This window comes from Stenella coeruleoalba, assembly GCF_951394435.1.
Source record: "Stenella coeruleoalba genome assembly, chromosome: 3".
NCBI classification, from domain to species: Eukaryota; Metazoa; Chordata; class Mammalia; order Artiodactyla; family Delphinidae; genus Stenella; species Stenella coeruleoalba.
In genome coordinates this window covers 69,258,445-69,546,802 of record NC_137148.1, presented here as the reverse complement: position 1 = coordinate 69,546,802, position 288,358 = coordinate 69,258,445, and the positions used below count along the sequence as shown (strand labels likewise).

At 35.6% G+C, this 288,358-nt stretch overlaps 2 protein-coding genes and 1 pseudogene across 6 annotated transcripts; 1 reads left to right on the top strand and 2 right to left on the bottom strand.

Moving 5' to 3' along the window:
- Nucleotides 1-68,325: 68,325 nt before the first annotated feature.
- On the bottom strand, nucleotides 68,326-69,586 carry LOC307184599 (large ribosomal subunit protein uL30-like; annotated as a pseudogene). Its single transcript has 2 exons — nucleotides 69,412-69,586; nucleotides 68,326-68,999 (listed from the first exon to the last, which is right to left on the bottom strand). The product of its transcript is annotated as a large ribosomal subunit protein uL30-like (transcript).
- A 47,576-nt stretch (nucleotides 69,587-117,162) lies between these two features.
- Nucleotides 117,163-142,432, top strand: CCNH (cyclin H). 4 transcript variants are annotated; one of them, XR_013827737.1, is made up of 10 exons: nucleotides 117,163-117,482; nucleotides 119,395-119,517; nucleotides 127,847-127,920; nucleotides 128,980-129,190; nucleotides 132,302-132,465; nucleotides 135,617-135,687; nucleotides 137,648-137,759; nucleotides 140,808-140,883; nucleotides 141,447-141,563; nucleotides 142,308-142,432. XR_013827737.1 is itself a non-coding variant. In XM_079918107.1 (9 exons), the coding sequence occupies exons 1-9, from the start codon at nucleotides 117,366-117,368 to the stop codon at nucleotides 141,483-141,485; spliced, it is 987 nt and encodes a 328-aa protein (XP_079774233.1). In that variant the 5' UTR covers nucleotides 117,163-117,365; the 3' UTR covers nucleotides 141,486-141,584. The 4 variants fall into 4 exon arrangements, 3 of the variants coding, with proteins under 3 accessions (XP_079774233.1, XP_079774234.1, XP_079774232.1); XM_079918107.1 differs by lacking the exon at nucleotides 142,308-142,432 and having other exon boundaries at nucleotides 141,447-141,584; XM_079918108.1 differs by lacking the exon at nucleotides 142,308-142,432 and having other exon boundaries at nucleotides 140,808-140,868; nucleotides 141,447-141,549.
- Nucleotides 140,968-252,397, bottom strand: RASA1 (RAS p21 protein activator 1). Its single transcript, XM_079918105.1, has 25 exons — nucleotides 251,305-252,397; nucleotides 202,563-202,715; nucleotides 201,435-201,574; nucleotides 200,755-200,821; nucleotides 196,913-197,030; nucleotides 193,758-193,789; nucleotides 189,369-189,421; nucleotides 186,882-187,032; nucleotides 182,875-182,953; nucleotides 176,385-176,505; nucleotides 175,622-175,778; nucleotides 164,066-164,153; nucleotides 161,708-161,785; nucleotides 159,801-159,958; nucleotides 159,208-159,284; nucleotides 157,708-157,880; nucleotides 157,015-157,174; nucleotides 155,756-155,898; nucleotides 154,186-154,301; nucleotides 153,348-153,434; nucleotides 150,806-150,873; nucleotides 149,193-149,281; nucleotides 147,842-147,919; nucleotides 145,499-145,633; nucleotides 140,968-144,372 (listed from the first exon to the last, which is right to left on the bottom strand). The coding sequence occupies exons 1-25, from the start codon at nucleotides 251,820-251,822 to the stop codon at nucleotides 144,289-144,291; spliced, it is 3,123 nt and encodes a 1,040-aa protein (XP_079774231.1). The 5' UTR covers nucleotides 251,823-252,397; the 3' UTR covers nucleotides 140,968-144,288.
- Between the last annotated feature and the right edge of the window lie 35,961 nt (nucleotides 252,398-288,358).

Here is a 288,358-nt window from a genome sequence, read left to right as displayed (position 1 = left end):
AAGTACAAACATCAATTCCTCATTAAATCTACATGTTTTTAAATGGTCCTCCACTAACTGTTTTTCTAAGAGTTAAACAAAAATATTTGAAGGAAATTTAACAGGTTTCAATAGGTGAAAAAGACTTCCTATTACAACCAGGCAGAGAAAATGACATTTTCATGAGTGGAGGTGTGCCGTGGAAATACTTTTAACAAAGCATCTCTGACAAAGCAACCTGGTCAAAGACTGAGGAACAGAGATATGCATGTGAGGGAGCACAATGCCTGGTAATAAACAGGCCTGTTTCTTTTTAATGTGTAATCTTTTAGCTTTCTGCCTGGATGATGTTATATAAGGCCATCATAATCAACAAATTTCACTGCCGCTGAGGAGAAGAGGAAGTCTAAACACATCAGCAATTTCTTAAGAAAGTGCAAATGCCAAACAAATCAGGAATTCATTAACTAGATGGTGCTGACATTTCCCAGTGGCTTTTGGAGAACTGAACCATTCTTTCTTCAGTCTTTACCCAGGAACAGGAGGCTCTCTGATAGTGCCTATGAAGTGTGATTTTGTTCAGACTTTAAAAGAAGAAAAAAACCCAAACATGATCTGAAGTGCATTCCTACCTTCAGGTTTTAGTATTTTATTGCACATGACCTGGGGTGACTCATCAGGTGACAGACCTTCCATATCTTATTCCCAGTTCATGCTTATTGCTCATCTCTGACCAGAGACTGAAGTTTCAGCATCATCTATAGCTTGCTATATCAGAGAGCAAATAAAGTAAAACTTCTTTCACATTTTTCTGTAGATTATATTGGTTGTCCTTTTTGAAATATTAATTTCATAACTTCATCTTTATAATATTTGATTCACTGGAGGCAAAAATCTATTCCCAGTTTATAAAGAGCAAGACTAAATATAGGTGGTATTTTCTTTCTCTTTACCACACAACTAGAAGCCCACTGGTCAGAGTAAGAGGTGTCCTAAAAGGAAGACAATAAGGACATAAAATATAGGCACATGGCTTCAGCCAGTATGGAACAGGCAGAAACAGTCTGTGTGAATAATTATGTTGAATAATTAAATAAAACAAAATCTCACAATCACGTTAAGTAACAAATAATTCCCAGCTCAAGCTCCTTCCCCTAATCCTTCTTCATATTTATCTTTCATAAAGTAAGACACTGATTGATTCTTGAATCGTTTTTAAACTTTCTGTGCACAAAAAGTGAAAATATTAATCTTAGTTATATTAAGTGAAGAAACAGATACATCCAACATTCTATGACAATATCAATATTATGTTAACATTTCAAAGAGCGTCTTACTGTAAAACATATTGGTATGACTTTGGACATTTCGACATTTTGGCATGACACTGGCCCAAAAGTGTTACTTAGAATTATATTTGTTTTCAAAATATCAAGTAGATTTTAGTTTTTTTCTGAGTTAAAAACATTTTAAATTTTGGCATTAATTAAATAGCTATAGGCATTCTTGCTCTGAGTATTATTTTGCAATATCATTTTAGAAAGTTTTTCAAAGTTAATTAAAATTATATTTGAGTATTATTTTAGAATGTTTTTCAAAGTGTGGTTTATTTTATTTTGTCATGTAGTAAGAAATGGGAGTAAAGAAGAATATACTATTGTTTTATAAATGTAGCAATTTACACCAAAATGTTTTTCAACTTAAAGAGTTCATACATTTGTCAAATCACCAGTGGTCTACTTGCCTAATCAATTGAACTCTTTCAAGTTTCATATTTTTCAGTCATTCCTAGTGCATTCTAAAGTATTTACATTATTTTCTGTTAGAAATAGAAAGTCATATTCTATCGAGTTGATGACTCATACAATGAAAATGAAGATCCATAATCCTAAGCAATTGATCTGAAATTTGATATAATTCATATATCAAATTCTGAGTCCTCTGGTTATCTAATGTATTCTAAAGCCAAGAAGTGCTCAAATATATCGGCAAAACTTTTATAGATAGTAGTAATTTTTAAAGATAGTAGCAGAGCTCTTACATATACAACTAGAATTATCATCTATTAGTACCCATATTCTACTTCTACTCGGAAGTTTTAACCATAAGTTTGAACTATGTTCATACACTAGAACAGTATGTCTTTATAAATCTTCTGAAGGTTTCAAAACTGCTGGTCCTTTTGCCCAAGTTTTATCAGTTATCTTTGGATTACTCAAAGTTTGCCTTCTAGTACTTTCCTCAAAAGCAATTTATTTGGACAGTATTTCCTAAGCTCTTGCATATTCAAAACTATTTTGCCATAGCCTTTGTACTTGAAATAAACTTGATTGGAAACAAAATCATGGGCTTTGAACATTGTTTCCTTCGATAAGTGTAAGGTTTTTTTAGACAATCTTTAAAGTCCAGTAATTCTAGTGATGTCCCTGTGTGGATTATTCTGGGACGGGTTTTATCTGCTAAAAGTTTGCCCCTTCAATTTGAAATTTTAAGTGGTTTTGTTTGTTTCAAGAAAGTATAGTTTTAAGTAATTGTATTATCCTATTGTTTTAGTTTCCTTTTTCTGGGACTCCAATTATGCCTTTTTTGGATCTCCTTTGTGTGGTTTATATATCTATCATTTTTTTCCTATAATCATTTTTTAATTCTACTTAATTTCATTCATTTTCCTTTTTGCATTTCTATCTTCCCTTAATGTACTTCTGTACTCTTAGTGATCAGTGTATTTCTCAAAGTTTTGTTGGATGCTGATAAATTGTTCACAATTAAGAGTTCAGGCATAATCAGTATGCAGATGATTCCAAAATATGTATCTCTGGCATTAACTCTCTCTCAATCTCTTAATTTGTATATCCATTTACCTGCTTGATTTCTTTACTTGATATATAGTTGACCTCTCATATTTAACCGAATCCTAGACTTTCTCCAGAAAACTCTTCCCTTTCAGTCTCTCCCAGATCAATGCATGAGGCCAGGTCCATGCAATTGGTCAAGCCAACAATTTTTTCTTTCTTTTTCTTCATCTCTCACATCCAATCTATCATCATGTCCTGTTGGGTCAATTCAAAATACATCCCCAAAGAGTCCACCTCCTTCATCTCCACTGTTAGAGCCATTATCATCCCTCATCTGGGTAACCTCAGTGACTTCCTGATTTGCTGTTTCATGCTCTTTCACTCTTAGAATATATCCAAAATGGTCTTTTAAAAATATAAAGTAGACCACGTCACAACCCTACTTAAATCTGTGCTTTGGCATCCCATTGCTCTTGGAAAAAATCAAACCCCTTCTCATGGAGCCTACAAGGCCCTAAATAATCTGCCTGGCTATCCTAGAATTTTCCCTCTTGTCTGTTGGGCTCCAGTCCAATTCATCTTCCTCCAAGTTTATTCTTACCTTAAAGCCTTTGCACTTGCTATACCCTCTGTCTGGAATTCTCTACCCCAAGACTATCCTAATGCTGGTTATTTTATGTCATTTATGCTTCAACCAAAATTGTCACTTCCTCAATGAGGCTTTTTCTGACCATTCAATTAAATTTTTGATTCTCTCCCCCCATAAGTCATCCCTTCATAGAACCCTGTTTTATTGTTTTCATGGCATTTACCACTATTTACCACAAAAATTGTCTTATTTTCTCTCCCCCGCTACTGTCACATGATTTCCATAAGAGTAAGGACCTTGTATGTCTTCCTCATCAGTGTCCTCAGTACCAAGAAAAGGACTTGACATATTCATACTAATTGAATAGACATCCAATAAGTAGTTGTTGATATGGTTGACTGAATAAATGATTCCAGACAAGTACATTGCATTCTTTCCATGCTTACTTGAATTTCACCTAGATTATTTAAGTGCCTTATTGTATTCTAAAGTAATTCATCTTTATGATAAAAAGCAGAGTCTAATTAAATAACTATTCTTATAAAAATCATAAGAATCAGGAAAACAATCTAATTAGTTTGTTTAGGATCCTTGTGCCCCTTACTCATCCATTAGAATAATCCAGATAACTTATAATTCTTTTATAATTCAGTCTTATTCAATTTTTCATTGTACAAGAGACATAGGATCCCAAATAAAAGAAAGCTTTTTAAAAATCTCAAGTGAAATGAAAGAAATGAAGTTTTTTGTTCTTTTATTCCACAAAGAAGGTGAACTAATGCATGAATCTCCAGTATTCTTAGCCTTGGGTGCCAAAAGGGCCAAGATGGCTGGGTGGAGTGACAATTACTCTGCAAATGGGTCTGCGTTGAGATCTGTGCTCCCTAAACCTGACTGAAGGAAATAAAGCAAGAAAAAGGCAGGTTAAGAGAGCATCAAGGTGGCCAAACAGCTTGAGTTACTCTCACATCTCAGAAACTTTCATTAAGATTTACATCATGATGCTGACCTAAGTGGCAAAGCAATTTTTTCATAGCTGACCAAAAAAGCTAATACTCTCCAGTTGGGTCAGGTAACCTTTTTCTTGCTCACAGTAAGTAATGGAGTTTGCCTCATGTGAGTGAGACTGACCAATGGACATACATCACTGCATTCCTGTGAAGCAGGTTCCCCATGTGATAAATCTGCACTCCAATTATTAAGGTTTTTTAAAAGCCCTTTCTCATTTTAGTCATTTTTCTTAGTGAGCCTAAGAAAGGCTATAGGCACACTTTTTTAAAAAATGCATAGGCTGACATTAAAATGCCCAGCATCTGATTTTCAAAAGCACCTGAAATAAAAATGACCCAGTACCTCAGGAACCAAGTTCCTAAAATAAAAGTAAAATACAAAACACACACACGCACATATACAATATTAAAGAGCTTTAAGTGATGTCAGAAATTAGTTAGAATGAATGTTGTTTTACGCAATTGATTTCAGAAAAACTGATTTTTATAAGTTAGAACCATCACAGAGAGGAAAGACAGCAAAAAGAAACAAAGTGACTGTCTTAGAAACTTACATTAACAGTGCCAAAGCAAGAAAACATAGTAATCATAAATTAGTGAATGACACTAATGCTATTGAATGAGGTCCTGGCTATAACCATCTCAGCCAGAGAGAGATCACAGGTTGAGTCCCTCCACTATCACCCTGGCCTTGTCAGGGAGTTTCCTTTTCCTAACTACGACCAACTGGTTCTTTGCACCCACCGTTAACACTTATGGTGTCTCCACGTGAGTGTAAAAAAAAAAAAAAAAAAAGTGCTCTTTCCTCAATAAAGAAGGTTGAGAGGAGTATATTATTTCTCTTGCAATGATGACAGCAAACTTATTTCATATAAATTACACAGATCAAATAATTGGATCTAAGGTAAAAAAATGGAAATTAAGAGCCACATCATTAAGATATAATAATTTGTTATAAAATAGTCATTTCTCTTGCTTTCATGGTAGTGATAGTCTTTGTGGCAGTTTTGATGCTTCCTTGTCCCAGTATCTTCATTTTTATAGAAAAGGGGACTACACAGAAACATTGTCATAGACATTAATGGCTTTATGTTCTTAATAATTTGTAGTTTTGAGATGTAGTGTTTCTCCAATGAGAAGTGATATTAGAAAAGTCAGATACTGAAAACTACAAAAAGTGTTTAGAAATCTGTCTTTTAAATAATTACCACAAATATACTGCAGTATTTCAAGAGGAATCATACCACATTTTAGAAAACAACTGCAGGTTTTAAAATTCCTCATATGTTGATGTTCCATCAATACCACACTCCTTTACTATGTTCATTGTTAAATGTCAAATGTAAATTTTTACATAGCTGTAGTGTTTCATTTTCGTGTAATTCTTCAAATTATATATGTTATCTAGAACTGTGCTTCTCAAACCTTAATATGCATATAAACCACATGGGATCTTGTTAAAATGCAGTTTATGTTTCAGGGCCTGAGATTCTGCATTTCTAACATTCTGCATTTCTAACAGTCTCATAGGATGCCAATCTTGTTGGTCTGTAGACCACACAGAAAGGCCATAATATTCTTTCAATACTGTAAAGCATTCTTTAAAGAAAAATTAGTATTTTATCTTAGAACTTGTAGCTTTTAAAAATAAAATGTATATATTAAGCTGCTAAATTTTTTTATTTTGTGTATTTTATTTCATGAACATATATCAGAAAAGCACCAAACTATATACAATGTTTTAAATTGATGTATAGTTGATTTACAATGTTGTGTTAGTTTCAGATGTACAGCACAGTGATTCAGTTATATATATATATATTTACTATACATATGTATACTATATATAGAATATATATGTTCTATACTATATATATAGAATATATATATGTTCTTTCTTCAGATTCTTTTCCATTATAGGTTATTATAAAATACTGGATATAGTTTCTTGTGCTATATAGTAGGTCCTTGTTGGTTATCTATTTTATATATAGTAGTGTGTATATGTTAATCCCAACCTCCTAATTTATTCCTTCCCCCCCCTTCCCCTTTGGTAACCATAAGTTTGTTTTCTATGTCTGTGATTCTTTTTCTGGGTTGTAAATAAGTTCATTTGTATCTCTCTCTCTCTCTTTTTTTTTTTAAGATTCCACATATAAGTGATATCATATGATATTTGTCTTTCTGTCTGGCTTTCTTCACTTAGTATGATAATCTCTAGGTCCATCCATGTTGCTGCAAATGGCATTATTTCAGTCTTTTTTATGGCTGAGTAATAGTCTATTATGTGGATATGGATATAAATATAGATATAGATATATCACATCTTCTTTATTCATCTGTCGATGGATATTTAGGTTGCTTCCATGTCTTGGCTATTGTAAGTAGTGCTGCAGTGAACATTGGGGTGCATGTATTTTTTTGAATTATAGTTTTCTCTGGATATATGCCTAGGAGTGGGATTGCAGGATCATATGGTAACTCTATTTTTAGGGTTTTTTTTTTCTTTTTTTATAAATTTATTTATTTATTTTTGGCTGCGTTGGGTCTTTGTTGCTGTGTGTGGGCTTTCTCTAGTTGTGGTGAGTGGGGGCTACTCTTCGTTGCAGTGCATGGGCTTCTCATTGCGGTGACTTCTCTTGTTGTGGAGCACAGGCTCTGGGCACATGGACTCAGTAGTTGTGGCACGTGGGCTCTAGAGCTCAGGCTCAGTAGTTGTGGTGCATGGGCTTAGTTGCTCTGCGGCATGTGGGATCTTCCTGGACCAGGGATCAAATCCTTGTCCCCTGCATTGGCAGGTGGATTCTAAACCACTGCGCCACCAGGGAAGTCCCTACTTTTAGTTTTTTAAGGAACCTCCATACTCTTCTCCATAGTGGCTGTACCAATTTACATTCCCATCAACAGTGTAGAAGTGCTCTTTTTTTCCACACCCTCTCCAGCATTTATTATTTGTAGACTTTTTGTTGATGACCATTCTGGCCAGAGGGAGGTGATAGCTCACTGTAGTTTTAATTTGCATTTCTCTAATAATTAGCGATGTTGAGCATTTTTTCATGTGCCTGTTGGCCATCTGTATGTCTTTGAGAAATGTCTATTTAGGTCTTCTGCCCATTTTTTGATTGGGTTTTTTTGTTTTTTTGTTATTGAGTTGTATGAGCTATTTGTGTATTTTGGAAATTAATCCCTTGTCAGTCACATCGTTTGCAAATATTTTCTCTCATTCTGTAGGTTGTCTTTTCATTTTGTTTATGGTTTCCTTTGCTGTGCAAAAGTTTTTGTTAAAGACCTAAATATAAGACTGGATACTATAAAACCCCTAGAGGAAAACATAGGCAGCATTCTTTGACATACATTGCAGCCGTATCTTTTTAGATCCATCTCTCAGAGTAATAGAAATAAAAATAAAAATAAATGAATGGGACCTAATTAAGCTGCTAAATTTTAAGCAAGTCAATTTTTTTTTTTTTTTTGCGGTACACGGGCCTCTCACTGTTGTGGCCTCTCCCGTTGCAGAGCACAGGCTCCGGTCGCGCAGGCTCAGTGGCCATGGCTCACAGGCCCAGCCGCTCCACGGCATGTGGGATCTTCCCGGACCGGGTCACGAACCTGTGTCCCCTGCATCGGCAGGCGAACTCTCAACCACTGCACCACCAGGGAAGCCCCCAAGTCAATTTTTTATACTGATGAAATTCCCATATTAAAAATAAACAATTTCTATAGTATAACTAGCTAAGCATTTTACAATCCTTGATTTATAGCTATTTAATATCTACTTTGTGGATTATTAATGGTGAATGTATATAGATTACATAGTGATTCATGCCATAATGGAGGTACTTATGAATTTTAAATGGGAATTTAGTCAACAAATGGCAGATAATATAAACGGAAATACAAAATGTCAAATTAGCCAGTACACTTACATGAAAAATGTTTCTTTGATTTTTGTTTTAAGATACCAATCAGAATATCGTTGGGAAAAGGAGCAGAAACTCCTTATTGAAGTGTTATTATATCAAAAAGTTCTTTCAATTACTGTGTGTTCCTCCAGGAAAAAATACAAATATCAATCCTATTAGAACAAGGTACTTTATTTTCATTTGTCATAAAATGATCGTAATATGCTGAATTTGTTAGAATAATACACTCCACTGCCATCTGCTGTACGATTGTCATAACTAATATACAAATAGCTTATAGGTGGAGACAACCAAGTCATAAGACAAGTACAAACATTTTCTAACTAGTAAAGACATGTACCAGGTATCCAGTGCACCCTTAGGCATGGCTTATTGTGTGGTATGGTATGCAACCTAAACAAATGTCCCTGGGAGTTGGCCTCCACTCCTCTGATCTGAGAAGAATCTGCAGGCTAGTCCTTAAATGGTCTTGGACCATTAAAAGAGGAATTGATGAGTCCTCATGACACAGCATCAGGAAGGACCTTTGCAGACCTTCTTAGCACAGACAGGATACAACATTCATGTGAATGGAGCCTGGAGGGTCTGCAGGGTCTGACTTGGCTACCACGTGACTTACCTGATGCTGGGTGGCCTTGCTCAGGCAGAGAATGGACTCTCATTTCTGAGTCAATAACCACTTTCAGTAGCCATCACCTTTCAAAAATTCAGTCATACAGTGACTTATCTCCATTCTGTCAGGAGAGGTGTAAGCAGCTATCACAGAATGCATCTCTTTTTCCCTTAAAATTACACCATAGCTATTGAAAGGTAAATGACAAGAATGCAATTCTTCTCTCTGCTCTCTGGTTCCTTTTGCCCATGGTGACTTTGCTTGGATAAGAGCCTGGACGTGGAGGTGGGAACCCTCCTGTTATTTTAATATTTCACAATATTATTCCATACGGATTCATAAACTGTAATAAGAAGTGTACGGTTAATATAGTACACATGGTCGCTTCAATTTTTTTTTAATTATTATTTTTGTGTGTGTGTGGTACGCGGACCTCTCACCACCGCGGCCCCTCCCGCCTCGGAGCACAGGCTCCGGATGCGCAGGGCCAGTGGCCATGGCCCATGGGCCTAGCCGCTCCGCGGCATGTGGGATCTTCCCGGACCGGGGCACGAACATGTGCCCCCCGCATCGGCAGTCAGACTCCCAACCATTGCACCACCAGGGAAGCCCAAGGTCACTCCATTTAAGAGATAACGCTTCAAGCTAAATTACTTTTATGATAACTGTACTAAACATAGTAACTGCTGGAAACATTTTTGATAAATACTAAAGAGAGACATCTATCATCTTCTATTTCTGTCCTTTGATGGATATTTTTAAGAAAAAATCATATAAATCTGACAGAAAAAAATGTTTAAAAGTTGTATCCAAAAAAGAAAAAAGTTGTATCAGAAAGATGTCTGGCAACATGGTGGGCTAAACTGATAGAAATAAAATTTTTCTCATTACAAACTCATAGGTAGACTGGACACATAACCATAAACCAGAAATTTTAAGTGCATAGTAAAGTTCAAAATGAAAACCCAGGAAATCCCAGGGTATCAGAAAGAAGAGAGAAATAAAACTAGAGCCCAGACTTTGCAGGTTCATGGATGTTTCCAACCAGTTACAGGCCCCACACAGTAAGGACCAGGGTGCCAATGACCATATAGAGGTGGATATGTGACCAAAAGCTATAAGGAATGAGTGATTTCATGCATAATCATTCTGTACACTACAGATCCCACATCTGTTTCTTCTGGCTGAAGCCCTCTCAGAGCCTCCCCTTCTCTTATCCTTTCCCTCCCAGGACAGTTGAGTACTAGAGCCATTACGTGGTCCACATTTGTTGGGTATGGGAGGCAGAGGCCCAATGTGGAGAAGAATCAAAGCCCAAATGAGATGAAGTGGGGATCTGCATGGGGTGGGAAATCGGCCCAGAGTGAGTTTCAGGGCCCAGGTGAGGTGAGGAGGGCTTCTGTATAGTAGTGCAAAGCAGCTCAGGGGATTGAAACAAGAGTTGGTTAAGGAGGGAATCCAAGTAGGATGTCAGAGCCAGTGGGATGAGGTGGGCATGTGCCTGGGACACAGGTTACTTACAAGGGGAATGATGAAATAAATACAAATAACCAAATATCTTACTGTCAGAAAAAGGAATCACAAATATGAAAAGGGTTAAAATTATATTGAACCCTGTGCTGTTGATCTGAAATCAGATATCAGTGAACTACTGGCTTTCAAATGTAAAAATAGAGATAGAAATAAATATAAATATACATGTGTGTATGTGCATTATATATACACATATTCCTTAGCTCTCTCCACTTAGAAGCCTTGGAACTAGTGAAAACCCCCCAAAGCAATGAGCATACGTAGCATCAGATCTTGGTTTTGAACATCATTATCCATTTAAGGGAACCCAGGCTCCTAAGAGAAATGTCTGTTTCCAGGGCTGGGACAGGAAAGTACAGATGTGTCTGAAACATTCTGTTGTGCTGGGAAGCAATGAAGTATTCAAAGAGTAAAGGGATCATTTCAAAAAAGACACAGGAGTCAGCTTTAAGGAGCTCCAAATGCCAAACCTTGGACAATATAGCACCAAATAAATATGACACTAATGGATTATAGCTTACTGAATATAATAGGAAACCATAGTCCATTCTAATAAATGAATAAATTGAAAGCTTTTGTGAAAAAAAAGTATATCCAGCTTCACAAGCCACCTCCCCCAAGTACTTATTAATTATAGTGTTTAAAAATAACTTGAAAATGGTGATCCCAGCAAATAGCATCTTAAGGGATGAAAAGGAACATCAGTAGTAACAAGATAAATCAAAATTTGTGCACCACCTCATAGGAAGCAATGATGAGAGCGCAGCATCACTTTTGTGATACTTTGCCAAAGATGTATAAACTGAATCAAATCATGAGGAAATGTCAGACAAAACCAAACTGAGTGACATTCTTCTAGTGACATTCTACAATGCTTCTGTAATCTTTGAAAGTGTTAAGGTCATGAAAGCCGAGGAAAGACTGAAGAAATAGTCCAGACCGAAGGAGGCAAGACAGCTAAAGGCAACATGTGAAACTTGATTGGAGTCTGAGGATTATAAGTATCAGTGTTAACGTCTTAATATTGATGGTAGTACTGTGGTTATATTGGAGAATGGATTTGTTTGCAGAAAATGTACACTAAAGTATTTGGAGTCCCAAGGTGGCAAATAATTCTCAAATGATTCAGGGGAGAAGTTATTTTTTATTGCACTTGAAACTTTTCCATAAGTTTGAGGTTGTTTCAAAATAAAAAAAGACATTTTTTTAAAATGTCGATGTTGCATCAGTATAAACAGTGACAAATCCAAAGATATTTGTATAGCCTAAAATTGTGAGATATGAAGAATAATAGAAGATAATTTAGAGCACATTTCTGCTAATTACTTTTTACATATGTCAACTAATTAAATTTCACAACACTGTGAACAGTATAAAAAGCAAACCTGAGGCACATAAAGGTTACATAATTTGCCCAAAATTATACCAAAAGTAAGTGGCAAAGCTGGTATTATATTTATATAAAATATATCTTCTCTAACCATATAGAAATATGATTGGTTGAGAGTAATTTTTCTCTGGATTTTGCTTTAATACTATCTTTGTTCAAATAAAACTCTCTTCATCCTTATAAAATATTATATCAAGCTTCAGATATGGGGTGATTTTCCAGAATTAAGGTGGGTTGTTCCAATGAGAGTGACAGAAAACTCCCTGCTCAAAGTCAACAAGTGCACACAGCAGGAGCAATCACAGCATAATTAATTAAGGAGCTCGTTTCAGCACAGCCGAGTCAGTAGAGCCCCCTTTCCCCTTTCCACCTTCCATGTGTGCATGGTATGATCACAACTGGCACCAAGGGTAGAGCTTAGGCAGAGGATAAAACCTAAGAGATGTTCTCTCAAGACAGTGGGTGATATTTATGGGGAGAGACACACAACTTGTGTTGGGGACAGCAATAATAAAAAACAATAGCTAAGACCTCCAATGACTCTGAAGAAAAAAAGAAAATCAGATCTGCTTGGATGTCGAATATTCTAAAGCTACTCACATCCAGAATAAAGTCCCATTTACTTCTGCAGTTAGGAAGACCACTAGCCTGCCTGCTCCACACACATTCTCAGGAAATCATGCCTGTCAATACAGAACAAGCCACTAACCCTCTTCCACCCACCTACCCACCCCCAAAAACTTAATGACATTGGAGAAGAAAACTTACTTAAATGCAAAGAAAATGTATACTAATCTTTCATTCATAAACACTCTGACAAACAGTATCAACATTAAAAAAAACAGCAAGAAAAAGGAAGATCAAGATGCACATGTGGATCACTATTCAGAGATGGCCAATAGAAAAGTGGACAGTGAATATGCACAGCCAATTAAAGAAGAGAAAACCTGAATTGCTAATAAATATGTAAAAAGATGTTCAAATAGAGGAAGAAAAAGCTCATCCTTGTGGGCTTCCCTGGTGGCGCAGTGGTTGGGAGTCCGCCTGCCGATGCAGGGGACACGGGTTCGTGCCCCGGTCCGCGAAGATTCCCACATGCTGCGGAGCGGCTGGGCCCGTGAGCCATGGCCGCTGAGCCTGCGCATTCGGAGCCTGTGCTCCGCGACGGGAGAGGCCACAGCACTGAGAGGCCCGCGTACCGCAAAAAAACAAAAAAAGCTCATCCTTGATATGCATATGGTTCTAGACATAATATGCAGGCATCCCCTAGAAGTGCACAGCTGCAGCATTATAACATCACCCCAGGGTTACTCTGACAGACACTGATGAAGGGAAGTCCTTTCAGGAGGCCCACTTGAAGCTGTGTACCTAGGGGTTCATTTTGCCTAGAAAAGAGGATAGCCAGATATACAGATCTGTACCAGTACATGAGCTGTAACTAACAGTTTAGATAGAGACAGCAGGAAAACTTTTGGAAAAATCTCTCTGAATGGACACATAGTGTGAAGATATTTGTATCCCATGCTCACCAAATTATGACCTCATCAGAGGAATATTTTCACAATGAAGTGGAAGATTACCCAATCTGAGGACATCAGTCAACATAAATTTCCAGCCACTTAATTGCTCAATGGGCTCATGAAGAAAGTGGCCATGGCAGCTGGTAGAGAGAGAGATTATATAGGGGTGAAGCAGTGTGATTTCTACTCACTAAGACCGATCTGGCTACAGCCAACTGCTGAGTACCCAGTCTTCCAAAAGCACAGACCAACACTGAGCCCCTGATACGGCTTCATTCTGGGAAAACCCAAAAAAACCCAGCCAGCTATTTGGTAGCAGGTTGATTAAATTGGATTGCTTCCATTGTGAAAGGAGCAGTGCTTGGTTCTTACTGAAATAGACACTGTAACAGTACATTTGCCTTCTCTGTCTGCAATACTTTTGCCAGAACTACCATCTGTGGACTGAAAAGGATGCCTCATCCACCATCATAGAATTTTTCGTAACCTCATCTCTGATCAAGGAGATGACCCTCCTATCATCTGTCATAAGATATGTTAATGGTAGTTAATTTTATAGCTCTGTCGACTGAACAAAACAAAACAAAACATGCAACCTAAAAGTTGAGAGTTATGTTTGTTGTTTGTTTTTGCGGTACGCGGGCCTCTCACTGTTGTGGCCTCTCCTGTTGCGGAGCACAGGCTCCGGACGTGCAGGCTCAGCGGCCATGGCTCACGCACCCAGCCACTCTGCGGCATGTGGGATCTTCCAGGAGCGGGGCACGAACCCATGTCCCCTGCTTCGGCAGGCGGACTCTCAACCACTGCGCCACCAGGGAAGCCCCGAGAGTTACGTTTTATTCAGCGGGAAGTTTTAGGACTTCAAGCCTGGGAGGCAACATCTCAAGTAACCCTGAGAGAACTGCTCCAAGGAGGCAAGGGGGGAGTTTTGTAACAAAGGGCAGGTAGTTGGAACATCGAAAGATTACTGTTGATTAAAGGAAACCAGATGTCCCAAGTTAAAGAATTTAGCCCTTTTCTATGTACGGGAAGATACAAAAGTCTGGACTTACTGAAATCCTTCCTTTGATATGTACCTCAGCTACCTGGGGCCACCATCCTGTGCTTTCTTATCCTGAGTCTCCTCCGAGCTCACCATAGGGAGTGGCTGCAGTCTGATGGCAGCTCGATGGCAGGTATTCTTTTCCTTCCTGAGTTCCCTCGGGGCTCACCAGCTCACCATTGGCAGTAGCTGCAATTGCAGATGACTGTGACATCCTTTGTTTACTGATACGGCAGGAAATATTCTGTTTCTCACCTCCATATTTAAGTTAAAGGATATCAAAGTGAGTGTGGGATTCAGCTAGATAAAGAAGGAACATTAACCAAAGATAGATAGTTGAACATGGTATCCTTTGCGGGGTGAGGGTTAGCATGTTTCATTTATGCATGAGATGGTTGCTTTATCATGTTAGTTGGCGTTGTAATGTGTAAACTTGGCTCAGCTAAACTGCATTTGTCAGTATTCAATTCCCTGAATAGTCCCAGCTAGAGCAGTCACAACAGACACCTGCATGAAAGCTAGAAGGCAGAATGTAAGGAATAGCCATGTTTCACTGTCTGAAGGTCACTGCACTTCAGGCCTTGTTTGGAACCCACCTAAATTTCACTGATCTAGTGCCTCACTTTATCAGCATGGCAGCAGCACAGCTCACAGTTCCTCCAGCTACAGCCAAATCATTCTTTCAGTTTCTCAAAGTTCTGGGCCAGTTACAAATGTGGCTCCTCAGCAAAACTATAGCTTCCCCAGCATGTTATCCATGGAAGTGGGGTTGAAGGCTTTGAGATGGAGAGAGTCCAGAGGGGGTTCTGCTGGTGATGGATGCAGGTTTCAGCTTGTTCCTCCTGGTTTCCAGTTGTTGCTGCTCTCCCTCACCTCACTCCCTCTTCCAGTAGCCTGTCATGTGTCCTCTGGCTCAAGACCAGACACAAGAAATGGCCACACTAAGGCTACTTTTACCAGTTCTCACAATTTCCTAAAGTCAAATCCCTATAATGATCCCTTCTTCTACATTATTCCCAGTGGTTCTGCTTCTGTGATAGAACCCTGACTTATAGAAGAGATTATTTTGCTACTTATTGACCTGGAAAGAAAAAAAAATTTTTTTTGATTTCTAGAATTACTAAATCTTGTCTCCCTAGGTAAAAGAGAGAACGTGAGACAATAATAGGCAAACCTTTACATCTTTAAGTGTGATTTAGGGGGAAATATGCATTAAGGGAAGTGTTTTATCCTGGGTTCCTGAGAAAACAAAGACTGAGACAAAGAGGGAAGTGCTAATCTTTTATTTGGGAAGTCCTTGAAGGACTGCAAGGATGAGAAAAAAGGAAAGTGCAGCAAGGAAGTTGAGAAGCATTGTAAACTGAAACATTACAGTGCTGAATACTGCCTCACAAGACGACAAAGAAACTAGCAAGTCACGTGGCAGGTGCACTAGCGAACACACAGACTTCTCTAGAGAGGCTGCAAGGAGAAGCCATGCCTTGAGTCCTCTGTGGGACGGGGTAGAGGGCAATGGACCTGCAGGGCCCCCCATCTCCTGCTTCCCAGGAATCAACATTCAACACACAGACTGCTACTGCCTCCTCACTCTCAGCTTTCATTATTGGCCCCCTTCAGCAGTTGCTCCAGATGCCCGACCCCATACCACGTGTGATAGTGACAGGAGAATCCAGAAATTCTCTGCGTGCATCGTGGAAGACAAGGGTGAGGAAGCAGCACTCCCCAGGAATGTGACCAGTTGCATCTTCAGCAGGAAAAAAGGCATCCTTTTCCCTCAGAAAAGGGGACTCTGAGGGGGCCAATAAGCCTTGTTTCTGATAAATAAGTCAAAGAAAGATAGTTAAGGCCGGTGCGTCTGAAGAACAGCCGTGGGCAAGCCCAGCGAGAAGGTCCCCTGACTCTGTGGGCAGAGTTGGAAGCGGGAGCTAATTAAATGTCTGAGCATGTCATGCTTGATGAAAAACACTAAAGCATGCCTATATAAGTCTGGATCAAGGCAAGGATGGACACTAGGATAACAACATAATATTTCTCTGCAGAAACTAGTCGATGTATTTATAAAAGGGGAAGGAATTATCAGTACAAAAATTGGAAATAGTAGAGTGTCACTGTTTGTAGATAATATGATTGTATCTTGGGAAATATAATAGAACTATCTGTACTATTACAAGAGATTTCAGGGAGATTGATAGATACATAATTATGAAGTTTTTGGCTTTTATGTGGTGAGAACATTTACGATCTACTCTTTTACAGCTTTCAAGTATACAGTATCGTTAACTGTAATCACCATACAGAGGGGTTTTTTGAGGTATAGTTGATATCAACATTATATTAGTTTCAAGGGTACAACATAATGATTCAATATTTGTATATATTGCAAAATGATCACCACAATAAGTCTAGTTAATATCCATCATCATATATAGTTACATAATGTTTTTTTTCTTGTGATGAGAACTGTTAAGATTTATCTCTTAGCAACTTTCAAATATGCAACACAGTATTATTAACTATAATCACCATGCTGTGCATTACATCCCATAACTTATTTATTTCATAACTGGAAGTTTGTATCTTTGGACCCCTTCACCCATTTCGCCCACCCCACATGCCCTGCCTCTGGTAACCACCAATCTGTTCTCTGCATCTGTAAGCTTGGTTTGTTGTTCTCTGTTTTTTGGTTCTACATAGAAGTGAGATCATAATGTATTTGTCTTTCTTTGTCTTATTTCACTTAGACTAAGTCCCTCAAGGTCCATCCATGCTGTCACAGGTGGCAAGATTTCATTCTTTTTATATGACTGAATAATATTCCATTATAAAAAATATATATATATATATATATATATATATACACCATATCTTTTATCTGTTCATCTGTTGATAGGTTGTTTCCATAACTTAGCTATTGAGAATAATGCTGCAATAAATATGGAGGGGGGGTGCATATACATGCTCAAGTTAGTGTTTTCATTTTCTTCCAATAAATACCCAGAAGTGAAATTGCTAGATCATATGGTAGTTCTGTTTTTAATTTTTTGAGAAACCTCCATATTGTTTTCTATAGTGTGGCTGCACCAATTTCTATTCCTACAAACAGTATACAAGTTTTCCCTTTTCTCCACATCCTTGCCAACACTTGTTAGTTCTTGTCTTTTGGATAACAGCCATTCAAACAGGTGTGAGGTGATATCTTATTGTAGTTTCGATTTGAATTTCCCTGATGGTGGGTGATTTTGAATATCTTTTCATCTTTTCATGTACCTGTTGGCCATCTGTATATTTCTGTTGGAAAAAAATGTTCAGGTCCTCTGCCCATTTTCTAATGTTTTTTAGTTTTGCTATTGAGTTATATGAGATTTTATACATTTTTGGATATTAACCTCCTATCAGGTATATGATCTGAAAATATTTTCTCACATTCAGTAGGTTGCCTTTTCATTTTGTTGATGGTTTCCTTTGTGATGCAGAAGATTTTTAGTTTGATGTAGTCCCATTTGTTTGTTTTTGCTTTTGTTGCCTTTGCTTTTGGTGTCAAACCCCCAAAATTAATTACCAATACCAATGCCAAGCTGCTCACCACCTATGTTTTCTTCTAGGAGTTTTATGGTTTACATTCAAGTCTTTAATCCATTTTGAGTTAATTTTTGTGTATGGTGTGAGATGGTGGTTCATTTTTAGTATTTTGCGTGTGACTGTCCAATTTTCCCAACACCATGTATTGAAGAGGCTATCCTTTTCCCATTGTATATTCTTGGCTCCTTTGTCATAAATTGATTGACTATACAAGTGTTGGTTTATTTCTGGGCTCTCTACTCTCTTCCATTGATCTATGTATCTGTGTTTATGCCAGTACCACACTGTTTGGATTACTATAGTTTTGTAATATAGTTTGAAATCACAGAATGTGATGCTTCCAGTTTTGTTCTTTTTCTCAAAATTGCTTTGTCTATTTGAGGTTTTTGTGGTTACATACAAATTTTAGGATTGTTTGTTGTATTTCTGTGAAAAGTGCCATTGGAATTTTGACAGGGATTGTTTTGAATCTGTATATTGCTCTGGGTAGTATGGACATTTTAATAATATTAATTCACCCAATCCATGAGCATGGAATATCATTCCACTTTTTTGTGTCTTCTTCAATTTCTTTCATCATTGTCTTATGTTTTTCAATTTACAAGCCTTTCACCTCCTTCTTTGGTTAAACTTATTCCTATGTATTTTTTTTGATGCAATTGTAAATGGGACTGTTTCCTTAATTTCTATTTCTGATAGTTTGTTATCAGTGTATAGAAATGTAACTGATTTTTGTATATTGATTTTGTATTCTGAAACTTTACTGAATTCATTTGTTTGTTCTAACAGGTTTTTGATGGAGTCTTTAGAGTTTTCTATATCTGTCATCTACAAATAGTGACAATTTTACTCCTTCCTTTCCAATTTGGATGCCTTTTATTTCTTTTTTTCTTGCTTAATTGCTCTGGCTAAGTCTTCCAATACTATGTTGAATAAAAGTGGCAAGATTGGGCATCCTTGCCTTGTTCCTGATTTTAGACAAAAAGCTTTCAGCTTTTCACTGTGATATTTGGACTTGTCATATGTGGCCTTTATTATGTTGAGGTATGTTCCCTATGTAGTCACTTTATTAAGAGTTTTTACCATAAACAGATATTGAATTTTGTCAAATGATTTTTCTGCATCTATTGAGATGATCATGATTTTTATCCCTCATTTTGTTAATGTGGTATATCACATTGATGGTTTTGCGGATGTCAAACCACGCTTGCATCCCTGGAATAAATCCCACTTATCATATGTATGATCTTTATAATGTATTGTTGAATTTGGTTTGCTAATATTTTGTTGAGGATTTTTACATCTATGTTCATCAGGGATATTGACATATAATTTTCTTTTCTTGTGACATCCTTGTCTGGTTTTGGTATCAGGGTAATGTTGGCCTTGTAAAATGAGTTTGGAAGTGTTCCTTCTTCTATTTTTTGGAAGAGTATGTAAAGGACTGGCATTAATTCTTTGAATGTTTGGTAGAATTCACCAGTGAAGCCATCTGGTCCTGGACTTTTGTTTGTTGGGAGCTTTTTGATTACTGAGTCTATTTCCTCACTAGTAATCAGTCTTCAGATTTTCAAGTTCTTCGTGATTCAGTGTTGGTAGGTTTATGTTTCTAGGAATTTATCCATATCTTTTAGGTGGTCATATTTGTTGGCATATAATTATTCATAGTAGTCTCTTATGATTCTTTGTATTTCTATGGTATCAGTTATAATGTGTCCTCTTTCATTTCTGATTTTATTTGTGTCCTCCCTTTTTTCTTGGTGAATCTAGCTAAAGGTTTTTCAATTTTGTTTATTTTTCCAAAGAACCAGCTGTTAGATTCATTGATCTTTTCTATTGTCTTTTTAGTCTCTATATCATTTAGTTCTTTTTTAAAAAATTTATTGATTGATTGATTTTGGGCTGCATTGGGTCTTCATTGCTGTGCACAGGCTTTTCTCTAGTTGTGGCAAGCGGGGGCTACTCTTCGTTGCAGTGTGCGGGCTTCTTATTGCAGTGGCTTCTCTTGTTGTGGAGCACAGCCTCTAGGTGTGCGGGCTTCAGTAGTTGTGGCATGTGGGCTCAGTAGTTGTGGCTCACAGGCTGTAGAGTGCAGGCTCAGTAGTTGTGGTGCATGGGCTTAGTTGCTCCACAGCATGTGGGATCTTCCCGGACCAGGGCTCAAACCCTTATCCCCTGCATTGGCAGGCGGATTCTTAACCACTGCACCACCAGGGAAGTCCTATTTAATTTATTTCTGCACTGATCTTTGTTATTTCCTTTTTTTCTACTAACTTTGGGCTTCATTTGTTCGTTTCCTAGTTGCTTGAAGTATAAAGTTAGGTTGTTGATTTGACATTTTTCTTGTTTCTTGAGGTAGGAATTTATGACTATGAATTTTTCTCTTGGAACTGCTTTAGCTGCATATTGGCTTTTGTTTATACAAAAAAAGAGCCATATTCTATAGGTTGGAGCTACAATATGAAATGAGCAATAGCTCTATAAAGGAAACTTTAAAAGACTGCTTTAAAAGACTGCTTTAAAACTTTAAAAGAAAATAATATGTGGACAAAGAGAACAGTATTACATAATCCTGAATAGGAAGATTCAATGTCACAACATTACCAACTCTTACTAAGGTAATTTATAAACATATTACAATCCTAATAAAAATTAAAAATGAGATGTTTTTAGCAAGACAGACTTATTCAGAAGTTTTTTCATGTGGAAAAGTAAACAAGCAAGAATAGCCAGAGAAACTGTGAGAAAAAGATAGTAATAAAGGTGGACCAACTCTACTAAGCATTAAATTATATTATAAAACTATATAAGTAAAAAATAATACAATACTGGCTCATGCATAGAAGACAACATTTTAAAATTCCAGAAATAGACTCAAATATATATATGAGAATTTAATATATGATAAAGTTTGAATTACAAATCAGTTTTGAAAAGATTTGTAATTCAATAAACAATGTTAGAGAAAATGTTAGGGAAACTCTATGCCCCACATGAAAATAATTACCAGTTGGATCACATGTTTAAATGTAAAAAGAAAAATTGAAAAGAAAATGGAAACTGTTAAAGTAGTAGAACCTGTACTATTCTTGATCATCATAGAATGAAGACCATCTATGATGGAAAGCTGACATAAAGACCAGAAAGCCACCTCCTTGCCTTAAGATGGGATGAACTCAATGTAATTTATGCTCCAGGGATTCCATGGCACAGACTGAAGCTTGATTCCAGTCCAGACCATTCTGCCCTACTTCTCTCACTGTACTTTTCCTGAAAGCACTTCCTATTAAATCATGTGAGCAAGAATGCCTATCTCAGGATCTCCTTCCAGGGAACCAGATCTAAAACACTTGTGAATACATTGTCTGTTAGGAAATTTAATTTAAAACAAATGTTAAAAATAAAACCTACATTCTGAGCCCTGGCTATAGGTTAATTTTACTGCTGAGCACATAGGTTATTCTTTGAGATCCAACTTAAGCCTCATGAATTGCCTCATAAAAGCAAGCCAGTTAATCTTAAAACATGCCTCAAGCACAGTCAAGTTCTGGTCCACAAGACTTTATTAATGTGATCAGCTACTAAGATTTGAGGAGAAACTCCAAAATTGAGGGAATTCCTTCTCTTGGTATAAAGAGTAAGAGACTGGTGGGAGGGGAAGAATTGATTGCATTATTCTGTTTGTTCTAATGTCTGGTATTTGAGACCATGGAACAATGAGATTGAAGACTAAAACCTGGAGACTTCCATGCTATGAGACCGCACTGTCAGACCACACGATCTTTTTTGTGTTCCCATGCTGCTTCCCAGCCCCTGCTTTCTCAGTAAAATTATATGTGAAAATTTTGACCAAAGAGGATTACATTTGCATGTGGGACTCCACTAGATTTAAAGCCAGCATGCCAGCCCATAGTTTTGTCAAAATTTTGACTGATTTCACCTCATCCCAGCAAAGACTGACCTTTCATAGCAATTTCACTTCTCTGCCTGTTCAACCCTAACCTCAGCAGCTGGTTCCAAGTATAAAAGCATCCTCCATCCCTTGATCCTAGGAAGGGTTCTTTTGGTGTTCTTTCTATCTAGAAGAGGCTGTATATTAGGTTTATCTGACAGTTTCTAGCAGGACTAAAATTTGTTCATGTCTTTCTGCTTTCTAATAAGAGGTGGAACCCTATTGCACCTCGAATTATTTCCAATATTATTCTGGAAGTTCTTACAATACAGTAAAATATAAAATAAAAATATCGTAGTGGAAGAAAGGAAGCAAAGTATTATTTGCATATCATTGGAATGTATATAAGAAAATAAGAAAGTCACTTAAAAATTAGAATTAATTGAATTCAAAACTAGTTGGAAGATAAAATACATATATAAAAATAAATGATTTTCCCATAGAACACAAATAACATGAAAAAAATAGAGTAAAATCTTATCAAAAACAAATACTGCCACAAGAAATAAACACCTAAGAATTAACTTAAAAAATAAGTAGGATATTTATGAAGAAAACCTTACAAATTATGTTAGAGATTTGAATAAATGAAAAGGCATACCTCTTTCCCAGATAGGAAAACTGAATATTGTTTTAAAAATTATAGTTTTTGAGAATTATTTTATAGGTTTAATGCAATTTCAATAAAAACTAAGGGTGCTTATAATTTTAAATTGGGATTTCAAGGAAGATCTCACTGAGAGGGTGACATTTGATCTAAGACTTAAAGGAGGTGAGAGAGCAATCATGAGATCTGCGGAGGAACATTCCAGTCAGAGGAAACTGAGGCTTTGAGTTGTGCAGGAGGCTTGAGAGGTTTGAAGGAATGGAAAGAAAACCAGCACAGTTAGAAGGGAACACATGAGGAATAGAGTCATAACAATAAATTGTAGGAATGAAATCAGAGAGGAAATGGGGTCAGATCATATATGCCATTGTAAGGGCTTTGCTCTGAATGAAAAGACAAACCAGTGGAGGGTTTTAAGCTAAGGAGTGCAGACACTGAGCTACATTATAATAGAATCTTTAATTGCTGAGCTGAGAATAGCCCAGTAGGTGGCAAGAGTAGAAGGAAGATAAATTTAAAAGCTATTACAAAATTAAAACTATTTTGAGTTTATTTTTGTATATGGTGTTAGAGAATGTTCTAATTTCATTCTTTACATGTAGCTGTCCAGCTTTCCCAGCACCACTTATTGAAGAGACTGTCTTTTCTCCATTTTATATTCTTGCCTCCTCATCAAAGATAATTGACCATAGGTGTGTGGGTTTACTTCTGGGCTTTCTATCCTGTTCCACTGATCTATGTGTCTGCATTTGTGGCAGTACCATACTGCCTTGACTACCATAGCTTTGTAGTATAGTCTGAAGTCTGGGGGCCTGATTCCTCCAGCTCTGTTTTTCTTAAGATTGCTTTGGCTATTTGGAGTCTTTTGTATTTCCATACAAATTTTAAAATTTTTTGCTCTGGTTCTGTGAAAAATGCTATTGGTAATTAATAGGGATTGCAACCTAAATGTCCATTGACATATGAATGGATAAAGAAGATGTGGTGTACATATACAATGGAATTTTACTCAGCCATAAAAACGAATGAAATAATGCCATTTGCAGCAATGTGGATGGACCTAGAGATTATCATACTAAGTGAAGTAAGCCAGACAGAGAAAGACAAATATCATATGATATCACTTATATGGTGAGTCTAAAAAATGATACAAATGAACTTATATACAAAATAGAAATACACCCACAGATATAGAAAACAAACTTATGGTTACCAAAGGGGAAAGGGGGGAGGGATAAATTAGGAATTTGCGATCAACATATATACACTACCATATATAAAATAAATAATCAACAAGGACTTACTGTATAGCACAGAGAACTACACTCAATATTTTGTAATAACCTATATGGGAAAAGAATCTGAAAAAGAATATGTGTGAGTGTGTGCGTGTATGTATATATTCAGTTTTATATATATATATATATATATATATATATATATATATATATATATATAAAAAACTGAATCACTTTGCTGTACACCTGAAACTAACACAACATTGTAAATCAACTATACTTCAATAAAAAAATGAAAAAAGTTAAAACCAATTAACATATACAGTTAGAGAGCATAAGATTACTATAGATAAGTAAAGAACATAATTTCTAAAAACTAAAATAAATATATAAGAAGCTTAATCTCACTTCTAATTTTTTAAAAGTTCAAAAGAAACTCTGAGATAACATTCTTTAGCCAATTACAACATTAGCAAATATCTTATAATTTGTAGTAGTGTATGTTGGCTAGCATACATCCAATTTCAAGTACTACTGTAGAAGATGCATACCCATTTACTTAGTAATTACCATTCTAGTTATGTCTTAAGAAGTAAGAAATTTAGAAACTAATATTTGCAACAAAGATGTCACTTTGTTATTTATTCCACACACTTGTAATGAATAATCTGAAAATGAAATTGAGAAAACAATTCCATTTACAATAGCATCAAATAGAACAAAATACTTAGAAATAAATTTGACAAAAGTTCAAAACTTGTACACCGAAAGCTACAAAGTATTGTAAAAATAAATTAATGAAGACTTAAGCAAACAGAAAAATATCTCGTGTTTATGGATTTGACAACTTAATATTGCTAAAATGGCAATCATCTCTAAATTGATCCAGAGATTTAGTACAATTTCCATCCAAGTTCCACTTGGCTCTTTTGTAGAAATTGACAAGGGCCCAGAATAACCAAAACAATCTTTAAAAGGAAGAACAAAGTTGGAGGACTCAAATTTCCCAATTTCAAAACTCACTTAAAGCTGAAGTAATACTGTCTCATACTAGCCTGAGAATAGACATCTAGATCAATGGAATCAAAATAGGATTCCAGAAATAAAATCATCTATTTATGGTCAATTGAGTTTAGGCAAGAATGCTAAGACAAGTCAATGGCAGGAAAGAATAATTTTAATAATTTGCTGAGAAACTGCATATACACATGCAAAAGAATGAATTTGGGCCCCTACTTCACACCATATACAAAAGCTAACTCAAGATGAATCAAAGACTTAAATTTAAGACCTACAACATCTAGAAGAATGCTCAGAGAAAAATATGAATGTATAGCTTAGTAATCTTGAATCAGACAATGATTTCTTAGATATGACATGTAAAGTACAAGTAACCAAAAAAAAAAAAAAAACTGGACTGTCAAAACTAAAAATAATTGTACTTCAAAGGACACTACCAAGAAAATGAAAAGACAACCCACAGAATGGGAGAAAATATTGAAAACCATATATCTGATCAGAGTCTAGTATCCAGAACATACAAGGAAATCTTACAACTCAACCATTAAACTACAAACAACCCAGTTTAAAAATGGTGTACATTGCTGGTGGGAATATAAAATGGTGGAGCCACTTTGGAGAACATTTTTTTCAGTTTCTAAACATGTTAAACTTAGAGTTATCATATGATCCAGCAGTTCTACTCCTAGGTATATATTCTAGAGACTTGAAAATATATGTCCACCCAAAAGCATGTACATGTATGTTTACAGCAGCATTACCCATAACAGCCAAAAAGTGGAAACGACCCAAATGTCCAACAACTGGTGAATGGATAAACAAAATGTCATATATTCATACAATGGAATACTATTAAGTCATAAAAGTGAATAAAGTACTGACACATACTACAGTGAAATGAACCTTGAAAACGTTATGCTAAATGAAACAAGTCAGTCACAAGAGGTCACATACTGTATGAGTTCATCAACTAAAATATCCAGAATAAGCAGTTTCATACACACAGAAGGTAGATTAGTGGTTTTCAGGGCCTGGAGGCAGGAATTTTTGCTGATGAGTATGGAGTTCCTTTTTAGGTGATGAAATATTCTGAAATTTGATAGTGGTGTTGGCTGCACAACTCTGTGAACATACTAAAAGCTGCTGAATTTTATACTTTAAAATTGCTATTTTGCAATTTTTTAATTAGAATTCAATAAAGTTGATCTAAAGAAGCAGGGGAGTTATGCTAGACTACCCCTACATAAGGAAGCATTGAATATATATTATATTACCTAGAGACTAATAAGAGATGCTATTGCATCCATCAAGCAGGATTAGATTTCTCTGAAGAAAGCATAATTAGAGAATAAAAAAGGACTCTAAAAAAATCAAAGTTTTGCTAATTAAAATGTGAAAATATCAATAGAGGGATTAGGAAATAAAATTAGCAAAAATTCTTCATGCTTAGTTATGGAAGAAGTAGAACCAGAATACAAAAATAAGTAAAATAAATAAGAAATAAGAAAATAAGGTTAATCCAGAAACATCTAAATAATAAGAGTTCCAGAGAGATTAGGGGAAAGAAAGGTAAAGAAGTAATCAAAGAAATAATAGAAGAAAATCTCCTGGAACTAAAAGTCATAAGTCTGTAAATCAAATGAGCTCACAAAGGATCCAACAAGAAGGGTAAAAAGCAATCCACTTTAAGTCATTTCCTCTTAAATTTTAGAATACTGGTTAACAACAGATGAACTTAAATTACTCCAAAGAAAATAAACATGTGACATACAAGTGCCAAACATCAAAATGGCATCAGACTTATAGAGCAATATTGAATGTTAGAATAGTGAAGGATTGCCTTTCACATTCTGAGGGTGAATACATTTTAATCTAAAATTCTATATGTAGGTAAACTATCAAGCAAGTAGAAGGCTAATGTGAACATTTTCATAATACAATTCTTTTAAAAATTAACCTTTATTCATCCTTTCTTAAGTTACTCCAGTATGTTCTTATGAAAAATGAAGAATTAAACCAAGAAAGAGGAAACAGGGATCCCTACTCAAGAGGGTAGTGAAGGGAGCTGTTCAGATGGCAGTACTGCACCAGACCTACAGAGAAACCAAGTCAAAGCAAAAGGGGGATAAAAGAGGGAGGTGTATAGAAGAAAAATTTTTAAATAGAACTGCTAGATTATTTGACATATGTGTGCTGTTGAAAAAATCCTGATAACTGTTTGAAAGATCTGTTGGAAAAAGTGGTTAGAAAATGATAGCTAGAAATAAGAAACAAACCAAAAGTGAAATGAAGTAATTATTACTGCCCCCTCCCACAAAAAAGAAGAAATATTCTACTAGAAATGAAACTTAATCATAGTAAACAAATTGGTGCAGTAATAAATAATATTTGCATACTCATGATGGAAACATTGACTATTGCTGGTAAAAATTATGACAAAAATTACATTGGGATAGGAGGTAGTGTGGAAGTCATGTAAAAACTAAATCCTCAACTATCATAATATAAAGTTAATAACATCTAAAATTGGTAAATTTAAAAATATTGTAATTATATCACTTAGAAATATAGACCAGTTAAAAGGACTCAACGTGGTTCTTCCTGAGGAGGTGGGTTGAGAAGCAGAGTGGTACATGGCAAGAGAATACATTTTTGTTACAAGGCTGTCAACTTGATTTTTTAGCAATTTGTACATATTGATGAAACGTACTAATTTTAAAAAAGAAAACTGGAATCATTTAGGGTATTTGAATAACAAAAAGAACAAGCATGTCAAATATATACCTTTTTTTCAAGTGAAAGATTTTTTATTAAGGTTTATAACAGTGGTTTATAACATTATATAAGTTTCATGTGTACAACATTATATTTTGAATTGTGTGCCCCACCCCGTGCTCACTACCAAAAAGTTTAGTTTCCATCCATCACCATAAAGTTGACCCCTTTTACCCATTTTGCTCCCTTACCACCCTCCCTTCCAGCAACCACTACTCTGTTCTCTATATCTCTGCATTTGTTTTGGTTTCTTTATTTTGTTTCTTTGTTTGCTTGGTTGTTTTTTTAAATATTCCATATATGAGTGAAATCGTATGGTATTTGTTTTTCTCTGCCTGATTTATTTCACTTAGCATTATTAAGGCCCATTCATGTTGTAAGTCTAACATGGATCACATTTGACATCTTGGAAATCTGATGCATCTGATGCATTTTACAATCAATGGCATGTCATTTTTATTGAAAATGAGTTTTCTTTCTTAGTAGAACATAAAATAATGATTTGTACAATCAGCGGCATCTTAGATTTGATGAAATAAATATTTTGAGTATTACTATTAAAATATACTTTTTAATAACACAGATAATTTATAAAAATTTACCAGATACTAAACCACAGATTCTGTCAGAGTTGTGGCTAAGGTGGACAATTAGAAGTGTCTGGTATTACAGGAGAAGTAGGTACAACAGGCTTAGTGATACAAAGGTATCACGGAATGAAGAAAGAAAAGAGCAACAATCAAGATGGAGTTGCAAGTGAGATGCTTATTTTCAGATGCATATAAATATATGATTGGAAATTGAGAGCCATCTGCAGATGCACTGAACAGAAAGAAAAAAATTGAAGGATGAGAAAACAACCTAGAAATAATTTTGGAAAATGACAAATACTTAAGACCAAATAAAATTAATCTAAAATCATTTATAACATTCTGGACATACAGGCAAATAATCTTTTTTCAGCAAGCTGATACTGGAGGGGTAAGTCTCTCTGATATACAAAGGGAAGAATCTAAATAGGCATCCCACTAAATTTGCCACAGGAAGACAAGATGGTGATTTCATAGAACTCATCAGGGCTTGTAAGATAGTGCAATGGCAGAAGCGTTCTTCAATACAACCTATTCAACTTAGGTCTCATAATTTTTCCATATTCTACTGTATAAAGTACTCAACTCCCCTAATGGAGGCTGCAGCCTGACAAAGAGCCTTTGGATGATGCAATTGCAGAATTGGAAATAATGAGTAAAGGAAGTATAATGACTCTACAATCATCTTGCAGTTGTTACATGAGTAACTCATATTATGGACTTCAGCCACCCAGGGTGATAATGAAGAACAGAATAAGTATTACAGGATGTGAAAGATGGAAACCAGTGAGTCATCAAAGCCAAAGGAACATTCACCTCTGACTAGCCCAATCCTGCTCATTCCCACCCCTCCAAAATCTCCATAGTCACTAAAAATAACCAACTCTTATTTTTATATTTGGGTGCAGCATATAGGTTCTGCCTTGAAGGCTTTTATCCTTTCATTTCTTTTTAAAAAATTTCCAGGTGTTTTGAAGGCAAGGAATAAACCTTGGTGAATTTCACTAGTCCTCATTTTAAGGTTATTCAAGACACTGAAGCACAGGCTTTCTCAAGGTTTCTATACTATCACTTCACCAATGGAAAATATTAGAAATAGACATTCTATTAAAAAAATTAAACCTCCTAGTAATATGAGTCTAGGAGAAAATTTTATTTCTGTAAGAAACACAAGGTAGCATATTTCCTTTTTTATATAATTTCTTACTGAGTTATATATTGGTATTTACAATTAACTGGTTGTTTAACTTGAAGGTGCAGGTAGATATGGCTTATTGTATTTATTGTAATAACTATGCTGTCAAAATTTTCTGAAGTGTGCTGAAATGTTGCAAAGAATATAGCACAGATTTTTGCCTCTTTTACCTTATTTCAAATCAGACTGGTATAGGAGCCTATACTGAAAAACCTGCATCAATCTTCAGTCCCTTATTGTTATTTTATTGTTTGTGTGTTTGTTTTTTCCCTTTCCCTCAGTAGCATAGCAGGCTACTGGTGGGAGTAAGTAGATCTCTAAAGTGTAGGAAATAAAGGGTATAGTGTCTGTAGAGAATTCAAAACAGTAATAAAACCTACTCAGAATGGGTTTGCTTTTAATTATTACCATGCTGCAGCAATTCTAAACAATATTAGTGATAAACAATGTTACTTCCCCCCCAGATATCTTGTATATGTTCTAAATAACAATTTCAGTTATGACTTTTTATATTTAAACTTCAAGTAAGCACAATTGTATTATCCTCTAAACAAATATGGTATTCTCCTTAGAAATTAATTCAGAGAACCTCAGTTCTAGTTGCTTCCCATATAGATGTGGATTCAGCTACATGCATTTGTTTGGAGAGTAATTTCCTAAGGCTACAGATCTTTGACTTGCTTCCAGCACTGTTGGTGTCTTCATCCCCTGAGATAACACATATTCCTGCCTTCAAAGAGTAGACTCAGAATAAACAATGATAGTGCAGTGATTGTAAAGACAAAGAAACGAACTTGAGTTAGCTCAATTCTGTCATTCTGTGACCACATGGAGTTTTTATTTGTGCTTAAAATGTTTAAAACCGAAACAGTGTGCAAATGAAGAGGTATAATATTTTTTTCGTAAAGGCAAATTTTATAGATGTGAAAAATATACATAAATATGCATGAAATATATTTATTTCATTTTATGGTTACTACTGAAAATAATTTTCTTAAATATAGGGGGAAAAGATATTTTTAAATGATATGCTCTGAGGTCGGTTAACTAGGTACACCAGTGCCCGCTGCTACCCTCCTTCTTTGCCAAGCCTCTTTCAATTGGTATGTGTAACATAATGCTGATTTAGATTAGTAGATATGCTGAGGAGACACATATTCAGTATCTGATTATTGTTACTGAAACAAAGCATCAAATTAACATTTAACTTAAGTAATACAAAACCAACTTTAGAATGCCCCCCCCAAAGAATTATAATGAAATCATAAATAAAGTAGAAATAAACAAATAAACATGTCTACACATATGTAAAATACAGAGACCTATGTATATGTTTATGTGCATATTATTTTATATATCTTCTTGGAAAAAAATTTAAACAGCCTTCTAAATAGCTGTTAGATGAAAGAGGAAATTAAAACTGAAAATACATAACATTCAGAAGTGAGTAGCAATGAGAAGGGGTTACATACCAAATCTGTGAAATGTAGACAAGATGGAATGGAAAGGAAAATTCAGAAGTTTTAACGTCTTTATTAGAAAAAAAGCATAATAATAACAAATTAATTAAACTTTTAATTCTGGGAGCTAGTGGCAATAATAGTTGTAATGAATATAATAAACATACTAAGAATTAATAATAATTTTTACCTCCTATAAATTAATAAGGGAATGACAAATGAAATAATTATTTAAATTGACTAAAAAAATGAAAAGGCAAGGAACATAGAAATATGGTTAAATTCATTTGCAAGCAAGGAATTGCAAACTAAAATAAGAAAATAAAACAATTTTCCCAACAGATAGGCAAAATTTATTACTGATAACATCAAGTGATAGAAAAGCTGTGAAAAAAAAATCAGATTTCTGATACGCTGTTGGTGGAGTTTAAAGTAGAGCAGCCTTTTTTAGAAGAAAATTTGTCAGTACTTATCAATATTATAAGTGATCGTACCCTTTTGATTTGACAATTCATTCTAGAGAAATTTATTTTACAGAAAGATTTGTTCACATGTTCACAAAGATATTTGTATAAGAATATTCATTACATCATTACGTATAATATCAAAAAAATAGGAAACAACCTAAAAGTCAATTAACATGGTATTTTTATCTTATGGACTGTTATGCTGTCATTAAATGTAATGATGCAGATCAGTATGTACTGAAATGAAAAACTCAATCTACCTAATTCCCAAGCACTTCATTAAGTGAAGAAAGCTAACTCATGGGAAAATATATACTATGATCCCCTTTTTGGAAATTATTTTTTAAATTTAAGAAGTGAATGTGTATACCCATCCTTATAAGTAAATGCATGGAAAGCAGTCTGGAAGAACACATGACAAACTGTTTCTTCTTGGGGTGGCATTGGAATTGGGATAGGGAGATAATAGAGGACTTTTCTTTTTCATTCCATATTTTTCTGTATTATCTGCAATTCTTACAAGAATGCATTCATGGAAAATTTTTAATTGTGATATATACAGATAGATAGATGATAGATAGATAGATATCCTTTAAAATATGTACAAAGGATAGCACAAAAGTAGTAAATGGAAAACAGCCCAGAAACTAAAAACAAAGACAGGATAGTTGTAGAGTAGTCTCTAGAACAAGCTTGAGTTTAAATCCTGCCATTGTGTGATCTTGGGAAGGTAATTAACCTCTTTGTCTCAGTTTCTTCATGTGTGAAATAAGGGTAGTTAATGGAACATTATCCAAGTGAATATGTATAAAATCCTTAGACTAGTGTCTAGCATATATAAAGCACTCCATGGATATATAAAAATAGTGTTACCTATTCTTATTAAAGTCAACAGAGGAGCATTTCCCAAGAAGAAATGTTTGATATTCTCAAATTGGGAATGGATAAGAAATGAAGGGAAACAACTGAGATGTTACTTTCACATTTGAAAGGACTAAATGAAGAGAATAGTTAACTGTTGAGTCCCCAGGCTAATAAGCAGCAAAAAGCGGAGGCACCAAAAATGCTGATACCTTTATCTAATATACAAGAAAAGGAAGGAGGGAAGATCATGTAGATTAATTTGTGGGGACAGACTTAAAGGAAATGCTTTTAGAATAAAAGTGTTCACAGTATGTTTGTAGCCTTGCAGGACATTTGGTCCTGTCCATAAGACGTTTGGTTGATGAGACATTTTGGTTCAGGCCAAAAGATCCTTGAAATTTTGTCCTATCCAAAATGTCCATGAGCATATTGGGTCCATGCCGCGTGGTTTTGGATAGGACCAAATATCAAGCACCTTTTGGCATGACCAAGTGTCTTATGGACATTTTAGACAGGACCAAATGTCTGCTAACTGTTGATAGCAATGGAAAAATGGAATCAGTGGACAAAAGACTAAAGGGGTGTTGAGAGGGTGATTAGTGGAAAATGATCCCAAAGGGGACAGAAGGAGATAGAATCAATAGCACAGAATGAGGTGGTAGGGAATTATTTCCAAATAGGATTTGAAGCATGGATCCAACATTCTGAAAAAATAAAACTAACACTGAACTATATAACTCCAGAGTTTGGAATCTGCTTTGTACTGAGAATACTTACGTATTTGACATAGAGGAAAGGAGCAGTTGTCATGGTGGCTTAGGAGATGAGTATGGCTATCATACTGAACGACAAATTAGGGCATTAGAAGGACAGGAGGAAATCGCAGAGCCTGAGAACTAAAAGTTTAGTTTTAAAGAATTGTGGTGATATGAGGGAAGTTTGAAAGGACTAAATGAAGTTTCAAAGAATTGTGGAGATATGAGGGAAGCTTAAGAAAAAGTGTGCTAAATCAATCAGTTACAAGAAACTCTGAAGTTTTAGTGAGATTTTCAAACTTCTCCAGCACAGGAAATAATGGGATTGGTAAAATGAACTATCTACATAAATCTCTAAGGGATGTAGACATTATATTTTTGTTTCAATCATTTCTTTTAGTAGTTTGGTAGCATTTTGAATACTATGTATTTAATATATGTTAAAATGCATTCAATCGTAACACATTGCATCTGCTACTATGCTTTTTAATAAAGTAGGACATTTAACATATTTGTTGACCCCCAAATTTTAGTCTATGTTTGTTTTTAGAGTTAGAAAACAGACATGGAGAAGAACCACAAGCATAATTTTAGCAACCTCAGTTACATCTAACTCTACTCGTTTCTGTTATGTTCTAAACCCCTCACCAAAAGATGAAGTATAAGGAAAGGTGAGACCAGGGTAAAGAGTGAACATGGGGGACAAATGGAATGGGAGGGACCCATGACATTTATTCTTCCACATATTTGACATGTCTTTCCCATGCCTAAACTATTCTAATAGAACTTCTCTCTTCTTTGGCAGGTATTTTGGAAGAAAACAGTTGAAGAGTGGACAGACACATAGAGTAAGTAGAAAGAGACAATGTATGCCTTTGTGACAAGGAAACATACTTCTGGGCATAAGTACATGGATCCATGAAACTTGTAAGACTGTATCTCACTTTAAGTAAACTCATATGAAAGTAATATTTAATATGTGCAAAAAACAAATCAAGAGGTTATTATTTACTTTAGAAAAGACTATTTCCGGTCATGAATGTTTTCTCTTGAATTTCCTTTAATTAGCAAGCGATCCCCAGGGCACTAAACCTAAGAACTGATTTACATACAGTGCTTCAAAAATGTATCAAAATCCGCCCAAATTCCAAAAGCTGCAGAAACCTAGTTATGCCAAACGTGGGTCAGTAATAATTTTTTTTCTTGATGTTGTCCTAAATGTTACTGGCACTGAAATAAAACATGAGTTGAGCATAAACCCTCCAAAAACAATTTTTTTTAATCCCAAAAATATACACCAAAAAATCTAAATACAAAATCTAACCTTTCTCCCCAACCTCCCTTGGTTGGGGATGGGGGCAGTGGTTACAGGCTTTAAGGCATCTAGATTGCCCACAACTCCAGGTTTGAATTTAGCCAATATACAGCATATCATCAAGAGAGTGTCAATATAATTCACAGGGATAAACAAAAGACTAGGTTTGGTGTTGGGGCTGGCAGTGAGGGGTAGATGTTGAAGGGATTGAAGCTGAAACCATGGGCTCTGGCCTAGGAACACAGCATGGAGGGACAGTGTGGCCCCTTGGGGACTAATCTGTAGTTCTTAGGGTCTAACGTAGGCAAGCATGATGACATTTTACAAGCCTCATAACCTTTATGGTGGGTAGAGAGGTTTTCCTAAGCTATTTGTAAAGTGAAATTGGAAGCATTGACAAAGAAGTTTCTGCTCAACAAGTGAATTGGGTGAATTAGAAGTATTTTCTTGCTTTGTCATCTATAAAAGTCGAGAAAATGTTTTATAATATGCGTTTGAATATCTATTTTCCTTTTCTGATCTTAGATCTCTGTAACACTTAGAGTGGAGACTTTGCCTGGCTTTATCCCTTTTTGATATCTAATTAAACCTGATTTAGTGGAGAATTTATCAGCACGCCTTTTCCGTCATATTTCATTTATGGATATGGACAGACACCCATTTTTACCATGCACTGTATGTTGAAAGATCAAATACATCAGCATAATTTAAATAAATCTGAGTCCTATAAATTCCCACTGGATACAAGACCACAAATGGAAACAAGAACAAGGGCATGTTCAGTGACATTAAAATGCAACTAATTTAAAACACAAAGGAAATATATTTCTATGGAGTGCCTAATAAATCTACAGCACTCATTTCCACAGGATTTTAGTGAGCCAAATACCTCAACAAATTTCAAGAAAGAATTACACATTCGTAGCACAGGAAAAAAAATATCTGTGGCTATGAGGTTCCACGAACTATCAATTTCCATGCTTTGTTTTTAAGTTGAAAGAGATTCTAGCCAACTCCCTAGATTAGTAAGAATTCCTTGATAATTAGGGAATGTGCTAAAGTAAAACTGTCTTTAGATTTGGAGGTCTTCCTTTACTTAATTCTTTTATTTGACTGATGGGTTTAGTTCAGATAGCACTGGGCTTACAGATATGGCCAGAATGTTTTCTTGGCTATCTTTGAATTGATTATACCAGTGGATCCTTAGCATAATTAAATCAGTCTCCTGCAAAGATTGGATGACATGCAGAAACAGTAATTTTTTATGGTAGGACAAATATATTTGTGTAAGAGTATTACTGGAAGAGAAGAACAGAGGAGCAAAATGATAAAAGAGGGAGTGAATAAGAGCTGGAAGGGAGAATGAAAGAAAAAGAAGAGATAGAGGTGATAGCATGGCTGGCGTCACAGAGTGATTCTGGACCAAAACAGAGATAACAAATCAAGTTTAGCTAATGAAATAGCAAAAGCCTTTATTTTCCCTCCTTATTACAAATATTTCTTAATGCATAGTCTTCCGTGTAATGTGAATCCCCATGTTTTCCTTTTTATTCCTCCTCCCATGCCAGCAGTTACCAAAGAGGAGAGGCACATGTAAGCTTCCCTTTATCCAGATACCTTCTTACAAGTATCTCTGAGGTTTAAGAAAGTCAAATGTCCCTTCCTAGGAGCCCAACCTTCTGAATGTCATTAGTGAACTCTCTACAATTCCAAAGCCATGATCCTTCCATTCCTTCAAATATTTTGTAATATTTTGCACTATAATAGGCTCTGGAGATATGTCAACAAAATAGACAAAATTTTCTGCTCTCATGGAGCTTATACTCCACTGGGAGAGTGGGGAAATGAGAGAGAAGGTAAATAATAAAATAAAAAATAAAATGTATAGGGACTTCCCTGGTGGTACAGTGGTTAAGAATCCACCTGCCAATGCACGGGTTCCATCCCTGGTCCGGGAAGATCCCACATGCCATGCAGCAGCTAAGCCCATGCACCACAAATACTGAGCCTGCGCTCTAGAGCCCACGAGCCACAACTACTGAGCCCACGTGCCTAACTACTGAAGCCCACACACCTAGAGCCCGTGCTCCGCAACAAGAGAAGCCACCACAATAAGTCTGCGCACCGCAACAAAGAGTAGCTCCCACTCGCCACAACCAGAGAAAGCCCGTGTGCAGCAACGAAGACCCAACACAGCCATAAATAAATAAATAAATTTAAAAATAAATAAATAAAATGTAGAGATGGTAATACATGCTAGGGAGAATAAAAGCCAGGAAATGTGAGGAGAGAGAGAGAGAGTGTGTGGGTGTGTGTGTGGAGGCTGGGGAAAAGGTATGGTTTTAAATAGAGTGGTCAGGAAAATTCTCACTGAGCAGTGTCAGTTGGACACTGTACAAAGTAAGGAGTGAGGGTGGCATAAGGATGTTTCAAAGCAGAAGGGAAAAGGGGAATGCAAATTCCCAGAGGCAGATAGTGATTCTGGATTTACTTTTGATAAAGATGGGGACTCTGGGGGATCTTGACAGAATTGTGTCATGATCTGACTTGCCTTTTAACAGGCTCATTCTTACTTTATATTGAGAGTAAATGACTCTGAAGTTCTGCATAGGTAGGGGCAGAGTGAACGATACAGAAATTAAAGTTTTTAGTAAGATGCAGAAGTTAAAACCATAAAGGTTGATGGGAACTTCCACAGAAACCATGTGAGAAGAACCGTCAAATAGGGGCAATGATGGTACCCTGATGGGTACTAATATGTAAGGGATGGAAAGAGATGAACTTACAGAATCCAAGAAAAAACCTGTCAGAGAAGTATGAAAGGAAACAATCATGAAAGGTAAAGACTATTGAGCTTCACTAAGGACAGGTAAGCTTAGACACCATGAATTTGAACTGACCTAAATGTGGACTGAAATATGGTTGTTTGATACATTTAGCAGTACTTCTATGTCAGTAATAGCATAGAAGACTAATTGCAGAATTGATTAAAAGTCGTGGTTTTACTGAGCAGGTGTGATAAACGATAAGAACAACAAATAACTGAGATTTTGATGAAAGAGAGTGGGGAAGATATTAAGCCACGTGGTTCCAGGTAGGGAAAAGTAAGTAAAACCCAAACAAGGATAAATAATGAGGAAACAGGAATCAAGAAATGATGTGTCTAAGAACATGAGGGCAGATTTAGTGGGGATGAGGGTGAGACTGAGGACAGGAAAGAGCTGTGATAGAGTAGGATATGGGTGCTTAAGGTTTTTAATATGGAACATAATATAACAAAATACAATTATGTTGAACTTGATTAAAAGTTGATGTCTTTGCTTCATGTATCTTAGGCTATAGACAGTTTCATTTCATGATAGAGATTTAATCATTCTCATTTAGCTTCTTTTGTTGTTGTCATAAAATCTCAAGTTAAAGGATTCTCTTCCGGATGTTTTAGTTAGAGGTATCTGTTCTAGTGTATGCTAAATGACCACTGTAAGCAAGGCCGAGGGCCCCACTGTAGGAAAGCTGCCCCCCGACTTACAGAATCCTCTTTCCACTAGGCTTATTGCCGAGTGACTCAAACATACATAGTTTTAGGGAGTCCAAACCTCATGAAAAAGTTTTGGCTGTGATTAGACCACTAAATGCCATCTGAGTGTTTTTTCTGTTAAGTAGTTTGGAATAAAAGCGTTCACACTCATTTAGTAAAATCAAAGAAAAACAGGCATAAAAAGGCAAAGATGTTATTATTTAAATAGAAATGTATTGTTTACTACCAAATATGATTACCAAAGATTAGATAGGTAGGTAGGTAGGTAAGCAGGTAGGTGGGTGGGTGGATAGATAGATCTTAGTTTTAATTTTAAACTTAAGTTGAATAACTCTCTTAAAGCAAGGTAACATTGTTAGCTAGTTCTGCTTATGCTTCTTCAACTTTTCTGTGTCATTTTTTCTTTTTTTTCTTTTTTTATTGAAGTATAGTTGATTTACAATGTTGTAGCAATTACTACTGTGCAGAAAAGTGGTTCATACATATACATACATTCCCCTTTTTTTTTTTTTATGTAGACCCTGCCCCACTTTCCCCAGTTCGTGCTCAGTGAATTTTTTTTTAACATCTTTATTGGAGTATAATTGCTTTACAATGGTGTGTTAGTTTCTGCTGTATAACAAAGTGAATCAGTTATACATATACATATGTTCCCATATCTCTTCCCTCTTGTGTCTCCCTCCCTCCCACCCTGCCCATCCCACCCCTCTAGGTGGTCACAAAGCACCGAGCTGATCTCCCTGTGCTATGCATTCCCTTTTTTAAAATACTCTTTTCCACTATGGTCCATCACAGGACACTGAAAATTGTTCTCTGTGTTACACAGCAGGACCCCGTCATCTACCCATTCCACATGTAAAAGCTTACATCTGCTAACTGCAACCTCCCACTCCAACCCTCCCCCAGCCCCCTCCCCCTTGGCAACCACCAGTCTGTTCTCTATGTCCATGATTCTGTTTCTGTTTCATAGATAGGTTCATTTGTGTCATATTTTACATTCCACATATAAGTGGTATTTGTCTTTCTTCTTCTGACTTTCTTCACTTAGTATGATAATCTCTAGCTACACCCATGTTGCTGCAAGTGGCATTATTTCACTCCTTTTTATGGCTGAGTAGTATTCCATTGTATATATGCACATCTTCTTTATCCATTCATCTGCTGATTTAGGTTGTATCCCTGTCTTGGCTATTGTGAACAGTGCTGCTGTGAACATTGGGGTGCATGTATCTTTTTGAATTATAGTTTTGTGTGGATATATGCCCAGGAGTGGGATTGCTGTATCATATGGTAATTCTATTTTTAGTTTTCTGAGGAACCTCCATACTGTTTTCCACAGTGGTTGCACCAACTTACATTTCCACCAACAGTTTAGGAGGGTTCCCTTTTCTCCACATCCTCTCCAGCATTTGTTATTTGTAGACATTTTCATGATGGTCATTCTGACTGGTGTGAGGTGATACCTCATTGTAGTTTTGGTTTGCATTTCTCTAATAATTAGAGATGTTGAGCATCTTTTCATGTGCCTCTTGGCCATTAGTATTTCTTCTTTGGAGAAATGTCTATTTTGGTGTACTGCCTATTTTTGGATTGCGTTGTTTTTTTGTTGTTGAGGTGTATGAGCTGGTCGTATATTTTGTAAATTAAGCCCTTGTCAGTTGCATTGTTTGCAAATATTTTCTCCCATTCCATAGGTTGTTGTTTCATTTTGTTTATGGTTTCCTTTGCTGTGCAAAAGCTTGTAAGTTTGATTAGGTCCCATTTGTTTATTTTTGTTTTTATTTCTATTGCCTTGGGAGGCTATTCTGTGTCTTTTTTTCCAAACCAGCAGAGAAAGTTCTGCCAGGTGTAGTTTTCTTTTTCAGAGTAAATGCTGAAGCAAATTGCTTCATCTTCTCTTAGGTAAAGTGTACTACTTTGTGTTTGCTGCTGGCCCCTTTGAGTTCTAGTCACTAAATGTGAACCTAAGTTTTCAGCTTCACTCCTCTTTTCCTGGTATTTAAGTCTTTCTTGCTGTGGAATAGATGCTCCCTACGTTAAAGCTATGCATTAAATCATAATAAATGACCTCAAAGGTTCCTTTTGGTCATTAATCTGTAAGTGTCCCTCTCTAATGTAAACCCACAAAGGAAGAACTTGGTAATTCCCTGCAACAGAATGAAATCAAAATTGTATGGTCCTCAAAGGTAATACTCCCGCAAGTAAATCTAGCAGCACGGATTTCTCCTTTTTCACTTAAACCAAATATCCATTTTCCTGTAGCATTAATAGAAAATTTATCAAGAGAAAGAAATTCTCATGAAAGCTTAATTAGATGTTAAGAGAAAGAAGCTAAAAGAAAGAATTAATAAAAGAGAAGATAATAGCAGGCATATTTTGATGAATAATGTCTACCAAAGTGTTAAAATTGGAAGTAAAAGAAAAGTTATGCAAAGAGGAGAAAAAAAGCAGAGAAGCGAAAAAGGAACAAAGTTCTGGAGGTGTATAAGGAGAAGGTGAAGAATGGAATGAAAGACAGCAATGAGAAGTAAATTTTGAAAAAGAGAGAATGGAAAGTTCCCACCATTTTTTAAAACATAGCATTATTATTTTACTAATAATATTAAAAATATTAAACTACAGGGTGATTAGTAAACAGAGATAAAATATTTTATTAAAATTCTGTTTACATGCCACTGTATTGTTTTTTATTTAATGTACTACCATTGTAGTAAAACCGTCTATAATCTCTTTCCTTATATCATTGGATAGATTATTTCATGTTGAGCTCATATGAAAACAGAGTAATCACACAATGTCTCAAATGCAGAGGACTCACTATGTGTGTCCATTAATCAGAATATTCAATTCTACTTGGATAAAAACACAATTATAATACTAAAATTAAAATTTTTATGTTTTCTGGATGCCTAACTATTCCATCAATGACTTAGGATTACCCACTTATTTCAAGTATAATTTGGGCATCTAAAAAAATCTAATGTTTGCTTCTTTATTATAGCCATGTGCTCAGATTTATTCAAATAGAGAACAATTTCTGCAGCATCCTTTAAAAATAAAAAAGTAAATAAAGTAAGTGACTGTGATTGCTGTTTTGTAGGTTCAGACCTTTAATGCATTCTTCCTTGGAAAAAAATAACAACAACTAGGAACAATAATCACAGGCAAAACTTTGCAACACCAATTGCCTTGAAAAGGAAACAAATATTTCCCCCACACACAAGAAAAAATACTGTCCATTCCTGTCAGCCTTTTCAACCTCTTTTGTGTTCCAAGAAATTGCGAGTAATGAAAACAGGGCAGAGCCAATCAAATGGGTGTGTATACTAGTGCACTGTGAGAGTTGAAAGCTCTGCATTTAAAATAAGGTTTATGCATAATTCATAGACTATGCATGTTTATGTAAATTACCAAAGGCGGAAGTGTATATGAAACCAGAATCTGAGGTAAAGTGACGACGTTATAATATACTGCTGGACTTGAATCTCGCCAGTTCAACATACCCCCGTTATACTGTTCTTGAAAATTACATCATGTGCCAGTTCACACTAGGAAACCTAATAAACTTTGAGGCTTACACACATTGTATATTTTTCAACATTTCTTTCAGATTCAGTATATTATTAAACACTGAAACTTAGCCATATATAATTCAGACAGCCTGGGAGTAAAGATGTACATATATATTCCTGTTAATGGGTGTTATATAAGTTGAGGGAAATAGAAACAGTGCCTAGAAATTTTATTTAAATATTGAGAGGTTTTAAGTGTATGGGGATTTCCACTTTTAAAACATGGAGGAAATGAACTCTTCCATCATTGGAAACAGAGCCAGTGAATTTTGGAAGGTAAAATATTATTTGGAAAGCAACCTCCCATCTAACGCGGGACACTGGAGTGGTTTCTGGCTGGTGATATTCAGCTCAGACTCATCTTCTGGGTTAAAGTGCTCTTTTGAATCAGTCATTGTAGGCTGCCAGCAGAGAAGAGCTCATTTGCATGAGCTCTCCACCTCCTGGTCAGCTCTGAAAATCTTGGCAGCTTAACACTGCAATTGGCAAAGGAGAGTTTAAAAAAAAAAAAATTAATAAATAAGGGCTTCTAAAGCAAACACTGTCATGGAATTAAGTCCAATGCACCTGAAATTCATTGCTCTGTTATCTTTTAAATTGTTATGAATATAGCAGGCATTTTAAAGTCATTTCTGTTTATTCCTTTCCTAATGTAGTGTGTGAACCATTTTTCACATGTGTTAATGTACTATATGCAAATGGCATTTAATGTGTTTTATTCACAGAATGCATTTACAAATCATTTTACGTATGGAGGAAGCAGTTGCCTTACTTTTTGCATGTGAAACTGAAAAGGAGGAGTACATATCACTACGATTCTAAAATGAGAGAAAATTTAAATGCAATGAGGAAAGCCCACAGATGCTATAATAGAAATTTCCTAGGTTTCTAATTCACCTATTAGTACCTTTTTCCTCACTTCATAGACTTTCAAAATCTGTTGCTGAATTTCCCTTCCTAAGAATTTTAAGCTCTTGTCATTAGAAACAATTATCCCTTCCATTATTTGTGCTTAGTTCCACGTGTACTATTCCTCTTAGCAATCAAAAAGAAAAGCTCAGAAACAGCAAACACTTTTAGGTGAAGCAAAAATTAATTTAAACATTTGTGCTCCATGTACTAGCACAGCAACTGAGAGTAATTTCTCACACATCTAATCATCATGTATTTTATTTATGGCATTTAAAGACTTTCAAATAATTTGCAACCGAATTTATTTTATTTTCAATAGTGCTCATACACTAAACTATGTTAAATCACTAAGTGTTTAAAAAATGCAGAGTAGATTAAATATTGAAAGTGTATTAACATTCCATTTTATATAATATTAAATATGTAACCAAAAGAACATCTCTAATTGTGATAAAAATAATGTGAAAAATGTGTACAACATAATGCTTTTATTCTGCTAATTTATAGAAATAGGTCCCTAAATAGTTATTATTTTCATTCCATGTGTAGAATGACCAGGAAAAATGCTAGCAATTACTCTGTGAATGGTATTCTACCCTGGCATGAAGCTATCACTAATTTGCATATAGCATTGTTGGAGATGAAGCCTGTGACATACAGATCATCATCAACATTGGGAATTCACACTGCCAACTGTACCTCCTCATACAAACACATACTGCCACTTATGGATCAAAGGGAGTGTTGCGACTGCAGTCCTGAGCTATTAAAACACATCACGCTCCTGGAATTTTAAACATGTTTTAGTCATGGGGTCTTTATCATTAGAAGGATGTTTTCCTTTGTTATGTAAACAAAAGGAATTCTCTTAGAAACTTATTCCATGGAAATATTAATCTTTTACCTACATTGTCATAGGTTCCGCAAATGAAAAAAGGCATATAGTACAAAATTAAAATTTTAATTATTTGATATGTTAGTAAACAATGCTTTGTATTTTTTTTCTATAAAAGGAAGAAAGTATAAAAGTCTTCTTTAAATTTAAGAATAAGAAAGAAAAGATCAAAATGTAGATACAATCCACTAATTTTTGAGCAGTGGCTCTTAGTAGTTTCCATGGTCACATGAGTCCACAAATATAAACTCAAATGAGGCAACTTTTACCTCATTTATCAAAGAAATAAATAGGCAAAAGAGAATTTATTTTAAATTACTGGGATAATTATCTCAGTTATTTCCTTCATATTGCATATACAGTCACTGATTGGCTTATTTCATACTATTCATCTTTTTTAAAAAAAAACCTAAAAATTTTGCTCTGTGCAGTTTAGAAGACTAAGCATTTCAAATTTAACATAATGAGAGGTTATTATTATTTCTTGATTTAAGTAAAAGCTTAATTGATAACAAAATAGTGAATTGGTTGTGGAACTTGAGAATTAAGTTCTCAGCAAAAAGATATTTTTCTACCAAATTTTTGAAAGAGGACATGTGAATGTATTAGAGAATTTACGTCTGCCCTATGGGACTATCTGTAGTAGATTGTTTCTATACATTATATGTCAAGACTTGCCTATTGAGGCAAATACAGCAGGTATGCACTAGAGTATAATTTATAAAGTATGCTTACAGGGTATTTTTATCATGCCCTCACCCCTTCCCTATTACCTTTCTTGTACTCTAATTTTCATGAGGCTCCATTGTGCATCTTACTTTCTATTTAGTGAAGAAGCTGATTGATCGGTTATGGATGATAGAAGGAAAAATCAGTCAAATGTGGACAAGGCGGGCATGATAAGACTGAAATGAAGTATGCTTTTGGTTGTGTAATAATTTCCAACTGTGTTCTAGTTTAAGAAAATGTCCAACATGACACTCCTAGCTTAACTCAGTCACACTTTTCACACAGGTAGTATTTTTCAGATGACACCAAGTTAGAAGGGGTTGCTAACACTTCAAAAGAAAAGATCAGAATTCAAAGTGACCTCGATAAATTGAAGAAACAGCATGAACCAGATGAAAATACTGGCTTGCCACAGGTCTTACAAGGGGGGAAAATCTAAGCTAGAATTCATTACTGATTTATTTATTCATTCATCAAATATTTATTGAATGCCTACTATGTGCCAGCCACAAGCTGAATATTGGTTAATTTTAGTTTGGAAATCTGACCCCTCCTTCAGTGACTGGTCCTTTTAGGAAATCAATCTCTCTCAAAATTATATATTCCTGCATTATGCAAAACCAACAGACTTAAGGGAAAAAAAATACAAACAGATCAAGGAATACCATATATACTATATATATATACATTATATGTATGCATTGTGTGTGTATATATATGTATATTTATATAGTATATAGACTATACAATCTTCGTTCATTTTAAACTTTGTGGGTCACTTTGAGGAGACAATGTCATATTTAATGTTTAACTTTGGGTTACAATAGGTTATAATAAAAATAATTAAAAAGATATTTTACTGGTTAAATCTTTGTCTGCCAAAATATAGTCAATTCACTTTAAAAAATTTGATTCCAGTAGTATTCCGCCTTTGTTTCCCCCCTGGCTGCCTTGAAGAAGAGTAATCATGCATCCTAGTTTGATTGGGACAGTTTACACCTGCTTTTTCAGCATAATTATTAATCTCTTTCACTCTCAGAAGTGATCCACTTAAAAAATAAATTATGTGATCCCCCTACCTTGAGATGTCTCTTTGCCTGTACCCAAGCAGTGTGCCTTGTGATGGGGTCAAATAAGATGTCATTCCTGCCCTTGGGGAGTTGGCTGGACACGAGGAGAGACATAAATATCAACAGATCTTTTCAGGGGAAATCAAGGACCTGAAGAATGAACAGACTTTACATAAAGTATGGATAAAAAGGAGCTAGTAGTCAAGAAGCCATTAGAGCTGCCAAATTTGAGAACATAGACAGCAAAGTCTAACTAACAACTTACCAGACACAGTTCATCTTTGAGTAAAAACCGCTTTAGATATGTATCTTTAACTTGAAAACCAGGTTCCAGAGGCAAAACAGGCAGAAATGATAATAGGACATGATAGTAATACCTGTAAGTAAATAATATATACCTATCTACAATGAAAAGTATTTGCATTATTTTTCCAGACTTTTCACCATTCCTTGAAAATGGACAATGTATATATATTACTGGTAACCAAAATTTTATAACTGTTCTACCTAGGTTGTATTTCTCATAATATTTTTCTCTTCTCAATTTTGTAACCTTAGGTGTGAGGAAATAAAGAGTTAAATTTTTAAACAGCTACTGATATGCTCTCTAAAGCAATTATTCCTTCTGTCACCAAGAGATAAATGTACTACCACAAGACATTACAAATGTGCTCTTCTAGACTCTAATACAAATTACTGTCAGACCACACCACTTAAAGCCATCTTCCTCTTATTTAGTAAAGCCAATTCCTTTTGATTTTTTTTAACATATAAAGAAGAAAATATCTTGCTCTGAGGATTGTGAACACATTTTACCATTTTTTAACCCTTTTAAAATAACATTAACTCTTAACACCATTCAGTACCAAGACTCACAGACATTCTGGAACAGGTGGGTGAAGAAGAGAGCCTCTGGTATTGGGTGAGTTTCCTATCATCTCTTAGGGTTGCAGGAAGCACCTCAGTCAATGAAAGGAACACTAAAGTTAGTCTGAACCCCAAACAAGCCACATGAAGATGAATTAAAACTGCAAAAATTGTCATACAGGGTTACCTCCCTTGTACTCTCACCCCAAGCAGAAATGATCTCACAGTTATTCAGAGCATATCAATGTGCCCAGAGATTGTGAACACAATGCATACATCTAAGTTTGTGATTTTGCACTATAATTTTTTCAGTTCCTTGGGTCTGTGAAAAGATAAGTCTAATCAGCCACTCATTTTGGGGAGGCTGAAATTAAAACCAGAACTACGTGGCAGCCTATAGGCCATGTAAAGGTGCCATAAACTAGGCTATGAGCCAAGCAAGGTTGTGAGAGAGCACTGACTTTTTTTTTTTTAATCCTCTTAGCAGTTTATTATGGACATTTTCAAATATAGAGGAACAATGAAAGAATTTTACAGTGAACACATGCATACCTACTACCTAGATTTTACATTTATCGCATGTATTTCATCACATATTTATTTCTTATCCTTCTATCTTTCTTTAACCTATTTTTCTTTTTTAATTTTAAAAAATTTTTATTTTATATTGGAGCATAGTTGATTAACAATGTTGTGTTAGTTTCAGGTATACAGCAAAGTGATTCAGTTATACATATACATGTATCTATTCTTTTTCAAATTTTTTCCTACTTAGGTTATTACAGAATATTGAGCAGCATTCCCTGTGCTATACAGTAGGTCCTTGTTGGTTATGTATTTTAAATATAGCAGTGTGCAAATGTCAATCCCAAACTCCCAATCTATCCCCCCCACCCTTCCCCTGTTAAACGTAAGTTCCTTCTCTTAAGTTTGTGAGTCTGTTTCTGTTTTGTAAGTTCATTTGTATCATGTTTTTTAAGACTCCGCATGCAAGTGATATCATATTTGTATTTCTGTGTCTGACTTATTTCACTTAGTATGATAATCTCCAGGTCCATCCATGTTGCTGCAGATGGCATTATTTCATTCTTTTTAATGGCTGAGTAATATTCCATTGTATACATGTACCACATCTTCTTTATGCATTCATCTGTGGATGGACATTTAGGTTGCTTCCATGTCTTGCCTATTGTAAATAGCACTGCAATGAACACTGGGGTGTATGTTTCCTTTCAAACCATGTTTTTCTCCAGATATATGCCCAGGAGTAGGATTGCTGGATCATATGGTAGCTCTATTTTTAGTTTCTTAAGGAACCTCCATACTGTTCTCCATAGTGGCTATATCCATTTACATTCCCATCAACAGTGTAGGAGGGTTCCCTTTTCTCCATACCCTCTCCAGCATTAATTGTTTGTATATTTTTTGATGATGGCCATTCTGACTGGTGTGAGGTGATATCTAATTGTAGTTTTGATTTGCATTTCTCTAATAATTAGCGATGTTGAGCATCTTTTCACATGCATCTTGGCCATCTGTATGTCTTCTTTGGAAAAATGTCTATTTAGGTCTTCTGCCCATTTTTTGATTGGGTGGTTTGCTTTTTCTCGATATTGAGCCACATGAGCTGTTTGTAGATTTTGGACACTAATACCTTGTTGGTTGCATCGTTTGTAAATATGTTCTCCCATTCTGTGGGTTGTCTTTTTGTTTTGTTTATGGTTTCCTTTGCTGTTTAAGGACTCCAGTCTGTAGAGTGGAGAATGATGTAGAAATGCAGAGCAAAGAAAAGATATGATGTAAGCCTGAAAGACTGACCGGTCCTCAGGTGTGTTTCCAGACCAGCCTTGCAGGCCCAGCACTGGTTCAGACCCAGACATCCACTCTAACCACCAGTCCCCCTTTAATTAACCTTACAGCAGTCTAGTTTTGTTTTTTTCAACTAATGGTCAGTGACAAGTTCCTGGCCCTACGGCTTTGCAGAAAAGAATTCCAACAAAGATGTTTTATTTTTTAATGTTTTCAGAACCCTCCGTAATGTTTTCAATAGTGGCTGTACTGATTTATATCCTTAGCAACAGTGCAGGCCACACCGCACAGCATGGGGGACCCTAGTTCCCTGACCAGGGATTGAACCCCCACCCCCTGCAGTGGAACTGCAAATTCCCAACCACTGGACTGCCAGGGAATTCCATGTCCTTTATTATAAAAAGGAAATCAGATTATCAATGCCTGAAAGAGACTGACCAGAGGCCCAAGAACACTGGAAGTATCAAGGTAATTACACAAACATCAGCCCCACAGAACTCCTAAAGCCCAGATACTGAAGAAGCAAAAGAGGAGACAGACTGCCACAAAAGGGATATTTAGTCATGTATACTCCCTGCAAGAGTACATCAAAGGGCTTGTTTCCACTGATGATGTCAAGAGATACTACAAAGGCACTTTAAGTTTTCAATATAATGGGAAAAACAAAAAAAAAAAAACCCTAAAACTAAAACTAAAAAAAAAATATATTTTCTGGAAAAAAGTGAAGAATTAAATAGATGAATAAGTAAAGTGTGGGACAGAGAAACTGTCTTGACTACAGAATAGAGGTCATGTGTTGAAATGAACAGGAAATAGATGAAACACTAGGCCAAGAAACTTGGAATATCTGGCTTTGAGACTATTTATCATGAAAAAATATCTCTACACTTAATTTGAAAAACTTGCACTAAGCTTAGAATAGGAGACTACAGGGCCTTGACCTTTCCTCCCAAAGACAATTTACACAAACTATAACAGTGAGAGGAAACAGGCATGGACTATTCTGCAAGTCCTGGCTTCTGTTTGGGGAAATTATGTCTACTTCCTACTTTATAACATTTCTATTAGAGTTTATAGAAAACCACTTCTTGGTGCCCTAAATAAGAACAGTTATATTTGGGTGGTATCACTCTTAATCATATTCATAAAAGAGAGAATCCCACCAGCTCACCTTCTTTTAAAGTAGTCAACAAATCATTTCCTCTGAGTTTGGGCTGTGGACAAAAGATTCTTTTTGGTAGACCCACATAACACTGATGATGAATCTTAACTTACAGAAAATTTGAAACAACCAAACAAAAAAGAGGCAAAGAGCCAAGACCCAATGTATATACTATCAAATTATTACCTAAAATTAACTCTTTAGATATTAAGACCATCAAATTGTACACTTAAAGTGGTAAATTTTATGTTACGTACTATAATTTTAAAAATTAAGTCGTTAAAAATAAAAAGCTTTGTTAAAAAAAGAAAAATCTTTTGATTGTTTATGCCTGTTAAAATTATGAGTTTTGTGAGCCAGTTGTTTGTGGAAATAACTAATTACTTAATTAGGATTTGAATGGAGCAAGAGACATCTCTGATCCAGGTTTTCTAAAACAAATGGATTGGATAAGATCAGAGTAAGGCAGGCCTTGAAAATCGGTTAGTGTTATCTTAGGAATGTATTTTAAATAAAACAAGCTTGGTCCTCAACCCATCTTATTTTTGAGGTCTTTATTACCATTATGGAGAGATTAAACAAATGACCAAGTAAAAAGAAGAGGAGACAAGTGATAATTAAGAGCGGAAAAAATTAATTTTTAAACATTCAGAAGCCTTGAGTATAAGTGATTGCTTTGCTATAACTGCAGTGATATGAGGACTATTAATTCGTTTAAAAAAAAAAAGAATAAAGAAAAGAAAAGTTGTTGACACATCAAAGAATTAAGCAAAATAATCCCTGATATGTTAAAACTATGATTAGGATGACTCTCAAATAAGCTAAGATCTCCATGCCCCTGTAGAGAATGGTGTTTTTCAAGAGACCAGATGGCATCAAAATCACATTTAATAAAATATTTTCTTTTTTTTTTTCCCTTTCAATTGACCTTCCAATGCTGAGGGAATTCAGAAATCCTTATACAGTACAAACCAACATGTTACATTTCTTTACCAACAGATGTATGCAGTAAGGGAATTAATTCAGCTAAATTCACACTTATGGACTACTTAATGGGCCTATGATAGCTCTCTATGCTGCTCTTCAATGGCCGTCTCACGCTCTTTCTTTCCATTCATTGTTCTCTGACAGAAACAACCCTTTCGTCTTGCTTGGTCTCTGAAATATCAAGCAAGACATCATCAATTAAAAACTAAAAGTGATAAGAAACTACCAACTGCCAGATAGTTGTAAAAGCAGCAGGTCTGTTTCCTCAGGAAAAAGAAAACGGCAGACCGAGGCTCCACTTAGAATAAAATTATTTATAACAAAATATTTTCTTCCCCATTTTGTAGAATATATCAATAAAAGACAAAGGTATGAAAAAACCATGAGGTTCTGCTCTTTGCATTTTAGTGACATGCGGACCCAAGACTGAAGACAGAGATAAAAAGCTTTGATTCAGGTTCTAGGTAGTAAAGACTTTTTCTGGATTTCCTCCCACTTACTTTCCCTTCACAGAAATAGCAGATGAGAGAGCATCCTGGCTATATGCATCAACTCTGATCAAAGTTACTCATTAGAAGAAATTTCCCACTGGGGCTTCCATCTCTCCTTTCACCACCCCTCCTTTGTTGGTAGGATATGTGTTGATGCAACCTTTTGGAAATAGCTTTAAAATTTAAAATACACGTACACCTTGATCCTGACACTGTATGAATATTTCCAAAGGATTGATTTTGAGAAAGAGAAAAGCAGCCCCTAACACCCAGGAACTGGTCTTACACAGCAGGGTCTTGATGGTGCTAGTTGCTTACCTGGCACCCAAAGCTATAAGGAGCTGTTCTTCTCCTGGACATTAAAAAAATCTCCTAGATGGTCTTCCCTGGTGGCGCAGTAGTTGAGAGTCTGCCTGCCAATGCAGGGGACACGGGTTCGTGGCCCGGTCCGGGAAGATCCCACATGCCGCGGAGCAGCTGGGCCCGTGAGCCATGGCCACTGAGCCTGCGCGACCGGAGCCTGTGCTCCACAACGGGACAGGCGACAACAGTAAGAGGCCCGCGTACTGCAAAAAAAAAAAAAAGAAAAAAGAAAAAAAGAATCTCCTAGAACACTAACATTGGACAAGATCACTTGGTGACTGTGATAGAGTGAGACTAAAGCAAAACAAACAAAATAAAAAAGGCAGCTCCCTGGAACCTTACCAAAAATGGCCAAACCAAAACCCCAATTGTGTGTTTTCTAACATCCTCTTACTGAGATCCCTCGTGGTTCTCCATTATGCATGGTCTCCCTTTCTGCCACAAGAAATAAGCCCTACTTACTTTCTGGGGGTCTTTGGCGGGAGGGCAGAAACAGTTCTTAGAGAAAGAATGTTGTTCACAGCAATATTTGTAATAGCACAAATTGGAGACAACCTATTCAGAAATATGAATATGATTCGATAAGTTATAGTACATTGATTTTATGAAATAGCCCTTGAAGAGTAAGTTAGATGCATAGTTATTAGACTGGGGAAAAAAATCTCTAAAATATGCTGTTATTTGGGAGGAAAAGGTCAAGCAAGTTAAAAAAAAATCACAAAAAATTTGATACTATTCTATATTTAAAGAAAAAAATCTGTGTGTGTGTATATACAGAAAAAGTTCTGGAAGAATGCACATCAAACTCTTAATAGTGCCATGGGGAAGGGGTAAAAAGAAGTTTTCATATTTCACTTTATGCATATCTATGTTGTTTTAATTTTGACAAGGTTTTATAATTTTGTAACTTTTAGAAAAGACTATAATTTTTATTATTTAACTTTATTTTTTAATTCTCTTTTTATATTGGAGTGTATTTGATTTACAGTGTTGTGTTAGTTTCAGATGTACAGCAAAGTGGTTTAGTTATACATATACATATATCTATTCTTTTTCACTTTTTTTTCCTATATGGGTTATTAGAGTATTGAATAGAATTCCCTGTGCTATACATAGGTCCTTTCTGATTATCTATTTTATATATATTAGTGTGTATATGTTAATCACAACCTCCTAATTTATTCCTCCCCCCGCCCACATTTCCTCTTTGGTAACCGTAAGTTTTTTTTCAAAGTCTGTGAGTCTGTTTCTAGTTTGTAAATAAGTTCATTTGTATCATTTTTTTAGACTCCACATATAAGTGATATCATATGATATTTGTCTTTCTCTGGCTTACTTCACTTAGTATGATAATCTGGAGGTCCATCCATGTTGCTACAAATGGCATTATTTCATTCTTTATATAGCTGAGTAATATTCCATTGTATATATGTACCACCTCTTCTTTATTCATTCATCTGTTGATGGGCATTTAGGTTGCTTCCGTGTCTTGGCTATTGTAAATAGTGCTTCAGTGAACATTGGGGTGCATATATGTTTTTGAATTATAGTTATCTCTGGATCTATGCCCAGGAGTGGGCTTGCTGGATCACATGGTAGCTCTATTTTTAGTTTCTTAAGGAACCTCCATACTGTTCTCTGTATTGACTGTACCAAATTCCATTCCCACCAACAGTGTAAGAGGGTTCCCTTTTCTCCACACCCTCTCCAGCATTTATTGTTTGTAGACTTTTTGATGATGACCATTTTCTGACCTGTGTGAAGTGATATCTCACTGTAGTTTGATTTGTATTTCTCTAATAATTAGCAATGTTGAGCATCTTTTCATGAGCTTTTTGGCCATCTGTATGTCTTCTTTGGAGAAATGTCTGTTTAGATCTTCTGCCCCTTTTTTTATTGGGTTGTTTGTTTTTCTGATATTGAGCTGCATGAGCAGATTGTATGTTTGGGAAATTAATCCCTTGTTGGTTGCATCATCTGCAAATATGTTCTCCCATTCTGCAGGTTGTCTTTTCACTTTGTTTATGGTTTCCTTTACTGTGCGAAAGCTTTTAAGTTTAATTGTGTCCTATTTGTTTATTTTTGGTTTTATTTTCATTACTCTCAGAAGTGGATCCAAAAATATATTGCTGCGATTTATGTCAAAGAGTGTTTTGCCTGTGTTTTCCTCTAAGAGTTTTATAGTATCCGGTCTTATATTTATGTCTTTAATCCATTTTGAGTTTGTTTTTGTGTATGGTTTAGAGAATTTCTAATTTCATTCTTGTGCATGTAGCTGTCCAGTTTTCCCAGTACCACTTATTGAAGAGACTGTCTCTTCTCCATTGTATAGTCTTGCCTCCTTTTTCATAGATTAATTGACCAGAGGTGCATAGATTTATTTCTGGGCTTCCTATCCTGTTCCATTGATCTATGTGTCTGTTTATGTGCCAGTACCATACTGTTTTGATTACTGTAGCTTTATAGTATAGTCTGAAGAAGGGAGCCTGATTCCTCCAGCTTCATTTTTCTTTCTCAAGATTGCTGTGGCTATTCAGGGTCTTTTGTGCTTACATACAAATTTTAAGATTTTTTTTGTTCTAGATCTGCAAAAAATGCCATTGGTAATTTGATAGGAATTGCATTGAATCTGTAGAGTACCTTGGCTAGTACAGTCATTTTGACGATTTTGATTCCTCTAATCCAAGAACATGGTATATCTTTCCATCTGTTTGTGTCATCTTTGATTTCTTTCATCAGCATCTTATAGTTTTCTGAGTACAGATCTTTTGCCTCCTTAGGTAGGTTTATTCCTAGGCATTTTATTCTTTTTGATGTGATAGTAAATGGGATTGTTTCCTTAATTTCTCTTTATGATGTTTTGTTGTTAGTGTATAGAAATGCAACAGACTTCTGTGTATTAATTTTGTATCCTGCCACTTTACTGAATTCATTGATAAGCTCTAATAGTTTTCTGGTAGCATCTTTAGGATTTTCTACATATAGTATCATTTCATCTGCAAACAGTGACAGTTTTACTTCTTTTCTAGTTTGGATTCCTTTTATTTCTTTCTTTTTTTTTTTTTTTTTTTTTTTTTTTGCGGTACGCAGGCCTCTCACTGCTGTGGCCTCTCCTGTTGCGGAGCACAGGCTCCAGATGCGCAGGCTCAGCGGCCATGGCTCATGGGCCCAGCCACTCCGCGGCATATGGGATCCTCCCGGACCGGGGCACAAACCCGTGTCCCCTGAATCGGCAGGCGGACTCTCAACCACTGTGCCACCAGGGAAGCCCCTTTTATTTCTTTTTCTTCTTTGATTGACATGATTAGGACTTCCAAAACTATGTTGAATAAAAGTGGCAAGAGAAAGGACTATAATTTTAAAAATCGCCTTCTCAATAAACAAATGCCATATAATCATATATATGATGCGTTATGTGCATTATATATGTTAAGGAGGTAATAGACACATTTTTCTGTGCATCTGCTTTTTTTTCTTTTTTAAAAAATTAATTTATTTATTTTTGGCTACTTTGGGTCTTCGTTGTTGCATGTGGGCTTTCTCTAGATGTGGCGAGTGGGGACTACTCTTCATTGCAGTGCACGGGCTTCTCATTGCAGTGGCTTCTCTTGTTGCAGAGCATGGGCTCTAGGGTTTCAGTACTTGTGCCACGCAGGCACAGTAGTTGTAGCTCGCAGGCTCAGTAGTTGTGGCTCGTAGACTCTAGAGCGCAGGCTCAGTAGTTGTGGCTTAGTTGCTCCGCAGCATGTGGGATCTTCCTGGACCAGGGATCGAGCCCATGTCCCCTGCATTGGCAGGTGGATTCTTAACCACTGCGCCACCCTGCATCTGCTTTTTTATACACATCACAGAAACCCTCCAAGTCAACTGTTATAGGCCTACCTCAGTATTTATAATAGCTACATAATATTCTATAATAAAGATGCTCAGAAATTATTCATCCATTCTCCTGTTGATAGACATTTATTTTATGTACTTTCTTGGTCACTAAATATTATGTATTTTGTATATATTTGAACCTCTATATATATTTCCTTGCATGTGTAGTGCTTTTTTTCCCTATGGCATAGGGATGGGATTTGGGGGCCAAAGGGCAAGGGCTATTTTCAATTTTAATAGCTATTGATCAAGTTTTCCTCAAAATAATTCCTATTTCTACCAGCAGGTAGAATACCCTTTCCCCTGAATCCCAGTCACCGGTAGATGTCACCTCTCTTTGTAAACTTGGCCAAACAGATATGAAATAATAACCTATTCTTACATTATTTTGCATTTCCTTTCATAAAAGTGGTTGAGTGTATGTTCATTTGTTTATTAGCAATTTTGAATTTACTTTTTGGTGAACTGCCTTCAGTAGCCTTTGTTTTTCCATTTTAAATTATTTTGTTAATAATTTATGAGCTCTTTGTATATTGTAGATAAATCTTTAATTTGAAAATATCTTTTAATATTTTCATTTTTATTTACTTTGATTTTGATATCTTGCTACTTTAAAACATTTTGTATGGTTAAGTGTTTATTACTTTTCTATAATAGTTTGTCTTGATTAAAATGTTACCAGTACCTCAGCCTGTACTCTCCTAAGTTTTCTTTTAAAATTTGTTTTGTCTCAAATTCAAGTTTTAACTGCGTCTGGAATTATGTTCTGCTTTTTACAAAAGTTAAAGGATGATTCTATTTTCTTCCAAATAGATAGCCTATGCTGCCACTTATTTAAAATGTACCCCTCCCCCAAAGAATTGATAAACTTATCTTTGAGATATTCAAGTGCCATATATACTGATCCCATATATACTAGGATCTCTATTCTGACTCACTTTTCTGATTTACTCCATTCTCTACAACCCCCAAAACAAGTTATATTATAATGATGATATATATTATCACTAATTTTAATTTTTAGCTTTTCACCCTTTAGAGTGATATTTGCTGTTAATTTTGCACAAATAATCTTTACCATATTTAAGTATGGTTCCTTCATTTTTATTATTCAAAAATCTCCTTTGAGCCTTTTGTACAGCTTTAATTTGTAGGAAACTGCAAATCACAGTGTGATATGGGCCAGGTGTCTTGCACAATAAAAAAAATCTAATAATCCTTTTGTTTATTCAGAAGCTTTGCTATAAGCAGCCTTTCTCTATCCTGAAAAGAAAAATAGAAAATAGTTACAAGTCTATGAACTTGGAAATAAAGCATTATCTGAGTAAACCCATGGTCCCAAATAAGATGAAATTTGATTATGCTCTGTTCACAATCATAAATTATAGACCCTTTGTATTGTGTTTCCTGACACCAGGATCAGCTACATAATTTGTGGGGCCAAGAGCAAAATGAAAACTTGGGGTCCCTTATGCAAAATGCAGGAAAAATGTGCCATGAAAGGAAGTAAAATATTAAAAGTTTTCCTTTTTCCCACAGTCTCTTCTTTGACCTGTCATGCCCTCTGGAGATGGCAGTACTTCTGGGCAAGTGCAGACCCTCACAGGCACCCAAGGACTGGGCTGTGATTTTTCCCACAGGGACACGCACCTGCTGCCAGGCTCCCCATCCAGCCAGTCTCAGCAGTATATGTTGAAGAGACTTTCCCCACATACTTCCAAAAATATCCATTGCAAAGGATATTTTTCTCTAAAAGTATTTTTCTCCAGTTTTCAAAATTACAAACCATAAGTTAATGTTCCAACGCTCCCTCTTGCAACCTACAATATTTTACTGATCAACCATAGCAAAATATAAAAGACATATTTCTCATAACTCATATACTTCTTGGGAGCAATAAGTTTTAAATTATCTCAAATCATGCTTGCAAATACATATTAAACCCATAGCAGTTTCACTGTTTTGCTTACAGTAGATTCAGAAGCCACTCATTTGTCACCATTCACCTAGCACAGTTTTTCACCAGCTAAAGACAGATGAGTAAGTAACAATTTAGGAAGTTGCTATGGATAGTAGTACCTGATTTCTCTGTGCTTTGTTGATCTGTCTTAGAGTTTTTAAATACCTGTTTTTATTTTCTTAGGATGTTCATCTTTTGACAAAGAAGAGAACTAAAACTATTCTGTAATTACACTAGGAACCCATGACAAGAAATAAGTAGGAAATTTTGCTTACATAGTTATATGATGCTCAAATTATCTGATTTTAAATTTTAAAATGAAAATACACTATCAGTTATAGCCAACTCTGTCTGTCGTCACCTACGTATATACTTAATAGCTTTAAAAAATACTGGTTTTAAGTCCTATTGAATTCCTTGCTGATACTTATATTCTTAATATTTCTATATACATCTTTTGCTGTTATTCTTTGTTTATGACACTATGAAATAATATATTATGATTTGGAAGTGCAACTATGGCTGAAAATTCCCATGTACTGCTAGTGCCACATTTCATAATGAACATAGGATAGCCTAGTGCACAGAGTTCAGACTCCACCCACAATTTTCCTGAATCATTTATCAGCTAATCAACCCACATGTACTCATAATACCTGAACAATTTTATCTTTAATGACTTTTAACATAATAATTGTTTATTGTGGAAATTTTGGAAAACAAAGTATAAAGAATTTATAATGCTCATCTCTAAGCCTACCACAAACTTTACATTTCAATGTATATCTCTTCATAAATATATACATACAGCCCACCAAAATCAAGATCATATTATACATCTGATTTTTTGTAGACTACTTTCCATACTACATATATCTTACAAAACTTTTAAATGTACTGGTGCTTTGCATATCTTTAAATTGGATTTCTACATAGGTATAATAATAACTGTAACATATTAGCATCCCATGCCTAGAATGACTGTGTTTCTTACAGATATTGAAATTGCTCCTTGAATTTTGCTTAGTTATTTTTAATGATATATTTCTTCTTTTAAGTAATTGATAAGAATTTGTGCACTAGTGGATTAAACTCATAATAAATGTGACCTTTTAAAAGGTGAAAGGCCTCTTAGTTGTTTTTTAATTATTAGACTCTAATATTAAGAAAGTTAAGAGTCCATGAAGAAGCTGGGTTGAGCTAATGTATACAGAAGCTTGTTTTCTTTTATTTTTCAAAGACATACTTAGGAATGTAATCCTAAATGCTGATGCTAAAAATTATTTAAGACTACAGTATATGTAAAATTTTTAAAAGTACCATTCATAAGTTGACAGTAATTTTTTTTGTTTTGCATCTAATTTACTCAAATACTTCCTTTTACAAAGGATATTTAGAAATTAACTATAAACCCATTAAAGGGCTAAAGTATATGCTTCTCTTCATCCTCAGTGCCAAACACACAAAAAAAGTTTGTTTGTTGCTGCCACTGCTGCTTCTACTCTTGTTGAAAAAATTGATAAGAAAATTATCTTGATTTCTGCTTCACTGTATTGCTCCTCAGTAACTTGGGAAAGTTAATATATATTTAAGTTAACTCCAAAATAGAGTTCAACAAATATTGAGTAGTAAAACAAAACATCTAAGCCTTAGCCCTTGGTAAGATTTTTGGCAAGACTTTAGAAATTGGTCTAATTGAATTGAGGTAAGCAATCTTATGTGCCCAGGCCACGGACAAAGATCTTACAGTGGGTAACTCACATCCCCTTATTACTCTGGCCTAGATTTCTCTCCATTCTTATACTCTAAATAATGCCCTCAGTCCTTTGCCCTTTACAGATAATGTCAATTACTGCTGGCATTTAAACATGCTGCATTTTCATTAACAACCTATATTCTTTATGATTTAGCATATCTGCTATACAGTACCAATATATTCTTGGTCTTCACTTTATTTGTGCTGGATAATAGGCAAAACACATATGACCTGAATGGTATCACTGGACCCCAGTTACTGGAGTCCTTCAGCCTTTAAGTGTGGATTGGCTGGAATTATCAGAGGTCACCATCTGCAAGTCTTCAGCAAATGGGGCTACTAAAGACAATCACCTTCCAATTGCAAGTGAAGTTCTTACTTGCAAGCTTCTTCTTCCATTCTTGATAATGTTGAGAAGAAGGCTAAACAGTGTGGCAAAGTGAAAACTGTTTCAATGGGGAAAGAGAATATATAAAGTTTTGTGAAATTTCTGAGAGCTCAGCGTGACGTGTTCCATCATATTTACCATGATTCCATTGGACACCATGAGATCAGTAGGTTTCCTTGGATTCTGTAAATCAGATTAGTTAGTCTTTACTGGATGGTCCCTGTGACTTCATAAAGGCCAAGGTTACATGAGCAGAGGGCCCCAACACTAATAACATGGTATTTCTTCTTCTCTTATCTTAAATTTCTGCATTTTTGTATTAAGAATAAATGAGCTTATAACATTTCCTGCAGGCTAGTATGTGGTCTATCACAGCAGATTCAGGATGTGGGGTCTGGAGGAAAGTGGAGGTGATGACAGTAGGAAAATATCATAGAGGGAGGAAATGGGGAACTAAAAGAAAGATCAGGGGCTTCCCTGGTGGCGCAGTGGTTGAGAGTCCACCTGCCGATGCAGGGGACACGGGTTCGTGCCCCGGTCCAGGAAGATCCCACATGCCGTGGAGCAGCTGGGCCCGTGAACCATGGCCGCTGAGCCTGCCTGCGCGTCCGGAGCCTGTGCTCCGCAACGGGAGAGGCCACAACAGTGAGAGGCCCACATACCGCAAAAAAAAAAAAAAAAAAAAAAAAAAAGAATGATCAGAACTCCATAAATATAAAATATCTCTGTATGTTCACTTCCTTGGGAAATTTAGGTTCCAAATCAATGATTTACTGTAAAATGTTTTCATTGGCTAGTTGAAATTCAGTTATTTGAGGTTTTGGCAGTGAATTGTAAGACCTGAAAATAGTTTGTCTCAATTTTCCTCATTTTTAGAAACTCTCTCAATATAGCCATTTTGCTCTCTTATCCCACTCCAGCCTCCATCAGCATCTCCTTTTATATGAAACATCTATAATATTCTATATATGCATATAATCACATACTGTTATCTTTGCCATCTCTTTTCACTTTGCGTGAATCCAGTTTAAGCTCTTTAAAGATCTCAGATATGTGCTAATTAGAGTGGCCACCCTAAAGGTATCAGTAAATCAGGCTGCTGCTAATTCAGCCCTCTCAGTATATTTGAAATGCCCTAGGATGCACAAGGGTAATGAAAAATATCAACCCTAGAGAACAGGATTTATCACCCCTGTCAAATAACACTCACACTGATGAATTCTGACATTCACCTCAATATAAGTCAGAATCCACTTATTATTTAATTAGCCAAATCTATGTAACTTTTGCCATTAAATTTGACAACATACGCAGCCTCTCTCTTTTCTTGTATTATGGTGTAATCTAACATGAATTAAAGAGGAATTTTAAATTAAGAGTTCAGTCTTCAAAGTCATATATTCTTTGACCTGGAGCTTGGCAGCCTTTGGGTGATATGAGTTTCTCTGAAGAACTAAACCCTGTTGTAGCATTATAAGGTCTTGTGGCATTTTTAAAACGCAAATTCAAATTGAGAATTATTTCTAGAAATGGGTAGCTTATGAGTACATAACAGTTCATGTGGTGTATCTGAAATATGATTGTTGTTATTTAAATAATCTTTGGCTTGAGTATTTGTTCATTGAGAACTGAACCAGATCTTCTACCTCTATGGGAATGAGTTTGGCTGTAGAATTGAAAGTGCTTCTAATTCTATATCTTGCATAGTTGAAGAAGTCAGATCTCTGAAGTCTAAAGGGAAAGTGGATAACCCTTCAAATCAACACCACTTTGCCCCTAAAGCTTCCTTTTTAAAAAAAGAGGAACCCCAAAAATCCCAGTTTCTAGAAATGCTTGTATGACATACTGTACAGCAGCTGATTTGTTAAACTAATACCCTGCCCTGTATTACATTATCCTAATAGAAATATCCCCTTCTTTTGTGGAATTTCTCCTTCCCTAATCCATCCATATGTTTCTAGTGGGAACTGCCATTAGTATACCACGTCCCTAGCCAAAAGCTGGGTGGGTCCCTGACGCATACTGAGCCCAACATACTGCCCCATCCCTGGGGCTACAGTGATTGTCCCAACACAAAATGGTGACTTAAGCTGTACCAGAGGACCTCTTAGTAGGGTCTAATTGTAAATTGTCAGGATCTCCTTTTGATTTTTGAGTTATATAGATGAAAGATTTTTGGTCTGGAGTTGTCTAGAGCCACGTTACCAGTCAGGTGTTTTATTTTTACTTTTTTGGTGTTGCTACCAGAAAAATTTAAATTATGTATGTGCCTCATATTTTGTCTTGGATGGTACTATGATCTGAATGTTTGTGTTTCCCCCAATTCATAGGTTGAAACCTATCCCCTAATGTGGTGGTATTAAGAAGTGGGGTCTTTCAAGGTGATTAGGTCATGAGGGCTCTGCCCTTATGAATGAGATTAGTGCCCTTATAAAAGTAGCTTGAGAAAGCTTCCTTGCCTGTTCTGACATGTGAAGTTACAGCTAGAATACTACTTTTTATAAACCAGATGCAGGCCCTCAACAAACACAGAACCTAAATATGCAGGCAACTTGATCTCAAACTTCCAACCTCCAGAACAGTGAGAAACAGATTTTTGCTGTTTATAAGACACCCAGTTTGTGCTATTTTTTTATAGTAGCCTTAATGGACTAAGAAACATTGTATCCCATTGGTCAGCATTGATCAATAGATTTAATGCAGTTCCAATCAGAACCCCCCAGGCTTTTGCTGAAAATTGACAGACTCATATAAAATTCATATTGAAATGCAAAGAACTAAAAATAACCAAAAGAATTTTTTAAAAAGAACAACGTTGAAGAACTTATACTATCTGGTTTCAAGACTTATTATAAAGCTGCAGTAGTCAAGACAATGTGATATTTGGCATAAGGATAGAGAAATAAATCAATGGAACAAAATGGAGTACAATAATTGACTCACATAATATAACCTCAATTAATTTTCTACACGGCATGAAGGTAATTCAATGAGGAAAGGATAGTCTTTTCAACAAATAGTATTGGAACAACTAGACAGCTATATTGAGAAAAACTGAGTCTTGATCCTCATGTGATACACAGCAATAGTTTGAAATGAACCATAGTACTAAATATGAACTCTAAATGATGAAACTTCTGGAAGAAAATGTAAGAAAAAACTTTGCAACCTTAAGGTTGTTGAAAATTTCTTAGGACAAAAAAAGTACAAACCATAAAAGACAAAAAAAATGGTATATTGGACATTATCAACATTTAAACTTCTGCTCAATGACAGACACCAATAAAAAAAAAAATACCACAAACAGAGAGAAAATATTTGTAATAAGTATCTCTAACTAAGGACTATATCCAGAATATAAAGAACTCTTAAAACTGAATAATAAGAACATATGCAATCTAGTTAAAATTAGGCAAATATTTTAACAGAAATTTCATAAAAGAAAATAGATAGCAAATAAGGAAATAAAAAATGCTCTTAATTATTAGTGAAATGCAAATTAAAACCACAGTGAGACATAGCACAAGCCCATCAGAATAGGTAAAATAATTTTAAACTAATAATACTAAGTATAAGCAAATATATGGAATAGGAATTCTCATACATTGTTGGTGGGGAGGTACAGTGGTACAATCACTGTAGGAAACACTTGGGCAGTTTCTTATAAAGTTAAACATCCATTTACCAAATGACCCAGCAATTCCATCCTTAGATATTCACCCAACAGCAATAAAAACAGGTCCACACAAAGATTTGTTTATGAAGTTTCATAGATTTATTCATAATAGTGTTGCCAAACCTGGCCTCTGTACACTGGCACCAAATCAAATCTTGGAGACGGAGTTTTGGGTGAAGCAGAAAAGGATAGCTTTTATTGCTTTGCCAGGCAAAGGGGGCCACAGCAGGCTAATGTCCTCAAGACTGTGTGTCCCCATCCTGAAGCAGGTAGTGAGGGGAGTAGTGGTTCAAGGGCTGGGCATGATCGGCTTGAAGACATTCTTCTGATTAGTTGGTGGTGAGGTAATTGGGAATCAGCATCGTCAACCTTCTGCTTCCAACCAGTCTAGGGTCTGTGTTCTTGCAGTCAGCAGTTTTCACCTGGTGAGTGTCTGCTTCCTATTAAAACAATTTAGGAATGTGCGTCAGGTCTTTATATCTCTCAGGGAAGTGTGAGTTCGGTGATTCTGCTCTGTGGCATATTTATGGTCTAAATGGTGACCAGTTCCCCAGCCCAACAGCTATTCTTTGCTTCTACATCTTCACGTTTCCAAATCATTAATTCTTGAGTCAGCTTTTTACTTTAAAAGGCAAGGACACAGGGGCTTGTACACAGTTTTAATAGCTCCAAATCAGAACAACCCACTGTCCATGCCCAGGTAAATGGACAAATAATGATATCTATACAATGGGATACTCCTTAGCAATAACAAGGACTGAACGTCTGCTACATTCAACAACTGAATAAATATCAAAAACATTACGCTGAGTGAAAGACTTTAGATACAAAAGAGCATAAACCTTTTGATTCATATATATGAAACACTAAAAGAGACAAATTTAATCTGTAGTGATAGAAAGATCACTGGTTGTCTGGGTCTAGTGAGGAGGGGAGGGACAAACTAAAGAAAAACACAAGGGAATCTTTTGGGGATGTTGGAAATGTTCTGTATCTTGATTGTGGTGGTTACATGGTTGTACTTATTTGTCAAAACTCACCAAACTGTTCACTTAAAATGAATGCATTTATTGTATGTAAATTACACTTCAATGAAGTTTAGGACATTTTTTTAAATTTAGTGAGAACAAAAAAATTTTAAGTAGGATTACAAGACTTCTTTTTTTGCATTTTATTTTAGTTTTTATTGAATTATAGTTGATTTACAGTATTATAATAGTTTTAGGTGTGCAACATAATGATTCAAATTTTTATAAGTTATGCTTCATTGAAAGCTATTATAAAATATTGGCTATATTCCCTGTGTGGTACAATATATCCTTGTAGCTTATTTATTTTACACATAGTAGTTTGTACCTCTTAATCCCTGTCTTGCCCCTCCTCCTTCCCTTTCCCCACTGTAATCACTAATTTATATCTGTGAGTCTGTTTCTGCTTCGTTATATTCATTTGTTTTGTTTTTTATATTCCACATATAAGTGATAACATATAGTATTTGTCTTTCTCTGACTTATTTCATTTAGCATAATGCGCTCCAAATTCATCCATGTTGTTAAAAATGGCAAAATTTTCATTCTTTTTTATGGCTAAGTAATATTCTATTGTATATATGTACCACATCTTCTTTATCCATTTGTCTGTTGATGGACAATCAGCTTGCTTCCATATCTTGGCAATTGTAAATAATACTGCTATGAATATTGGAGTGCATGTATCTTTTCAAATCAGTGTTTTCTTTTTTTTTTGGATATATATCTAGGAGTGGAATTGCTGGGTTATATGGCAGCTCTATTTTTAGTTTTTTGAGAAACTTCCATAAAGTTTTCCATAGCAGAAGCACCAATTTACATTCCCATCAACAGTGTACAAGAGTTCCCTTTTCTTCACATCCTTGCAAACATTTGTTATTTGTGGGCTGTTTGGTGATGGCCATTCTGACAGATGTGACACGGTATCTCATTGTGGTTTTGATTTACATTTCTCTAATAATTAGCAATGTTGCCCATCTTTTCATGTGCCAGTTGGCCATATGTTTGTCTTCTTCAGAAAAATGTCTATTCAGTTCTTCCACCCATTTTTTTAATCAAGTTGTTTCTTTTTGATATTGAGTTGTATGGGCTGTTTATATATTTTGACTATTAACTGCTTGTTGGTCATATCATTTGCAAATATTTTCTCCCATTCAGTAGGTTGTCTTTTCATTTTGTGGATAGTTTCCTATGCTGTGCAAAAGCTTTTAAGTTTCATTAGGTCCCATTTGTATATTTTTGCTTTTATATGTTTTGCCTTAGGAGACAGATCCAAAAAAAATATTGCTACAGTTCATGTCAAAGACTCTTCTGCCTATGTTGAATTCTAGGAGTTTTAAAGTTTCTGGTATTATATTTAGGTCTTTAATCCATTTTGAGTTTATTTTTGTATATGTGTAAGAAAATGTTCCAATTTCATTCTTTTACATGTAGCTGTCCAGTTTTCCCAGCACCATTTATTGAAGAGACTGTCATTTCCTTACTGTATATTCATGCCTCCTTTGTCATAGATTAATTGACCATAAGTATATGAGTTTATTTACAGGCTCTCAATTCTGTCCCATTGAGCTATATATCTGCTTTTGTGCCAATACCATACTGTTTTGATTACTGTAGCTTTGTGGTATAGTCTGAAGTCAGGGACAGGATTCCTCCAGCTCTATTCTTTTTTCTCAAGATTGTTGTAGCTATTTGGGCTCTTTTGTGTTTCCATATAAAATTTTAAATTATTTGCTCTAGTTCTGTGAAAAAAGACATTGGTATTTTGATAAGGATTGCATTGAACTTGTAGATCACCTTGGGTAGTATGGTTATTTTAACAATAGTAATTCTTCTAATCCATGAATACAGTGTAATTTGCCATCTGTTTGTGTCATCTTCAATTTCTTTCATCAGTGTCTCATAGTTTTCTGAGTACAGGTTTTTTACTTCCTTAGATTTATTTCTAGGTTCTTTAATTCTTTTTGATGTGATGGTAAACTGGATTATTTTCTTAATTTCTCTTTCTTCTAGTTCATTGTTAGTGTATAGAAATGCAACAGATTTCTGTATATTAATTGTGTATCCTGCAACTACACCAAATTCATTGACAAGCTCTCATAGTTTTTTGGTGGCATCTTTAGGATTTCCTATGTATAGTATCATGTCTTCTGCAAACAGTGAGTGTTTTACTTCTTCCCTTCCAGTTTGGATTCCTTTTATTTCTTTTTCTCGTCTGATTGCTGTGACTAGAACTTCCTATACTATGTTGAATTACAGTGGTGAGAGTGGGCATCCTTGTCTTGCTCCCAATCTTAGAGAAAATGCTTTCAGCTTTTCATCTTGAGTATGATGTTAGCTATGGGCTTATCATAATGGCCTTTATTATGTTGGGCATGTTCCCTCTATACCCACTTTCTGGAGGGTTTTATCATAAATGAATGTTGAATTTTGTCAGATGTTTTTTTTCTGCATCTGTTGAGATCATACGATTTTTATTCTTCATTTTGTTAATGTGGTGTATCACATTGATTTGTGGATATTGAATCATCCTTGTATCCCTGGGATAAATCCCACTTAATCATGATGTATGATCCTTTTAATATATTGTTGAATTCAGTTTTCTAATATTTTGTTGAGTATTTTTGAGTCTATATTGATCAGTGGTATTAGCCTGTCATTTCCTTTTTTGTGGTATCTTTGTCTGATTTTGGTATCAGGTGATGCTGGCCTCATATAATGAGTTAAGAAACATTCCTTCCTCTGCTATTCTTTGAAATAGTTTGAGAAGGATAGGTGTTAACTCTTCTCAAATGTTTGGTATAATTCACCTGTGAAACTCTTCCTGGATTTATGTTTGTTGGGAGGGCTTTTTGTTTGTTTGTTTGTTTGTTTACTGACATTTTCATTACTGGTAATTAGTCTGTTTGTATTTTCTATTTCTTCCTGGTTCAGTCTTGAGAGATTATACATTTCTAGGAATTTGTTCATGTCTTCTAGGTTGTCCATTTTATTGGCATATAATTGTTCATAGTAATCTCTTATAATCCTTTGTATTTCTTGAGCATCAGTTGTAACTTCTTTTTCATTTCTAATTTTATTGATATGGGCTCTCCTTTTTCTTGTTTAGACTGACTGAATATTTATAAATTTTGCTTATCTTTCTGAAGAACCAGATCTTAGTTTCATTGATCTTTTCTAATTTTTTTAGTCTCTATTTCATTTATTTCTGCCTTGATCTTTAATTTTATTGCTGTTGTTGTTCTCCTAACTTTGGGTTTTTTGTTTTGTTTTGTTTTTAACAGAAGGAAGGTTTAATATTACCATAATGTATAACATTACATTTAGAACAGTTTTTCTTTCAAATGGTGACTAGGTATTTGAAGGATTTGCCAGGGAAATGTTGTGACTCTAACCTCAAAGCTCAATTTGTGGCCAATGGGGACAGGACATCATTTCAGATCTTTTAATCAAAGTTGTATTGCATTTTATTGGAGCACTGAAACTTCCACAAACAAGGACCCCCTTTTTTAATCCTATTTTTTAATTGAAGTATAGTTAATATACAATATTAGATAAGTTACACATGAACAATGTAGTGATTCAAAATTTTTAAAGATTTTACTCTATTTGTAGTTATAAAATATTGGCTATATTCCATGTATTGTACAATATATCATTGTAGTTTATTTTATACATAATAGTTTGTACCTCTTAATCCCTTACCCCTGTATTGCCCCTTCCCTCTTGCCTCTCGCCACTGATAACCACTAATTTGATATCTATATCTGTGAGCCTGTTTCTTTTTTGTTATATTCACTAGTTGGTTGTGTTTTTTTAGATTCTACATATAAGTGATATCATACAGTATTTGTCTTTCTCTCTCTGACTTATTTCACTTAGCATAATACCTTTCAAGTCCATCCATGCTGCTGCAAATGACACTTCATTCTTTTTAATGGCTGAGTAGTATTCCATTCCATATTCCACATCTTCTTTATCCATTCATCTATTAATGGACACTTAGATTTCTTCTATATCTTCTAACTTTGGGTTTTGTGTTTTCTTTTTTCTGGTTCCTTTAGTTGTGAGGTTAGGTTGTTTACTTGAGATTTCTTAGGCTTATATTTCTATACACTTCCCTCTTACAACTGCTTTTGCTGCTTCCCATGGATTTGGATCTTTGTGCTTCCATTTTCATTTGTCTCCAGGTATTTTTAAATTTCTTTTTAAATTTCTTCAGTAATCCATTGGTTGTTTAGTAGCATATTGTTTAGCTCCACGTGTTTGTGTTTTTTGCAGTTTTTTCATTGTAGTTGATTTCTAGTCTCATAGACTTGTGGTCAGAAAAGATACTTGATATAACTTCAGTTTTCTTAAATTTAGTGAGAGTTTGTTTTGTTGCCTAACATGTAATCTATCCTGGAGAATGTTCCACGTGCACTTGAAATGAATGTGTACTCTACTGCTTTTTGATAGAATGGTCTATATATGTGTATAAAATCCATTTGGTCTAATATGTTATTTGAGGCCAGTGTTTCCTTATTAATTTTCTATCTGGATGATTTGTCCATTGATTTAAGTGGGGCTGTTAAAGGCCCTTACTATTATTGTGTTGCTGTCAATTTCTCCCTTTGTGTCTGTTAATATATGCTTTATGTATTTAGGTGCTCTTATGTTGAGTGCATGTATATTTTAAATTGTTATGTTTTCTTCTTGGATTGATCACTTGATTATTAGGTAATATCCTTCTTTATCTCTTGTTACAGTCTTTGTTTTAAAGTCATTTTGTCTAATATAAATATTGCTACCCTGGCTTTCTTTTCATTTTCATTTGCATGGAATACCTTTTCCATCCACTACTTTCAGCCTGTGTGTATTTTTAGATGTGAAGTGAGTCTCTTGTAGGCAGCATATATATGGATCATGTTTTTGTATCCATTCAGCCACTCTGTGAAATTTTTTTTCAATTTGAAAACACTGTTTTCTGACTTCAATTTGAAGTCACTGTTTATTAACTGGCTAGATTACAAAAATAATCATGGTAGATACCTTAGTTCATTCTTCTAATAAGCCTGTTGATCTGGTCTTTCCTGTTGCCGGCATCTCCACCTTCTACAAAACAGGTAGTCTTTTTCTTCATTCTGCCTCATGGAGAAGACAATTTGAAGGGCCACAGAAGTTGTTTACTTCTTTGAAAAGTTTTCCAACAGTATGAATCTCATGAATCAGATCCTCCATGCAGATGATGCCATGTTTGCCAAGAGATCAAGCAATCAACACATTATACATCAGGGCAATTTGCTTCTTGTTGATTTTACCAAAACCATGCTTGTAGATCAATTCATTTACTGACTTCAGTTTTGTGTACCCCCATGCAATGTATGGTTCCACAATTCTCAGCATGTTAATTGAAGCCTTGTTGAGCTTTACAAAGGTGCCATTGAAGATCTGACAGAGGTGAAAGAGCTGCAACACCTTTCAAACCTTTGGGCTTACACCATTGATACCTCTGATACTGATGACAAATGCCAATTTTGATTCTGTGGGTACCTGGAAGTTGCTGGCTTTTCTTGCCATCCTAGCCATTCAAATTTCAGTTTGCCTGTATTCCTTGTGATAGTGCTTAGCTTTTTCATAGATAAGCTTCCTCCTTGCCTTTCAAAACATCTTTTGGGCAGGTTTCTTTCTTAGGCTCTTGATCTTAAGCTCTGTGAAATTCTTTCACTTTTTCTTTTTTTTAAAAAAAATATGTATTCATGTATTTATTTATTTATTTATTTATTTGGCTGGATCGGGTCTTAGTTGCAGCATGTGGGATCTCCATTGCGGCATGTGGGATCTTTCATTGTGGCGCACAGCCTTCTCTCTAGTTGTGGCACATGGGCTCCAGAGTGCCCAGGCTCAGTAGTTGCAGTGTGCAGGCTCTCTAGTTGTGGCATACGGGCTCCAGAGCACATGGGCTCAGTAGTTGCAACACATGGGCTCTCTAGTTGTGGTGCACAGGCTGTAGAGTGTGCAGGCTTAGTTGCCCTGTGGCATGTACGATCTTAGTTCCCCAACCAGGGATTGAACCTGTGTCCCCTGCATTGGAAGGCATTCTTAACCACTGGACCACCAGGGAAGTCCCATCTTTCACTTTTTCTTAAGGGTTTCTGGCACAGCAGGAACCTTCTTTTTCTTCTCTTCTGCACCCTCCATGGTTCCAGCCAGGAAAGAGCACCGTATGACTTTTGATTGGAGTGTCTAGTCCATTTACATTTAAAGTAATTATTGATAGGTATGTACTTATGGCCAATTTGTTAATTATTTGGGAGTTGTCTTGTAGTTCTTTTTGTTCCTTTCTTCTTCTTTTGTTCTCTTCCCTTCTGATTTGATGACTATCTTTAGTTTATGTTTGGATTATTTTCTCTTTTTTGTGTGTGTATCTTTTATAGATTTTTGGTTTGTAGTTACCATAAGGTTTATATATAGCAATCTCTGTGTGTGTGTATATATATATATATATATATATATATGTGTGTGTGTGTGTGTGTGTGTGATTATTTTAAGTTGATTATCTCTTAATTTCAAACTCATTTCAACAAACCTACATTTTTACTCCCCTCACCCATGATTGCTGTTTTTGACATCATATTTTATACATTTGTGTTTTGTGTATCCCTTAACTACTTACTGCAGCTATAGATGATTTTACTACCTTTGTCTTTTAACCTTCCTACTAACTTTATATGTGGTTGATTTACTACCTTTACTGTACATTTGCCTTTACTGATGAGCTTTTTCCTTTTGTAATTTTCACATTTGTAGTTGTGTCCTTTCCTTTTTCACTTACAAAAGTTCCTGTAATATTTCTTATAAAGCTGATTTGGTGGTGCTGAACTCTTAAATTTTGCTTGTCTGTAAAACTTTTGATCTCTCCATCAAATCTGAATGAAAGCCTTTCCAGATAGAGTATTCTTGGTTTTAGATTTTTCCCTTTCATTGCTTTAAATATATTGTGCCATCCACTTCTAGCCTGCAGAGTTTCTGCTGAAAAGTCAGATCATAGCCTTATGAGAGTTCCCTTGTATGTAATTTGTTGCTTTTCCTTGCTGTTTTTAATATCCTCTCTTTAGCTTTTGCCACTTTAATTACAGTATGTCTTGGTTTGGTCCTCTTTGGGTTGATCCTGTGTGGGACTCTCTGTGCTTCCTGGACCTGGATATCTGTTTTCTTTCGTAGGTTAGGGAAGTTTTCAGCTATTATGTTCAAATATGTTCTCTGCCCCTTTCTTTCTCTCTTCTGGGATCCCTATAATGTGAATGTTAGTATGCTTGATGTCCCAGAGATTTCTTAAACTGTCCTAATTTCTTTTTGTTGTTTTTTTCTTTTTTTCTGTTCAGCTTCAGTGATTTCTACTACTCTGCCTTCCAGCTTAATGATCCATTCTTATTCCTCTGTATCTTATAATCTATATTGATTCCTTCTAGTGTAGTTTTTCATTTCAATTTTGTATTCTGCAGCTCTTTTTGCTTCTTCTTTATATTTTCTAACTTTTTGTTAAACTTCTCACTGTATTCATTCTTCTCTGAGTCTCTGATAATCTTTATAATCATTACCATCTCCATTTTATGTAGTTCTTCTGGGGGTTTGTCTTATTCCTTCCTTTGAAATATGTTCCTCTGTCATCTCTTTTTACCTAATTTGCTGACTTTATTCCTATGTATCTCGTAGGTTGGTTACATTTCCCAACTTGGAGAAGTGGCCTTTTGTAGGAGACATCCTATGCATCTTAGCAGTCATCAGAGCTATATTCTCTAGTGGTACTCCCTATTTGGAATGTGTGGGTCCCTCTGTTGTGGCTGGCTGACTACTGTTTGCAGTCTGGTAGGCATGGCTGGCCCCTGGTCCAGTTGGTAGCCAGCCCTGCCTTGTGCAGAGGCTACTGGCCACTGGTTGGCAGGGCTGGGTCATGAGGTAGCTGGCTATGGAACCCTGGGGGAACCCAGGACTAGTGCTGGCCCACTGGTAGGCAGAATCAGGTTCTGGGGTGGGTGGTTGTGAGGCCAGGATTCCCAGATCTAGTGTCGGCCTGCTGGTGCATGGGGTCAATTCCTAATATGACTAGCTACAGGTTCTAGCGTGTCCCAAAGCTGGTACTGGCCCATTGGTAAATAGGGCGGGATCCTAGGCAGCTGGCTGAGGGGTCAAAGGTATCTCAGAGCTAGTGTTGGTCTGCTGTTTGGTAGGGCCAGGACCCATGGCATCCTGGGTCTGGTGCCAGCTTGCTGGTGGGTTGGCTGGGTCCTGACAAGGGAGGGTGAAGGGCTGTGGTTGTCCTGGGGTTGCTGTCTACCTGCTGATGGGTGGTGTCAGGGCCCAGGAGATCCTGGGCCTGGTACCTGCCCACCAATGGGTGAAGCCAAGTCCTGGTGTTAGTGCCAGCCCACTGGCAGGCAGAGCTGGATCCTAGGGTCTCTGGCTGCAGGCCCTGGGGGTCCTAGAGCTGGTGTTGGCCCTCTTGTGGGTGAGACCTATTCCTGACATGGCTGGCTGCAGGATGCAGGGTGTTCCAAAGCTTGTGTCAGCCTGTTAGCGGTTGAGGCTGAATCCTGGGATGGCTGGCTGAGGGGTCCAAGGTATCTCAGAGTTGGTGTTGGCCTGATGGTGAGCAGGACTGGAGCCTAGGTGGTCCCAGGGTTGATGCCACCCTGCTGGTGGATGGGCTGAGTCCTGTCATGACAGGCTGTGGGGTTGCAGTTGTCCTGGGGCTGGTGTCCACCTGCTCATTGGTGGGGCTGGGGCCCAGGGGGTCCTAGGGCTAATTTCTATCCACTGGTGGGTGAGGTTGGTCCTGAGGCTAGTGCCAGCTCGCTGGTGGATATGGCCAGGGAGCAGGGGGTCCTAGGGGTGGTGCCTGCCCACTGGTGGGCAGAGCTGGGTCCTGAGGTCTCTGGCTGCAGGGCCCTGGGGGTTCTGGGGCTAGTGCTGTTGCACTGGTATGTGCTGCTGGGTCTTGGTCCCTATGGTGAACAGGGCTATGTCCTGGGGCAGCTGTGGGCTCAGGGGGTCTTAAGGCAGAAGGCCTGTTGGTAGACGGTGCTGTGTTTCTAGCTGCTTGGCCTGAGGCATCTGAGTACTGGTGCCAACAGGCTGGTGGGCAGAGTTGGGTCCTAGTATTAACCTAGAGGGAGGATTCCAAAATGACGCTTACCAGCAAGAGAGTCCACATGGTGGAACAAGCTCCCAAAAATAGCTGCCACCGGTGTCATGTCCCCAAGGTGAGCTCCAGTTGCCTCCTGCCCGTCTGGAAGGCTCTCCATGATGAAAAGGTAGGTCTGACCCAGGATCCTTTCAAATTACTGCTTCTACCTTGGATCCTGGAGCACGTGAGATTTCTCTATTTCCCACAGCCCTCTATATCTCCAAAAGTAAGTCCATCTGGCCTTCAAAGCCAAACGTTCTGGGGGCTTGTCGTCCTGGTGAAGCACCCCTGGGCTGCAGAGACCCATTGCTCCTTGGGGAAAACATCTGCAGTTTTGATTGTCCTCCTGTTTGTGTATCGCCCACTCGAGGGTATGGGTCTTAACCCCTACCTGTCTCATCATTGTGTTTCCTTCTTTATATCTTTAGTTGTATAATAGAAGATCTTTTCTGCTAGATTCCAGTATCATTCATCAACAGTTGCTCTGTAAATAGTTGTAATTTTGGTGTGACTATGAGAGGAGGTGAGCTCAAGGTCTTCCTGCTCTGCCATCTTGCCAGGCACCTATGAGACTATTTTAAATTTGTATTTAAAGCTCTTATTATAATCTTTATTTAAAGATAAATTCTTACCAATAACATTCCCTTTGCTGTATTTCACTTTCCTATAAAATAATCTGGTCTCACTTTGTGGTTTTGGTCCATCTTTTGATATAGCGACAATGTTAAGATAGAGTCAAGTTTTCAGGATGCAAAAAATTAAGAAATAACTTGAACAGTACTTCATAAACCTAAGAAGTTGATGACTCACTAGCTATTTGCAGAACAATTTTGTTTTAAAGAAGAAAGGAAGAACCTCCCTCCAGAGTTCCAAGTTCCTGATGCATATCTATAAAGTAAAAGTTGCTTTTGTAGATAGTAGGCTGAGAAATAATTTCCGGGCAGTCAAGTGCTATAACCCACAACGGTACATCTTTGTCAAAGAATGAAAATTCTATCTATAAGAAAAATTATTATAGCTATTGTGTGTTTTGTCCACAAGAGAAAATAAAGTTATAGAACCTCAAGTCATAAATACATGGATCATAGCTTGTGAGCTTTGTAACGTTTTATCAGCTATAAAAGAAGTCTAGTGAAGCTAAACATGTGTTTTTTGGTTACTCTTTTATGGTATCCTCAAACTATTATCTGTCAGTAGCCAAACAAAACTATTCATGCTAACCAGCAGTGAGAATGTTCAACTTGTTTATCAAGAGAGAAATATTTTATTGCTTATGTTTTCCACACTGAAGCCAACTGATAAGCTTTAAAAGACGAAATCCACTCATGCTAAGAATATGATAGAAATTATCTTTAGGCTTAAAGTTGCTTCTTGGTAGAGGCATAAAGAATAAAATTTTCAAAATGTATCTTTTACATTATGCTAGGGTTTGTATTTCTATACATTTAGCAAATAAAGAAAAGTCAAAAAAGTTTTCAAACTGTGTTGATGGATAAAAACAAATAATGTATATCCTTGTCATTTTTATTTGGCTATAGGGCTACTACCCTCACAAGTCTGACTTAAACTATAATCACAGCTTTGCCCCTAACCCACCGTGTATCTTTTGGGTAGTCACTTCATATCTCTGTTTCTTCCATGTATATCTGACAAGATGAAGGAATTAAAGTAGACAATAAATAAAGGTCTTCTTAAAAACATATATATTTTAAAGTTAAGGTCAGATGGTTTCTGATTCCACCTTCAGGCTTATGAATATCCTGTACATTATAAATGATTCCTAGTTAGGATACATCTCACTGTCTTCACCCTAACTGGACACCCATTTCCTTTTTGTTTTTTCCTTTCTTCTACCCTCTCCCTTTCAATATAGCATTGAAAGTTCTCTGCAGTGGAAATCATTCTTCCTTCTTTTTCATAACCTCCACTAGCTGTTCAGCTAACAAAAAGACTGAATGGCTTCTGACTGTTGATATATTTTTATGCTTATGACTGCATATATATACCTCCTCCTCTTTCTAAAGTTTCAGATTTAACAGGAATACTTAGCAAGAGGTACAAAAACTTAGTGGTGTCTTTATTCTAACATTGATAGAATAATTGATTATCCATGTGGAAGGAAAATGCAATTAGGTTTCTACCTTATGCCATATGCAGAAGTCCATTACTGAAGAGATAAACATAAGTGTGAAGGATAAACCATAAACATTTTAGAGAAAATATATTTGTGACATCATAGGAAAGAATTTCTTAAGACATAAAAAGAAATATCCATAAGATAAAAAGTTTAGGAGAAAACTATGACCTCAGGATTGGGAAGAATTTTTCAAGCAATGCACAAAAAATAATAATTATAAAGGAAGAGACTGCTAAGTTTAACCACATTAAAATTAAGAATCTCTGTTCATCAAAGTACACATAAAGGAAATAAAAAGATACTACAAACTGAAATAAGATATTTTCAACAAGTAGGCAGAAAAGATTAGAAAATAGGTACAGAAAAACTCTTGTAAATAAAGACAAGAGAAGATTCAGAAGAAAAATGGACCAAAAAAAAAAAAAACAAAACAGGTATTTCATAGAAGAGAAAACATGTATATCTCATAAACATAATAAAAGAGGTTCATAACAATTATTAGTTGTTAGGAAAATGTCAATTATAAATAATTTGCTATCATTTGACATCATAACATCATTGGCATAAATTTACAAGCCTGACAATGTCATGTATTGGCCACAGTACAAAACATCAAAGGGATCTTAGACACTGTTGGTGTGAACATAAACTGGCACTACTACTCTGAAAACAATTTGGTAACTCTCTTGTTCTGGTGAGTAATCACATTCCTTATAACCCAGCAATTCCACTCCTGGGTACAGAGCATCTGTCTTACACACATGAAAGAAATACGTACAACAAGAACAGCATAATTAATAACAAAAGACCTGGAACCAAGTTAAATGCTCTCAATAGGAGAATGAATAGATATGTATATGTATAGTCGCTTAGTGGGATATTATGCCGTAGTGAAATGAATGAACCTTACCTACTTGCTTCAGTATGGATAAATCTTAGACAAATACTGTTTAGAGGGAAAAATCATATAAAACTATATACCAAATGATGCTATTTTTATAAAGCTCAAAAAAGCACAATGTATTGCTTAATTATACATTTATATGTGATAAATCTGTTAAAAAGCAAGTAGTTGGTAAACAAAATTCAGGATAGTATTTACTTCTTGAGGGGAAAGAGGAAGATAGGAGAAGAAGGAGAACGCAGGTGGTTTCAAAGGTATCTATAATGCTCTAATTGTTAAGCTGAAGTGTGATTTCATTGCTGTTTATTTATTTACATGTATCAAATACTTTGTAACTAAAAATTTAGAGATAAATATGTGTTATGGGCTGAACTGTGTCCCTACCCCCAAATTCATGTGTTGAAATCCTAACCCCAAGTACCTCAGAATGTGAATATATTTGGAGATGGGGTTGTAAAAGAGATAATTAAATCAAATGAGATCATTTGGAGCCCTAATCTAATATGCCTGGTGTCCTTATAGGAAAAGGAGATTTGGACACAGACATGTACACAGGGAAGAACATGTGAATACACGGGGGAAAGGTGGATCTATGAGCCAAGGAGAGAGACCTCAGAAGACACCAACAATGCCGACACCTTGGTCTTGGACTTCTGGCCCCCAAAACAGTGAGAAAATACATTTCTGTTGTTTAAGTCACACAGTCTTTGGTATTTTGTTATAGTAGCCTCAGCTAACTAGTACAGTGTGATTCCAGAAAACAGGATAAATTAAATTACATCTACTACTTAATATTTTAAGTTATTCACAAGCTTAATTCATTTCTGTTAACTGGGAACCGAGGCATCATTGTGATGTGTTTCCATTAGGAAATATATTCCAGGTTTAAAACAACTGATTTATAAATTAGCCCTTTAGTTACAATCCATTCACGCAGTGGGACTCAGGCTTTCTCATCTCAGCTTTCTTCTGAGGGGCTAAGTTCTTTAGTCATTTTGTTACTCAACCTTGATTTTCTTTAAAAAGTACCTACTTTTTTATGGGAATGGTGATATTTGGTTCTTTCACAAAACTGAGCCCCAAACAAGGACTTGGGTACAGATGATTTATTTGGGAGGTGATACCCAGAAGCAGGAGTGAGGGGGCTGGAGAGTGAGACAGGGAAAAAGACAAAGCCAGTAAAGGGTGCGGTAGTGAGCTATTAATGTTGTGGACAGCTGTGGTTCTGTACAGTTAGGGACTCTCTGAGCCCCCATGACCTTAGAACTTCCCTCCACATATGATGGAGGGAAGATGATGGCTGAGGCTTGTCCATCACCTCCACTAGTCGAGGTTTGCTCCCAGAGGTGTTAATTCCCCTGCAATTCCACACTGCCCTGCTCCTGGCTGAATGGTCCTTTGCTTGCAAAAATCCTAAACTATAAAAGCAGAGAGACCTGGTAGGCACTTGAGTTAGGGCTGTGGTGCTATGCATAGAAACTATCCACCATAGCTTGTTGCTTAAGTTAGAGGCAGGCTGAGGGGATGTGACATGGGGGCACAAAAGGCATCCGTCACCAATACATATCTCAACAATCTAAAACCAGTGTCTGTCCTGAGACCATAAAACTCATAGAAGAGAACATAGGAAGAACACTCATAGATATAAATTGTAGCAATATTTTTTGGATCTGTCTCCTAAGGCAAAATAAATAAAAGCAAAAATAAACAAATGGGACCTAATTAAAATTAAAAGCTTTGCACAACAAAGGAAATCATCCACGAAATGAAAAGACAACCTACTGAATGGGAGAAAATATTTGCAAATGATATGACCAACAAGGGACTAATATCCAAAATATATAAACAGCTCATACAACTCAATAACAACAACCAAAAAGCCTAATCAAAAAATGGGCAGAAGACCTAAATAGACATTTTTCCAAAGAAGACATACAGCTGGCTAACAGCTGGAAACACATCACAATGATGGCTAGGTTCCCAGTTACATGAAAATATGCTCACTGTTGCTCATTATCAGAGAAATTCAAATCAAAACAACAATGAGATGTCATCTCACACCTGTCAGAATGGCTATCATCAAAAAGTCTACAAATCACAAACATTGGAGAGGATATTGAGAAAAGGGAACCCTTGTACGGGTTGGTGGGAATGTAAATTGAGGCAGCCACTGTGGAAAACAATATGGAGGTTTCTCAAAAAACTAAAAATAGAACAACCATATGACCCAGCAGTTCTACTCCTGGGTATATATCCAGAAAAAATGAAAACATACATGATTTGAAAAGATACATGCACCCCAATGTTCATAGCAACACTACTTACAAAAGCCAGGATATGGAGGTGTTCATCAAGTGTCCATCAATAGACAAATGGATAAAAAGATGTGGTATATAAATATATATATGCACACACATATATATATACATAAATACTATGGGATATTACTCAGCCATAAAAAAGAATGAAGTTCTGCCATTTGTAGCAACATCAATGGACCTAGAGAATATTATGCTTAGTGAAATAAGTCAGACAGAGAAAGACAACTATTATATCACTTATATGTGGAATCTAAATATAATACGAACGAATGTATATAGCAAAACAGAAACAGATTCACAGATATAGAAACAAACTAGTGGTTACCAAAGGTGAGAGGGAAGGGGAGAGGGGCAAGTTAGGGTTATGGGATTAAGAGATACGAACTACTATGTATAAGATAGATAAGCAGCAAGGATATATTGTGCAGTACAGGGAATCATAGCTATTATCTTGTATTAACTTTTATGGAGTATAATCTGTAAAAATACTGAATCACTGTGCTGTACACCTGAAACTAATATAATATTGCAAATCAACTATATTTCAATAGAAAGGGAGGGAGGGAGGGAAGGAGGAAGGAAAAAAAGAGAAAAGAAAAAAAGTATGCTGTGGCAAGAAGTGTCTTAGCCTATTGCAGGGAAAATGACATTATTGCGGGAGCAAAAAAGAATCCCAAATATTAGGGCCATGATACCAGCAAGGAAGATGAATTATAAAAATAAATCAATACCTACCTGCCTGCTGTCTAGCCAAGATGCAGTAAAGATGCAAAAAGCTCACAAGTTAAAACTTAGGTATAATCAAGCCATAGAATAATTAGAATAAGACCAATTGAATACTTACCAAATTTTGGGAGAGGGGTAGAGCGAGTTCAAGCTAAACTTATAAGTAATATAAGAAACCTCTAAGAAAATTATCTATAGATCTGATATAGATAACATAAAAACAAAGTATCAGCAATAAAATATAAAGCCAAAATTTACTGGATAAAAAATTGCCTGTATTTGTTACTGATAATAACATCAAATTCTAATTCATATTATTTTAACTAAGCTCCTTTCCCATTTGATATAAATAAATTATTTTCCTTTTGCTGGCTAAACCTTAATGTGGTAGAACTTTTTTCCATGCAGAACAGGATCTTTGAAAATGCATAGACATATATCACTACTTCTAGATCAATTTTTTCCTGTGTTCTCGTAAGTGTCTTGCCTTTGCTAGCATTTTCTCTACCTAAATGCCTCCTCCTTTTTTGTAAGACTAAATTCGTTCCATTCATCAAGGCCCAGCTCAAATCTACTTCCCCTGGGAAGTTGCTCTGTCTACTTACCTGACAATACCAGCTCCTACCCTTGAAGCTGATCTCCCTTCTTCAGATCTCTCAAAATTCTTGGGCCTCCATTATAGCTATTTATGGTCTTTTTCCACCCACTACATTATAAATCCTTAAATGTAGAATTCACATCCGATTTGTCTTTGAGTTCCTACTTCATCTAAGACAAGCAATTTGCTTATAGTAGGAGTTCTAAAATATATCTATTGGCTCAGTAAATTAAATAAATGATGGAATACCGGTAATGTACCACCAGTTATTTGTTGCTCTTGCTTCTATATCTCATAAGCCACTTTCATTCCTGTAGAAATCTAGTTCTTCTATTAGTCTGATCCATTTTATAATAGATAATTTTTCACTTGAACTCACAAATTGGTTACTGTTAATTGTTGACAATTTGGACTTGTTCAAGTTGTCTAATGAGAATAGGTTCTCAGAAATCTCATTGGGCTGTTGATAGAATTAATAAATGGTAAGAGGCAGAATCGCCAAATGAAACACTTGTCTCGAATTTTTTTGAAAATAGAAAGATTATAAATGAGCTTGTGAGCTCACATAATAGTTCCTTATTTATTCCAAATATCTTTGTAATTATGATATCCATGGAAATTATTAAAAATTGACTTGTAATTCCTGCTAGCCAGTCTTTCTAAAAATGATTTCTAAATATTACAGCAAATTGGGAGAAAAGGACATTTTCTTCACTCAGCCCATTGGCAGAGATAAACCATTCATACCCTTTCTTTCTCTATTTCTTCTCTGTAATGTCATTCAGAAGAAGGCAAGTATATCTCTGTAATTTAGGAGACTGGAATGAAACCTCCTTTAGAAAACCTCATGGTTTCCTCAGTTTAGTCACTCAGTCCACAGTGTATATTTACATCCCCCAAATTTTGGTTATAATGAAATTCAGCAAAGAGCTGGTTTCTGTAAGATATTCTCAGTTCAATTATTCTAATACAACAAGCTGATATACTAAATCTGCAAAGAATTTTTTTCCAAGAATATCTTATGGGATTAACAGAATTAGCTAAATTTGTCAGTGCTTTCTAATCTCTGAAATCATATTATCATCAACTTAATTAATGTCTCTGGGAAGAAGCTTGGAAAAGTTCTTATGATTATTGATTATTTAAACATTTTTTCAGGAGCACCTAGTATTTGAATCCAGAAAACACTGTCAATCTATTAACTTTTCCAAACAGCTCAAGAGATAGATTTTTTTAATCTTACTTATAGGATCAGCATTTTAACTTTTAAGGAACTGAACCTCAAATGACTTGGGTGATATTTTATGTTCTAGACCTGTGCTGTCCCATATGGTAACCACTAGCCACATGTGGCTGTTGAACACTAGAAATAGGGCTGGGCCAAACTGAGATGTGCTTAAATGTAAAATACAAGTCAGATGTTGAAGACTGAGGATGAAAAATATAATGTGAAATCTCACTAGTAACTTTTATATTGGTTTTATATGGAGATTATAATATTTTAGATGTTTGCTTAAATAATATATTATTAACATTAATCTCACCTGTTCTCCCTTTTTATAAAAGCAACTATTAGAAAGTTTAAAATTTCACATGTAGCTTGTATTTGTGACTTGGGTTATATTTCTGTACAGTATAGAAATATAACCCAAGCATTGGTAGCATTGTCCTATACTTTTACCCAGTTTAGCTCAAATTAGAATTTTTTTCAGGAATGTATAACTATTCAGTACTTCAGATTTTACCGGTTATTAATAAGAAGTCAGGAAATTTAAGAAAGTAATGGATAACGACTGATTTTTCAAAGATGGGTCAGCGTTTGAGAGGTAGTATTTTAAAAAGTGACCATTTCTTTCAACAATAGTTAGTTGTTTTTAGATATAATGACAGTTTTTTGACTTTAGGCTGTGTGCAATACTCTGATACCAAAATTATACCTGGTTGTGTGGGATGATACTAGATAGATAGATAGATAGATAGATAGATAGATAGATAGGTAGATAGGTAAATGTAAAGTGCTGACCAGCAAATATGGAGAGCATTATTCTGCACACTCCTTCCCATTTAATTAATATTTAATCAGCAATGACTAATAATCACATCAAAATGTTAATAAACTAATGTCAAGATACCAATAAAATAAATGCAGAATTCAGAAAAGAATAATTTAAAGACTTTTTTTAAAAAAGCACTATAAAGAACTAGAATGAAGTTATTAATTTAGAGTGACTTTCTTGCCTTTCTTATCATATCATTTCATCTACAGATTGTTTTTGGCCACTGGTGTAGAAAGGATAATTTTGAAATGTTAAGAGATATAATTAGAGTTCTCTTATAATTTTTAAAAAATCTGGTATTTTTGCAAATTCTTTACCTGCTTTGTCTTTGAAAGAGAAAACTATTTCTCAGCTTCACGTCATGAAAAGCGCAAAAGCAGTGACACACTAATAGAAAGGAGATACTTTGGGAGGTGTCTATTAACATAGAAAAAGTATATGGCACACTGGTCAAATATCCAAATTCTTTTTAAACTGTGCTGGTTTGCTGTAGTTCCATCCACTAGAAATGATTCAGAATCAGATACATAGCATTCAGGTCCTCTGTGTTATTTAAAGCAGAGGAAAAGAGACATGCGTAGTGGGTAAGTAGTGTGGCTCCCCTCGCATGCTTATTGTTGCCAGGGAAACCACTTTCTTCTAATCCTTGTGTTCGGCCTGTCCATCCCAGTATCTGGCATCATTGCCTCTCAAGAAGGGCAACGTCACAGCATGGCATAAGAACAGGAAACAAAAAGGACAGAAACCGGTACATTATCCTGCTACACACAAATGTTTCTCAGAAAATCTGCATGGTAGTGACTTCTGGGAAACGAAAAACAGGATCAGTCCTCTGAAGCTGCTATATGTACATGTGCTAGTGGCTACAAGTTACCACATTCACACATTCAAGCATGCAAAAACACCAATTTCCAAGTCAGACTTGTGATTGAAGGAGAGAATGTCGTGTGTCAGGCCCGGACAGGACAGGGCTTGGCAGATCAGAGTCCCAGGGCTTTCTGGGTCAGTATGGAGCCCTGTGATCTTTCTGAGAGGCAGAGTCCCTGGCAGGCAGTGTGATCAGTGAAGGGACTTTATGGGAGTAGACTCTAAAAACCAGTAGAAGAAGTACTGAGATTCCTTGGGTCCTGGGGTCAGGCTGAGTTATGAAACAAGCCAGCTAGCCAAACGAGAGCATCGTGAGTAAATAAAAAGAAAGCTGATATGTGCTAGTGAAAGAACCATACGTCATGAAGGTAACTATTATTATAAATCCAATATTGGCTTCCTCTTGGACCCCTTAGCAACACACTCAAAGACCCAAACTGGTTCTACGAAACAAACAAAAACCAAAACTCTAAAAAATGATAATACACAGTAACTACTTTGGATGAATACAGTTAAAAGCACAGTTCTGTTATCACCTGTGCATCTATAAGACGCCAAATAATCAATTCCTCTACTGCTTTTTGTTTTTGTTTTACTCTGGTTTTCTAGCATTTATTGCTGTGTTCTGCAAACATCCATTAAATTGAATTGAATGTACAAAATTAGTATGGCAGAGGGCAAGCAATGTTTACCAAATTCTGAAGTCAGTGGTGCTATAGAAAAGCTGTAGCCATAGTAAATAATTATGTAAGTAGCTCACCTACAGGATTCAAAAAAAAAAAAAAATTTAATCTGAAAGAACCATAAAAACCAAAAGTTGCTTATGTGAACCAGATGTAGTCATGGGTACAGCTTGGTAAAAGACACTATTCAGTCAGTCAGCTTCCTTTATTCTTTTATAAACCTGGAACTTCATCTCATACTGCACTTACTGCCTTATAACATATATATATATATATATATATATATATATATACACTTGTGTCTTCTTGAATGATAATAGACAGTGGTCCCTGAACATTGCTACTATGCAGAGTACCTTAGAAGACCTCCCCAGATAACTATACTAACTTAAAGTTTGTTTTGCTTAGGCTCTCAAGAGTGACCTTCTATGCAAACCTACATCCCAAGATGTAATAGTAACCTATCAAATTTACAAAAACAGAAGCAAGTTGTCTCCAAATCTTTGTCAGCCCAGTCAGAACCAAAATTCATCCATCAGTTTCTTGACTGCTCTTACAGGCAGTCTCACAAAACAGAGGTGCCCTCAAAGTTTCCTCCTGTAGACATCTCCAAATTATCTTCTGGAACTCCCTTTTTACATGTTTTTCTCATCATCTTTGAGAGTTTTAGATATACTTGAGGTCTCCGAGAGATAAATCCAAATTTATTTTTAAATGATTATGAACAGGAAAATAATAAATTTCTATTGACTGTACTAATTTTAATTCCCTTTTTTTTCTAGATAAAGATTATCTTCCCAGTAACCCAGTACTAAATATAGGATTCCCTTCCTGAAAATCTGAGAAATTAGGTGCAAATGTAATAAATACCCAATTCCCATGTAATGTAGGAGCTACTTAGTCATGCATGCCAATAGAGAGAGAGAGAGAAAAAAAGAGGCAGGTAACATTCAAAAGTGTCTGTCTAAATCTGACCTGTTTCTGCTCCCCAAAAGGTAGCTTTAATATCACAGCACCAAAGAGAGAGCCATATGCAACACAAGCTACAAAGTTGTCTGCCTTTATTTTAATCCATAATCTGATGCAAGTGTACAGCCCTTTGTGATGATGTCTTCCTCCTACCCATAATATTCCTAATATGAGTATAATCTTATCATTTTAATGTTAGGCACAAACCACAAATAAGATTTAGGAACTTTGTTCTGATAACCACCCATCATAAGGCATCAACTCTGTGCTTGACCAATCAGGGCATTGACAAGTTGCAAAGGGTTGAATTACCTTTGTGGTTTGTTTGATTGGTTCAAAAGTCAGTCACCAATGCCTAAAACAGAGCTAATCACAGAGTCAGCATATGTGATTACATAATGTTTGATAGTTTACATAACCTCCAGTGGGACAAGCATTTATGAGTGAAATGTGTACCCTTTCCTTCACCATCTCGTGCCCCACGCCAATCCCCAGTGAAAATGCATTTGGTCACATCCCATTTAGCTTCCCCTGCTCCCTGCTCTCCGAGAGAAAGAGGTCTAAATCCACTCAGTCAAGTCTTGAGGGAAACAGTAAAAGACAAACTACCTTTCACAGGAGGCTGACAGTGGTGGGAGGTAGTGAAGTGTCTGGTGGGTTCCTTGTAGGAAAGCACAGTAGGATGGACAGTAAACTCAGGGAGCATAAGAGGCTGGAGGGGAGAACGGATGTGTAAGAAGATTGGAATCCCTGTTTAGGATGTTCTTGAAATGCTACACCAATGCAAGAGTAGACCCTTTGGGTCTCAGTTTTCCAAGTATTATGTAACAGTAAATATCCATGATATTCAGGTCATCAATTTCTTTAGATGAAGTTTCTCAAACCCAGTGTTTCCTTTGGGGGAAAAAAGGCTAAAGAAAATGATAAAACAATTCCATAACTTGGAAGACTGTAGTAGCATCATGTTCATGTGTGACAATCAAGTATGCCTTGTCTCCTGGTGAACTGGAAGCCTGTGTATTGTGTCTAAAATCATCCTTGCACACCCAACCACAGCCTGGGCAGCAGCCGCAGTTACCTGACATGAGAGTTTCCACCAGCCTCTCCTTGCCTTTTACACTTTTCTTTCTCTCCAAGTAGCCCAGAGCCACATTTTAATAAGTGACCTTCAACGATCTGAATAATTTCTTCAGTACATGGGTACATTCAAAAGCCTTGGAGCATTTAGCTGTAATAAGTAGTCCTAGCAAATATATGGTCTTATGAAGCCTTTGAAGTCTCTAAAAACTTCCCTTAAATAGCCTCAATTGAAGGTTTGGGCTAGATGATTTACAGAGCCCCTTGCAAAGCAAAAATCCTGTGATTTGGGATTAGCAGAACCAGCTGGATATTACAGCTTACTGTCGTTAATATGGCTTTCCCATCTTTAAGAATATTTTTGGATCCAAAACAGGCTGCCTGAATTGTTCAGCTATTGACTATTAATTAATGTCCAGTGTGCCCTGGGCTACCAACAAAATCAAATAAGGCAGAGATTTGTATTCTCATTCCCTTAAAGAATGATCTGATAAAAATTTTCCATTAAATGCAATTAGGAAACATTGTACAGTACTGCAAAGATGAAGATGTTTTTGTGACCCTGGATTACTTGTCATCTAGCAGACTCAGGGCGTCTGAGTCTTAAATTTTTTCTTCAGCAAACTCCTGTACTTTACTTATAACTCATACCTTCCATATCTATTTCGGCAACTTTATATTCAAGTGTGAAAATAATACAATAAAATGTTCTTAATATTTCATTTTTCAGTTAGGGATGTAAAATATCAGAGAAACCTTCTCTGGTTGGTCGATGAATCAGATTTCTAACCATATATGCTCTGAATACCAGTTCTTGAAATCTTCAAGGACTTTTTATACTGATTACTGCCTTTTAAAATAGTGATTACATATTTAATCATGTATGGCATCTACGGCATGATTTTTGGAGAAATAAAATTTTAAAGCACGATCACAAACAATAAATACATAAATAATCATCATCAACAGATAGCATAGAAATTAATATAAAATTAAACGATAAAAATCAGTTACTGAGGGCTTCCCTGGTGGCGCAGTGGTTGAGAGTCCGCCTGCCGATGTAGGGGATGTGGGTTTATGCCCCGGTCCGGGAGGATCCCACATGCCGCGGAGCGGCTGGGCCCGTGAGCCATGGCCGCTGAGCCCGCGCGTCCGGAGCCTGTGCTCCACAGCGGGAGAGGCCACAACAGTGAGAGGCCCGCATACCATAAAATAAAATTAAAAAAAAAAAAATCAGTTACTGAATAACCAATTCCTGACTGGCAAAATTGACTGTTCAGTCGATCAATTTTACCAAAAACTTGCTTTAAGAGATATTCTTTTAGAATATATTTAATGAAAATGAATTTTTTATACATCTACTGAATCAATCTTTTTTCCCCCTAACATTTATGGAGGACTTACAATTTGTCAGGCAGTATTTTGATTACTTAATATAAATTAATTTATATACTCTTCACAACTATCCTATAAGTTATATTCTATTATCATCCCCATTTTTAGAGAAGAAAACAGAGGCACAGTCCCATTGAGTAACGTTCCCAAGGTCACACAGCCAAAGCTGCAGAGTTGGACATACTATGCCATTCTGGCTCATAAAATGACATTCACAGAATTATATTAATGATTTTATTTAAGAATGTATTCAATATATCAAAATATAAGGAGATCAAATCAGTTGTTACTCTCTGCTTTCAAAGGTTTAAATATTTCTTAATATACTGCTAGGAAGGATATATCTATTGACTAAAATTTAAAGAGAACACATCATATTTACTAAATATATTTAAGAAGAATATTCCCTAAAACAAATCATCACTTGGGCTGTATTGTATTCATTAGAAGGGAGTCACTAAATAAGAAGAGGAATTAAGCTCCACATCCTGAAGGGAGAATCATAGAATTTGTTGACACAATTTAAAACCACTACAGAAAAAATTTTAATCAGGAGAAAATCTTAAATATAGATGGTTTCATATGAGGATTTCATGAAGTGGAGCTAAAAATACCATAGGTTATATGTCCTACAAACACTTTATTGAGAGTAGGGGGGTTTCTTTTTAAATATTTTCTTTTAAAAAAGAGATAAATATTTAGCTCACTGTTTTACTTTTTTTTAATGCTGTTATTTCTGCAACCATGGTCAAAGGCAGGCAATGTTTAGGGCAAGCTGTTCTTGTTTGTGTAACTCAAAGAAACAAAATCTACTTCTTGATTAAATTATTGGTTTGGTTCACTGATAGCCCCTCAAGGCAATTCTATGGGAAGTAGGGTGGCTTATTCTTCTGACCAGGGTCCTCAGATTTTTATGAGATTATTTCAATCCTAATCCATTTTGGATTGTCTCTAGGACGTTCAGTCTATTTTTTCCCCCTCTAAATTCTGTTAAATCTCTTTCTGAATTAGTCATTAGGCCCCCACAGAATTGTGTTAGTCATCCTGGAGGGAAATTTAAGAATCAGGGTTATGTGTTTGTTGTAAAAATTATTGTGAAGATGTTGCTCAGTTCCTTATGTGATGTGCTCTTTATGAAGACCCATAGGTCCTTCCTCATCTTGGTATCAGAAAAAAAAAAAAAAGGTTTCTCTTAAGCAATTGTTTTTTTTTTGTCTCATGTACACTGTGAATCATAGCTGATTATATTTTCCTTGTTTGTTGGCAACTAGAAGTTTCAGAGCCATGTTTTCACTTCTACTCAGTGTATATAATTTTATGACGTGATTTTTGAAAGAACTTACTCATGCTGCATTGTTTTCACCTACTCTCATTATTCTTTTTGTCCTGTTTTCTTCATTAAAATTTAAATTTTATTTTATTATTATACTGAACATATTTGTAGAAACAGACTTAATTACTCTTGAACAATTTGAAAAATACGTAAGTGTATAAATGCATCAGTCAAACCTCTTATTTGTCATTATAATACTTCAGAAGATGGTTTTCACCTAACTTTTCCACTTTTCACCTAAATACAATCATTCTTCAATAAACCCTTCTTTATTTTCTCACATTCAGTTTTCTTGATAGGGCATCTTTACCACATACATGTCTCCAGCCAGCACCTATGCTAGATGTGAAATTCAGGAAGGTGCGACACTCAGGTCTCTGTTCAAGAAAGAGCCTGTCATTCAGCAGTGAGGACTGTTACGTGAGAGCCTCCAGCTGCAGTCCTTTCAGAACTCACCACAGTATCTGAGCCAAGGCCATGCTTTTCTTGGGGAGCACCCAGCCTGTGATGAGGGCCTTCTGCCCTATGAGGGACTCTTCTAGTGGTCAATCTTTAATCTGGGGCTCAGCATTGAGTTGGCCAGGACTTTGTCATCCTAAGGCTCTCACTGCCCAATTCTTCCTCTATCCTGCCTGGTGTCAGATCAACATCATGGTGTGAAAGTGTTCCATGACCATTTATTTTTTTCTTCACTCCTTTACCTTTCATAGGCATTATCAACCCTCCACGTCTCTGATCAATAAATCCTTTGTAACTCCAAATCAGCATCTGATTCTCAGAGAAACCAAGATGACATACCAGTTAACTCACAAATTTACATCTCCTTGGATTTCCAAACCTATAAATATATACATCTATTAAGTAATCTCTCCGATGTCTCAAAGACACCTTAAGTGGAACCTGAACTCATAACTCTCTCCTAAATGTTTTTCTGTTCCAATGTTCCATATCAGTGGATAGTCCTAGCATCCATTTGGTTGTGCCAGCCAGAAACCAGTTTGTCCTTGACATTTCTTCCTGCCCATCCCACATATCCAATTCATCATCAAATCATGTTGGTCTTACTTCCTAACTACACTCCTCCTTCTGTTTCTCTCTAGCTCTACCACAGTAGTCTTGGTCTAGAATACCATCATCTCTTGATTTTATTCTATTAGTCTCCAAAGACCTGTAGCCACTGTAGTTGCCAACCAATCCATCATTCTCCATACTACAGCCAGAATTATTTTCCAAACACAAATCTGATCATGTCACCATCTGGCTTAAAATCCTTCTGTTCTTTCCCGTTGCTCTTACAATAAAGACAAAAGTCTTTAATACAGCAAGTCCCTGTGGTCAAGCTCCAGCCTTATTTCCTATTCCCCTCACCACGCCCTACTCTAACTCCAAGTTGGCAGATACTGTGCCCATTTTCTTTACCATTTTGTCTCAGAGTCTGCTTGAACACCTGGCACACACCTAGTGCTCAATATGTAGTTGTTTAATGCATAATTAAATGATTGAGTGAATAAATGAATCAATCAAATGAGTCTATTCACAATCCACTGGACACACTTTTTTCTATTGTGGAACTGTATCTCAGAGTTGCCTATCTAAATCTTATCCATCCTTTTAATTCTCAGATCAAATGTCAACTCCATCAAGACTTCCTTGACTTACCTAGGTGGAAATACTTCTGTGTCTTATTATAAAATCCTGTATTCTTCTTCTATACTACACTTAGTATGGAATCATCTGATTAAATATCTTTAAAATACTAATATAGCCAATTAAATGCCACATTCCTTGAAGGCAACTGTTGAGTTTATGCTTTTAAGTATTCTGTACATCACCTAACATACACATATGTGTATAAGTGTATGTGCAATGATTTGATTGACTGATCTGGCAAATCTGGATGATTTTTCCTACCACTAGAGCAACTGTTGTGATATTAGGAAGAGTGGATGAAGCTAATGAAAATGTGATGGCCCAGTAAAATTGTTTGTTAGGCAATATATCTCTTGAATCTAACTTTAAGTATCAAGAATAGGAGACTCATTTGGCCTATAATTTTTTGTCGGTTTTCTAAACTCAAATGTCATAAAACCTACTTCATAGCTACAAAATGTGCTGTGCTGTGTGTTTTTAAGACTTGCCTAAGCTTTATACTAAAGAAATTTTCCAAAAGAATAATATGTGTACCATTGCAGGCAGAAAAGTTGATTTTAGGTGCTATAGAGACAGGCTGTTTAAAAATCTTTAATTGTGGGAATTCCCTGGTGGTCCAGTGGTGAGGACTTTGCACTTTCACTGCCGTGACCCAAGTACAATCCCTGGTCAGGGAACTAGGATCCTGAAAGCCATGCGAGGCAGCCAAAAAACAAATCTTTAATTGTTATGAACACATTATAATGTACATTAGAAAAAATAAACTATCACATCAAAACCATGCCATAGTTAATGTTGCTTTGGATAGGGTTGAAAAACAAGCATTTCTGTTTTAAGAATAATAATTTTAGGGCTTCCCTGGTGGCACAGTGGTTGAGAGTCCGCCTGCCGATGCAGGCGACACGGGTTCGTGCCCCGGTCCGGGAAGATCCCACATGCCGCGGAGCAGCTGGACCGGTGAGCCATGGCTGCTGAGCCTGCACGTCCGGAGCCTGTGCTCCGCAGCGGGAGAGGCTGCAACGGTGAGAGGCCCGCGTACCGCAAAATAAAATAAAATAAAATAAAAATAATAATTTTAAACTAAAATATTATAACATGGGATATCAGATATGGCCACAAACATGACTAAAGCTCAAGAAACATTATTTTAGAGAACTGAAATGTATTGAACACTACCTAGGTCCTCACCACTACGGAATTAATAATTGGGTTTGTGAGCGTTCATTCATTTGTTAGATATTTATGAAGCACTGCTATGTTTAAAGCTCTGGGCTCAAAACTAGAGAAATAACGTGATTAAGAAAGTTTCTTACCTCAAAGGGCAGGGACCATGGAAAAAAAACCCAGTGTAAGTGCTCTAATAGAAGGACATCTATTGAAGGGTCAGTTGTAAAGGGGTAAAATGATCGGCTCTGCTTGGTGAAGGGGATGTCAAAAAAGAGGGTTCATAGAGGAGCTGCATTTGGAGACTGGGTAGAAGTTCACTGGCTCAAAAAGTGAGGTCATCATTTCATCATTTCATCATTTCTGCGTACCGCAAAAAAAAAAAAAAAAAAAAGAGAAACTTAAGCTACCAGAGGAGAAAATAAATCATCTGTCTCTGCACCTTCCATCTCCAGTCCTGAGGATCTCACTTGTTTCTTAAGGAAAGCAGTTCTTTAGATTTCTTTAGAATACCAACTTATAAATGTAGAAGGCATAATAAGCATCTTGAAAATAAGCATTTTTACCAACACCATTGTAATAACTGATTCAGGTGAGAATTAGCAATGGGTGCTAAAACCATCAGGTTTTTGGGAAACAGGATGTTGATCCAGTCTCAAAGTGTCACCCCATTTATCAAGTTATAAATCACAAAGTAAAAAGGGTACATTTTATTGTAGAAACTTTCAACCAAGGGATCAGAGCTAATATCACCAATAATAGGACAAGCAACATCGCGTGACCTCATATAGGGAAATAGTCTTCTTGCCAAAAATGTTTAACCAGATCTAATCATGAAGATAAACCATACAAATCCAAGTTGAAGGACAAACTGAATTTCATGAAGGTCAGTAACAGGCTGGAGAACTGTTCTAGATTAAAGGAGAAAAAAAAGACAAGGCAAATTAATATAATGTAAGATCTTTGACTGGAGCCTGATTTAAAAAGAAAAAAATGCTATAAAGGAGAATTTTGAATATGGACCATATATCAGAAAATGATATATCATTGTTAGATTTCCTGAGTGTAATCACTGTGTTGTGCTTATATAGAAAAATGTCCTATTCTTCAAGTTACATGAGAAAACATTTGGAGGTAAAATTTCATAATTTGAGAGTAAGTTACTCTCACATGTTTCAAGAGTAAAAATATATATATTAATACTTACCTAGAGAGCTAAAGCAAACATTGCAAGGGAATGTGGATGTTAATTTACTATTCTAGTGTATATTATGTAGGCTTGACATATTTTATTTTGAAATAAAGTGTTGGCAAAAAATTGACGTCTTAGTCCTACCAGCCAAATTTTTAATTTAATCGATTGGGGTGAAGCCTAACCTGGAGAATTTTGAAGATCATCAGATAATGCCACTGCAGTGGTTCAAAAATATTATTTTACAGTTATGTCAGGGGTGGGGGATTACAGCTGCTTGAGCCTAGCAGTTCTTGGGCTCTGACTACATGCCACTTTTATAAGTGCTTAACATATATTAACTGGGTAGATTAATTAATAACACAGAGGATAGGCTTGAATAGATATTTGATTTTGGTCTGTTGTTCATTTTTACAAGGTATATCTCTACGTTATTTACTTTGCACCAGAAACCCAAACCATTCCATCCCATAAATAGGACCAAACCATTTAAAAGAGTATCTGCCTGGAATATATAAACGTCCAGGACAGATAGTTAAAATCTGAGAAGCTTGTGTGAAAAACACTCAAAATTTTATGCAGTCATGATATATATCAGTGAAAGGGCAAGAGTTTTTCACACAAAAATATATTAGTGCAAGAAAAGAGATGATAAAATATGTACACAGTTATCCCAAATACAGAGTGATAGAAATATAAATTTCTGAAATCAATAACTTAGTAAAAAAAAATCAACCTTTATATCTGACCTTCACCCAGAATAAGAGTTAAGGTGAAAATCTTAAGTTCAGTTATTATTTTATGTTACATTTCTAAAATGTTTAAAGGATGATATAATATCAAAGGAACTTTATATCTCCCTGGCCAAGTATAACATTTAGATTTCATTTGGCCCTGATTTCAGGAAGTTGTGTTACCTGCTATGGGAAAATTAGACATCACCTTGAGCTATAATTACATCTCTTATTTTTTGCCCTGATATTTGTCAGCTAGCTAGTCAATTCCTTGTTCTTTCTATGATTTTGCGTGTCAAAAATTAAATTAACAGCAATGTTTCTATATAAGGGAAATTCACATGAAAAATAGAAAATACTCTACTTTTAAAATTTATTTATTTTTGGCTGTGTCGGGTCTTAGTTGCTGCACGCAGGATCTTTCATTGTGGTGTTTGGGCTCTTGGTTGCCATGCATGGGCTCTCTAGTTCTGGCGTGCGAGCTCCTGAACACGTGGGCTCTGTAGTTGTGGCCGGAGGGCTCCAGAGTGCATGGGCTCTGTAGTTGCAGCACGCAGGCTTAGTTGCCCAGCAGCATGTGGGATCTTAGTTTCCTGACCTGGGATCGAACCTGTGTCCCCTGCATAAGAAGGCAGATTCTTTTTTTTTTTTTTTTAACATCTTTATTGGAGTACAATTGCTTTACAATGTTGTGTTAGTTTTTGCTGTATAGCAAAGTGAATCAGCTATATGTATACATATATCTCCATATCCCCTCCCTCTTGTACCTCCCTCTCATTCTCCCTATCTCACCCCTCTAGGTGGTCACAAAGCACCAAGCTGATCTCCCTGTGCTATGCAGCTGCTTCCCACTAGCTATCTGTTTTATATTTGGTAGTGTATATATGTCAATGCTACTCTCTCACTTCATCCCAGCTTACCCTTCCCCCTCCCCATGTCATCAAGTCCATTCTCAGCATCTGCATCTTTATTCCTGTCCTGCCCCTAGGTTCATTAGAACCCATTTTTTTTCTTTTTAGATCCATATATATATGTTAGCATATGGTATTTGGTTTTCTCTTTCTGACTTCACTCTGTATGACAGACTCTAGGTCCATCTACCTCAGTACAAATAACTCAATTTTGTTTCTTTTTATGGCTGAGTAATATTCCATTGTATATATATGCCACATCTTCTTTATCTATTCATCTGTCGAAGGTTGCCCACTCTCACCACTATTATTCAACATAGTTTTGGAAGTTTTAGCCACAGCAATCAGAGAAGAAAAATAAATAAAAGGAATCCAAATTGGAAAAGAAGTAAAACTGTCACTGTTTGCAGATGACATGATACTATACATAGAGAATCCTAAAGATGCTACCAGAAAACTACTAGAGCTAATCAATGAATTTGGTAGAGTATTAGGATACAAAATTAATGCACAGAAATCTCTTGCATTCCTATACACTAATGATGAAAAATCTGAAAGAGAAATTAAGGAAACACTCCCATTTACCACTGCAACAAAAAGAATAGAATACCTAGGAATAAACCTACCTAAGGAGACAAAAGACCTGTATGCAGAAAACTATAAGACACTGATGAAAAAAATTGATGATACAAACAGATGGAGAGATATACCATGTTCTTGGATTGGAAGAATCAACATTGTGAAAATGACTGTACTACTCAATGTAATCCCTATCAGACTACAAATGGAAGGTGGATTCTTAACCACCGGACCACCAGGGAAGTCCCAGAAAATACTCTTCAATATAGCAGATTCACAGACACTCTCTGAGTTCTTCTAGTCTCAAATGACATTACTTCTTCATTGTTATTTCAGTAATTAAATTTATCATTTAAGAGAAGTTTATCCTTTAACAAAATGCAAATAATTGGTTCTGCCCCTTAACTACATTTGTGTTAAAAGAGTTACAGTTGCATAGCTAAAATTCAGTATCGAGTTTAGTGCTTACCTTATACTGTTAAGTACCCAAAGAGTTTAGTTTCCAGTATTCCTAAAAAACAAATTTTATTTGGCTATTACTTCAAACATCATCCCTGTAAGTTCATTAGCCAAAACAATTCGGTTCTACAGTTATTAACTAGAAAAAATGAAACCTCTCATCCCACTTCTTGCCTCTTCACTACATCTACCCGCCACCCCGCCCCCAGACCAGAGAGAGGAATGGTACATTATTTACGAGCAATAATGTCCGTGTTTTGATTTTGTCATACACAGCTAAGGAAGCAGCCATAATAAACATGAATCAGTTACTTACTAATCTCTAGTAGCTTTTGGAGACACAATTTGGAAATGGGAGTTAAATGAAAATGAGAGGCAAATGAAAAGAATTAATGCTAAGAAAAATTTTGGTTAATGGGAAAAATTATAGGGAAGGAAATCAATCCTCTTCCTCTTTATGGGTTTGGTCTTTCCTATCCATGAACATTAATATTTGCCTTTGGACAGGGGTATATGCATATGTGACTGAGTGAGAAAGAGATAGAGAGAGAGAGAGAGAGAGAGAGAGAGTGTGTGTGTGTGTGTGTGTGTGTGTGTGTGTGTGTGTGTGTTTGTATGATTCAACAGCTACTCACGGAACATTGAGTGAAGATGGCCATCTTCAACTCACACCATTTAGGAGACTCTTAGAGACAAAGCTTGGACCTTTCTATGAGATGTGGGCTGTGAATGCCAAATTGGAACTTCCTTCCTGAGCTCCCATGGGATTATTCTAACTCACACTGGGAAGAATACTCCAGAATCTGTTTCCTTCTGGAAGTGAAGGAAATAGTTTCTGGAGTAAAACTAGCCCTTGTGGATAATATATAGAGTTTCTAACAGTGATTGGAGAGATTGCCAAGGAGAAACTCTTAAAAATCTGGGGATAGAATGAGGTTGGGAACTGGGATACCTTCCCAAGAGGACCCTCAGGAAAGGTGAAAATTCTTGGGTGCTTTCCCTTTGGACTAAGGGAAAGCCATATCTAACATACTCATTTACAGTTCTTTCTCCATTACTTTTGGTTTTTGTTAACCCTTTAATAAATTCAGATTGACTTAATCACTTTGGTTGTGATATAGAAGTAAGGAAAAAGTAGGATCATAAAGACAATTGGCATGCACCACTTTTCTCACACACATCTTCTGCAAAGGACATTAGCAAGTAGCATCATTTTCCTGAGGGGGACCTAAAGTGCATCAACATGATAAAAAAAAAAAGTCAAAATAAAGTCTCGCATCTGTCTTTTCTAATGTACATCATTGCCGGCCATGCCTCTTCTTTCTATATACTACATTAGGTATCATGGAAAAAAAATGTTTTTTTAAATTTTTATTGGAGTTTGGTTAATTTACAATGTTGTGTTAGTTTCAGGTATACAGCAAAGTGAATCGGTTATACATATACATATATGCACTCTGTTTTTTATTCTTTTCCCATATAGGCCATTACAGTGTATTAAGTAGAGTTCGCTGTGCTATACAATAGGTCCTTATTAGTTATCTATTTTATATAGAATAGTGTGTATATGTCAATTTCAATCTTCCAATTTATCCCTCCCCCCAATTTATCCCTCCCCCGCTTACCCCCGGTAACCATAGATTTGTTTTCTACATCTGTAACTCTATTTCTGCTTTGTAGATAAGTTCATTTGTACCCTTTTTTTAGATTCCACAAAAGAATGATGTCATATGATATTTGTCTTTCTCTGACTTCATTCAGTATGACAATCTCTAGGTCCATCCATGTTGCTGCAAATGGCATTATTTCATTCTCTTTTATGGCTGAATAATATTCCATTGTATATATGTACCACATCTTCTTTATCCATTCCTCTGTTGATAGACATTTAGGTTGCTTCCATGTCCTGGCTATTGTAAATGGTGCTGCAAGGAACATTGGGGTGCATGTATCTTTTTGAATTACAGTTTTCTCTGGCTATATGCCCAGGAGTGGGATTGCTGGATCATATGGTAGCTCTATTTTTAGTTTTTTAAGGAACCTCCATACTGTTCTCCATATTGGCTCGATCAGTTTGCATTCCCAACAATAGTGTAGGAGGGTTCCCTTTTCTCCACACCCACTCCAGCAAGTATTGTTTGTAGACTTTTTGATGATGGCCATTCTGACTGGTGTGAGGAAGATGCTCAACATCACTAATTATTAATGAAAAAAAATGTTTTTAAAACTGAACTTTTATCATCAAAAAGGGGAGGGGAAAAAAGAACTAGAAAGAAATAGTGTAGAACGTTGAACTTTTGTTCCCAGAACTCACTGATCTTACTTCTGTCCCAACCTTCTGCTGATGAACATGGGCTATCCTAAAACCACTGTTAGAACCTTGGAGATTTTGATGCCAAAGAAGCCAGTGTTTCAAGTCATTTCAAGAGGAAAGCGAAATGGTTTTCATTTGGGAAATTCTGTTGGAAAAATACATGTTGATGTGAGTACAAATGGATGTTAAACACATGACTTGACCATAACCCACAATTAGTAAATAAAGTAAGAGTCTGCTCAGTTTTGTCAATTCCAGAACTCTTGCTGTACTCCACTATGCTGTACCACCCCCTAACTGTATAAAGTCGGCCTGCACACCTAGGAGATCATCATGAACCTCAGTTCCCTAGGATCTTATACAGTGACAAGAAGCTGTGCTGGAACCAGGAGGGCAGGTGTGACAGCATCACTTCTTTTGAAAATGTGGAGCAGAGCTCTGCTTATCAGTTACCAAGCCCATAAGGATACTAATACTCTTTGTTCTTTATGCAGAATTAAGAAAGGGGCATGAGGGCATCAAATCTGACATGCAGCAAGGTCCTCCTACCTGCAGCCCTGAGAAGCTGTGAGATTTAGGTGGTTAATAGGTGACTGGCAGGAGGATCCACTGTGTTCATTGCATTGACATACATATCAGAATGTTGAGTAACAATAAAATTCTTAATGTAGGATATAGATTTCTTGTCATATATCATGTTTAATAGGTGTATTTAATATTCACTATTGAATATTAAAACTATATTCCCTTGAAGCAGTAGAGGCATCAAGAAAGAAAGAAAAATGACATGTTATCTTCTTTGATGTAGTGAACACTGGAAAAGACTCAGAATAAATACTAACCTTACTCATGACAGATGTGCCTGGGGAAAGCAAGTGGTAGTTACTAAGAGAGCAAGAGCATCAGATGAGGAGGTTCAGCAAGCCCAGTTCTGCTCATGACTGTGACACCAAACAAACATGTAACCTTGGACAACCTTAAGTAATTTTCCTTAGTTTCCTCATCTGTCAGAAGCAGGTCATCATATTCCCTATGATTATTGTGAGGAGCAAATAAAGTAATGGGCACAATCACAGCAAACTATTATAAAAATACAAGTTAGTCTAATGGTTTAATGAAATAAGACATCTATTATAGCCAAATTCCACTCATTAACCACAGAATTATTTTAATTAGCAACTACAAATCAGTTGAGACACACATGTAAAATTAGAAAACACAAATATTAAATATGAGCATTTAAACAGGAGTGAGAAGAACATTAAAACACTAAGACAGTGCTCTCTGAGCTCAAATCATGAACCACAAGGGGCTTCAGTCCCCATTTCTCTTCTTTGGGGAACTCTCCAACCTTCTTCCCAAGGTGTAAAGTCAACCAAATGCCCTGAGGAGCTCTGGGCCTCACACTGATTCAGTTGCCCTGCACCCCAGAGTTGGTCACTGTTTCAGGAGGGTGGCCTGGTGAGTGGATAACTCCCAATGGTCAGTACAGCATTTCTTTTTGCAGGATCACGTGAGATTGGGTTGTCAGAATGGCAGTGACAAACAGCAGATGTTGGTTGACTCTATCATCAGATATAAGACAAGTTCAAGACTGGGGTAACAAGGATCCATTGGCAAACTGTGGACTTGAGCTATGTGTGTGGGCTTGTGAATGAGCTCCCACTCATCTCTGCTCTGACCACAATGCCATGTCTGGTCTAGCATCCAAGGGTGCCCTTTACCCTGTGCACCTCTGGCTACTGGCCCCTAGTGCAGTCACCTGTCCCCTCTGCAGACTCCATGCTACATGTCTGACACATCTATGGAGGTGGTTGTACTTATCTATCCAAGGGATTTAGATGGATATCGCTCTTGCCTTTGATCAAGGTAATGCCATGCTCCTTTTTTTTAAAATTTTTATTGGGGTATAGTTATTTACAATGTTGTCTTAGTTTCAGATGTGTAGCAAAGTGAATCAGTGGTACATATACATATATCTGCTCTTTTTTAGATTATTTTCCCAAATAGGCCATTATGGCATATTGAGTAGAGTTCCCTGTTTTATAGAGTAGGTCCTTATTAGTTATCTAATAGTAGTGTGTAAATGTCAATCCCAATCTTCCAATTTATCCCTCCCCCGCTTACCCCCTGGTAACCATAAGTTTGTTTTCTACATCTGTAACTCTATTTCTATTCTGTAGATAAGTTCATTTGTACCCTTTTTTTAGATTCCACATATAAGCGATATATGATATTTGTCTTTCTCTGGCTTACTCCACTTAGTATGATAATTTCTAGGTCCATCCATGTTGCTGCAAATGGCATTATTTCATTCTTTTTTATGGCTAAGTAATATTCCATTGTATATATTGTACCACATCTTCTTTACCCATTCCTCTGTTGATGGACCTTTAGGTTGCTTCCATGTCCTGGCTACTGTAAATGGTGCTGCAAGAAACATTGGGGTGCATGTATCTTTTTGAATTACAGTTTTCTCTGGCTATGTGCCCAGGAGTGGGATTGCTGGATCATATGGTAGCTCTGTTTTTAGTTTTTTAAGGAACTGCCATGCTGTTCTCCATAGCGGCTGTACCAGTTTACATTCCCACCAACAGTGTAGGAGGGTTCCCATTTTTCCACACCCTCTCCAGCATTTATTATTTGTGGATTTTTTTGATGATGGATGCCATGCTTTTCTGAATTGAATTTCCTTGCACAAATTGGACTACTCTTCTGCTTTCCCCTCCCCCAAGCCCCTTACCTATTTGCCGATGGCAGTGTATGGAAGGAAGACAGGCAGTCAAAATTGAAAGAGATCACACTCTAGGAATGCAGTGATTGTGGCATAAAGAGTTCAAGAGAAGACATGTTTGGAAGACATGTTGTTCTGTGTTTATAACATTCTAAATGGTAAATTTAACATGAGTGGAAAGTAAATTGTTGTTCACATTTTCCTGCATGGGCTGAGTAAAGCTTACATTGTAGTCATCAAAGTATAGTGACAACATTTGAGAGAGTCCTCAGAAGCCAGCAATAATGAAAGGCACTGTAGATGATGCAGTCATGAGTAATCATGTAACCAGAATTAAATAAATGGTATTACGGAACTGCAGAGGCAAGAGATATATTTTTCAATATAAGCAGGTTCTGAAGAGCTATGACCCGTGAATAATAACAACGTTAATGCCTTTTTTCCCAAGGAGAGATATGAAATTAGCCACAAATGAAGCATTTGACAATACAGAACATGAAGAGATGGTCCTGAACCTGAACAGGAAGAAATAATGCCTGGATATTATTGGGAAAGGCCGTTGGCAATGGGCCCTGGGCCATCCTGCATGTTGTTGCTGTGTGTGCTAGACTGCAAGGTTACCCAGCTCCTGATCAGTTTCTGTAACTAGTCACATAGATACTAAGTAGGTCAAGGTGACTGCAGCAAGACTGGAGGTGGAGAGTAGGGCTGAGTGGTTTGCTGCTTGCTGCAATGATTTGCAACTTGCTCAAAAAGTTCTGCACTCTTGGCCCTTGGGTCCTCTCCTGTAATACAACCCACAGCATGTGCAGGTGTCATTTGGGCCCATAGCATCATTTGGTGGGACTTGGCAAAACAACCAGTACAAATATGCTGATGATCATGCTGTTTTCTATGCTGTGAACCAGTAAGTCCTTTGTCTCTAGACCAGGAGTCTCCTGTCTTCTGCTAGCACCCTTGAAATAGAAACAAATTAACATGTTAGATTGCACGGAGGGCAAATTCTCATAGCCTTCACAGGCTTTGGCAGATACTAAGAAGAATTTTCAGGTGCCTGGATTGGACAGTAAACAAATAAAAAAAAAAATCTCTTCTCTGCTCATTATCCTAAATTGTTATCGATATGTCACTATAACGCACATGGGCCTATGAATTTCATAATACATTTTAAAATCAAACTAGCCACATAGAAGCCCAACAAAAAAATATTTGTGCTGGACTCTGTACACCCTAGGGATAGCCCTAGGTAGGTTTCCATGATTTGAATGGCTACTTATGCTAATAAGTAGAAAATGTATCCAAGTCAGCTTTTTGTCTGGTGGAACTAAGAGTTCCAAAATAATATAATCATATGATTAATTATTATAGTTCTCAAAATTTGTAAGTAACCAGGAAAGTAATAATTTAAAAATAATAACTCACATTTTATTGAATTATATTTCAGCTACTGATCAAATGTTTGATATATATTATTTCATTTAATCCTAAAATCTTATTATCCTCAATTTTTTTCAACCAGTTAACATGTCTGATGTTTCATCCTTAGTTAATATTTTTAAATATTCTACTGAAAGATATGGGTAGATTAAAGCTTAGGGTAAGGAGGGTGTTAACGAAGAGGGGTGTATCTTGTGGATGTATTTGGAGGACATTGGATTCGCTCATAGATTGGAACAATGGACCAGGAACTGCAAAAACCAAGGTTTTCAAAGACATCAGGTATTGGAAGGAGAGATGTGAATGTCGTCCTCAGGACTCAGTTTCTTGCCTTCTTTTCTCTGGTTCATTCTTGTCTTTTATTTCCTCTGCTTGGCATTCACAGTCCATGCCGAATGACCACCACTGGCAACTCCTGGATTCATATCCTCATGTCTTCACCACTTGAGATAAAATGGCCTATCTCTCTAACTTATTTTAAATTACTAGGAAGGAGTCTGGTTGGCACAATATCTATCAGGTGCTCACTCCTTGGCACAGTGTACTATAATTTGCAACCTTTGCTGAATGGCAAGTTTAAATCCCAGAAGAGAAAGATGCTGGGCAAACCAAGCAAACAAATATTTACAACAATAGATTAGATCTATCTTTACTTTAAAATTATGACCTAATCTTACCAATATCGTTGGTTTAGTTTTTGCAAAGAAAGAAGTTCAACTGTTCCTCAAGTATGTAACTTGAATGCCATCTGGGAAGTCCGAACGTAAATAGCTAAGAGCCTCCTCATATTTTTGAGCATGATACAGGAGGTTAAAAATAATAATAATGCTCTATATAGCCAAGAAATATATTCTAAACACATTGTAGTTATCAAGGATCATGAACCCTAAAATATTCCTATTACCAAAGAGGGATTGCCTGATAAGGCCAATAAAGGCAGTAGAGTTTTATTATTTATCTTTAATAAAAAACTATATTAAGCCTATCCAATGTCACAGACACACTAGTTAATTGATTCAACAGCATATTTGAATTTACATTAGAAAAGCAAAACCACTTGTTTGGGATTGCACACAAAAGCATCCATATTCTAATCACAGATTCTGATATCAAAGGTGCTCAGCTAAACATGAGCTCTTTGCAATGATGAACACTTTCAAAAACATTTTCATAAACTTGAAAAGTTTGGCAACCTCTTTCACTAGAGGCCATTTTAGAAGACTGCTTTTGAAGGCTGAGTAAACATGACAGGACTGTATTTTTTTATGACTGTTTGCACCTATTGCTAGTATTGGCACCTTTTTATCAGAGTAACATTGAGATGTGTCAGTTCAAAAAAAAGTGGTTTCTACATGCCAAATGCCTCACTTTTATCCAAAAGAAAGGTATATGCCATAGTAAAAATTCAGGTCAAGGGAATGACTAGAGGGACATTTTATAGTTGTCTGGCATAATGAGTGCCAGCAGTGACCTCCACCTCTCCCCCCCAAAACAAAATTGTATTGGGATAGATATTGATGGCTTGAAAGAGGCCAAGATTCCCTGGTAGCCACTATAAGCATTTATGTCAGCTGGCAGGCACGAATGGGGAGACAGTTGAGGGCTGGAGACCCCTTCTCTAGTTTCCCTGAAATCAGGGCTACATGACATTCTGGGGCCCCAGAATGTATTGTATTGTATTTTATCATTCTGCTGGCATAAAGATGAGTATATTACTATCTCACATTAAAACATTTTCTTTGACCTGAAATTCTGATTTAAAAGACATTAAAACGTGTTCATGGACCACTAAAAGCATTGTGGCCACCAGGCACTGTGCCCTACCATGCCCAGTAGATAAGGTGGTCTTCCCCCAAACCACACCTCTTCTCTTCAAGAACATCCAACCTTGAAACTCTAGTTCAGTTAGGTTCTTGGCACTTCTGGGGTGAGAACTATCATAAGACCAAAGATTCTAAATGACTAGCCGTGAGTCCAAGGATCCACTAATTTAAAAAGAATAACTGAAAAGCATCATCACTCACAGGCAAGCAGTCCATTTTGCTGTTGACTTAAACACAAATGTTAGAGTTGAAAAATTTAGATGGAAAAGAAGTACAATGTAGAAGCAGCTATTCCTAGGAAAGCTTTCAAATGTTCCCTTTGGATCAAATAAGTTGGCAGAACACAGTGTCCACTTTAGAATATACTTAACATTTGTTGGTTAATCCAATGCCACATTCTGGAGCCCAAGCAACGAAAAATAAGCAAACACTTGGGAGCTGTTTGACAGAAATAAACATCCCTGTCTTAAGTAAGATGAAGCCATTTTACAGTATTCATTTAGTCATTCAATGAATATTAATTAGTGCTTACTGTATTAGTTGCTAGGGATATGAGCCCAAGCCTCAAGGAGTGAAAAACCTGGTGATTGTAGAGGCCTGCAAGTAATTCTGCAAGCTACGTCTTTGTGTGTTGGAAGGTGGGAGACGGTGATGACACTTAGAAAGGCAATGGTCAGTCTTTGATGGGGCTTGTTTGCCTTGTTAAGGAAGTTGATTTTATCCTAAAGTTGTTGAGGAGCCAGTGAATGATTTTAATGAGGAATGATGTGATTAAATTTATAATTTAGAAAGATATTTATAGTAGTAGTTTGGAGCACTGGTTTACAATCTTGATTTCAAGATTGAATCACTTGTGGAACCTTGAAAGTTGCCTATGCAAAACCTCACCCTGCAAAGATTCCTGTTCAATTAGTCTCAGGTAGGGTCCCAAAGAGAAGGGCTTTTAAAAACAGCCCAGGTGATTCTAATGTGCAGCCAAAGTTGGAGAACCACTGCTACAGGAGAGTGGGATGGAACAAGACTGCCCTATGCTAAGTAAGAGATAAAAAGGAACTAAATTAATAGTACCAGAGAAAACTGTATGCAGGAACAAAAAATTTGGTTGGTTGGATTTACCATGACTTATTTCAAAACGGTGAGTATAATAAAACTGGTGTCTCCAGGATCTAGCCACATAGCTCCACCATGTGGATGAACTGTGATGTATCAAATCAGCTGATTGCTTTTTTCCTTCAGATGCTGCTCGCTATAACATGAGAAAATTAGTAGAAATAAGTTAAAAAGCCAAAAATAATGTGTTGACTAGAAGAAAAATATGTATAGGCACCTGAAAAGATTTAGAACTCAAGTACTTCATTCAAATATGATATAATGCTTTACATGTGAAATTGCTTTAGAATTTTTCCTTGGGCACAACCTTTATGAAAAAGGTATTTATTTGTATTTATTAAGTCTAAAAATCTATTGAATTGTGAAATTATCACATTTGTTTTTGGGAAAAAGATTTGTAAAGAGTGTTGAAGACTTGAAATGCTAAACATTTATAATTGCTTTTTATCTTGATAGGATTCCTTGAAAGTAGCTTCATAATCATACCACTCTTATTCTTGGGACATACTGAAATAATTCAGGTAGAAATTTTAAAGTGATTAGAAAAAGAGCAAAATAAATTGATTAATTTTTATGACTGCGGAAGTTTCTCATCTTATTTAACTACTCACATAATTCCCTTTAAAAGCTTGAAATGTGTGATTCTTAATGGCAAAATAAAACATCTTCATAGTCTGTAAACTTTCATACATGATTGGCTATTGTCATTTATCAATAACTCTTCAAGCAAATTCTGAAAATGAGATTATTAAACTAGTGAAATTAACATTGCATTTCTAATTCTCTAGGCTCCAGACAATTTGCTCAGTAAGCAGTTTTTCAGTTCATAATTAAGTTGTACTTTTCATCTCAAGGTTTGAACCAAGTTTAAAATTTCAGTTTTATAACCTGGTTTAATATATCAATTCAAAGATGTATACTTTACTTCAAAATTGTCTCTGTTTTGGAAGAAACATGATCCTTACCACTGAAATGTATCGAAATCTATCAAAGAAAAAAATAAATTAGTTCTAAAAACATGAATGGATAAGAATATTGCCTCACTGTGATGACATCCTGTTAACAAAAAATGTCTTTTCTAGATGTGAGACAGTAATTAAGTCAATAAATATTTTTAGAATATCTGTCAGATGTAAGGTACTCTATGAGCATCACAGGTGACAGATGTCTAAAAACAGGATCCCTACTTCAAGAGAGTTTAAGTCTTTGAGGGGAGGTAAGAGAGTCACACTTCCAGGAGTCAAAACAAACGGATTACATAAAAAAGCCAAAAGAGTGAAGTAAACTAAGTGCAATGAGGAAGGAGAGATCACAGTCAGCTGGAATGGTTAGGAGAAGTCATAGAAGTAACAGGGTTTAAGTTAGATGGACCTAAAAGAAATTTGTATAGGCAGAAGGAGTTTGGGGCATTGTAGTCAGGGACACTGACAAGAGCAAAAACTGAGAACTAGGATAGACTTTGCAGGGAAGCAGCATCGGCCTCACCCAGGAGCATGTTAGAAATAGAGAATCTTGGTCTTGGCCTCTTGAATCCAATTTTGCATTTTAGCAAGAATGCTAGGTGATTTGTACTGACATTAAACATTTTAAAGCACTCTCTCAGAATATCATCAGTAAACTCTTTTCTGTAAAGAGTCAGATAATAAATATTTTTGGCTTTGCAGGCTGCTCTGCTACTTAGCATGAAAGCAGCACAGATGACACCATGTAAATGAAAAAGCATGGATGCGTTCCAATAAAACTTTATTATTGTGATAGTTAATTTCATGTATCAACTTGACTAGGACAGGGGATACCCAGGTATTTGGTTAAACACTGTTCTGGGTGTGTCTGTGAGAATGTTTCTGGATAAGATAACATTTGAATTTGTAGACTGAGTGAAGCAGATTGCCCTCCTCAATGTAAGTGGGCTTTTCCAATCTGTTGGAGGCCTGAATGGAACAAAAGGAGAGGTAAGGATGAATTTGTTCTCTCTGCCTGACTGCTTAGAGCCTGGGGTGTTGATCTTCTCCTGTATTCACACTGCAACTTACAGCATTGTTTCTACTGGGTCTCCAGTTTCCAGACACCTGATCATGGAACTTCTCAGCCTCCATAATTACCTGAGTCAATTCCTTATAATAAATGTATATTATATTATTATATCCTATTATAATATATAGGTGTGTATATATATATATATATATATATATATATATATATATATATATATATATATTCTATTGGTTCTGTTTCTCTGGAGAGCCCTGATTAATACAGTTATGGACACCAAAATTTGAATTTCATATAATTTTCATGTGTCGTGAAATACTATTTTTCTTTTGATTTTTTTCAACCATTTAAAAATTTAAAAACCATTCTGAGTGTGCAGGGCATACAAAAACAGACATTGGATGGATTTGGTCTGTGAGCCATAGTTTGCCAACTATGTCTTAGAACACTGAACATAGTAGAGATCCCGAAAACAAGTTAGCCCTTCAATTATTTTTATTGTCTAAATTTGAGATTCTACAACAATAGAATAATAATAACTATAGAGGTGTTTACTAGTCTATAGCCAAAGGATAATTTTTATTACTCTATAGCCAGGGATATTTAATCCAATAATAGGAGAATAATAGTTTTCTTCACCTTTTTTTTTAAGCTAGTAGGAATGTGGTTATTAATTTTTTTGAATGGGTATTTAAGCATCTTCCATTTTTTTCTCTCACAAAGGCAACCTGGAATATAAATATGGTTTCCTTCAATCAACCTAACAGAAAAGGTAAAGACTCTCCATGATAAGATCACTCTCATTCTCCCTATTACTTGGGCTTTAAAAATCAATCACATTGAAGTAACTGGAATGGTAGTTCTTGAAGCTTATCCAAGTTCCCAGCATAAGCTGGGAACTAGCTAGAAATGCTAATTCTTGGGCCTGCCCAAGACAGGGAGGTGGGGTGGGGGCAGACAGGAGGGGTGGGGTGGGAGGAAGGACGGGGCCCAGCAGTCTACGTTTTAAAAGTTCTCCAAGTGGGTATGTTGAACATTAAAGTTTGAAAACTGCCAAACTCAAGACAACTATTGATAAGAATCCAGATTCCTGGGTTTCTACTCCAGACCTATTGAGTGGGAATCTCTGGTTTGCATTTTAACAGGCTCCCAGATGATTGTTATGCTCATTCATATTTGAAAGTCACTACTTTATAGAGTTGCTGCTTCTCTTTCATCCCACCACCCCATCCAGCCTATAAGACCTTTGCCAAGTCCTATAAATTTTACATTTGCAAAAACTTCCAAACCTAATGATAATCGTCAGAAAAACCTCAAATTTTTAAAAACACAGGTTCCCAGGCCCTGCTCCAGAATTACACAGAAAAATGTAATATATAAATGTATTACATCTCAAATAACATGTTATATGATACATATGATATACACGCTATACTATCTGTCCATCTGGGAACATGGTGAGGAATTTACCCTCATAATCTTAAATCTGGTGTAGCTACTCAAGAGTAGACATTTGAGCCTCACTATTAGAATTGACCCCTTGTTGTGTTTTAATATATTTTAATTTAGACCGTATAAAGTCCTCATTATGAAAACAATCACAAATAATTTCCAGATTAAAGTTATGCAACTCTGATAATTTTATTCTCCCACTCAAAAATTTTTGACTCTTTTACATACAGATTACTCAACTTGATATTCAAGACCCTCTGCTAATCTTCTTACAAATTCATATCTCAGTTAATTCACCTTCTTGTCCAGCCAACCAAGCTATGCTCTTTTTCTAGTCTCTGGATACACCTTGTACTTTGTGTTCCTCTACTTTGCCCAGTCACATCCCATCCACCTACAGCATGCCCTCCCTCAGTATCAATAACAAATACAAGTTCATACAAATGTTATATCCCCCAACTAACCTATTCCATGTGTCAGTTAAGTAATAACTGACATTTATTGAACAATTTGCAGAGGCCAGTCACACTGCTATAATCTTCACATGCAGTAACTAATTTACTCCTCAAAACCACCTTATCAGGTAGCTACACTACTTTCTTCACCATTCAAAGGATGAAACTCAGGGTAAAATAGATTGAAGTAGCTCTCCCAAGAATACTCAGTAGCAAGCAGTAAAGCTAGAATTCTGATTTCAGAACCTGAGCTCTGAAACACTAGATCTACTGAATCACAAATGAGATCTTTCCACCTGGTTAAATTGCTGTAAAACTGTGTTGGAAATGACCATATGGTACTTTATATAATATAGTTCTATTCACTCTTGATGAATTGGTATAAAAAAAGGGATAAGGTGGTAACAAATCACTCCCAGTCATGGTTGTAACAGAACTAAGGCCAACTCTGTTTATTCATTTGTTTGTTGTTTTAACAGTGACTTTAAAAAGACCCCACAGGAATTACCTTCATGTTTACCACATACCCCTGGCTAGCAGAAGAGACACTGAGCCTTTGGACTAAACCATGGCTAGTTGGGGCTGAATGAACCCTGGGTCTTCCATTGGTTTCAAGCCACCTAAAGGGTCTTATCTACACTAGTACCAGGTATCAGTACTCAGGGATAAGAAATATTATTACCCAGCTCCCTACTGGGCCCTACTCAAGGTTACTATCATTGAGAAGGGGCTGTATTTGTCTATGTCATAATCGTGCCACTACACTTTAAGGACCCTGAGGTAGGACTGCGAAATAGCCATTTTCATGTCCTCATTGCCATCATCACCACCACCTAACAATTAGTACCAGGTCTTCAGTATAGTGGTGATTTAGTAAGACATTTTGAATTGAACATGGATTTATAGAATTTGCTGCTCAATATGTTGTCTTTACACCTTAATTTTCAATAGTCCTAAAAAATAAAAGAAAAAATGTTTCAATTTTGGGGGGTTAAATTTAGATCAAGGATATTTTTTAAATGCTATTTCTTCTTTTTTTTACTTCTTTTCCTTTAGTAGTACTCTGTTTTGGAGAAACTAGGTATTTACTGCAGGCAACTCCTTTTCTTCTCCTAGTTGTAACCTGACAACTGGTTAAAAAAAACTAGGAAAGGATATTAGAGCCAATGCTAATTGTATAAATCAAATAGAACTGCAAGGGGCTTAATTGTTTTTGAATATCGTTGCAATGCTATATTTAGAATGTGAGAAACCTGTGTCAGTAGCTGAAGGAGTAGTTTCATGTCAGATCTTAAAGTAAGAAAGACATTGTATGTTTTTGTGAGCATAGATGTGGTTTATTCCCATCTCCCACTACCACCCCTTTTTGTCTTTGTGGCCCTGAAAACTAAAACTATGAGGATATGAGTATACTAATGTGTTTGAGAAATAAGAACTATAAATTAATCAGGGAACTTAATCATTTGTTTTATTAGACTGCAAAATTATTCCCAGTCCCACACATATTTATTGGTCACTCGCTCACCCTCCTAATTGCCCTTCTCTTCCTTTACTCCTAAGATCAGGCAGTCTGATGTTCTTTATTTTTCCTAAAACATTAAGATCACTGGGGCAGAGCCTGAAGAAGAGAGAAGATTGTCCTAAAGCAAGAGAGGAATTCCTAATACTCTCGTGGGAAACTTTGGCAAAGCATGTGGGTAAGTATAGAGCCTTTCCAATTTAATAACTGCAGCACAATGAAAGAGATTGTGTTTATGTAAACAAGTCACTGTAATCTTTCCTGTTAACATTCACTTCAGGGTAGTGCCTAATGAAATACTACACCTTTGTTTTCAAGTTTTGAATATTTCCATTACTCTTCTAGGAAGTTTAGATACTGTCTGTTTGGGTTTTTGTTTCATTTTGTTTTGTTTCTTTGTTTGAAATACCTCATTCTAGTAGCAGGGAAATTGTGATTTAAAGGTAATGGGGATGCCCCATCAGGAAACTTGCTCAAGCCTCTTAGATAGCCTCATCCACCAGATGGCACACAGCAGAAGCAAGAAGAACTACAATCCTGCAGCCTGTGGAAAAAAAACCATATTCACAGAAAGATAGACAAGATGAAAAGGCAGAGGGCTATGTACCAGATGAAGGAAGAAGATAAAACCCCAGAAAAACAACTAAATGAAGTGGATATAGACAACCTTCCAGAAAAAGAATTCAGAATAATGATACTGAAGATGATCCAGGACCTCGGAAAAAGAATGGAGGCAAAGATCGAGAAGATGCAAGAAATGTTTAACAAAGATCTAGAAGAATTAAAGAACAAACAAACAGAGATGAACAATACAATAACTGAAATGAAAAATACACTGGAAGGAATCAATAACAGAAAAACTGAGGCAGAAGAATGGATAGGTGACCTGGAAGACAGAATGGTGGAATTCACTGCTGCAGAACAGAATAAAGAAAAAAGAATGAAAAAACATGAAGACAGCCTTAGAGATCTCTGGGTCTCTTAAACATAACGGCATTCACATTATAGGGGTCCCAAAAGGAGAAGAGAGAGAGAAACAACCCAAGAAAATATTCGAAGAGATTATAGTTGAAAACTTCCCTAACATGGGAAGGAAATAGCCACCCAAGTCCATGAAGCGCAAAGAGTCCCATACAGGATAAACCCAAGGAGAAACACGCTGAGACACATAGAGATCAAATTGGCAAAAATTAAGAAAAAGAAAACTTATTGAAAGCAGCAAGGAAAAAATAACATATAAGGGAACTCCCATAAGGTTAACAGCTGATTTCTCAGCAGAAACTCTACAAGACAGAAGGGAGTGGTATGACATATTTAAAGTGATGAAAGGGAATCACCTACAGCCAAGATTACTCTACCCAGCAAGGATCTCATTCAGATTCCATGGAGAAATCAAAAGCTTTACAGACAAGCAAAAGCTAAGAGAATTCAGCACCACCAAACCAGCTCTACAACAAATGCTAAAGGAACTTCTCTAAGTGGGAAACACAAGAGAAGAAAAGGAGCTAGAAAAACAAACCCAAAACAATTAAGAAAATGGTAATAGGAACATACATATCAATAATTACCTTAAAGGTGAATTGATTAAATGCTCCAATGAAAAGACACAGGCTTACTGAATGGATACAGAAACAAGACCTATATATATGCTGTCTACAAGAGACCCACCTCAGACCTAGGGACACATACAGACTGAAAGTGAGGGGATGGGAAAAGATATTCCATGCAAATGGAAATCAAAAGAAAGCTGGAGTAACAATACTCATATCAGATAAAATAGATTTTAAAATAAAGAATGTTACAAGAGACAAGGAAGGACACTACATAATGATCAAGGGATCAATCCAAGAAGGAGATATAACAATTATAAACATATATGCTGGGCTTCCCTGGTGGCGCAGTGGTTGAGAGTCCGCCTGCCGATGCAGGGGACACGGGTTCGTGCCCCGGTTTGGGAAGATCCCACATGCCGCGGAGCGGCTGGGCCCGTGAGCCATGGTCACTCAGCCTGCGCGTCCAGAGCCTGTGCTCCGCAACGGGAGAGGCCACAACAGTGAGAGGCCCGCATACCGCAAAAAAAAACAAAAAAAAACAAAAAAAAAACATATATGCTCCCAACATAGGAGCACTTCAATACATAAGGCAACTGCTAACAGCTATGAAAGAGGAAATTGACAGTAACACAATAATAGTGGGGGACTTTAACACCTCACTTACACCAATGGACAGATCATCCAAAATGAAAATAAATAAGGAAACACAAGCTTTAAATGACACAGTAGACCAGATACATTTAATTGATATTTATAGGACATTCCTGTCAAAAACAGCAGATTATACTTTCTCCTCAAGTTCACACGGAACATTCTCCAGGATAGATCACACCTTGGGTCACAAATCAAGCCTTAGTAAATTTAAGAAAATTGAAATCATATCAAGCATCTTTTCTGACCACACTATGAGATTAGAAATCAATTACAGGGAAAAAAACATAAAAAACACAAACACATGGAGGATAAACAATACGTTACTAAATAACCAAGAGATCACTGAAGAAATCAAAGAGGAAATCAAAAAATACCTAGAGACAAATGACAATGAAAACACGACGATCCAAAACCTATGGGATGCAGCAAAACCAGTTCTAAGAGGGAAGTTTATAGCTATACAAGCCTACCTCAAGAAATAAGAAAAATCTCAAATAAACAATCTAACCTTAAACCTGAAGGAACTGGAGAAAGAAGAAAAAACAAAACCCAAAGTTAGCAGAAGGAAAGAAATCATAAAGATCAGAGCAGAAATAAATGAAATAGAAACAAAGAAAACAATAGCAAAGATCAATAAAACTAAAAGCTGGTCCTTTGAGAAGATAAACAAAATGCATAAACCATTAGCCAAACTCATCAAGAAAAAGAGGGAGAGGGCTCTAATCAATAAAAGTAGAAATGAAAAAGGAGAAGTTACAGCAGACACCGCAGAAATACAAAGCATCCTAAGAGACTACCACAAGCAACTGTATGCCAATAAAATGGACAACCGGGAAGAAATGGACAAATTCTTAGAAAGGTATAAACTTCTAAGACTGAACCAGGAAGAAATAGGAAATATGAACAGACAAATCAGAAGTAATGAAATTGAAACTGTGATTAAAAATCTTCCAACAAACAAAAGTCCAGGACCAGATGGCTTCACAGGTGAATTCTATCAAACATTTAGAGAAGAGCTAACACCCATCCTTCTCAAACTCTTCCAAAATATAGCAGAGGGAGGAACACTCCCAAACTCATTCTACGAGGTCACCATCACCCTGATACCAAAACCAGACAAAGATACTACAAAAAAACAAAATTACAGACCAATATCACTGATGAATATAGATGCAAAAATCCTCAACAAAATACTAGCAAACAGAATCCAACAACATATAAAAAGGATCATACACCATGATCAAGTGGGATTTATCCCAGGGATGCAAGCCTTCTTCAATATATGCAAATCAATCAGTGTGATACACCATATTAACAAATTGAAGAATAAAAGTCATATGATCATCTCAATAGATGCAGAAATAGCTTTTGACAAAATTCAACACCAATTTATGAGAAAAACTTTCCAGAAAGTGGGCATAGAGGGAACCTACCTCAACATGATAAAGGCCATATATGACAAACCCACAGCAAACATCATTCTCAATGGTGAAAAACTGAAAGCATTTCCTCTAAGATCAGGAACAAGATAGGGATGTCCACTTTCACCACTATTATTCAACATAGTTTTGGAAGTCCTAACCATGGCAATCAGAGAAGAAAAAGAAATAAAAGGAATACAAATTGGAAAAGAAGAAGTAAAACTGTCACTGTTTGCAGGTGACATGATACTATACATACAGAATCCTAAAGATGCCAACAGAAAACTACTAGAGCTAATCAATGAATTTGGGAGGTTGCAGGATACAAAATTAATGCACAGAAATGTCTTGCATTCCTATACACTAATGATGAAAAATCTGAAAGAGAAATTAAGGAAACACTCACATTTACCATTGCAACAAAAAAGAATAAAATACCTAGGAATAAACCTACATAGGGAGACAGAAGACCTGTATGCAGAAAACTATAAGACAGTGATGAAAGAAATTAAAGATGATACAAACAGATCTCAGATATATCATGTTCTTGGATTGGAAGAATCAACATTGTGAAAATGACTGTCCTACCCAAAGCAATCTACAGATTCAACACAATCCCTATCAAATTACCAATGGCATATTTTACAGAACTAAAACAAAAAAAATCTTAAAATTTGTATGGAGACACAAAAGACCCCAAATAGCCAAAACGGTCTTGAGGGGAAAAAACAGAGCTGGAGGAATCAGACTCCCTGACTTCAGACTATACTACAAAGCTACAGTAATCAAGATAATATGGTACTGGCACAAAAACAGAAACTTAGATCAATGGAAGAACGTAGAAAGCCCAGAGATAACCCATGCACCTATGGTCAACTAATCTATGACAGAGGAGGCAAGGATATACAATGGAGAAAAGACAGTCTCTTCAGTAAGTGGTGCTGGGAAAACTGGACAGCTACATGTAAAAGAATAAAAGTAGACCTCTCCCAAACACCATACAGAAAAATAAACTCAAAATGGATCAGAGACCTAAATGTAAGACTGGACACTATAAAACTCTTAGAGGAAAATATAGGAAGAACACTATTTGACATAAATCATAGCAAGATCTTTTTTTACCCACCTCCTAGAGTAATGGACATAAAAACAAAAATAAACAAATGGGGCCTACTGAAACTTAAAAGCTTTTGCACAGCAAAGGAAACTACAAACAAGATGAAAAGACAACCCTCAGAATGGGAGAAAATATTTGCAAATGAATCAATGGATAAATGATTAAACTCCAAGATACTATTGAGCTCATCCAGCTCAATAGTAAAAAAACAAACAACCCAATCCAAAAATGGGCAGAAGACCTAAATAGACATTTCTCCAAAGAAGACATACAGATGGCCAAGAAGCACATGAAAAGCTGCTCAACATCACTAATTATTAGAGAAATGCAAATCAAAACTACAATGAGGTATCACCTCACACCAGTTAGAAGGGGCATCATCAGAAAATCTACAAACAACAAATGCTGGAGAGGGTGTGGAGAAAAGGGAACCCTCTTGCACTGTTGGTGGGAATGTAAACTGACACAGCCACTATGGAGAACTGTATGGAGGTTTCCTAAGAAACTAAAAAAAGAATTACCATATGACCCAGCAATCCCACTACTGGGCATATACCCAGAGAAAACCATAATTCAAAAAGACACATGCACCCCAATGTTCATTGCAGCACTGTCTACAATAGCCAGGTCATGGAAACAACCTAAATGCCCATCGACAGACAAATGGATAAAGAAGATGTGGTACATATATACAATGGAATATTACTCAGCCATAAAAAGGAATGAAATTGGGTCATTTGTAGAGACGTGGATGAATCTAGAGACTGTCATACAGAGTGAAGTAAGTCAGAAAGAGAAAAACGAGTATCGTATATTAACGCATATATGTGGAACCTAGAAACATGGTACAGATGAACTGGTTTGCGAGGCAGAAATTGAGACACAGATGCAGAGAACAAACGTATCGACACAAGGTGGGGCAGGCAGTGCGGGGTGGTGGTGGTGGTGGGATGAATTGGGAGTTTGGGATTGACATGTATACACTAACATGTATAAAATGGATAACTAATATGAATCTGCTGTATAAAAAAATAATAAAGGTAATGGGGATGAAAGATGAAGGTAGTCAAAAGGTACAAAATTCCAGACAACTAAGTGCTTGGGATGATAAATATACATTTATCAACATGATAAATATAATGAACACTGCTGTATGTTACATATGAAAGTTGTTGAGAGTAAATCCTGAGAGTTCATATCACACACACAAAATGTTTTTCTGTTTCTTTAATTTTGTATCTACATGATATGATGGATGTTCACTACCTTATTGTGATAATCATTTCATGATGTATGTAAGTCAAATCATTATGCTGTACGCCTTAAACTTTTACAGTGCTTGTGTCAATTATCTCTGAACAAAACTGGAAGAAAAAAAAAAAGTAATGGGGATGGAGGCGGGGGTTAGGTAGGAATTGGCCATGAATTGATATTGTTGAAATACATTTCTCTCTATTCTTTATGTTTGAACTTTTCCATAAATAAAATAGAGTAGAGAGAAACACTTGCTGCTTTTTAGTTGGAAAGAAATGGAGATAAGTAAGGCACCATATTCTAAGTCCACAGTCTGCTTTCCACTGTAGAAATAGCACAAAAAGTAAACTTATGCTCAATAGGCTGAACAAGGGAAGGTCACTCAGGCAGACTGAAAATGCAGCATCCAGCTTGCTCACTTTAAGAAGAAGAAATCATGTATGAGCCTTAATGTCAGGACATCAGCAACAACTTTATTCTGTAGATGGTTAATTCAGCTACAATTTCTTCTACATTTCCCCAGATATGGTCAGTGCTTATTTTCATAGACTAAGATTTGTTAAAGGCTTAAAAAAAATAGCTATACCAGGAACACCAGGTTTTCATATTTGTCTTCCTAAATGAACTATGACACTCAGCAATTTTACTCTTATGCCTGTGGAAATCATATTCTGCCATCTCTCAAATGCCCATTTTTATTTCCCTTTACATGAAACTAAAGGAGTTGTCAAATGACTTTCAGAAAAACAAAATAAAAAGAATTGACAGGGTATACGTAACTGTCATGGTTCTAAGATTTTATACATACATTTATTTATCTAAATCACTTCTGTTCCTGTCTTTCTGTTTTTCCTTTTAAATTATTCTTTCCAATTATACAATCTTAGGGTTCTCACAATCCACTGGACTCATAACTTGCCATGTCCTTCCTTAACATCATCACATTTTCTCCTTCTTTCTCTTTTTCTCAGCCAATTTACTAGACTAAATCACTGACATATGTTTAAGGAGTGTCTGGATCTCCAAAGTTATTAACTACAAATGGTATAAGTTTGAGAAGGAATTCAAATAACTCTGGCAAAGTCTACCCTCAACTGCACCCACCCAAATTAAACAAAAAAGAAGAATAAGTGCTCTCTTTCTTAAGCCTTTAAAAATATTTTCATTGAAAGCAAAGTTGGAAATATTCTGCCCCCTTTGTCCTGTGTGACCTTTTCAACTCTCTGTATCATCATCTTTATCTCCTTTTTTGTTTGTTTTTAGAAAAACAATTTGATGTGGGTAAATCCACCTTTCTAACCCCACGTATGATGCATAGGTATGGCTAAATGAGACAAATTTCAAAACCAGTAAAGGCTTTTGTAATCAATGTAAACTTTGTATCTCAGATGCAATTTTGAAAGCACTAATAGTTTAAAAAAAATCTCTGAAGTGTTAATAATAGCTTATTGTAAGGTGTAAGGCTCCCTTGGGGGTCAATAATAAAGATGGGAATCTCAAGAAAACCCTAAAACTACTATATATAGTGGCTTCAGAGATGGAAATAGGGGGAGAAGGATTGGCTAGTTATCAACAGAAGCAGAAGGAAAAAGGCACAGAAAAAGGATAGACAGGGACACAGTGTCAGAACGATAAAGAACGATACACATGCACTGTTTCTAGTTTTCCTACCATGTTTCAGTCTCTCTCAGGTCAAGAATTTAGGTAGCGCTCCAGACACACTCTTCCTTAAAAGAGCCAGGAATGCTTCTGCCTTAGGATCTTGGCTGTTTCATCTGCCCCAAGATCATCCCCACATGATTACGTAGCCCTACTCCCTCAACTGTTTCAAGTCTTTGCTCAAATGTCACCTTCTCGCTGGGGCCTCCTCTGAACATCCTATTTAAAAGTTGACCTCCTCCAGAGTGCTTTCCTAACTTCTGATTATCTCTTGTGGATTGTTTAGGTTAGCCTCCACATGCCCTCAATGTACTTCCCTTTTGGATAGCCCTGTCTGTCGTGTCTCCTTTAAATCTTGTCGGAAAGGGGCGGAGCTAGGGCCGAGGCTCACAAAAAAGGAGGAGCGTGTCGGTTGGCTACGCCCATTTGATTCGCGGGCCGTGGTCAGAGACCCCGCGAGACTTTCTCCTAATCCGCTCCGGAAACGCGATTGCGGACGGAATTACCACGTGACCTTGACGTCGCGCCCGCGCCGACCGGCCTGAATCCTTGGGCTTCCGCGGGATCCTGGTGGTGGTTTAGCCGCTTTACGTTCCGGTTTTGTGCCGTTGGCGGTCTTCTCTGCAGACTCCCTGGGCCTTGCCTCCGACTTCACCATGTACCACAACAGTAGCCAGAAGCGGCACTGGACTTTTGCTAGTGAGGAGCAGCTGGCGCGATTGCGGGCCGACGCCAACCGCAAATTCAAATGCAAAGCTGTGGCGAACGGGAAGGTGAGGGCTCCGGCTGCCGCCCTTCTCCCTCGAGCTCTATAAACTCTTGCCCGTCCCTCTCCCCCGGGACTTCCCGCGCACCTCCCTCCCACCTCCTGTGCGCGGCGTGCGTTTATCTGTTTAATAAACAGTGAGCACCTTGCTAGGTGCAGTGGGTACGGAGACGGACAAGGCCATCCATCCCCGTAATCGAGTGGCAGACAAATAACCAGTAACATGGCGAAGAAGACTTTGTAGCATGCTAATGTAGTGGGGGGAGGCTTTTCTTAGTGCCTGTTGTGGAGATGATGGGGAGAGGACTTTCCCGGTGGACAGAGCCACAGGTGCAAAGTAGGAGGCCAGAAGTTTCAGGGTTGGTCCCCGGAATGCTCATGATTGTGTGTGGCGGAAGCTGAGTATTTGTGTATGAAAGGTTGGAGAAGGTAAGCAGGGAACTTGTAAGCGGAGGTAAATAGTTTGAACTTTGTGATGGAGGAATAGGGAAACCTTTGAAAAATTTTAGATGGGAAATAAACCTTATCAGAGTCTGTCCTAGAAAGAGCTTTATGGGAAGGAATGGATCGACTGGATGGGGGCAGGGTGGAGGCAGGGGCATGAGAGACGGTTAGCACAAACCAATTGACCACAGATGGTTTGCACTATGTGGTCTGTCAACCACGTCCTTCCTGTTTTACTTTTACCTGGAAGTCTCGTCTGTTTCATATCACTTGATTTTTGTGCTGCACAAAGTAGTGCATATTGTGCTAAATTCTAAGTATTTAGCAAGTGTTAGCTCATATAATCCTCATAACTACCCCATGAGGTAGATACTATTATTATCCTTGCATTACATCTTAGGAAACTACAGAGAGGTTGAATAACTTTCAGGCTATATTGCTGGTAAGTGGCAGAGCCAAGATTTGAAACCATGGAATCTAGTTTCAGCATTCCTTCTGTAAACCACAGTGCCATGCTGTCTCAAAATTAGCACCTGTGTTAATTTCCTAGGAAACTAGGAAAAATAACTCCATAAAAAAATTACCACAAACTGGGTGGCTTAAAACAACAGAAATTTATTGTTTCACAGTTCTGGAGGCTAGAAGTCTGAGATCAAGGTGTTGGCCGAGTGGTGCTCTGTGCAGCTTCTTTTCCTCTTCCAGCTTCTGGTAACTCCAGGTGTTCCTTTGCTTGTGGCAACTAACTCCGGTCTCTAGCTCCATCTTTACATAGTGTTCTCCCTGTGTTTCTGTCTCTTCACATGTTCTTCTTATAAAGCTACCAGTCATATTGGATTAGGAGCCCATTCTACTTCAGTAGGACCTCATCTTAACTAATTACATCTGCAGAGACCTTATTTCCTCCCATTCTGAGTACTGGGGGTTAGGACTCAACATACCTTTTTCGGTAGTCCGTAATTAAACCAATAACAGCACCAAATAGATATTTGTTGTAAAATTGTAGTATTTATCAACCGTGTAGTGTATTCTGTAGAGATTTTATAAAGATGGAGAAGAGTTAATGTGTTAAGGGTCAAAATTATCCTTGAGGCACTTGTTGATTTTTACCTCAACCTGTGTGACTTAATAACTGACTGAGAAAGGGATATTGTCCAACCATTGACAATGTGTATCTTCTTTTTGATTTATAAATAGTGACATCAAATCTGTGAACGTATGCACACACTCCTCATGATTGCTTATACATTAATGAAGCAAATATTCAGCCGACATTCTGAGAAATTATGCAATTACAGTATAGTTTTAGTTTATTAAATGTTTTCTTAAAAGCTATTTTGTGTAATATTAGCAATTCTATAAAGAGAAAATGAGGTGTGGTATATTTCCCTTTGGTTGGAGATATAAACTTAATCTAGAAAGAGAAAAAAATATTAAGATTATCTAATTAAATTTTTGTTGTAACTTCTGACCCAAAGGTTCTTCCAAATGACCCAGTCTTTCTTGAGCCTCCTGAAGAAATGACGCTCTGCAAGTATTATGAGAAAAGATTATTGGAATTCTGTTCGGTATTTAAGCCAGCAATGCCAAGGTCTGTTGTGGTAAGTTATAGTGATGAAGTATAATGTCCTTTAGCTAACTTAAGAAATCTGTCTTCTTATAAATATTTAAATCAATTTTCTATCCACTTAAAAATGCACCTGAGTTATATATTTATATAAATATATAATTTATGTATTTAAGTTTTGTCACATATTTTTCAATAAAGGCATTAAATTATGAATTCCTATGTTGTATCTTACACAGTGTTTCAAGAATCATTCCATATCTAAAGAATTTTGAGGTCGGCTAGATAGGTCATGACATACTCATTTTATATAGAAAGAAAAAATCAAATTACTTTCCCTCTAGGTTCTCATGTGGTTGTTTCAGATGTGTGGTTCTGAGGACCCTATTTCTGTGTGCGTGTGTGTGTGTGTGTGTGTGTGTGTGTACTGTGGTGCGGTAATGGTGAGGAGAAACAGGTAGTTAGAACTTTTTGGCTATATGGATTTGTGTATGCTGTCCCTGTAATTGTTCCTATTGTGTGTGTTTTGTTGTTTTAATTGCAGTATATTTGATTTGCAGTGTTGTATTAGTTTCAGGTGTACAGCAAAGTGATTTAGTCACACATATACATATATCCTTTTTAACATTCTTTTCCCATATAGGTTGTTACAGAGTACTGAGTAGAGTTCCCTGTGTTATACAGTAGGTCCTTGTTGATTATTTTATATACAGTAGCATGTATATGTTAATCCTAACCTCTTAATTTATCCCTCACCCCCCACCTTTCCCCTTAGGTAACCATAAGTTTGTTTTCTAAGTCTGTAAGTCTATTTCTGTTTTGTAAATAAGTTCATTTGCATCATTTTTTTTAGATTCCACATATAAGTGATATCATATGATATTTGTCTTTCTCTGACCTACTTCACTTAGTACGATAATCTCTAAGTCCATCCATGTTGCTGCAAATGGCATTATTTTGTTCTTTTTTGTGGCTGAGTAGAATTCCATGGTATATATGTACCACATCTTTATCCATTCATCTTTCAGTGGACATTTAGGTTGTTTCCATGTCTTGGCTATTGTGAATAGTGCTGCTGTGAACATAGGGGTGCATGTATCTTTTTGAATTATAGTTTTGTCCAGGTGTATACCCAGGAGTGGGATTGCTGGATCATATGGTAGCTCCATTTTTAGTTAGTTTTTTTTTTTTTTTTTTTTAAAGAGGAGAGTCTTATAACACAGCGGTCCCCAACCTTTTTTTTTTAAAGATGTTGGGGGTAGGAGTTTATTAATTAATTAATTAATTTTTGCTGTGTTGGGTCTTCGTTTCTGTGCGAGGGCTTTCTCTAGTTGTGGCAAGCGGGGGCCACTCTTCATCGCAGTGCACGGACCTCTCACTGTCGCGGCCTCTCCTGTTGTGGAGCACAGGCTCCAGATGCACAGGCTCAGTAGTTGTGGCTCACGGGCCTAGTTGCTCCGCGGCACGTGGGATCCTCCCAGACCAGGGCTCAAACCCGTGTCCCCAGCATTAGCAGGCAGATTCTCAACCACTGCACCACCAGGGAAGCCCCCAGTTTTAGTTTTTTAAGGAAACTGCATGCTGTTCTCCACAGTGGCTGTACCAATTTACATTCCCACCAACAGTGTAGGAGGGTTCCCTTCTCTCCACACCCTCTCCAGCATTTATTGTTTGTGGATTTTTTGATGATGGCCATTCTGAGCTGTGTGAGGTGATACCTCGTTGTAGTTTTGATTTACATTTCTCTAATAATTAGCAATGTCAAGGATCTTTTCATGTGCTTTTTGGCCATCTGTATGTGTTCTTTGGAGAAATGTCTATTTAGATCTTCTGCCCATTTTTTGATTGGGTTGTCAGTTTTTTGGATATTGAGCTGCACAAGCTGTTTGTATATTTCAGAGATTAAGCCCTTGTTGGTTGCTTCGTTTGCAAATATTTTCTCCCATTCTGATGGTTGTCTTCTCATTTGTGGTTTCCTTTGCTGTGCAAAAAGCTTTTCAAGTTTAATTAGGTCCTATTTGTTTATTTTGTTTTGATTTTCATTACTCTGGGAGGTGGGTCAAAAAAGAAATTGCTGTGATTTACATCAAAGACTGTTTTGCCTGTTTTCCTCTAAGAGTTTTATAGTGTCTGGTCTCACATTTAGGTCTTTAATCCGTTTTGAGTTTATTTTTGTGTATGGTGTTAGTGTTCTAAATTTCATTCTTGTACATGTAGCTGTCCAGTTTTCCCAGGACCACTATTGAAGAGACTGTCTTTTCTCCATTGTATAGTCTTTCCTCCTTTGTCGTAGATTAACTGACCATAGGTGTGTGGGTTTATTTCTGGGCTTTCTATGCTGTTCCATTGATCTATGTGTCTGTTAGTGTGCCAGTACCATACTGTTTTGATTACTGTAGCTTTATAGTATAGTCTGAAGTCAGGGAGCATGATTCCTTCAGCTCCATTTTTCTTAAGATTGCTTTGGCTGTTTGGGGTCTTCTGTGTTTCAATACAAATTTTAAGATTTTTGGTTCTAGATCTGCAAAAACTGCCATTGGTAATTTGATAGGGATTGCATTGAATCTGTAGATTACTCTGGGTAGTACAGTAAGTCCGCTACATATGAACCTTCAAGTTGTAAACTTTCAAAGATGCAAACATGCGTTTACATGTCCAATCACATTAAGTTAGTTCACATGTCTGGCATACATTGTCATATGTGTGCATCCTCTACAAGTGGTTGTGCTTTTGTGTACTTTACAGTACAGTACTGTATAGAGTACAGTGGTACAGTATCTTTATTTCAAACCCAGGATGTCCAGAAGCAAGCGAAAAAGCAGTGGAGATGTAACTGGTACTACTGTACTTTTCAAGGCACTGTACTGTAAGATTAAAAATTTTTTATTTTTTGTTTGTTTTTTATGTATTATTTGTGTGAAAAGTATTATAAATCTATTACAGTATAGTACTTATATAGTTTCCCAATCGTGTTAGTTGGGTACCTAGGCTAACTTAATTGGACTTATGAACAAATTGGACTTACGAATGCACTCTGAATGGAACTCATTCAGATGTAGGGGACTTAACTGTGCAGTCATTTTGACAATACTGATTCTTCCAATCTAGGAACATGGTGTATCTTTCCATCTGTTTGTGTCATCTTCAATTTCTTTCATCAGTGTCTTATAGTTTTCAGAGTTCAGGTCTTTTGCCTCCTTAGGTAGGTTTCTTCATAGGTATTTTATTCTTTTTCGTGTGATGGTAAATGGGATTGTTTTCTTAATATCTCTCTGATCTTTCATTGTTAGTGTATAGAAATGCAAGAGATTTCTGTATATTAATTTTGTATCCTGCAACTTTACCAGTTTAATTGATGAGCTCTAGTAGTTTTCTGGTAGCATCTTTAGGATTTCCTTAGTATCATGTCATCTGCAAACAGTGACAGTTTTACTACTTTTCCAATTTGAATTCCTTTTGTTTCTTTTTCTTCTCTGATTGCCGTGGCTAAAACTTCCAAAACTATGTTCAGAAACAGTGTCGAAGGTGGACATCCTTGTCTTGTTCCTGATCATAGAGGAAATGCTTTCAGCATTTACTTTTTAACATCCTCTATGATGTTAGCTGTACGTTTGTCATTTATGGCCTTAACTATGTTGAAGTATGTTCCCTTTATGCCCACTTTCTGGAGAGTAGTTATCATGAATGGGTGTTGGATTTTCTCAAGCTTTTTCTGCATCTATTGAGGTGATCATATAGTTTTTATTCTTCAATTTGTTAATATGGTGTATCACACTAATTAATTTGCAGATATGGAAAAATCCTTGCATCCTAAGATAAATCCCACTTGATGATGGTGTATGATCTTTTTAATATATTGTTGGATTCAGTTTGCTAGTATTTTGTTGAGGGTTTTTGAGTCTATGTTCATCAGTGATACTGGCCTGTAATTTTCTTTTGTGGTATCTTTGTCTACTTGTGGTATCAGGGTGATGGTGGCCTCATAGAATGGGTTTGGGAGTGTTTCTTCCTCTGCAATTTTTTGAAATATTTCTGAAGGATAGGTGTTAACTCTTCTCTAAGTGTTTGATAGAATTTGCCCGTGAAGCCATCCTGTCCTGGACTTTTGTTTGTTGGGAGTTTTTTAACCACAGTTTTAATTTCAGTGCTTGTGATTGGTCTATTCATATTTTCCTTTTCTTCCTGGTTCAGTTTTGCTTGATTTTACTGTGCAAAGAATTTATCCATTTCTTCTGGGTTGTCCATTTTATTGGCATATGGTTGCTTGTAGTCTTTTCTTATGATCCTTTGTATTTCTGTGGTGTCCATTCTAACTTCTCCTTTTTCATTTCTAATTTTATTGATTTGAGCCCTTTCCCTTTTTTTCTTGATGAGTCTGGCTAAAGGTTTATCAGTTTTGTTTATCTTTTCAAAGAACCAGTTTTTAGTTTCATTGATCTTTTGTTTTCTTCATCTCTATTTCATTTATTTCTGTTCTGATCTTTATGATATCTTTCCTTCTGATAACTTTGGGTTTTGTTTGTTCTTTCTCTAGTTGCTTTAGGTGTAAGGCTAGGTTGTTTATTTGAGATTTTTCTTATTTCCTGAGGTAAGATTGTATTGCTATAAACTTCCCTCCTAGAACTGTTTTTCCTGTGTCCCATAGGTTTTGGATCGTCATGCTTTCGTTTTCATTTGTCTCTAGGAATTTGATTTCCTCTTTGATTTCTTCAGTGATCCATTGGTTGTTTAGTAGCATATTGTTTAGCCTCCAGGTGTTTGTGTTTTTTACAGTTTTTTTCTTGTGGTTGATTTCTAATCACAGCATTGTGGTTGGAAAAGATGCTTGACATGATTTCAGTTTTCTTAAATTTATCTAGACTTGCTTTATGTCCCATCATGTGATCTATCCTGGAGAATGTTCTGTGTGCACTTGAGAAGAATGTGTATTCTGCTTTCAGGTGGAATGCTCTAGAAATAACAATTAAGTCCATCTGGTCTAATGTGTCATTTAAGGCCTGTGTTTCCTTATCGATTTTGTTTGGATGATCTGTCCATTGGTATAAGTGGGGTGTTAAAATCCCCCACGATTTCTCCTTTTCTGGCTGTTAGCATTTGCCTTATCTATTGAGGTGCTCCTGTGCTGGGTGCATATATATTTACAATTGTCATATCTTTTTCTTGGATTGATCCCTTTATCATTATGTAGTGGTCTTTTTTGAATCTTGCAACAGTCTTTATTTTAAAGTCTGTTTTGTCTGAGTCTCGCTACTCCAGCTTTCTTTTGATTTCCATTTGCATGGAATATCTTTTCCCATCCCCTCACTTTCAGTCTGTATGTGTCCCTATGTCTGAAGTGGGTCTCTTGTAGACAGCATATATATGGGTCTTGTTTTTGTGTCCATTCAGCCAGTGTGTGTCTTTTGGTTGGAGCGTTTAATCCATTTACATTTAAGGTAATTACTAATATGTATGTTCTTATTGCCGTTTTGTTATTGTTTTGGGATTTTTTTTAAGCTGTGTACTCTTAGATGGAGTTTAAATATTTTTTTAAATTAATTATTTCTTTTTGGCTGCATTGGGTCTTCGTTGCTATGTGCCAGCTTTCTCTAGTTGCAGCAAGCGAGAGCTACTCTTGTTGCGGTGCATGGGCTTCTCATTGTGGTGGCTTCTCTTGTTGCGGAGCACGGGCTGTAGGCACACGGGCTTCAGTAGTTGTGGCACACGGGCTCAGTAGTTGTGGTTTGCGGGCTCTAGAGCGCAGGCTCAGTAGTTGTGGTGCACGGGCTTAGTTCCTCTGTGGCATGTGGGATCTTCCCGGACCAGGGATTGAACCCGTGTCCCCTGCACTGGCAGGCAGATTCCTAACCACTGCACCACCAGGGAAGTCCCTGGGATTGTTTTTATAGGTCTTTTTTCTTCCCTTCCTCTTTTGTTCTCCTCTCTTGTGATTTTTATGACTACCTTTACTGTTGTGTTTGGATTGCTTTTTCTATTGTAGATTTTTGGTTTGTGGTTACCATGAAGATTTGGTATAGTAGTCTACACACACACACACACACACACACACACACACACGATTAAGTTCCTGGTCTCTTAATTTCAAATGCATTTCCAATATCCTTCACTTGTATTCTCCTCACAATTGCTACTTTTGATTTATGTGTGGATGATTTCCTACCTTTATGTTTGCTTTTACCAGTGAGCTGTCCCATTTGTAATTTTCTTGTTTCTAGTTGTGGCCTTTTCTTTTCCGATAGAAAAGGCATTCTTTTGGCATTTTTTGGAGAGCTGGTTTGGTGGTGCTGAATTCTTGTAGCTTTTTCTTGCCTGTAAAGCTTTTGATTCCTCTGTCGAATCTGAACGAGAGCCTTGCTGGGTAGAGTATTTTTGGTTGTATGTTTTTCCCTTTCATCACTTTAAATGTATCGTGGCACTCCTTTCTGTCCTGTAGAATCTCTGCTGAAAAATCAGATGATGACCTTATGGGGATTCCCTTGTATGTTATTTGTTGCTTTTTCCCCCTTGTTGCTTTTAATATTTTCTCTGTCTTTAATTTTTGTCAGTTTGATTAGTATGTGTCTCATTGTGTTCCTCCTTGGGTTTATCCTCTGTGCTTCCTGGACTTGGGTGACTGTTTCCTTTCCCATTTTAGGGAAGTTTTCAGCTATAATCTCTTCAAATATTTTCTCAGGCCCTTTCTCTGTCTCTCCTTCTGGAACCCCTATAATGCAAATGTTGGTGGACTTAAATGTTGTCCCAGAGGTCTCTTAAACTGTCCTCATTTCTTTTCATTCTTTTTTCTTTAATCTGTTCTGTGTCAGTGATTTCCACCATTCTGTCTTCCAGCTCACTAATCCACCTTTCTGCCTTATTTATTTTGCTATCGATTCCTTCTAATGTATTTTTCACTTGAGTTAAGGTATTGTTCATCTGTTTGTTTGTTCTTTACATTTTCTGGCTCTTTGTTAAACATTTCTTGTGTCTTGTGTGCCTCCATTTTTTTTCCGATCTTGGATCATCTTTACCGCATTACTCTGACTTTTTTTTCAGGTAGATTACCTGTCTCCACTTCACTTAGTTGTCCAGCTGGGGTATTATTTTGTTCCTTTGCCTGGATTTGTGTATTTTTGTTGATAGAAAATTAAACTGAAATTTAAAAGCTGAAAGATTAAAAAGGGGGAAAGATGTATAAAATATTTTTCTCTTATCTCACAGATTTGTTGTGAATATCAAATATGAAAGTTTTGTCTTAAGTGAAAGTAGATCATACATTTTAAAGTTATACCAAGTGAATAATTTATGGCCCAGAAAAGAATAAACTCCTAGAAAATATTCTCCATTTTTATAGTTGAAAAAACTGAAGTATATTGAAAATACCAAGTCCAAAAGTATTCATAGTGTTTTCTGTTTTTTACTGGACCTTTATCTAAGAGACCTGATTCATGAAAAATTTTAGATGTGCTTGCTTTCTATTTCCAGATTTGATCTTAGTCTTTTCGGATAAGAAAACAGTAACACAAGGTGGTAGGTTTAAGTGATCTTTTCAGATGAAGAAACTGAATCCTTGAATGAACTTCTTTGTGGAATTTGTCTTTATATAACTTGCTTATTTATAACTGTTTTGGTTTTTGTTTCACATAAAATGACAAAACTAAACTTTTAAAATATTTAAAAAGAAATGTATTTTTTTCTATTCTAAAGTAGATAAATATTTATTTCATTGGTTCTAGCCAAATGAAATAGTTTTTAGAAAAGTACAAGCAGACCTTGGTTGAAAACAGCCCTGTCCCTTATTAGATTTGTGACCTTGAACAAGTCAGCTAACCTCATTGATATTCAGTTTCTTCTTCTATAGAGATAGCAGTACGTCACCAAGCTGTTATAATTAAAATAAGATGATAGTTTTATACTTGGCACAGAGTGTGGCACATGGGGTGCAGTCAGTAAATGGTAGGTGCTGCTTCTCCTGTTTGGTGTGGCAGCAGGTTAGATCACAGAACCAGAGTGGATTTAGAGAGAAGGCTCATTGCCCTGACCATGTTATTCTGCCAGTATTTTACTAAATGGACTGCTTAAGCTGTGATCATTTGTATAAATTATACAAATATATATAATTGTGTAAACCCCCCCCCCCACATTTTTAAAATTAAGCCAGTGACCATAGGAAGGATAAGCCAGGATAGGTGGGGAAGGACAACAAAGGCTTGGCTGTGGTTTTTCTGTTGTAATTTATCACAATTTATTTTGACTTAAGAAGTAATAAGTTTTGGGGTTTTTTTAAGGTGACTTTTTCAAAGAAACCTTGGCATAAATAAGTTTTTTTTTAAATTTAACTTGTATGTGTGAATAGGTTCTGATAATATATGTATTTTTAATCTTAGGGTACAGCTTGTATGTATTTCAAGCGCTTTTATCTTAATAACTCAGTAATGGAATATCACCCGCGGATAATAATGTGAGTATAAGTCTAATTTATTGATTTTCATTTAAGAAGACTTTTATACTCTTTGAGCATGTGTGTGTGAAAAAATGACTTCCTAATAAAGGGTAATTTAGACTTTCATTCTATTCTGAACTTAAGATCCCTCCTGATACTCATTAATATACCTGTATAATTCTTCCTTCCCTGTAATACTGATGGCATCAGTTTTGGCACTTGTCCAAATTCAAATTCTGTTTTTCTTAAACTGGCTTCCATAATATCCCTTTCTGTTAGCTGAACTTGTCTTCGCCCATTTGCTCTGAGAATCATTTACGGTAACTCCTCTTCCTGTACATCCCATCAGTTTACAAGTCCTATAGTTCCATAGTCATTTCACTTGAACAAAGGTCTGTTTTGTTTCTGCCCTCTGCTAAGCACTGTGCTTATCATTAAAAATAAGAATGAAGTTAGTATGAGACTCATCAAAGAACTTGCTGTCAATCGTGCTGTCCCTGTATATTTTCTCTTTTTCATTTCCATTTCTACCAGTCTAGGTCAGGCCCTTCTTACTTCCAGTCTTTGTTTTTGTGGTAATCTTATTACTACTAATTTCTCACTCTGAAATTTATGTAGTAGCCATGAGAGTTTCATAGGTTTGTTCCTGAGGTAATAATCCCCTATTTAAATGTCCTTGGAGACTTCCACTGATGGCTTTCCATAATGTTTCTTTAACACCTTTCTTCTCAGGCCCATATGTACATATGTGTGTACTATTTTTTTTTCTCTTCCATCTATATTTCATGATGCTGAGTACCCTTATTCTTCAGTTATTTTGTTTTTCCAGATACTTGGGCTGAACTATATAAAACTGGCATTAAGTTACTAATGATTGAATGCTGTGGCACTGTTATACAGTTCAACCTAATTTTTATAGTCTCCGTATGGATAAAAAGATTAAACAGGAAACTCTCTTTTTTTAAATCAATTTCCTTAGTTGTCTAGTATAGTCATTTGTGAATATTAGGCAATTTTAGAAATATTTTGGTATTTCTCGAAGTATATACATATCCTTCCCCTTATTTTTTCCTCTAGGCTCACTTGTGCATTTTTGGCCTGTAAAGTGGATGAATTCAATGTGTCTAGTCCACAGTTTGTTGGAAATCTGCGGGAGAGTCCTCTTGGACAAGAGAAGGCACTCGAACAGATTTTGGAATATGAACTACTACTTATACAGCAACTTAATTTCCACCTTATTGTCCACAATCCTTATAGACCCTTTGAGGGCTTTCTCATTGATTTAAAGGTAATCTTGCTGACTAAAGTAAACTGGTGGAGTAAACTCCTTTGCTATTGTTCTTTAACCAAAATAATCAAAATTTTTTTATAACTAGTAATGATCCTAATTGTTACACAGTTAGCTTGCTAAAATGTGTTTGGCCTGGACTTCTAGGGCAATGGTTCTCAAACTTCAGTGTGCATCAGAATCACATGGAGGGCTTATTAACTGAGAGTGTCAGACTGTAGTTCTTGAGCTTCTGATCTAGTAGATTTGCAAATACTCGTCCAGGGACCATAATGAGGACAACTGTAATGCTTTTAAAGACTTCAGATAACTCTTCTAACTCAAGTATACTGTCTTGGATCTTCATACATACAAAATTCTTAATTTTAAACTACAAGATTGCTAAGTGACTTCTATTTTTAGGGCATTGTGAACTGAAGTCAATATGTGGGCATCAAAAATAACAGTAAATAAATGTTTTGTCAGAACATTGACAAAAGCAGCTTGTTTTGTTTTGGCCCTGAAGAAGGACTTTAGATAGTGTGAGTTAAGTGAACAGAAGTCAAAAACTGGTTCATTCATCTTGAGTGGCCAAATTTGGGTGCCTTCTATATGTCAAACATGGTGCTTGAGGATGTAGTCAAGAACAAGACAGGAACAGCCTCCCCTTCATAGGCCTTACAGTCTAATGGGAAAGACAATCGTATATTCAGTGTGCTAAGTGTTAACAGAAGGGGAAATACAGGGTACTTTAGAAGGAGATAGCAGATTGAGAAGGGGAGACAGTTCTGAGAAAGTGTAATTTGAAGTAAAATTCAGAGCAAGAGTAGGGATTGGGTGGTGGAAGAGCATCCCATTCAGAGAGACTCTTCTGGTCAAAGGCCCAGACTTAACAAACCATGGTGTACTAAAGAACCTAAACAGAACTTAGAGGTAAATGGGGAGGACTGCCACGGAGTGCTGCCTGAGTGGAAGGCAGAGTGTAGACTGTGGAGGTAACATTACAGATTTTGAATAGAGCAATGGGATGCCAGTGAAAGGGTCAAGTCTGATGAGTGACGTGATTAGGTTTGCAGCTATAAAAAACATGTTGGCAAACTCATGCATCAGCCTGCGTCAGATGTTTATTGCACACCTGTATGTGTCAGGCATAACGTGCAGAATGGATTCGAATGGATGAAGGGATACCAGTTGGGATGCTGTTACAGTAATTCAAGCAGAAAGACAGTGGTTGGTTTGACTCATGAAGTGGTAGTGGGTACAGAGAGAGCTTCTTGGGCTTTAGAATCAGTAGAGCTTGAGGAATGATTGCGTACAGAGAGCGAGGACAGTGGAAGAACCCCCAGGTTTCTGGCCTGAGCGTATTGGTGGATGGTGGTACACTTACACAGGAAACAGTGGCACAGGAGAGATTTATTGATGGTGGTGGGGTAGGGATTTGATGAATCTGGTTTGGGACATGATGAATTTCCATTGCTTGCAAGACATTCAGGTTGGTACATATTTGTGTCTGGAGGCCAGAGAAGATGGCTAGGCTGGAGGCATAGATTTGGGCATCACTGCTGCCCCAGGAAGATTTAAAGTGGATTGGCCATAAGGACCATTTAAAGGGTAGCTAGAGAAAAGTAAGAAGCTAGTAAGAAGACTGAAGAATATCCAAAGAGGTAGGACTTTTGGAGAAGTGAAGGGAAGTAGAATACTTTTAGAATATGATCGGGGAAGCTCTCCAATCCTGCACAGAATTCAGGCAAAGTAAAAGTTGACCTTTGCTAGATTTAGTGCCAGAAAGGTGACTTGTGATCTTGGTGAAATTAGTCTTCTTGGAGTGTGAAGGAAAAAAACAGATTGGAGCTGGTTGGGGAATAGAAGGTGAGAAAACAAGTGTGTATAACTTGGATTAAACAGCTTGTCTTTGAAGTGGGAAAAGAAGATGGGATGATTGAGAAGATGGGGGAACTGCTAGAAGTAGAAGAAAGGAACAGTTTTTTGTCATGTTTTGTTTTGCATGAGAAACTTTAGAACACTAGTAGAGAAAGCTTAATGGAACATGTGTAGCTCAAGTTTTCCTTTGGAGTGTGGTAGAAGGGCCTGGCATGGGATTTTGAAGCAAGGTAGAAAAACTGGCTATTTCTCTTAACGGAGGAAAAGAGGAAAGCATGGGTGAGGATAACGTTATGTTTGGGGATTTGGCCATAGCAGGAAATACAGTGTCTTTGTTATCAACAGAGATCATTTTCTGAGAGCAGTGGAGTTTCTGAGAATTATCAAAGATATTGAGTCAGGTAGAAAGTGTTTAACATAATCACTGAAAAATGGGAGAATACATTTTCTGTGGAATATTTTAGCTAGGCAGTGTTGAGAGCCTTGTTGAGATCAGTGAACTTGAATTTATAGTAATATTACCAGACCTGTTGGTTGTATTGTTTTCTCTAGCAGCACCCAGAAATCTGGGTATAGTTGCAAAGCAGAAGGTTGGTTGAATTCGACCACTATTGAAGTTTTGCTGGAAATATGTTGGCAGCATACTGGGGCAGGGAATGGAAGAGGGAAATGAGAACCAGTGGACACTGGTGAGTAGAAGCAAGTATAGGGATAAGGAACCAGAGGTCCTGAGGAGGAAGTCAAAGAACAGCTGTGAAGCAACTGAGCAAAGGGAATGCTGGGTCAGAGTAGAATGTTGGATTTGTCATATCAGAGGTCAGGCATTTTGGGATGACAAGACTTGTGTGTGATTGTACAGTTGACTCTGGCTATTTTGTTTCAGAGTATAGAAAAGATTTCTTACTGCTTTGGGACTTGAATGTAGATATCTGAAATATATCTGAGGGTTTAGGATTTAGGGTTCATTTTAAAGGGTAAGAATGGTTAGAAAATAGGGGATCATCCATATTTCTTGGGCATATACTAAAAATAGTTCTGTAATCAAACCAAGATTCATTTCCCAAAAGTAAACTTTTAGTAGAAGGAATTTCAAATCAAAATGAGGTGGTGCTTTGGTTTCTAAATGTGATCTTACAGGAGTTACTAAAAGTATCCTGTGTTAAGCACTTTCTGGTTTATAGGAATAGTTTTGTACTGTTATTACTCCATGAGACTCTCAGAAGTGATAACATTTGCAAACTTTCTTTCTAGACTCGCTTTCCCATGTTGGAGAATCCAGAGATTTTGAGGAAAACAGCTGATGACTTTCTTAATAGAGTTGCACTGACGGATGCTCACCTGTTATACACACCTTCCCAGATTGCTCTGACTGCCATTTTATCTAGTGCATCCAGAGCAGGAATTACTATGGAAAGGTATTATTTTGTGTTTTAACTTAGATTAGACTCAGTCCCTCAGTTTATTCCTTCCTGGAGTACCAAGTTTTTAAGTAAGGTTCACTTTGTAACATTAGTCCTTCATATCTTCTGTGGTTGAGGGTTGTTGAGGGCAACTGAGGGAAGAAATGGAATCACCTTTTAAGGAAATATTTAAAAATTCAGTAAAATATTTTTGAGCTAAGAGGATCCATTTATGACTGAAGTAGAATTAAATCAGGTGATCCTCAAAAGACTGATAACAGCTATCAATATATGGCAAATTTAGAAGTTTTATGAACTGGTAAGCAGCATGAGTGCAACAAATACGTCTGCCTTGTTTTATCATTAATCTCCTGCTGTGGAGCATGTATGGCACATGGAATTCAGTAAAGATTTGTTGAATGAATAATACTTTAGGGAATGTCCAAATGAATCTTAGTGAGCTACAGATACTAATAGCTGATACATAAGTGCGCACTGAGAACCAGGCTCTGTGATAAGCACTTTACATGAATTAAATTCACTTGATTCTTACGATAATATCTTGTGCGAAGGTTAATTACATATCTATTATATTCATTTATAACTAACTCAAGCACAGGCTAGCAGTAAGTTAGACTTTAAAAATCTTCACATTTAATTTCTTTCTAGCGATTTCATTTCTGTATACCTTCAAAGCTCTGCTTGATTCATTCATAGAAATAGCTGAGGAGGAAAGATGATAAAACTTTCTGAATTTAAACTTTTCTGCATGTTTGTAATCCCTCGTCTGTAATTTCATAATCCATTGATACAGTGGCAGGAAACATGAACAGATGTGATTTAGTCTTTATTCAACTGAATGGGAATGGTTTTAGGTTTCTTTGCAGAAATATTAATGTTACTGATTACATGATACTGCCCCAGAATATCACTGAAGTATTTCACATTTTATGGTATATACACCATGTTAAGTTTCTAAGACATGAATAATTCTGAATTTCAAAACAAATCCAAGATAAAGGATTGTGGGTTTGTATTTTGTTTAATTTATGGTATGACTCTTCTGTATAAACATAGCTCACCAACTGTATATAAGTATATACATTTAATCCCAAAGTGATCTATACCTACATTTATTTACTAAGCAAACCTTTATGGAGGTTTTTTTTTTACATTGCCTTCTATGTACCATGCACTGTACTATACTGTAGAAATATAAGAATGAGCAAGCTATCCTTGTAGGAAGGGTGGCCATACAAATTGATACCTATGGAGTTTGCGGGTTATGGAGCTTCCATAGTGTAAGGGAAAAAGCCTCTTTTTCACAATTCAAACAACCAGTTGTTTGCTTAATCTGTTTAAGCATTGTATCTTATGCAGGTATATGCTAATTTTTCAGTGGTGAGATTTTTCTTATGTCAGTAGAGAGGGATGAAGGATCCTAAGGTCCAAATTAGAGTGTATTTCATCTTAGAAGTTTAGTTAGTTATAATTTCAGATAGGCAGGTGAAAGTGAAATTGTGGTACCTTGGGCTCATTGCAAATTGAATACACTTTTGTTGCATTCCCAGGGACTATAGACATTTGGGCATTTTTTTCCCTTGAGGAAATGCTTTCAAATCATTTTTAGCTTCTGAAATCCTTTGCAACTTTTGAGATACATGGAAACTGCCTTTATATTTATTACTGATTTCAAAAGGGGGGAGTCCTTGTGCTGTTGTTATATTCTGAATGAGGCTTTAAGATTATTAGTCATAGAATGTTACACTGTTGTTGATTAGAGGTTTCTTCTTTTTCATTGGATTTAGAGCTTTATTTTGCATCTCCTAGTTTGACTTCTTAGGTAGTGAAAAAAAAAAAGATGTCAAAAGTGTGAGGAGTTTTAGGGAGAAAAGTGAAAGGAAAAAACTAATTGTTATTTTGAATTACTGATAACAAGAAATGTATTAGTTGTTAGGGGAGGTATTTTTATTTATTTATTTTTTTGCGGTACACGGGCCTCTCACTGTTGTGGCCTCTCCCGTTGCGGAGCACAGGCTCCGGACGCGCAGGCTCAGTGGCCACAGCTCACGGGCCCAGCTGCTCCGCGGCATGTGGGATCTTCCCGGACCGGGGCACAAACCAGTGTCCCCTGCATCGGCAGGCGGACTCTCAACCACTGCGCCACCAGGGAAGCCCTAGGGGAGTTATTGATTTCCATATCTAAAATGAAACTCCCACAATAGACGATGAAGATGTAACAGCAAAGGTAGTTATCAAAACTTTGTAATGTAGTTTAAATGATTTTGATAGTTTAAAAGACATACAGCAACAAAATTTCTTAAAGAATCGTCTTTCTAATTTTTGTAATTTTATTTCACCCAAGAGAAAAATTAATAGCTTTTTTTACATTCATGTTTGAAAGATTACGTTGCCTTGAGAATCTGTTCACTTGGGCTTTTATCAGTTATAGATCAAGTTCAAGTATATAAAACCTCAGAGTAACTAAAAATTTAAAAATAGAAATTACATTTTTATACTGTCATTAGTTCCAAGAAAACAGATAATTGGGCTTTATGTACATTTATGGAATAGTATTAACACCTTTGATCTGGACTTGATGCAAAAAAGATGTAATAGATTTGTAAAGCGTGGGGTGATGTTCTTATTGGTTTGAATACCTGTTTGTCCCAAGAAGAGCAATTATAGTTAACATGGACTTGATATTAAGGGGAGAGAGAATCCTTACTAGTGCCAGGTTTTAGCTCTGCTGCTACCTGACTTTATTCATAACTTCTCTGTCCCTGTGACTCAGATTCCTCACCTGTAAAATGAGTGAGATTAAACTCATAGGTCTAAATATTAAACACTTAACATTAAAAGTATTGAGTATTGCTCCTGTTAGTTTCATATCATTTTTTCTCTGAATATATTATGGAAATTAAATTAACTTGAACATTAAGCGTTTTGAATCTAGTATAAATTGTAGTAAATCCTTAAGACTGTAAGAGATACAGATTATAGTTTAGTAGAGTTCAAAGTATTGTTATTTAACAGTTTTAAAGTAAATTTATTTAAAAACTGATCTTGATGAAATGAACATGGAGGAAAATAATTTATGATGTCATATTTTCTCAAGATGCTATATGTGTTCAATAGATTTAAATTTTTTTCCTTTCTTTTCCAGTTATTTATCAGAAAGTCTGATGCTAAAAGAGAACAGAACTTGCTTGTCACAGTTACTAGATATAATGAAAAGTAAGTAAAACAGAACACTTTATAAAATACTCTTCTATCACAAAGCTACTTTCTAAGTAAATAACATCCTGGTATTTAACTTGAGATAACAGATTATTGTTTAGATTTACTTATATTGAATTACTGTATCATGGAGGCATGAAGGATACATTGGTGAAGAACAAATAGAAGGTACATGAAAGAAAGTAGTTTTTACACAGAACTTTTTAGGAAAGTGAAAATATAATCAGATTCAGAAAGGATTGAGATTCAAAACAGGGTCCTTTTAAAATATACCCAAATATGATGAGCACTGAAAAAGATCTCAGGGAATTAAAGCCTAATTAAATTTGAAACTTCCATTTTGTAGGTAAATTAGCTTTAACTAGTTAATATGTGTCATTTGCTAGTTCTGCCAGTATTTTGAATTTGGCCCAATGAAACTGATTTCAGGCTCTTGGGCTTCAGAACTGTGGGAGAATCCATTCTGTTGTTTTAATAAGCCTTACTAAGTTTGTGGTAATTTTTAATAGCAGCCTCAGGAAACTAACACAGCTCCTCACAACAAAGAATTATCCAGCCCAAACTAGTGTCAATGCTGAGAAACACTGTCTTAAGGGTTTTTTTTCTTCTTTCACTTTTTAAAAATATAGTTGGTTTACAATGTTGTGTTAGTTTCAGGTGTACAGCAAAGTGATTCAGATTCCTTTCCATTATAGGTTATTACAAGATATTGAATATAGTTTCCTTAGCTGTACAGTAGGTACTTGTTGAGTCAGAACCTCCACAAAACTGGTTGGCTAGGTTAGCCAGTCCTTTCCATTTTCATACTTGCTCATGTCACGCTGCATGCTCATGGCTACTAGACTACTCGTTAGGGTTAAAAACAGTGTGTTTGTTTCCAAACCTTTTGTGCCAATGTCCTTGTTAATAAAATCTGTGGCTTAAATACTGAATAAACCAATAAAATATGAGATTGAATATCTTGATCTTGGATGACAGGGAGTACTTCTTACATGTTTTATGTTTCAAAAGTCAACATGCTTCAGGGTGTGGAAGTATCATTTCTTATTTCTTTCCTTGAAATGATCTTTGATGCCTTCCCTCTTTGAGAAAAATGGATTTGTGATTTATGAATCATAAGGTAGGTTTTCAGTTATACCACTAGAGGGTTCACTTCCAAAGCTAACTGCAGTTTGGCCATAGACATTTGGATCAGGGAATTTAGTAGGTAGAAGAGGTCTTAAAGGTAACTCACTGTGCTCATTTTATAGCTGACAGTTTTATTACTGATTTTGTCTCAGTATCTTTATTTTATTCCATTTGTTTTAGTACAAAATAAGAATAGCTCTTGATAAAACACTCAGAGCTTTAGCGATATTAAGGTATCTTATTCATCATTTTTCACACAAAGATATTGTCCTAAGGGTGTTAAGTCACTAGTATTAATTCAGTTGCAAACACTGCTTTATTTGCATTATGAAATAAGTCACTCATTTGGAGCACGTGGCTGGTTAATAGTAAGCCCTGGATCTCTCATCATTTCCCTAATAAATCTTGACATGTTTTTACTAAGCATCTTCCCTTCATTACATGTTATGTAATAATGGTTTTCTTTGTAAATAAGTAGTACACTCTTGGCCTACCATCTGTAGGATAGAATCTTATGAATCTGGTGGGTGGCAGGGAACAAAGCAAAAAGTGACCATAGTAGGATTTAAAAAAAATACTGACTAGTAGAGCATGCTTATCTTTAGGCTGTACATGATGTGGGCTAAGCAGCAGACAGCTATAATAACTTGAACTAGAAGTATGGTGTTCAGTGGATTTTAATGTGGAACAGTATTAATCCTGGTAAGAATAATCCCATTTCAAGAGTGTTTTTTGTTCCCAAAACTAGATGGGAAAACATCATTCAACTCCCTTATGAGAACAAGGCTTTTTATTATCTGGTATAAATCCTTTTTTTATCTCCACATAGGTATGAGGAACTTGGTAAAAAAATATGAACCACCCAGACCTGAAGAAGTTGCTGTTCTGAAACAGAAGTTGGAGAGATGTCACTCTGCTGAGCTTGCACTTAACGTAATTACGTAAGTAGATGTGAGACTGTTAATTCGAGAATAGATATAATTGTTACTGTCTCCAGCTTGTCTTTAAATTACTTAATTGGTAAATGTTTGCTCATGTGGGGAAAACTGACTTACCCATTAAATCAGATTTTTTTTATTGACTGGAGATTTCTAACAGGATTAAACACGAGATAATAAATTACGAATTTCGCTTTCATAGTACATTCTGCTCCTGCTATGACTAATGTGTTCTTTGGCTTGTGGGCCCTGTCCTGTTCTGTTACTCCTTGTGGGGTCCCGTGGGCAGTTTTCCTAGGGAATTCCTGCACCTCTTCTTGCCCTTTTAATCTTTCGGTTCTCTGTAGGTCTGGTATCTCCTCTGAAGAACAAGTATACTGTTCCACACTTATTTCTGTTAGCTAGGGTGGGGAAACTTGGCATATTTTCTCTCAGTGGTAACTTTATATTGAAGACAGAACCAATAGGAAAATGTGCTGTTCGATCTCTTCTTGCAGCCATAAGGAACACTGTTAATGTGTCTTACTGATTTGTAGGCTGAATGTGGAAATCACCATTTTCAGGTTCTTTATGCTTTGCAGTTTGAAGGATCTACTTAACCCTTTTAGACATTTAAAACAATTGAGGATATGGGCAGGTATAGGAATGGTAAAACTATTATTTTCTATTCTGTGGAATTCATTCTGTAAAATTTACTGGGGGTTAGCTCTGGCATCTGAACAGTAAGATGCATTTGAGATGTTTTTGATCTCTAATCGGGGACTGTATCCTATTGCATAATATATGAGAAGCCAGAACAGCATTCCAAGGTCTTCAAATCAGGTACACATGACTCAAATTCTTTAACTATAAAGTTGTAGTAGGAGAATATCCAAGGACTTATCAAGTGTGCAACATATGGGACTATATATTTGTAGCTGTAACTGTAAAACATGGCTTAGCATAGAACTTAAAATTGGTAAATTTCATTCCTGGGTTTCAGTGGTAACTAAGAGGAAGGAAGGAGTGGTGGCAGAGAGGTAAAGAAAAATGTTGACTTTAATGAATGAAAGTATTAAAGCACTGATTTATAATCTCTTCACATTGATTTTGAAATGGGCTTAGACCAGGCGTTGGCAAACTATGGCCCATGGGCCAATCTGGGCCACTACCTGTTTATAGTAGTAGTTTTATTGGAACAGAGGTACACCCAGTAGTTTGCATTATTGTCTACTGCTGTTTTCACACTATAGCAGAAGAGTTGGGTAGTTGTCACAGAAACTGCATGGCCTACGAGGCCTAAAATATTTACTCTCTGACCTTTTCAAAGAAAATTTTGTCAACCTCTGAATTAGACCACTGAACTATTAATCCTACCCTTCCACCTAGGTAATGGACCATAATCCAAAATTCCTAATTGCCAGAATTTACATCTTACTCCAGGTGACCATTTGCTTTGCACTGTGTCAAGCAAATCTTGCATATCTATGAGTACTTGAGGGGTGCTTCTCAAACTGTCTGTAAAGGACTGTTGGTTTTCTTTTTAACCCATTACAGACCTATACTTCTGTAAAATATAACCACCAATTACTTAGAAAAACAAAATAAAAAGACATAAAAAATAAGCTTAAATTTTATTAGAATCAACAGTCATAAATTTATCAAATTGCTATAAAAGTTTCTAAACATACACTTAATTTCTGTACTTATTGCACACTGGAAATGGTTCATGGAGCAGCAGCATTGGTCCATGGACCACACTTATTAGTACTACTTCAGGGTAAAATATCTTTCCTTGGTCTTTAAAATTCTTTTATCTTTTTCAACACACAATAATATATTGTCATTATTAAAGCCAGTTAATACAGGTAAACCAAAGTTCTCTTTGACCAAAACCTAAATTCCAGTTTCAACTGAGAGGTAACATATAGTTGGTGTTTTACCTTTGCCAGGCTTTTCTCTGTGTATGTGTATATGAAATAAGTTTTCTTTTCATTGTTTTCATATAAATTGTATAACATTTAATAGTATCAATCTTTAACTTTTGCCAGTCTGGGTGAAAAAATAGTATCATGTTGGTATTTTAATTTGCATTTCCCCTAATACTTTGAAGCATTGATATTTCTGTGTTTAACAATCATTTGTGTTTCTTCTGTATTGCATAATTATAACCCGTGCCCAAGTTTCTGGTGTTATTTTCTTGTAGTTCTTTTTATATACTCATCTTTCTATATATATCATACAGCTATTTTCTTCTATTGTTTCTTTCACTTTGTTATTTAGGCACCTTGTCTTTTGCTTCACACTCTTACATCTGAACACCTTTCTTACCCTAAATTAATCAATATTTTATTTTGCCTTTTGTTCAGCTGTAAAAGCAATTTACAATTGTTTGTGCCTGGTTTGAGGTAGAAATCTCATAATATTAATTTTTGTTCAAATAAGTTAACTGTTGTGCCAGCCATTTAAAAATATTTCATGATTTTTTCTAGTTATTTTAAATACTCATTTATTACAGATTAAATCCCTATATATACTTTGTTGTTTTTTGCCTGTCTGCTCTGATCATTGGTACTTGTAACTCTTTGCTGATAGTCAGCCCTCTGCATGTGCAGATGCAGAGCACCAACTGTCCTGCTGCCATTTTATATAAAGGACTTGAGCATCCAGGGATTTTGGTATCTATGGGGGGTCCTGGAACCAATCCCCCTCATACCAAGGGATGACTACCACACTTTTAATTACTTAGTTTACATATATAGTATGTGTTTTGATGTTAACTGGGACGAGCTCCCCATGCTTTGTTCTTTTTCAGATTCTTTTGCTATTTTTGCAGCATCTTTCCCAGGTCAGAGTTTGACTTGATAAGCTCCATGAAAAATTTTTTAGAATTTTAATTAGAATTGCATTGAATTCAGAGGAATTTGAAAGATATTGTCTTCCTGTCCATAATTTTTCACCTCTTTCCCTTTATCCAGGCTTTGTTCTTCAATAGATGTATCTCATAGCCTTGCTAGCTTATAGATTCTGTTGCCAGTATAAGATTGCTTGTTGATGGTTGCTTAATTACAGGAAAAAGAGGAAAGGTTATGAAGATGATGATTATGTCTCAAAGAAATCCAAACATGAGGAGGTATGTTCTCCAAAGGTAAATTTTAAGTTATCATTGCTGTATATTCTGGTACAACCATAATGTTAGGATTTTACTGTTCCAGAGTGCAAGCATTATAGACAGAGGTGTTGGGTATTGGAAAGCTTTCATTTCTTTTTTTGCATCCTTTATGTACATTGTCCATTATTAGAGGAATTTTTCTCACTTCTGTCTTGGCCTGTTCTGAAGCAGTATAATAATTACTTGATGAAGAATCCCTCCTAAGGTCATAGAAGGCGGTAGGGATATATTTTTAGATTTTCAAGGATTCTTCTCCTACCTTGTTTAAAAAAAAAATTGTACCTGGCAAGTCAGATAACAATGAATAATCAGAGGCAGAAGTTCACAACTGTAACGTTTATTCCTGTCACTGGACTAGTCTGGTGAGACCATGCCATATTATTATAAGGTTAAACTGCTACACATTTTCCTGGTTTATTTACCTTTTATAATCAGCATAGCGAAAGGAGAATATTTTCCTAAAGGGAGGCAAGAAGGTAAACAGTACTGGTTATGCTTCAGTATAATGTTATCCTTATAACATTTTCTTTCCTTCTTAGGAAGAATGGACTGACGATGACCTGGTAGATTCCCTCTAACCATCCGAAATTGATTTGTCAATGCTAACTACTCAACAGAAGGATGAAGCATATCTGGCATTTAACTTTAAAAATGAAGTAATGTGAAAGCATCAAAATATATTAAACTTTTCTATTTATGTTATTTAAAAGTTTTTCAGGGTAGCTTTATGTGAAATAAAACATCTTCAAAGGAGCCAGAATAGCACCTGGTTTGGGTATTCTTGCCCCACCATGACTAATATCAAATCAGTCTTTAAATCAGTCTTTCTGTGGTAGCCAAATTAAAGCTGTAATTTATTTGCCTATATTGTTTATACAAGATGTCATTAAGCAAACTTATCTTTTTCTGAAAAGGCACCACAAAAAACAAAACTTAGTTGCTAGTCAGTTTTAAAAGTGCTAAGGAATGTTGACTACTATAGCATTTATTCAGTTATTTAACTGTGATCTTACTCAGTTCCTAGAGTTGGAACCAAATTATGAAGGTCTGTCAGATTGTTTCTGGAAAATGGGGTTGAAGGAATTCTGGGAAACTCAACTGCCCTAAATCTGAGTTTTACAGATGCAAACCTCTCCTCAGTGCATCCCAGGATGTACTTTTCCATAAAGTGTAGGTACCATTTAATTACATTTCAGTATTTGAAGGTAGTATTTATGTATATCCTTTAATAATGCTTTATATTTTAGGTTTGCATTGTTTTAATTTCCTTCTCACTGAGGAATAAAATTCACGAAGTGTGATTTTATAAAAGTGGAGGGGAAGAAGCCGAAATTGACAGTCCTTCACTGCAGTCCCGGTGAAGCAGTGGTCCGAATTTATCTTGTTTGTTTCTTTTTTAGGTCACTAAAGTTTGGCGTCAGAGCAATCTCTGAAAATTTTCCTACCCAGCCCCTTTAAAAAAAATGTTTAGAGGTTTCATTTCATCATTGACCAGCTAAAAGTTACTCCAAGGCCTACAAAGGTAAATGACAAGTTTCCTATTCCAGCTTAAGAGATAATAAGCATGTCATTAAAGTTTTAAAAAGCAGAGTGTCTTTAGGTTTGTGGGGTTTTTTTAGAAATAAAAGGCAGGAGAAGCAGTTCAGATTGAGAAATGGCAGGTCAGCATGGTTAAAACTGAGATGTGAGTAGTGGGAGAGAACAAATTGCTGAGCACTAGAATCTAGACCTTTTTGCATATTGCTGAAATGTTTTCGGAGATGTCCATATCCCTTTTAGTCTATCCTGGAAGGAGACCAAATGGCATACTATTGTCTAACTGAAAAGCAGAGGGGAAAATATGAAATTGGGTTGACATCAAGAAAAAGCACCTGGTGTGTTTGTTTGTGTTTTGCGATCACTGTTCAACTGTGATCGCAGCTACTTCAGGGCTAGCTACCTCTATATAAATAACAAACAGCATTTAATACTTGCAGCTTACTGAGGGTTCACAAAATTTCTGCAGAGTATAGTTTTAACACTTTGTTTCTTCCTGTATTTTAAGCATTAAAGTGTTGCTCTTAGAACCTAGGCCTTTAGAAAATTTTTTTTTTAGTGGGGAAATGCTTTACCCAGTACATCCCTGTCTGGCTCGCCTTGTATGCCGTCCCTACCCTGCACAGTTATGGGAGGGAAAGAATTGTTAACAAATACATAATGGAATCCTTCAAAAGAGACCATCAGCCAGAAAAACATCTCAAGTTTCATCTCCCTGGGCCTTGCTCTGGTACTAAATTTGAACTGCCCCTAAAAGGAGGAAGAAAATAATGAAATTAAATGTTTGTTTAGCTATATTTAGACAGAAGTAATCAGATATTTATGATATCCCTTGGTTTTATTTTAACTTAACCCTTGTGAATACTTCACAAAAATACACATACAGAAGCAAATAAAACTATACAGTCAAACTAAATATCCAGCAGATACAACAAGTAGTCAGAAGGGCAAAGATGGATAGCTGTTCAGTGGCTGATGAAATTGTTTGCATAATTTAAAAAATCAACTTGGAATTAATGAATACTTTCAATGAAAGCATTCTAGGGTTTTTAAACATATATAAAAGAAATCGGTAATCTATAAAACAGTTGAATGGGTAACATGCATTGATCAGTACACAGTGACCAATAATATTTATTGAATTCAAACTATTTACTGTTGTAAACATTTAACAAAAAAGCATTGAGATCTAAATACAGTCTTTGACAATTCGAACAAAATAAGTGGTATGTTTAAAAAATAAAGCTGATGAGCAATAGATCCATTCTATATATTTTCTTTCAACAGTTCCAGCAAAGAGAAATAGCAGTTATTTTAAAAAAGTATACAGCAAAGATTGTTCCTATTGTAATGGTAAACTCTGGAAACTGTAAATACAAATAAAGTCATTGAACAGTCAAACGGTCATATTCCTAATTCAGGAAGAAGTAACAGTAAGAGCAGTCTGCAATCCAGTTATACTCAATTGTCAACAGAGAATGCTTTCTTTCATAGTTCTGTTTCCAAGAGACAGCAAAACTTTGGCAATTGAATGTATTGAAAATATATTTTCCAAGTTCAAGATAAAGTCATAGCATTGTGTGAAAGGTGATCTGTACACCAAGGCTCAGAGGTTGGTAAAGATTCCATATGTGGAAAAAGTGCAAATATCCTGCACAGATAGCTTACAAAGCTGCTGGCGCAGTTACTCACCAGCAGAATCTCGAGTTTTGTTTGCATAGTTCACACATCACTGGAATGTGGGAAGGTGTGCTATTTTTTGGCAAGAGCAAAGGAGACATTATACTGATGTGAATTACCATGTTGGGCATGCTGAATCCATGCAGAACACTGCGGCGAAGGCTGCTACCTGACATCATTAGTTTTTGTATACTGGTTTTGTTTTTGCTGAAGCAGCTCTGTTATAGCCAGAAGCTTTTTCAGTACGTGCTAGACAAGGAAAAACAGTATGAAATTAATTAGTAAATAAATGAAAGCTTGATCAAATCTCAGGGATGGGAACCTGGATTTGAAAAAAGCCATATAAATGCAAAGGAATAAATAAAATATTATTACCATTCTACTCAAAAACATAAAATTGTAAGTATGTATCATTCAGCCCTTGACTAGGTCATATTATTTTGGTTGAAATAGAAGAGAATTTTTGTACACTAAACAGAAACTCGTTTGCGTTTGGCATTTCATACCTACTTAGGCCAGAACACTCTCTAGAATAGAACACCTTACAGAAGAAAGATTTATCATTATAAATGACACATCTTAAGCCCTATAGGAGCACATGAGGGCAGTCAGGTTACAGCCTAATAATTCTCCAATAAGATTTTTTTTTAATACTTAAAGCAAGTCAGTGTGGCAAGAAGGCATTGTACATGCCAAGGGCATATAAGGGGGTCCATGGCACATATTCTGCATAAGTTTCTCAAGTGACTGGAACCTAAATGATCCATGCTGTTATCTAAACTCGAAAAACCTTGAGAATTTTAGAATCTCAGATTGAGAACTCAGAATCACCACTCTCAATGTGTTAATCTCTTCTATAAGGTCCTTGCCAAATGGTTGGCCACTGTGGTGACGGTTCTTAGAAACTGCCATTTTTGATAAGCTCTTCTAAGGCCACACTAAACAATCTCTGGATCTGGAGCTTAAAATATTTACCAATCTTCCTGAATAATTCTCGTGTGTTTGACAGTTTGAAAAGTACTTGGCCAGGCACCATGTGTATGACAGAAGAGACAGAAAAAGCCACATCACTACTGACATCAGTAGCTCACTTACCATTTTCATACATGCCACTGAAGTGCATGAACACCACTTTTCAGTAGAGTTCACATTAACTTAAAAGCAAGATGTGACATTTTGCAGTATGAAAAATATGTAATCTTAGTCTGGGCTCATTATTCCTGTTTGCTGAGATCTTTGTGGATTATGATTCAGATTCTCAAAAACAATATAATAAGACTAATTCAGCTATTTATCACCTCCCAAAGAATCCTATGTTGACATTCTGCTTAAGTGTGAGGAACATCATTGTTAAAAAAGGTTGGCAAAAACCTACCTGCTGTGCACCACGCTCATTACTGAGCGTTCGCAGTTCATCTGAATGGGCCACACAAATCTCATGCAATGCTGCTAAATCACGGGAAAGGTCAGTTCTAGAATGCTCTGTAGTGTCCGGAAGTTCAGGTACATTCTTTAAGGGAATCATAAAACTGCATTTAGAAATACAACTCTTTATAATCTCTTCTGAAAAGATCCTAACTGGTACAGCAGATAAAATTTAACACATAATATTCTCTTAAAATGTTCTTAAAATTCAACTTGATAGATTTTGTGACCTCAGTATTCACACAAAACCAAGTTTCATTTTCTTCAACCACACGGCAGAATACTGTGCAATATTATTTTTTTAAACTGGAACGTAAATAATTCAAGCATTAACTGCCAATCTGGATTAATGCAACCTAAACTTAAAATTCCTCCACTCCTTCAGACTGAGTTTCATTATTAAACTACTATAGTTTGTCCAAATTGATCAGCATATATAAATAAGAGCTACATTACAAAAGCATTGATGAGAACCTTTCAGGCCTATAATTATCTGTGGACTCTGCCCAAAACACTTGCTAATGTGTAGAAATGATGTGTTAATTACGGTATCTTTAGATAAGGTTCATAAAGTAAATTAGTGCCAATACAGTACTACCAACTTGTTATAGTAACTAAGTATTGATTTTATTTTGAGCACTGGAATAAAATTTAACGCGAGTTTAGATTACCAGTGGTTTTAAACAAATCTATTCCTCTCCCTAATGGTGACAGTATTTGCTATACACTCCTAAAAACTGCAAACTCAGTTTTCTATGGTCTAAAAAAAATAATTAGAATATAATTCATTTTTTTTCAGTGAATGAAGGCTTCTAGAGATGGGATGCTTCTAGAGATGCTATGAAAGACAACCACATTTGCCTTTAAAGAGTTTACAACCTAGTAGAGAAGACACAGACTAGATGTAAACTGATCACAGAGTTATATATATCAAAGGATATGCAGGATACTTAGGAAGCAGAACAAAAGGTATTATTTAGTTCAGGTTTAGGGCTCAGCAAAGCCTGCCTGAAGGAGACGTTTGAAGTGAGTCTTATTTGACTTATATAGGTGTAAAGCAATGGAAGAGTATGAGGAGACTGGAAGAGTATTATAATATTGGAATTCTAAGCAATCTGAAAGGCTAGATTGTGTGGCATAACTAGGAAAGTGATAGAGAAAGCTGGACTGTAGACATGTGATTATGGAAAGTAAATGGAATCCTAATCTTGAATCTACACCTAGAAATGTGTCTTGAGATAAACTAGCTAGCCTTAAATATTGGACAGTTTCATACAGCTCCTTAAACATCACTACAGTAAAAAAAAAAAAAATTTCATCATGGACCAACTATATTTTTTTGGTAATCGGAAATATTTATATGCTTCAAAACTTCCCAGGAGTTCACATATAGGAACATGATGGCCATTTAGCATCTGCTCCTTTATTTCTCAATTTCATTATCAATATGGACCAACACTATAAATTTCTTATACCTGAAGCTGCAAACTAGGGGCCCACAGGCTGTCCTGACTGGTTTGACTGTACAGTGGTGTGGTGGTTGTTTACTTGTGCTTTTAAGTGAATCTGACTGTATTAAAGCAGAACATTCTCCTACCCTAGCATTCCCTAGTGCCATACACCTGGCTAAATTCACATCTCTTTTCTGGTTTCTATATATATGAACTGAATTGCTAATAAATTTATTTAGTTTTTAATTGATGCAGTATCTGAAAATCTATAACAAGAAAATTTAACTTTACTAAGAAATCCAGGGTCTTAAAAATTATTTTTAAAATCCCATTCTTAATTTTATAATCACAACTTATTTATAAATGCCTAAGTAAGGCATATGTAGTCCCACTGAATGAAGTTTAACACCAAATCCATGTATTTTATTCTTAGAAAAGCCACAGGAACATACATTCTCCAGTCCATTTACTTATTAAACTGGCCAGAACTATGGGTTATCCATCTTGTTTCAAATTCCACACAGTAGCAGCAAAGTTAAAGTAGCTAAAGCAGCAACAGAATGTCATAGTGGTGAGGTGGGACAAACTAAAAATTGACACAGGCAGTTCAAAAGCCACAGTCCTCTATTCTTGGTGTAAATCATTCAGTGTAAGAATAAATTGTTATAATTATATCAAATGAAGTAATTTGTTTAAGAAGGTAGACAAAAATATGCAGCTTTTTTGTTTTGTTTTGTTTTAAGCTCTAGATAGAAAAGCTTTCTAAAGGTTGTTGCTTCAATGAGTTATACTCAGCTATATTAAGTATAGATGTCAAAGTACTTGAAAAATTATATGCATACCCCAAGTTCATCTAAAAACATGATCATACGATGTTTGTTACTTTTGATGAATGGATTGACACCTTCCATGTAAGGCTCCTAAAAATATAAAAATAAAAAGCTTACTATATATGCATCAGAAACATTATCTGGTCCATAACAAAAACCATACATGTAGCAAAAATTCTTATAAATCAAATTATCAGTAGCAGCACATTATTCATAAGAATTGACGTAATTATACAATGACCATATTTTTCCTTCTAATATAAGCAAGCAGCTACTCTGAGGAATAGGAGTATGGAGTACTTTAATAAACAAACAAATTCTGGATGAAAAAAAGCACACATAGCCTAGCAAACACAATTTCTTATATGTAGGTCATTCAAAAATAATTAGTGAGAAACTGTCAATATTTGCCAAGTACCCAGAGGTTATTAGAACCTAGCAGAGAATATAGGGAATTAAAATATAGTGTGGTAGGGACTGCAATAAAAAATTGGTACTCATAACCTGCCTCAGGGTTCAGATGAATTCAAAAGCTGAGTCATACTATAAACTGCTTCATTCTAAAATCTTAAACCGATTCGAAAATATGCTATGTTGTAAAACGGGGAAGGGTTAGTATTAATACACACTCTCTTAAAATCAGTAAGATGAGATAAGGACCTCAATAGACGATTCCAAAGAAACAGACATGAAAAGTCATACAGTTCTAAGAGTAATGAAATAATGATACAAAAAGTAACATGCTTATCAGATTGTCAAAAATAAAAAAGTAATACTAGTTGAGTTTTGGAAAGGCTGTGGGGAGCAAAATGTCTTCTTACTTAGTACTTTTACTCCAAAGTTCATTTAAAGAAATAACTGGACAAGTTTGAAAGGAAGTACATATAAGGATACTTGTTATCTGTTAATATTAACAAAAGCAGATGACATAGTATTATCCGTACCAGAACATTAACAGTCATTATCTTTAGATAGTGGGATCACATATGGGTGTTTTAAAAACTCATCCGAATTTTAATATTTACAGAGAATGTTTATTATGCAATACATAATAAAATTGATTGGGGTGCATTTAGAAATATGCTCATTGATTTTTATATTTAAAAGTGAAAGAATCTGATTATACTGGAAATTATACTGAAAAAATACCTTTCTATACTACTAGCGAAAATGGTGGTCTTTAAAATTCCACTATTAAAAAGTAAAATCTAAAAGCATCTAAAAATATGAACATATCAACAAAATCATAAATTATCTTTATGAAATATCCACTGTTGAAAATTTACTTATGCCATATTTCCTGGTTTTATCGTGTCAAAGTTTCATTCATAAATGACATTTTAAAGTATCAAAATGTTTTTACCTTAGCTCCAAATTCCACAAGATTTGCTAAGTTCTGCACAGACTTAGCCACTAATATCAGTGTTCTTGCAGCAATAGGAGATGGGGAATCTATAAGAGAATTGGGCACAGCTAATGACACCAACTCCAAAGGTACTTCCAAGTAAACCATTATAAATTTAGCATTTTAATATTTCTTTACTGTTAAAAATATTAATATTCTTCCATTCAGAACTCAATGTTTTTTGGAAAAAGTATGACCTGTATAATTCAAAAGAGCTTGATTTAAAGGGGGAAAAACTGAATATACTTATCAGTGCTTTTAGTTTGTGAAAAGGGTACTACAGGGTATTTCAAAATACTTCAAAGCTTTATCTTATTGCTAAAAAGACTTGTTATTCCACATACCCTACAGGACAATTCACAAAGCTAATTTCAACCCATCCAAGGTTAGCAATTTGCAATATGAGCAATTCCTTGCTTCCAGCCTCCACTGACTCAAATAATTCACTTTAAAGCTCAATAACAAAGTCTGGAATCTCTGCTTTATTTTGAGGAGAAAAACATGCAATTTATTAATTTTTAAAAAATATTTTAAAGGTTAATCAGGAAGCACTGCCCTATATAGATAATAGGATGTAAATGAAAAATATTTGTCTCTATTAATTTTAAGCTCTGAAACAATTATTTAACAGTAAAAACCTATAGATAGTCTATCTGGCTGCCTGATTTTAGACTGTATTCTTTTTATCTGAAGTTGCTAAACTATAAATAATATTGCCTAGTGGTTCAGAGTCTAACATTCAGATAAATAAATCTCTCCAAAAGAATTCTAAACCCTTAATTCTTAGTAGACCCATAGATTTAACCATTTTAGTAGCAATTGGAGATAACTACAGAGATATGATGGCTATAAAGGTAAGATACTCCAAAAAATTTTAAAAAATTTTGAGCTTCAAATTATCAAGACAAAAATACTTCAGATTCCTTCTGCTAATGATGGCTCATGATTACATTTGTAGTCACAAATATCATTCTTATCCTTTATTTGAAAAGTCTACAACATCTGAAAGTCAATCCATAATGGGCATTTGGGTAATAAGCAAAACTGAATCTGGTTTGTTGGAGTTTAAATGCCAATTAACATTATATAGGTGGTGACAAGAAATCTCTACTGGGAAATCTCAAAGGGCTACTTTCTTTATAAGTATTCACAGAGTACTATTGCAACTGCAGCTATAATTTTAAAATCCAACTTGCAATGGTAGTGACAGGGTCTAGCATGGGTTAAAAGCACACAGGAAGCTCTTTTTCCCAACTTGAAAAAGCCTATGTTGCAGGCTGGAAAAAATCATCATCATAAGAGTCTGAGACATAGGTAGGGATGGGAAATAAATGATTTGTGTCTAATCATGCCATCTCAGGCTTCAAATATTAGATGGAAAGAAAGGTTAAGAAACAAAATGGAAAGAAAAGGTAAAGTACCAAAAGGAAGAAGAAAGGGGTGCTTTGGAATGTTTTATACCAAGTCTTATAATTGGATAAAAAAAAAAAAGATTTAAAAGGAAAAATGAGTAACCTTACTAAAGAGTATGAAACTTTTTTTAATTTCAAAATTTATCAAAAGCTGATTACCTGAGATGATATTAAACATCCGTGGGTTCAGGATGGCAGGACAGATAAGTCGAAGAAAAACAAAACCACTGAATGGGAGGGAAATTTTGTTTTTTTAGAAAACTACAATATGTGTTACATTAAAATAATATATATATACAAAAATGTTAGTAGAACCATGAACTTTGAACTAATGTAGGGAAGACCAAATATGCAACTTTATGAAAATAATAAGCTAAAGTATCTTACTTTAAGAACATATATTTGCTGCTTAAACATTATTCACTTTTCTCAAATTTAGATTTTTAGATTTACTTTGGGAAGATTTAAGTTGTATCTGTAACATTTACTGTTTTGGCTACTATTTACGTATTCCAAGCTAGTAGTGCATTTTATACTTACTTTGAGGAAGGTGTGTCCTTAGGAACACTAAGAATTTCTGAAATACTGTAGGAGTACAAATAAACCCTTTTAATAGACACATAGTCCTGTAAGGTCCTAAAACTAACATTCTCTAACTTCTCTTTCTTTCTTTAAACAGAACAGCTCAGTAAAGTCTGTTATAAATGAAGTTGGTTATACTGATTTTGTTGAGTTACATAAAAATTAATCCATTGTACTAGGGAAAAAGTGACTTCTTGATAAATGAAAATGTATACAAACAATGTTGAAAAGCTTTTAAGGCAATGAAGAAAAGGACATCAAGCTTTCTAAAGTTAAAAAAAAAGTTCTCAAATTACAAAATATTAATAGCAAAACCAAAAACTAGTATAAAAACACATGGCTTAATAACAGTTGTCATATATGATTTTACCTGCTAATCTTACTCTGGGAACAAAGTACAAAATAAAACTACAAGTGTATATAGCTATTCCTAGTCTGCTCCCTTCTTCGGTTACTGGTAGAGTTTATGTTTTTGTGTAGATAATATTTCTCTAATTTCCTCTTAAGAGGAATCCACACTAATAATTGACCTCGCACCTGCCTTTGTAAAGACAAGCATTATTTCCAAGTTGATAAAATTCCTTTTAGAGATTAAAATAATTGACACAGTCTCTGTTCTCTATCAGAGTGAATAACCCAACTTCTCAGCATTTACCTCCCAATGATGTTGCTTGCTAATTTTGGGGAGTCTTAGAAAAATTAATGTGTTGCTTCTCAGATAGCATTTATTCTTAATATACAATTATTAAGTCTTTAGATTTCTTTATAGCAGGTAATTTATGAAGAATCTTGCACAAATTTTGCTTGAAAACATTTTGATATCTTTGTCTTTGGATCTGAAATATAGCCTAGCAACACCGAACCATAAAAGAATTTCAGTGTGCAAATCCACTTTCTGGGAATTTTTAGAGGTGATTTTAAATTTAAGAGGGATACTAGGTATCTACACATATATTTAAAAGCTTAACTAGGGATAGAAATCACCACCTTGGCCATAAATGCCCCTTAGAAGACCCTGTAGTATCAGATAATCCACATAGCAGAATTTCCAGCTATTTGCTTAACAAATATACTTGTTTGAAACTTACAAAAGTTTTCATTTACATCACACACAACTGTGCTGCAACATTATATGCTTGTAATACGTGTCTATTCCTCTCAATCACTACTAAAGCCAAGAAATACAGAATCTACAATTCTTAAACATTTATGTCATATCATTACTAACCAAGAGAGATTTTATCTGTAAAAAGAGTAGAAGGCTCTTTACAAGATTTAGGTTGGGGGCAGGATTAACACACATTTTCAAAACTAATTATATGATATTGGTGCCTTCAGTAGTTGCCCAATTTTTTTTTAATAGTGTATAACATGATGGGCAGCATATATTCTATATGATAAATTTTATTATTAGACCCCTGAATTCTCTGATGCTTTTGCACTAATTTCCTCCTGTCTTGAATGGGTTGGGGTGTGCTTAACAAAAGCATACAGGAGTGTTAAGGATATTAGATTGGGTCTTAGATGTTTTGCCTTTAGTTCTGCCTTAGCCACTAACTTTCTGTATAACCTTAAGCAAACAATTTAATCTCTACAGATCTGCTTCCTCATTGGAAAAGTTACGGAAATGACAACAAAGTCCTATATAAGCTACAAAATGCTATGACTTGACAAAGCAATTCCTCCTAATTACTGCACAATGAACACACTGTAACAGCTTCAAAACTAAGTAGACTCTGGTTGGAGATTAGCCCTGAGTCACAAACTGTTAACAAACCAATTAATTAATATCTAAATTGTACAATTATTGCTTTTCGTTCTCAGCACAAATCAACCAGTCTTTCTCTCCTCCCATCAGTGAATGTTGAGGTTTTTAGAAAATGCAAAAAGGTAGCTTGCTAGCTAAGTATCTCATAGTAACTTCAAAACAAAAACACAAAGTAAGTTAAAGTTTAGGAGCTATCTTAATTCAGAAAATATTCAACAGGACTCTGACATAAAAGTCAAAGAAAAAAGGTCTTGAAATTGTATACTGTATACTGTTAGTCTCCACATTTTCACAATTATCCATTTGACTCTCAGCACAGGCTATATGATTTAACAAAACAGTAAGTCTTACCTAACAACTCTTGTTCTCATGGTGGTATTTGTAGGCCACTTGTACTGAACAGATTTCTGTAAACACCCATAAATATACCTCAGTGTCCTGCCAAAATAACACAACCATCTTAATACAGAAAGCACTTGAAAATACTGATCTCACTGCAGCCTAAAGCTTAATTTACGAAATCCATGACATTTTTAAATGCAACTGGCCATTTTCCCAAAAGAAGTTCTCTGTTACAAGTAGTGATATTTAGCAAAGGATAAGGAAAACTTTAAAAAGTTTGCATCATCAATTCATTTAACCAGTTCTTTACATTTACTTTGGAAGAAATCCTACCATTTTTAGATTACTTCTGTATTAAAGAAAAGTATGAAAAAGTACTGGAATGCAGATATAGAGGAACTAATGAGTACAGGTTCCAGGGAGACAGATTTTAATGTAAGTTAACTTCTACCTGAATAAGCGAGCTAACACCGGAAGCCGCTAAGCAGACACCGAGTAATTATCTCGTGTACATTTTGAGCAAGATGTTCAACTACATACTGGAGAGATACGTGTCTTTTATGACCTCCTCAAACCTGAGATAAGCTTCTATTCTTTCCCCAAGTTACTATATAAACCAGACATACTGGCCTGTATTTGTTTTATTTTAATGCAAATATTTCACTTTGGTTTCTTCAAGTCACTCTGTTTCCTTAAACACAATTCATCGTGTAAAGATTAAAAACCCTAACTTCTTCAGAGTATAATAACATCAGGACAGTGGAAAAGCTTACACATGTTTTAGAAATACAAATTTTTTAAAATGCAAATATACAATTTCTTGTCAAATTAAAATTTCACCACTTACGGTGGAAGTATTTCTGAAGCCATGAATATTTTCTCCACAAGCTCTGAAAGTATGTTCAATAGGTGTGCTAAATTAGTGTTCACATCTTCATTTTTTTCTAACTTTGATGGACTTAACTAAGAGAAGGAATAAATCAATATAAATGCATCTTGGCAATGATAAATGCAAATGAATCAAGGTAATCAAGCAGTTTTTTTCAAGGTTCTCTATTTTTCCATTTTTCAAACTGTATTAGTCTTTTGGTGGTGGTGTGGGGCTAACTAGGGTTTGCTCTGTGGAACTCCTAATGGACTTGTTACCATTAATTCCCATCTACGCAACTGAAGAGCAATGATTATTCAACAGTTTTCAGTTGCTTTGGGTTAAATACCATTAATGAAGTTTTCTTTTATTCATTTACCACATTTTACCACAGATTTTTACAGGCACATAAAACTGTATTAGACTTTATTTTAAATATAATATTCCCAACCAGAAGACAAAAAAATCCCAGCTTCAGTGGCCACATGCACAAATATACCAGAAGTATTTAATTGGAAAGAAAGATCACCGTATATTATTATAAAACCTATCTTAAATCTATTTATTTGAGGAAAAAAGCTGATTAAAATAGAAAGGTTTTTCTGAATGAGATAAGACTTCTAAATGACTAATAAAATACCAAATGCCTCAGAGGCAGCATCATGAACCCTTCTAAAAACTTTCCAGTAACTTCTAAAATCTAAGAATTCTTATCTAGAATTAATGGAGAGAATTTATCTATAGGAATCTAAATTCCCTAGCCTGGATTTAACGTCCAGAGACTTTCTGCAGACTTGCTGCATTTCTGTATCCTTTACACTTATTAGACCAACTATGGTGTTAACCCCAGGTTTCCAACACTAAATTATCCATTTCTTCCTCTTAAGTTAATTAGTAAAAATTGACAACTTGGTGCAGAATTAACATTTTGAGTGTTCCCAGTATACATTATCAAAAGCAGTTCCTTTATTTTGTATCAGACATAAAAGATACATTTAATATCCTCCTTCTATAGTTGCTCTGCCTTCAAAATAAAATGATGGAATAGCCATATACATGAGATTCTACTCCTTTTCTTAATGGTTTGTTATGAGTTTACACTGAAGCCTCAATAATCTAAAAGGATGTTTTTATTTGCTTTTGAGGGGGTTATCCTGTACCTCTGACCCTCCCACCACCACCCCCACTTCAAAAAAACCTTTGAGGAGAAACCTAGATGTTATTAGCAAGTGTCACATAGAACTTACACAACAGAAATCTCTAACAATAACTTCAATTTATGTTTGCACACTTTCTGAAAGTAGCATACACTTTTATCATTAGTACAGCAGGAGTACTTTCATGTATTTCTGGTGCAATTCGAGGTTTTTAATCTCCAAATAAAGTACATCTTTTTGAAAAGTCTGTTTTGCATAACATTTTTCTAAACGTATTACAAAAGGTATAACTGTTCTGATGAACAGTTTCAGACAGCTAATATATTTGCCTTGAAGTGCAGTTAGCTATAAAGCATTACCTATTAAAATATGCTCTTTGCTGCAATACTCACCTCGCAAGACTGCTTGCTTTCCATTATCTTTAAGATACAGTCTTTCAAAGCGTGATGAACAAATTGTGTAGCAGTGGCTTTCATATACTGCTCCATCAAGGTACTCGCAAGTGTTGTAGCTCGAAATAGGGTAGTGGCTTCATCTACATAAATATATATATATTAAAAAATTATCTGTAAAGGATTGTACTAATGTGAATCAAATTGGAATATAAATGAATTCATTTTTTCCTCAAATAATTATAGCTCTTTATGTTTATTTGCATGTAGCATTAAATATTGATTATAATGACATCCTATATTCCTATAAACTTAACTCTTCAAAAGACTTTCTATTCCTTCACTTCATTAGATCATAAACAGGAGAAAGAATTAACACTGCCATATTATATGAACAAAGGTTCTGGATGGTTATATGACTTATCTAAGACTAAAGAGCCAAATAGTGACAAAACTAGGACCAGAATCCACCTTTGCTGTCCACTGAGCCCACGCTTTAAAAAATCTGAGTTAATTTACAAACAAGAATGTCACTTAAAACCCCCGTATAAATTAACTTATTTGCCTAAAATATGGCTATTCATGACTTTTAATAAAATCCTAAAAAAAACACAAATATTGCCAGAAAAGACAATCTCAGTGTAAAATATGTACCACCACTTTATCTTTCCTGACAAATCTATATATTTTTATATTTTCTATGATCAGGAGGAAATAGTTTTAGATTTTACAGTTTATTTGGGGAACCTAGAAGCAAGTACTGTTATTGAGTCAAAGGGCTGGTTTGAAATGGGTTACGCTGACATATTTATAAGCTGTTACAAACTACTGTGGGACCAGCTAAATTGCCTGGAAACTACCTACCTATAGAAGGCAGAAATAAAATGCAGCTAACACCCAACTTCTGTGCAATGAATTTATAAGCAAAAAACAAACGAGAACATGGTAAGCATACCAAACTATTCTTAATAACCAAGCAGTATGAGCTATTGATCTGGACACGGAAGTCACTTTCTTACGGCTTCTAATTTGCCATGACAGAAAGTTGTATTAGAGATAATACCCCCCCCCATATTAGCCAGCCTAAGAATCAGACATGACATTCCAACTGTAATTTTTAATGAATGAAAAACTAAGTAACTTTGTAAAATGATTTAACTATTTAATATGTTCTAAGATAGAGTACATATATACTTGATATATAAAATCTAATCATTAACCAGTTTTTAAAAGTATCACATAACACATCCATACTGTACCTTCCATGCTTATTTCTCTGTCATTTAGTGTACATAACAACAACGATTCAAGCCTTTCATGAAGAAAAATCCTCAGTAGGATGCTAGCCAGTAGTGTTCGGTCCTGTCCACATACATGTGATAAAGCATAGACTACGTGAAGCTCCTTTTGCAGTATAAGCTAAAAATGACATCAAGAAAGATTGTTGAAAGTACACAGCATTAAGCATTCTCAGTAACATTAACAGGAAATACGTTCTTCTGTATGTATACATTTAGGAATATGTTCTACTGAATAAATTTATTAAAAACAATGAGTTTGTAACCTACATATTTATAGTCTCTTCAAAGCAATGTCATACTGTTGCAAGGCTTTTCAACCTTCTCTGCCTGTCACTGTGCCACTAAACTATGAAATTACTATATTTAACTCAATGGGTATGGTGGGAAGCAGCACATAGCACAGGGAGATCAGCTCGGTGCTTTGTGACCACCTAGAGGGGTGGGATAGGGAGGATGGGAGGGAGGGAGACGCAAGAGGGAGGAGATATGGGGATATATGTGTGCGTGTGGCTGATTCACTTTGTTGTACGGTAGAGACTAACACAGCATTGTGGAGCAATTATACTCCAGTAGGGATGCTGGGGGGAAAAAAAGTTAATTATTTTTCTTAATGCCTTTAAAAATAATTGGACTGGTAAGTAACTTTAATACCTCTTTAAATTCGCTGTACTCTTCTTCTGGCATGATTTTTTCCATAGAATATCGTGCTCGGACGCGCAGGGATCCTGGCTCAATACCTTTCAATGGTATATGGGAGCTGAGCAAAAACCATTCATCTGTGGCATGCCCTTTCTGCAGCCGGCTCAACTGGCAGCGCATAAATACTGTGACAGAAAAATATCAAATGATTACTGTCTAAAAAGATGACACTGTAATTAGTCACACAAATTTTCCTAATGTTCTATCTTATCTATAGTGTTAAATGCTTTTTATTAAAGGATTTTTCAGTAAGATCATAAATTTAATACTAAATGCTTACTTCATTCATTTACTGAATGCCTACTATGTGCCAGACTCTCTGATAGGCAGGGATGTAGCATACAGACATGATAAAGATACAGTCTCTGACTTGCATGGAGGTAACAGTCTAGCCAAGGAGGCAAGAAATCAATTATGATACCCCATGCTAAGCGCTGTAAAGTGGTGTATGCTAATGAAGTACAGAGAAATAATGTCTAATTCATTCTGTGGAGGTTAAACATCCATTCCAAACAGGTACCCCCTTAAGCTGACTTGTAACAGGATCTGGAAGTGTAGCTAAGTAGAAACAGAAAAGAAGAGTGTGTGTGCAGTCTGAACAGAAGGTATGGTGGATGGTTTTAAAAATCCATGGACAATTTAAGAGCTATAAGAAAGCTGGTGTAGCTGGAGAGAAGGATATACAAAAGATTCCACAGTGAAAGTAAGAGTGGGGAGGAGTGGATCAGGAAAGAGCCTTTCTTCTGTATCATTGCTAGGGGGTTAGATTTTTATCTTAAAAATAATGGGGACCACTAAAAATGTTAAGCATTTTAATAGTAGTACAGAAATTACAGAATAAATATATTTTTAGTGAAAAATTCAGGCTTTGATTCTGTTAACACATATCACTTTTTTTTCCCCCTAAGCCTGATTTTTAAGAAGGTATTTCAGGATTAACCTAATTCACTCTGGTGTGAATTGCTAAATCCCATTGCCACCTGTTTCAGAAACATACTGGGAAAAGTTGTGCTGCTGAGAACCAGTACTGACTACCAGAAGTGAGCAGTGTAATCTAGTTTAAAGAAAAAAATTTAACAGAGTGCTTTTTTTCATTTACATGCAAAGTATAGGAAAGTAGGAAAAACTTAAAAAGTAGGAAGAAGGGATAAGGAAGCACCACAGAAAGATGACCACTGTTACTCTTTTTCCTCCTATACGTTGTGGAGGGAGGGTGAGCAGATCCTACTTTAATCCTAAGGGCTTAGGTTTACAGTATATACAATTTAGCCTTTTTGGTCTTTTTCTTTTTTAGATACAGCAATCAATACTTGTAGAAGTATAAAAAGAAGCTATCTCAAGTTACACTGCTTACACACCTTTTTAATTTCCATTTTAGACTATACTTCATTATGAATTTCCAAAGTATATAAAACATGCTTTTTCACTTTAGAAATTTCTGTGTCAACTTACAGATATCAGGATCTTTGCTTTTCTTCGTTTTATTGCTAAGAGTTATTTCAAATCTGTTGATGTCAGGAGGAAGATCACTAAAGCAGCAAGGAGAAAAAGAATTAAGAAAATGTCCTGGCATAAAACTATCTAATTCCTTTATTAGTATTGAATAAACCCCCTATTTCTGCTGCTAACCCAGCTGAAAGTGCTAGATTTAAAAGTAAATTCAAAACATGTTTTATTATTTGGTACACAGGAATACAGACAAGCAAATTACACTTTCCCTACTGTCTAACTTTAACTTCCTGGAGTAAATCCTGGAAACCCTTGTAAACATTTTGTCTGTGTATGTTAGTAAATGTTTTTGGATTCATCAGTAATGGTAATTCATATTAATAACTGGGTGAAAAACCAAGGACATAGCACTTTACTAGTAAAAGTGAACAAATACAATAGAATAAAAAAAAGTGTGTATTATTAAAATGCCTGAGCTTGGCACCGTGTTCTAATTGATTTAGATACAGAGTTAAAAAAAAAAAATTTAAAAAAAGGAAAGAAAATGCATTACAGCAAAAGAAAATCATCTAATGTAATGATAAAATAAGACTTACTCAAAGACAAACTCTTCTGACCATACAGGGTTTTGCCCTTCCCTTGCATGAGTTTTTGCCACTTGGACACTATTCAGGTAGATGTTACAATATGGATTAGTAAAATGTTTTACTGGGAGTTTATGGGCTTCTTCAATATGTAAAACAAGACTGCTGACCTAAAGAAAACACAGAAATCGTTACCCCAGATTTCAAGAATTATGCATTAGGTTTCAAAGGCAATTATTATAAAAACCCAAAATAGTGACTTATTTTCCCCTTTTTTCAGAAAACATGACCTTCAGTTATATTTTCCCTTTTAATAAATTCTTCCCACTTAAAAAAAAATACAATTGTATTTTACAAGTTATTCCTCCAATTACATTCCTGCAAAAATAATGAAATACACCTTTTCTGCTATAAAACAATGGTTCAGAGAAAATGAAGTTGAGAAGAGGATTCTTTTTTTTTTTTTTTGAGGATTCTTTATTAATTTAAGTAAATAACTCTTACCACCCAAATCAAAATCTAACATGCTATATAATGCTCATCTGGAAGATTTTCTTTCTATACAGAGTTCCACAGCTAGAAAATATTTTTAAAATATTGATTCTACCTTCTCATTTTACAGAAAAGGATACAGATCCAAAGAAGTGAAGTTATTTTTCAGTTTTGATGCAAAACTTAAACCATCTATCTTCTAGTGTCAGGTTCTCTTTCCCTCTTGCCACGTACTACTTGTGTGGCCTTGCACAAGTCAGTTTCTATGAGCCCCAGCTTCCTCAGATATAAAATTAGGATAAAGTCTACACTGCAAGTTGTTGTGAAGATTAGAAATGATATGTATAAAAGCACAAGCAGAGTACCTGGCACATAAAAAGGGCTCAAGACATTGTTAGCTATTATATCATTATGATTATATACTATTATACCTACAAATAATAATTTCATGCCTGAAATTTCTCACAAGATACAATCTACAAAAATTGAATCTGATTTTCCATAGCTTTCAAAATGTTAAAACATGCTTTGAGAACACAGTGATTATGCATATAATTAAATGTCCCTGGGGAAAGTATCAGACTTCTGGTTACAGGGAATAAAACTTTCAGTCATCTAAATAATAACCATTTATCCACTTCCAATAGAACAGTATGTTAAATTCACCAAGCTTATTGGAAATTCCCATAAGTAAAACAAGAGTCACTTTAGTAAATACTGTACAAAAAAGAAACTTTCCTCAAAACTCCAAGAATATTAAATTTACCTAACTTTTTCCAATTATCTGGGGATAACTAAAAGAAAAAAGCAAAGAAATGGAGGATATAAAGTTGAGTTTACATACATAGAACGAAAGAGAAAGCCTAGCTTAACTCTCCATAAATGAACATGCAGGCATGTGAAGGTTTCAAATAAGACAGGATACTACCCATAAGTTATGTAATAGGTTTCAAAAGCAATTACTATAAAATGAAAAACCCTAAAGTTTACCAGGATTAGTACTTTCAGTCACATGATTTTTTCAGTAAGTACCTTTCTGACACAGGCCAAAATAATTTTTTGAAGAAGAAAAATAATAATAATAGGGCCGAACAGAATAGTTTCTGTTGTTGGCTTGGTATTGTTACTTTAAGTGGAAGAAAAAAAGTCCTTGATATGTATTCAAAAGATGGCATTATGGGCTAAGTATCCAGCAAGTATATAAAGAATATTCTCTTTCATAAAGAAGTAACTATTTCTCCTGCTGCTGAAGCAAGTGGGAGCATGGCTTTAAAATGCCTGACAAGATTCACCTCTCAAGAATTCTAAAGTGTTTGAAATGTTGCCCAAAATAGGTCATAGAGAAATAAAAATAAAGAGCAAACTGATAAAGCAAAATACAATCACAAATTTGTGACAATCACAAATCAAAGAAAATCAAGTTTCACCTGACGCAGGCGTTTATTAGCTGTCCCTGGACTACTTTTCCGTAGATTGCAAAATGCCTGCAGACCTTTCATCCAGTCCTACAAAAAATAACAGCATTTCAAAGAAATATAGTATACAATAGTTTATGCAGTTTCCAATCAACAGTTTGGGTTTTTTCCCCAAATTCAATAGTTCCTTCCTTCTCTAGACTGCCATTTCTAAACTCAGAGTATCCTGTGCTTTAAATACATCGGTGCTCCAACAAAATAAAACAGTGACCAAAACAATTATAATTCTGTAAAATATTGATTGTATTATCGTAGCATCTCTATATTAATCTTAAGTACCAATGAGTGATAATTTATTAGTCAGAAAATAAATTTACATATATTTAAGCAGTTAAACTTGAGGGACCCTAAAGCAGAACTGAACTTGATACATTTTGTGAAAGGAAGGCTGACTGCAAAACCAGTTGATAATGTGATGACTGATTTGATGACAAACATTCTAATCTTTACCTTAGACCATGATATAGGTAGAAATGTATAAGGGGGTCTGGGTGATTTATAAGCCTTTTAAATATAACATATTTAAAACAATATTTCAGCCTAATATTAAGTTGCAGCTATATTCTAAAATGTTTAATGATCTAGTACTCTGGAGAAAGGAGAGAACAATTTTAGGTTTACCAAAAATAAATCTAAATATTTTATTTGGCATACATGTTTCTAGAAAGCTCTGTACTACTGTTTCACTCAATTAGGTCTTTAGTTTGTTGGCTATTTCAATGAATCTGAACTCTGTCAGTGTTTAGAGAACGTCTTTTAATGGAGCAAACTTAAGACTAAATCAATTACCATAGCTTTCAGAAAGAGAAGACAATAACCAGAGATACCACAGGCCACCAAAGTAATAAAAAACTGGGACGATCAGTGGTATTTTTGAACTTTAAGGGATATATGGAAACAGAATATGGAAAGAGTATAGATAAATCCAATAAGATAATGTTATATTTATGTGAGGCATGCAAAACACATTGAAATGTCATCCAGGTATGTAAGTTAAACACATCTTTAGAAAGAACATGATAAAATAACTGGAAGATAGGATACTCAAGTTTAAGTTTCTTTTCTAACTCAATATCTAACATTAAAAAAAAAAGTCAAACAGCAAAATACTATGAGCCCTATTTTTGCAAATTAGGGCTACATACCCACAAAACAAGGTTTTATGTGTATTATAATAATGAGTATTCAATTGAGATATTTTTCCATGATGGAAAAATGATATTCAATTATAAGCCATAAAACACAATGGCTCGGGCTTCCCTGGTGGTGCAGTGGTTGGGAGTCCGCCTGCTGATGCAGGGGACGCGGGTTCGTGCCCCGGTCCGGGAAGATCCCACATGCTGCGGAGCGGCTGGGCCCGTGAGCCATGGCCGCTGAGCCTGCGCATCCGGAGCCTGTGCTCCGCAACGGGAGAGGCCACAACAATGAGAGGCCCGTGTACCACAAAAAAAAAAAAAAAAAACAAAAAAAACACAATGGCTCATTCATCAAATTTATTCTACACCCTAAGATATTTTCATAATTTACGAGTCAGGGGCCCATGCCAGGATCCAGAGTTTTAGGAGCATTTGCCTCATATCCAGGGTTGGCAAATTATCTTCTTTTTTTTCAACAAAGTCACTTTCTTTCACCTCTAAACTACCTTCGGGTTCCTTCCATAGAGTATAAGCAGAAGAAATATAGCCATATTTCTACAAAATACCTTTAAACACCCCAGAAATATTATGGTTCAAAGAAATCAAAGTACTTTTAAAAGGAGATTTTTAAAAAAAGTTTCTTCACAGCATTACTTAAAACTTAATAAAAGTTTTAATAAGGGCATTGCACATGGATCAATGGCTAGTGCTGAAAGTAAACATTATATCTAGACTTAGAGAAAAACAGAAAATTCCTCAAAATTTTTTCCTTGTGATGACTGAATTTCTATTTTTAGACACAGTTCAACCAGTGAATAACAACAATGCTTATTAGCAAAACTAACTGGCTTACCTTTTTGACTGTACTTAGAATATAACCTTTTTGCAGAGGATTTTCAATGAACATTCTCAGTTGGACTCAACATCATAGCCCATTTAAAGGTCAATTTAAAATGGAGTTTTCCTAATAACCCTACACTGTGTTTTTCTGCATTTCTTTCAAAAAAAATTTTTTTACACATGAAAGCTTCTCATTCCTTAAAATAAAACATAATTAGATTTCACGCATCCTTTTTATCACATTATCTTAAAATGCAACAGCTTTCTATTCCAGTTAAAAAAGAAAACAAGAGCTGAATAAAGTTGACAGTAGTTGAAAAACCAGTTAACTTACCTCTGCTTGTTCTGGAGTTTCTCCTGCAAAGTAGAAGATGTAATGTTCTTCACTAAAGTGCTGAACCACTATCTGAAAACAGTTTGGCCTTTAAAATACAAACAAAGTTATTAGGAAGTTTAACATACCAACTTTACACTAACTTAAGAAAAAAAATCACAATACAATTATGTAATTTATATAAACTTAACAAAATTCTTAATTTAGAGAAATAATAATCCATTGTACTAGATTACTAAAAAGAAAATGTCAGCTGCATATATTTTAGAAAGCTTTTTGTCTGCACTATTGAAATTTTATCAAACTATCGAAGTTTAAAAATATTTCACAGTACTGTGTAGATTAATTTTAAAAGGCATTAGAAATAGAAAAGTTACAATAAAATTGAAGCAGGAGTGCTAGAATTGCATATAGCTAATTTAAAGACTTTAAAGCAAATAAAATATTACTAAACTCAGTGCTTCAGGATGATATATAATATACATTTATATGTACTGGGAAAAGACTAGACATGTTCTTTAGGCCTAAAATGTTCTTAATGGTTATCTCTCAGTAGATTGTGGGTGATTTTAATGTTCTTCTTTATAATTTTACCTATTTTCAAATTTTTTTTTTACAACTGGCTGTTTTTCCTCATTCCATTTTAATGGAAACATCAGCTTATTCTGAGGATCAAATGACCTAACAGTGGTGTGCAATAAATATTAGTTCTTATCTTCCTATAGTATGCAGTGTGGTATAATTCATTTGACATGTAAGTACAATATTAGATAGTAGCTTATATCTTTTTTGAAGATGTGCTGCCTTTCCAACTAGATTTGAAAATGTTTATAAAATGTTTAATAAGGGCCTTCAAGTTTTTGAAATTCAATAAATATTATTTCTATTTCTTGCTTTAACCAAAGAGTATATCTTACACTTCAGTGTTAGAAGGTCATAGCAAAGTATCCAGAGTACAAGCTTAACATTTATTAAAGATAAAACCATCTCTTCAATGCTTTGAGAATACCATAAAACAATGGAATATGTCAACTGAAAACTTCTGATTCTGAAAGTGGTTTGTACCAGACTAACCCTCCTGGCAGGATAAAATATAAACCAAACAAAACACAACTGTTTGAAGTCACTGGAGAACAAGCAGCTCAGACTGAAGGGACCAAGATCATAGTGAGGTGAGACTGACATTCTCCACAGCTTTTCTTTTCAAGGTGTTTGCCAATTCCTAAACCGTGTAGGGCAGGACTCTGGGGCAATAAGCAGAAAACAGCATCTAAGAGGCTAAAAAGCTAACAAAGCACATTCAGTTTCACAGTGCTGGGAGAGACAAATGAGTTCAGGGCCTTTAAAAGAGAAAGCTTTCAGTTGAGACCCCTGAAGAGCTATGCCTTCAGAATAAGAGCAAACCAGAAGCAGTATAGCCTTCACCGATACCTCCAATTGATTCCTGAGGGGATCAATATGAACTAACCCTACTCTAACTTATCTGGCAAAAGAACAGTCCTTTCTGGAGACAATAACATTATCCATAGCTTCCACAGTTTTTCATACACTGTATCCACTATTCAGTCAAACATAAGTAGACATTACAGGAATCAGGATCAAATGACTGAAAAGCCAAAAGAAAAACAGACAAAGAAAGACCTACATATGATCCAGATATTGAGGACAGATACAACTTTCAACTATCTGTAATTAAAGTGCTTAAAAAAAATAACAAAATAGAGAATTCTGCCACATAACTAGATATTTAGAACAAGTGTTCTAACAATTTAGAACACAAATTCTAAAGTGGCAAAAGTAATAAATAAAATTAAGACCTCAACAAACACATTTAACTACAGAAGAATAGATTTGTGAGCTGAAGGCAAATCAGAAGAAAACATCCAGCCTGAGGCACAGAGAGGAAAAAAATTATAAGAAACATAGAAAACCGTTTAATAGACACATGGGACATAGTAAAAGGAATATAACATGTAACATGAGTCCCAGAAGATTAAAGAGAATGTGGCAGTAGAACTGTTTAAAGGGATACTAATGAAGAATTTTCCAAAACTGACAACAGACATCAGGTCTCAGATTGAAGAAGCTCTACAAACATTAAGATACATTTAAAAAATATATATTTTTACAGTAGGCATATTTGGTTTAACTTTTGAAAATCTAAGGAAAGGAAAAATCTCAAAGCTTTCAGAGAAAGATGAAATACAGTACATCGTGAAGGAAAAAAGATACATTATCTCTAAAAGAGAAACAGAATGACAAAATGTTGAAAAGTAGAAAATCTTTAAAATGCTGAAAGAAAGTAATTACCAACCTAAAATTTAATATCCATCCTAAACATAGATAAAACAATAAATACTGCCACAGTAAAAGATTCAGCCTAAGAAAAGATACAGGTATGAAATTCCCACATAAATATTCACTACAGTAATAACTCTGTATGATTCAATGTCTTCAAACTTGTGCTTCTGAAATCGTTTATATTTAAAGTAAAGCAGGGAGGAGCTTCAAGATGGCAGAAGAGTAAGACATGGAGATCACCTTCCTCCTCACAAATACATCAGAAATACATCTACATGTGGAACAACTCCTACAGAACACCTACTGAACGCTGGCAGAGACCTCAGACCTCCCAAAAGGTAAAAAACTCCCCAAGTACCTGAGTAGGGCCAAAGCAAAAAGAAAAAACAGACAAAAGAATAGGGACAGGACCTGCACCAGTGGGAGGGAGCTGTGAAGAAGCAAAGCAAAGGTTTCCACACACTAGGAGCCCCTTCGCGGGCAGAGACTGCGGGTGGCGGAGGGGGGAAGCTTCGGAGCCACGGAGGAGAGCGCAGCAACAGGGGTGCGGAGGGCAAGGCGGAGAGATTCCCGCACAGAGGATCGGTGCTGACCAGCACTCACCAGCCCCCGAAGCTTGTCTGCTCACCCACCGGGATGGGCAGGGGCGGGGAGCTGAGTCTCGGGCTTCGGTTGGATCGCAGGGAGAGGACTGGGGTTGGCTGCGTGAACACAGCCTGAAGGGGGCTACTACACCACACCTAGCCGGGAGGGAATCCGGGAAAAAGTCTGGAGCTGCCGAAAAGGCAAGAGACTTTTTCTTGCCTCTTTGTTTCCTGCTGCGCGAGGAGAGGGGATTAAGAGCACCACTTAAAGGAGCTCCAGAGATGGGCATGAGCCGCGGCTAACAGCGTGGACCCCAGAGACGGGCATGAGACATTAAGGCTGCTGATGCAGCCACCAAGAAGCCTGTGTGCAAGCACAGTCCACTATTCACACCTCCCCTCCCAGAAGCCTGTACAGCCAGCCACTGCCAGGGTCCCGTGATCCAGGGACAACTTCCCTGGGAGAACACATGGCACACCTCAGGCTGGTGCAGCGTCTTGCTGGCCTCCGCCGCCACAGGCTCACCCCGAACTCCATACCCCTCCCTTGCCATGGCCTGAGTTAGCTAGAGCCTCCAAATGAGGTGCTTCTTTAACCCCGTCCCGTCTGAGCGAAGAACAGATGCCCTCAGGCAACCTACATGCAGAGGCGGGGCCAAACCCAAAGCTGAACCCCAGGACTGTGCCAACAAAGAAAAGAAAGGGAAATCTCTCCCAGCATCCTCAGAAGCAGCGGATTAAATCTCCACAATCAACTTGATGTACCCTGCATCTGTGGAATACATGAATAGACAACGAATCATCCCAAATTGAGGAGGTGGACTTTGGGAGCAATGATATATATATATTTTTTCCCTTTTTCTTTTTTTGTGAGAGTGTATGTGTAGCTTCTGTGTGTGATTTTGTCTGTATAGATTTGCTTTTACCATTTGTCCTAGGGTTCTGTCTGGTTTTTTTTGTTGTTGTTATAGTTTTTAGTGCTTGTTATCATTGATGAATTTGTTTGGTTGCTCTCTTCTTTTTATCTTTTAATTACTTTAAAAAAAATTTTAATTATTTTTTATTTATTTTAATAACTATTTTATCTTCTTCTTTCTTTCTTTTTTATCTCCCTTTTATTCTCAGCCATGTGGATGACAGGCTCTTGGTGCTCCAGCCAGGCGTCAGGGCTGTGCCGCTGAGGTGGGAGAGCCAAGTTCAGGACGTTGGTCCATAATATCAAACGGTGAAAATCTCCCAGAGATCTCCATCTCTACGCCAAGACCCACCTCCACTCAACGACGAGCAAGCGCCAGTGCTGGACACCCTATGCCAAACAACTAGCAAGACATAAACACAACCCTACCCAATAGCACAAACCTGCCGAAAATCACAACAAGGCCACAGACGCCGCAAAACACACCACCAGACGTGGACCTGCCCATCAGAAAGACAAGATCCAGCCTCATCCACCAGAACACAGGCACTAGTCCCCTCCACCAGGAAGCCTACACAACCCACTGAACCAACCTTAGCCACTGGGGACAGACACCAAAAACAACATGAACTACGAACCTGCAGCCTGCGAAAAGGAGACCCGAAACACAGTAAGTTAATAAGCAAAATGAGAAGACAGAGAAACACACAGCAGATGAAGGAGCAAGGTAAAAACCCACCAGACCTAACAAATGAAGAGGAAACAGGCAGTCTACCTGAATAAGAACTCAGAATAATGATAGTAAAGATGATCCAAAATCTTGGAAACAGAATGGATAATACAAGAAACGCTTAACAAGAACCTAGAAGAACTAACGAGCAAACAAACAGTGATCAACAACACAATAAATGAAATTAAAAATTCTCTAGAAGGGATCAATAGCAGAGTAACTGAAGCAGAAAAACGGATAAGTGACCTGGAAGATAAAATAGTGGAAATAACTACTGCAGAGCAGAATAAAGAAAAAAGAATTGAGGACAGTCTCAGAGACCTCTGGGGCAACATTAAATGCATCAACATTCGAATTATAGGGGTCCCAGAAGAAAAGGAAAAGAAAGGGACTAAGAAAATATTTGAAGAGATTATAGTTGAAAACTTCCCTAATATGGGAAAGGAAATAGTTAATCAAGTCCAGGAAGCACAGAGAGTCCCATAAAGGATAAATCAAAGGAGAAACACGCCAAGACACATATTAATCAAACTATCAAAAATTAAATACAAAGAAAAAATATTAAAAACAGCAAGGGGAAAACAACAAATAACACACAAGGGACTCCCCATAAGGTTAACAGCTGATCTTTCAGCAGAAACTCTGCAAGCCAGAAGGGACTGGCAGGACATATTTAAAATGATGAACGGGAAAAACCTACAACCAAGATTACTTCTACCCAGGAAGGATCTCATTCAGATTTAATGGAGAAATTAAAACCTTTACAGACAAGCAAAAGCTGACAGAGTTCAGCACCACCAAATCAGCTTTACAACAAATGCTAAAAGATCTTCTCTAGGCAAGAAACACAGGAGAAGGAAAAGACCTACAATAACAGACCCAAAACAATCAAGAAAATGGTAATAGGAACATACATATTGATAATTACCTTAAATGTAAATGGATTAAATGCTCCAACCAAAAGACATAGACTGGCTGAATGGATACAAAAACAAGACCTGTATATATGCTGTCTACAAGAGACCCACTTCAGACCTAGGGACACATACAGACGGAAAGTGAGGGGATGGAAAAAGATATTCCATGCAAATGGAAATCAAAAGAAAGCTGGAGTAGCAATTCTCATATCAGAGAAAATAGACTTTAAAATAAAGACTATTAGAAGAGACAAAGAAGGAAACTACATAATGATCAAGGGATTAATCCATGAAAAAGACATAACAATGGTAAATATTTATGCACCCAACATAGGAGCACCTCAACATAAGGCAAATACTAACAGCCATAAAAGGCAAAATCGACAGTAACACAATCATAGTAGGGGACTTTCACACCCCACTTTCACCAATGGACAGATCATCCAAAATGAAAATAAATAAGAACACACAAGCTTTAAATGATACATTAAACAAGATGGACTTAAGTGATATTTATAGGACATTCCATTCAAAAACAACAGAATACACATTCTTCTCAAGTGCTCATGGAACACTCTCCAGGATAGATCATATCTTGGGTCACAAATCAAGCCTTGGTAAATTTAAGAAAATTGAAATTGTATCAAGTATCTTTTCCGACCAAGACACTATGAGACTAGATATCAATTACAGGAAAAAAATCTGTAAAAAATAGAAACACATGGAGGCTAAACAATACACTACTTAATAACCAAGAGATCACTGAAGAAATCAAAGAGGAAATCAAAAAATATCTAGAAACAAATGACAATGAAAACACGATGACCCAAAACCTATGGGATGCAGCAAAAGCAGTTCTAAGAGGGAAGTTTATAGCAATACAATTCTACCTTAAGAAACAAGAAACATCTCAAGTAAACAACCTAACCTTACACTGACAGCAATTAGAAAAAGAAGAACAAAAAAACCCCAAAGTTAGCAGAAGGAAAGACATCATAAAGATCAGTTATATAAATAAATGAAAAAGAAAGAAAGGAAACTATAGCAAAGATCAATAAAACTAAAATCTGGTTCTTTGAGAAGATAAACAAAACTGCAAAACCATTAGCCAGACTCATCAAGAAAAAAAGGGAGAAGACTCAAATCAATAGAATTAGAAATGAAAAAGGAGAAGTAACAACTGACACTGCAGAAATACAAAGGATCATGAGAGATTACTACAAGCAATTATATGGCAATAAAATGGACAACCTGGAAGGAATGAACAAATTCTTAGAAATGCACAACCTTCCGAGACTGAACCAGGAAGAAATAGAAAATATGAGCAGACCAATCACAAGCACTGAAATTGAAGCTGTGGTTAAAAATCTTCCAACAAATAAAAGCCCAGGACCAGATGGCTTCACTGGCAAATTCTATCAAACATTTAGAGAAGAGCTAACACCTATCCTTCTCAAACTCTTCCAAAATATAGCAGAGGGAGGAACACTCCCAAACTCATTCTACGAGGTCACCATCACCCTGATACCAAAACCAGACAAAGAAGTCACAAAGAAAGAAAACTATAGGCCAAAATCACTGATAAACATAGATGCAAAAATCCTCAACAAAATACTACCAAACAGAATCCAACAGCACATTAAAAGGATCATACACCATGATAAAGTGGGGTTTATCCCAGGAATGCAAGGATTCTTCAATATATGCAAATCAATCAATGTGATACACCATATTAACAAATTGAAGGAGAAAAACCATATGATCAAATCAAGAGATGCAGAGAAACCTTTCGACAAAATTCAACACCCATTTATGATAAAAACCCTCCAAAAGTAGGCATAGAGGAAACTTACCTCAATGTAATAAAGGCCATATATGACAAACCAACAGCCAACATCGTCCTCAATGGTGAAAAACTGAAACCATTTCCAGTAAGATCAGGAACAAGACAAGGTTGCCCACTCTCACCACTATTATTCAACATAGTTTTGGAAGTTCTAGCCACAGCAATTAGAGAAGAAAAAGAAATAAAAGGATTCCAAATCGGAAAAGAAAAAGTAAAGCTGTCACTGTTTGCAGATGACATGATACTATATATAGAGAATCCTAAAGATGCCACCAGAAAACTACTAGAGCTAATCAATGAATTTGGTAAAGTTGCAGGATACAAATTTATGCACAGAAATCTCTGGCATTCCTATACACTAATGATGAAAAATCTGAAAGTGAAATTAAGAAAACACTCCCATTTACCACTGCAACAAAAAGAATAAAATATCTAGGAATAAACCTACCTAAGGAGACAAAAGCCCTGTATGCAGAAAATTATAAGACACTGATGAAAGAAATTAAAGATGATACAAATAGATGGAGAGATATACCATGTTCTTGGATTGGAAGAATCAACATTGTGAAAATTACTACCCAAAGCAATCTACAGATTGAATGCAATCCCTATCAAACTACCACTGGCATTTTTTACAGAACTAGAACAAAAAAATCTCACAATTTGTGTGGAAACACAAAAGGCCCCAAATAGCCAAAGCAATCTTCAGAAAGAAAAACGGAGCTGGAGGAATCAGGCTCCCTGGCTTCAGACTATACTACAAAGCTACAGTAATCAAGACAGTATGATACTGGCACAAAAACAGAAATATGGATCAATGGAACAGGATGGAAAGCCCAGAGATAAACCCACACACATATGGTCACCTTATTGTTTTGTGTTTTGTTTTTGTTTTGGCGGTACGTGGGCCTCTCACCATTGTGGCCTCTCCCACTGCGGAGCACAGGCTCCGGACGCGCAGGCTCAGCGGCCATGGCTCACGGGCCCAGCCGCTCTGGCATGTGGGATCTTCCCGGACCGGGGCACGAACCCGTGTCCCCTGCATCGGCAGGTGGACTCTCAACCACTGCGCCACCAGGGAAGCCCAGTCACCTTATTTTTGATAAAGGTGGCAAGAATATACAATGGAGAAAAGACAGCCTCTTCAATAAGTGGTTCTGGGAAAACTGGACAGCTATATGTAAAATAATGATATTAGAACCCTCCCTAACACCATACACAAAAATAAACTCAAAATGGATTAAAGACCTAAATGTAAGGCTAGACACTATTTAACTCTTAGAGGAAAACATAGGCAGAACACTTCATGACATAAATCACAGCAAGATCCCTTTTGACCCACCTCCTAGAGAAATGGAAATAAAAACAAAAATAAACAAATGGGACCTAATGAAACTTCAAAGCTTTTGCACAGCATAGGAACCCAGAAACAAGACGAAAAGACAACCCTCAGAATGGGAGAAAATATTTGCAAATGAAGCAACTGACAAAGGATTAATCTCCAACATTTACAAGCAGCTCATGCAGCTCAATATCAAAAAAACAAAGAACCCAATCCAAAAATGGGCAGAAGACCTAAATAGACATTTCTCCAAAGAAGATATACAGATTGCCAACAAACACATGAAAGAATGCTCAACATCATTAATCGTTAGAGAAATGCAAATCAAAACTACAATGAGATATCGTTTCACACTGGTCAGAGTGGCCATCATCAAAACATCTACAAACAATAAGTGCTGGAGAGGCTGTGGAGAAAAGGGAACCCTTTTGCACTGTTGGTGGGAATGTAAATTGATACAGCCACTATGGAGAACAGTATGGATGTTCCTTAAAAAACTAAAAATAGAACTACCATACGACCCAGCAATCCTACTACTGGGCATATACCGTGAGAAAACCATAATTCAAAAAGAGTCATGTACCACAGTGTTCACTGCAGCTGTGTTTACTACAGCCAGGACATGGAAGCAACCTACGTGTCCATCAACAGATTAATGGATAAAAAAGATGTGGCACATACATACAATGGAATATTACTCAGCCACAAAAAGAAACAAAACTGAGTTATTTGTAGTGAGGTGGATGGACCTAGAGTCTGTCATACAGAGTGAAGTTAAGTCAGAAAGAGAAAAACAAATACCATATGCTAACACATATATATGGAATCTAAGAAAAAAACAAAAAATGGTCATGAAGAACCTAGGGGCAAGATGGGAATAAAGACGCAGACCTACTAGAGAATGGACTTGAGGATGTGGGGAGGGGGAAGGGTAAGCTGGGACAAAGTGAGAGAGTGGCATGGACATATATATACTACCAAATGTAAAACAGCTAGTGAGAAGCAGCCGCATAGCACAGTGAAATCATCTGGGTGCTTTGTGACCACCTAGGGGGGTGGGATAGGGAGGGTGGGAGGGAGGGAGACGCAAGAGGGAAGAGATATGGAGATATATGTATATGTATAACTGAATCACTTTGTTATAAAGCAGAAACTAATACACCACTGTAAAGCACTTATACTCCAACAAAGTTGTTAAAAAAAAAAAAAAGGTAAAGCAGTATTGAAAGTCAGAAGTTTAATACAAAGAGATAGAATGCTTAGAGACCTGTTAATAATACAGAAAATAAGCTGGAAAAATTGTAGAGCTGTGCAACTAAAGTGCCGGGAAAAACAGCCGAACGAGCAGTGCTGTCCAGTGTTCCACAGGCTAGGCGTGCATACCAGTCATCTCTACTGGTGAGGGCTGCCATTAACTTTCACATTAGACTTCATGAACTAAATGCTCAAGGTCAGTCAGTGTATTGGGTTCTATGCTTACACAAAGCGAGAAATATTCAATGACTGCTATCTATTTGATAACACAACAAACAGTGTATTCTCAGGATTTTCAATAGTTACTGGAATACACAATAGTGTATTCTCAGGATTTTCAATAGTTCACTTCTCCTTTCTCTGGTACTGTTTGCCACCTCACTATCATGAAGGAAGCAGCTTTGTGAGAAGAATCCAGTACACACAAAGTAAGGCAGAGTAGAAAGACTGAAAAGCCAGAGGTCTGATCCAACTACATCTAAAGGCCAAGCTTCCCATACTGTAAAGGGAGGGGAAAAGAATCCTATGAAATCCTACCTTGCCCAAACTTTTTTTGCTTTTTTTTTGGGGGGGGGGGGGAACAGCTGTTTTTAGGAGATATTAAGAAGGGTTTGAGAGAAAAAAAGGGAGAGTATCAAGGTCCAATGAATTCATGAAATACTGCATATTATACTCCCCTCTTGGTGATTCACAATACAAACACTGGCTAAAACTCCAGAATGCCCCTCTGTAAGGAAAATTATTTGTTCAATTCAGCATTTCCCAAACCTATCTGACCATTTAAAAAATGAACTGTTAAAATCACTAATGTGATCTCCTAAACACAGTTTGGAAAAAAAGATGAGACAAGCTTTTATGCTCCACAGGTACTTCTCTTGAAGCCTTCCCACTTAAATAGGATAAACTAGGGTTGCCTAGTAGAAATGCCATCCTGCAGCATAAGTTGTTAAAAAATTTGTTTTAATTGCCTGCGTTTTATTCATCATAGCAATAGGTAATAAAAGTGCTAAATATATCTAAAAACACTCTAGAATGGATTATTGATAATTCTGATGGTGAAATACAAAGAAAGGCCCTTATTACAAAAAACTAGATGTAATCAAGAGCTGAATTTGCCTTGTGCTGTTCAGGATTTACCTTTAGTTTATACGATTATTTTATTTTTTTAAAAACTCTAACATTAAGAAAAAATGTTTTTATTTCAAATCTGAAATACTCCTCTTTCCTATTGAAATAATTGTTTTTATACTATAGTTGTCTCTCAATGTCAAGTTTCTTAGGAATCAAGTTAATAGTACAACTGAGTGTATCTACTACCATCAGATGCACTGAGTTAACCAAGAATGATAAAATAGGGGAAAGGAGACAAGACTCAAAGTAAGTCACTCAAAAGAGTGGTGGTAGGTGCAGGCAGGAAACACACTACATACAGATCAAGTCTTACTACAGGAGAGGCATAGATTCCAAAGGTTTCTATGTGATATAGTGGAGTAGAATTTTATGCATAGGTTAGTCTAAAATAAGTAAGGAAGACAGAAATTACCCTAGAGAGTATATGTGACATTTTCAGATTTCACAAATTGGTTTGCTATGCTTTGAAATGATCTGAACATACTATTTTTTTATTAAAACAATTCCAAAAAGAAATAGGAAACCAATTTCTTACCTGCCAAAGAGACTATCATGAACAACATAGACAGAACACACGCTGAGATCTATTAATCCTTTTGGTTTTGTAGCTCGTTTTTCACTTTCAAAATAAATAAGTTGGGCATCACTGCCCTCTAAGATAAAATATAAATTTTTCCACCTTTTTCCTTTGCCTGTTAAAAAAAATTGTTTCCCCTTAGCCAAATAATGAACTATGAAGTCACATATAGTAAAATCATAAAAATTATTGTTGCTAAAAACTAAAAATTAAATATATTTTTATTCCAAAGCTTAAATAACACCAATCCTTACAAAATGAGAAAGTGTCTGTAATATATCTGTAGAAAAATATCTTTTGTTATATTGCTTGCTTTAATGAGTCACTGAGTAAGTGACAAGGGTACCTTAACAGTATGTTTAGAGATTTCATTATGATAAAATCTTTAAAATTCTTGCTTAGGATTCATTCTTTTCCAGTCATGAGAAAAAAAACTCTTCTATTAATCATGCACCCCTCAATGCCCCAACATTTCTTAATGCCAAACTGAGGCAAATACATAAAATAGAAACATCAATACTATGAATGTGCCAAGTGCCGATAAGAATTTTCTCTTAAAAAAAAAAAAGTTATGGGGTAAAGAGGGGCTCAAGAATCAGATACCAACTTATTAAATACGTATCTCAGATAAGTTTTATGCCCAATATGTACAATGTTTCTAATAAATGTTAACGGTAAAATACTGAAATTGAATCTTTAGTCTTAAAAGTTTCACACTTACCTTTTTTTAGAAGATAACCTTTTTTAACAATGTTTTTATAAAAGGCATCCTTTGTTTTACGACGAATTGTATTATAAATTTCCTTGCCATCCACTGTATCATTGAGTACTTGTTCTTGATCCTGAATTTTCAAAAATACTAAAATTATTTCATGAATTCTTGATGGAAATGAAGTAAAACCTACTAAACTACCAATTTAAAAACCAGATTGTCTGTCTAGACATTAAAAAAATTTTACTACTAAAATCTAAAATACTGTAACATATATATTATTAAGAGATCTTTGCTTTCCAAAGAAATTTTCAAAAAAGTGCACTTACCATTTCTCAAGAATATGGACAACTAATAAGCTTTTTTTTTGAAAAATAAAGGTTTTTTTTTTAAGTTTTACAAGCAACATTGTTTTGAAAACATGAATTTGTCCAAGCATAACTGATAGATTAGAACCAATTTGAGCATAAAGCAAATTCATGTTTGCTTATGGACAATTATATCCATGAGAAACTCTATGTGAATGCAGAAAATTGCACCCAGCTGAACTGAGATGCCTAGGAATATGCAAAATACATCTCAAAAGCCTAAAAGCCTCCCCAGCTTCACCGAGTGTTACACGCCATACCCATCCATTCACATCTGGTGTTCTAACATATCTGATTTCAGATAATCCTCCTTGTACCACTTCCCGCTATTTACAGCCCTTCTGATGGCCTCTTCCACAAGTAAACTTCAGGTCTTTTTCAAGGTAAAGTGCCTTATTTATTGTAATATTTAAATATTTCTTACCCATTTAGCACGTATAAAAACTACGCTACATTTTTACTAGCTTCTTATCTTTATGTGTCACTGATGAAGTTTTTGAGTGTTGTACCCTTAACCCCCTTTTTTCCATAATCCTGTGGTTTTTATTGCATGATTTCATACAACATCATAACTTACAGGAATGTATGTGTGTTAAATGCTAAATCCCTGCCCCCCTACAAGTAACAAAAAGAATTATGATGTCAGGAAGAATACAAAGCGAAGAGTGCCTTTATAAATGACCTTCCCAAAATAAGTCAATCTTCGATATTACCATCAAGGTCCAATGGACCCAATTTTAGTTTCTTAGTTTCTTTCTTGAGCAGCTCTTACTATTTGCAAGAATTAATATTTTATGACTTTGTTTTCTTAGACACTTATGGATCCAGCTGATCGTTTTATAAGTCTAAGATATGTTATGGGATTTTCACGAATCATATTTTTCCTATATCTTGAAACACTCTGCTATTTCATCATCGTAGGAACCATTTCATCATGACTTAACAATTATTCTCAAGTATGCCAAAGAGCAGGCACTGGCAAACCACAGCACATGGACCAAATCTAGCCTACTGCCTGTTTTTGGACATAAGGTTTTATTGGAACACAGCCATGGCTCATTCCTTTACATACTGTCTGTGGTTGCTTTCACACTACAAAGGCAGTTTAGTAACTGAGACAGAGACTGAATGGCCCACAAAACCTAAAATGTTTATTATCTGGTCCTTTACAGAAAAGTTTGCCAGCCCTTGGTCTAGAGGGTGATCCAACAGTGAAATAAATCATCTCTATTGCATCACCCTTTGGCATTTTTTACTGTGTGGCCAACTACTGTAGCATCTTTCAAAAAAGTATAAAAGGCCATCTTTGTTATATTTTTATTAGTTTTCATTGAACACATAAGAAAATTCAGAATTCTTAATTTTCTGATCATAACAGCAAAGAGAAAAAAATTGACAAAGAAAGATGTGTGACAATTATAAAAAGACTCAGATGATAAATGCAAAGAAACAGCAAGACTCTGGGATCTATTGTGATGATAAAATTGATTTTGATAAGCAAAATCTCAGATTGTAATTCTTCAGATGGTAATCTCCTTTGGTGATTTTTCTCAAACTAAGAATCGCTGAGTGAATGATATATTTCTAGGGGAAAAGAAATATAGTGCTCTCATCTAGTTAGTGATTCAATAGGAAGGACATCATCATGCAATAACTTGTAACAAGTATCTAGATTATCCTGTTTCCTAAAAGGAAATGAGGATTCTTTAAATTTTTATGATTGTGCACCAAGATTTACTCAGTATGATTTATAAATGGACAAAGGTTACTAGAAGGAAACATATAATGTAGAAATTTTAAAATTCACCATATTGATCATTCTGATGTTTATAAACATAAAAATGTATTACACTTACGAAGCAATAAAGACTGTACTATCCAACAAAATTATGAACCATCAAAGTTTTCAAAAGTATTGCAGTTGATGATGCAAGAAGAGCAAGAAAGAATCATAAACTAGAACCCAGTTGAAATATATTTAAAATCTGGAATCAGTACTGCATTTTGACAGTAAAAGCGTAAGAAGAACCAGAGTAATCATAAGAACTTATAAAAGATGTATCTGAAATTTGGATTTACAAGATGGATATGTTCCAAGTCCGTGCATGACAGTGGATGAGCAGTTAGCTGCCTTCTATTTCCAGTATGTAACCCTTTATAACCAAGGAAATATGGAACAAAAATGGGGTTTGCTACATTTAAATTCTTATTAAATTTTCTAATAAAGTTTTTTTGTACTAAACCTTTATTCTTACTTCTACAAATTATTCAGAAAATGACTAAGAATATAAAAAATTTGAAAAGATACATCGCACCCAGAGGATAAATAGTGATGACTACCTCCCTAGTTGTATAGATTTGTGCTTACCAGTCTTTATTACAGTAGTGATAATATTTACTGTTAGGTGCAGAATGGGGCACATTTGTAGTTTATTTAAGACATATTACTACACTAACATTTGGATTTAAATATCTGATTTCAAGATAATCTATATAAGTCTTTCCTACTTATTTTAAGATAGGGGCTGATCAACTGATCTGTAACTCCTACATTAGAAGACACTACAGGCAAGGACACAACCTCACGGTCCAAGTTCTAGTAAATTACTGGATGACAGGAGGGAAGGCTTCTCAGCCTACTCTTTGTACACAGTTCTGAAGAAGGAAGTCTTATATATTACTCCCCAGGGGAAGTAGATAATCTGACGGGTGAGAGTTTAACAGCCACTGAAGCAAGCTTTTGCATAGCGGTTAGGTGTGCAGGCTCCTGTAACCAGACCTCAGTTGTAAATCCTGCCTTTGTCACGTAATGGCTAAGAAAACTCATTTAATAAATTAATTCAATAAATGTTTGTTGAGTGCCAGGTACTGTTCTAGTTCTTGAGATACATCAGTAAATAAATCAAATATCTTTACCTCCAAGGAATTTATATACCAATGAAGAAAAGAGGTAATAAACATAATAAGCAAATTGTATGTTAATAGGTGGTAAGTGCTCTACAGGGTAGGGCAAGTAGCAGCAACAAATAATGTGTACAAGTAGGTCTCAATTGTGAAGCTGATTTCTGAGCCAAATTTGAAAGAAATAACAGAGTGAGGCGAGTGGATATTTGAGGGAAAGTCATTTTGAGCAGAGTGAACAGCTGGAACAAAGATTCTAATGCCAAGATCCTGGCATATTTTTTAAAATAGCAGAGAAGCCAACGTGAGTGGAGACGAGTGAGAGAGAAGGATGGTAGAAAGCATTCAGAGGACCACTCTAGGGTTTTGCATGCCACTGCAGGGACTCTGGCTTTTACTCTGAATGAAATGTAGAACACCTGTAAGTGTTAAACAGAGGCGTGCAATGGTCTGACACATTTTAAATGGATCCCTCTGACTGCAGTGCAGTGTTAAGGGGGGGCAAAAGTAGAAACAGAGAGATGAAGCCAGATTCTGGTGATGGTTGTATTCTAGATATATTTTGAAGGCAGACAGCATGATGTTCTTGACAGTTTGGATACAGAGTGTAGGAGAGAAAAAGAAGAGTCAAGGATGACCTGATGCCTTAAGTAATTTACTCTCTGGTTCCAGTTTCCTTATCTGTAAAATGGGCATAAATACAGGATCAACCTCATCAAATTGTTTAAAAAGTTAAATAAATTAGGGCTTCCCTGGTGGCGCAGTGGTTGAGAGTCCGCCTGCCGATGCGGGGGACACGGGTTCGTGCCCCGGTCCGGGAAGATCCCACATGCCACGGAGCGGCTGGGCCCGTGAGCCATGGCTGCTGAGCCTGCACGTCCGGAGCCTGTGCTCCGCAACGGGAGAGGCCACAACAGTGAGAAGCCCGCGTACCGCAAAAAAAAAAAAAAAAGTTAAATAAATTAATACGTATAAGAAACAGTGCCTAGAATATAGTGCTCCAAAAATGTTAGATATCAATATTTTTAGTGTGGGGTGCATTGTCTCAAAAGGCTCCTTCTTTTCCTGTAATTCGTCTGAAGTGTTAGTTCCACTAAGTTAGCACACCTAGCTAGGGACTCTGCTCTTTCTCTTCCAGCATCTTACCTGGAGTGGGAGTATGCAGGATCACCTCAGGGGGAATGAGATGATTCTGCTAGCTAATCACTTTTACATTAATAAAAGGACATTTTTAGCCTTTGGGTTCTCTAATAGTTAGAATCCTGCTAGGAAGGATAGGTAAGTGTTATGATTCTCAAACTTCTACTGTAACCTACTTTTACTCCAGGCCCAAAATAATTGACTTCAAATAGCATTTAATGGTTTTTGTGAAGTAATCAAATTGCTCTGTAATCAGCATTTGTTATTTCTGAAGTATTCAAAGCATTATAGGCATTTTTGCAGATGACAATAATCTGAGGTTTGTTCAGTTATGAAACAGTAACACAAGTAAGAATGAGGCTCACTGTATATTTGAAGTAATTCTTAAAACTATCTCATAACATAAGTATAAAGTTTAAGTTTACTAGATGTCAAATGCTATTTTTCCAACTGTAAAAAATTAAATTAGAAAATTCTAAGCATAAATTCAGGATGGGAAAAATGCATGACTTAACTTGTGGGCCAATAAAATAAAATTTGTTAAAAAAATTTGTTGACTTAGAAACAATTTAAAATCATCATTAATTCAAACAGCCAACGTGAATCAGAATTTTAAGGATATAGCAATGGGACTGAGTGGCAGGATCTGTCATTTGTAGGTAAAGGCACCTCTGATTCCTAATAAAAAGATCCTAAGCTGTGGTTTCTAGAAAGCACATACCGCACTATGTGGTTTTAAAAAAAATTGGTCAAAGTCCGCCAGAACTGCCAACAAAAGTGGTACATCATTGCTAACTACAGATACTAGGAGGGTGTCAACAAGGAAGTAAAACTTGAGATGGATCTTAAACTTGCAGGATTTAGATAGGCAGAGAGGAAGAAACTGACATGGAGACAGCAACAAACACAATAAGACACATTAGTGATAATTCAGAGGATGAAGTGAGTGCTTCCTGTTGGAAAGGAGCTATTCATTCAATTAATATTGATTGAATACCTAATGCCTAGTACTATTCTAGGCACTAGGAATACAACACAAAACACTTGCCCTCCTGAACTTTACATTCTACCAGAAAAGCATGAGGAACTGAAGCAAGATACATTAAAATGTTTCAAGATGATGATTCTTAAATTTATATTAAGCATCAGAATAATGATGACCCCCCCCCCCCCGCCTTCAGCAGCTGCAATGAATAGTAGGCTATAACCATCAGAAACTAACTTGTTCGGAGGAAGAAATATTGAGAAGCTCGAGACACTACAAATCACTGTGAAAGTTTAGTGGGGTACCCAAAACCTCTCACAATCTTTCTTTATGTCCCTAGAATATCACTACCTCCATTTTCCACATAGGAAAATTCTTAATCACTCCTTTGAAGTACCTTTTTCTAACCCCTGCTACAACCTTTTCCCACCACACTTTAGGAAGTATCATGGGCAAGAAACAGAAGCTAATCAATCACCCTATGCATTAAGCAACCAGTATTCAACAGGCCCTCTTGTTCAAGGCCTGTCTTCTTATGTTCTGGACTTCAGCCACTCTTGCCTTCCCTAGGACCTTGTACGTGGGGTATTGCCATTACCCCATCCCTCACCCACCACTGTCACTCTCCTCCCGAGTACAGAGACATGCTCAAAAATTTCTCACCATAAAACTACAGGCAAATAAAACAAAGAAATAAAAAGTTTAAAGGTCTTTTGGCCCTACATCATCTTCTAGCTATCATTTTTTAATTTATTTTCTTTTCTTACCAGTCTCACCTAGATAAGCCTGGCTGTGATTTATCCTGGCTGTCTCCACTTTTGCCTCCAACAAACTCACTCCTTGACCCAGTGCAACTAGGCTTCTGTCCCCACCACTGCTTCTATTCTCAAAAAGCCACCAAGGACTTCCTAATAATTATCTAGAACCAACATAAATAAAAACTAAGAGATTCGCTTATAAGTATTCACTTTCTGAAAGAATCTGTATAATCTGCAGTTTTAAATTTTATCCAATTTCAAATGCATGGATGTGTGCATAAACATATCACCAAAAATGCATTTTAAAATAAAATGCTAATTATTGTTAAAAGAAAAACAACACTGACCTGCATTGGTACAGGTTCCTTAAGATAATACCCTTCAACAATTTGTTCTTTTCGATAGTGATCTATGATGTCCCCAATGCTGTTAAAATAAAAATTACTAACATTGACATAATTTGTCTCATAAAAATTGCAAATCTTAAAGATACACCAAACCTTGTTAGCAAGGATTCTCTATTTGCAAGTCTTTTCCAAAGTATATAACCAGAATACATTAACAGACTATATGATCATTACAGTCACATTACTTTAGAAAAACAAGAATGTTCCTACTATTGGTTTACAGATCAGAAATACTTGAGTCAGAGATTTCAATTTTCCATCAACGTACTCAAAGCACCACTATACGTGAGGAAATGATTAAAAGTCTTTTTTTTTTTTTTTAAACAAAAGTATCTGAGAGACTGAGAAAGAAAAACCGACAGACAAACGGCATTTATTTTTAGCAAGTAGTGAATTCAGGTAAACTTCAAGAATTTTTATCATCAAAACATTTACATATTCTGCTTTTATATTAATCAGATGGAGTTAGGTCATGAGACATAAATAGCAGGTGAAAGCAGAAACAAATTTAAAAAAAAAAAAAGGAAGAAAGAAAGACAGAAAGACCAGGAGCTAACCTTATATGTAGGATTATCACTACAGTAGGAAGGGCCTATTGATGATTTTGATAAAAAGTGCTATACAATATTCTTAATATTTGGGAAATACTACAAATAAAACAAAACTGAAAATAACATTATATAATGTATTTTAACACAAATTTTAACATAACATAATGAGTTTTTTAAATATAAAATGTTTCTCATGATCAGTTTGTCATTTTATTGTCCTGAATATGTAAATTCTAGAATTTTAAACTGTCCTTTAATACACTAGAGGAATTGGTATTTAACGACAGCTACGCAACATTTCTCAAAACAGATCTCATTAATTTACCCCTTGGTTTTTTTCATGTTCTTCCTACTGATCCAATAATTGGAATAAACACACACACATATATATTTATATATATATTTATATATATATGTATATATATATATAATTGGATATATATTTATCACTTGATTTTTTTTCACAGTTCTTCCTACTGAAAAAATAATTGGAACATATGTTGTCTTTTATCTTTGGAGATACATATACATATATACACACACATATATATCTCTGATAATAAAATATCTGCTATACTACAAAATTATTTTAAACTAAATATAAATAAAGTATAATGTTAAAAAGCAAATAGAAGATTTGAAAGATTAATAAAAAAATTATGGATGAATATGAACTAAATACCAGATGTAGCATTTAACAGGAGGGGGTAGGGGAATGAGAAAAGTAAAAAGGTATTATCACAGAAGGACAAAGAAGGTTATACGTTTTTAAAGGAAAAATGTTAACACTAAAGAAAAACGAAAATCAGAAAGAATACATTTGAAGATACCTAGGTACCACAACAGAGATGACTATGTGTTTCAAAGCAAAAGGCACCAAATCTGAGAAAATATCCAAGGTCTCTGGCTCTACAACTGTAAATGCAATCTATTCTGTGTAGCACCTCAATGTTACGATATAATTCTTGACCATGAGCTGAAAGAACAGAATACTACTGCATGGAGTACATACAGTTCAGACTGTCCAGGAGCAAATTTACAAGCATGTGGCAACCAATCAGATATATTTTTTACCAATGACCTGGACTTCCAAGAATTTTTTTTTTTAATTACTCTTTAGTTCATAGTCTACCCAGATATGCCTAAGGAAACAGTCAAGAGAGACACAACAAACAAAAATTTCCTAGACATTCCATAGTTCTAGGCATGAAATCAGATTTACAACTCAGAAAATTAAAACATGTTAACTATAAACCTGTAAAATAACTGTGAGTTTCTAGAGATACTATATCCTGTACTTTCATTTTAATAATTTACTTTTTAATAAATATAACTCTCTCTCTTCTTGAACACTACATGTTAGTAATCTTAAACGTCTGACCAAAATCTTCCCTCTCCCTTCTTAATCACCATCTCAACTACTCTCTTCCCACTGATTCTCCTATGCATAGTTGTACATCTTTGAATTTATCAGTCAGCTTACCATCTTTTCTAGAAGACCTGAGCACTAATAACGTAGGAACAGTATCTTTTTTCTTTACTATATATGCACAGATCTGTATAATACACTTCAAAAAGTAGATCACTCAATAAATGTTTACTGAATTATATTTGTTGTTAAATGCCTCTCCTACTTTTCTAAAATTTTAAATATAGGAATATTAAAGTTATGTCTCAACAATGTAGTTTCTAAATGAAACGGACATAACTGCTACTTCTCTTTGCCTGAAGACTAATGTAGAGTTAATGTGGAGACAGGTCAGCAGAATTTGGCTCTGTTACAGATTTATTGGATAATCCAACTTTACACTTCCATATCTAAACAATAAGTGATAATCATAAAGGTGTATCTTCTTAGAAATTACTTCATCACTGACATTAATGCTGAAATGGAGTATGTATTTCCAAAACAATTATAAAAACTGCCATTTTCTAGGCATGAGGGTCACATAGTTCCAGCTTTCCTTTAAAAATGATTTTTTTAATATTAAAGCTAACAACAACAATACTCCCGAATTTTATAAGATGAACATATACAAGGGGAATAAACAGTCTAATTTGGGGGAATGACCACGGACACTACATTAACATATATTTGAAAAAAATTTAAATCATAATTTTGCAAGCAGACTAATAATTTGGAAAGAAATATACTTCAAATATGTATTTCTTCCTGTTTCATTCTGGTCTTTATCAACAAAAGAGACTACCTTTATACATTTTACAGGCTGCCTCCATTGTGTAGGAAGAATTTTCATCTTTAGAGAACGTGTATCGTAAAGAAGTTTAAATCAAGCAAAACAAACTTCCACCAGAATTAATGTAAAATACTTTATCTTAAAAAAAACTCCATGCAAACATTTATCAATTCAGTTAAGAATGTTTTCAATTTATTGTTTTATATATTCTATGCCCCTAGAAACCTGGACAATGGGAAAATTTAATTTACCTTCATAGAGAGCTCAAACTGCACCTAGCTAGATTTTCAGTGAGGATGTCTAGATCAGACTGTAATGCTAGAAGGGGTTCAAGCAGCTCATATATGAGGTGTGTGAAAAGGTCCAATCGTCTACACTCATCTTCCATCTGATGTCGTATCACTCACTATCCACTGAATAACTGGCAAGCAACAGAACTTGTTTTAGGTTTTTTGCTCTGTTTTATTTTAAGGCATTAAACTAGGAAAATGCCGGCATTTTAGCTTACACTAGCCTCCAAAAGAGGAAAATCATTCTACTCCAGAGTTATCCGGAATGGGAAAACGTTTACACTCAGAAATAAAATGAAAGATTACTTTCTATTATGCAGAAAAAAACACAGCTGACATTCTATCATATGTTTTTTTCTATTAAATGGTTTTCCTAATCAAGTGAATGAAGTCCAACCTGAGTTTTGGGACAAGCAAAGAGTTTACCAAGAATTTTAAAGGTGAGAAGTAGGAACCAATAATTACAAATAATACCAACTTGAGAACAACCCAATTATTTTGGGGTAACATTATTAATAAGTCTCAGGTAAAAAGATTCTTAAAGAGTGACCTATTAAAATGTCTCACTGATAAAAAACGGTAATATATCTTCTTTTTCTTAGATTAAATGTTCTGCTGTCCTACAGATAATGTATGGATTTAGCAAATTTGCTTCAAATAACTTGTGCATAACTAATCAAAAAATTACATAATTTTGGAAGGAAATAAAAAGTTATTAATTTATATTCACATTTGACACTAGCTAAAGAATTCTTGGATATGACTACTACTAAATTATATTAAATGTCTTATAATTTTAAATATTACAAAGTCAGAAACTTTTATATAATTTTGATTCTGATATATTATATTATCAAGATTTCAACTCTCCTTGCCAAAAGTAAAACTAAAAATTTCTCACAACTTACCTGTTATAATATCGACCTCCCATCATAAACTGATTGTTTGGTGTTGGACATATTTTAAATCGCTGAATATTTTCATTGGTCCGAAAATAAAGTGAATAGTCACCAGGAGTATTATCTGATGGCCTCACAAGAAAACTGCAGACTTGACCAACTATAAAAATTAAGCTGTTAGTTTTATTCCCTAATTATCAAATTAAAAAAGAAAAAGCGTTAAGTAGTACAATTACAAAATACATTCAAAAGTCAAAAACATATGTAAAATTTTCACCAGGAACTTTTGATTGTTTTGGTTTGGTTTTTTTTTTTGGCTGCACTGCACGGCTTGCAGGATTTAGTTCCCCGACCAGGGACTGAACCTAGATTTCATTGCCAGGGCAATGAAAGCGCCAAGTCCTAACCACTGGACCACCAGAGAATTCCTAAAACTTTTTTAAAATAAAGATAATTTTAAGGCAATTTCTTTTTGTATTTTCTGGTTTATGAGGCACAACCATCCATGATGTTGCTTGTCTTTATTACATAAAAATACAGGGCAGAAATGTGCAGCACTGACTTCTGGTTAATAAGTCTACACCTGTCATAACTTGGAAAGAATACTCTAACCACAGATGGGGTTACTGGCTAAAACTACTACATTCTGTTTGCAAAAGAAAAGTCTAAAAAAGTTAAAGTGAATTTTATTTAAGAACACTCTGTACTTAAGTAATGCTTCTGATTAAACATTAAAAAGTCATAACTATAATAAAATAGTACCAAAAGCTTACAAAAGTAGATTCAAAACAACTGAAATATTTGTGTACCTAATCAAAATCAATACACATGCACTATTTTTCATTTAATAGGCACGATCTTGAATAGTCATACAGAAGCAAATTATCATGTATTAAATATTTTCATACTAATTTTAGAGAAGTCTTTTTGACATCTGCAATTGGCAGTGACTTTTACCACTAAGATGCTTTTTTACCTTTTCTCTGTTTAAGTCCTAATGACAGAAAAGATCAGAACTTGATTGCTTTTAGGAAAGCACAATGAACACTTAGAATATCAGACGTCATTTTTATGTAAATTACTAATAGTTCCAATCATCTATCCAAGGCATTTACTACCAAGTAATTTCATGTTCAATACAAAAAATAAGAATTACTGCAAAACTGTGCATGCAAGTGCTTATGTGCTTTAGTGCTTATTTTTCCTGGGAGAAAATCATCAGACTCTTAAAAGAGCACATGACCGAAAGAAAATAAAAACTAACATAAGGAAATTAAGTTTAGCTCTTTTTCAATTTACATGTCTAAAACAAGACTGAGTGCCTCAGGTATTTGGTGGTGCAAGTTCAAAATCATAAGTGTATATTCAAAATTCAGTAAATTCACTGAAATAAATATTTTGGTCCCACTTTGAAAGCAGGTAGCATGTCATTTTGGTTGAGCATTTGGTCTCTGTTACTACCATATAGAATTACCATGTTCTTTAATGAATTTTTAACCTATATCCCCACAATAAAATTGAATACTTCCTAAAACTGCCATACATCTTTCAAAAGAGCTAACTATTAATTACATTAAAGGCAATGACTTATGTCTTGAACAGTAACTCAGATAAGATCTTTAAATGATCAGTGGTTTATTCATCATATACATTGAACTCTGGTCATTTTTAAAGAACTAAGACTTCTAAATTACAGATTACTTATTAACTTCTCTCAAATCCTTCTAAAGTACGGTTTCCTGAAGAGATATTTGGTAACTAAATTAATTCAGTCTTAAATTTTAGTTAGGATAAGTGATAATGAAATAGTTTTTGTTTTAAATAATAAACCCACAGTACAATTCAATTTTTATTTTGCATATCTCTGTAACCACACAGTTTTAGGAAATGTTAAAATCAACATATTTTAAATAAGGCCCAATTTTATAATTCTACAAGTATACAAAGATAAATGCAAGAACATTTGCTGCACCTGAACAGCAAGAAAATGAAAACAACATGATATTCCTCTATAAGAGACTGATAATAAATTATGGTATTTGTACAATGGAAAGCTTATGGTCATTAAAAAGAATAATGAAAATTTATATATGCAGATACGGAATGATTTCCCAAAATACATCTTAACATGAAAAAAGTGTGTTGTATGTTCCTGTGAGAGCGTGTGGGGGGGTATGTGTAGCGGGGTAAGTAGGGGTGAGGAAGAAAGACAGACATGAAACTTCTGGAAAAAACACTCATCTGGCACTGCTTCTAAGGAAGAATACAGGGGCCTGGTGCAGAAGGAAAACACACTGCACTGAATTTTATACTGCATGTTTTCAACTAAAGAACACCCAAAACCAAGAACAGCAATTTATCTATGCTGGGCAAGAAATTACAATATACATAAATATCAAATGAATGCTAAAGGCAAAATACATGATAAATGGTTGGTTCACTTTTTTATTCTTTTTAAATAACAACATTAGAAAAGGAAAGTGAATATATAAATACCTGTCATTAGTAAATTATAAGCTTCTTGTTTGGAAATTTTCCCATGGAACCATCTTGAAAAAAGAATATATTAAATATGTAAATCAAAAGTCTTTTTTGCTGTTATACCATCAAAACTAAACAACTAACACAAGTTTAATTCAAGCTGACATAATGAAATAAATGCAATGCAATTGATCAAATGACCTCATTCCTTTTACATTTGTTACTACACTTTGTAAACATGCCTAAGTTCAACAAAATATAGAAAAATTAGGGACTATCTATTATTAACTACAATTTCCATATTAATTACCAATACAAAAACAGCAATGATTTTAATTCTGATAATGACAAATTGTTAAGCTTACATCATAGCTAGCATTCTTTTTTCTTTTTATTAGGAGGGGGGAGTGGTAGAGGTAGAGCCTACCAGAACTGCCCGGAAAAAAAATTAGTGGATTAATTTTTCTCATACTTCTCTCAAAGTGAATTTCTCTATAAGTTCTCTCTTCAAATCAACATGGTTGATTCATACTTTACTGAAAGCCAGAAAATAAGACTGAATGATGAGAAATAATAGATACCAACATCAAGAACTGAAAGAAAAGAATGACTTAGTATTACTAATTCTATTTGAGCTAATGGCCTATCATATCAGATTGCTAGAATATTTAATGTTCTACATACTTAAAATAAGCCTTTAGAAATTATTATAAAAGGCATTATAGTCAAAATCTACTGCATATAATAACTAAAGTATTTCAATAATTTACCTTAAAATGATATATCTGTTTTAAAAAATTAATTACTAGTAATTACTTAAAATCTCTCATCTGAAGGACTATTATCTATCTTGCTGATTAAGACGTGTTATATGTTAATACCAAGCTGACAACTCTAGATTACCTCTCTACCACTTTGCCATATATTCTTAGGGTCTATAATTATTTTTAATTGTGGCTTAAAGAACAAGTTGGAAAGTAAAAATACTACAAGACTAAAATATATAAATGCCCTAAAATCCAATGTTACAGGTTTAGAGGCTGTTCATACTGTTTTAAATTATCCATATTATTACTGGTCAGAGTATAAAATATAACTGAATTTTTAAATTTTCACATGAATAAAATGTTAAACTTTTACTTTCTCTCTTTAACTTTATTCCAACCCTTAACTCACTAATTCAGATTTCCTGAGGCTCATAAAGCTAATTATGAATCATTTAAAACAAGTATACAATAACTGGAGCAGTCCAGGCTGCCTTAAAAGGCAGTAAAGTGCCATCCTGCGTTCAAACACAGCTGAAATGACCATTTACTACAAATGCTAAAACAACATTTCTATATTCTAGTAGACAGTTGATTAGATGACCTCGAAGGCCCATTCTATATTTCTCTATAGCTAGAATAAAGGAGAAAAGGGGAATCTGAAAGGGGGAGGGGGCAAAAAATAGCGTTTAGAGAACAAATTGGCAATACTGCTTTCTGAAAGGATTGGATCTGAGTTTCCTCATTCAGGCATTTATTACCACATGTAAAATGAGTATATTTCAAGCACATGGTTTGTATCAATAATAGAAAAATGAGACTGTGACCTTAGGAAGTCCCCATTCTAGTAAGAAAAAGGAACATAAATACTGTATAACTATAAAAAGAATGTAGAAAATATAACAAAGCGCAGTGATAGGTACATGCTGAGGGCATTTTTAGAATAACAGAGAAGGGCAACCAATTCTGTAGGGTGTATAAGGGGGAAGATAACAGAAGACTTCTTGGGAAGAGTGATAAATAGGTTAAGTCTCTAAGTAAGAATAGGCACTAACCAAACACAATGGAGGGGAATTCTGGCCTAGGAAGTAGCTTGAGCGAAGGAGAAAAACAGTACTGAGCATTTGAAGATCTACAAGCCGGAGAGTAGAATATAAAACTAGAAATGACAAGAGATAGGGCTTATAAAGGACACAAGACCTGGATCAGATCTTTTCAGACTCTGCTAAGGTAAAGAGAATCAGGCAAGAATTTTAAGTGAGAAAGTAATACAGTCAGACACATGTTTTAGGTAGATTATTCTAGCTGTTAGAAGAAAGGATTTGAGGAGACTAAAGTGTCAAGCAAGACCAACTTAGAGGTTATTGCTACATCAAAGTCCTAGTACGAGATGAAAAGGGCCTGAACTAGAATATGGTTGCTTAAGACTGAGAAGAAGGCACACATTCAAGACATATTTTAGAAGATAAAAACAGCAGGACTTGGTACTTGTGTCATGGAAATATGGAGCTGAAAAGGAACACAGCTAAAATTATACCATCTATTTAGTCTGAAAAGGCACTCGGGGATGTTACTGAGGATGCTTCACTGCCAGTCAACACCTTAAGAAATCAGAAGGAGCTGACAAATACATAAAATAAACCAACAATGCAAATTTAGCTTATGCTAAATACCAAATAAGTTGAAAACTATCAAGTTCAGAATACGGAATGATCACAAATGTATTAAATTTTAAAAAAAGATTTCCCAGTGAAACTGGGATTTATACCTTTTAAGAAAACTGGATATAGCTTTAAATGTTTATTGGTATTTGATCTCTCTTTTTTTTTCTTTTCTTTTTAAAAAGAATTTATGGTATTATTTTAAATAGGGATAAAAATATAGATTTCTTGCTTCTCTTGAAAATCAGGAGGCTTTCAACACTAGACTCACACACATTTACACATCAGTTAGACCGGTCACCTCACTGCCAGCAAACACTGTCTAGTTTTTGACTTCCTGCAGTCTTCTGTGATACAAACAGTAAATGTTAGTTTCCATTTACTACCACACTTGCAGTGTTATTTTCTTACAGTAGCCAAACATTTCCATGTTCCTTGATCGCTATCAAAGTGGGAAAATAAGAAAGGTCAAGATTATTGTAATTTGAGAAAAATGGGAATATATACACCTGACCCAGTTCATTTGCTTACATTATCTGTATGCCTCCTCCAAACATTAATTAGAATTTGCAACTCCTCACATAGGTAGTGAGAAGACTTCAAACTAGTACTATCAACAAAGTACAGTCTCACTGATGAAGCCTACTTTGCAGCTGCACAGAACAATAAGGAAAATGAACTCAGAAAATCTCATATGTTCCACTTAAGAAAGGGTGGGAACTAAATTAGATGACTGAAAGTGGAGTATTCAGTTTGTTTTCATGTTCTAATGGTTAGAATTCAGAATAAGCAAACACTCGAGAGGCAAGCCTTAAATTCCATCCATAATTGCCGACAGGAAGGAAAGAAAAAATATTCCACTGAAAACATATTAGATGAACAGTTTATTAAAATAATATGAGTAAAACAGAATTTGGATTAAGAGTTAAGCCCTTTAGATACGGGGAGGGGGAAGGGTAAACTGGGACGAAGTGAGAGAGTAGCATTGACATATATACACTACCAAATGTAAAATAGATAGCTAGTGGGAAGCAGCTGCATAGCACAGGGAGATCAGCTCGGTGCTTTGTGACCATCTAGAGGGGTGGGATAGGGAGGGTGAGAGGGAGATGCAAGAGGGAAGGGATATGGGGATATATGTATACATATAGCTGATTCGCTTTGTTATACAGCAGAAACTAACACACCATTGTAAAGCAATTATACTCCAATAAAGATGTTAAAAAAGAAAAGAAAAAGAAAAAAAAATTTTTTTGAAGTTAAGCCCTTTAAAAGAAAACATATACAAATAAATATCAAGAGGGATGAGAAGGACACTAAAAAATATCTTCAAGGACATTAATAAAATTAGAGCAAAGCTGAAACACCATGTGGAGTGATCTCCCATAAAAGCAACTAATAACTTCTGGAATATAAGAGAAAAATGTAGCAAACAGTAGGAATATAAAATAAGAATGTGGCAAGTAGTAGGTGTAGTAATACCTGGTCTTTGAATTAGCCCTTATACTTAAAATCAGCCTGAAAAAATTATGAAAATAAAGTCCTTGCAGAATCTTATTAATATGGTAAAGAACCATAATTTGGGGGAAAAGCTCTCTGACTTTAAAAAAACAAAACAAAAACTGAACCATAAAGTACATAAAAGATAATGGCAATAAAAACAAGAAATACTATGAATAAATCAATAAGAAAACCAAAAAAAATGTGAGGAATTATGACATTCATAATGTTATTAATGTACTGTTTATCAAAAAGTCTTTAGTTTGGTGATATAAGAGTTATATGTAGGTATAAGCCACCTTCATTATCACTAGGTCCTTAAGAAAATAGTTAGAAATCAACTCAAGCCAAATAAAAAAAAATGTTTAAGTCAGCTCAAGAAGTATCAATTTTCTTTTAAAATATTTTTAGATCAAAGTTTTCCAATTAGTAAGTTTACAATATATTTTTTTCCCCTTTAATAGTTAACACAGACTTACATTTTGCCTTCATGTGGATCTTCTTCCCGGCCCTAAAGGGAAAGACATTAAGACAGTTTTTATGTAATTATTAATATATTTTAATTAAAATTAATAAAATCTTATCTTAAAACATATCTACACCCTGACCTTCATATTTATTTATGTATATACAAGAAAAGGTGTTTCTATTCATGAAAGGTCTTTCCAAAACTCTCCCCCTTAGTCCTCTTCTCTCTTTGTTGTGATTACGCTAATCCAGGCCCTTCTCCTCTCTTTTCTTAAACTATTAACAACAGCCAACTAGTATAATTATCTCTGTGCCCCATCCCACCCCACCACTCCAATCTGGATTCATCAGTTTCAACTGCAACTTTGCCCTGCATTAAGAAACACCAAACCAAACCAAACAAAAATAAACAAATTTTAAAAACCAGACCTTTAGTACCTCTCTACTGCCCACAAACTCCTCAGTTTACAACCAGAATTCTTTACCAAATGACTCAAGTCTACGTTTCCTGTCTCATACTACCATTTCTCTTTAGGTATCTATACCACGGTCACTCATAAACTACTTCTTTGCTAATCTACATTTTCCCACCACTGTAGCTTGCTCTTTTTTACTTAGAATGTTCTTTCCACTCACTACTTCCTACCTGTTAGTTAAAATCTAAACCATCTAGGCAGGATCTATCTCAAACACTACCTCCTCAGTAAGACACTGAGTCCCTAAAACATAAACATGAAGTTTTACTCTGAATAGAAAAGACATCCTTCTTTTTTCATCTTTTGAACTTTACCCTACTCTATTTAATATTGCCATTATTTAAGATATACTAGGTGATATTCATTCCATTATCATGGCTATAAGCATCTTAAGACCTGAGCCATTTTTTGTTAACACTGACTACCACAACCACTAGCACAACGCTTGGCACATAATTTTCACTGAATATCTGTTGAATTGTAGTCCTAGTACCCAGCACAGTACCTGGCATCAAGTTTCCACTGAATAACGAAGGAAAGGGTAGAAAAATGAACTAAGTACACATGGATTTACTTCTCTAAATTTGGTCCTCACTCAAATATCAAATATCTAACCAAATTAAAATCAAACACTTGCTAAATGCCTTCTATATTACAAAATGCTAAAAGCAAATTACATAAAAACAAAATGCATTATCCCTGCCCAAAAGGCGTTAATCTCTATATAAGAGGTTTACAGAATAAATTAATTTTAAATGTAATGGGTTATAAAGTTAACAAGGTGCTATGGAAACACACGAGGAAACAACTTAGCCTAAGAAAGGGTGTAAAAAAAGGGGCAACATCTGAGCCGAATTGATAGATGAATCAAATTTTACAAAGCAGTTTAGCAGGGCAGGAGTGTCAAGGAAGAGGGAAAAGAATAGGCATAGAGACATCCATTCATTCAACAAACATTTACTGAATGCCTGCTAATGCCAGACATTATTCTAGGCAACAGGGACACACTGAATCAGAGACAAAAATCCTCACAGAGCTTACATTCTGGAATTAAGACATAATATAGTACACAAATATGCTTGGAGAACAGTAATGAAAATTAGAATTTCAGGGTGGGAACTTCCTTAAATCCATCCAGCAACCAAATGTCTGAAATCTAGACAATCTCCAAATGGCTCTCCAATCTACAAGGATTCACTATGTTTCAGTGAAGACCATTATGAAAAATTATTCTAAATACTGAAGTAAAAACTGTTTATAATTCTAACCTGGAACCATTCCACTACTAATTCAAAGTATGACCATATTCATTTTTAACAGCCACATCACATTGTTCACTCACACTGAGTTGTTAACTTGTTCTCCTTTTTTTTTCTTTCCTTGTATGTTAGGTCATGTCTCCTTATCTTAAACTGGGCTTTTGTTTTCTTTTTTCCACTATATTCAATGGATAACTTTCACTTATCCTTATTAAAATTTATCTTGTTAAATTTGACCCAGAGTTCCAAGAGCTTGAGAGAAAAGTTCAACTACACCTCAATTCCTTTAAATAATCAGAATAATGGGAGTAGGGGGGTTACAGCAGAAAGAAAATCCAACATACTACTAAGAAACTTTGTAGTAAAACTAATGTAGATGTTAAGATTCTTCAGTTTGAACACTTCCTGTCCATACAGAATAAATATCACTCTTGCTGTAGAGTACAGAATTCTAATCTAGGAATTAGTTCTAATCCCAGCTCTTCCACTAAGTAACTATGTGACTATGAGTATGGAACGTATCATACCATTTCCTCAACTCCTCCCACTTTTCCTCAGTATGTTTTACTGCTACATATCAAGATCTGGCTGCCAGAATAGGCAGACAAGAGAATTAATAGCAAAGAAAAATATTCTCCACTGCCGTCCTCCTGGAACAATAATCAGAGCACACGTTTCAGCATATTACCAGGTTCAAGGCATAATTTAAAAACAGTCACTCTGAGGGTTGTAAAAAATAACAGACAACCATTCCATCCTGCTGGACAAATCCAAAAGAGAAGAGTGAATTCCAAAACTATAATACAATGTTTAATATGTTTCAGTGATACTCAATACTGTATCTGAAATGCATATGCCGCTTGAACGCTGATCTGTATCTAAAAATGCACAAACACGATTATATATAGTGTCTAAGACTACTGATAATGTATTTTGTGATGACATTGAAAACAAGGGAAATATTCAAAATATAGAACCATGTGATAATATATGTGTAATATAACTCCATTTTTCCAAGGTTACTAGAAAATTATACATATATTTGGGAGATAAAGAGTTTGAAAGCAAACGTGCAACCATTTGAGATTCCATGATCAGTTGGACATAACATCATTTATAAGGAAGACCAAGAAGACAAAAAGGGATACAAATAAGCACACATGTTAATACATTTTTAATTCTTAGAAACTCATGAAAACATCCTGAAAATTGGCAACCACAGATTAAAACATGCTAGCTTGGTTGCGCTATTTACAAATAAATAGCATTACCAACAGTAAATACGTTTTAATGAAAAATTACTTGTACTTATGAATTGAGGTTTTTCATAAAAGAAATATATCCATAGCTAATTTCCCTGATTATGGACAAGTTCCAAAATTTAAAAAGTATTTAGAATTCTGAGAAGGAGAAGAAAAGAACAAAACTTACCACCTCTTCTACTAGGTCTTCAACAATAAGACCTTGTTCATCTGTTCTTAGATTTGTAACCCACATCCATCCATCTTCTAACTCGTTATGAACAATGAACATATCTCCTTTTAAGAAACTGAAAATAGCAATTATGAAGTTATTAAAATTAAATAAAATTTTTAAACATGGAAATTTAATTGATTATATACCACCTCACAGAGATAATATGATACTGGAAAATGCAAGGGGTTAAAGTCAAATACTCTAGATTTTTGTCCTGTTTCTGTCATCATCTACAATGTAAAAGACACTTATCTGAATCTTAATTTCGACATGCATAAAATGGGTTTAATAACGGTACCTATACTATCTGTATCACTGGATTATTGTTAGAGATTCAAACTGGAATTTATGTAAACAGTAATTATACATATATTACAGGCTTTGGGGTGTAACTACAAGAAAACTGAACTTTAAAATTTAAGTTTCAATGTTATTACTCTTTCAGATATAGGTTAGACATAAAATTATAAACATAAACTAAATATTAACTCATTCCACATATACAAGATAAGGTTACTTTAGAAGAAGTTTATTTTAAATAAGCATAATTAGCCTTATCACACAGATGCTTATGAGAGTAACATTTTTCTCATAAAAAACGTTAGGGTTTATTTACTTCACTCAGCTATCCATGGTCCAACAAGTATAGCATTCTTTCTCCGAAAGTGGTACCAAGGGGTATACGTAATGAGAATGCATGCATGTTTTTGCTGTTACCAATACCTGAGTGGAGGGATGTATACACAATCTAGTTTCTTTTCATTGGAATCTAGATGTTTTCAACCTCCACACAATCACAGGATTAAAAAGTTGTTGATGTATGTCATCAATATAAAACCATCAGTAATTCCTTGAACTTTTCCTTTTAGGCTTGAACAAATGCCTTTGAGTGCTTAAGGTTTTAAGATTGACTGGATGCTACCATTGACCCTGTATCTATATCCCTATCTGTAATATATATGTATTTTTAAAATAAATTTTCCTTTAAGTCTTAATATTCACAAACCAAAGTTATAGTAAGTAAATCTCTTCTCATACCTTTGAAAACTTTGTTTTTCTCTAAAATATCTGAAGCTTCACTGTTACTTGGACTAGTTCAAGGATAAAAACTTGTACACGATGCTTCAGATGCACTCTTTTTGAATAAGCACAGAATACTGCATTCTACCTTGATTCTACAACTCTTAACAATGACCAGTATTTCACTAGCTGAAAGGGGGCAGACATTACCACTTAGCCAAGTATAAATTGTTCCTTTCCGGAACCAACTACCTAAATAAATACATTAAAATAGAAGTCAGAGAAATGAGAAATGACAAGTTTCATTTTTGGTCAAAAGCAGTCTTAAGATTTTTTTTTTTAAATTTTGACTTGTTTCTATACTACAAACTTTTTATGATGCAAAAAACAAAAACATGAAAAATAAAAAGCTTACTGGTAGAAACATCATAATCCTAAGATTAATTATGCATTATTTTGCATTTTTCCTCAAAACAGGTTAAAGTGCTTTATTAAATCTCATTAATCTTCAGATGTTTTTACTTTTAAAAAAAACAAAACACTTCTCAGGTATATATAAATTTAAAAAGACTCATAACTTCATACATATTTCTGTCATTCTAATTCTTGTTTAAATTTTCATCCTCCTAGATCAGAAGTACTCAATTTTTGGAAGGTCTCTCAGGACCCCTTCACAGTTTTAAAAAGTGATACCCTAACAGGCTTTCATTTATTCACTTGGATTATATCTATTGATAATTACCATATTAGAATTTAAAATGTAAATGTTTAAAAATATTTATTAATTCCTTTTAAAATAATAATATACCCTATTAACATGGTAACATAAAAAATGAAAAATAATTATAATCTTTACAAGTTTAATAAGAATGTTATTGCCTTGCATTTTTGCAAATCTCATGTCTGGCTTAACTGAAAACTGTTGGATTCTCATATCCATTTCTTTATTCAATCTGTTGCTATATGGTTTTTTTGCTTAAAGTATACGAGGAAAATCTGGCTTTATACAAATATGTAGTTGTGAAAGGGATGAGTATTTTAATAGCCTCTCAGATAATTATAGATATTCTATTACATTAACCCCAAAACTTGACTAGTGGTACTTTCTTGGAGGTTGGTTGTAATGTGGAATCTAAAACTATGTATCAATGAACTTTCTGTACCATTCTAATAACCTCTATTGGTCTATTTTGCACTGTGAATGGATCTTTTACCCAGCCATAATTTTGTAACATCATGCATTGATCATTTAGAAAATACTGGTTCACTGAGCTATGCAGATCATCCAGATATAAACACATTATACAGTATCAAAACATCACATTCTTCAATATCAGCACCATTTCATCAGAAAAGTCATTAAGTATCTAGGAAGCTGTCAAACTCCTGATGGCAAATATAGGGTCTCCAAAATACTAATTTTTCCTCGAAAGCTCAAATTGTCATTGGCAACAAATACTGCCAGTTATTTCCCTTGAAGTAACAGATTCACTTTGTTCTTTAAAAAAATTAAAAAGTCAGATATTCAAGTCTGAATAACCGTAATTTGCCTGTCAGTCATTCTCCTTAGTGAAAATGATGTGCACAAAAAAAAAAAGCAGCTAGTTCGGCTCTCAAAGCACCTCTTTTCCTCAAGACATTTGAACTGTGGTACACGGTAGAGGTGCTTTATGAGTATGTCCCATTTCATCACAAAGATATTAAAAAGATGTGTAGCCATAGGTTGAGATTTATAAAACAAATATTTTTTCTTGTCTCACCAGGAACATTCGTAAGCGAAACTGGCTTTTTTTGTTTAACTGCAAGCATGGGGCAGTGAAAAACGATATACGTTTGTTACCACTGCCTTGATTTGTGCTAAGACACCAGCAGTTTTACTATCCATGGCTTCTGAACCATCATGTAAATGTCACAGTGAAAAAGGCAAATTATGTCTTAGTATTATTATAAAAATAGTTTTGATATTATGAATCATCTGAATGGATCTCAAGGATCCCCAGGGTTACATGTATCACACTTTGAGAGCTGCTGTCCTAGATGATCCCACTGGGAATTTACAAATTACCCAAAATTCCCGAATTTGCAGTTCAGTGCTGTTTTTCTTTCCCTTCTCTTTCTTTCACTGGCTTTTCCAGCTTAGATCACAAAAAAAGGTGTGCCAATAAGAACTAAATGAGAAGTTATTTTGAGGACAATCATATAAAAATGGAATGCCTACTTGGAGATTTCAGATAGTTGAATCTTTGTTTTTTAAAATACCATATTTCCAGAAATTTTTAGTACCTCCCAAAAGTTATCACTACATTTTAAATACTGCTGTTGATTTCAATGAGAAGCTGTAAACTCAGAATCAGTAATTATTCAAAGTAGCCTTAACATTTTACCAATAATAAACAAATTTTCTATCAGAAAGCTAAACTTATAGAAAGATACAGATAATTTGATAATAATTATCCAATTATATAATAAATCAAATTCTATAGAAATAATAAAAACAAATTATATATAAGAACTCTCCTTACTTTGTCACAGATAGTCTAATGAAAGCTAAGTTATTTCTCCTGTCATCTTCACTGTGGCCTCTCTGATCCAAATTCACAGTCTGAACAGATAAGCCAACACAGGGGGACAGGAACAATGGACTCAATATTAAGGGCATGCTTTGCTGGATGCTATTTCCTCAATTTCCAAAACCTTCCTAGTCCAAGAGCAACAAATTTTCAGTCTTTCAAATGCCTGTTTCAAATGCCTATAAACGAGATTATATCATAAAATACCTTATTTCATCAGTGTCTGGTACTTTTGTGTAAGGGAGAATGGCTCGAACACGCCTTCTATCTTCTACTGGCTAGAAACCATAAAAAAAATTGATTTACAAAAGATAACCTTTCTATGTCAAAGTCAAATTGGGTATGTCCACACAAAGTTAAAGCCAGTAAAACTCCACGTTATAAATTCTGTAGGATCATTCAAACTATTTTTTACTGAAGCTCTGAATACCCAAACTCTGGAAATGCTCATCTTGTTTTGTTGTTGTTTGTACAGAAATTCTTTTAACAGTATAACCAATATGTTTTTAATCAGGTAATATGAGTTATCATTTAATCTTAAATACACTACGCAACATATAAAGTAACCTTTCTCCAATGATTCCGAAGACATTTCAGAATCTTGCAGCAACTTCAGCATTAGCACTATGATATCAGTAATTACTCCTCATTCATTCAGAAATATTTGTTAGGGTATCACCATACAGTACGATAAAAAAAATCTAGTAACTTAAATACAAAGTAACAGAAAAATTACTCTTTCTTTTTTTAAAGAAGTTGCCAGTTATGCTCTGACACTACAACCAGAATTAAATCTTGAATTATATAACAATAAACGTCACGAGAAACTGAACAAGAGCTAAACCCATTAGTAAAATGAAATAATAAAGTTTTGAAAGATATTTTACTTGCCTCTGGAGGTGCAACTGGATAAAGCAATTTTTCTCCTTTAAGCAAACAGGAAACATGACTGTAATAACCTATTAGGTCTGACAGAGAAGAAAAACGTCTTCCACCAATGTAGTAATCCCCACACATAGCAATAATCCTATTTGTACAGGAAAAAAAATATAGTAAAACAAAAACCTTTATAACCAATTTTTAAGACCAAGTTCCATGTAAATTATAAACCGATAATTTTCATACTTTTCCTTTATCTGCATCCTTATATTAAAATACCACTTATTAATACCTTCACCATATGCAAATTACTTGAGGTTATTATTTCTTTTGAAAAGATATATGTATGCATTTGATATGAAATACATTTCTGACTTATAAACCTCAATTACATAATTCATTAAAATATTTATAAATCCATCCTCAGATAACTCTTCTTACTTTCCATATTTAAGACAAAATAGCAATTTTAATTAGTTTCCTTTGGCTAAAAGTAGTTTACAGATCTCTTGAAATATTTACAGAGTATAATAATAATTTCACATTTTACACGTGATATGACAGTACTCTTAAAGTCTATTTTAAAATCTGAAAATTAAGGATATACAATCATTTTATCAGTTAACTTTACAGGCACTAGATAATTTTTTTCAATGGCTCCCATAAAAATGAAATCAAAGACAATAATATATGTAAATATATTGATACAAACTTTGATATCTGTACTTGAAAATCTAGATGCCTGTTTAATTGAAATGAATGCAGAGTTTCAGAACAGTGAAGCTAAAATGAATTAAACTGCACTCTTAAAATACTGTTTCTATATTTTCTGTTACTCTGTGGTCTGAAAGTATACATTTCCTTTCTTTCTGCTTTACCACTCAAAGTTTCTTTGTAATTCTTTATACTTTAAAAGTGATAACTACACTTATGATTAGCACAAAAAAGTCCAATAATACTGTTTTTTAAAAAAAAGTAAGCATTCAATAGTATCTACTCTAAATCACTTATTAAATCATTTAATTGAAAACACATTTCTTTCTCCATTATTTAAATGTCACTAAAGCAGGTATATTTATGAATACTACAGCAAAATAGCTACACTATGTAGCCTCATAATACGAATAAAGACTTACCTAAAATGGTTGACAACATTTGTCTGGCTAAGAAATGAAAGTACAAAGGACCCTGGCCTCCGATCACTCTCTCTTATAAGGTAACTGCCGGACTTCCCTGCCTGCCTGAGGCGTTCTTCTGCTATAGTTCTATCAAGTTTTCCATGATACCACCTAAGAAAAAAGGTTAAGAGATTAGAATAAAAATAGCAACCATAAAATTACTACTGGCAGTTGAAAAACATACTACTACAGATTTTACATACCTACATGTAACTTAGACATTTACATTTTACACTGAACCAGTCATTCCAATTTTAACTCAATTGTTTTTAATTTCTCAGTCTCTCAAAAATAATTCATTTACTCAGTTTTTAATCTGTTCGATAAGCTCAGGTCTAATCACCTCACATATTCACCTCTTCTATTTCTGCCCATCTCTCTACCTCCAGGACTGTCTACCTGTTCAAGATAAAAACATTTATTACAATCTAATGCCTACCTAGAAAAATAAGAGTAAGATGGACAAATGGAAACAAATGGTTCATTTACTACCTCTCTATATACTAAGGAACCAAGACTTGATATAACAAGGCACATGGTACCTGGGAGAAAATAAAACTTTATTCCATTTTAATGTTTGTGCCCTAAAATAGAAAAACAGAATGACACTGTCTAAAGGCTGCTATTCTAATTTCCTATTTCAATATGAAGCTGATTATTCTCTTTTGTCTTAAGATGATCCATTCCATAACCACGCATTTGAACTCTTCACATTTATTTAACAAACATGTGGGAAATACTGGGTTGGCCAAAAAGTTCGTTTGGTTTCCCCATAACATCTTACAGAAAAACCCAAACGAACTTTTTGGCCAAACCAATAAATAATACCTTTGTCCCTTTAACTTTCCTGCTCTCAATTTAACTATCTTCTACCTACCATACTACTAGATGATTTGCTTACATGACTGGCTATACCATGGCTACAACTCTAGCATTATCCATACTACCAATCTATGCCTATAAAAGCCACGTGGATTGATATAAACAGAAGCACACTTAGAAACAGACTGGAATTTTCATATGGTCATGGTAACAAATCTACAAAGTAATTGTTATGAAATATTTTTACACTTTCCTTTGGTACTTGTCTAACTTGAAACATTCAGAGGAAAACAATAAACATTCATATTACATTGATATACTTAAATATCTAGCCATAAGTTGACAGTCAAGACTATAATAGAACTATGACTATTTTTGTAAGATTGCTGTAATGAAAGCTTACATTGACTCCTTAGTTTATTTAAAAAAAAAAAACTTAGAACTTCCCCAAAGAATTATTGTTAATTTTCTTCTAAAACCCAACCCATTTATTTGACAGTTTGTGTATAAGACAGAAATAAAATAAATGATGAAAAACAATCATGAAGCTTCAGTATAACTCAATAGAAAAAAACATAATTGTAAACCATTAGTATTAGAGGAAGAAAGGAAAGAACAATAAACATTGCATTCTTCTAGAATTCTAGTTTTAGTTCAACCACTGTCTTTGAGGCTACTGACAAGCAAATTTAGCTTTTAAGAGCTGTTTGTAGTTTTTTTTTTTTTTAATTCTAATAGGAAAAGCTTGGACCAATGATCATTAAAAGTTCCTTGAAGAGCTAAAATTTAATGGTAGATGATCAGGACAATATTTTGAAATTCTAGGCTAGAAGTTTATTTAACTGTGAAAATATATGGGACAACCTTGGAATGTGAACCTGGTACATTCCTTATTACCTTAAGTAGTGGAGCTAACCCACAGAGCAGATTTACACATTGAACAAAGACAAAATTAAGGACAATTTTAAACAAAGTACCTATTTTTGTATACTTGATACTTGTTAAATTTCTGGTGTGTCAAAATGTCAAGATTAAAAGATTTTTTAATCTCATTCATCTTGTGAACTCACCATAAGACGATACACAAAGGTGCATGAGGCATTACACAATAACTAATTTATAATAAATACCTGACTAAAGACTTTTATATATTTGTGATTTTCAGTTTTTACATCTATGTACTTTCTATAAGATTCTGGCATTAAAACAGGTATTCAGTTCAAGACAGAGACATAAATCTTAATAAACAACTTTGTTTCCTGATTATTAGTAATTCCTTTTATGCCAAAAACTCTTAAGTTTTGAACACATTAGGAAAAACATGTCAATTCTTGATTATGACTATAAACTGAAATTAAATTATCCAATAATAGGCTTATGAGCACATATGTAGTTGAGCGTGATCCTCAAAACATTCCATTGTTACAAGTCTCCAGCTGTTCTAGGAAAAAACTGAATGGTGTTAATCAAAACTTAAAATTTCTTGAATTATCTTTATTGTTCACTTCAAATTATCAAGGTGAATCATACTAACAAGAATATTTTAAATATCTGCACAGATAGGATGGCTGCACTGATACCTCCTAAACGTCTTCAGAAGAGATTAAGCTGACTGGTGAGACTAGGACTTATCAGAAACCTCCATAATTATGGTCAAGTCTCTATACTTTGTACCTCATTACTATCACTTGTAAAAAAAGGGAACATAATCTCCATCTCAACCTTAGAACACATTAAATATTTGTCCTAAACTCCTTCAAAGAAAAACAAAACTGAAAAAGCACTATATAGGCTGTATAGTATAATGGTTAAGAGTAAAGACTCCAGAGTCACTGCTTGTGTTTGAATCCTAGCTCTGCCACTTGGCTGTACAAATATGCGCAAATTTCTTAATTTCTTAGCCTGAGTTTCCTCATCTAAAAAAGGCACATAATAACAGTACCTGCTTCATAGAAGGCTGTGTGATATTATTATAAATGAACTAATACATATAAAATTATATATATATAAATTATATACAGTATACACAGACTATGGGGCTAATTCAGCTTCATCAATGAAAATATCAAATTTTATACTGTTGCATAATGGATGATTAGATCACCTAAGCCTCTGTTATCTTCCTACCTTCCAGTCCTGTTTACACTGCATCTAATTTTGGGAAGAGAACGGGAGAAACCAATCTTCATTTCTGCTAAAACACTGATTTTTAAGAGGAAATTTCTTTTTCCAAAGCGCCTTTTTTGAACAGTAACAGATCATACACATTAATTGACATTGGAAGCTCCAAAGTATTCATAAACTAGAAATTCTTCCACTTCTGGCAATTCTAAAAGGAAACCCTCAAATAGCCCCACTCTTTCCCCAATGTGGATATATTCTTTGGAGGAATGGCAAAGACAATATGCATTTGAGATACTGTGACTTAAATTTGCCTAAATTAATAATAAAATATCTAATGTTCTATTTAAAAGTAAACTATCCCTCTCTCTTGTTCTCTCTGTCTTTCAAGGAAGATTGGGAAAAGAAACAGCAGGAAATTTAAGAAGTAAATACATTTTTCTCAGCTAGTTTTGCAATTTTTGGTTGCGAAATCTTACAGACAGATATGGAGTCTCTTGATTTCATTTTCTTAGACACTACACAATCAGTTTATCTAAAATAAAACATCCAAGATGAAACTATGTATTAAGTAAGTCAACAAGAAAAGAGACAAGTTGGACAAGCTGCAGGAATCATTTTACTTTTAAATTTGGAATCACATGAATGTTTTTATAAACATGTTGTACATTGGTGCAGTATATTTAAGGGGCCTTGGGAGGACCTTTGTGTTTTTTAGTCTCTCCTAATCAGGTAGAATAATATAGAAATCTATAAAATGAGAAAGCAACCTGGTGTGAATATAGACAGATACAACTCAAACTACACAATTATTTAAAACTAACGTGACAATACTAAATGGAAACTGTCTACTACAGTAGAAAACAATTAAAATAGCACTACCATCAACAAGCTTCCTTTGTCTAAAAAGGAAACTAAATTGAAGTTCCCAGCAGATCACTTTTACTTTCCACTATGCTCTTCTTCCTAGTTATGTCACTGACAGGCACAGTAGTTCTCAGAGAGAAACGTAAGTGCAGAAATCTAATTGTCAAACAATCTCCTGTCACCTGAATTACCTGGAACTCTGTGTGCCTGACCATACCATGAACTTTTAAAGTTTTTCTGTAACTCTCAAAGATGTTAATCATATTTTCTCACACATGCTGTCCTTTCTGAAATTAAATTGGTTATTTCAGTCTGGTTAAGACATATACTAAAAACATTTGCTAAAACTACTATAAATCTCCTGAAACCTCCATATTTCTTTTTTTCTTTTTTTTTTTTTTTTTTTTGCAGTACGTGGGCCTCTCACTGCTGCGGCCTCTCCCGTTGCGGAGCACAGCCTCCGGAGGTGCAGGCTCAGCGGCCATGGCTCACAGGCCCAGCCTCTCCGCGGCATGTGGGATCTTCCCGGACCAGGGCACGAACCCGTGTCCCCTGCATCGGCAGGCAGACTCTCAACCACTGCGCCACCAGGGAAGCCCTCCATATTTCTTTTTAACTAATATAGTCCCCACAGTCATACAGTCTGAGCTGGTGGTCAAGAAAAATAAACTGACTTTTTAAAGTGAAGGCAAAGTAAAGATACCTTATAGTAAATGATTTTATTGTCTTTTTTCCCCCCGACGTTGTTATGCAGACAGGCTAAAATTTGGTCACTAGTAAATTCACCTGAACAACCACTGGACTAAGCATAAGAGGTGTAGTGCCCCTTAGACCAACTGCATTACTTAAGAAATATTCATGTGTATGTTTGACATCTTGAGTATATTTGTGTGTTCAGGCAAATAAGAAGTATGTGTGTATGTCTGTGTGTTTGTCTATGCATTTAGTTACATATCTCAGATCAAATTAGCTCAAGAAAAGAAACTGTTTTTCCTTTTGCCACAGGTAACATATTTACAGGGTCCAAAGAAGGTTTAAGTTCTGTGGGAGTATTTTTTAAAGAAACAACACTGTTACATGTCCATCCACGCAAAAATTCAGTTTACTGAAAGACTAATATACTAAAGGTGGGACCAACAACACAATGCTTATGCAATCAGAAGTTTATATTGGACTTCCCTGGTGGTCCAGTGGTTAAGACTTTGCCTTCCAATGCAGGGGTGCGGGTTCAATCCTTGGTAGGGGAGCTAAGATCCCACATGCCTCACAGGCGAAAAACCAAAACATAAAACAAAAGCAATATTGTAACAAATTCAGTAAAGACTTAAAATAAGTTTATATTGAAGTACACTTGACCAAGATAGTCTCATTCTCACTAACCTTAACTCCCATCACCCTAGAAAACAGATAATGAAGAGTAGAAAGAGCCACACCCTCTCCAAAAAATGTTATACACTAATCAAACATATTTATTTAAAAAAACAAAGGGAAAAAAAAAGGAAAAGCACAATACTTACTAGTCCGAGGCTAACATCAGTTCCTACCTCACAGCCTCTAGCCCTTATATCAGTGAAATTTCATTTCTCAAAAAAAGCTACCAATTCTTACAGTTGACCTTCTCTTAGAACTTCAACAATTACAGGGTCATATCAGTAACTAAGTACATGAAAAGAGGGCAACGAAATGACTTGTGACCATCTGGTCCAATGAATGCATTACTGCAACATAGTTGTAAACTATCTTGAAGGGTAGTTTTTCTACTTAAAGAGAAACACTGTGATTTTTTTGTTTTGCTTTGTTTAATTTCACAATGTTCAATCTAAAACTTTGGAGGGTATGGTGATTCAGTGGCTACGTACTGCAACTATAACATTTCTTAACCTGTATTTTAAGATATACCTTTAAAACACTGAATCTGAAGTTGAAAAGCAAACTTTAGTCTGGCATGGCCTTTTATTTCATCCATCTCCAGCAAACTATGTGTCAAGCATTGGGCTACATGGTAGAAAAACAAGTTAATACCACAGAACTCCATGACATAGGTCTCATGGAGAACACAGACAAATCAGGGAACTGCAATCTGATACAGCAAGTACTAGAATGCGGGGGTATATGGAAAAACTAGTCTTAGCATTTTAGTATACACTTCCTGAAAAAACTGATGGCTAAACGGAAACCTACAAGCCAAGTAGCAACTAATTCAGAGAAAGCAAGGGACTGAGAAGGTGAGAAAGGTGTCACTGGCAGAGGGAAAAAGTAAAGACAAGCAAAGGCCAAAAAAAATTCATATACAGATATGGGAATATGAGAATACTTTAAACTTTCAAAATATATTTTGCAAGCCTAATTCTTATCAGATAATATGGATAACCTTCTGAATTAGACTAGATTTATAACCTTACTTGCTGAACTTCTTTCGGTACCTCAAAGAGAAATGTATCTCAAAGAACATTTTAAAAGTTCAAAATATTCTCAGATCTATCCACTCATTTGCTCCCAGCAATAACCCAAGGTGGGGGGGCGGGGGCAGGCATTAGAACACAGCACTCAAAGTTCTCCACCGTAAGTCCATTATTCTCTCCTATGTCCCCTATATCCCAGACAAATTGCATTTATTCATTCAACAAATATTTTTTAAGCACCTGCTATGTTTAGGCACTGTTTTAGACATAGGTTTTCTCCCTATGCTTTCTCAAAATGTTTTTCCTATGTAACATTTTTTTAAATAAGGTGAAAAGATTATGCAATTTAGCCAAAAGTCATCCTAAAATTAAGGTATTTTCTATGGGTTTTTTTTCCCCTCAGAAATTTCTATTTCTCTATTCTCACTCATAGAAATATCAGTATCTCTTCAGCTCAAATTATAATTTCTCTATGAGGATAATTCCCAAATTGTTCTTCCTAAAGCTGGCTTTCCTCCTAAGCTTCAGGCCTAAGTTACCAAGTACCTGCTAAGAAGCTTCACCTTAAGATGACTATACCAAATCTAAAATATCAGCAACTATCCTTACAAACACATACACATGCGCGCGCACACACACACACACACACACACACACACACACACACACACCCCTCTTCCTCTTTACTCCTCTATCCTGTTAATGGCACCAGCGTCTTTCCTAGTGTTTAGACTCAAAACTTCAAAAGCAACACTGATTCCTTCCTATCTCTCTACCCATAACACTACTGCCAACTCGCATACTGCATCTCCAACCTCACCAATTACTGTCGTTCAGGCCCTCTTTTTCTCTTTTTATTTCAACCCATCCTATAACTGTGCAAAGATTATACTCCAATAAAGATGTTAAAAAAAAAAAGACTTCCTCATCATTCTTTCCCACATCCCTTCTCTTCTTTCTCTCCTGCTTCTCATCTTGAATTATGTCACACATCAATCCACTCACCCAAGCTATTAGGTAAAACTATATACCGCTGTGTTTTTTAAGGTCAAAAAAACAATTACATATGGTTCAACCTAGTGGAAACCTCTCATCAGTACCTCTGACTTATTCCTCTATTCTGTTTACCTCATATCCAATTAGTCAAAAAGCCTTAACAATTCCAAATTCTCAATACCCTTTTTTCTATCTAGTCTTTTCCCTTCTCACTGTCAACATTCTTCCTCATCATGTCCTGTAGTAATTCCTGCATTAGGTCTTCTAGCTTCACTGCTCTTCTATTTCCTTATACATCTGTAATAATACCTCCCCAAACAGCTATGCTTGAAACTAGATCTCAAAAACTGAAATGGTCCCATTGCTTATGGAATAAAATCCGAACTTTTGACATGACATTCAGTAATTCTTATGACTTTTCCAGTCTTCACAGGACTACTTGCCACTTCCTAAACACATCAAGCACATACTTTGAAGTCTCTATCCCTTTGATCATGCTAGTCTTTTCATTTGAAATGCCCTTATTGCCTGCCTATGGAAATCCATGTCATTCTTCAATGCCTACCTCACGTGCTATCTCCTTGAACCTCTGGGCATAATTAATCTTCTTCTATCATACTACCAGCTTATTTCTTATATTCTTTTTTGATATTTTATCTTACTGTAATATAGTTAGTCATTTTCACATCTCTTTTTTCCATTAGATTGAAAAGTACTTGAGGACACTGGGCACGTTAAGTCATCTTCACATTCTCTACTCTAGCCCTTGGCACAATGCTTTCAGCATGGTAGGCGTTGACAGGTGGGAGGCCAAGAAAAACAAATTTGTCAAAAATTCCTGCCTACGCTGAAATTCTCAAGTCATAATCCCTTACTGGAATCCACACGGAGAATGCCTTGCATTCTCTCATTCAAACTATTTCCTCAAGCTGCACTGCCCTCCCACCTGCATTCTAGAGATCTTTTATCACTCTTCCCTCCAGGGGACACCGTGACTCCAGGCTGAGCCCAAATGCCAACCCCTCAAAGGAATCTTCCAAAGACCATTCTGCCCAAAGTGATGTTTCAAGTCTAAAAATCATCTAGTATATGCCTTGTAGTCACATCTATTTTCTCAGTAGAAAAACTGAGTAGAAATATTAGTTCCCTCACCTGAATACCCCAATACCCCCAGCCTCTCCTACTCTGAACTTTCACAATATTGGCAATTTATACAAATTGCTGACACTCAAAGACATTGATTTGGTTGTTGCCTATTCAGCACCCATCCCATTCGGGGAAAACACACTCACACCACCCTCTGGATACTCCTCCTCCCCCACTTCCGAGAAAGCTTTCATTTTCTTTGAAGAATGCAGCCTAGTCAAAATCGATCATTCCATGATGAGCACCTGAACCAAGCAGAGTTCTTCACGCTGAAACTGACAGTCAGTCTTTTTCTGAAGGCAAAAGCTACAGGAAGCAAGGTCAAAGAAAGAGTTTTTGTTTATTTACTTGCTAGGTTTTCCACCACTTGGAAGACCCAGTCTATAATAAGAAAGAATGAAGGTGACAGGGCCAAACAGATAAAGAGATGGAACTAAAGATTCATGAGAACATTCAAACCCCTGTTGCACTTATCTCCGAGATCCCAGTTACAAGCCTACCCTTCCCTTAGTTTAGCTGTTCATCTCACCCATCTATTACCTCTAGACCAGTTTTTTGATCTCCAGGTCCTTTCACATATTAAAAAAATTACTGGACCCCCAAGAAATGTGTTTATGTAGGTAGTTTCTATCAATATTAATAGAAATTAAAACTGAGTACATTCTAAATGTTTACTATTAATTTTAAATTAACATAGTGGAGTTAATATTGTCAATATAGAAAACATATTCCTTATATAACTATAATTTCCAAAAAACATTTAGTGAAAAGAGTAGCCTTATTTTAAATTTTATATACTCTCATAGCTCACTTAATAGAAGACAGCTGGATTCTCATATCTGTTTCTGAATTCAATCAGCTGCTGTATATTGTTTTGGTTCATAGGTTACGAAAACTGCTACTCAATGAAGCTACTTAAAAGTTAAATAAAATGTACAATCTAACCACACCTATAAATGTTCCATTCTGCTATTAAAATCCACTGGTGTACCATTTATTCATGCGTATTTTGTAGCATTATGCAATAGCCACTTGGTAATGTTGGGTCACTGAGTTATGAAGATCTCCCAGGTGTTAACATGTTTTATTTTATAATATCAAAATATCACATTCTTTATATCACCACTACACAATAAGGTAGGCTTGGGTTGTCTAAACTGCCTATCTCCCCCTTGCCCAGCTCCTAGGAGATAACCTCGAAGCCCTTGAAATATCCTGCCCAGTAAGAGTGTCTTTGTTTACTGAGAACCTTGGGCCATGCCAGATCATTTATGCTAATATGATTTTATGGTGGGGGATTTGGTCCACCTCTGAAGTCAAACTGATGCAGTAACTAAGGTCTGCCACAAGGGGGTGCCAGGCCCACATGACTACACCTTAATAAAAATTTTAAACCTCAAGGCTCAGGTGAGCTTTCCTGATTGGCAATACCTCACATGTGTTGTCCCACATTGTTACTGAGAGAATTAAGCACTGTCTGTGTGACTTCACTGGGAAAGGACAACTAGAAGCTTGCATCTATTCTCTCCTGGACTCTGCCCTATGCACTTTCTTTCTTAGCTGATTTTAATGTGTCCTTTGGCTATAATAAACTGCTACTGTGAGTGTAACAGCTCTGCCGAGTTCTGTTTGTCCCTCTAGAAAATCACCGAAACTGAGGGTGGTTTTAGGAACCTCCAACAACAGGCATCAATATAACATGGGTGTCACAACTCTTTTCAGGTAGTAAGTGTAACCTTGAAGAAAAAGTGGCACTGTCTTCAAAAAAGTGATCTGACCCTGGGTTTGGTGGGGTGTTCTTCAAGAAATAAAAAGCATCACATGTGTACATTATACATCCTTTCTAGCTGACCACAGATTTGTTCTAGAGTTCAGCATAAAAGTTCTAATTTTTGTTTTGTTTTGTTTTAGTGCAATGTCATGTCCGTTGTTAATTCTAGCTATTATAGTTGCACATGTGAAAAATATCTATATTGTAGTTTATGGATTGGTAGCATTTCAAATAAATGGTATATTTAAATACTGACCTGAATTTTTTTGAGATGCTTATCAATTGACATTTTTTCTCAGATCAAGAGTCTGAATTATTTTTTTAATTATACCTTTTAATATTAGATTTATTCTTTTAAATATATTAGGAATTTAAATATAAGCATGCAATTTTATCTTGGAACAAGAAAAGGATTCCTCACAAATGATTTTTCTCTTTGGAAAAAATAAGCTGCAAAAATACCTGATAAACTATATACAGTCTGTAAATGAGCGCAGCTCATTGAAGCTTCGTATACCTTCATAAGGTATATGAAGCTTATAGGATGTAATATTTCATCCAACTAGTTCTTATATTTTGAAAAAATGTTAAATAGTTTAATAATGCCATAAGAAATCTTTGCCCAGAAAGAAAAATATCATCAGAAAAGACATTAAGTATTTAGGAAGCTCTCAAACTTACAGTTGCAGATAACAAGGTTTCCAAAATTCTAATTTTTACTTGAATGCTCAAATTTTGCTTGAAAGCACCAAATACTGTCAGTTATTTCCCTTAGAGTAAGAGGCTCACTTTGTTCTTTTCCCAAAAAAGTTTCTGCCAAATACTCAAGTTTGACTAACCAAGGTTTGTCTGTCAATCATTCTTTATAGTAAAATAGTGTGCCATAAAAGAAGGGGCCAGTTCAGCTCTCAGCTCAAGTAATCACACAACTTCTTTTCAAGACAAAGTACTTAGGGACGCAGCATTATGTGAATTTTCCATTGCATCACACTAAATATTAAAAAGACATATGCCCAAGAATTGTAACTTAATAAAATTAATAATTTTCACTGCTCCATCAAAGACATTCTTAGTTGAAACTGCCTTTTTTCTTTTTCTTTACAAGTGTATGGCAGTGATAAATAAAATGCCTAGTAGTATATAGTTTGGTGACACTGCATTAATTTATACTGAAGTACCAGAAGTTTTTACCTCCTATTGCTTTGCACCATCAGTGCAGACGTCAACAAAATGGAAATGGTAAATAATGACTTAGTATTATGAAAACCTTTACAGACCTCCGAAAGGGTCTCAAGGAACCCCAGGGTTCGAAGCCAATATCCTAGTCCAAGCAGACTACAAGAGTCCTAGGGAAGCTATTCCAACTTCTTGAAGCATCTCAGCTAAGCCTGTCACCTTTAATATGGAAGACAAAGCCATTGCCAATATTATAACCAAAATTTTAATTCTTCCCTTTCTATTTCTTTATGCCAAGCTCACCCAGCCTCCATTAGTTATGAATTTTTCGTTGTCATTGTTTTTATATAAGATCAACTCTGTTATGAAGCACCCTATTTCCAAATATTTTATTAATTAAAACATTATTTTATTTTATTGACGTTTCAGTTTTTTTTAACTTCCTAGCTTTGACATCTTTCTCTACTAATATTTTGATGAATAATTCCATTCTCTTTAGATTAGTAATTTTTCTTCAGTTGAATTACAGGCTTATGGAATTCTTTAAAAATTCCTTAGTTTCCACTTGATGGTTTGATTCCTTACCTTTAACATAATTTCAGCAATTATTTTGGAATGTCTTACAGATCACTCTAAATTATGCTCAAAGAAATGAACTTCAAGCCAGCCAATTATCATCTAATTGACCTTCAAAGTCAGTAAGTTCCTTGACATGACTTGCCATAGTGAACAATCTGAGCCTTTCCTCTAGTCAAAACATTACATATGCCTCCATCCTCTTCCCCCCCTAAAGCCTTCTCTCCAGATCACCCAGCCAGCAGCACATCTGTCAACCACCTCACACACATCAATTCCAGAAAATGACCCTGTGGCACATAAAAACTGAATATGCAGTGGGAGGCATATTACAAAAAGTATTCATTAATAGTCCTGCCACAACCAATTAGCTGTTTGGAAAGTCATCAGGCAAAGATTTCCAAACAAAATACACAAAATAAGTGCAGGAGAAATTAAATAATTATTTTTTAAATCAAACTATAAAAACTATAGGTTTACATATAAATCTTAATATGATAATCCATGCTTAAAAGCCAAAAAAAAAAAGCTACAAAGATTGAGATTTGACAGCACAAAAACTTAGTATGTCAAAATAAAAGTAAGTAAAATTTTAAGTGCACACATGTGCTCATATAACACACACAAGGAACATCACTGTAGTTGTTTTCAATTCCAGAAGATTAGATAAAAATTAATAACTAGAGATCTGAGTAAATAAACTATGTACATCCAATAGAAAACTATGTAGCTACTTAAAAGAATAATCCAAATGTATACAAGTACAAAATCTCCTCAATGAGTCCTATTCTGACTACCTTAACTAAAATTTGCACCCTCCTTTCTGGCACTATTAATAGCCCCTTTATCCTATCCAATTTTTTCTTTTTTTTTTTTTACCATAGCACTTATTACCTCTAATATTTTGTATGATTTATTTACTATGTTTATGTCTTTCCCCCAGCAAAATATAACCGCCAAAGAAGCAAGTATCTTCATCTGTTCATTCATTTATCCTAAGCATCTAGAACAGTACCTGGTATATGATAGGTTCTAAAAAGTTTATCTATTAAATAAATAAATACACAAAAAAGTGACATAGTTGAGCTTAGAAAGTGTAACTAGAGAACTGAGAGCCAATGGTAGACAGGGATTTTTTTTTTAACTAAAGAATAATTCTGTATACATTTCTATACATACTGCATTTTTCTACCCTGTATGCAAGTATATACTGCCTACTGAAAACTTAATAATCTTAATGCTCATAACAATATGTATTCAATATTATACATATATGTGTGTAAATAAAAATATATATTATGTATATACTATATAATAGCAATGGCTACTACTAAGAACAGTGAGATTAGGGAGGTATGAAGAAATGGAGTAGACATTTTCCTGTATTTTTTTTTTTAACAAGAGGTATTTATTAATTCTTGTCACATTACTTGCAGAATAATCCTCCAACTAAGAAAACCAGAAATGGCAAATAGAATACAAGAAAAAAAAAAAAAAAGAGGTTTGTCCATTTGAAGTCATCCAAGAACTGGTAAGGCAATTAGAATCTGAGGAGCCAAAATTTCAGAGAAAGTCAGAGTGCCATTCAGTAGCCACTTGCCTACCTTTCCCCTCTGAGTATTTGCTGATTGCAGTCACAAAGCAAGAGGCTGATAATCCATGCAAAAGACCACTTCTTCTGCCTGGGTCCTAGTAGGAGGAAAGGGATCCAGGAGAGCTTTTCGACAGTCTCACAAAGCTAGTGAAACATTGGAGACTTGAAGGGCCAGGATTCCCGTTATAAAGGAAACAGAAAACTGAACCAGAGTCTGAACTAATTCCCTCCTAGAGACTGAATTCTGAAGCTACAGGGATAAGAAGCTCAGCAAAAACTGTAAAGCAAAATGAAGTATTGGAAAATTTTGTGATTAAAGTAATTTGACTGCATTCTATCTCCTTAGCAGAAGAAAAGGTGAGGCATCTTCTGTATCAAATTATCATTCAGATCTTCTATAAATTGTCAAACAGGTCTGGCACTTAATTAAAAAATTAACAGCATGCCAAGAGACAGGACCCAATAAAATGAAACAAATAAGCAAAATAAAACAAAGATACAATATAAAACTTCAGAAAAAATTCAAAGTTGGTTCTTGGAAAGACTAATAACTTGGAGAAATTCTAAAAAGACTGATCAGAAAAAGGTCACAAATTATCAATCTCAGACTCACAAGTGAATTAATTTGAAATTAATAAACAGAGACTTTAATAATCCAAGAAAATATGTGAAAAGGTAAAGCTGGAATTTAGCCACAAAATTGGAATGATTAAAAAGTAGTTGAGGGGCTTCCCTAGTGGCGCAGTGGTTGAGAGTCCGCCTGCCGATGCAGGGGACACGGGTTCGTGCCCCAGTCCAGGAAGATCCCACATGCCGCAGAGCGGCTAGGCCCATGAGCCATGGCTGCTGACCCTGCGCGTCCGGAGCCTGTGCTCCGCAACGGGAGAGACCACAACAGTGAGAGGCTCGTGTACCGCAAAAAAAAAAAAAAAAGTAGTTGAATTTACAAAATTAAGGACTAAGTATATATTAGGGTAACAGCAGATTAGGTATATTTTTAAAAAGCTAATAAATGGACAACTTTCATAGAAAGTATCCTTACTGAAGCACAAAAAGAAAAGGACAGAATATAGAGAAAAGAGCATATAAGACAAATGGGACAGGGACTTCCCTGGTGGTGCAGTGGTTAAGAATCCGCCTGCCAATGCAGGGGACACGGGTTCGAGACCTGGTCTGGGAAGATCCCACATGCCGTGGAGCAACTAAGCCCGTGCGCCACAACTACTGAGCCTGCGCTCTAGAGCCCGTGAGCCACAACTACTGAGCAGTGTGCCGCAACTCCCAAAGCCCGCGTGCCTACAGCCCATGCTCTGCAACAAGAGAAGCCACCGCAATGAGAAGCCCACGCTCACCACAACGAAGAGTAGCCCCCTCTCACCACAACTAGAGAAAGCCTGTGCGCAGCAATTTAGACCCAAAGCAGCCAAAAATAAATAAATAAAAAATTATATGAAGAAAAGATAAACGGGACATAACTTTTTAAGTGGTTATTTATGTGGCATCTCAGAAGGAAGAGGAAGAGAATGGAGCAAAGGCAAAATTTGAAGAGAAAATAGCCAAGAATTTTCCAAATCCAATGAAAGATATCAACCCAAAGATGAGAGAGACAGAGACAGACAGACAGAAAGAAAGAAAGAGAAAAAGAGAGAGAGAGGGAGGGAGGAAGGAAGAAAGAAAAAAAGACAAGACTGCCTCATCTAGGTACATTACAGTAAAGATGCTAAAAACCAAAGACAAGACTAAATTTTAAAAGCATTCAGAACAAAAAGACATTATATTCAAAGAAAGAATAAAACTCCTCACTGACTCTGCTGGAAGCAAGAAACTAGACTATCTTTACATTTTTAAAGGAAAATAACTGCAAACCTAGAATTTTATGCCCAAGACAATATCCTTCAAAAACCAAAACTAGCATGCTTTTAGATAAACAAAGCAAATTTGTTGACAGTTGATGTTTAGCAAAAGAAATACTGAAAGAAGTTCTATAGGAAAAAAAAAGGTTCCCACGGAAAAGCATGGAAATGTAGTAAAAAGTAAAAATGGTAAACATATGGGTAAATCTAAATAAACACTGACTGTATAAAGCAATACTATCTAATGAGTACTGAAGCATAAATGAAAATTCGCAACAATAATGTAAAAAGCAGGAGAAGCATATGTAGTGTTCTAAGTTCTTAGCGTTGTTAAGGAAGTGGTAAGAGTAAATATTTTACGTAGATTGCAATAAGTCAATGATATGTGTTGTAATCTCTAGGGCAACCACTAAAAGATCAAGATTGTCAGAAAGGATAAAAAATAAAACACACTTGTAAGAGATATATCTTAAATGAACAAACACAGGAAAGTTGAAAGTGAAAGGATGGAAAAAGTTATACCATGCTAGCAAAATCAAATGAAAAATGATGTCAGACAAACTAGATTTTAAGGCAAGAAGTATTATTACAGATAATAAGGGGCATTTCATAATAATTAAGGGATCAATTCACCAGGAATTTAAGCTAAGCTGGTGGTGCATATACCCAATAATGGAACATCAAAATATAAAGCACAGTAGGTTGGGAAACTTTAACATGCTCCTCTTAATAGTTGTTAAAAGAAGCAAACAGGGCTTCCCCGGTGGCGCAGTGGTTGAGAGTCCGCCTGCCAATGCAGGGTACACGGGTTCGTGCCCTGGTCCAGGAAGATCCCACATGCTGCGGAGCGGCTGGGCCCGTGAGCCATGGCCGCTGAGCCTGCGCGTCTGGAGCCTGTGCTCCGCAACGGGAGAGGCCACAGCAGTGAGAGGCCAGCGTACCGCCAAAAAAACAAAAAGTAAACAAACAAAAAGAACAGTAAACATATGGCCAAGATTCATAAATATAATGTAAAGACCTACACAGAAATAACATCTGATTACAAAAGAACATATATTCCTTTCAAGTGAACATGCAACATTTATCAAAACTGCCATATGCTAAATCAAAAAGGAAGCCTCATTTCAAAGGACTGATATCATTCAGAGTATGTTCTCTGGACTTATTGATACTAACAAGTCACTAAAACAAAATTTAAAAAAACAAAAAAACACTACGTACAGCTATTTGGAAATTAAGCAATATACGTCCTAACTACTGAATCAAAGAAGAAATCACAATGGAAAATAGGGAGTATTTAAATAAATGATAATGAAGATAGGACATATAAGAAGTTGTGACATGCAGCCTAAGCTATACTTAAGAGTTAAATCTGTAGCCCTAAATGCTTATATCAAAAAAGGAGAATGACAATAATTATTTAAGTATCTACCTCAAGAAATTAGAGGAAGAACAAAAAGTTAAATCTGAAAAAGGCAGAAAGTAGAAAAGAACAGAATTAATGAATTCAAAAGCAAAGGTATAACAAAACTTCAGACAGCAAATCAGAAGTTGGTTTCAGGAAAGATTAACAAAATTGTTAATTCTAGAAAAACTAATCAAAAGAAAAAAGTCATAAATTCTCATTTTCAGTAATGAAAAGGGAGAAAATCAAAGGTCCTACAGAAGAACAATTGATACAAATGATAGTTACACTATCATTTATCAAGACTTATTGAAAAAACAAACAAGTAAACCAAAGGAATAAAATTGAGTTGTAACAGGCTCACACATAGCCTGCCATTAATTTATGACAATAATAAACCTGAAAAATATGGTCATTCAGATAATATTGCTGGGTCAACTGGATACCAATATTTTAAAAAGGAGGAGGGGGAATGATGGGGGAGGGGGAAGAAAGGAAGAGGAGGGGGAGGAGGTGGAGAAAGGAGGATGAAGCAAGGTACAAAATTGATATCTATAAGATGTATATCCAATGAAGGACTCAGAGCCAGGAAAAAGACCAACTAGAAATCAGGAAGGAGAAAGAAGAAGAGCCAACAGAAAAAATGGCAAAGGACTTGAACGGCCAATTTATGGAGGAAGTGATCCAAATAAGTCAATAAATATGAAAAGATACACAACATCATTCATCATTACATCTGGAAAATACTAATTAAAACCCCAAGGGCTATTTCATTACACACCCACCAAAACAGCTAAAATAAAAAGAATAAACAATACCAACCATTAGCAAGAATGTGGAGTAACTGGAATTCTCATATATTGCTACTGAGAATGTAAACTGGTATAAGTCCTTTGCAAAAATAACAGTATCTACCGACCTTATCATATCAACATCCTATGACCAGCAATTCTAATCCTAACTGCATATATATGTTGATCAAAAAATACAATAAAAATTCATAGTAGTACAACAATTTGTAATAGACAAAACTGGATACAACCTAAATGTCACGTCTATCTATAGCAGAAAAGATAATAAATGTGTTAGTCACAGTGTAACAATACAAGCAATGAAAGAGTGAAATATTGCTACATGCAACAACATGGATAAACCTCATAAAGTTTATGAAGTAACACAAAAGAATTCATATTATATCACTCAATTTATATAAAACTCAATTTATAGAAAATTCAAAAACCCCAAAATAATCTCTGGTATAAGAAGTTAGTATTGTGTTTATCTTTGGGATAAGTGGTATGGGTATTAGACTGGGACACAAAAGGACTTCTAGGATGCTGCTAATACTGTTCCTTGATTTAAAGCTGGATTACATAGGTATTATCAGCAAATAATAATGCATTAATATGTATTAATACATAATATTATGTACATACAACACCTATTAGTAACATTGTTAAAATTCATTGAGATGTAAACTTACGATGCTATACTTTATGTACATTATATGTCAAAAAAAAGCATACTTAAAAAGAAGTAACTTGATTGGGATTGACATATATACACTAATATGTATAAAATAGATAATAAGAACCTCCTGTATAAAAAATAAAATAGAATTCAAAAAAATAAATAAAAATTTAAAAAAGAAGTAACTTGAAATACAGAAAAACTCTTTACACTAAAACTTTAATTTTGATATTAAAGGGGAACATGCTTAAATATATTTTTACATACATGCAAACAACATTATGTAGTCAAAATTATATCTATATTACATACCTCATACCAGTATACTACTGTACAACTGTCCAGCATACCGCTGCCCTCCCCCTCATCTATTATATCTTGGACTCAAACTCCCTTAACCCCCAATACCACCAAATGTTTGCACAGGTCAAGACTGTGGTAACTTTTGCAAATTTACATTATCTTCTGCTCAACAGCCTGAGAGTCTATGGTCAGTACTAGCAGAGCCAATGGATGACACAGAGCCAGGCTCTAGCCCCATCTCACCTGTTGTCTTCCCATGACTTATGACCACTGAGGTCAGAGATATGATGGGAATACATGCTTTTGCCTCTTTGGCATGCGTATTTTTATACTTCTAGGGATTTTGTCACCATTTTTCACTTTATTCATTAAGTAATTATGTAAACATTACTCATATCCATCACTTTTAAGCTTTTTCAATAATAAAAAAAATTGTGAATACTTCAGTCTCTCTCCATATAGAAAGCTCTTCCACCCCAAATTACTGTAGGCATTATTCTAAAACTCAGTTTTAACTTCCTTAGAACAAAGCAATTAAAAGTGTATAAGTCATCTCAAAAACAACTGCATGATTTTACCCCAAAATGTTCTATCCTGTTTCTATCATATTTGTGTCATTAATAATTAGGATAAACTTCCTTGCTAAGGAAACTTCCTCTTATCCCTGTAAATCTTAATGAGTAACACTAAAATGTATATTTACTCTTGCTTTGTTGTCATCTTATTGTGGTCACATGTTATAGTATGTACAAAGAAAAAAATTACATGAAAACATAAGTTCTTAGCACTCCTGCTTCGACTTAACATTAACAAGCCATTCACTTATGTACTTGATTCATTTACTATTTCAATATTTATACAGGTTTCTGGTTTCTATGACAATTCACATCAATGTCACCTGCCGCCAGAAGGTAGGCGTCAAATGTTCACCTTCTATAAGAACCATATACAAAACTTATATATGTTTTACTAAAGCTGTTTTGATAATTATAAAACATCAACATCACTGTGAATTAGAAAAGAGAAAAGTTACCATATTTCACAAAAGGAAAAGTAAAGCATGAGGAAATTAAATAAACTTTCCAATACAGTGATTCACTAAAAGCATTAAAAATAGAAACTCAACTTTTCCAAAGACTAAACTATGGGTTCTTCCTCTATACTACACTTCCCCTATAAGCACCAAGAGGGCAGAAACCTAGCTACTTGCTATTACTATGTTTCTCAAAGCATGCTCTACAAAGAATGTTCATCAAGTGTGTACTTAAGTTTAGGAAAAGCAGAGTTAACAAAAAGCTTTGCTTAGTATATTAAAGATTCAGGAATCTTGTACTGTGTGCATTCTGAATTCCAAAAACACAGACCCAAATTATTTAACTGTCAAAAAAAAGTCACAGAATACCAATTCCTATAATTGAACAATGCAGTGTGCAATTTATAAAACGCTACAAGACACAAACAGTGGACTCTCGTTGGCTGGCTAGTAATTACCTCTTTTTTCAAACTACTTTCTTCTAATGATAAAGTCTCTGCCTTAATTCTCTAGATTTTGATTAAATGTATTAACATAGATTGAAAAATAAAGCACAACTTGCTTTTGAATATATTTGAGTAAAAACAAGAAATTCAACCCAAGTGATTGCTTCAAAAGACACCTAAATATTTACTGTTAGGAATAAAAATATTCTCATTCTGCTTCTACTTTGAAAAAGTTGCTCCCCTTACTTTGCTATCTCCTCTAGCTACCATTCTCTTGAAGGATTTATCCTGCAAATTCCCATAAACCAAACTATTTAACCTCTTTAAAACTTTTAACTTAAGAACTTCCCTGGTGGCACAGACGTTAGGAATCTGCCTGCCAACGTAGGAGACACGGGTTCAAGACCTGGTCCGGGAAGATCACACATGTCGCGGAGCAACTAAGCCCGTGTGCCACAACTACCGAGCCTGCGCTCTAGAGCCGACAAGCCACAACTACGGAGACCACACGCCTCAACCACTGAAGCCCACACTCTCTAGAGCCCATGCTCTGCAACAAGAGAAGCCACTGCAATGAGAAGCCTGCGCAACGCAACAAAGAGTAGCCCCTGCTCACCGCAACTAGAGAAAGCCCGTGCGCAGCAACGAAGACCCAATGCAGCCAAAAAATAAATTAATTTTTTGAAAAAGAAAAAAAATGTTTTTTTAATTGCTAAAATCTTTTAAGTTAAAACCTCTTTAAGCCACTTCCAGTTTCCAATCAGGCATATTAGGAACTAAGAAGTTGCTACTCTGTCCTAACAAGTAAAAACCTGCACAAACTGAGAAATCAACAATTCTTCCTAGATCCATCAGAGAAGTGAGGCCATAAGGCAAACTGCTGCCCCGCAAATTGAGAGACAGCCAGCCAGATGAAGCGAATCATACTTTACCTGAGCAGAAATCTCCCCAGGGAACAAGCAACAGAGTAGGGAAACCTGAACTGTATCTGACAAATTACTGAAGGTTCAGTGTGGACAACTTATGGAGTTTTAACTCCAGGGTGACCCAGGCATTAAGGGGGCACCCCAACATTTTCAGAAGCTCTACTAGGTCCTCACAGTGAATATCTGAGAAAAACCACCTCATGCTTTTGGGAGGCAGAAGGAAAGAAACCATTTTGAAATATACCAGAGCATTCTGTTTTTCTTAACAAGGCCTGTCCCCAGGAGAAATTAATTTACCAGAGGCTAACTTGCTAGGGTTTTATCAGGAGTCCCAACCCACCTGAAGGAAGGGAAATACCCAAGTCCAATCCTCTAGAGCCATCCTGTTTTAATAAAACAACTGAGAGGCACTGAAGTTCACAATCCAGGGGCATGAGATCACCAAAAGACTAAGACTTAACCATAGCACTATAGAACACTTCCTCCCTCTGCCTCCCAGACCTTAGCACTACCTAATTAAAGGTTTATGTACCACAGTTACTTTTTCCCAGTACATCATGTCCACCTTTCAACAAAAAATTACAAGGCAAATTAAAAGGCAAAAAATAAACAATTTGAAGAGATAGAGCAAGCCCCCGAACAGAGTCAGATATGGCAGAAATGCTGGAATTATCAGACCAGAAATCTTTTTTAAAAAACCATGATTAATATGGTAAGAGTTTTAACGGAAAAAAGTAAACAACATGCAAAAACAAAAGAATAATGTAAGCAGAAAAACGCAAATTTTACAAAAGAATCAAAAAGAAATGTTAGAGATCAAAAACACTGTAACAGAAATGAAGACTGCCTTTGATCTTTGATAGGTTCATTAGTAGACTGGAAACAACTGAGGAAAAAAATCTCTGAACTTGAAGATATGACAATAGAAACTTCCGAAACTGAAAAGCAACAAGAAAAAAAACTGGGGGAAAAAAATTTTTTTTAATATCCAAAGAACTTAGTTGTGAATTTAGTTTTTTTTTAATTTTCTTTTTAATTTTTCTGAAGGATATATATATATATATATATATATCATGGGCAATAAAGTGCATTCTATGTGTTTATAAGCCATCATTTTGTTTAAGCAAACACAAGTACAAAGTAAAATAAAACCACAAAACAATGAACTGCATGTTGCCACCTACAACATTCTAATTCCTAAATATATTTATAAATTTACATTTTCAGTTAAAAAAAGACTTTTGAGAGTTCAGATTTTTAGATTTAGTTGTGAGACAAATACAAAAGATATAATATACATGTAATGGGAACACCATAAGGAGAAACCAAAGAGAAAGGAGGAGAAGCAATATCCAAGCAATAATGACTGAGAATTTCCCTTAATGTCAGATATTAAACCCTAGATCCAGGCAACTCAAAACACCAAGCAAGATAAATGCCAAAAGGACTACACCTGGGCATAGCATATTCAAACTTCAGAAAATCAAAGACAAAGAAAAAATCTTGAAAGAAGCACAAGAGGGGGAAAAAAAAACACCTTACACCTAGAGAGGAGAAAAGATTAAAATTAAATCTAACTTGTCCTCAGAAACCATGCAAGCAAGAGGAACACGGAGTGAAATATTTGAAGTGCTGAGAGAAACAACCAACCTAGAAATCTGTACCCTGCAAAATGTGCAAGAGAAATACTTTCTCAGACAAAAATTGAGGGACTTTGTTCACAATGGATCTGCTTTGCAAGAAATGTTAAAAATTCTTCAAAGAAAAGAAAAATGATATAGGTCAAAAGCTCAGATCTACATAAAGAAAGGAAGCATATGAGTGAAGGTACGACTGAAAGTTGTATTTTTCTTATTCTTAACTAATCTAACAAATAAAAGTCTGTCCCAAATAATAGCAACAATATATTTGACTATGTATGCTTATGTACATATCATATATATAAGCTTATATATAAATAAAATGAATGATACAAGGGACAGGAGGGAGGAATTAGTAATACTTTGTTATGGTACTTGCACTACCTGTGAAGCAGGTAAAGTAGTATAATATTATTTGAAAGTGGACCTGGATTAGTTTTAAATGTATAGTGCAACCTCTAGGGCAAAAACTAAAAAAAGTAAAATGAGAATTATGACAGACATGCTAAGAAAGGAGAGAAAATGGAATCCTTTAAATGCTCAGTTAAAACCACAAAAGGCAGGAAAAAAATGTGTTAGACATAAATAGAACAAAAACAAGGGCAACAAATAGAAAACAGTAACAAATATGGTAGATACTAATCTAATCATAGCAATAATTATTCAATACTTTAAAAGTCAATTGTCTAACGTACCAATTAGAAGACAGAGATTGTCAGAGTGGATCAAAGAGCAAGACTCAACTGTATGCTTCCTACAAGAAACCAACTTTAAATATAAAGACACATAAAGACTAAAAGTTAAAGAGATGGAGAGCTTAAACTTTCTCATTACCCACCCCCCAAAAAAAGTAACTAGGTAAATATGTGTTAAAAAAAGTAAAGAGATCCAGAAAGCTCTCTTTCTGGATATACCTTGCTAACACTAATAAAAAAAAAAAAATCTGGAGTAGCTATATTACTTTCAGACAGAGCAGGTTTCACAGCAAGGAAATTTATTAAGGATAGAATAGAGAGGGGCATTAAATAATGATACAGAGATCAATATTCCAAGAAGACATAGCAATCCTTAGTGTGTACATGCCTAACAACAGAACAGCAAAATTTGTGAGGAAAAATCTGATGGTACAGCAAGGTGAAACACATGAATTCAGTTACAGTTGGAGACTTCAGCAATCCTCTATCAGAAATGGACAGACCCACCAAGCAGAAAATCAGGACACAGTTACACTTAACAACACCATCAATCAACTGGATATAACTGACATCTATAGACTACTTCATCCAACAGCAGTTAACATGTTCTTCCCAAAGCCCACATGGAACATTCACCAAGACAGACCATATTATGGGCCATAAAAACATCTTAAGTTTAAAATAGAGATCATACAACAATGGGATTAAAAAAGGAATTAGTAACAGAAAGATAGCTCAAGAATTCCAAAATGCTTGCAGACTGAACAACACACTTCTAAATAACACATGCATCAAAGAAGAAATCTCAAGAAATTTAAAAATATTTTTAACTAAATGAAAATGAAAATACAACTTATTAAATTTGCAGGATGTAGCATAAACAGTTCTTAGAAGGAAATTTATAGCACTAAATGCATAAATTAGAAAAGATATAAAATTAATGATCTAAACTTCCATGTTAGGAAACTAGAAAAAGAAGAGCAAATTAAACCCAAAGTAAGAAGAAAATAAATAATATAAATTAGAGCAAAACTCAGTTTTTTTGAAATTGAAATTGAAAATAGGAAATCAATAGAGAAAAATCAATGAATCCACAGCTGGTTCTTTGACAAGATCAATAAAGCTGAAAAACCTCTAACCAGGCTAAGAAAAAAGGAAAGACACAGATTATTAATATCAGAAATTAAAGATAGGACATCATGACTGATTCCCTGGACATTAAAAGGATAATAAAGGAACACTATGAAAAACTCTACACCCACAATTTGATAACCTAGATCAAATGGATCAATTCCATGAAAAACACAATTTGCCAAAATTCACACAAGAAGAAATAGATGATATGAACAGGCCTATATCAACTAAAGAAACTGAGTCAATAATTACTAACCTTCAAAACCAGAAAGCACGAGACCTAGATGGGTTCACTGATTAATTCTACCAAACATCAAACATTTAAGAAAGAAATTTACCAATTCTCTACAATCTCTTCCAGAAGACAGTAGAGGGAATACTTCCTGTTTCTATGAGGCCAGCATTATCCTAAGACCAAAAACAGATAAAGACATTTCAAGAAAAAACTACAGACCAATATGTCATGAACACAGATGTAAAACTCCTTAACAAAACATTAGTAAATCAAATCCAACAATACATCAAAATAATTATACACCATGGCGAAGTGAGATTTATCCCAAGTATGCAAGGCTGGTTCAACATTTGGAAATTAATCAACGTAATCCATTACATCAACACACTAAAGAAAAAATCATATGAGCATATAGATGCAGGAAAAACATTTGACAAAGTCCAACACTCACTAATGATAAGAGAAAATTGCTCAAATATCTAGAAACACAAAGGAACTTCCTTTACGTAATAAAGATCTCACAACTTTAAAGAACTTTACAAAAAACCTACAGGTGACATCACACTTAATGGTGAGAAAACTGAAGTTTTTCACTAAGTTTGGAACAAGCCAAGGATGTCTTTTCACACCACTCTTTGTCAATATTGTACTGGAAGTCTTAATGCATTAGACAAGAAAAGGAAATAAGAGGCATACAATTGGGAAGAAAGAAATAAAACTGTCTCATTGTTCACATATGGCATGATTATCTATGAAGAAAATTCAAATCAATCAACAAAAAACCTGCTAGAACTAATAAGAGATTTTAGCAAGATTTCAGGATACAAGGTTAATATAGCTTTCCTATATACAAGCTATGAACAAATGGAATTTTAAATTTAAAACACATTACCATTTATATTAGCAAAAAATTAAATACTCAGGTATAAATCTAACAGAACATGTGTAAGATCTATATGAGGAAAACTACAAAACTCTGATGAACAAAATAATGGAAGAACTAAATAAATGGAGAGATATTCCATGTCCATAGATAAGTAGACTCACTATTGTCAAGATGTCATTTCTTCCTAACTTGATGTATACATTCTAGGAAATCTCAATCAAAACCCCAGCAAGGGGCTTCCCTGGTGGCGCAGTGGTTGAGAGTCTGCCTGCTGATGCAGGGGACACAGGTTCATGCCCCGGTCCGGGAAGATCCCACATGCCGTGGAGCGGCTGGGCCCGTGAGCCATGGCCGCTAAGCCTGCGCATCCGGAACCTGTGCTCTGCAATGGGAGAGGCCACAAAAGTGAGAGGCCCGCATACCGCAAAAATAAAATAAAATAAAGTTTATATGGAGAGACAAAAGACCCTGAATAGCCAACTCAATATTGAAAGAGAAGAACAAAGTCAGAGGACTGACATTATTTGACTTCAAGATTTACTACAAAGCCACAGTAATCAAAACAGAGTGGTATTGGTGAAAGAATAAACAAACAGATTAATGGAAAACAAACAGAAAACCCAGTACCAGACTCACATAAATATAGCCAAACTGATCTTGGACAAAGGAACAAAGGCAATATAATGGAGGAAAGATAGTCTTTTCAACAAACGGTGCTGGAACAACTGAACATTCAAATGCCAAAAAAAATAAAATAAGATAAAGGAATCTAGGCTGATTTTACATCCTTCACAAAAATCAACTCAAAATGGATCACAGACCTAAATGTAAAGCACAATACTATAAAACTTCTGGAAGATAACATAGATGAAAATCTAAATGACCGTGGGTATTGTGATGACTTTCAAGATACAACACCAAAGGCATTAAAATAATAGGTAAGCTAAACTTCATTAAAATTCAAAATATCTGACCTGTGAAAGACAATGTCAACAGAATGAAAAGGCAAGCCACAGACTAAGAGAAAATATTTGCAAAAGACATTTACCAAAGGACTGACAACTATTAGAATGGCCAAAATCTGGAACGTTGACAACACAAATGCTGGCCTGAATGGGGAGCAACAGGAACTTCATTCACTGATAGTGGGAATGCAAAATGGTACAGCCACTTTGGAGGGCAGGTTCAGGGTTTCCAAAAACTAAACATACCTTTACCACATAACCCAGCAATTATGCTCTTTGGTATTTACTCAAATGAATTGAAAACTTATGTCCATACAAAAACCTGCCCACGGATGTTTACAGCAGCTGTATTGGTAACTGCCAAAACATGGAAGCAACCCAGATGTCCTTCAGTAGGTGAAGGGATAAATAAAATGAAGTACACCCAGACAATGCAAAAATATTCAGCACTAAAAAGAGATGAGCTACCAAGCAATGAAAAGACATATAGAAACCTTAAATACATATTACTAAGTATAAGAAATCAAGATGAAAAGGCTACATACTATAGGATTCCAACTATATGACCTTCTGGAAAAGGCAAAACTACGGAGATAGTACAAAAGATTGCCAAGGATTGAGGGGGGTTGGGGAGGGATGAACAGACAGAACAAGCAATGAAACTATTCCCTGGGTTACTACAGTGGTGGACACATGTCATTTACATTTGTCAAAAACCATAAAATGTACAACACCAACAGTGAATCCTAATGTAAACCATGAACTTTGAGTGATAAGGATGTGTCAATGTAGGTTCATCGAGTGTAAAAAATGTACCAGTGTGGTATGGGATGCTGATAGTGGGGGAAGTTGTACATGTGTGGGGACAGGGGATATATAATAACTCTGTACTTTTTGTTCAATTTTTCCTTGAACTTTAAATTACTGTAAAAAAAATAAAGTTTATTAACTTAAACTGAGTTGGAAAAAAATACTCCTTTAAGCCTATCTACAAGCATTTACTATTTTCTAATATCCAAATAGCATTCCTATTAATTACCCATCACCTTTAATATTAAATCCAACACCTTTTCTGATATGCATCCTCCCAGCCCTTATTATTTTGAAAAGATCACTGTAAAACACTGAAACAAAAGGGTAAGGTGCTGGCTGCCAAGAGACTCATAGAGTAGCAATAGCCAAGGTGACTTCTCCAGGATCTGCTACTCAAATTCAAATTAGTCAAGTTTCGATAGCAGACTGGATTCGAGGTTGTTGATCCATCCTAACAAAGCTCACAAGTGACTAATACAGAAACCAAAATAACAATTTTTCTATTAACAACAACAAAAAATGCCTTCAGGGCTTCCCTGGTGGTGCAGCAGTTGAGAATCTGCCTGCTAATGCAGGGGACACGGGTTCGAGCCCTGGTCTGGGAGGATCCCACATGCTGCGGAGCAACTAGGCCCATGAGCCACAGGTACTGAGCCTGCGCGTCTGGAGCCTGTGGTCCGCAACAAGAGAGGCCGCGATAGTGAGAGGCCCGCACACCACGATGAAGAGTGGCCCCTGCTTGCCACAACTAGAGAAAGCCCTCGCACAGAAACGAAGACCCAACATAGCAAAAATAAATTAATTAATTAATAAACTCCTACCCCCAACATCTTCTAAAAAAAAAAAAAAATGCCTTCACACATCTTTTCCCAGCTTACTTTACCCCTGAAAGCCTGTTAAGTGGGAAGCCAAATTATAATCACAAGGTTGTGTAATGAAGAATGCTAACTAATAAATTTCAAAGGAATGATAAATAGGAAAAAATAATAATCACCATTTTACCATACCATTACAACAGAGTAATAATAACTGATTCAGGTAAAAATCATCAATGAATACTAAAACCCCTGGGTACTTATTATTTATTAATTACCTTTCAATAGCAAAATATGGTAGAATCTACCTAAACCAAGTTCAAACTTATATACCTCATCAATAAGACAACTGACATCATACACCCTGGACATGATGTACCAAGAACCAATGGAGTATTCCTGCCAAGAATGGTTAACCTGAACCTAATTATGAGGAAACAATCAGACAAATACAAATAGAGATATATCCTGCAAAACAACTGTCCTAGACTCTTAAAAAAAGGTCAATATCATGGAAGAAAAAGAAGTTGACGGGACTGTTCTAGGTTAAAGGAGACTAAAGAGATATAACAATTAAATGGAATTAAACAAACAAAAAAAACCAGATATATAGGACATTACAGAAATAACTGAAGATATATGAATACTATGTTAGTGTTTAATTCATTATATTTGACTATGTAAGCTATTGCCCTTATTCTTAGGATATATAAGATAAGGTATTTAAGAGGAAAGTGACATGATCTCTGCAAGTAACTCACAGTTTAGTAAAAATAATGTACAATATGTGGATGTATAAAGATAAAAGGATAAACGAAATGTGGCAAACTGTCAAGGTAAAGGATATATAGTTACTCAGTACACTATTCTTATAACTTTTCTGCAGATTTTTCAACTTAAAAAATTGTGGGGGGAGGTTGCTTACTGAGCACAAAATCTGCACAAAGGATATATATAATTCATATATAGAATGAGAACATTTTTAAAAAGCATTAAAAAGAAAAAAACTGCACCAGAAACAAAGAAGTTTCATCCTTGGGCTCCCACTCGCTTGAACTTATAGATGATCACTGACACACTTACCCTGAATAAGGCTCCATTTTCTATGAGTCCAATATGACTATGTCACTTGCTATAATCCCCATTCTTTAAATATGTCAATACCACCAACTTGTTACTGTCAGATCTTTCTAAACAGAAAGCATCTTCAAGTCACCACGTTAATTTAAGATATTGTGGTTTACTTCTCTAAGAAAACATTTCTTTCCAAGTTTGTTTGATGAGATCCCTGTCATCATATCTTGAGAAGAAACTTTTATTTTTGTCATTCTCCACCACCTTCAGTAACATCTCAGCTAAATTCAGAAGAATGAACAAAGTTTGTCACACAATCAAGGAAGAGAGAGGGCACCCCAGACAGAACAGTAAATGGAGTAATAGAAAATACCATGGCAAGTTTAAGGAATAAACAGCATAGTATTGATGAAAAATTAAATACTGGAGAACAGTGTAAAATGGCATTATATGTCGTAATAAAGCTTTAATTTTCTTATCTCAACCTGCAGGTCTCAAGACATTGGGTCAAGAAATCAATTTAGCAGGTCACAATCAGTTTTGTTTTCTTTTTTCTAATGAAGTGAAATAGAAAAGAACAATAAATAGAGTGCATCCCAGGTAGTAAGAGTAAGTACTGTTTCATTAAGCTTTGTTTCTGTTATATATGTTTGTTTATATGTGTGCGCTGGGTCACAAATGTAAAATATATTTCTTTTGGTGAGTCATGGTCAAAACTAGGTTTGAAAGCCACTACTCACTTAGACAATGGAGACTCACAGAAAGGTCTCAAGAGAGTGTACAATAAAGTCTGTATTTTAAAAATCATGCTGGCAGTAATATAAAGCAGTTTTGAAAACTGCTGGGAGTCTTGAATTCAATTTACTCTCCACCAATGTCTTTTTTTTTTAAAGTAGAATAGAATAGAGTTTTAAAAAAGACAGCAAAATGTATCATAAGTAGTCATTAAAAAGGGTATTTTTCATGCAATTTTTGGTTTTCTTTGTATTTACACACACCCAAGTTTTGTCACAATGTACAATAAGTTTCTTAATTTTTACTTGGATGAAATTAGAAAATTCTGAAAACCATTGCAAAACGAATTATTAATTGGCAAAGAGAGAGATCAGGGACAGGGAAAAATTAATGACTACCCCAACAGAAGGAAAGAGAAAATGAGGTTTGAAGCCACAGGAGATTTTAAAAAAGTTAGATTCCAAAGCAATTTAGGAAGTAGAAAAGAACCATTACAGTAAATGATTACATTGAAGTGGGAAAGGAGAAAAGGGCAAATTGACTGAAATCTTAAAAAAAAAAGTTTTCAAAACTTAAGTAGAAAAAGATTGCATTCTATGGATTCCACATGCCTACAGGACAATGCTCAGACTCCTTCCTTACCATGGCATTTACAACATATCAAGATATGTCTGCTAGCTATTACATTTCAACCTCTCATCCACTGTACTCATTCACAGGCCCTGTGCACTAGGCAAATAATATTATTTCCATGGAAGTTAATACTAATTTATTAAAACGTATTGTACTATTTCTCCACAGCACTCTAAGACTTTGTATGATTTCTGACTCTGTAGTGATGTCATTTTATCAAATTACACAGAATAGGTCCCTAAAAAACAGTGTCAAATAAAATGATTAGGTATTTTAAATGCTATTCACTTTTATAATTATTTCAAAATGGTTTCATGATGAAAATATTCTGAGGATAATATTCATGAATTCTATTAACTAGAGGATACAACCCCTGTCAGTGTGTTCCTTTTTGCTGAATTCCATGAAAAGTCAAATTTATGTAATGACTAAAAGCAAACATCAAACCACATCGTTAACTCATCTTTAGTTGCCAGCAATGACAAATGTAGAGAATTCTAATAGGATTCCAAAGAATTGCTGAAGATTTAATTTCTCTTGATATTTAATTTCTCTTACCATCATGCTACCATTGCTGTGTCCCATAAGTAAATACATACAGTAGCAATTGCACTTTAGATAACTGGATTAGTTTTCTTAGGTAGAAACTAAAAGGTAGTGAGTTATTCCTAAGCCCTCATACAGTCACTATTTAACCCAATAATTAGGAATTTCCCCTAAATCAATTCTTAGACAGCTACCCTAAAACTCGCTGATATGGATAAACAACCAAGCTCACTACATACATGTGATGGGTGACCTTACAGTCACCTAAGTGAAATAATGCGTGGAAGAATTTCTACACAATTTGTTCCTCAATAAATGAGTAAGGAAGCTAACAATGATTTACTTAAAACAAAAACAAAAACACAACTTTCTTTTCAAGGAAGATAAAAGCCTGTAAAAAGAAAAAAAAAGCCTGTTATTGCTTCCCATTCAAATGGAAGGAGGTATTCATTTATTTAAATATTCCCAAGTGGATGCCTAACAAGAGGTATCAAAACTCATTTCTCTACTACCTAAGATAATCTTCCAAAATGCATATGTGTGTGTATATATATATACACACACAAACACACACATATGTGTAATATATATGTATATAAACACATTCAAGTACCTATAGACATATATATTGAACTACTTAAAATAAACACTATTCAAAATGCCTTTTAGAGGGCTGTTAACCTATTGATTATCCCTCCCAAAATAAGTTCATTCTCCTACTGAAACAATTTTTCTGAAGTGGTACAGGGGGAGAAAAAAAAAAACAAACAGAACAAGAGAGACTGTACCACAGTGGTTAAACACATAAACCCGGGAATCAAAAGTTTGCGTTGAATCATTTGGTAGTTTTGTGATCTGGGAAAGTTACCTAAAACTCTCCTTACCTCAATTTCCTCATCTGTGAAAGTGTTAGCTACAATTATATTTGAGGGGATGGGGATATACACAGGCATATCTCATTTGATTGTGCTTTACTTTATTGTCCTTTGCAAATAATTGTTTTTTTACATATTGACGGTTTGTGGTAATCCTGCATGGAGCAAGTCCATCTTTCCAACAGCATTTGCTCACTTTGTGTCTCTGTGTCACATTTTGGTAATTCTCACAATATTTCAAAATTTTTCCTTATTACTGATTTGTTACGGTGATCTGTGATCTGTGATCTTTGATGTTACTACTATGACTTACTGAAGGTTCAGATAATGGTTAATTTTTTTTAGCAATAAAGTATTTTTTAATTAAGGTATGTGTATTTTTTAGACATAATGCTATTGCACTCTTAACAGACACTATAGTTCAGTGTAAACATAATTTTTTTTTAATGATCGCCTGTATTCTCTGAATTCATATATAATTTTCTGTACCTTTTTCTGGAATTTTACTTTATTTTTTATACAGCAGGTTCTTATTAGTTATCTATTTTATACATATTAGTGTATATATGTCAATCCCAATCTCCCAATTCATCCCACCACCATAAACATAATTTTAATATGGATAAATTAAAATTAATTCAATAGAATATCAAAAAAATTCCTGTGACTTGCTTTATTGTGATGTTCACTTTATTGTGGTAGTCTGAAATGGAACTTGCAATATAATACCTCCAAAGCATACCTGTACATATTTCCTTTCAGATAAATGTTATGTATTATTCATAACAGGAACTATCTTTGGCAATAGAAAAGTGATTTTTTTCTTTGTATTTCTCAATAGTCCCCAAATTTTCTACAGTAAATATATATTAATCACACTTATGGGGGGAGTTCCCTGGTGGAGTTCCAGTGGCTAAGACTCTGTGCTCCCAATGCACGGGGCCCAGGCTCAATCCCTGGTCAGGGAACTAGATCCCACATGGTGCAACTAATAGAGCCCACATGCCACAACTAAACAGCCCACATGCCACAACCGAAAAACGATCCCGCATGCTGCAACTAAGACCCAGTGCAGCCAAATTAAAAAAAAAAAATCATACTTACAGGACAAACTGATTTTAAAAACATTACATGGAAGACAAAATGTCCAACATACAATCAAAAATCATCCATCATGCTAAGAACCAAAAAAACCACTACTTGAATGAGAAAAAGACAATTAACAGATGCCAACACTGATATGAATCAGACATTGGAATTATCTGACAAAGACTGTAAAGCAGCCATCATAAACATTCTCCATCCATCAATTACAAATTCTCTTGAAACAGACAAAATTCAACCCAAGAAATAGAAAATATAAAAAAAAAAAACAAAAAGAAATTACAGAGCTGAAAACTACAATAAGAAAGAAAACCAAAAACTTATTAGATGGGCTCAATAGTAGGAATTATGGAGAACAGAATCAGTGAACTTGAGGACAGATCAACAGAATTCACCCAATATGAACAAAAAAGAAAAATCACTGAAAACAACAAGGTCTCGTAGATGGATGGGACAATAATGAAAGATCTAGATCCATATCATTTTGAGCCCCATGAAAAGAAGAGAAAAAGAGTAGAGTTGAAGAGTATTCAACAAATGGCTGAAAACTTCCAAATTTGGAGAAAGATGTAAAGCTACAGATTAAAGTGAGCAAACCACAAACAGGTAAACCCACAGAAGTTACACCTTGACATACATATTTGAAACGAAAGACAAAGAAAAATCCTGAAAGCAACCACATCGAAAGGATGCATTACCTATAGGGAACACCAACTCAAATGACAGCAGTTTTCTAATCTGAAACCACAAAGGTCAGAAGAAAGTAACAAAAAATTTTTCAAGTGCTGAAAGAAAAGAACTGTTAACCATGAATTCTGTATCTGACAAAATTATCTTTCAGGAATGAAGCGGAAATAAAGACACAGCAGACAAAGGAAAACTAGAAGAATTTGTCACTACCAGATGTATCCTTCAAGAATGGCTATGGAAGTTCTTCAATTGATAAAACAAGGACTCTTGGAACATCAGGAAAGAAGAAAGCACAATGAGAAAAGCAAAAATATGGGTAAGTACAATAGACTACCTTTCTACTCAAGAGGTTTTAAAACCATAACAGATGAATGGAATAAAAATTACACAGGCATAAAAAACTGGAGTTCATCAAAATTAAAAACCTCTGTGTATCAAAAGACACTATCAACAGTGAAAAAGCAATCCCTCAGAACAGGAGAAAATATTTGCAAACCATTTATCTGAAAAGGGACTGATATCCAGAATATATAAAGAACTCCTTCAACTTAACAAAAACAAACAACCTGATTAAAAAATGGACAAAGGACTTGAAAAGAGACATTCCTACAAAGAAGATATAAAAAAGGACAATAAGTACATGAAAAGATGCTCAACATCACTATTCATTAGGAAAATGCAAGTCAAAACCACAATGAGAAACCATTTCACACCCATCAGGATAGCTATTTCATCTCCAAAAAAATCCAAAAAACAAACAAAGAAAAAAAAAAAGAAAATACAAGTGATGGTGAGGATATGGAGCAGTTAGAACCCTCATATATTGCTAGTGAGACTATAAAATGGTATAGCTGCTATCAAAAATGATACGGCAATTCCTCAAAAACTTAAACACAGAATTACCCTATGACCCAAAAATTCCTATTCCCAAAATGAAAGCAGTGACTAAAACAGATACTTAATACACTATGTTCAAGCAGCATTATTCACAATATCCAAAAAGGGGAAGCAACCCAAGTGCCCACAAACAGATAAATGGATAAACAAAATGTGCAATAAGTCTAGAATGTTATTCAGACTTTAGAAACAAGTTCTGACAAATGCTACAGCACAGATGAACCTTGAAGACATGCTAAGTGAAACAAGTCAGTTACAAAAGTAAAATATTCTATGACTCCATTTATGCGAGGTACCTAGAGTAGTCAAATTCATAGAAACAGAAAGTAAAATGGTGGTTGCCAGGGGCTGAGGAAAAAGGGATTGGAAAGTTAGTGTATAATGGGTACAGTTTTAGCTGGGGAAGATGGAAAAGTTCTGGAGAACAATGGTGACAATGGTTGAACAACAATGTGAATGTACTTTATACCACAGAACTATACACCTAAAAATGATTAAAATAAGTTTTATGTCATGTATATTTTACCACAATAACAAAAATATTAACACCATCAGAAAAGCTGCCCAATGTATGTAGAAGAAATAGTCAAGAGAACAATATTTACAAAGTGGGAAGGTAAAGGGATCTAAGTGGAAGAATAGTTTCCCCACTTCACTCGAATTGATAAAATGCTTATACCCATAGACTGTGGTAAATTACATATGTTATTTTAGTATCTACAAAGTGATATATTGAAAAAACACTATAAATACTTCAAGATGAAATCCTAACAAATGTTCGAGTAACCCATAGGAAAGCAAGAAAAGAGAAAAAGAGAAATGAGAAAGAGAACAAACAGAAAACAAAAAGTAAAATGGCAGACTTAAGCCCTAAAATATTAATAATTACTGTAAACATATTTAATACACCAAGTAAAGACAGGTTAATAGCATGAACTAAAAAAAAAAAAAAGAAGACCCCACTATAAGTTCTCTATAATTAGATCACTTAAAATAAGACACATTGAAAGTAAAATGATGGAAAAATGTACAGGTAAACAAAATAAAAGCAGGAGTTGCTATATTACTATTAGATAGACTTAAGAGCAAAGACAATTGCTAGAGACAAAAGAGGGACATTAGATAATGATAAAAGGATCTATCCACCAGAAATACATAACAATCCTAAATGTGTACACCCAAACAACAGGGCCCCAAAGTATATGAAGCAAAAACTGATAGAGCTGAAAGAAAAAATAGATAAATTCAAAATTATAGTGGGAACTTTAAGACTCCTATCTCAGAAACTCACAGAAATACTAAACAGAAAATGAGGAAAGATTTAAAAGTTCTGAACAAAACAAACAGAAGAATCTAATTGACATATATAGAACATTCCACCAAAGAACAGCCAAATACACATTTTTTTCAAGCATCCATGGAACATTAACCAAGATAGACCATATCCAAATCCCAGACTATAAAACAAACTTCAACAAATTTAAAAGTACTGAAATCATAAGGGTATGTTCTCTGACCATAATGGACTCTAACGAGAAATCAATAACAGAAAGACAATTGGTAAATCTTAAAACACTTGGAAATGAAACAACACACTTCTAAATAATTCATGAGTCAAAATGTAAGTCTCAATGTAAAGTTAAAAAAAAGAAGCACAGAACTGAGTGAAAATGAAAAGGCAACATATCAAAAGATGCAGAATATGGCTAAAGATGGGTTAAGAGGGAAAAGTATAGCATTAAATGCTTACTCTAGGAAACAGGGAAAGTCTCAAATCAATCATCTTAAATTCCTTCCTCAAGAAGCTAGAAAAACAGGAACAAAATAAACCCAAAGCAATCAGAAAAAAAGAACAATAAAAATAAGAGCAAAAATCAATGAAATTTAAAACAAGGCCATAAGGGAAAAAAAAAATCAATGAAACAAAAAGCTAACCCTTTGAAAAAATTAATAGAAATGATAACGCTTTAACAAGACTGACAAAACAAAAAAGAGTTAAGACACAAATTCAAGTATCAAGAATAAAAGAGAATATCACTATTCTACAGCCATCAAAAGGGTAACTAGGTAATAATGCAAACAAGTTTATGCTGCTATGTTAGACAAATTAGAAGAAATGAACCCACTTACTACCAAAATCCAACCAAAATAATGTAAATAAGATGTATAACCCTATAACCATTTAAAATGAATTCATAATTTAAAATCTCCAAAAAAAATAAATCCCATGCTGAGATGTTTTCACTAGAGAATTCTACCAAATATTAATACCAATACTTCACAAACTCTTCCAAAGAACAGAAGAGTAGGGAACATTTCCTACCCCATACTATGAGGCCAGTATTATTCAAATACTGAAACAAGACAAAGATATCACAAGAAAACTACAGACCAATATCTCTCATGAACTTAGACACGAACATTCTCAACACATCAAAAACCTGAGTTTCAGCAATTCTTGAAAAACATTATACACCATAACCTACTGAGATTTATTCCAGCTATGCAAGGCTGGTTCAACATTAAAAAAATCAGTAAGCTACCATCTCAACATGCTACGGAAAAAATCATATGATCATATAAATTGACCCAGAAAAAAGAATTTGAAAATATCCAGCACCCATTCATGGTAAAAACTCACAGTAAACTAGGAAGAGAGGTGATCAACCTCAACTTGATAAAGAGCATCTATCCACTCTCCCCCCAAAACAGCTACTGTTAACATCATATTTAATGGCAAAACACATTTAAATGTTTTCCACCTAAGACAAGGAACAAAGCAAGGATGTCTGCTCTCACCACTCTCATTCAATATAGTACTAGAAGTTCTAGCCACTGCAATATGACAAGAAAAAGAAATAAAAGTCATACAGATCAGAAAGAAAGAAAAAAACAGCCCCTATTTGCAGTTGACATGATTGTCTATGTAGAATATCCCAAGGAATCTGTAAAAAGTCTCTTAAAACTAAAAGGTAAGTTTAGCAAGGTCACAGGATATAAGACCAACATACAAAAATCAATCAGCATTTCTATATACTAACAAGAAACATGTGGAAACTTAAAAACATAATAACATTTACAAAACTGCTCCAAATAAAACAAAACCAAAAAAAAAAGTACAAATTAAACAATAGGCATACAGGATTGATATACTAAAAATTACAAAATGCTGATTAAAGCAATCAAAGAACTAAATAAATGGAAACATACCATGTCAATATAGTAAAGATGTCAGTTCTCCCAAAACTGATCTATAGGTTTAATGCAATTCCTATGAAAATTTCAACAAAGTTTTTGTAGACATGGACAAGCTTGTTCTAAAATTTATACATAAAGACATGTCTTAGAATAGCTAAAAACATATTGAAAAGAGACTCACTCTACCCAATATTAAGGTTTACTATGTAGCTACGGTTATCAAGAGTGTGATATCAGCAAATGGAGACATACAGACCAACAGAATACAATAAAGAACCCAGAAGTAAACCCACACATATATGCCCAATTAATTTTTTATCAAAGTGCAAAAGCAATTCAATGGAAGAAAGATATTTGCCTTTCCAACAAATGGTGTTAGAGTAATCGGATATTCCTGGGCAAAAATATGAACCTCAATCTAAACCATATCTTTTATAAAAAAGAAAACAAAATGGATCATGGACTTAACTGTAGAACATAAAAATACAAAACTTTTGGAAACAATCATAGGAGAAAATCTTTGTGATCCAGGCTAGGCAAAGAGTTCTTAGACTTGCCTCTAAAAGCACAACCTATAGAAGAAAATATTAATAACTTAAGCCTCATAAAAATTAAAAACTTTTGCTCTGTGAAAGACCCTGTTAAAAGGAGAAAAAGACAAGCTACAGAATAGGAGAAAATATTTGCAAACCACATTATCAGATAGAGGACTAATATTTAGAATACATAAAGAACTCTTAAAACTCAATAATAAACAAACAAGCCTACTGGAAAATGGGCAAAAGAGATGAACAGACATTTCACCCAAGAGGATATACAGATAGCAAATTAGCACATAAGAAGTTTCAATATCATCAATCATTAGGAAAAATGCATATCAAAACCACAATGAGATATCACTAGGCGTCTAGTGATCACTAGGCAATGAGAATTGCTAAAATAAAAAATGGTTAGTAGTGAGGACATAGGGAATCAGGATCACTCATGAATTGTTAGTGAGAATGTAAAAGGATACAGCTATTCTAGAAAATAGATCGGCAGTTTCTTATAAAACTCAATATGCAATTACTACACGATCCAGCAGTTGCACTCTTGGACATTTATCTGACAGAAATGAAAACTTATGTTCACACAAAAACATAAACACAAATGTTCATAGCAGCTTTTTTTCATAATAGCTAAAACTGGAAATTACCCAAATGTTCTCTGATGAGTGAATGATTAAACAAACTGTAGTATATCCATACCATGGAATACTACTCAGCAATGAAAAGGTACAAAGTATTGATACAAGCAAGAACTTGAATAAATCTTGAAGGAATTGTGTTCAGTGACAAATGCTATTCCAAAAGGTTACATGCTGTATGAACTATTTATAATAGCCAGGACATGGAAGCAACCTAAGTCTCCATCGACAGATGAATGGATAAAGAAGATGTGGCACATATATACAATGGAATATTACTCAGCCATAAAAAGAAACGAAATTGAATTATTTGTAGTGAGGTGGATGGACCTAGAGACTGTCATACAGAGTGAAGTCAGTCAGAAAAAGAAAAACAAATACTGTATGCTAACACATATATATATATGGAATCTAAAAAAAAATGGTTCTGAAGCACCTAGGGACAGGACAGGAATAAAGACGCAGATGTAGAGAATGGACTTGAGGACACGGGGAGGGGGAAGGGTAAGCTGGGATGAAGTGAGAAAGTGGCATGGACGTATATACACTACCAAATGTAAAATAGATAGCTAGTGGGAAGCAGCTGCATAGCACAGGGAGATCAGCTCAGTGCTTTGTGACCACCTAGAGGGGTGGATAGGGAGGGTGGGAGGGAGACGCAACAGGGAGGGGATATGGGGATATAAGTATACGTATAGCTGATTCACTTTGTTATACAGCAGCAACTAACACAGCAATGTAAAGCAATTATACTCCAGTAAAGACGTTGACCAAAAAAGGTTACAAGCTGTATGAGTCCATTTATATAGTCTTTTGGAAATGACAAAATGAAGAACAGATTAGTGGTTGCCAGGGGTTAAAGATGGAGAAAGGTGGGTTTAGTTATAAAAGGACAACACAAGGGATCCTGGGAGTAATGAAATTGTTCTGTATCTTTACTGTGGTGATGATTATACAAATCTACCCATGTGATAAAACCGCATAGATTTAAATAAACACCATACACACACACACACACACACAGTGTATGTAGAACTGGTGAAATCTGAATAAATGAACTATATCAATGAAATTGACTCCTAGTTGTGATATCACGAGATATTGCCATATATCTGGAAAAATAGGTGAAAGAAACATCTCTATTATTTCTTACAACTAAATATGAATCTACAATTATCTCAAAATAAGAAGTTTAATTGGAAAATCTGAGAGATAAATCAATATTTAGGTAGATAGACATGGATGGAAGAGAGGTATGGTTCTACTATTATACAAGTATCTTAACTGTGAACGCAGTGTCGTGGGCTATACCTACAAAGAAGACTTAAAAGAATTGAGAGGGATATCTCTAGGTCTTTCCCTTAGCTAGAGACAGATACATAAAAGAGAAGAATTTTAAAAGTAACACTGAATGTTACAACAATGAACACAGAGTGAATACAGAAAATCTCCTGGAGTAATGTCTCACCCATAGGTTTTCTACAGCTACCACCCACAATCTTGTGTAGGATCTTTTCACACTATAATAATCAGACATGCATTTAAATGCTTTCCAACTTTCAACACAAGTATAGCCAAAAGAGGAGATGTTAAGTCACGAACTCATGAAGAATGAAGCTAAAGTATAAGGAAACGCTTTCTTTCCTACAGTGAAAAATAGGAAATAAAGGCATGAAGACCCTGTTTCTCAAGTAGTAAATGAGCATTTAATCTGCTCCAAATCCTCCAAAGCCATTTTTAAAGATGCAGGTTTATGCAGTGTATCAGTCAGCTCAGGATATCATAACAAAATTCCATATACTAGATGGCTTAAACAACAGAAATGTATTTTCTCACAGTTCTGGAGGCTGAGTCCAAGATTAAGTTGCCAACAGAGTTGGTTTCTAAGTGAAGCATCTCTCCTTGGCTTATATATAGATAGCCACCTTCTCACTGTGAACTCATGGTCTTTTCTCTGTTCACATGTGCTCCCATTTGTCTCCTCCTCTTCATATGAGAACACCAGTCCTATAGAACTATGGATCCACCTTTATGGCCTCATTTAACCTTAATTACTACCTTAAAGGTCTTAACTCCATACACCGTCACACTGGGGGTTAGGGCTTCAATCCATGGATTTTGGAGAGATATAATTCAGTCCAACACCCCATGACTAGCCAGTCCTGGAGTATATTAAGTTTTGTATGGGTGCACGTATATATGTGTGTATTATATGCACTGGAATGGAACAAGTAAAGTATTTGCATGAGAATTCCAGTTCTATCAGTTTTCTCAACAAAAAAAAAATGTGGGTAATATCTATTCTCACTGTATAGTTATGAGAATTAAATGAGATAACCTATGTAAACTGCCTAGAATATAGTAAATGATTACTCAATAATGGGCCTCTGCCTTTCCACTTCCTCCCCCCGCAAAAATTAATTAAATATTACTCAAATCGAAACATATCTAAAAAATCATGGGAACTGGATTCTGTCCCAGATCCACCTAGCTCTTTGACCTTTTAAGCAAGTCACTCTACCAGAGTCTGCTTCTGCAATGGTCAATGAAAGAGTTTCCTCGTTTACTAAAATACTATGTATCTATGCATATCACTCTCCTGATTACACAGTAGTCTTCTCTTATCCTCAGGGGATACATTCCAAGACTCCCAGGCATGCCTGAAACCTCAAATTAGTACCGAATCCCATACATACTCTATTTTCCCCATATATAGATACCTATTTATAAATTAGGCACAGTAAGATATTAACAACAATAACATTTATTATATGTTCTATAATAAAATAGAACAATTATAACGATATACTGTAATAAACATTACATGAATGTAGTCTCTCTCAAAATATCTTTCTGTAAAATGTAACGCCTTTTCCATCTCAACTAAGCACTATCACACACTGTGGTCATAACTTTTGCAGTTTGAGGTGCAACAGCAAAACTATCATGAATTTCTTTTTCCTTCACAATTTCACAGATAGAAGATTCGTTCTTACTGTAGATCTTAGTAATCTCTGCATATGATTTTTTTCATCCCCTTTTAAGTAGGAAACTTTCACCTTTTCACTTAAAGTAAGCACTTTACAGCTTCTCTGGAATATCCGAATTGCCAACATCACTACTCTTGCGCTTTGGGGCCATTATTAAGTAAAATAAGGCTTACTTGAACACAAGCACTGTGATAGTGCAACAGTCAATCTGTCGACCAAGGTAGGACCACTAAGTGATGGCAGGATACGTTGGACAAAGGTATGGTTCATGCCTGGGCAGGATGGAGCAGGATTTCATCACACTACTCTGAAAGGTGTACAATTCTTAAAACTCATGAATTGCTTATTTCTGGAATTTTCTGCTTAATATTTTTTGTTTGTTTGTTTGTGGTACGCGGGCCTCTCACTGTTGTGGCCTCTCCCATTGCGGAGCACAGGCTCCTGGACGCGCAGGCTCAGAGGCCATGGCTCACGGGCCTAGCCACTCCGCGGCATGTGGGATCTTCCCAGACGGGGGCACGAACCTGTGTCCCCTGCATCGGCAGGCAGATTCTCAACCACTGAGCCACCAGGGAAGCCCCGCTTAATATTTTTGAGCCATGGTCAACTGAGAGCAACTGAAATCGTGGAAAGTGAAGCCGTGGATAAGGGGGAACTACTATAACATCAAATACTGATGCTACAAAAAGCTAATTAAACTTTCTATAAAGCTTTAGTAAAAGAGAATTACAGTATAAAATTTCAAAATCACTTTCATACACTCTCATTCTTTCAACTCTTCCAAAACTATCCTCTAATTTGAAAAATTAGTACAATGTGTCCGTAGATTAATTTTATCATCTTATTTCTATATCATTAATGCCTTATTGTCCAGCTACATTGTACTTTCTTTTATATTTCTTTCTGTCCCCCCGCAATGTTCATTGTTTTACTCACAAAATCATGTAATCACTGGAACACCTGAAAGCATACTCCAAATCCCATTGAGATGTGATTAGACATATGGAGAAGTTATCCATACATTTTACCTGATAACAACTATTTTTTATTTAGCCCACAACTGAAATGTACTGCAGGTGATTTCAAGATAACACCATACATACATTGGCATATTCAAACAATGAGCCATAACCAACATCCATATTCAGTATCTTTGGTTTAAAATTAAGATAATGGTGGTCAGAAGCAGAATATATTGTGGGAATATTTGGACCATTCGATGAAAGACAATTTACCATGTAGACCCTAAGGGAAAAACTTCAAAGTACTTGCCCTTTCTCCCACGCTCTCCCTAACCACTAGTATTCTAATATTATCTAATATTTACTTGTAAATGAATAATACATGCAGTAGGCAGTTACTCTGATGCCCCCAAGAAATCTCACCTTCTAATATTGGTGCCCTTTTATAGCCCACTCCCACACTAAATCTAGACTGACTCACGTGATTAGCATTGGCCATTGGAACGTTAGCAAACATGAAGAACAGAGAGGTTTAATAAGTGTTGGCAGGTGAGGCCTGTCCTCTGGGAATGCTCCCTCATGGAACCCATCTGCCATGCTGTGGAGAAGTTCAAGCTAATGAAATGGAGAAGTTGGGGTGGGGGGAGACATGGACACAGATACACACATACACACACAGATGCCCAGCTATCCACCAGCTGTTCCAGCCATCCCAGCTGAGGTACCAGACTTATGAGTTAAAAAGATACCTTGGACATTATAGCCAACAGGTGACACATGGAGCAGTCCCCAACAAGCCCTGCCCAAATTTTAGAATCAAGAGCAAATAAATGTTTCAGCAACTAAGTTTTGGAGTGAAGCAGTAGGCAACTACAACAACACATGTACCAATTAGAACAGTTCCTGTTAGGTAGTAAGCAACCAAGAAATGTCATCAGTGATACCTGACAATAATCGCTCTAAGTTCCATCACCTGCCCCCACCGAGGTACTGTTCGGAGTATTTGAGCTGCTCTTAAAGGCATTCTCTCATTTCCCTAATGGCTAGTAAAGAGATAGGGAGCAAAGCAACCAAAAGACCTCTTTATTTTCCCCTTCTTCTTCTAATTTACCCCTTTCAGGTTTTTTTGTTGCTGTTGTTTTGGCTTTTGGGTCTTTTTTTTCGGCTCTGTCAATAATGTTTGCCTGGTTTCCCTAGAGTGGCTAATCAATGATCCAGACCAATTCAAGCCTTTGGTAGTGCTGTGTATTCTCAGTTAACTGTAGGCACCCCCTTCAACCTACCCCAGACCACAGGTAAATAATTAAGAGTTCAGTAGGGGCTTCCCTAGTGGCGCAGTGGTTGAGAGTCCGCCTGCCAATGCACGGGACACGGGTTCGTGCCCCAGTCCAGGAAAATCCCACATGCCGCGGAGCAGCTGGGCCCGTGAGCCATGGCCACTAAGCCTGCGCGTCCAGAGGCTGTGCTCCACAACGGGAGAGGCCACAACAGTGAGAGGCCCACGTACCGAAAAAAAAAAAAAAAAAGAGTTCAGTAGGACAGACTCCTCACTAAAGGTCAAAAGTTTATACTCATTAATTTGTAATTCTTTTCTACCTGACAAAATCTTTAGGCAAAGGGCATAGGAACCAATTACCTCTTGTTCAGAATAAATTAAGCAGCATTGAAAACATACCTGCTACTTTTCCTCTAAGACTTTACTGATTCTAATTATATAAGTATCTTATTCTTTTAACACCCATGACCCTTTGCTCATACTTCACTCATGATATTTATCTTAAGCTAGCCTGAATTGACAGTAATTGGTAACTTAACTTTCTACTAGAGACACATTAAGAAAAGGGGAATCTTACTCATTGTTGTATCTCTTAAATTAAGCTCCTACTACATTGCTCTACTACTCATATAGCAAAAATATCTGGTCCTGGTCAGGAACCACTCTGTCCATAACTAATCTCTTCAATTCTCACCCCCATTTTTATTAAGAAATAATGACTCACCCAGAGTTACAATGCAATCGGTGACAAAGTTAATGAATGCTACATGTCTTAGTACTAACATTTAACAATTATTTGACTTAAGAATGATTTTATTTTTGTAGAAACAGTAAGATGATTCTTAAGGAAAAGAAAGGTATTATTTACATTCCTTATTTCCTTTTTCTTCTACTTTCAGGCTTGAGAAAGCCTGCGTTTTAGGTCCAGGGTAAGATCTAGTTAAGCCAGATGCCAGGCAAATAACATCAAAGGCAAAGCAGGCCTGGTAGTAACCACAGTTAACTGTAGAGCTCAGAATTCACCTAAATGGGGCAATCACTACTCAGCTCTAGAAATCTATTCTCAAGCAGGAACAGCAACCAGGTAGAGCCAACTCCTCTGATATCTCAAGTGGTGCTAGAAATCGAGACTTCTTAAACATGAAGTTTTCCTATTTTTAAATGGTGGCAAGTAATCACTAAATGCTCCAAATATACTACGAGCAAGCAATATATATGTCAGTTGGATTCAGCCCAAGAGCCTCCTGCTACTGCAGGCTCATAGTTAAAAATCTCTGTACATAATTGATGGTGGACTAAGGGAACTATTCTCCTTTCCTATCACCCCTCACCCCTGGGGAAAAGAGAAAGAAATAACAAGGACCACGAAAAGCAGCTACATAACAATACAGGGAGTACCTGTATTGAAAAAAAACTTTGTTAGCAATTTTAGATACAGAACCTTTTATAGCATAAAAATATATGGGGAGAATTTTTTTCTTTTTAAAATTTTTTCCTCAAACTTTGCACACACAAAAAAAGAATATTCAAATACATGTAATAGTTATAATTCTACAAACTTTTCTCGCCTTAACCCAACTAATGAAAATGCTCAGTAATAAACATGAGACTAATGATTCACCATGCACACAGAAAAACAAGGTACAAAATACTAATAGTGTTATTATATTTGCACTGGTCTATCTACATATTGTCACTTGACTCTTGTGACCAACAGCACTGAACCAGCTGGACACATGGTTGAACTCCATGACCAGGGAACCCTGGTCTATCTAACAAACCACTGTGGACTCGATCCTATGACCTGAACCTCCTTAATATCATGCTATCAATAACTAAGGTGACCAGTCACTAGTAATTATATATTAGTCCAAAAGCATTTCTTCAATACTTTTATGAAAGATTTGACATTATTTAACAAAGTCGTTAAGGCTTTTCCTTTTATTTAAAAATAGGAATTTATAGAAAACACTTGAATTCCATCTCTAAACCTGCTTAGCCTGCTAGAAGCCTTTATGAATTTAAAATAAAATTTTTGATATAATCAATCTTGGTAGACAGGCCTTCGGAGTTCAAAACATTCTCTCAAATAGTTATTAGTAAGGGAGTTCCTATAGCAATAGAATTAGTAGGCAATTTAATGACAATAAAATTGTATATTATTATATGGCGAGACTACTAATTTATTGAACACTTACTATGTGCCAGATACTGTGCTGAATATGTTCAGGGGGTTCTCATTAACCTTAAAAACGACCATATGTGGCTTCCCTGGTGGCGCTGTGGTTGAGAGTCCGCCTGCCAATGCAGGGGACATGGGTTCGTGCCCCGGTCCGGAAAGATCCCACATGCTGTGGAGCAGCTAGGCCCGTGAGCCATGGCCGCTGAGCCTGTGCTCAGCTACGGGAGGGGCCACAACAGTGAGAGGCCCGCATACCGCAAAAAAAAAAAACAAAAAAAAACACACAACCATATGAGGGAGACACCATTATTGTCCCCATTTTACAGATGGGGAAACTGACCTTTCCAAGATCACACAGCTAGTTAGTAGCAGAGTCAGGATTCCAACCCAAATCTTGTCTAACTTCAGAATTTGCACGCTTAACCACTACACTGTATTGCCTCCAGTGACTTTGGGTTGATATCTAAGATAAAGAAAAGAGGGAAATTTGTACTTCTCAGTGGCAAATTTAAAAAACATACTAGAAATGGAGGATACCTTTTAGAACAGGTACAATTCTCATATACACAGTCACACAAATAATATTTTTATTCCCAAATACAAACAATAATGATGAAAATCTCAAATGGACTTCTCAGAAACATAATTTTTCCTATATACTCACTCAAGTTTATTATTAAAAATTTAATGGAAACACTATGTGTTTTCTGCTCAATTCTGCCGTGAAGCTAAAATTGCTCTACAAAATAAATTCTACCTTTAAAAATATTTAAAACTGCAATATACTAAATATGCCTAATTCAATTTAGTTAATAACTGGCATAAGCCTATATTCTTTCATAATGAAAAGTTGCACTTTATCGTAACCACAGGAACCTTAATACTTAAGTGATTTTTTCAAAAAGGCTTGAAGGTGTGTAAACAGTGCAGTATATTTAAAATTTTTAACACCCTCAGAACACCTTCAGAAAAGTCTGCAATACACAGATGTGAAATAAGTTGGTATGAAATCAGACCAAAAAATTGAACTCACAATGAATAACATAAAAGGAATACAACACCCCTAAACCATGGCTGACCTAAGAAAGACTAACTTTACTTTTCCATCAAAAGATGTAGCCTTAAGTCAAAAATGTCCTAATTCGTTAAGTCCTTTTTAAATCTTCCAAAGATTATCAAAAAAACAAAAAACAAATGAAAACAAAACCCACGAAAAAACAAAAAAACCTGCAATTGTCTAGAGTGATTGTCAACACAGAAACCAAATCTTTCTTCTTCTGATACTCACCAAGGTTGTCAACATTCTAAAGGAAAATTAAGACAGATATGAGGGATCTATAAAGCAAATTTTACCTACTATTACCTCTTCCCATCAACATTTTCCTCTCACCAAGGTCCAGCTTTATAAATACATACCTAAGTTCACTTATGAAGAGAACAAGGGGGAGGTACTATATATAGAAAAGTCATTTGTCATATATATTCCGCAGTAGACTGTCAAAATTAATTTTCAAATAGAATACTGTATTTGCCACCAACAAAGTGTTGAAGGGAAGCACACTATTAATTTTGTTTTGCTCCAATATTGTGCTTAGAAAGCTTCAACTTATAGAAGAATTACACTAATATTAATAAATGGGAATTCTACGGCACAAGTTACAAATATTGTTGGACTATGAGCCCTTAACCACACCTGTAATTAACAGAACTTTCCTTTCTCGCTGACCCACGTTTTCAAAAGTGATCCAAAGACTTCTCTGCATCGCAATGCTTTCAACAGGCAGAAGCTGGGATTTGCAGTGCAACAAAAACAAAGCATTCTGACCAATGCATGTTTCGAATGATATTAACACAATACTCATTTAAATGCTTGTATTCCAAGCTTCTCACTAGTCATCTAGCTTCAACAGGGAACACAACCAGGTTAATACAGACTACGACTGCCTTGGTAGCTGCAAGCTCAGCTGAATCCCAGGACGCCACCTCAATTTGGAAGGGGCAGAACCATATCCGGTTCTCACTGGATACACATTTTCCCATGCTTCCCATCTTTAAAACTTTACATCTTCCCAGAGGAGCAATAAATATACCAAGCCGCCAGGGAGTGTGCCTGTAGGGAAGATGAGTGATCAAATTAAATCCCTATTCACAGAACCATAAGCTTCAAAACTTTTCACAACGAGTAACAGCTGAAAGAACGAGGCATGTTTTCCCACTTCTTTCCAGGAGTCAGCTTCCCCCAAAACACCGGTCTTGACTTACTGGTTAGTTGGCGGAGCGGTCAGCGGGATGGCCACCTCTTCCTCCTCGTATTCTGGTCCATCCAGAGAGTCACCTTCGTCCACTGTTCCCAGGCCCGCGCCCAAAGGGGGCAGCTGAGGAGGCGGCGGCAAAGGAGGGAATCCGCCGCCTGCCCCGAAGGTCTCAGCAGGCAACGAAGTGGTCCCCTTGGTGAAAGCCATCTCCCCGCCAGGTCCGGCGGCGGCAGCACCAGCCACGCCAGCAGCAGCACCTCCCCCTGACAGTCCGGCTCCCCCCAGTGCCCCCGCCACAGACCCGGGTCCCAGGAACCCTGACCCCAAAGCGGCTCCGCCACCCAGAGTCCCGGCCACTCCAGCCTCCGCCAGCCCAGGAAAGGGGGCGGCTGCCACAGACAGGGCGGCGGGTATCTTCACCCGACACACTGCCGGATAGGCACTGGAGCCCGCGGCCCCGCCGCCTCCTGCTGCCCCGGCGGTGACCGGGCCGCCCTCCTCACTGCCGGCCTCGGCCGCCATCATGTTGAAGCCCGCTCTACTCTGCCCTACCCTGCCCGCCCGGGAGCCCCGGGGGCCACCAGGCCCGGGCTCCGAGCCGCCCCACCCAGGCGCGTCCCCTCTTCAGCTCCCCAGGCGGAGGAAACAACAACAAAAGGAGAGAGCCCGCCGCCGCGCCCCCTCTTCGGGCCACAGCCCAGGCTCGGGAGCTACCCGGGTTACGGGAAGAGAAGTGGGCAAAAAAACCAACGCCTGCACAAACGCCGCCCAAATCTTCACCTTACACACCCACACTCACGCACACACACATGCACAGAAGCGAAAAACTTCCTGGCTGCACTCAAGAGGAAGGGAAGCACAGGGGAAGCGGCTGGGGCGGCTGCTGCTCCTTCAGCCACCGCCACGGCCGCCGCCGCCACCGCTTCTTCACCACCCCAGTTCCGGCCACCCCCACCGCAGCCACCGCCGGTGCCGCTGCTGGGGCTGGGGCCACTGCAGCCGCTTCATCCTCCACGGGGCTGAGACGCGAGGGGTGGGGAGAAAAGAGGAAGGGGGGCGGGGTAGTGGGAAAACGGACTGAACTGCTCGCAACCTGGAGCGCTCAGTGAAATCGACGAGAGAGAAAGGAAGGCGGGGCACGGGAGGAGGAGCAGAGGGAAGGAAGGGCGGGGGAGGAGGAGGGAGAGGGCAGCTTCTGCGCAGGCGCCTTCCCGGCGCCGGGGTTGGGGGGCTGGGCCTGGAGAAGGAAAAGGAAGAGTCGGGAGGGAAGGAAGCGGCGGGGACGCGCGGTGCGCAGCCGCGCTCGCTGTCCCGCTCCGGGTGGAGCGCGTGGCGGCGCGGCCGCATCTCTCGTGCGCCGGCCTGCCTGGGCTTTGTTTGAAGGGCCGGTGAGGCGGAGGAGGGGAGGAGTGGGTCCAGTGCGCGCGGCCGCTCAGCGCGGTGAAAACGGGAGAGACGGGAGAGACAAGGAGGGATTGAAGAGGGAGGACCGGGGAGAGGGAAAGGAAGATGCCGCGAAGCCAGTTGCTTGCCTCCTGACCGGTAGAACAAACACCCGTGGCCGGCGGCGCAGAAACCAGACATTCAAGGCCCTCGGAGGTGGGGGGTTGGAGGGGGCGGCCCGCTTGGAAGGTCGAGACCGTACTGTTACTGTTTCCGTTTTCTTTTCATAGTATAAATTACTATATGACTCTTACAAGCTAAAAAATAAAATGAAATTTTAAAAACTGGGTTCTGAAACTCAAAGAAAGCGAGATGGATAATGGGGGGGCCATATGGGGAGGGCTAAGAATTTTAGTAGAAATAGTGGTTGTTTGAAGTCAGATTTCTACCACCGTACACGTTTTGTTTTCTTCTCCCACTCTCCCCTTCTATTCCCTTTCTCTTTTTCTTTCTCTTTCACACACACTACCTTGCCGTTGCAAGTCTGTTGGGTAACTAATAAGGTGTGGAGAGGAGAGGTGCCCCAGACATCACTAATCAACGCCCTTTTGTCCTCGTTTGTGTGCAAAACACGGCAGGGCATACTCCACGATGTACATGTGAATGCACAGAGCACTTTCAACTGGCAGATGTCAAGGTCCCAAAGTGTCAGTTACAATTATGTATGGTTTCAAAAATTATCAATAAACTGAAATTTCACTCTTAATATATAGCCGAACAGAATGGTTTTGTTTTGTCTTTTCTACTGGAATATGTATAAACATAGGTGGAGGAATCGTTCCCATTTTTTGAAATTCCAGTATCTGATTTGCCCTTTTGGACTCATATATTATTCTTATATTTTGCATTCTCCCAGGAGGAATCCCACATTAAATACCATTAAATACCATTAAATATTGATCTTTGAGATCAGTATTTTCTCTGCTAAGGATAGGCAAACCAACAAGAAGCACATTAAGGATGGGAAGGGGCTGAAATAGAGGCCAAGGGAAAAAGGAAAAGACCAGTAAACGAGGTGGCAAGGTGCACACAAGACATTTTCCTTTAGAAATGTCTATTTCCATAACCCTATTTGCCAAATCAGTGACAATGTGATTACCAGTAATCCTAAGGACTCCTTCATTCTGCTTACCTCTTATGCAGTGTACTACCTGGGAGAGTGAAGATGGACTGACTAATCGCAAGAGTGGTCTCAGACCAGCAATATCCTAGGAACTTGTTAGAAATGCAAATTCTTGGACCCCTCCAGCCCTAGACCTTCTGAATCAGAAAATGCAGTAATCTGTGTTTTAACGCGCCCTCCAAGATTTGAACATTTAAGTTTAAGAACCACTATAATATAGTACGCTAAACAAGAAAATGGTATGCAACACCATCATCAGCCTTTGAAAGTAGGACATTGGACTGGTAGGTAATCACCAGCTCTGGGTTATCACTGATATTTTCTAAGTGCTCACACACCATAGGTATTCTTCCTGAGATTCCAGGTAAGATTCACTACTCTAATTTGCGGAATTATGTCCTTCCCCTTTTTTGAAAATTCTTTAGCATCTAAAGGACAATATTTAATGTAGTCCAACATCAATTACATACTGATTTATATTGTTTTCTAGTTACTACAAAGGTATACTGCAGATACAACCTGTAGTCTATCCTACTGCCTAGTCCAATGCTATGCATCCTTGCCAACTGCTTTGAACAGGTCTCCATTCTTTTAACAAATCCTGGATTAGATCAGCTCACATCTTTAGACATCAATTGCTCAACCAGTGGGATCTACTATGTCTATTTGTATATCAACCTAATACCAATATCTTACATTATATTCAGTCTTAGAGTAGTGTTGTCATTTTCATCTAAAGAGATTACCAAATATTTTTGATGAGATATTTTCAAATTTTTTTATATACTCCATTTATTGGATGGATCTAGGCCTTGATCTTTACTATTCTTTGTGTATTTCCTTAATCTCAAATCAGTCTTCTATCTTCACTGACTTTCAATTTTTTCCAAAAGAGCTAAATGTTTTACCTCCTTTATTTTTGTCTATTGCCTTTTTTCTTTCTCTATTCACGTTGACCTGCCCATCTCTCATTTACAGTCTCTATAGTCTCATGTTTTTGTTTTTGTTTTTCTGTTAATTTCTCTCTCAGTTTCTTCTGTGTTTCCCTTTCCTTTTCTTCCAAGCCCCTGAATTTCCTGACATAGATACATTCCTTGAAGTTTCATGAGTCAAAAACTGAAGAAAATTTTAAAAGAACAAAAACCTATGAAATATTTATTTGGAGAGGGGCATTACAGGGTTTCTGCAGGGACTGGTGTTAGGTGTGGTGTTATGTAACATTAGCTAACAAAGGGAAGTAAACAGTCTGTTAATTAAATTCACAGATAATATTAAACAGGGAGGCACTGAAAAACAGTATACAAAAGAAAAGAGGAAAATTCAAAAGAGCTTTTACTTTTAGTGAAACAATTTTTGATATCTGTGATTTAAGAAAAGTTATTCCAGATATGGAATTAAACATAGTATTTAATGAAGAATAAACAATCAGAAATGCTGGGCAAAGACACGGGTAAAAACCTGAACGCAATTTTTTAAAAAATGAATTTGGCTCATTCTGATTTTATTGGCCACTCAAATATGAATGTAATACATTCCAAAACATTTTGCAGTTTTGATAACTCAATATGTGAAAAGGTAACTCTGACTCAGTAATACAATTTTAGAGAAACTCAAGGAATTTAGATCAAATATCTGAGTAGTTTCTGAAGGGAAAACTAAGCAAGAAGTCATGATGAATATTATTGTGTTTCATGCCCTAGTGCATATTCAGCTAAACAAATAGGCTTCCAAATTTCTCTAAAGAGTGTCAAAAGGTTTCATTGACCTCAGAATTTTGAAAAGAAGCCTTTACTCCTAACCCCTAATATCCTTACTGCATTTGTTGACCTCATCTTAAAATTTTCAAGAGCACAAATTTCCTTATTAGGGAGATGTTTTGAGCAAATAACATTGAGGAGATACAGGTTAATGGAAATTATTTTGATGAAAAAGTAAATAGCTCTGCAGAGGTTACAGTATGTGGTATAATAACTAAGCTTGATGAAAATTATAAACACCATGGAGAAATTAAAGAATAGTACAATCTCTGAGGCAGTAAAATAAACTTCAAAGAAAATTATTGGGATCCCTCTTAAAACATTTAAACTTACATATGGTTAAAGGAGCTTAGATCAATTAGATCTAAATATCCCTTCTCTTGAAAGAAGAGTAGAAAAATATCTTTATTTTTTATTATTTAGGTTATTTTTATCCTTTGGTCTTTATTTTGCTGATTTTTCATTATTCTATATCAGAAATTTTTCCCCTTCATCAATTCTAGTCTGTTTTTCTTTGCCTACTAGTTTCCTCTAACCAGGAATAGTTCTATTTTTCCTTTCTGCACCAGGTTCCTTTACATGATAGTGCTCCATGCTAGAAGTAAGAGAGAAAAGGAAGTGGAATGGTTTCAGGGCAAGGGAAATGGGGGACTCAAGGTGGTATAGGACTCCAGTTCACATTCTCCTCATCATTACACTCCCATTCTTTGCCTCTGTCTGTAACAATTTAAATACCACCTGAAACACCGTCATGGAATCCAACTAACCTTTGGCCTCTTCACCTTAGGAATCTTGCAAAGTCTCTGAATTCAGGTTGCATTCTTGGGTCTACCTGAGAATCTCCCAGTAACCCATTCATCTCTGAATTTAGTTAGTACATCAAATACACAAACCTTTTTAATAGGCTTTAAAGTAACTATACAATGAAAGGGTTAAATAGAGCCTTGAGATAATTACAGATAAAATAAGGTGAGTTTTATGTACATCAAAAGAAATTGTGAGTAATGTAACTTTACCTAACTAAAACTACCTTTCTAAGATATTTCTAACTATAATTATTTCTTAATTCACGTTTTTGAAGAACTCAATTTCACTTGTTATCTTAACACAACTTTTTAATATTTTAACTTTCTCTTCATTCTTTAATTGTGAAAATAACAATGAAATATAACATGTAGTACAGCAGTAACTTCCAGATTTCTGGATTTTACAGACTACTAAACCTTCAACAAAATTGAGAGACTACTGAATTATGAATTTTGTGAAGTGAGGAGTATTTTGTTATTATTAACTATCATTTCCTACAACTCTATTTCATAAAAGGAAAAGACATTTCTAGTAGAAATAGTGAAAAGCGGGGTCGGGGAATAGGGGACAGGGAGAGAGAAAGGAAGGGAGAGAGGGAAAAAGCAAAAAGAAAAGGGGAGGAAATAATTTCAGCAAAAAAGCAAAGTCTTTTGAATTACATAAATTTAGCTTCATGAAATGTGCATGGTATATTATGTCCTTCTTTTTCATTTTTCCATGGATTTTTAAAAATTGGCATTGGTTTGCAGACCAGGTATCCTAGTTTGGGTTTTCCCAGAAGCAGACTCTGAAACTAAGACTTGAGTGTTAAGTTGTTTATTTGGGAGGTGATCCTGGGAAATTTCAGAAGGAGAGTAGGGAAGGGAAGGAAGTTAATACAAGATGTGTTAAGGATCTGGTCACTGCTGAGAGCAGCTGGGACTTGATCCTACCGGGGAGCTCTGGGAGATAGCACAGAACTCCTCTGAGAGCTGACACACCTGAAGGACACTGAAACTGGTTTTTATTCTTGAGCTCCTGTTTGTCATTGGTTGAGGGCTGCTTCTGAAAGCATCTCCTTTCCAACACCTCCAGACTGCCCTGTGTGCAGCCTGAGCATCTCCCCTGGCTAGAGAAAGCCCACAGGTAGAAAGGAACTGGTGTTTGCAGTGAGAGACCACTGCCTGCGTAGAACAGATGAATGCCAAAGGGTAGGGGCTTCGCACTACTTACACCAGGGTTTGAGAACCCCTGTGATGAAGAATTTATTTCTGTTAAATATAGGCATGTTGTTTGTTATACTGGAGTCATTTTGTATTTCAGTTATCCTATTCTATGACCTAACTAAGGCTATTTAGCACAAATGGCTAAGAAGCTTATTCAGTGTTAGTCATGGTGTGGCTGGGATGAAAACCCATTTCCCAGTCATGAATATTATCACTGGAGCAATGCTGACCAGAGGGAGTGACTTTCTAGGACTATTTATTGCTTGATTCAAATATATTTTGTCTTTTTTTTAACATGTATTTTCAGCTAAATAATAGGATAGAAGCAAAAGTGGTTATGCATTGGACATAAAATAGCTCATTGACGACCAAATGGGAAAAATTCAAGAAAATCTATCATGAGTATTACAGTGGCATTTGTGAAGAAATAATCTGATAATATGTTTTGTTTTGTTAAAAGTTGTACAAAATTCATGCCTTATATTTGTATTGATAGAAACTTTTAAAGTTGTCAAAGTGTTCTCTTGTGCACTGTCTCTTTCACAACTCTGAAAAAGTATGACAATATTATTATCCTCAACAGACAGATCTGTAAGCTTTTGAGTTCCAAAGGTGTGGTCAATTCACCTTAAGTGATGAAGGTTTATTATAAGGATTTCTGGGGAAGGAAGGTAGGAGAAGCAAACTGTCCCCCAACGAAACATCTAGTCTCATAGGGAACCGTAAGATCACTAACAGCCATGCTTGTGGTCACGTCTGAAGAATGGGGACCATGTTATTATCTCCTTTTGCAGTGCCACCATTCCCATAGCCCAGGAGCCCTGTCACTCCTTCATTCTATTTCTCTGCTCAACGCAGCCACTGATTCTGACTCTGCCCTCAGTATCAACCACCCCCAACCACCTCTCTCTCCACACCTCTCTATCTCAGGATTCCTGCTTACTCATGGCTTCCATTACATCTTTCCTTCCACTTACAAATATTTATTAAGTTCCAAGGAAACAATGCTGAGCCAAAATAGGCATGGTCCTTGCTCTCATGGATCATACAATTTAGAGTGAGGAAAACATTTAATCATCTAATAAATAAATGCAGCATTTAACACTAAGATAAATGATATTAGGGAAAGAAAAGCTAAACTGACTTGAAATCTTTATGGTTTTTATAGTCACTTGACAGATTCTTTGTTGAGTGTTCACAGAGCATTACAGTATGATAACATAGATCCATGACTTTAAATACCATATATATGCAAATAACTCCCAAATTAATATCTCCAACCCCAGCATCTCCTCTTAGCTCAAACTGTCCCTTGGCAGCTCCATTTGAATATCTCATGTTCAAACAAGAACTCTTGAATTTCCTATGCATAAAAGCTCCTCCCCCAGTATCCTCATGTAGCAAATGGTATCTCCGCTCCCTTACTGGCCAAAAACCTAAATAACATCATTGATTCCTCTCTTTTTCTCACATCCCACATTTAATTCATCTGCGTGTCCTGTCAGCTCTGCCTTCAAAAGATACCCTGTATTTAACTACATTTCAATCTTAATTGCTAACACCCCAGTCTAAGCTACCATCATCTCTTACCTAGACTTTTATAATAGAATCTTCTAGCAATCTTCCTGTTTCCACTTTTACTCCTCTTGCCTATTCTACACACATTAGCCAGAATGACCTTTTTAAAATGTAAATCAAGTCACCTCACATCCCTTTTTAAGATCCTCCTATCACACGTAATAGAATGCAAACTTCTTCCTCCTTACAGGAGGATCTGTAAGGTCCTCCATGACATGACCTCTTCCTCTCTCATAACCCTAAGACCTACCACACACCTCTACCCCTCTACTGTAGTCTTCTCACACTGAATGTCTTGCTGTTTACTGAATATACCAAAAAGTCTACTATCTCAGAGTCATTAGACTTACTATACGCTCTGCATGAAATGCTCTTCAACAGAGCTTTGCCTGTCTTACTTCCTCCCTTCCCTGAAGTCTGCTCAAATGTCATATCCTCATAAAGTCCTGCACTGACTACTTTAACCACAACAAACCTCCACTTACACTGTTTGACTTTCCTTCTTAGTGCTTTTCAGTGCCTGAAGTTATGGCATATTTTCATTTGTTTACTTGTTTCTTGTCTACCTCCACAAATAGATCATAGGTTTCATGAGTGCAGGAATTCTGCCTGTATTTACTGCTATGTTCTGCTTGCCTAGGGCAGTGCCTGCCACCTAGTAAGTTCTCAACAAATCTCTGTGGAAAGAGAGAAGAATAGGGAAAAAAAGGAAGAAGGAAGGAAGAATGGAAGGAATGAATAGAATTCTTGGCAATTCACACCCATTGTTGAAAAACATTGAGTTTAGAGTCATTACTATTGAAATATTTTCCCTCTGAGTGCTCACCAAGTGAAGTCTCCCCAGTGCTGTGTTTATGCAACTCAAAGAATTTAATCTGGTGCATTCTTTTAATTTAGGTTTAATATTTCAAGCTTTCAAGATTTTTTTTAAAAATCCACATTATGTAATAAAATATGTTGACTGTTTCTTCCACATTTTTGGTATCTGTGCTGACTAATTTTATGTGTCAACTTGGCTAGGCTATGATACTTAGTTATTTAATTACTTAGTTATTTAAATACTGTCTAGGTGTTGCTGTGAAGGAATTCTGAAGATGTGGTTAACAGCTGACTATAAATAAAGAAGAGTACTCTTAATGTGAGTAGGCCTCATCCAATCAGCTTAAGGCTTTAAGAGCAAAAACAGATTTGTTGATGAAGAAATTCTGCCTCAAGACTGTACTGTCAGCCCCTATCAAGTTTCCAGCTTGCTGACCTGTCCTATAGATTTTTAGCTTGCCTTCTCCACAATTATGTAAGGAAATTCCTAAAAATAAAATCTCAATCCCTCTCTCTGAGATAGATAGATATATATATATATATATATATATATATATATATACACACACACACACACACACACACATATATACATCATATATATCATATCACATCATATATCTTATATAGATAGAGATAAATACAGATTTATAGAGAGATCTCTTTGGAGAGATATAGATAGATATCTAGGTCTATTTATCTATCTTTCTATCTATCTATTTATCTATCTATATAACTATCATCTTTCTATTTTATATTAGTTCTGTTTCTCTGGAGAACTATGGCAGGAACAGTGTCCAAATATGTGAAAAGCAAATCATGTATATCATCACTCAAATCCAAATCAATAATACAATGAAAGACTACAAAGCAGAAACCTCTCTGTGTGGACATGAATCCATTTTTAAATACTATTTAGGAGTATTTTTTCAACAAGCAATAAATCCTCTTAACCTACCTTTATCTTATTTCTATGTATATTACAAGTGATTTTGAAAAATACCTTTTAATTTCAAAAAGAATGTCTATAGCATTTTTCCATCTATCAATTTAATAACTTTATCAAAAAAAAAAAACAAAATAAAACAAAGGAGAGCTTCATATATTTTGTTATGAATTTCTTCTTGGTGAACATAACTAATCATTGTTTTCATTCTAAACTCAAGACAATTGGTTAATGATGTTTTCTAAAGTTTTGTTAGGCACTGATATATTTATTACGCATTTCTGGAAACTTTTTTTTTTTAATAGAGGGAAGAGCTAATATTTTAAAATTCTACTCTGTATTACATCTCATCTCATTTAATCCTGTCAGTGAACTTATGGAAATAATACTATTCCCATTAAGTAAATAAGAAAACCAAAGCTCCCAAGTTTAAACTACTTGCCAAGTCACCCTATACTACAGTACTCTTCTAATCAGAACATATATCCAACATCTATCTTCTGGTTTCTCTTGTAATCATTACAACAACTCATTCAGCTTATCAGGGAATCCATTATCACATCTGTAAATTCTTTCAGTAGACCAAGATGTAATTTTTATGAAGCTATTTGTTGGAGTCCATTCAAAGCAACCATGCTCCCATTTAGTATTCTCTAACTTGTCTTGGATTATAGATCCTTATTAGGATGATCTCCGAATCAAGCAATACTCCAGGGGAAGAATTAAAGAGAGTTTGTAACTGACTGGGTGTGAGAAGCAAAGAAGACAAAGGCTTTTCTTTTCCTTTTTTTTTAATGACTCCAATATATTAAGCCTAAGAGGATAGGACTGGTAGATTATATTCCTCCTGAGTTGCTCCCTGCTTATCTGTAAGAGGGATTATGTGTCCCTACTCATTGCCCTGGGACTTGCAGTGCCCCCTGCTCAGTGAAGTATAGTTTCCTGACCCACTGTCAGGTTTGGTCATGTGATTTGCCTTGGCCAATGATGTGTAAACAGAAGCGACACATACCACTGGATATTTCTGCCAACAATCTTGCTCTTTCTCATTGCCAATAAGAACAGAGTGTTCTACCCAGAGACTGTTCCTCCAGTCGAGGTCCCAGAATATGAATAAGAAAATATACATGGAGTATAACTACAGGCAAACTTGTTGGCCAACATGTAATGTGAGCAAGAAATAAGCCATTGTTATTTTAAGTAACAGATTACTAGGATCATTTGTTCTTGAAGCAAAGTTGACTGATAAAGGTGATGGGCTTATAATGAAGAGAATCAAATATAGTGAAAAGTAATGGTGATTTAGGATTATGTTAATGGATTGAGAATGCTGCAACTTTATATAGCCTAAAATCTGAATTATAAATGAGCTTTTGTTACCATATAGAATAACAAAAAATATCTTCCATAAGATTATGAAGATTATTGAAGAATGAAAAGGCTTTAAAATCTGATTTATCTACATAACTGTCTACAGAGCCATTGGTAGGTCAAGATGCATTAATTTTCTACAGATTTTGAGCAATCGTAATAGATACCATAGATAATTAATTTTTGTTTGGAATCTAGATTGTTTTGTTCTTTTAGACCTTGGTTTTCAAACTGATTTTATGTTTTCAATTTTGCCATATCTCCATTCACTTTGTTTATTAATAAGTCCTAAAGCTATTGAGGGTTTCTGAATTTGTACTTTGATATTTGGTATAAATACTTTTTATGTCTTACCTAATAAAAAGGATATCCATTAAATTTCTATACTTTTTGGAATGCTTGAACAAACCAGAAAATCTCAAGAATTTTTTTGCTGAAAAATCAAAACAAACATAGTAGGTTGAAAAATACAGTGCCATGTTATTTTCCTAGTAGTTAAAAATTTATGACTTATTCACATAGTCTGATTTGTTTAAAATTGTGCTTTCTTCAAGTAAAATAAACAGAATTTTAAGACTTGGCATTAACCAAACCATGAGATGATTTTGGCCTGAAGTTTCTTAAATGCATTATATATTGATGAGCTTATTTCCTGAGCTTTCTGACTGAAGTCATGGACAATATGCTGCTTATATAATCTTTGTTCTTAGATGATGTAAATATATTTAGCTTTATAAAATGTTCTACTAAACCAATCATTATAACATCACAGGAATAAATTTAACTAGTTAAATAATTATTGGAAGATTATATGGTTATACTTGTTTTCTTTTCTATATTTTTCAGCTATAAAAGTTTCATATTATATTATTCATCTGATGTGAAGAAGAGTTCTGAGATTTATTAAAGGAATTACTTTTCTGTAATTCATTTTGATCTGAAACAATTTGCTCTTCCTTATAGTAAGTATTTTTATTTTTAAATTGATTTGAAATTTTTCTTTTCTGGTTAAGTTGATAAAATATTAACATTTTCTTTCATTTTATACAGACTAGGTAAATATATTTTCTTTAATTAAGACTTCCATTGTTCCATGTTATAACATTAGTATTTATCTAAAACTTTTATGTTAGTCTCATATTCTATCATAGCACATATTTTATAACTTATATTTTTGATTAATTTTTTGATACAGTAGCATTTATTTTTACCTCTGTAATTAAAATATTAGGAGAAGATAAGATCAGGAAATATTATGACAAAATTTAAGGATTCTGCAGGGAATGGACACAGTGATTATGGCAGATCCTGTTAGTTATTTATCCACAAACCTCTTCCCACCTCCTTTCCTGCTAACTGAATCATGAATTCTTCAGAAGAGCAATGAGCCCTCTTGAGCAATGAATCCTAACTGCTCCAAGCAGTCTTTAACAACCCTGTTCCCATTTGACAGAAACTTAATTCCCACACACCCTTACAACTAAACAGAGCCACGTGATCCATATGGGTTTCTTTATGGCTTCTAGATTTTTGTCATTGTTAAAAAAACCTCCTTCATTATAAGACTATTTTTAGAAATTCTCCCAAGTTATCTTCCGGTGCTTTTATGGTTTCAGTTTCTGTGTTGTTCAAATCTTTAATTCATCTGGAATTTGTTTTGGAATAAGGAGTGAAGTAGTCATCCACCTTTTTTTTCTCTCTCTCTCTCTAAATATAACTTCCTCCTTTTTCTGCACTTATTACTGTCTGCTTTTTCTCCCATTACACACCTACGCTGCTTTAAAAACATCTTTGATTCTCAGAGTGAGGTATTATTAAAAAGAGGAAGTACCAATAAGCCTCTCATATTATAATTATCTTTGGCATTCGGGAAAGCTTTTATTATATTTAAAAGTTTGGATAATGGGAGATCAAAATCGACCTTCTCAAAATGCCTCTTCCTTCTTCCACCTCATACAAACATCCACTTTAGAGTGAAAATACCAAGGAGGAAAAGAGAAACTTCCATAAATATATGTGAAATATATTGATTTATCCAAAATTTTGTTGAAAATTTTTGTGTGTGTCAAAAAGATTGCTGGCACTGCACTTTTTGAAAATTAAACAGGGGCTTTTTGTAGTTAAACACTGTATTTTTTAACAAAAGAAGGAATCACTCACTGCTTTCTGTAGTGGAGATATGCTTCATGCATCCCCTTTTCCTCTGAGTGGATCACGATTCTCTTTACAGATGGAATACAACCATTTACAGTTTTGTTTTGTTTTGTTTTGTTTTTTGCGGTACGCGGGCCTCTCACTGTTGTGGCCTCTCCCGTTGCGGGGCACAGGCTCCGGACGCGCAGGCCCAGCGGCCATGGCTCACAGGCCCACCCGCTACGTGGCATGTGGGATCTTCCCGGACCAGGGCACGAACCCGTGTCCCCTGCATCGGCAGGCGGACTCTCAACCACTGCGCCACCAGGGAAGCCCCCCATTTACAGTTTTGATCTAAGTTACGCACATAGATTATAGGAAGAGATCCTTTAAAATATTATGCATCTTTATAAACAGATTTGAGAAAACATAATTTTTTATAAAATTGGCAAAACGTGAATACTTGTTGAAGCTAGGTGATGATGGTACTTGGAGGTTTATCATCCTATTCATTCTACTTTGATGTACAACTGAAAAGTTCCATAGAAATAGAATAAAAAACTGTAACATTTTAAACTTCGATTAGTCATTTATAACTCACTTTGTATAAAGATCCTTAGAACAATGGGGGAGGCGGTTCCAGCAAGAGCTGAGAAGGGCTCACCTCAGAGAGATGCACTCATATCAACCAACAACTGAAATAAAAAAATTATCGGGCTTCCCTGGTGGCGCAGTGGTTGAGAGTCCGCCTGCCGATGCAGGGGACACGGGTTCGTGCCCCGGTCTGGGAAGATCCCACATGCCGCAGAGCGGCTGGGCCGGTGAGCCATGGCCGCTGAGCCTGCGCGTCCGGAGCCTGTGCTCCGCAACGGTAGAGGCCACAACAGTGAGAGGCCGCGTACCGCAAAAAAAAAAAAAAAAAAAAAAAAAATTTATCATTTCCCAAGCATTTGGAAATAACACTTGCCCAGCCCAGAAGAAGGAAAAGCCTGAAAGGAGGACAGTACAAAATGGATCTGAAGACATCTACCAAACGTTCTTGAAAACACAAGGTCTTTTCATTACACTGAGGTTACATTACAACACTCCATCAGTATGACTGACTAGATGCTATGAGTCAATATCACACCCCAACTTTCAGGACATTATGTCATAGTTTTGTAGCTACTTATTATTTCTTTTAGGTCTTTCTCTTCACTATACATTTGACTCGTTAAGGCAAATTGAGAATCTAAAATAAAATCAGCATGGCATTTAGATTAGTTAAGAACCAAAATAAATAAAGCAATTAACACACACACACACACACACACACACACATATATATATATATATCCTCTAAGTTCCATTTCAATTCTAAGATTCAAATACTCTTTGATTTGAAATGAGCTAAGACAGATAGCATGATGTACATTAAAGCCACGCTTGTAGTGAATTCTCACTCAAATTTTTCTAATCATATAGCTTCATTTTTACCAGGATTCACTTCTGCAAAAATGTTAATTAAAAGAACAAGAGGCAAGGGTTATTGAATGTGGTATGGTTTGTTGCTAAGCCAAATCCCTCCTGTGTGTGATTCAAAGCAAAAGCTAAATAATGTTTATTTTCATCTCTATCTAAGAAAACAACAAAAAAAAGGGAGACAGTGGGGTAGAAGGGACCAAGTAAAATCAAAAAGTAAACATCAAAATTGTTTTCAAGTATGTCACAAAGATGTAAATGAGAGGAACTGGAATAAGATTTTATATAATAAAGAAATGGCATCATAATGAAGGAATAGACAGGAGAGAAAACAATACGGAGGGGAGCAGAGTTGTGTTTTGTTATTGTTGCTTGTTTCATTTTATTAGGCAGAGAAAGTAGTTTGGGGGAAAGCAACATGTGTAAAGAAGGTTATAATGAACCTTTGAAGGGTGATCAGAATATGCATAATTTGCTTTTAGAGTTACATCTACATTTATTTTGGATGTGTTTCCAAGTTGATATGGGTCTGAAGTTGAAATAAGGTAGTCCCAGTTTTATTCAAGTTTCAGTTCTATAAAATGAGCTTCACTCATATTAGCCTAAAGCATGTGTGTTAATGCTGCTTTTTAAGGCCACCATTATAAAGATGTTATGTTAATTTCATTATCAATGACTCAAATATTAGTTAATATAAAATCAAAAGACTGGAAGGAGACATTATATATGGAAAGCCCTCTTTGCTCACTCATTTTCCCACTAAACTCAGGATTCAGTATAATAAAAAGATCACAGGCATTGTTTTCAGATTCACCATATACAAGTAGGGTGATTTTAAGCAAATCAAACTTAACAAACTTCTATTTCTATATATATATAACTAAAATTACTATATTTTTTAGTTCTAGAAGTTCCACTTGGTATTTTTTCAAAATTGCCTGATACGGTTTGAGAATGTCATTTTTTTCTACTTAAAAAAATCATGAATTATTTGAAACATACTTAAGTTGTAGTCAATATCTAATAATTCTACTTTCTAAAGTTGTTGGGATATAAGCATGCTATTTCTTGTGTGTGTTGACTAACACATGATGGATTATTTCCTCATGTGTTTTGTAATTTTGGATTGTGAGTGCATCGTAATGAGAACTTTATTTGTGGTAATCCTACATGGTGTGTCCTTCTACCATGGATACACCCTGCCTGGCCCAATCCTTGTCCCCCCCATATCTATGCTTATGCTTCTAGAATAGTTTGTATTTTTACATGTAGGCAAGATGAAGTAACAGGGACTATATTTATCCTCCTGCCTGAAACAACTAAAATTCTGGACAAAATATATGGAGCAACAGTTTTTAAAGACAACAGACATTAAGAACAAAGACAATGACCTCTGAGAGATAGGAAATGAATGAGGTGAGCTCCACAATTAAGAAGGCTTCCAGAGAAAGGTCACACAAGAGGAGCCTGGCAGTTTTTTGAGGTAAAGAGGTGGAACTGGGAATGTGAAAGGCCAAGGAGACTGGAATTTATACAGCACAGTATCGAGGAGAGAGCTGCATAGAGAGAGAGTTCTAGAGACCTGTAGAGTCTCCTCAACTCTAAGAAACCTAATTACAATAAAAGGCAGAGATTGACAGATTGGATAAAAAGCAAGACCTAACTATGCACTATCTACAAAAAGCCCACTTTAAATAACAAGACAGTTTTAAGGTAAAAGGACAGAAAAAAATGTATACAATGCTAACACTAACCAAAGGAAAGAAGGTTGGAGTGGCTATGTTAATACCAGATAAAATAGATTCCAAGCAAAGAATATTACCAAGGATAGAGAAATTTTATAGACTGATTCGGTGTTTGCTTCTGCAAGTCCCCCTATGAGTATTATTAGCTTTGATATTAATGGACACACAGGGAGAGGAGAGTGGACCTTAGACAAATAAGAGGCAGGGAGTTGGCACTGAGGCTGGGAATTTCTTGGCTTAAAGTTTTCCAGGCCCTACAGAGAGTAAAAATTCTAATCTCAAATCTGAGTGCTATTCTGAGGTAAATTCTGGGGAGGCTATTTTCTCAAGCAGAATGCAGGGAGATGACATGCTTTTCTGTCTCTTAGTGTTACTGGGTTAATTTTTTCTACATCACCCTTTCCCTGGATGGCCGTGAGTCCATCTTTTTGCAGAGGATCAGTTCTAACCCCCAACCCTGCCTGGCCCAATCCTTGTCCCCCCCATATCTATGTTATAGTGAGTGAGAACCATTCCTGTGTCCTCCCTCAGACAACCCCACCATCAGTTCACACTTTGAGCTATAGTTTTTAGTTTTCTCTTCACGTTTGACCTCTAGGGATTTCCTCTACTTTGTTGCAAGCTCAGTTATGTGTTTAAAAGGAGGTTTCTTATATTTTATCAAGCATTTTTTGGTGTGTTCGTTTGGAGGTTTTTCAGATATAGATTGCCATATTGCTGGTAACAGAAGTCTGTCTTTATGTGACTTGGCGGTAATAGTGGATATCTTAGGATAAGTGTAAGATTTGAAGACTATTCATAAAATGCTTAGAACAGTGTCTGGAGCATAGTTAGTGCTCAATATAGCTAGTTATTATGGGGTGAGTGACTAGGGTGTCAAAGTGATGGTGCTTTGGAGATGACAAAATTCTGGAAAGAATGCACTCTGGGGAATACAAAAAATAGGTTGGACACAGAGATCTTGTTATTTTTATAGACTTTCTATAGGAATTTTTCAAGACTTTTTTCCCACAAATTTCTTATTTTTGTATTAGTGATTGTAATTGTTTTCTTTACATGAAGTACCCCTCCATTTTTGTGAGGAAAAATTATATATAAATGATTTAATTATCTGACAATGACTACTGTCTAAAGGGACTATGTATTTGATAGGAGATTAATTCTGAAAGACAGAAATGTTCATTTGTATCTTCAACAAAATTAGTATTGAAGATTCTGAGACACAAAAGAAACAGTTCTTACCCTAAAGGAGATGGAGACCTGGTGGAAATATGAAACATATATACCTGCAAAAAAGCAACTAACAATATTACCAGAAAATATGAGCTTTAATACTATGGGTAGGTCAGAAGAGGGAAAGCACCTTGAGTTGAATCAGTCAGGAAAGATTTTGTAATGAATGAGAGAATGTTTAGGTAGAATTAGGTAGAGGGAAGAAGGAAGCCAGAAGAGAGGGAGGAAATGTAGGCATGGGCTTGTAAACTGTAAAATGAAGTCAGAAGGCTAGCCTAACTAAAGGGGATGATTTGTAAAAAGGAGCAGTGAAAAGGAGGAAAAAGCACATTGAGGAAGGTCCTAAAAGTTAAGGACTTATTTTTTAAGCATTAAAAGCAAATGAAGATTGAGATGGGGTGACACAGTGAAGGAGACCCTATAGAGTAATTGTGGCTCTCTGATATTAAATGATACACTCTTTTACATATGTATCCTCCTACTTGCTAGAACATATGCTCCCTGAGGGCAGGGACTTTGTCTGTCTTCTTCACTGCTGTAGTCTTCGCATTTAGACAGGTGCCTAACAGAGGGGTCACTGAATGAATGAATGATTCATCCGGCAGCAGTATGCAGAGCAAACTAGATAAAAGGAGAATTTAGAGGCAAGGCAACTAGTCTGGAGGTTTTTGACATAAATCAGGTGCAGGGACAATGGGAATTAAAGGAAACATTGTAAAACCACTATACTGGGCCCTGAGGTCCTAGTAGCAGGAGTTATGACTTACTCATTGTGCCAATTTTGATGCCTGGCATGGTGCCTAAAGACAGCAGGTCCTTGGTAAATGTTTATTTAATGAATGAGGGGAATGATATAACGTACTGACTCTATTTGTTATGGGGATAAGGTAGGGAAGGGCATGGAAGATAACTTTGAAGTTTCTATTATTAGTGACTGGGAGGATGGTGATGCCATGAATGGAAATAGATAAATTAGGAAGGAACAGGAGTTTCAGGGAAGAAAATGTTGCATTTTATTTTAGAAATGTTGACTACAATTTAAGATATGTGTAAATGCTTGTAGTTATTAAACAAATTCAATGACAGTTTATGTTTCACAGATATGTTAGCTACAACAAAATTCGTCCTATTTTTTTGTGAATGATCTCTAGAATTATTCTTTTTGTAAGATATTAAAAAAATTAAAAAACATCCTTGTATGGGTTACTTCTCTTAAAACGAACTATTTTAGGGTAAAAAGTACAAATATTGGTAACCCAAATGGGTTTCATTTTAAAATTGTATACTGTACTTTAGGACAATAATGTTCAATTTATATCATTTTATGTTTGTGTTGTTTTATCTATGTAGTTTTTAACTTTGAGCCATCACTGTTTCTCCTCCTCTTCCTCCTTCTTTAAATATGTCTCTCACATTCTTTTCTAATCTTCACATCATGACAGAGTGGCTTATTAAATTTGCTCCTTATATTGGAAATTCATATGTGATTAATGTGTGCCTATGTAAGCAGGATTCTAAAACGAACCTTAGGATCCACTCTCCCTGGTATACAGACCCTCCTCTCGAGTATGGGCAGGACCTATGAATATGACAAGATATTTACTCCCTTGATTAGGTTATATTATATACGACTCCACCTAAGCTGACTGAAGGGACAAATTCTCCTTCTGACCTTGAAGATTTGCCATATTGTGGAGACAACCATGTGGTAGGGAACGGTGGGCAGCCTCTAGAAGCTGAGAACAGGTCCCAGCTGACAGCCAGCAAAAAAGCAGGGAACTCGGTCCTGCAATGGCAAGAAAATGAATTCTGCCAATAACCAGTGAGCTTGGAAGAGGATTCCAGAGCTTTATATGTGATCAGAACTCCATCTGACACCCAGGTGAGAGCCTGAGTTGAGGATGCAGTTAACTCATACCTTGACTTCTGACCCACGGAAACCATGACAAAAAGTTTGTGCCTTTTTTAAGCTACAAAATTTGTGACAATTCGTTATGCAATAATAGAAAACTAACACAGGACCTATAACCCTATTATAAACCACCAGCTTCTTTATCTTGCATATTAAATGTTAGTATCATTATCCTACTTTTGAAATTTTGGGGCACTGATTACCCCAGTTTATATATTTCTTTGTCCTTAATTATCCAAACCTTAGACTTTATGGCCTCTGGCATAGATTAGTAGTTGAATTGCCTCTGGATTACTATCATTTTAATTTTTTAGAACATCCTATTAGAAGATTAATTATCACCGACAAACCATAACCTTCTCCTCAATATTTGTTAATCACATAATTTGATTGATAATACCTTTAGTCACATGTTTAAAGTATAAATTAATGTCCAGATATTAATTAGTTATAAACAATCATCTTTGGTACTACAAAGGAGTGAAAATGTTTGTGTGTATATGTGTAATATCTATAGATCAGTAGCATGCTTTTTGATTTCAAATGAATATTTAGTGCTTATATAGTTTTATCTGAAGTTTTAGCAATAGGCTTAACAATCTTTTAAACAATTTTCTAATAGTTATTGAGTATATTTTAATTTCTTATTATTTTTATTTTTTATTGAAGTATATAGTTGTACAATATTATATAAGTTACAGGTGTACAATATAGTGACTCACCATTTTTAAAGGTTATACTCCATTTATAGTTATTATAAAATATTGGCTATATTCCCTGCGTTGTACGACATATCCTTGTAGCTTATTTTATACCTAAGAGTTTGTACCTCTTAATCCCCTACCACTATATTTCCCCTCGCTGCTCTCCTCTCCCCACTGGTAACCACTAGTTTGTTCTCTATATCTGTGGGTCTGTTTCTTTTTTGTTATATTCACTAGTTTGTTTTATTTTTTAGATTCCACATGTAAGGGATATCATACAGTATTTGTATTCCTCTGTCTGGCTTATTTCACTTAGCATAATGCCCTCCAAGTCCATCCATGTTACAAATGGCAAAGTTTCATTCTTTTTTAATGGCTGAGTAGTAGTCCATTGTATATATGTACCACATCTTCTTTATCCATTCATCTGTTGGACACTTAGATTGCTTCCATATTTTGGCAATTGTAAATAATGCTGCTATGAACACTGGGGTATGTGTATCTTTTTAAATTAGTGGGGTTTTTTTGTTTTGTTTTGTTTTTTGGGGATATATACTCAGGAGTGGAATTGCATGGTTACACATAGTTCTATTTTTAGTTTTTTGAGAAACCTCCATAATGTTTTTCCCGCAGTGGCTGCATCAATTTACATTCCCCCCACCAGTAGTGTATGAAGGTTCTTTTTTCTCCACACCCTCACCAACATTTGTTCTTTGGGTTCTTTTTGATGATAGCCATTCTGACTGGTGTGAGAATGATATCTTATTGTGGTTTTGATTTGCATTTCCCAGCTTAACAAGATTTTAAGTTTAATTTTCAGTTAATCTACATTTTCAGGTACATAGAGACAGGTAAGTGAAGTGCTATTCTGTTGAGGTTTTTTTGCTGGTGAGACGGATGGTGCTTTAGTTTTGCTTTTTAATAAAATATTACTGACATATAACATATGCATAGAAGTATACAAATAACTGTACTGCTCAGTTGACTTTCACAGAATGAGCACTCCCAAGTAACCTGTGACAAGGTCAATAAATAGAATAATGATAGAATCTTAGAAACCCCTTTCCAGTTCCTACACCCTTTATCCCAGTGGTAACCACTAACTTGAATGCAACATCACAGATTCATTTTGCCTGTTTTACACTTGTATCAATAAAATCATAGAGTATATTCTCTTTAATATCTGGATTATTTTACTCAGCATTTTGTTTGTGATATTCATTTATGTTGTTGTAGTTGTAGTTCATTCATTTTTATTGCCATATATTATTCTATGGTATGAACATACAATTATGGATTCCACTGTAGATGGACATTTGGCTTGTTTCCAGTTTCTGGCTATTATAGATAGCGATGTTACATTTTACCCATGTCTTTTGTTGAACATGTATATACATTTCTGTTGAGTTTATGCCAAGATGTGAAATTCCTAGAACATATGGTATGCATATATTCAGCTTTAGTAGATGCTGCCAAACATTTCTAAAGTGGTTGCTCCAGTTTACACTCTTAACAGCATGTATGTGTTCCAGTTGTTCTGCATCCTCACCAGCACTTGATATTGTCTCTTTGTAATTTTAACAATGTTGGTGACACAGAGTGTTGTCACTTTATGGTTTTAATTTGCATTACCCTGACAAATATTTAAGTTGTTTACCTTCTTCACATTTTATTGGCTATTTTTGGTGAAGTGCTTTATTAAGTCTTTTGCTCAGTTACCAATTGGATTATCATTTTCTTTTTTATTTGTATACATTCTTTATGTATTCTAGATATGAAGTATTTGTTAAACATATAAACAGCAAATACATTTTTCCATGCTATAGCTTGCCTTTTTACTTTCTTAATGGTGTCTTTTGGTAAATAAAAATTTTAGGCTTTAAAGACGGCCAAACATCTTTTTTCCTTTTAGTTTATCATCTTTTGTGTCCCATTTAAGAAACCTTTGCCTACTCCAAAGACATGAAGATATTCTTCTATGTTTTCTTCTAGAAGCTTTATAATTTATCTTTCACATTTAGCTCTACAATTCATCTGAGATTAATTTTGGTATGTTGTCTTTTGGATATTCTGTGTACACAATCATATCTGCAAACAATGGCAGTTTTATTTATTCATGATCTTTGTGCCTTTTATTTATTTTATTTCATAGGCACTTGAAAAGAATTTGTATTCTGACATTGTTGGATGCAGTGCTCTATCTATGCTGATTAGCTCAAATTTGTTCATTGTGTTGTTTAAATTTTCTATACCCACAGTGATAGTCTATCTTCTCTTTTTATTGACTCTTGAGAGAGTTTTATTAGTATCCTATTATGTTTGTGGCTTTGTATATTTCTCCTCTGAGATTTGTCAATTTTTGCTGCATATATTTTAAATATATATTCTTAGGTGCATACAGATTTAGAATTATGGTATTTTTCCGGTGGATGAACCCCTTTATTGTTATAAAATTTCCTCTTTATCTCTAACAATACTTCTTGCCTTTATGTCCACTTTGTTCTGATATCATGACAGGGATATTTTAGTTCCATTTCCGAATCTCTAAAGCAAGGCTGTTTTAATCCTAGACTTCCACAAAGTGAAAGGTAAGTACGTTTTCTGGTACTATGGGACAACATAATACATTTAAATGCAATAATAGTAATATCTTGTTTTACATGATATTTTTAACTTTTTTCAAAGTACTTTCATGTATGTCATATTATTTTCATAACTTACCTTTTTAGGCCAGGCTTATTTGAAGGTACTAATATCCAAGTAACTGCAGTCAATATATTTAACTACTAGTAATGCATGGATGGCAACCGATCAGAACAGATATTGTTAAATAGAGCATAAATAACTGAATAACAGCTCCGGTTACACCCCAAACACTCTTTCTTCAACTATTGAACTTATTCTAATAAAACCAGAGCAGTTTGTATTTCTGTATAATGAAAGATAGGATCAAGATAGGAAGTTAACTGAAAGTGAAACAATGGAAGACCAATGGTACAAAAAGAGAAATTTAGAGACCAGAACAAAATTTATTTTTTACCTGTCCTTAATGATAGCTTTCAGTATTCTATTGATGAGGACCCCATTGACTAGCCTTTATAGTCAATATGCTTTATTCATATATATATATACTGTTAAATAAAGTATATATATATATATACACTTATATTAACTGTTTAATGGAATATAAGTATTATTCTGTATAGAATAGAAATCCTTAACAAATCTTTTTTTCCTTTAAAACAATCACAGGTAGGACTTCCCTGATGGTGCAGTGGTTAGGAATCCACCTGCCAATGCAGGGGGACACGGGTTCCATCCCTGGTCCAGGAAAATCCCACATGCCAAGGAGCAACTAAGCCCACGCACCACAACTACTGAGCCTGTGCTCTAGAGCCTGCGAGCCACAACTACTGAGCCCGTGTGCCACAACTACTGAAGCCTGTGCAGCCTAGAGCCCATGCTCTGCAACAAGAGAAGCCACTGCAATGAGAAGCCTGTACACCACAACGAAGAGTAGCCCCCGCTCACCACAACTAGAGAAAGCCTGTGCACAGCAACGAAGACCCAACACAGCCAAAAAAACAAAAAACAAAAAACATCACAGTTAAAGAACTCAACCAGGTATTGTTATATTTAAATAATTCAATTAAGAAAATCTTCTCGTAATCAGTGGCCAAGACAAGGGGAAACATACCCCTATCAGAATGTTGTTTAGCAACTCTTCTTTCTGCCTTGATGTTTTATTAATGTTTTTCATTGTACCATGCTGTCACTTTCATAACATGTTCTTTGACTTTTCTTCCCAATTACTACATATAAAGTTGCTCAAAATATATCTGCCAAGGGTGGTAGATCTTCTTTCTTGATTAAAAAAAAAAAGGAGGTCATAAGAGTGGCCAGATCAAAGGGAACTTGTAAGTTCTGTAGGTCAGAAGTCCAGGCACGACATGACAGGATTCTCTGCTTAGGGTCTCACTGGGCTGAAGTCAAGGTGTTGCCTGAGCCTGCACTTCATATCTGGGGCTCAGGTTCCCATCCAAGCTCATTCAGGTTGTTGACAGAATTCAACCCCTTGTGGTGGCAGGACTGAGGACCCTGCTTTCTTGCTGGCCTTCAGCTGTGGGCTGCTCTTAGCTCCTAGAAGCTGCCCACCATTCCCTGCTACATGGCCTTATGCACAGCTGGCTTTTGCCATCTTGTAGACCAGTCAAAATGTGTCTCTCTGACTTCCTCTTCTGTGATCAGCAGAGAAAACTCTGTTATTAAAGACTCATATGATCAGGTCCAGCCCACCAGGGTGGTTTCCCTATCTTAAAGTCAATTGATTTGGGAAATTAATTACATCTGTAAAATCCCTTCAAACCAACACATGGTTTTTGACTGAATAAGTGGAAGAAGATATGTGTACATCAGGGGCCGGGAATCTTGGAAGGTCATCTAAGAATTCTAACTAAGAGTCAGATATTTACTATGTGACCAATTACATGGGACACATTAGAGGAAAACAATATAAAAATATCATATCACATGAAGCATGTGAAGCATACATTTCTAGAAAGTTTAGGATATATATATATATATATATATATATATGTAAGATACTAGTATGTTACCATTTCAGAAGCTTTAGGAGATAAGCAGATATAAATTGTCATCAGAATAGGCCAATATAAATGTTTTACATGTTATTCTCTGCTAGTATTCAGTCAAATAACTTTAATAGATGATATTTTTTAATGTGCTTATAAATATGTACGTAATGAAAATGTATAAGTTGTCATTTTACTATTTGAGCACTCCTTTTTTATTTCAGATTCATGGAATTTGAGAGAGGGACCTTAGAGATCATGTCATCCTTTGTTAGCACTTAAGGGTAAGATAGTTGAAAGGAGATTTTCCTGTTTATAGTTAATAAAATATCAAGACTCTATTATATGTTTTTTGAATATGTGTACTTCTTTTCAAATGATAACAGATGTGACCATCCTAATGAGTACATTTCTCGAAATAGAGCAGAAACTTAAATAGCTAGAATGGGCAGGATACCAAGGAAACAGACTAATCAGGCAGATGGTGACTGTTTCCTAGGGAAAGTCTGAGTAAACCAGTAACTTTGCAGCAGTGATCTGAAAATAAAGGAACATTTGTGGGCATGGAAAACTTACTGCTTTTTCATATATTTTTTTCCTTATAATAAATAATTAGATATACGTACATATTTTTATGTATTACCATTGATCATATGAAATTTAGTCATTTCCTTCATTATAATGTTTTCTTTTCATATTAACCAAATTTTGTCAAAAATTTTTTGTAATTAAGATGCAGCAATGGATTTCCTTTTTTTTTTTGCAAAACCTTTGGAGTATTTCTATTAGTCTTTTAAAATTATTTAATCATTTTGAAATGAGTTGATTTTTAAATTTAATAAAATAGATTTACAAATGACAGAGCTCTGGTAGTATAAAAATAAAAACTACAATCAACTGAAGTGCATTTGCTAAAGAATGAAATTTTGCTTAAAAAACAGAAGTAAAAAAACACATCCTAGCAGGAAACCAGAAACGGAATAAAAACACAAAAAGGTATCTCTGGCACAATGCCCTGAAGGTCAACAACCATGGCCAAGAGCATGAGGTAATGTCAGAAATAAGAAAACACCCTGGATCAGATCCTTGTCACTCTGATCCTAAGACCATTAGTGATCATGTAAAAATGTAATCTGTATAGTGATTTATAAAATTGTCGTATATTGTATTTCATTTCTACTTCATAACATCCTGGTGAGGCAAAGCAGTTCTTGTTATCCCCATTTTACAGATGAATACATTATATAGAGAAATTAGGTTGCCAAAATTCAAGTTACTAAGTGGCAGAACAGGAACTAGAACTGAGTCTTCTAATTCTGAATCCAATACACTTTTGGAATCCCATACACTTTTGGATTGAAGAATGGAACAGTCAAGACAGAGTGGCTATAGTTGCAAAAATGAATTTGTTTCCATTTAGTATCTTAATATATAGACAGCCCATAATTTGCCTGTATTCTTACTATAGCACGCTGTATTTCGTTTATAAGGATAATGCTTGGAGGTTAGCATTATTAAAAAATTGTATTCATCTTCTTTCCAAAAGTGGTGAAGGGTTTGCATTTTCATAGAAATTTCTTTGCATGAATTTCTTTGCTTTGTCTCTCTTAGTGTCAACTGAAAGAAATCAAAAGGAGCAGCTACAAAACAAAGGGAATCTGATGGATCTTGCAAGGGATGAATCCTTCACATTGATTTCATGATGCTTAAAATACTTCACACAACATCCAAGTTCATTACAGAAGGATAGGAAGGATGAATTTGAAAAAGGTAGTGAAGAGGAACCAACTTTGGGGGGCTTGCAATCCAATGCAAGCACCAATACCCTCTCATGGTCTGTTCTTCTAAGAGAGGACAACTCTCTTAAGGACTACACATATTTTGTACTTTGACCTCCTCCCCATCTGTCATAAAAAAAAAGCTATACCTTAGGAAGAGTAGGAGTAAACAGAATGCTTCCAGTATCCCAACATCTATAATCCCTGTAGTCTTCTAGAGAACAAAGACTCTGATATATATATATATAGCGCCTAGAAAGAAATGGTAAAAATTTAGTTGTTTACAAAGCATATGCGTGTATGGGAGTCTTTGGCACAGGCACAACCTCTGCTCACTATGACCTTTTCCTTTTATTCTAGGACAAACCACTAAGCACTACCCAGCATTCCTTGCATTTAGGTATGTCCATACGACTGAATTCTAGCCAGTGGAATCTAAGAAAGTGTGGTGTGTCATTTTTAGACCAGGTCCATGTGATCCTACATTCTCCTTTCCTCTTTCACTTGCTAAAGGATGATCTTGGAAGGCATAAGTGGAAGTAGGCAAAGTCTGCTACAGTTTGAAGTGCTGAATGACTGTGGTGGGGCAAATAAACCACAATGCAACCTAAAAATCTTCAGCCGCCTTGGTCTGTTTATGTATGAGAGAAATAAATTTCCATTATGTTTGAACCATTATAAACTTGGGGTCAAATTATTACAGGTCTTAGTCAGTTTAGTTTACCTTAACTAAATTCAGTACCCTAGACAAAGTGCCCCATCAGAGAATACACTTCTGATTTTCTTTTTTAATAAATGAGAAAAGTCGCCAACTTTTTTCTTGTGGCCCATCCTTTCCACCTGAGAGTCTTCACTATTGCCTCCTCTCTGAGCTTGTATCACTTATACAGAAAACGATGTGTTCCCATTTCATCTTGGGCTCAACAGCACTGGTCCACTCTATCCCTAATCTCAACTGTTCCATGTCCTTTAACTCAAAGGACCCTGATTAGTTCAGGTAAAAATTCTGTTAACTGAATATAATCCTGGATTAGGACCAGTCAAGATTGCTGGAGACAATACGACCTTAGAATCTGAGGCATTAGAAAACCCAAGACGTCACCCAGCTTCTATACTGCACTCTTCTATAGCTAATGCTTGGAGGCAGACTGGACTTCCCTGTCTCTCCAGACACTAAAGAGTCTGAGAGGAATACCGGAGGCATAACTGAGAGAGTGTGGGAACTTCCAAACACGTTAGATTCGTGATCTGGATGCCTGCTGTTGCAGGACTGTTAGGGATTAAACACTTATATCCTCAGGTAGACGTGTGTGTTAGCTACACTCCAGAAAGGGTAGGGGTCACCCTAGTTATTAAAAAATACCACACGGGTACAGCTAATCTAATGATACTCTAGATATAGGATGAAAAACAGAGTAGTGGCACCTGAGTGGTCTTCACAAAACTTTTTATGTCAGACAACAGCTGTCCATCTGTGTGGAAGCATGATGGGACTTAATTTGCTTATTCATTAAAAGTTTTTTTTTCATTTTGAAAAATTTTCAGGATTATAAGAAATTATTAAATATTACAAAGAATTTCTGTATTTACTTCACCTAGATAGTTCAAATGTTAATATCACAGGATGATTATAGAGCAGGAAATTAATAACTATTAATTAATCTGTAGATCTTATTAAAATGTCATTAATTGATCACACATTACATTTAGTTGTCATGTCTCCTTGGTCTCCTCCAATCTGAGAGATCCTTGTCTTTGATGACCTTGACACTTTTGAAGAGTACAAGTCACATATTTTGAAGAATGTGACTCAGTTTGGGTTTATCTGACGTCTCCTTAGGATTACATTCAGATTAGGCATTTTTGGCAAGCTCACCACAGAAGTGATGTGCCCTTCTCATTGCCTCATAGCAGGAGGCTCATGATGCTGACACGTCTCATACTGATGATGTTACTTTGAGACGCGACAGCATCATTGCCTCCTGCTATGATGCATTGAGAAAGGCACAACATGCTCCTTTCCTCCTCACTGGATAGATGTTAATGCTCAACGTGGAAGATATGGAAAAGCCTTCTTCTGCCTGGGTCCCTGAATGATTGCATGGAGTAGAATCCCTTTCATCTCCACCCAGGAACCTGCAGCTGTCTTGGTCGGTTTTACTGTGAGAAAAATAAAGTTTTATTGTGTTTGAGCCATTGTACGCTTTGAGTTCTTTCTTCAGAGCTGTTAGCCTACCTTACTATAGAATTACTTTGATTCATGTCCTGCTAGAGAAAGTGCTTCATCCAAAAATACTCCTGTGACTTTCTTCTCTCTTTATTACTAGTTGCCAAACCTATTCCTGTAGCCCACAGTTTCCACAAATATTTTTCTTCTGTTCCCTCCAAAGTCAACTACTTTGAAATATTTTAAGCTTGATATCCCACTCCTATATTTAGTTATACTGTATTTTAAGTCCTCCTTGTTTTTAAGCACTCTAAGATTAGTCATTTTTTACAGTGCTTAATAAGATTTATCAACATGTTTACCACGTTTTTTTAAAACACAGAGATTGCTTCTTACATCCCATATACCTTAGCATTTCTTTTAAGGAGGGTCTGCAAGTGGTAAACTAGGTTTTTTTCCTGATAACTGTCTTTATTTTGCAATAAATCTTAAAAGACAGTTTTATCCTTTGAAGATATTTGTTTCCTAGCACCAAACTTGTAAAACTGAAAATGGATTATCTTCACCTGAAAAATACAGAGATTCTCAGACTAGATTTTTGAAAACCTAAGTTTAAGCTATACTTTTTTTTCCCAAGAAACACACCTAAAATATAATAATCTCAGCAAATTGAAAGTAATGAGGTGATAATAATGGGGTGAAAAAGGTTACACAAAGAAACCAAAATAAATCTGGCAGAGTAATATTGATATTAGAAGAAACACTTTGTAGCTATATCACTATTGGGGTTAAAGAAGCTGACTACTTAATGATAAAAGGATCAATTCACTGTGAAGACAAGGACTGCTGGAGCTTATCAATATTCATTTTCTTCTCTTCTTTTTTGGTGTGCAGCTAAAATCCTTCCATAGGCTTCTTATAATTTTATTAGAACAGTGTAGCTGAATTTTAGCCAATGGAATATATCCAATTACATTTGCCACTTCTAGGTCTGATATATTAACTCTTTTGATGTGTGACCTTTCAGACTCTTCCATTCTGCAGTGATATTTGAGATTTGTTGTTGAAGACAGATATGCATTATGTATTGCTACATGTCTTCCATTTTCCCCCATACTGATCAGAGTTTTTATCACAGTTATCCTGTTTGTGATCCATTATTTTATGTTAGATGTGTGTTTGTGTGTTTGGGAGTGGTGGTGAAGATAAGCTTATCTTTCATTCATAGGATTCCATTTTAGGAGAAGCCAAATAGTCACGTATTGGAGAAGACTGCACATTCCTCAGATATTTTGGACTTAGAATGCACTGACTGGAAGGCACTTTGGGTTGTCTTCCCTGGAGAGAAGATGAGTATATTCTTCATGTAGAACTAAGAGTGAAATGGTCACATAACGTTCCTTTTCTCCTTTTCTTCCAGACCAGCAGTTCAAATACATTTCTCAGATGTCTTACACTTGGGTTGGGGTGATGTGGACAGAAACGACCTATGCCACTTCTAGTCCTGGTACACAGAAATAATTATGTGCCCCATCCTCCATTTTCTGTTCCCATTTTGGGGTGACCGTGGAGACCACATGATGAAGATTGTATGCCACAAGAAGAAAGATGACTGGGTCCTTGACTAAGTACATTGATCAATAAACCAAAAGCTGGATCTTCCCAAAGAGTAATAAAAATAAAAGACTATCAGAAAGAATGACCAATAATGCAAAGAGAGGACATTAATAAATAATATTAAGAATAGAAATAAAATAATTACAGGTATAGTACAAATTAAAATACCAAGATCATAAGAAAATTATATGTTAAATTTTATAAAAGAAAATTTTAAGACTAACTCAAATGGAAAATTTTCTATAAAAATTTAGATTACCTAAATTAACTCAAAAGGAATAAACTTGTATCTGATGAAACAACCACCAGAGAAAGTGAGTTAGCAGACAATAATCTATAGCAAATAAAGGCACCAAGTCCAGAAAATCTTACAGGCAGGCTTTACCAATACTTCAGAGGACAGAAAAATTCCTTTTTTGTGCAGAAAAATTTTTAAAAAGTAGAAAAAGAGGGAAATTCTACAGCTGCTTTTATGGGGTTAATGTATTTTAGGTACCAGAACTAGAAAAGCAAGTAAGAGAAAGAAAAATGATAGTTTAACCTCCGTTATGACTACACAAGCAAATATCTTAAAGTGTTGAAAAATTGAATCAAACAAGTATTTTAAAAAGTACATTATTGTTGAGGATGGTTTATCCCAGGATTAATGTTTGAGCATTATAACATCCCCATTAGTATTAGGAATGAGCAAATAATACCTATTATCTCCACCAGTAATCATCATTGCTCTGGAGTTTCTAACCAGTGAAATAAAATAAGAAAGAAATAACAGTTGTATGAATTAGGAAGAATCAAATATTTATTATTCGAAGATTATTTGTACAGAAATCCAATAATATCCACAACCAAACAATTAGAACTAATATGACAGTTAAGCAGAGTTCCTGAATATAAGAGCAAGGTACCAAAATCAATAGAATATCTGTATGTCAGCTGTTTGTACGATGGTTTATACAATGACTTAATGTTTTCCCATGCAATGCGTAAATGTGCCACTGGTATTGCCCTACTAAATATTGATATCCTAAAGTTAAATTAGTAAAGCTGTGTTGTTGTTTCATGAATAAATTTATAGACCAATAAAACAAAACCCAGAGATAGGAACAGACACACATATGTGAGACCTTGGTATATGACAGGCATGACATTACAATTCAGGGCTAAAAAAAACCCAAAAAAACCAACCAAAAAAACCCTACTCAATAAATGATGCTGGGATAACTGTTTACTACATTGGAAAAAATAAAATCTCTGCTTTACACTATTTCTGAGAATATAACCCAGATGAATGAAATTTAAATGTAAAGAGCAAAACTTTAAAAGTGTTAGAACAATAGAGGAGAATTTATGACTTGAGGATAGGGAAGAATTTCATAAACCAGGCACAAAAATGAAAATATTGACAATTAGATAACATTAAATTAATAATCTATGTTCCAATAAAGACATCAAAATAAAATTGAAAGACTAGTCACAGACTTGTTATTTACAATGTATACAATTTATAAAATACTTCATGTCTAGACTACATAAAGAGCTCCTCAAACAGATGAAGAATAACAAAAGAGACATAAACACTGTTCACAGAAGAGACCCAGATGGCTAATAAACATATGAAAAAATGCTCAACTATTTTAGTGTCAGAAAAATGCCAGTGTGAACAATTGAGTTTACCTATAACACAGAACAGATATACAAAACTCGAATTAACTAGGAAAAAAAAAGCCTTAAAGTGTTAGCATGTAAAACACACACACACATACATACCCCCAAATCAAACAACCAAAAAGTCGCTAATAAAAGCATGAATTTGAGCAACTACTATAGCAGACACTGCTAACTGCCTATCCAATATTCATCCCTTTCTTCCTAAAGAATAAACACACAATATTGTCCAGAACAAAAAGAGGTAGGGTCCCAATGATGACTCACGACTAGTCTGATCCAGACATGACTTTTCCCCTCTCTCTCAGCCATCCTTCCAGATAGCAGCTCTGTGTGAAACTTTTCTGGCCAATGAGACATAAGGAGAAATATTTTGGTGGTGGTTCTGTGCAAACTTTTGCTGTCTCTGCCCTATCCACTCTACTTCCTTATTTGTACTTAAAAATGATGGCTGAAGCTGTGGCAACTATCCTGTCACCAAGAATAAAGACAAAGAGAATTGCAAACATATCAGTTGCTATAGTTAGTTTCTTTTACACATGCAGCCAAATGCCATCTTGTAACTGAGCAGGACCCTACGGGGCCTTCCCAGGACAGGACCCTGCCTCTCCCCATTTCCTCTACCTGTCTGTTGTTTGCAGAAAAACTTTAGCCTCCTAGGCCTTCCCCAAGTTCCAAAAAATAATTTTAATCAGAGAAATGAGAAAATGCAGAAAAAAAGGAAAACAGTCAAGCAAGACCTTTAGTTCCCCCTCAAGGGATATAGATAATATTCTGAGCCATGTCCTCTGAGCTGTTTTGCAGATACTGAAACCCCCACAAGGTGGAAGAATTTAACTGTGTGCTGCCCACAAGCACCTAGACCCCAGACGGGTTGGAACCAGAAGGCTGATGATACTGACTCCAGACTACCTCACCACTAACCAATCAAAATGTCCACGAGCTGATCATGCACCCCACAACCCCTCTCCCTTATCCTGTCTTTAAAAACCTTTCCCTGAAAGCCATAGGAGAGTTTGGGTCTTTTAAGCACTAGCTCCTTGTACTCCTTGCTTGGTGCCCTGCAATAAATGTTGCACTTTCCTTCACCACAATCTAGTGTCAGTAGATTGGCTTTATTGCATGGGCGAGTTGACTTAAGCTTGGTTGGATAACAACCCTATTTGGCAAACTGCATTGGTGAGCAATTTGTCAATATATAGTAAAGCTGAACATGTTCTTATCCTAAAAACTGGAAATTGGGTATCTATTTTATATCCTACAGGAAATCTTGCACATGTGTACAAGGAGATATGCATAAGGTCCACAATGCAACATTGATCATAAAACACTGCAAACAATCTAATTGTCCCTTAATGAACAAATAATACATTTTTTAATATTTACAGAATAGAATGATACAGGTCAAGTTAAATAAGTGAACTAGACCTATATGTATCTATACAGATATTTCTCAAAAATGTATTTTTGAATCAAAAGAACAAGTTGCAAAAGGATAATATATATAATATGTCAAACCTTTTATATAAATTTTAACATACAAACTAATTTTCATATTGTTTAGGCTCCCATATTTATCTAGGAAGCATAAAATATGGGTAAGAAGGAATATCAACTTCAGACTAGTGATTAGTAATGTTGTGAAGGAAATGGAATTTGGGGACAACCACCAAAGGAGTAGCAAGTGTATTCAAATGTTTTATTTATTTAAATAAAAATTTAAAACAAGCATGGGAATACATTTATATTGTTTACATCTGAATTCTGAGTATATGGTTGTTATACTATTCTACGTATTTGACAGTATGCTTGAAATATTTATGATTTGAGAATAAAAGTAAAGAAGAGAATATGTATAATTTCTATTAAGAAAGTTACAAAACTTTTGGAACAACATACATAAAGCTCTGAATCACTGGGAAGATTTGCCTTATTTCTGGAGGGAAAAAATAATTTTTGTAACAATTATTTAAAAATTAATATACAAATTTAATGTAATCCAATTAAAAATTCTAATAGTATTTTTTATGGAAATTCACAAGATAACTTTTAATTTCATTTGGAATATGAGAATAACCATGAAATATTTATGAGAAGAAAATAATGAAAGAATTCCTACTACTGTAGTAGTCAGGATTCTCCAGAGAAACAGAATCAACAGGATATATACATAAAAAGAGAAAGAGAGAGAACTTTTAAATAAATTAGCTCACACAATTGTGCAGGTTTGGCAAGTCCAAATCTGCAGGTAGGGCTGGCAGGCTGGAGACCCAGGGAAGAGTTGTGATTCAAATAAATCCAGCCAAACCAAAAAAAGAAAAAAAAAGAAAAAAAAAAGAAAAAATTACAATACAACTCAGGAATGGAGAAATTGTGATAAAAGGACTCTAGTGAATATTAAATCCATTTAAATATAGAACTAAGACTAAGCAATGTGGATATTATGTCAGAGGACAGAGGGTAGATATTATTCAAACTGATGGAATAAATACCAATAGGATTGGGAGATGATAAAAAGGAGACAGGAGGAAGCTTTTAAGCATGCTGGTTTCCTCTATTTATTATTAGGGAGTCAATCAACAAATGGCTAAAATTAAAACAAGGAATTAAAAAAATACACAATGACTTCAAACTCAATGATTTTAATATTTCCTCAAGCTAGCATGATTAAAAAAAACCTTAATATCTTTTGGAGATCAAGAAACATTTATCTGATGTTAATTGTTTCAGTCACATTAGGACCTTTCACCTTTGGTAAATTCCAATAAAATTAACTTTAATATTTTTATTTGAAACAGGTTGTGTCATCCCATTATAACATACTTCTTCTCTCTATCAAACTATTCTCTCATTTGTATATATTTGTGTAAAGAAATGTCTGGGATGATTTTTATTCCAATGTTAAATATGATTTTTGACCCTCTAGAATATAAGTACCATGAGGGCAGGAAAATTTATTGGAGTTATTCACTGCTAGATCTTCAGTGTCTAGTTCAGTGTACAAAGTAGGCACTCAATGAAAATTTGTTGACAGTGGGAACTGGAGTGATGTTTTTATTTCAACTTTCCTTATTGTTTAAACTTTTTATATTGAGAATGTATTATTTTAATAAGAAGTCACCCAAGTGCCCATCAACAGACAATTGGCTTAAGAAGATGTGTTATATATATATAAATGTGTATATATATATATATATATAAATCTTATGTATATATACATAAGTATGTATATATACATACGTATGTATATATATACATATATATAAAATGAGATATTACTTAGCCATAATAAAGAATGAAATATTGCCATTGCAGCAACATGGATGGACCTAGAGAATATTATGCTTAGTGAAATCAGTCAGACAAAGACTGATACTATATGATATCCCTTATATGTGGAATCTAAAAAATAATATAAATAAATCTATATACAAAACAGAAAGACTCACAGACAAACTTACGGTTACCAAAGGGGAGAGGGAAGTGTGGACAGACAAATTAAGAGTATGGGATAAAGAGATACAAACTACTAAACATAAAATATCAATAGATAAGCAACAAGGGTTTACTGTATAGCACAGGGAATTATATTCAATATCTTGTAATAACTGATAATGGAATATAATCTGTAAAAAAATGAATCACTATGCTGTACACTTGAAACTAGTGCAATATTGTAAATCAAATATACTTCAATAAAAACAAAAAATTGTTTAAAAAATTTAAAAAACAGTGAAGGAAAAGCAGAAGTGGAGAATTGTTTATGTGAATATATTAATAGATCAGTGAAACAATTAAAAATCTTGAAGCTTAGTCCATACACACAAAAAACTTCAAGACAAATTAGCATTAAATAAAACCAATGAATATAAATATATTAGAAGAAAATATAAGTAACTATTTTCATAATTTTTACATAGGGAAATCTTCACTAAGCCAGCCCCAGAAATCAGAAACCATAATGGAAATGTTGGTAGATTTGAGCACATAAGATTAAAATGTCTGGGACTTCCCTGGTGGCGCAGTGGTTAAGAATCTGCCTGCCAACGCAGGGAACATGGGTTCAAGCCCTGGTCTGGGAAGATCCCACATGCCACGGAGCAACTAAGCCCGTGTGCCACAACTACTGAGCCTGCACTCTAGAGCCCACGAACCACAACTACTGAGCCTGCGTGCTGCAACTACTGAAGCCTGTGCACCTAGAGCCCATGCTCCCCAACAAGAGAAGCCACCGCAGTGAGAAGCCCACGCACCGCAACCAAGAGTAGCCCCCGCTCACCGCAACTAGAGAAAGCCCGCACACAGCAACAAAGACCCAACACAGCCAAAAAGTTAATAAATTAATAAATAAATAAATTTATTTTTTTTAAAATTAAAATGTCTGCAAGATAAAGGAAACCATTGAAAAAAACCTTAAAAGACAAACCAGACTGAAGAGAAATATTTGCACTATACATATCAATTTTTAATATCTATATTATATAAAAAAGACCCACAAACAAATAAGATCAAGACAAATCAATGTAAACATGGCCAAAGGACATGAACAAGCAATTCACAGAAGAAGTATAAATGACTAATAGCTATGAAAACATGATCATGTTTACCAGTAATCAGGAATATGCAAGAATAAAGTATTTTTTTATTCATTACACTGACAAAAATTAAAAGTGATAATATCCAATACTGACAAGATGTATGGACTTGGGCACTCTCATATATTGTTAACGGCAGTTTAAATTGGTACTGCTTTTTTGTAGGGTAACTTGGCAGTATCTATACAAAGGTATAATGCATATACCCTTTAACTATCCACCCTACTTAAGAAACGTATCTACAGAAATACTTGCATGTAATAATAGCTAACACAAATTGGATGCTTCCAACATGCTAGAAATTTTCTGAATGCTCCAAACTTATTCTCACAACAACTATCTATCAGGTAAATACTACTATTGTTTATTCTACAAACGAGAAAACTGAGGACCAGAGAGGTTTTCCACAT

Coding starts and splice junctions, on each gene's coding strand:
- CCNH (XM_079918106.1), top strand. CDS start 117,366: ATGTACCACAACAGTAGCCAGAAGCGGCACTGGACTTTTGCTAGTGAG. Junction 119,518..127,846: donor CAATGCCAAGGTCTGTTGTG/GTAAGTTATAGT, acceptor TTTTAATCTTAG/GGTACAGCTTGTATGTATTT. Junction 135,688..137,647: donor GTTACTAGATATAATGAAAA/GTAAGTAAAACA, acceptor ATCTCCACATAG/GTATGAGGAACTTGGTAAAA.
- RASA1 (XM_079918105.1), bottom strand. CDS start 251,822: ATGATGGCGGCCGAGGCCGGCAGTGAGGAGGGCGGCCCGGTCACCGCC. Junction 201,575..202,562: donor AATGTTGTCAACCATTTTAG/GTAAGTCTTTAT, acceptor CTGTACAAATAG/GATTATTGCTATGTGTGGGG. Junction 147,920..149,192: donor TTGTGGAATTTGGAGCTAAG/GTAAAAACATTT, acceptor TTATATTTTTAG/GAGCCTTACATGGAAGGTGT.